Here is a 288,358-nt window from a genome sequence, read left to right on the forward strand (position 1 = left end):
TAATATATTATCAAATGTGATGTTTATTTGCGCAAGCAAAAATTTAGGTCAGATGACCACTCAAATCTGTTCTGTCAATATTCTAGGAAGCTAGATGCACTATCATGTAACTACTGCTTCAATAAAAAAAACCAATATATTGCCAAAGATTCTTCATTTGTTATTGACTATATAAGCACTTGCTAGCTGGAGTAGGACAAAATGGGATTGGAACGTATAGGAAGTTGACTGAAACAAGCATAAAAACCTCATTTTCAGATTCCTGCCATCTGCTTCAGTGAGCTAAATGGATTGGAGCCAGAAGTAAAAACATCCTTCATTGTTTTCTCTCCTCCTCTCCCACTCTGCTTTTCTATAGCATATTTGTTGCATTTTTTTAAATTTTGCTTTTCCTAAAATGATTTATCTTGTTCTAATTTCTCCTAACTTACTTAGATACGTTGTCTTCCCCCTCCCTTTCTGTGTCCTGGTTTTCATGTGAGACCCTTTTCCACTATATTTTCTTAGTTTCACATCTTGACTGCAAGTGTGTGTGTGTATACGTGTGCATACACATTCTTCCCAATGCTTATTTTCTAGAGCAGAGAAGTGTTTTAATCTATAGTAACTATCATCAAGAATAAGTACAATTTCATCAATGTTGGTAAAGAGCATGGCTAAACTGGTGACTATCATGCAATTTTATTTGTTCTTTTTGAAATTAGATTATCTCGCCAAGGTTGCTTGCAACATGTTAATTGTGCAATCAGTTAATGAACTTAAGGGGTGATCAGGGCCTAATTTATGAATGGAATCTGAAATCTAGTCAGGAATAAACCTTAAATCCTATTAAACTAAGTCCTTTCCACACGTCTGACCACTGTTGCATACTTCCCATTTTTTCCTATGAATTCTTTGCTGTTATTCACTACCTTATGCTTCCTTTCTGCTGTTAACATTAACTGATTCCAGTTCTGTGGCAATTTCCTTTTCTTTCTTAATAGCTCCTTGCATTTCTCTCTTAGCAAACCTGACTCTCCACACTGCCCAGACCAGAAGTACCTGGTTTGTTATAATACTTTCTACTACATCATGATACTACTATATGGTACTACTACATGGTAAAATACAAATGTCAAGTCTGCTGATCCACTTGGCCAAGATGAATCCATTGAACTACAAACTTGCTTTGTAGATTGATGGCCCAGTTCTGATTCCATATCCTTATGATTAGGAATCTTATTCTAAAAGTGTATGTATGCATTATTTGATTCTTTTCATTAAAATATCTTCTGAAATTACCAATATGTACATACACATACACACACATGCCTTTTAAGTCAGTGTTGATTGGTTTCTTTTATAATGTTTGATTTATGCATTTTATTTTGCCCTTTTACTTTATATGAATTTAAAAACATGTTTCTAAGAAGTCCATAGGTTTTACCAGGCTCTGAAAGGAATCCATGCCAAAATGAGACTTTCAACTCCTGAACTGAAGATGCCACTAATGCAGACTATCTTTAGAGATTGCAGCACATGCCAGTAACTAATGGAGATCATAGGAATGTCATTCACTCCTGGAGCAACTCCTTTAATTTAAAATGTATTTTAGTGAATTGAATAAAATTATGTGGATGCTAAGAATATCAACTTTTTTCTAAACTTTTAAGCAGCTTGCTTATTCATAGAATAAAAAACGTTCTGTTAAAATTGCTGCATGCTATTTGTTTCAAGCTATTAAAATCTTCCTTTTTCTCTCAAAATCATAGTAAACGTATGATGTATGGATGCTGATGCTGCGAAACAGACCAAATCAGAACTTACAGAACAATTCTTGGGACCCCAAGGACAAACACAGGAAAAAAAAGGCTATGCTAAAGAATATGACGAAGAAAAAAGTCTTATTAGTTACATTTATCCTCTGCTGCAGTCCAATTGATTTCTAGGTTCTTTTAAAAAGATATAGTTAATACAATATCAATAGTTATACAGTAGAATTGTGTGTCTGTGCACGTGTGTGTAAAATTGATTCATCCTGAACCAGAGCATCCCACTCTTCACTGGTTTTATCAATTCTTCCTTGGATTATTGCACTGTAGCCACTCAGATGTGGAACAAATGGGCAATATAGCTATTCTACTAAACAAATATGACACCATCTTACATAAGCTCCTCCACCTGAAATTATGCCTATAAATACACTCGCTACCTATGCTCTAGGATCTCTGCCATCTTCTTGTCACTGTTAACCAGCCTTAAGTGTTAATCCTGGAAGGCTGGGTAGGTACAGCTATAAAAATATGGGGGCTGTTGTCAGATTTAGAATATGGAAAATATGCTATGCTAGCCCTCTGATGCTGCAGACATCCTAACTTCTGAATATTTCAAAATTTTGCACAATCCCAGTCATGTGATTTGAATTAGTTTTTATTTTCTAAACTGTCATCTGGAAATGGCTCTCTTTTGTAAGACCTTAATTTTGTTACGTCCTATTGAAACAGCTTGTTGAATGTGTTTCATTGCCAATTTTAAAGTAGAAAACAGGACAAGCCGCATACTACATAACGGTTGTCCACAAGAGGAATAATGTCCTGGTACAAGAGTAGCAAAACTGTCAAGTAGCCTGTTCATAGCTAGTATATCCTATCAATCAATTTCAAGTCAGAAATCATGTCAGGATCATATTCATACAGTTTGAGCAAAAGGTATGTGTCACAACCAGGTCTGAATTTCAAAGGCAGATTTTCCAGTCCAGAGATTGTCCATGAATTCAGTGAGCAAAGGACAAAGTACATTGGCATGGCTTCAGCAATGGCTCCTGTGAAATGACTTTAAACGGGAAGTCCCGAGTCCCAGATACCTTTTCAGATGTGTGGACCCAGACCCAGAACTCTCAGCAATGCCATTCTGTCCAGAGAATTGTGAGAATTCAAGTTCACAAGAAGCTCAAGTTAGAGAAGGATGTTTAGATTACCTAGTAGTAATCCCTCAGGAATAGAGCATAAATATTTCAACATCTAGTAGTAATCCCTCAGGAATAGAGCATAAATATTTCAACATAGGTATTTAGCAATACAGAGAACATAATGTCCTTGGGCCTAAATTCTTAGATTGCCTGCAATCCATGAGAGTTGGAGTCACTTCAGTATTTGGCAAATGCCCTAAATCCAGCACTATATTTCTAAAGGATCCTAGAATCTAGCATTAGTTAAGATTTTGAAGAGGAAGAGATCTCCATAAAAGATAGCTCAGGTTGACAAGGAATCGTTCAGAGTAAGCACTACAATAGTTATTATTGCCTCAAATCTTCTATGGCCTTGATGGAACATACATAGTATCAACAGTGAGATGCTATGAATGTATTGCTGGGCTAATCAGGAACCCTAAGAATGTTTAGACTCAAAGGAGATATAAAGAAACTAAATGTAGTTAAAATTCTGCTGCTTCTTGTTGGGAATAAATGACTAAATGTGGCATAATCTTAGAGAGATTCCAGATGATGTTCAAGGATTCAGGAAAAGGGACTTTCCAGAATTTGAAGGATCTAAAGAAAAGACTGAAAGGATTGCCTTTTAGCATGTTTTCTAAACATGCAGTTGGACCTCTTCTGGCTGCTGAAGCACATGGCTGGCTTGAATAAAGAAAATCAGAATGTAATCTACAAAGCAGTTACTGAAAAAGAGTAGCAAGAAGAGAAGAAAGCTGGATGCTATCTGACCTGTCCTGTATTCCTGAACAAATGAAATCCATTTAAGAATGAAGAAAGGGCTATCTGAGGACCAATGTTAAAATGAAATAACCCATCTGCAGAAGATCTTTAAGCAAAGGATAAAGTTTTGTCCGCAATTGTTTTTGTTGGGCATAATTACAGATGCTACTGTTGTGGACACTAAGTTGATGTTGAACTTAATTACAGCAGCAAGACTTTTAATAGGTCAATATTGGAAGAAGGAGGAACTGCCGACTATAGAAGAATGGACTCTAAAGGTTTCTGACCTGGCGGAAATGGCAAAGATTTCGGCTTACTTGAAAGATCATTTGCAAGAACGTTATATTATGGAGTGGAAAAAATGGATTGATTATATCCAGAACAAATATGGGACTAAAAAGTTTCATTTAGCATTTGAATAAGTCTTCCTTTCTTTTTTCTTTTCTTTTTCTTTTTATATGTATATTAATATTGCTTGTAGTTATCTTATATGAGCAAGAGAGCGATAGATTTAATAGTTTATTGTTGTTAGCATATGGATGTTTATGATTGTTCTTTGTTTTTATACCTTGTACTTAGCTCTGGGAAGTCTGGGGGGGGAGGGGGAAATGGGGGGGAGGGATAGGGAGGGTTAGGTAGGGGTGGGGGGAGGGGGGATTGTTAAAGATAAAATGTACTGTAAAACTTTTCAATAAAAAAAAATGAAATAACCCATCCATTTTTAGTCCGAGAAAATAGAAAACAGTTTCCTTTTCTGGTTTAAAGTGCCTGGTGTCAACTTTAGAATGAGCATGGTTGCAGCCATCTTTTTCCTACTTGCCAGATAGCATGGAGGTGTTGCGCTAGACAAAATAGACTTTCTCAGACTTTCTCTCATGGGAACCAAGGTCATCGGCTGCTCCCGAGACTGCAGGCTGGGCATTTCATGAAAAGCCCACCAAAAAGTTGAGTGGGGAAACGTAATTGCTTGCACAGTTTTGGGGATGAGATTTCTTAACTTTGTATTGGGGAATTGTTATGCATCTCTTCAGACTTGGTTTCACTTTTGAAGTACCGATATTCTGTATCAATTAACATGTTCTTTAAAGAATTTGCAAGCCTTGGAGTTCTGTTTTATTTGTCAATCAGAATCTTGACATTAAACCAAGTCTCATAAAACTTTGTTTCTCGGGGTGCTGGGCCCTGGCCACCTACCCACTCACTTTTGGGAGAGTGGTAAAGACCTGGTGAAAACTCGAGGTGGAGGAGAAAGTTGAAATCATTGCTAGCGGCAACGGGACTCTGGCTGTCGGAACGCAGCCTGGCACTCTAGCCACCGAGGAGGTGTCACTGGCAGGGGCTTGGCAGAAAACCAGGTTAATCCAGCCTGGGAAACTGGTACAGCCTTAGTGGACCTCTTCCAAGCCAAGGCTGCCCCTTAGCGCAGGAGCAGTCCTGTAACTGCTGGAGGGGAGCTTTGATTGCTACCATCCCAGGGTTCTTCATCTGCGGATGGAAAGAAAGGAAAGGGCTTGATGGGATGGGATGACTCCAGAGAATGGAGATTTCAATCAGCAGTCCACAGCTTGCTTGAACAGCTGAAGGAGAAGGTCGCCAGAATCAACAGCAGGCGCAAATGGCCCTGCCAAGATTTGAGCCACCTCCCATCGAGCCCACTTGATGGGGATCCTGAAACGCTAACCTTCCTAAATCAGGTGTGGGTTCATTTGGATCACTACACTTATGCCTACCTGATGGGGATATGATGGTGAATGCTGTGGCAGCAAATTTGGAGGGGGAAGCTGCTGACTCGGTGACCAACCTCCATGATGAGGGGGCTCCTTAATTGAATGACATGGAGCAACTGAGGAGTCAGTTTGAAGATGAGTCCCAAGTTCTGATGGCCAAGAAAGAAATCCACCGCCTGAGGCAGAGAGGTCGCCCCACAAAGGAGTACGTCCGTGAATTCAGGAAAATTGCTAATTGATTGGGACAGTGGCCTGAGTGATCACTAATCAATTACTTCAAACAAGGGCTAGATTGCAACTTACTTCAAGCCTGCATGATTCGAGGTTTCCCTAATCTGTTACATGAATGTTACCATATGGCAATGGTGCTAGACATTGAATTGGATCGTCCCAAAAAGTCAAACACCAATGAAGTCAGGCCACCACACAGCCAAGGGAAACGCCTCTATGGCTGACATCCCCAAGCCTCTGCCACCACCACCCTCTCCCAAGTACAAGCCAGGCTCCCATCAAGTGCTACTGGTGCGGTCAGATGGGTCATTGAGCTGTGGAGTGCCCCGCTCCTCACCCTCAACCTAGGAGTGTGCCAGTTGCTGCCGCAAAACCAGTGGGCTCCCAGAGGTGGGGGGAGAGAGAACCAACTGGGCATGCCAAGGTCCGGATGTCAAAAACTCCCCTCCCGATGAGCTTGAAGCCAAGCCCCAAGCTGAGGTGCAACAGATGCTGGAACTGTATGACAGTGACGAAGGCAAGGAAGGCAAGGAAGAGTCAACCCATTCCCCCCTTTGCCATTCCCGCCAGAATAGTAGCGCTCAAAACCGGAGCTCGCATAACCTTGAGCATCCTAATAAGACTTGGGGTGTTCTCGATGGCTAATAAATCTTCCCACTGTACTGAAACTGGGCATCTGAGCCAAGCTCTCTTAGATTGTGCATTGATTTTAAATCTCTCAACACTGTCAGTATGAAAAATATGTACCCCTTCCCCCTGATGAAAGACATGTTAGTCCACCTGGCAAAAGGAAAAAAGTTTACCAAGCTGGATTTAAGAGAACCTTATTATTGGATCCGGATTAGGGAGGGGGATGAATGGAAAACCTCCTTTAGTTGCCCTTTGGGGAGTTTCCAATTTAAAGTGATGCCTTTTGGACTGCAAGGGGCCCCTGCTATATTCATGCAGCTGATAAATCAAGTGCTCCATGATCATTTATACAAATGGGTTTTAGTTTATCTTGATGACATCCTTATCTACGCTGAAACCATAGATGAGCACATCAAATTAGTCTGTGATGTATTGAAAAAAACTGTTGAAAGCCAAACTGTATGTAAAACTGTCAAAATGCAAATTTCACCAGGCACAGATTGACTACCTGGGATATTGGATTTCGAATGAGGGAATAGAAATGGATCCTGCCAAAGTCAAAGCAGTTTTGGAATGGCAACCCCCACACACTCATAAGCAGCTTCAAAGCTTTTTAGTGTTTGCCAACTTTTATCATCAATCTATTCCTTCTTTTGCAAGGTTGACCATGCCAATCACTGACGTTCTCAAAAAAGACAAAGAGGGGAGGGAACCCCAACCTTGTCAGCCATTGCTATGATCATTTGAATGCCAGGGGGCACTCAAAAACCTAAAGAGACTCTTTGCAGCCGAACCAATCCTTAAATACCCTGACCCTGGGCAGCAATTCATCATTCAAGGTGATGCAAGCGACATGGCCATGGGTGCTATTCTGTTACAAAAAAATCATGGGAGAATTACAACCTTGTGCTTACACTTCCCAGAAATTATCTGAGACTGAGAGGAGGTGGGCGGTTTGGGAGAAAGAGACTTTTGCAGTTCATTGGCCATTGCTGACATGGTGTCATTTCTTGGAGGGGGGGAAATTACCTTTTGAGGTGTGGACTGATCACAAAAACCTGGAGGCTCTCAAAACCTCTCGTAAATTTTCCCCAGGCAATGGGCTCAATACTTCAACCGTTTTAATTTCACCTTAAAATATATTCCTGGGGGCAAAAACTTTCTGGCAGATGCCTTGTCCAGAATGCCCCAGTTTAAAAGCAACAGAAAGGAAGTGATTAACTCCATTATTCCTTTGCCACATCTGAAATAACAACCAGATCACACACAGAGAGACCCCCTGCGGGTCCTGATGATCAATAGTTAAAGGAACTAAAGGAGAAGTTAGAGACTGATGCCTGGTTCAAAGATAACAGGTCTATATTGACTTTAAGAGGGGGATTAGCTTAACCCTAACCCTAACCCTCTCAGAAAGCCTCAGACTCAGTGTTGGCAACGGAGTCATGACGCTGAGCAAGCAGGTCACTTTGGATTTTTAAAAACATTGCATCTAGTGTGGAGGCAATTCTGGTGGCCAAAAATGAAAAAAGACATTAAGAGTTATGTAAAAAGTTGTGCCGCTTGTGCTTCCATGAAGAAACATCCTGGGAAACCACCAGGTTTATTGCAGCAAGTGGCTGACCCCTCTCAGCCTTGGGAGGAGATAGCCATGGATTGTATAGTAGAATTACCTGAGAGCAAGGAAAACACTGTGATATGGACAGTGATTGATCTATTTTCCAAACAGGCACATTTCATCGCTTGCTCGGGACTTCCTTCTGCCCAGAAACTAACCAAACTGTTTTTGAAGCACATATACCATCTCCATGATACCCCAGAATGGATTATCTCTGATGGGGGTGGGGGGGTGAAGTTTAGTGCAAAATTTTGGAGGGAGTTTGTTAAACTGATTGGGTCCTCCCAGGGGCTTTCATCTGCTTTTCATCCGAATACTAATGGAGCCTCTGAAAAAGCTAATGTAATGGTGAAACAGTATCTCAGATGTTATGTAAATTACCAGCAGTCAAATTGGGCTGGCCTTTTACCTTTTGCAGAGGTAGCCTACAATAATACTGTGCACAGTAGTACTGATCTCACCCCATTCAAAATAGTGATGGGTAGGGATTTTGTGCCCATGCCTGAGTTCTCACAGGAGCTACTTCCTTCCCAAACCTTGGACCAATGAGTGACATCTTTCCAGGGGTTTTCGGTGAACGTGAAGAAAGCATTGGGCAAAGCTACAAAGGTTTACAAGGAGCAAGCAGACAAATGATGTTCCCCTCAAAACCCTTTTTGTGTTGGACAATTAGTTTATCTTTCAACGAACTATCTTCATTTAAAATTGCCCAGCAAAAAATTGGTTCCAAAATTCCTTGGTCCTTTTCCCATGGTCAGGATCATAAACCCTGTAATGGTGGAATTAAAACTTCCGCGATTGTTGTGGAAAGTTCATCCTGTGTTTCATTGCAGTCTTTTAAACCTGTGTCAGAATCCAGCTTAAGACCTATTCCAAAAGAGCTGCCTGGTCCAGTAGTGGTGGAGGGAAAGACACATTATGAGATCAAATATATTCTGGATTCTAGGTTGCACAAGGGAAAACTACAATACCTTGTCCAGTGGAAAGGTTACCCCCTTTCAGAGGCCACATGGGTGAAATGTACGAATGTGAAGGCGGATAGGTTGATAAAAAAAGTTTTATGATAAATACCCTCACAAGCCCCAAGGGGATGGCTAACCTGGTTTCTGTTTCCCATGCAGGAGACTCTTTCTTTCTGAGGTGGAGCCGACTGTTAACTTTAGAATGAGCATGGCTGCTGCTATTTTTTTCTTCTCATTTCTAGTTGCCACCTAACATGGAGGGAGAGGTGGTTGCCAGGTGTTGTGCTAGACAAAGCAGACTTTCTCTCTCAGACTTTCTCTCATGGGAACCAAGGTCATTGGCTGCTCCCAGGATTGCGGGCTGGGCATTTCATGAAAAGCCCAGCAAAAAACTGAGTGGGGAAACGTAGTTGCTTGCATAGTTTTGGGGGTGGGATTTCTTAACTTTGTACTGGGGAATTGTTATGCATATCTTCAGGCTTGGTTTCACTTTTGAAGTACCGATACTCTGTATCAATAAACATGTTCTTTGAGGAATTTGCATTAAATGTAAAATATGTGAACTACTAGAGAAAAAAGTAAGGGATCTAGAGGCACTCTAGCCAAATTCCAACCTACGAAAGAAAGCTATACCCGAACAGAACCAAACAATGGACAAGTAACTCCCAGAGGATTTGACCCTACCAATAAACCCTTGGAGGAAGACAAATGGGAATATGTCACACATAGAAGGAAAGACAACAATCAAAGGAAGAAGCAACATACATCCAACAAACCCCTACTGCCCAATCTAACCCAACCAGAAGCAGCCTCATTAAAACTGAGCAATTGATCTCTCCCCCTAGATGGAAATACACAGACCCACAACCTCCCCCTGAAACAAAACATGCAGACACCTAGAAAAGAGATATCATCAAATCTCCCTTAAAAAGTAACATTATTAAACATGTGTGATAAACAGAAAAGCACCCAGATTGCACACACACACCCCAAAAGGAAGGCAAGTGTTAGTGATAGGAAATTCTATTTTCAGAGGAACAGAACATGCAGACACCTAGCAAAGAAACACCAAATATCCCTAAAGAAGTCAAATCAAAAACACCTGAGATAAACAGAAAAGCACCTCAGACTGCACACACACACACACACACACACACACACACACACACACACACACACAAGAAGGTGAGTGCTGGTGGTAGGAGATTCTATTCTCAAAGGAACAGAATCAGCCATCTGAAGACTGGATATACAATCCAGGGAGGTATGTTGTTTCCCTGGAGCAAAAATCAAAGACATGGCTGAGAACCTAACCAAAATAATTAGGCCCACAGATTACTACCCTCTCCTACTCCTTTACATTGGGATGAATGATACAAGAAAGAACCTGAGCACAATACTGAGAGACTATAAGCAACTAGGCAATAAAGTTAAGGAGCTAGGAGCAAAAGTAGTGCTCTCATCAGTACTCCCAACAAAAGGCCAACACCCATTGAGGGGGAAAAAGAATTCTAGAAATAAACCACTGGCTAAGGGATTGATGTTGCCAAGAAAACTTTGGAGAAGTTGAGATAAGGGAAACTTTGGTCACTTAATATAAAATATTTTGAAATCATAAATAACAGTGTTTTTCTTTTTTCCCCTTTTTTGAATATTGATGGAAAATTAAAGCTTACAGTATGTGTAGGCTAAAAAGTATTGATAAATGTAACAAGAATTTTTTTTACTTAGTTGAAAAAAAGAATTTGTTTACCAAATATGATATAACAGATACTAGAAAAAGAAAGGGAGTATTTGTGCTTCTAAAAATTAGACCTACTGTAAACTAAAAAAATTATGTATATTACTGATTTATTGGTTAACCCAGACAACACATATAATGCTTTTGACTTATTAGAGAGGATACTGTATTATTAATTAGAAGGTTTAATATGGTGGAAAATAGATAACTTTTAAAAAACAGAAAAAGACTACATTCCAATAGATAAGATGTGTATTTAGAATATTAGACTTTGTTATGAAAAGGGAAAAAGGAAGAAGTTGAGATAAGGGAAACTTTGGTTACCTAAATATAAAATGCTTGGAAATCATAAATAACAAATGTTAATTTAAATATTGATGGGAAATTAAAGCTTGGGAAAAAAGCAAACACAATTAAGATATGTATAAGCTAAAAATTATTGATAAATGTAACAAAGATGTTTTTATTTAGTTGATAATAATAATAATGTATTAGCCTAATATGAGATAGTAGATATTAAGGGAAAAAGAGAGGAAATATCTGATATTGTAACTTGAGATTTATACTAAAGACTTATGTATGTTATTGAACAATTGATTAACCCAGTTACCACGTTGCTTTTTAAATACTTAATTGTAAAATGAGAAAATTAATAAAATAATATATAAAAAAAGAAGAAAACTTTGGTCTCCTGGACCATGGACTGCATTTTCTATGCGATGGACTCTTGGTAAGGGATGGGCTACACCTCACGAAAACAAGGGAAAATGTACTCAGAAAAAGACTGGCCCAACTCATTAGAAGGGCTTTAAATTAAAATTGAGGGGGAAGGGTGACCAATCATTAGAATCTCTAGAAGACATATCCCATCATAAATCCTAAGAAAACAAATCAAACAAAGAGGTAGGGAATGATGAGAAAAAAGAAAAAAAATCAAACAACAATCAGGAGATCCAGGAAACATACCCACAGACAGACATAAAAGTCTTAAATGTTTATATACTAATGCTCAAATTTTGAGGAACAAACAGGGTGAACTAGAAGCAATAGTACAAGAGGGTAGGTATGACATAGTTGGCATTACAGAAACCTGGTGGGACAAAACCATGACTGGAATGGACTGATACTACATATCTACAGAAATGCACATGATCCAAGATAAAAGCCCTATAGAATCTATAGGGGGTCAATATAAAAGGGAAAAAAGTGACATTGCCATAGGGGTATACTACAGGCCATAGATGGGACTCTTTACCAACCAGCTAACAAATGTATGTAGAAAGCATACCACAGTAGTAATGGGAGAATTCAACTACCCAGATATCAGCTGAAAGACAAACTCTGCAGTGAGCAGGAGATCAAACAGATTCCTAACCAACCTAACTGACAACTTTATCATCCAAAAGGTAGAAGAAGAAGTAAAGCTATACTGGAACTAATTCTTACTAGTAGAGAAGAAGTGATAGAGTTGAAGTTGCCAGAACCTTGGGGGAAAGTGACCATGTCATACTGGAATTCAATATAATGCAAACACAAGCAATAGAAAATAATTCAACCAATGTCTTAAAGTGCTGATTTTAACAAACTAAGAGAGAACCTAGAAAAGATTCCATGGATGAAAATCCTAAAGGGGAAAAGAACTCAAGAAGCATGGGAAATTCTGAAAAATGCTATCATAAAAGCCCAATCCAGCATAATACCACTGAAAAAGAAAAACAAGAAATTCAAGAAGAAACCAGCATGGCTGCATAAAGATCTCTCAGACAAACTGAAAGACAAAAAGGACAAGCACAAAAAATGGAAAGAGGGACATCCGGAGATACAAGCCAGAATTCCCACCACCACCTTTCTTGTTTGCTCGTAAATCATAGAGGGAGAGGATTTCCTTTCATTGGCAAGAGCCAGAATTCTCCCCACCCCCTTAGTTGTTCGAAGTTCAGAGGGAGAGAGTTCCTTTCATCGGTCTTTTTGTGATGGCCAACAGGCAGGCTGAATAAACAAAAAATTACATCTAAGGGAAAGAGAAGGGGCAATGAACTCCCTTGTCTTCTCTTTCCTCCTTGGGAATGGCAGAGTCCAGTAAGGGGGGTGTCAGAACCCACCCCAATCCACATCTTAGGAAAGAAGTAGTCTTGGAGACAGGGTTGTCCAAGCAGGAACTTTTACTAAAAATATGATTGACAGTGGAAAATCTAGACAGGATCTGGAAACTGTGTTGCAGATCGATACTTTTAAAGTGTCCCTGAGTAAAAACCCCTCCCCTCAGTCCATTTGATCAGTCCCAGATCAATTAAGTTTCAGGTGTCAAAACCTTCCATGGGAAAAGGGATCTTCCATGCCTTTACAACAATTGCTTCCTCCCCTTCAAATTCCAATCGAAGATACAAACCAGACTCTCTCCCCACCCACTTCCTTTCTTCTTCTCAGTTCAAAGGTTCTTTTCCCTGGTCTTTGATGATGGCCTCCAGGCAGGCTGAATAAACAACCTTGCATCTAATGGATAGGGATGGCCAATTAACATCTTCTCTTCTTCTCCTTGGGAATGGCAGAATCCAGTAAAGGGAGGAGATTTAGGGTTGCACAGATAGGGATTTAGGAATGGAATATAAATGAATTCTGACAGGGGTGAGATTTGGGTTTGCACAGAGAGGGAGTAGAAATAAAATATAAATGGATTCTGACATCCTGCCCTCCTTTTTTAAAAAAAGAGAGGTCCGCCTGTAGAGGAAACAAAATATAGATATTAACCCAGTTTCTTAGGATATTCTGTATGAAACCTCTTTAGCAACTTGGGTGCTCTAATATGATGTTTATTGACCCACTCATTTTCTGAGGAGGGAGGTGTTTCCAAGCTACTAAGTATTGAATTGCTCCATGGTGTTTCCTAGAATACAGGATTTCTTTTATCTCTAAGTGTTGTTCTCCTTCAACCATGATAGGAGGTGGGGGGGGGTTATTCGTAGGGGTGACTGTTGTTCCCTTTTTAGAAAACTGCAGTGAAAAATTGGGTGTATCTGCCTAAGATTTTTGGGTAATTCTACTTCTACTGTTACTGGGTTTATGATTCTTTTAATTGGAAAAGGTCCAATATATTCTGGTCCAAGTTTTTTCCAGGGTTGCAGGGATTTAAGGTATTTTGTGGATAAATATACCATCTCTCCCACCCTGAATGGTGTGGGATCAACTCTCTTTTTGTCTGCTTGTGCTTTGTATGCTTGTCTAGCTTCGTCTAACGCTTTCCTAATGATTGGCCAGATGTTTTATAATTGTGCAATCCATTCCTCCAGTGATGGGATTACCAGTTCGTTTGGGGTTAGTTCTGGCATGGGTTTTCTCTTTGGTCTCAGTGAAGATAAGGATGTCATCTAGGTAAACCAGAACCCCCTTGTATAGATGCTCTCTTAGCAGCCAGAGTTTATTAGGGCTTTTACTTTGACGGCTTCAGGCATGGAGGAAACTAATATAGTCACTGTCTTAAGGATGGGTGGAATGGATCCACTTACCAAGGTTTCTCCCTCTGAGCTGTCTTCCGAGGTGTCCACCACCCCTGTGGTGTAGGCCGGAATCCAAACCCAGTCCTTGGCAGGGGTTGGGGATTCTACAGCCTCTGTTCCCCTCATGGAAGGTTCTTTTGGGTTGCCTTGGGACTTCCCTGAATGGTCATGGCTCTGATTTGCACTGAGTGACTTTTGAGCGGCATTCTGTGGCGCGGTGGCCCTCTCTCCCACATTTTGAAACAGCCTGTTGATTTCTTAGCCATAGTCAGTGGTTTCGCTGGCTTGTGTGTTTGCTCGGGCAGCGGACGGGCCCATGGTTTCCTTCGATGGTGCCTCTTCAGTAAGTCTATCTCCACCTCCTCTGTCAGGACATACCAGTCATCAAGGTGGTGTGGGTCTCCTCGAGGCAGGCAAGCATCATACAGGTTATAGTTAGCTTGTCTTTGAAATGGCTAAGGAGGAGGTCTTCCGGCCAGTTCAGCTTATTGGCAATGGCTCGGAATTCTTGGGTATATTCAGCCACTGGCCATCTGCCCTGCCTCACCATTTTGATTCTCTCCCAGGCCTTATGATCAGCCAAAGGGTCCTCAAACCGCCTCCTCAAGGATGACATGAATTGTTGAGTTCTGGGGCATTGGAGTCATGCAGGTTCGCCACCCAGTCTGCAGCCGGTCTGTCCAAGGCAGATTGCACAATGCGGATGCGGGCTTTGTCACTGGGGATGTCCCATCCGTATTCTCCCATATAACTGAGGACTTGAGTTAGGAAAAACCCCAAGTGTGGTGGTTCCCCCCTGAATTTTGCTTCCAGGGGCGGTTGTCTTTGAATGGATCAATGCCTATGCCGCAGGTGGTATTGCCTCCTGTTTGTGGTTCGGCGAGGGGTGGGTTCTGCTGAGGTGGCTGCTCCTGGTTCAGCGGACGGCCCTGGTGCTGCAGGTTCCAGATTTATTTTATTTATTTGATTTGATTTGTATACCGCCCTTCTCCCGAAGGACTCAGGGCGGTGGACATAAATATCAAAATACCCAAAATACAGAAATTAAAAACAAATTAAACCCTAGTGCCCAAATGCAGAAAATAAATTACATTAAAATAATAATTAAAACAAAACCCATCAGACCAGGCCGGCTTGTTCAAACAAATAGGTTTTTAGGTCGCGTCGGAAGGAGCGAAGGTCGGGAGCCATCCGGAGCTCAACCGGTAAACGGTTCCACAGGTCAGGCACACCCACAGAGAACGCCCTCCCCCTGGGGGTCACCAGACGGCATTCTCCGAACGGCGGCACCCTGAGGAGGCCCTCTCTGTGGGAGCACACTGGGTGGAGGGAAGTTGATGCTGGTCGCAGGTGCTCCCTAAGGTACTCCGGACCCATGCCATGTAGGGCTTTATAGGTCATAACCAGTACCTTGAATCTCACCCGGAAGGCAACCGGAAGCCAATGCAGCTCACGGAGCAGAGGTGTAATATGGGAGTATCGGGAGACCCCCAACACAACTCGCGCGGCTGCATTCTGCACCAGTTGGAGCCTCCGAGTGGTCCTCAAGGGCAGCCCCATGTAGAGAGCATTGCAGTAGTCTAACCGAGAGGTCACGAGCGCATGAGTGACTGTACGCAAGGCATCACGGTCTAGATAGGGCCGTAACTGGCACACCAGGCGCAATTGGGCGAAGGCTCCCCTAGTCACAGTTAATATATGATCTTCTAAAGAATGCTGTGAATCTAGGAGAATTCCCAAGTTGCGAGCTCTATCTACGGGAGGTAATAACTCACCTCCCATAGTGAGAGATGGAATGATCTGAGTTTCCTGAGATGCTGGCACGTACAGCCACTCTGTCTTGTCAGGGTTGAGCCGAAGCCTGTTCCTCCCCATCCAGACCCGGACCGCCTCCAGGCAACAGGACATCACGTCGAGGGCATCACTGGGGTGGTTTGGGGTTGAAATGAAAAGCTGGGTATCATCAGCATACTGATGATACCCAACTCCAAAGCCACGAATGATCTCACCCAGAGGTTTCATATAGATGTTGAACAGGAGAGGCGAGAGGACCGACCCCTGAGGAACTCCACAAACGAGAGGCCTCGAGGTCGATCTCTGTCCCCCTGCCAACACCGACTGCGAACGTCCCAGGAGGTAGGAGGAGAACCACTGAAGAACCGTGCCTCCCACTCCCAATCCTCTGAGACGCTGCAGCAAGATACCATGGTCGATGGTATCAAAAGCTGCTGAGAGGTCTAATAGGACTAGGACAGAGGAACAACCTCTGTCCCGAGCCCTCCAGAGATCATTGACCAGGGCGACCAATGCCGTCTCCGTGCTGTGCCCGGGCCTGAAACCCGATTGGTACGGGTCCAGATAGTCAGTTTCCTCCAGGACCGAAGGGAGCTGATGCGCCACCACACTCTCAACAACCTTAGCAAGAAAGCGAAGGTTGGAGACCGGATGAAAGTTGTTTAATACAGCTGGGTCCAAGGTAGGTTTCTTGAGGAGAGGTCTCACCACCGCTTCCTTCAAGACGGAGGGGAAACAACCTTCATTCAAGGAAGCAGATATCACCGCCTGGAGCCAGCTTCGTGTTCCCTCCCGAGCCGAATAAACCAGCCATGAAGGGCATGTAAGTAAGATCCCCCCCCTTTCTCTCCAGCTGCAGCCCCAGGTGCTGCTGTGGTATTCAGGTTTCTCCTCTCTTAGCGAGCTAAGGGTTTTCTTCATCAGGTCAATAGCTATCTCTAGGATCCACTCTGCATGTAGTGCATAACTCCTGTCCTCTTCGCTGACGCGCAGGGAGCTCTCCATCTGTTGCTTCCATTCCAGTTGGTGGCCGCCCTGCCTCAGGGTCACTTTCTTCTATGCCTTTTCCCACTCATTTTTCCTTCCAACGCCCATCGACCACCATGGTTTGCGGTTGTGCGTCTCCACCACCTCTTCCCCAGAAGAATACGACGCTTCAGGTTCCGATAGTTGGTGAGCTTTCCCTTTCCATGGGGCTTCCCTCCTTCCTTCTGGTTGGCCCTTCGTCCTGTCTCCCTCTCCTCTTCTTCCTCCCTGCCTTCTGAGCTCTCTTCCACAGTGTAATAAGAATGCACCCCCCTCCCCCAGTTCCTTCCCTATACCCTTAAATACACAGGAATCAAGTGCAGTTGGGTTTTGGAAAGCATCATCCAATTTTTCCCCTCAGTTGAATGAGCTGTGATAAATACCAACTATTTTTATTTGTTCTTCCACCTCTTTTAATAAAGATATTGTACTTTGTTCGCTAGACTATTGTCAAGTTCATTCATTTGAATTTCTGAGTAGTGCTCATTGGTTATGTTTTTTTATCTTTGGAGGGAGACTGATGGGGTAGTGTTTCCATTGTTGCTCTTCTTGACTTCCTAGTGGCCTTCAATGATATTAATCGTGGTATCCTTCTGGATGGACTGCAAGGTTAGGGATGGGTGGCATTGGCTGTGCTGGTTTTCTTCCTTCCTCTGGGGTCAGTTGCAGTCAGTGTTGTTTGGGGGCAAAAGGTCCTTCCCTGGGCCTCTACTTTGTGGAATCCCATGAAGTTCTGTATTCTGTTTGTTGTCATCTGACAACATGGAGTAAGGTACCATCCATATGCTGAATACATTTTCATCCCTGGCAAATAAACCAATGTCCTGTCTCTGGATTTGGAGGCTGTGGTGGTTTGGGTGGGGAACGTCAGTCCTCAGCACAACCTTGGCAAAATTGAGTGGCTTTGGGTTTGGGGGCTTTCAGGTTCTGGAAACTTACCATGTTTGGTGGTGGATGTCCTATGTATAATCTGAATGTTTCTTTTGATTCACTATTCTTGCTTGATGGACAGCTATCAGTCATGAGTAGGAAGGCCTTTGGTGGTAACATCAATCCTGGATCATAAGGCTCTATGCTCAGTCACTCATGCCCCAGTTTCCCATATGGATTTCTGAATTTGTGCTCTACATGGACTGCCTTGAAAAGTAGCTGGAAAGCTGCAAATCCTCCTGGGGTAAAAAGTTATGTGTGACCCTGGATCAATGCATATTACACCTCTGCATTAGTTGCCAGTTTGCTTCTGGGTTTAATTCAAGATACTGATAATGAGCTATAAAGCCCTATATGGCATGGAGCTGGGTTATTTGAGGGCTACTTCCTCCCAATTACAGCTCCCCATTCCATCCATAAAGAAATGTCATGTGATAGGATCTAGAAGAAGCTTTTTTGTGACAGTGCCTGGCAACTGAAGTTAGATTGGCCCTGACCCTGACCTTTTGGAAGTCTGGTGGAGGAGCACCGGTGGATTCATGCTTTTAACTCTTGGACTGGTGTCCTGGGTGTCTCCTGTACTTTAGGCCCAGGATCACTGCTACCTCCAATGACTAGTGCAATGCAGGTGGCTGTGGTTTTGGATCACACCAAAGCACACACCACAACTTGTATGTGGCCTGTGCCAGGCTTCCCACAACTTCCACCACCCTGAGGCATGCTCCACTTAATGACCCATGCAACTGCTTAACAACTACAATCAGGAGTGGTGGGATTGTACTCATTGAGCAAAGTGCTCATGTGTGTGGGTTGACTTACAACTGCAATGACCTATGACCAAAATTCCAGGGTCCATTGTGGCTGGTAAGTCAAGAACTACTCTGTAGTGTCAAATTCACATGCTTTCAAAATTAGCCTTCAACATCTTGCATTTATTCCTGTTTGTTTCAATAAGGAATGCAATATTATTTATTAATTTATGAGGATTGCCATGATTGCTGGCTGTTAGTAACTTTACAGAAATATTTATTTTCTAAAATTGCAGGCTACTGAAATGAAATTTGCATTTGCATGAAAACATTGGAAAGCTTAACAGATCAAAAGTTTCTCTCCTCAAAACAGAAGCATTGCTTTTTCTTTGGAATGTCTCTGAAATGTTCCATGATCTCTATTGGTCAAACTAAGGATGCACCATTACAACTGTCCTCACTGTATTAATATTAAAGCCCTGACTCCACTACACATAGGACAGAGCATTATTTTATGTGCCCAGTGCCATTCCCTAAAGATGGCATAGTAGGATTTGTATGCTCATTTCTTTCTTTTTGCCAACTGCAGACTTACTTAGCCTAAAGAGTCTCAGCTATTTGCTTGTGCAAAGCATTCAAAATTAAGTTAAAAGTGGCAGAATCCTCATACTTGCTGAAATTTTAAAAATAAAAGAATATGTGAGTTGATTTAAATATCATGCAGGTTTTGCCTTCTTGAGAATATTTATGTTCGCCTATTTATTTTACAAATACAGTTGTCTGCCCAGGGGGAATGGCACATATGGTATCCAATGGGTTGATTTCCAAGATCCTAGTGGCTGGAGCATAGAATCATCACTGAAGAACTGTTCAGGTTCTTTCAGCCCATGAGAACATGATTCAAGCCACCTCTATCAGAATGAAGCTTTTCCCATCCCTGTGCCCCAAGTGTGGGAGCCAGATTTGCTTCTTCCCAAAACATTTTCTTGTAGAATTACACACATATAATCAAACTGCATCTATTTCAGAGTTAAAGCAGCAGTAGTTTATTGACAATGTTGCTGACTAACAGGCATTCATTTGCTAGATACACAGTGTAGTATCCTCAAGGAGGCAATGCAAGAAAGAACCTTGGTATAAATGTACCATATATTTGCTTCATTGTTCAGGAGGCTTGGCAGATTCAATGCAAGGGGCTGTCTTCAGGCATTTTATCTTGCTGGCTTTGACTGTCTGGTGGCTCAGCAATATCTTGACCAGTAGGTGTAACAGAAAGCAATCCAATCTGAGGAACAGCTACACTGATTGCCTGTTGAAACCCTGGGGAAAAGAGCTGTTCTACTGCTGTCTCTGTGTTTCCATGGATAATCTGATGAGCAGCGTGAATATGCTTTCTCTGAGCCTGCCTCACTGTTTTGAGAAAAAGAATGAAAAGAGAGAGAGAGACCAACAATGGGTTGGGAAAGTTCAGTCCCCCATTTTTCCTCCCCTCTCCATTGAAATGCACATATGAAGACAACAGTCTTCCAAAGCACAGGACTGTAACTAAAGCTATTTCAATGTGATATGGGGTTCTAATAGTGTACAAACCCAACCTTTTAGGGTGTGCCAATCATTCTCCTACTACAAGAGATGTGACATAACTGGGAAAGAGACTGAACTCTTTCTCATCAAACAAGTCCCAACAGGCCCTTAACAAAGTAGAAATTATTTCTCTATATTGAGCCACAAGCCAAGGTATCTGAAAGATAGAATATAATAGTGAGATAAGCATGCAAAATGGAGTAAACAAGTATCACTAAAAGCTAATTGCCAATGCATGGAATTACAATTATTTCCTCAAGATGGAGGTCAGCACCTAGGACCAAAGAAAATCAAAGTTAGCTTCATAACGTAATGCTTTCCAAGGTCCTTGCACTTAGGCAGGAAAACCCAAATGCACAAATACAAAATAGGTGGCACTTGGCTCAACAGTAGTGCCTGTGAGAGGGATTTAGCTGTCCTAGTGGACCACCACTTAAGTATGAGTCGGCAGCGTGCTGCAGCTGCCAAAAAAGTAGAGAGGGATACCATCAAGATCATAACAAATGATAACAGCACTCTGTACTGCACTAATAACATCACATTTGAAATATTGCATTCTGGCCACAATACAAAACAGATGCTGAGGTACTAGAAAGAGTACAAAGATGAACAACAAAGATAAGGGGTCTGGAGGCTAAATAGTATGATGGAATAGTTAAGGGAACTAGGCATGTTTAGCCTGAGACCTAACATCAGTCTTCCAACACTTGAGGGGCTGTCATAAAGAAGAGGGGGGATGATCCATTCTACATAGCACCTGAGGGCAGGACAAGAAGCAATGGGTGAAAATTTATCAAAGGGAGATCTAACCTGAAAGTAAGGAGAAATTTACTGGCAGTGAGAACAATTAACCAATGGAACAGCTTGCTATCTGAAGTTGTGGGTGCTCCACTGCAGGAGGTTTTTCAAGAAAAGACTGGATAACCATTTGTCTGGGATGGAATAAGGACTCCTTATTTGGACAGAGGGTTGGGTTGGACTAAAAGACTTCCAAAGTCCCTTCCAGCCCCAGGATTCTATGATTCTATGAATCATACCATCCCTACAAATGTGTATCTTAGAGGGTGGTGTTATTATTATATCATTATTGTTGCAAACAGTAAAATAGGAGGAACCATCTCTACCTGGAAGAAAAAATACATTGCCATTCATTTCTTCAAGATTAGGTCAGATGGGAATACCTTTGTCATTTCTAGTTACTCTCCTACTAAAGGAAATGATTTGAGAAAGTCAAAGAATATCAAAAAGAAGTTAGTAGGTACTTCATTGATCACAGAAAAGCCTTCGATTGTGTTGATCATATCAAACTGTGGAAATTTTTCAGAAAAATGGGAATCTCAGAATATCTCATTGTCCTCATGAGAAACTTATATGTAGGTCAGGAAGCACGAATATAGACAAAACATGGTGAAACAGACTGGTTCCAGGTTGGCAAAGGAGAGTGTCAAGACAGTATTCTCTGCCCTTACTGTAGTTATTCAACCTATATGCAAATACACTGTATATTGGAAGCTGAGTTGGAAGAACATGAGCATGGTTTTAAAGTCAAGGGATATGCCAGCCCTACTACTAAATATCAAAAAGCAAAGTGAAAAAATGGGATTAAAATTAAATATAGATGACCAAAGTAATGACAACAGATAGAACAACCAACCTTAAAATTGACAATGAAGATATTGAAGTGTCTAGCTTTTACGATCAACCATCAACAGTAGAGGAACAAGCAATCAAGAAATATGCTGCACACTAGTACTTGGAAGTACTTTTTCTTTTTTGGACTACCAGTAGACAATTTCATTTCTTGCTTCACGAAGGTGTTGGTTTGCATAGATGCTGCTGTCTTCTTTAACCAGAATTTACTTTTTCCATTATGTACATATGTGAAGCTCAGAGGGATACGTTATCTGTTGTTAACTGTGGTTTTTCAAGTAATTCCCTGTGTTTTTCCTCAACTCTAGCCTATCTGCCCTATATCTGCCTTCTTGTATCATCAGTTTCTTGACTACTGTTTCAAAGTTTTAGTTTTGAAAATTTGAGAGAAACAGCAGGGATTACCATTTTTATTCATGTGCGGTCAGCATAAGGCTGATAAGGCTGAAAAGATCAGATTTTTGTGCCAGAAAAAAAAGAATAAATAAGGGAGATTACAGAACATTCTAGATTGGGCATCAAGAAGTTAAAGAACCAGTGACTTGAAAAGTGGGGAGGAAGAAATCCAAAATTCAAACTCTGAAACCTTGAAGGTAGGAATCCTGCATGTTAAGACACAGAAGCTCATGCACATTGGGTTTTATTCTATAATTCTCTGCAATTAGTTTATTCAGTTTTCATGAGACTGCTTAGAAATGATGAGCAGGAAGAGAATCTAACTGCCATACTTAACAGAGAGGATGTGACAATAGGCCCCTGTGAAAAAACTCAGTTTTAGAATGATCCAAATGATTTGTGCTTTGTATTGGCACAGAGCCTGGTTGTGCAATTGCAGAGATAAAAAAAACCCCTACAATGTTAATTTATAAATCCCTTTACACAATTATTGGCAGACTGAATCCAATAGATTCTATTGTCTTTGCTAAGTTTATTTTGGACAACATATTATACCAAGTTACCCATATTATAAAGTTACCCATTATTTGCTGCAGGTTTACTGATGATGTACTGAATGAATTGTTCAATAGATAAAGCATTGCATATCTGGATACTCGAACAAAGCAGCCAGAATACAAATTAACACAAGAGATAAACATGGCACTCTTTTTTTCACCTTTTTCCTTAATGGTCATTTTTCTCACTTCAGGGATCAGGAAGCTATAAACTAACTCTGCCACAATCTCTTCAGACTGTAGATTACTCTGGCTATAGGGGAAAAAATCAGATAAATGAAAATGATTACATTTTTGGCATTTTGTTCTTTTCTCTTTCATACCAAGAGCATTAGTTATTCATATACCAATCAATGAGACCTCACCATCTGTTCAAATAATGCAGGTAAAAAAAGAAATGCTCTTTGGTCCACATTTATTTCAATCCTAATTCAGGATCAGTGACATCTCATCTCCATGCACAAAATGATAAGAAAAAAATATTGCTGCAGGAAAATGGAAAAAACTGAATTGCACTTTTTTCTATGAAGAGAGAGGGAAGATTACTTTAAAAATGTATATGTGATATCCTCTTAACCTCAAATCACAAATCATGAGTTAATAGAACAGACTTTGAAAGTTCAGAAAAGAGAGACTTCCCAAAGAGTCTGAAATTCAGAGGTATTTTGTTTGGAATACCCATACTGTACATACAGAAACAGAAAAAAATTGCAAAACATTCACTTTGTGTATTATAAAAACTATCTTATTATATGCAATTAGTGGGCTCTAGGCCAGAAGAAGATCAGTCTTTATAGTACTGTAACCACTTTTGTTATGTTCACTTTATGAATGCTGCTATTTCCTCAGGAGCCCATACCGTGTTTCCATTTCATAAGCAATATTATTGATTTCTACAGCCATTCTCTGAATCTCTTCCCTAGATTGTTCTTCAGCTGTACTCTCCATGCTGTTCAAGATAACATCTTCTAGATAAGAATCAACTGTTTTTTGGTGTACTTTAACAACCTGAAAAAAAAAACCAAATCAGACTATTTTTCCCCACTGGTATAAGCATATTTATCTTGGGAATAATTTATTATTTGGCTCATTTTTCACTATTCTTTTTCTTTGGAATTATCTTGCTTCATTCACTTACTTTTTATAGTATGCTTGGATAACATAATTTACCAGATCAGACTCCTGTTCCTTTCAATATTCTTTTAATGAATGCTTCTAGACCTAGTTTGCAAAATTGTTTAAAATGTACAACACTGTTGCATCTCCAACATGTTCAATATGAGTTAAGTTCTTGAAGATTGTCACTTTGGGGATATTTTTTGCCTTCCCAGCCTAGCCAAGAGGTCTTCCCAGATCGCCTCCATTCCACACTAACCCATTGACAACTCCCATGTCTCTAAATGAAGTAAGTCCTCCTTATTGATCTTACTGGTGTAATGTTTCCTATCGTTCATTTGTAAATGAATAATTGTACTTTAATCAGCTTCTCTGAATTACCCCAGCACTATTGTGATTAAATGCAGAGCATGATCCAGATTTAATCCTCCAATGAGGAGGCTAAAGAAGGACTTAGTGGAAAACTGGATGATGTGAGATGAAGATGATAATACAATACTACTTCAGTTGTAAGCTATGTCCACTTTCAGCAGTTTTACTTCCTCCTTCTTCACAGAAATATTACCTCTGCACATATTGGACAAAGGTTTAAGGCAGGGGTCGGCAACCTAAAAAAGAAAAAGAGCCACTGGGAACCGGTTCCATCACAAATTAAAAAAAGAGGGAGCCGCGTGCGTGTGTCCATGCACGCGCATGCGCAAAAAGGTTTTTTGCGCATGCGCGGACGCACGCGGCTGCCATTTTTTAAAAAATGAGATGGAACCGGTTCCCGGTTGCCCGATGGCGACGGCCCGTCTGCAAAGCTGCCGCTTTCGGCAGCTTTGCAGACGGGCCGTGGCAGCTTCCTCAAAGAGCGGCGCCCCTGCCCATTCCGAGAGGTGCGCGCGCACCTCTCCGAACGACCGGAGGTGCGCGCGTACCTCCGCGCGAATGGGCAGCGGTGCCGCTCTTTCAGGAAGCCCGCCGCGGCCCGTCTGTGAAGCTGCCGAAAGCGGCAGCTTAGCAGACGGGCCGCGGCAGCTTCCGCAAAGAGCGGCGCCCCTGCCCATTCCGAGAGGTGCGCGCGCACCTCTCCGAACGACCGGAGGTGCGCGCGCACCTCCCCAAACCTTTGGGGAGGTGCGCGCGTACCTCCGCGCGAAGGGGCAGCGGCGCCGCTCTTTCAGGAAGCTGCCGAAAGCGGCAGCTTTCTGAAAGAGCTTCCTGAAAGAGCGGCACCGCTGCCCGTTCGCGCGGAGGTACGCGCGCACCTCCCCAAAGGTTTGGGGAGGTGCGCGCGCACCTCCGGTCGTTCGGAGAGGTGCGCGCGCACCTCTCGGAATGGGCAGGGGCGCCGCTCTTTGCGGAAGCTGCCGCGGCCCGTCTGCTAAGCTGCCGCTTTCGGCAGCTTCACAGACGGGCCGCGGCGGGCTTCCTGAAAGAGCGGCACCGCTGCCAATTCGCGCGGAGGTACGCGCGCACCTCCGGTCGTTCGGAGAGGTGCGCGCGCACCTCTCGGAATGGGCAGGGGCGCCGCTCTTTGCGGAAGCTGCCGCGGCCCGTCTGCTAAGCTGCCGCTTTCGGCAGCTTCACAGACGGGCCGCGGCGGGCTTCCTGAAAGAGCGGCACCGCTGCCCATTCGCGCGGAGGTACGCGCGCACCTCTCCAAAGGTTTGGGGAGGTGCGCGCGCACCTCCGCCCATTCGGGGAGGTGCGCGTGCACCTCTCCAAACGGGCGGTGCCACTCTCCATTTGGAGAGGTGCGCGCGCACCACTGCCCGTTGGAAGAGGTGCGCGCGCACCGGGCGGCTGGGAGCCGCAAGAGACGGCTCAAAGAGCCGCATGCGGCTCCGGAGCCGCAGGTTGCCGACCTGTGGTTTAAGGCATATTGTTGAGGTAATCTGAACAAATGCAATTGTGCCAAGACCTAGCTTAAACCTCCTTGAGCTTATTTAATAGTATTTCCCACACTTGCCTGTCTAAAGATCTCATCCTCTTCACGTCTGCGTCTCTCCTCTACCTGTCGACGTCCACTTTCCTCTGCTTCCCGCATTCGGCGTTGCCTTTCTGCTAACATAGCAAAAGCATGGATTCTCCGCTCATCCTGTAGTCGAATCAGTTCTTTAGAGAGGAAATCCAACATATTTGCAAGGACTCTTCCTTCTACACGAGCCAAATGCTTTTCCATGATAGACATCTAAGGGAGTACGGGAATATTTCATTCCTTTTTCTATTTAATGTATTTATCATTTCAACAATTATATCTACCTTTCAGGGCTAATGTTTAAAACAACCTCTGCATTATACTAAAGTGTGAGTCATAACTCCATCAAGATCATCTTTAATGAGATTGATTGATGTCCAAGCCTAGAATCTGACACCAAAATCAAACCCTGAGGGGGGACTGAAATTATATTATTTCTGATATTATGAAAATAACCAGGCTTTCCTGAATGATACAAGTCTTTACATATTTTCACATATAACAATTGGCTTCCAAAGTTTTCCTCAGAAGTGCTGAATAATATACCAAGAAAAATCAGATACTGGTACAACATAGAGAATTTGATAGTAATGCTCTATGTTCTCTAATGAGTTCTCAGCAATCATTATTTATCCAACTACAAAGAAAAATAATTGGAGACTCATTCTGATATGTTTAACCATTAGCTTCATTTTTTAAAATTTTAATCTGTTAGTTCAGTTTTAGTTGTGGTTTTTATAAGTATTTCATAGGTGCTTGCTCTTTCATTTGCATAACGATGTTGAAGAACATTAGTATATTTATTAATTTTTAGTATTTCACTTTTGACTGAACAAAACAAGTGATTTCCCAGGAACATAAAATTATAAAAGTACTATAGGAATGAACTTTCCTAACACTCATCACAGCCTTCTAACTATTCTAATTAACACCAAAGGCTGAAATTGGTTGAAAACTCTGCTCTGAATACTGTATTCTTCCCTAGATGGGAAGTTACCATCATCAGCTTCTGTTACACATATTTTGCAAAATATAAATTACTATAAAATCAATTTCCTCCATTTATAACCAAACCTTATGTTCATGCAAATCCCGCTGCCGTTGTAAGGCCAAAGTCACTTGTTTTTCAGCCTTCTTCAACAACTGTCCATCTTCCTGAAGTGCATGTGTAGTGCGTAACTCATAAATCAATTCTAGACGCTTTTCCTTTCCTTCAAACATCTGTTTTAATATTGAGAAATCCAAGGACATGGTTGATTTAAGATAGTCACAGTGAATGGCAACTTCCAAATTTGTTTCTTAATTTTTTAAACAAATATTTATAATGAAATATTTTTATAGCATATCTACATAGGAAATGACAATAAAAACACACATAAATATATAAAATAGAGCAACTTATTCATATGGTTTCTATTTTATGTCAGAATACCCAGGATAGATAGAATCTAACCACAGAAGAGTAGCTTTGGGTATTTTCCCTCAACACCTGTGAAAGTCTTACTGCTACAGTTTTGCAGCTGTGGTACTGGTAGAAACAAAAATAAAATGAATGAAAGAAGCAGAATATGTTGCTTGCAGTGAATTTAAATTGTTCATGCAGCATGTGACTACTCCAGAAATGTATAGAAATACATATGTTCCATCATATATCTTATGAGCTGGAAAGAAAAGAAAGCAACTACAACAAATGACTTTTTTTCTCATTGCTGCCTAATGGGCAGCTCCTTTAATGAGGAATCTATATACATAAAAAAAGCTCTGAAGCAACTCAGAAGTAAATATGCTGCCATGTGTGTGTCAAAATTTTAAAATACACTTTAATTTCTGTTTCACCTTCAATTTATCAATCTGTATTGAGAAAGAAAGCCATATGCTCAACAAATAATCATGCATACTTTTAAAGTTAGCTCTTCATATTGGATGAATTAACAGGCATTAATTAAGACTCTTGTTTATACCACAAAAGTGGAGAAAGCATACTTACCAACTGCCTCATTTAGTGACTGTTCAAAATAATAATGATGTAAAAAAAGTTTTGCATTTATGAACATAGAAACACCCTGTAGTCAAGTAATTGGTATTTGTGCGCTTCACAACCAGCTTGTGATAAACAGAGTTAATAAAGAAGGCAGAAGTAAAATTGTAAGTCATGGTCATGTGGCCTTTCACTTAATGATGATGATACTTTGCTTAATAACTGAAGGGGTAGTGAGGTTTTAAGCTCATCACAATTATGCAATTTTTGTTTAGCAATATGAGCGCTAATCAAAGAAGTTGCCATTCAAAATTGTGGTTGTTAAACAAGGATTATCTGGACATTAAAGTACTTTAGACTGCAAAGGTTAAACAAAAAGAAGTTGCCAGCTTTGCTTGCTTATTTGTTATATTTTTTAAGTTTTATACCCTATCTTTTCTCCACCAGCTCAAGGCTGCTTACTATACTATTCTCTTCAGTTTATTCCAATAGCAATCCTGTAGGAATAAGTTATACTTTTGGGTTGCTATGGGAATAAACTGAACTGAGAGATTATGAATGGACCCAAAGTCTTCTGCCTTCTGAAATGGCTTTAGGACATCTTAAATTATATGCTCCTATGGCTTGCAGACTGTCCTGCATGTGATGGAAATGCCCATTTTGTGAAGTGCCTCAGGGCTGTATTCTTTTAAATCATGTTTTCTTTACACCAGGTTGAATGTATACTTACTCCTTCCTTGAATTTCCTATTTAGTCAAAGAAGCTCATTAGTTAACCATTCCTTAACAAACTTCTAAATTTTTTGAATTAATTCTTCATTCAGTGTAGCTTTATATGGTTGTACCATATTTCCCTTTTTTTCACCTTCTTCTTGTCCTAAGTATAACCTTACCAGAGAGCTCCAATACAATCATACTGGCTTTCTCATTACATATTTGATTACCTTGCTTTTTTGTCTAATAAACATAGTTTTCAGTTGTTGCTTTTATATCTTTGTTTTTGCCTCCAAAACTATTTTATTTCCTTCAACATCTATCCAAGTTTATTGTGGATAAATCAGAGCATATTACTGGCCAACAAACCATGATCAGAAATGAAAATCTGGCTTCCGGTTCTGGATCACGACATGGCCAGACGTACGAGGAATCGTTCCTCGCATCGCCTGGATTTCTTCATTGGGGGGACCCTGTAAAGGGGCCAAAAGTCACCCTGGAGGGGTGACAAGTGGGGGAGATGTCTCTCCAGTTGGCGGTAGAAGGGTGGTGGCCCTCCCATCAGCTTGGAGCAACTCTCCAAACCGATGAAGAAAGGATCGGCCATTCCCATGGCCCATTGTTTAACCCACAGGTCTGCAACCCGCGGTCCAGAGCCGCATGCAGCTCTTTCAGCCGTCTCCTGCGGCTCCCAGTCCTCTGCCATGTGCAGTAAAAAAAAAGTGGGACTAAAAAAGTTCAACCAATCAATTCAAATATGCAGGGTAGGTGCATATCTCGCCTTGGCTCCACTCTTCAGTCAAACCCTGTTCTGCGCATGCGCGCATGTATGCGCATGCACACATATTTTTTGCGGCTCCCAGTTTTTCATTTTGTAAGTTCCAAGTGGCTCTTTCACTGTTTCAGGTTGCTGACCCCTGGTTTAACCGTTTCCTGCCAAAGTAAAATCACAACAAAGCACTTGAAAACTGGGTGAGAATTGCCTTCTTCTTTTCCTAATTGCCTACTTTTTCTGCTAAAAGCTTTTTGAATTTGTTTCCCGTTGTGAGGAGAGAGAGGGAAGGGATTTTTTCCCCCACCCTCCTTAATGGCAGCCTCTATCTACATTGGGAGAGAAAAGAAAAAGCCTTGAACTAAATGATACTGATTAATTGGACTTACCGCCTTTCTACTTTTGGCCCAAAGTTCCTATATTTACAGAAATGGACTATTCTACCTATTAGTCTGAAAAGGGGGACAAAAAAGAAAAAATTAAAAATTAAAAAGCCTCTGTCTGAAAAGGATTTGAAGAACTCTGGGGACATCTAGTGGCCACGTCTGTTACAGCAAGTGAATACTATTGGCAAACAAGCTTGCTCACATTTTGGACTGACCTTGGTATTAAGATAAAAACCTGAAACAGCTGGAGATGAATTTGGCTTAGACTTGTGGAGGTGGACACATACTGATTTTCGTTTGAAAAATACCCTAACCCTAAGAACTATTTATAATTACTACAAAATGGAGAAGGATCAGCCACAAACCTTGCTTGATTATAACCTTATACTTGAAACAATCTATAAAGTCACTGAGATGTCTATCTCCAGATTAAATAATTTACATGACAACTTTAATTCACAAACTGAAACCCAGACTGCAACTAAAGAATTTACACTTCAGAATATAACAAAATTGGAAGATACTACTATTGAGACAGAGGAATATAAGCAACAACAACAAAGTACTGAAAAAACTAATATCCAAAACCTGACTTTACTCAAAGAACCTACAATTTTTAAAATACAAGGTATTACTACTATGAAAGACAATCCTAAAGACCAACAACAAACTAGGGAAAAACTTAATACTCAACTTTTGACCCTTTCTAAAGAGCCTATAACTTCAGAAGTACACTACATGCAAGATAGTGATGCCAAAATAGAGGATGCCGAAGACCAACAAAGAAAACCTGTGGAAAGCCTGGACAGTCAACTACTAACTATAAAACTGGATAAGATTTTCTACTTAAAACAGATCAATCCAGATGGAAGAAGAACCCAGACTGAACTGCAGACAGAGTTGCTAGAGCAAATAAGGAGAGTGGAACTAACATGGCAACAATATAATGACTATAAATGGTCCAACCTTTGTACATTGCTGATGGTTGGATGGCCTCCTCTGGTGCAAATAATATGCATGCGAGCAAAGGAAGACCTACTTGGCAATTTAAAGCCCTTGGTCTGGAAACCCGACTGGCAAAAAAAGAAACCTAGAGTTAGGTTTAAAAATGAATTCCTAGAGAAATAATTATAGGTCATTTTGTTAGTAATTAGTGACTTATTAGAATCTGAAATAGAAAATATACATGAGATAGAATTAAAATGTGTTTAAGTACTTATTAGGCTTATTCCAAATATTACAAATTTATATATTGACATAATGGATATTTGGCTTATAGATTCTATGTTTGATGTTAAAATTTTGTTTATGTATAAGTAGAAGTAGATTGATAAATATAGGCTCTCCGATTGGTAACTTGTGATGTATTAGGATATGAAACAAACAATGTTTATTAGGTAGAAGCTAGCTATTTAACTATTGGGTGTATGTTAGATGATACAATCTTTGGTGTAATAAAATAAGGGAATTTTGGGTTGTGAATACTATTTGGGATATTAAAGGTTAAACTTGGATACTATAATTAACATCAAAATTAGATAAAATTTAATAACAGGATATAGATATACTTCACTGAAATTGGATTGACAAAATCTTCTTTAATTGACCATGCTATTCCTAGAAATTTGTTAGTTTAAATACTTTGTATTGAATGTTGAGGGAAATAGAGAAGGTTATGATAATGGAACCCGATCTATGTACTGAAAACTCTGTTATTCAATTGATGACTGCCTAGGTATCATGATGCTTTCTAAATATATAGGTTGTAAATTGAAAATCTAATAAAACTTGTTTAAAAAAAGAAATGAAAATGTAAAGATTTGTCATGGTAACTGAACTAAAAAAAACATTTATACCTGCTTCTTTGCTCCTTAAGCTACTACAGAGTTTGGAATACAAAAGAAAAAGGAATTAAAACAGACTAACAATGTTAAATCATTATTTACCTCTGTAGTTTTGTAAGTTTGGACCCAATTTAGAATTTGAATAGTATAAAACAGGGGTGTCAAACTGCCAGCCCATGTGCCAGTTGCATCATACGGAGGCCGTGCCCACCCCAACTCCGGCAATGCAAAAAAGTCACGAGGTGAGTTCGACACCCGTGGTATAAAATATGGCTGCAATAGAAGGGAACATAAGTAGCTCAGGGTTGAATAAGGAATCCTTGGTATTCTTTGAGCTTAGTTGTTTGCTTGCAGATATTTTATTACCTGACTAGGTAACCTCATCAGTGCTAGAGTGTGTGGATTTGCTGTCTGCTTACATATAATAGCTTGCCTGCCAGTATTGGTAGGAGCAGGGCTTTTTTTCTCATAGAATGCTCAGAATGGAGTTCCGGCACCTTTTTTGGATGGAACCTTGTAGGTTAGGCAAGTCAGGTTGTATGACATGTGTGAGTTCCGGCACCTTTTTCTTTTACAAAAAAAGCATTGGGTAGGAGTATGGTTTTCTCTTTGATAATTCCTGATTAGGGTTTACTGCTTGATTGTCTAGTGCTCATCCTTGCTTATCTGGATGTTGTTTGTTTGAGAGGATGTGTTCTGGTCTTTTTGTTTCTTTCTTAGCTTTTTTTATTGTCTCTTTTGAATGGTATATAAATGTGGTTTATGTCTATGTGTTCATTGATACCTGATTTGTCTGAATGCCATGTTTTCAGGCATTTCTTTTGGATTTAGTTTGGTATAGGATGTCCAGTTTCCCAGTTGAAACTATAGTTGAAACTGTCCGTGTGTTGTGAGGTTAAACAGTTTCATTGTGTCAGTGGTTGTTATAGTCACTGTCAACTCTTACACTGTATGTTGTAGATGACTTGTTTTTTTCTTCTTGGGCTACTGGGCCATTTGGTTTACTTAAGATATTTTGGAGAGCTTTAATTTTTTTTTAATTTTAATCCCATTTATATCCCGCCCTTCTCCGAAGACTCAGGGCGGCTTGCAAGCTTAGCAGTAGCCTTCATTCTATGTATATGCCTGCTTATTAGGGCTTTTGCCCCCCCCCCCCAAGCGGCATTATTACAAAGTCAGCTTATTGCCCCCAACAATCTGGGTCCTCATTTTACCTACCTCGGAAGGATGGAAGGCTGAGTCAACCTTGAGCCTGGTGGGATGTGAACCTGCACTAATTGCAGGCAGCTGGTGTTACTTAAGGAGGCATTAGCCCACTGCTCCACCAAGGCTCCTAATTAATTGCTTTGTGTGCTATGGTAATGCCAAGTGGTTGTAGGTCTATTGGTTGTTTCTGAGATGTTTTGGATATATGGTAGTGTTATTTTTTCATAGCTAGTTTGGTTGGGCTGTAGGGTTTGAGTGGTTAGGCAAATTTTGATAAAGTGGGTATCCATTTTGTTGGAAGATGTTATATAGGTGATCATTTTCCTTTTTCTGGGATTCTGGCTGGTTGCAATACATTTGTACTGGTTTGAATAATGTTCTTACACAGTTCTTGTTATGTTGTGGGAAGATAGGGGATATATAAGATATAGTTTCATGAGATATGTTAGTTGACATAAACACCCTACTATAGTTTATAGTGCCTTCAAAACAATTGGAAGGACATGATTCATATGGATTAGGATACAGATGTGAATTTTTTTCTTGTTGAAATCATTTAATATAAACAGTTGGGAGACAGACACAAATAGTGACAGAATCATCAAGTTAATGGATGCCACAAAACAAAACTTACCATGTTTTGTATAGCTCTGCCTCGTATTAATTTCTGTAGTATAGTTATAGCCAATTCTCTCTCTTCATCTATCTGTAAAAGAAAACAAAAGCCTTGGGAAATATGGCAATAAGCTAAAACTTCTGTTTTCAAGGGTTATGACCTGTCTGATTCTGGATAAATTACTTGGTATATTTCATTAAATTTGCTTATTGTTTCTGGCTACAGTATGCTGCCCATATTCTTACAGGCATAAGATATGAAAAGAAACAATTAGTGTATCCAAATGAAGGTGGAAATTCAAACAATAATGACATAAAGAAAAGCAATAAAATTAAGAGTAATAAGCTAAAGAAGCAGATCAGGAGGAGATGTGGGCCAATCAACTATCAGATCCTCTAGTAAGTCAAAACAAGCAACTCTTATCAGCTGCTGTTTGCTGATTTGCTGCCTCTCCTTAAACTGCAATCCTAATTGGCTCAATGTACTGTCTCAATGTTCCAGTTAAATCATAAGGCCAAACATGCTGGTTGCAGCAAACAGCACACTCCTAGGATGAAAGCTGGCTTCCTTGTGTGGTAGTAGAAGATGGCTGGCTATCAGGTAGAGTGATTTGTAAAGACCCCCCCCCCCCAGTAGATAAACAAGGTGCCCTCAGCAAAAGAACAAAAAACCCTGGCTGTAATAGGGAATAAAAGGAAATTGAAGGCTGATGTTCTTAAGTAAAAATACAACTCTAAGATATAATCATACCATATCCCCACCTCTTCATTTTTACATCCTTAATTGGTAATACAAGAATGGAACTGTCAGAACCCACCTCAACCCACATCTTAAGAAAATAGGACTCTTGGAGACAAGTTTTTCCAAACAGGAATTTTTATTAAGAAATAGGAGATAGAAGGCATAATAGACAGGATCTGAGGAATTCCCTCATAGATTGATATTTTTAAAGTGTCCCCAAGCAAACCCCACCCCACAGTTCATTCGGTCAGTTCCAGATCAGCCAATCTCCAGGTGGTAAGTCCATCGTGGGAAAGGAGAGATACTCCTCACACTTCATTTGGAGAAACAAACCTTGTATTTCTCCCCCACCCCACCCCCTTTTCTAGTTGCCCGTAAGTTGAGAGGGAATGCCTAGTAAGAAAGCAATTGGTTATATTGTGCTGGATAGCAGACAGGCGGAATAAACAAAGGTTATGTTTAATGGAGGAAGTGAAAGCCATAAAGCCCCATGCCTGTTCCCTCTCCCCCCTTGGGAATGGCAGAATCCAGGGGAAGATGAGATTTGGTTTTAGTTCACAGGAGATAGTTAGAAATTAATAATAATAATAATAATAATAATAATAATAATAATAATAATAATAATAATAATAATAATAATAATAATAATAATAATAATAATAATAATAAGAAGAAGAAGAAGAAGAAGAAGAAGAAGTAGTTGGAAGGGACCTTGGAGGTCATCTAGTCCAACCCCCTGTTCAGGCAGGAAACCCTATACCATTTCAGACAAATGGCTGGCCAGTCTCTTCTTAAAAACTTCCAGTGTTGGAGCATTCACCACTTCTGGAGGCAGGTTGTTCCACTGGTTAGTTGTTCTAACTGTCAGAAAGTTTCTCCTTAGTTCTAGGTTGCTTCTCTCCTTGACTAGTTTCCATCCGTTGCTTCTTGTCCTGCTTTCAGGTGCTTTGGAGAATAGCTTGACTCCCTCTTCTTTGTGGCAGCCCCTGAGATATTGGAACACTGCTATCATGTCACCCCTCACCCTTCTCTTTATTAAACTACACATACCCAATTCCAGCAACCGTTCCCTATATGTTTTAGTCTCCAGACCTCTAATCATCTTTGTTGCTCTTCTCTGTACTATTTCTAGAGTCTCAACATCTTTTTTACATCGTGGTGACCAAAACTGGATGCAGTATTCCAGGTGTGGCCTTACCAAGGCATTGTAAAGTGGTATTAGTACTTCACGTGATCTTGATTCTATTCCTCTGTTAATGCAGCCGAGCACTGTGTTGGCTTTTTTGGCAGCTGCAGCACACTGCTGGCTCATATTTAAGTGATTGTCCACTAGGACTCCGAGATCTCTCTCACAGTTACTACTATTGAGCAAGGTACCACCTATACTATACCTCTGCATTTGATTTTTCCTGCCTAAATGTAGAACCTTAGTTTTTTCACAATTGAATTTCATTTTGTTAGATAGTGCCCAGTGTTCGAGTCTGTCCAGATCCTCCTGTATCTTAAGCCTATCTTCTGGAGTATTGGCTATTCCTGCCAGTTTGGTGTCGTCTGCAAATTTGATGAGTTCCCCGTCTATCCCCTCATCCAAATTGTTGATGAAGATGTTGAAGAGCACTGGGCCCAGAACAGAGCCCTGGGGCACCCCACTACACACTTCCTTCCATGTAGATGCAGTTCCATTGAGGACCACAGTAAATGGATTCTGACAGGAACCTGGATTTCTTTTGGCAAATAAAGCCTTTAAAACCAGTTTTCATTAATCACTATTTTTGCAATTTTACTTTCATAAGATCTTTCAAGATACAGCCTTTCCTTATCCATTCAAAACTCTCTCTGGTGCTTGAACTATATAGATAACAATTCCTATGCATGTTTTTCTTTTTCTCATGGTAAATATGAAGGAATAGACTAATCTTCACATTGAACTAATCTGTAATTTCACCCTTCAAAGCTTATCTTGTTAGATCAGACATGTCAAACACAAGGCCCGGGGGCCGGATGCAGCCCGCGAAGTGGTTTCATGTGGCCCACGAAGCCATCCTAGAAACAGTGAGGGAACGGCCCCCACTGCCTTGGCCCTGGCCCAGAGACCCTCCTTCTGCCAGAGACCCTCAGATCTGTCCCACTCCTGCCCAGGCCCCCATAGGCACCCTTGATGTGAACGATGTAGAGCTGGCCACGCCCACCCAGTAGGCCATATGCACTCTAGCCACGCCCACCCAGCAGGCCACGCCCACCCTGGCCATACCCACCCGGCCCCCTGAGGGCAACCGCAATGCTGATGCAGCCCTCAATGAAATTGAATTTGACACCCCTGTGTTAGATGATGACAAACCTGATTGCTTCACTACAGCCTTTTGACTAAAATAATAATTAGCAGATCTGGCTGCTCAGTGCTCGTTGTGTTAAAGTATTTATTTTTTCCTCTCTCCTCAGTCTGGAAAGGAGAAAACAAAACATATTTCCTATTTCTTTTTTTCTGATTTGAAAAGTATTACTGTTTTCTTGAAACGCTTGGTTTTGCTTTTTTATTTGCAAAATTTCCCCCCAAAAATAAAAAAAAGTCTTTCATGTTCCAAGTCAGAGAATAGAGTGACATCTCCCTGGTCCCAGTTTCTTTCTCCAAAATAAGCCAAGCCAATTTCCAAAAGTGAACAGAGAAGGGCAAGTAATTCATTTTCATATTTTTCCTGATTGATCAGAAATAAATAATCTTTTCTCTGTTATGTCCTTGTTCTTACATTTCTCCTATGAGCCCATTATCTACAATTGCCAGTTCTCTTTTTCTTAAATTTGCTGTATCGACTTGTCTCTATGTTTGCAAACTAGGGCACTGATCAATGCAGTCCCAGATTTTTGTCTTAGCCTTTAGATCCCTCCAAGTTCAAAGTATTGAATATCAACAGATTATTTGATTGTTTACAAATTATTACCCTCAAATATTTAATAATTTCTATCTATTGCTTTTTAATTAGTTTCATTTGTTGATTTTAAAAATATTTAAGTTTGTTGAAAAAAACTACAGGGTACGGTCCCAACAGAATTCACTGTTTGTTACTGTGAAAAAATATCAATAAGGGAGTTGCAGGCTTTTTATCACCAATAAACATGATAGATTACAATAATGAAGAACTGTCAGAGCAGTGGGATGCACTAGAGGGCAGAGAAGAAGATTTTGCCAGATCCGGTTATCAAGAGCTCTTGTTAAAAAATTCCATAAGGAGTGAAGCTTCTGTTTGGGGTTTAATTTGCATTGAGTAGCTAAAATTACCCCAAAAGCTTAGTCATGCCTTAGCCATGAAAGCCAGCTGAGTGACTTTGGGCCAGTCATTCTCTCTCAGCCCAATGTACCTCACAAGGTGGTTGTTGTGGGGGAAATAGAAAGAGAAAGGTGTGTTGGATATGTTTGCCACCTTGAGTTATTTGTAGAAATGATAAAAATGGGCTGCAAATAAATAATTAATAAATAATTAGCCAAATAGTGACTGCTAAGAATAAAAAAGATAAAATTATCTTTAGGAAGTACATATTAGAATTAAAATTAAAGGAGAATCAGAGTAATAAGAAATGTAACAGTAAGTGGTGATCTGAATGGAGGAAATTAAGCATTAAAGGAAATTGGCTGTCAATGCTGCTAACATCGGATGCTCTTGCTTTGACAACAGATGGAAATGCAGCCATTTTCTCTATTGCTTTTAGAATTAGTTGATGCTGGGAGGGGGAATAATAACAGTTGTGGGAACCCAAGGACATTGGGCCCAGAGCTGACAGTGTTTTGGCGGGCTGGAGGGCTGGGAAGAAAGCCTGCGCTTCAAGCTAATTGGGGAATGTGATTTATGACTGTTTATTGGAGGAGGGAATTGCACTTTGTTACTTTGTATCCAAGGGAGGGAAATTTAGTTTCTGGTTTCAACTATGTAGTGCCAATACTTTGTTTCTCGAATAAAAGATTCTTTTAAGGTAAACAATGCCTCTAAGTTCTTTTGAAGAGTTCCATCTGTCGAAACCATGACATTAAACCAGAAACTACAAATTTTACCTATCTATCTTGGGGTCCCGAGCCCCAGTCGCTGTCTCTAGAGTTGAGGGATAGACCGACAAAGCTTTGGGAAAGATCACAATATGGAAAAGGAAGTGAGGCCTGGAACCAGCACCCTGGCAGTGGCTACTACTTCAGGGGAGGGAGTACAGGCCAGCGCGCTGGTGGAGAAGGATCCTTTTCGGGTCTCCCAGATGGGGGCAAGGCCCAAGCCGAAAGGACAGCTGATCTGGTCATTGGAATGGATCTTGCCCAGTGGAGACTCCAGACACCTCGAGACAGCCTTGCCACAATCAAGTGCTTCGAAGGCGAACGAGGTCGAGCTGCAAAGAGGGGCTTCCCGCAAGTCGCGTTCCCTAGACTGGTGGAGAGCCACGAAATTGACTACCGCTGAGGACTCTGATGAGTGGAAGTACCTGTCTGCAGTCCGTAGTCAATCAGTGGAGAAGTTGGTGGAAAGATTTGAGGAGCTAGAGATGAAAAGTGGGGAACAACCTTCCCATTCTCCATACACAAGCAATCATGATGATTGGTGAGGCAGCCATCAGCTCATGCCGAGGGGAAGCACCAACCCCACCTGTGTAGGTCAAGCAGCTTCCCTGTCAATGAAGGAACCTACCATGGCCTGCAGCCCCATGGAGAGAGACAGCTCCAGTCGTCACCCCTCCAAAAGCCCAGACTGCCACCGGCGAGACAAGAGCCCAAGCTGTCACCGGGACAGCCGAAGCCCAGATCAACGTGCCCAGCCCGAGGCCCATACAGCAATGGGGGATGCTGCAGCCTCCACAGCTGGGAGGCCAACAGCCTCTGGAGGTACAGCAAAAGCTGTGGGGCTGGCCGCAGCCCCCAAACGTGCAGCAGCAGATGGGGCCTTGCAGCAACCGGGGATGATGCAGCCGCCACCATGGGAAGGCCAGCAACTGTTAGGGGTGAAGCAGCAGCAGTGGGGCTGGCCTTCTCTGAATGTGCAGCAACCAGTGAAGGGCCTGCAACCACTGGGGATCCTGCAACAACCACCGCCGAGGCCGCAGAGGGGGCTACAACAGCTGGGGATACCACATCCGCCTGTAGGTCAGCAGCAGTGGGGGTGGCAACAGCCCCCAAACATGCAGCAAACACTGGGAGGCCTGCAGCAACTGGGGGGTGCCATTTCAGCAGCCACTGAGACCATTGGGAGTCATACAGCAATTGGGGATGCCACAGCTGCTGGCAGCACAGCAACAGCCATGGGGGTGGCAACAGCCCCTGAACTTGCAACAACCACTGGGTGGCATGCAGCAACTGGGGATGGAGCAGCCATCATAGGGAGGCCAGCAACCATTGGGGGTGCAACATCCACAGTGGGGAGGCCAGCAACCACTGGAAATACAGGGTCCCTGGGGAGCACAGCAACCGCTGATGGCTCCACCCCTCAGAGCAACTTTTGATGGAGACTCAGAGAAACTGATCTTCTTCCTCAACCAGGTGCGTTCCCACATGAAACGCTGTGCCTATTTCTACCCGAACCCAGCCACTATGGTCGACATGGTTGCGTCCAACTTGGAAAGGGAAGCATCCGAGTGGCTGAACAATTTATACAACAAGCAAGCACCTGAATTGGGGGACCTCCATCTCTTCCTCCTAGGACTGAGAGCAAGATTCGAGGATTGCCCTCAAAGCGGAGGAGCAAGTCCATAAGATAAGACAAGCTGGCACAACTGCACTGGAATACATGCATTTCGCAAGACAGCTGGCCGAATAGAGAGGTGGCCCAAGCAATCTCTAGGTCATCACTTCAAGGAGGGATTGGACAACCACCTCTCCAGGCTTGTTTCTATCATGCAGTCCAAAATCAGTTGGAAGAATGGTACCAGGCAGCAGTAAGACTGGATATCCAGCTTGCCTGCTATAAGAAGCCCCCACTGCAAGAAGCTGGGCCAGATCAACCCAAACGGCCATCCCCACAAAAGTCTCCAACCGCCATGACTACTGAAAAGCCATCTGCAGGTCCACCGATTAAATGCTTCAGATGCGGACAACAGGGACATTTGAGCAGCGAGTTGCCCAGTCCCTTACCCTCAACAGCAGAATAGACCGGGACCACCAGCAAGGAAGAAACCAGCCCAGCAGCCAGCGAAAGAGAAATCCACTGGATCACGCAGGAACCCGTTGCCCAAGTCACATCCCCCACGCAGGAGAGTGCCGAGGCCCAAGCTGGACCTGCTGCTGCTCTACCCTCTTACGACGGCAATGACGAAGGAGAAAATGACCCGATGATGAGTCGACCCATTCCGCCTTTTTCTCTACCTGCCAAACTCATAATCCCTAAGACAGGAGCACAGGTAGATCTTAAAGTGTTGGTGGACTCAGGTGCGTTATTAGTTTGCCACTTGCCCTGAAAATGGGCATATGAGCAAGGCTGATCTCCAAACCCGTGAAGTTTGAGCGATGGCTTCCTAATGGGAGGAATTTTAATCATGCAATTAACTGAACCCCTACGCTTAGAAATAGGTGAGCATTGGACGTTCATTCCTTTCATGGTGGCTCCAAAAATGACTGAGGCTGTGATCCTAGGGCTAGCCTGGTTAGACAAATGGAAGCCATTTATCTGGTGGAGAAGGGAATGAGGACTGTGAGGTTATCTATAGCAGGGCTTTTGAACCGGTGCTACACGTACCACCTGTGGTACTTTGCCACATGGCAGGTGGTACGCGACTGCTAGCCAAGTGTAGCAGGGGAGGGGAATGAGCTGAAGCGAGCCAAGCCTGAGGGAGAGGCAGCTGCAGCTGCAGGACTGTCTAGGCTCGGCAGAAGCCCCAGGAGTTGGCAGGGCTCCAGCTGATTGGCTCCAGCTGATTGGTGCTTCCGGAAGCAGCTTGGAGCTGGAGATGAACTGAAGAAAAGGGGCGGGGAGCAGAAGAGAGGCTATAAAAGGAAATGGTTTGGGCAGAAAAGGGAGAAAAAAGACAACAGGGAAAGAGAAGGAGAGGTCAGCCAGCAGGGAGGAAACAGGGACAGAGAAGCAGCAGCTGTTGCTGGAAGAAAAGGTCCTGTTTCATTTTCTCCAGCCAGGAGAATGCAAACAGCGCTGATGAAATGAAAAGCCAGCATGTCAGAAAGGAGGTGGCTTTATTTAGTTCTGGATCAGCTGGCAGCTTGATTGGGTTACCATAAGGATTTTTGTACAGTTTTTACAGCATTTTGTAATTCAGAAGGTCCTTTGTGTGCTTTGGTTATTGGAATATTTTAGTCTGTATTTTAGGCTAGCAATGAATCCAGAGTGTTGACTTCCGTAGGCTTAATCCCTTTAAACAAATGTAATTAGTTTTACACCCGTTATCTTGAGTCTGTCTATGGCTTTTAAAAAGTTTTCTTTGAAGATAAACAGGTTTAATTTTAAAGCTAATTTTTTTTGCAATTGCTGGAGCATTTCAGTCTGGGACTGCAACATTGTGACACCCTGGATGCAGCTTAAAGAAAAAACCTGGAGTTTATGTGTTTATTTTGTGAGCCTTTCTTGCTTTGCACTTGATTCCTGTGTCTTTAAGGATACAGGGAAGGGATTGAGGGGGTGCATTCTTACTACACTGTGGAGGAGAACTAAGAAGGGCCGACCAGCTAGCTCAGGGGTCTACAAACTTAGCAACTTTAAGACCTGTGGACTTCAACTCCCAGAATTCCTCATCCAGCCAAGATGGCTGAGAAATTCTGGGAGTTGAAGTCCACAACTTAAAAATGCAAGTTTGAAGACCCCTGAGCTAGCTGGTAGTGGTGCATATTAATAAACATGGATATATTCATCATAATTTGTCAGTGTAAAGGGAAAGTGATTCAACAAAGGAACAGCCACCAAAGATTTTAAAACTGGTACTTTTTTTTACTTTTTTTCTACAGTTTGTAATATTTTATTAGATTATAGAATAAAATACAAAAATACAAAAGCAAATAGTAGGATACAGTGGGGAGGGAAAAGGGAGGGAAAAAGAACAGACTTCCTCTGTTGCAGTAGAAGGAAGCATTAACATTGAACCTCAACTTTTTACTTTTCCATAATATTATAAACTAGCCATTTCTATAACAACAAATGAATCTAATCGGTAAAACTCAAAATCCCCCCTCCCTTTTTTAGTCATCTAGTTTTTGACAACTTGCTAAGCACTGGTGGTACTGAAATATCGTCATGTCCTAAAAGTGGTACAATCTGTGAAAAGGTTGAAAAGCCCTGCTATAAAGGACTGAACGCTGTGAGCGTGGAAAACAAATACCCCCTCTCCCTCCTGAAGGACTTACTAAGCCGCCTGGCAAAGGGGAGTGTCTTTACTAATTTGGACTTGAGAGAGGCATATTACCAAGTGAGGATAAAGGAGGGAGATGAGTGGAAGACTGCTTTTTAACTGTCCCATGGGGAGCTACCAATTTGAAGTCATGCCATTTGGACTACAGGGGGCTTCAGCTGTCTTCATGCAGCTGATTAATCAGGTACTACATGACCATTTATACAAAGGGGTTTTGGTGTATCTTGATGACATCTTGCTATACAGCACGAACTGGACTGATCTCCTCCCTTTTGCAGAGGTGGCTTACAATGTTCCCAGCAGCACCAGCTTCACACCTTTTAAAGTGGCCACAGGGAAAGAACTCAGCCCAATACCTGAATATCCTCAGGGACCCTCCACTTCCCAAACTCTTGATCAATGGGTGAGGGGGTGGGAAGAAGTCTGGAAAACCACGAAAACTGCTTTGGAAAAGTTTTCCGAGACATATAAAAAACAGGCAGATCAAAAAAGGGCTCCTCAAATGACATTCCAAGGTGGGGAAAAGGTTTATTTATCCACAAAATATTTATGGCTTAAGTTACCTAGTAAGAAGCTACGACCAAAGTACTTAGGAACCTTCCCCATTGCAAAGATTATTAACCCGGTCACGGTAGAACTAAAACTTCCCAGGCTCTTATGGAAAGTTCACCCTGTATTTCATTGTAGCCTGCTGAAACCTTTTTGGGATTCCACCTTAAGACCTCCCCCTAAGAAGGTACCTGGACCTCTTGTAGTAGAAGGACAGAGTCATTATGAAGTGTATTCTTGATTCTAGAATTTTTAAAAGGAAATTGCAGTACTTAGTGCAATGGAAGGGGTATCCATTGTCTGAAGTCACCTGGGTGAAATCTAGCAATGTAAAAGCTAAGCGGGTGCTTATGGGAGTATCTCGATACTCCCATGTTACACCACTCCTGCGCGAGCTGCATTGGCTTCCAGTTGCCCTCTGGGTGCGATTCAAGGTGCTGGTAATTACCTTTAAAGCCCTACATGGCTTAGGCTCAGGGTACTTGCGAGACCACCTGCTGCCAATGTCAACCTCCCATCACCCAGTTCGCTCCCACAGAGTCGGCCTCCTCAGGGTTCCGTCGGCCAGGCAATGCCAGCTGGTGACCCCCAGGGGGACAGCCTTCTCTGTGGGCACGCCGACCCTCTGGAATGAACTGCCTCCGGAGCAGTGGACGGCCCCTGACCTTCGATCCTTCCACCGTGTCCTGAAGACATGGTTGTTCCAACAAGCAGGCCTGGACTGACCATGGTTTTTTAATTTGGTTTTTATTGTGTAAATTGTCCCGTATTTCTTATATTCATTGTTTAATTTTTTTAATTTTTGTATTTTATGTCTCTTAATTTTTATTGTTGTGAGCCGCCCTGAGTCCTTGGGGAGAAGGGCGGCATATAAATTTAATAAATCCTAAATCCTAAAAGCTGACAAGACTCATTAATAGATTCTACAAGAAACACCCTAACAAACCTAGAGGCAACCCTTAACCTATGATTTTGTCTGCATTATAGGATTTGTCCTTTTTGTAAAGGGGGCCGGATGTCAACACTGCTAACATCGGATGTTCTTGCTTTGACAACAGATGGAAATGCAGCCATTTTCTCTATTGCTTTTAGAATTAGTTGATGCTGGGAGGGGGAATAGGGATGAGAGTCCAGCTCGTCATAACAATAATAACTTAGTCATGGGAACCCAAGGACATTGGGCCCAGAGCTGATAGTGTTTTGGCAGGCTGGAGGGCTGGGGAGAAAGCCCGCGCTTCAAGCTAATTGGAGAATGTGATTTATGACTGTGGGGAATGTGATTTATGACTGTTTATTGGAAGAGGGAATTGCACTTTGTTACTTTGTATCCAGGGGAGGGGAATTTAGTTTCTGGTTTCAACTATGTAGTGCCGATACTTTGTTTCTCAAATAAAAGATTCTGCCTCGAAGTTCTTTTGAAGAGTTTCATCTGTCGGAACCATGACATTGGGAAGAAAAAGAGGCAGCAATAAAAGAAGCATAAATATAACAAACTAGATTTCATTTGGAAGCCTACTGATTTTGGGATTCTATTTTTATTTTTTAATTCCATTTATATCCCGCCCTTCTCCGAAGACTCAGGGCGGCTTACAAGCTTAGCAGTAGCCTTCATTCTATGTATATGCCTGCTTGTTAGGGCTTTCACACAAACCCCAAGCGGCATTATTACAAAGTCAGCTTATTGCCCCCAACAATCTGGGTCCTCATTTTACCTACCTCGGAAGGATGGAAGGCTGAGTCAACCTTGAGCCTGGTGGGATGCGAACCTGCACTAATTGCAGGCAGCTGGTGTTACTTAAGGAGGCATCAGCCCACTGCTCCACCAAGGCTCTTCTTCTATTATCTGACTCTTGGTGGGCTGCAACTCCCTTTTGGACTAAGGCAACCAAGGACCAACCCAGCTTTTTTGATTTGAACATCCTCTTTATGGCATGAGAAATGCCTACTCTCTGGCTTCCTTCTCCTAATTACTACTGTCATCTTTTCAGGTTGTGACCTCTCTTTGTACTTGAACACCCCCTCCCCCACCTCACCTGTGCTACTGGTTTTTAATCCTTCCTTGTCAGTCTCAATTTATACCTGATGTGAAACCTGATGATGATCTCATCTATGTTCTTCTAACTTGCATCCTTGTGCATTAATAGCTTCCATTTATAAATGTTTTTAGAACTAAGCTAAACTGTTAAGAACAGTCAAAACTGCACCTACTAATGAAGGTATTTCCAGTTCTGGAGTGGGTGGGTGAGCCAAAATCTTTGATAACCTCTGAAGAAAACGTAGTGGCTTTCGTGGCTCCTTAATATGATATTTCCTGTCTTGCAGTATCTGGAAAAGTTGTATAATATAAAAAATAAGTCCATATCTAATTGACCCCAACATTATTTTCTTATTTACTATGTACTTTGTTCATAGTAAATAAAATTGTTCATACATTTTACTATATTTATAGAAAATTTCTGATCCTTGAAAATTCCTATATTTTTACAATCTAATAAAAAAGGAATTTGGAGGAGAGAACCTGGAGAAAAAATAATATTCTTTCCCCCTTTAAAGGACTGTATGAACTAGAAATGAAAACAGAAGGAGAGAAGGAGACAATATAACTCTGAAAACTAGGAATAAATAACAATTTGGCATATTTTGAATCTGTAATTGTTCTTGACTTCTTACTATAACTTAAATTACATTCCCAAAACCAAAAGGACCACTTATATTGCAGATGCCATGCACCAAAAGTTGAAATGGCCTCAGAAGGAATAAAATACCTGGTAAACCTGTGCTAATTCCATCTCTAGTCTAGCAGACCGTTTAGTGAATCCATCTTTTGTGGTTAAACTTCTGGGTTTTGGAGCTTCAGTTTGGGGCTGTGTAACGGAATTAGGAAGAAATGCTTCTAGTTCAAGTAATCCTAAGAAAAATGGAAGATGAACATAGAGATTAGAAGATATGTTTTAACATTGATGTAAGAGAACTAACCTCTTTTGTCCAAGATGGCTCCTTATAAATGGAGTTTTCTCATCCATAAGAGTATCTCTATTCGTTTTAATGGAGAAACATAGCTTCCAAAAGTACTAGTGCACAGGATGCAGCTTTGTGTAACACAGTGATCCTGGAATGAATGAATGTATTTCAACCTGACTCACCTTCATAGGTGTTGAGAAAGGAATTCTTCACTACATAACGATCTGCGTGATTATCTGGAAAGTAGCCAATTCTTGATAATGGAGCATAAGGCTGTGATTCATATTCAGTGTATTCCTTAATTACATTTCTTCTCTCTAGTTTTCCCTCCACATTTTTTCCCTTGGCTATTAATCTTCTGTTTGCTGTAAATATATTGCAGATAAAATTACACTGATTTTAAATATATCAGTTGACCTCTTCATTTCCTTGAAGATTAGGATTTGGCTATTATTATTTCCATTTCCTAAGAATGGGATGCTGAAACATCTTGTTGCATTTTTGCTAGCAGCCAGTTTCCCAGAGCAGGAATGTGGAGAATATAAACAGGCAATTACAAACATGATCAGCTACAATGAATTTATACTCTAAAGATGCAGCCCTAACCATGTTGTGTTGCATCAATTTTCTGAAGCTGGCCAAATGGATAGCTGTAATCCAGGGGTTCCCAACCAGGGGTGCGAGACGATATTCCAGGGGGTGTGAAAACTTGGGTTTAGAAGTTTCAAAATTATAGTGTATAGGCATAATTCGTTTAGAACTTTTGTAAGGGGTGCGAGAATATATCAGAAGCGTTCTAGGTGTGCGGGGTATAGAAAAGATTGGGAACTGCTGCTCTAACCAATTATTGTCCTTACAGATCTTTAGGTGTTAATATAATCTATGCCAGACATCTATACTGGAAGTTTTTACACTAATTTAGTGCTGAGAATAAATTGGCAGATACCTAGTGTTAAACCATTTAGTTGAAAAATAGTCTCAGAAACAAAAAAAACGACTCTACATTTGTAGACTTCAAGATTCTTTGACTTTTTGCCAATGAAAATTTTTCTTGGCATCCACAATCATATTTCTATAGGTTCAAAATTATGATCAGAAATTAGGAATTATTTTGTGGATATTGGGCACAATCTATATGTCTTGACCGACAGAAATTAAAATATTCAGCTAATTGCTGAAGATGTGTTCAACAATCAGTACTGTGATTAGTCTTAGATCCTTTATGTAGAAGCAATCTCATTTTATTTTGGAAGATTCATTGGTTTTGTAGGTGTTCAGACTCTTTTCAATTACATAGTAATGGTGTGAAAGCTAACAAAAGGACAAGGGAATACACTTGTAAATAGTGTTGTTACTACCAGAGATGAATGCATGCGTAGTCTCTGTCAATTATTCAATGATGTGTGGGGTGTATGTGTTCTCTTTCTGTTTCTCAACAAGCCTTCTATTGCTAGGAATTTCAGCTCTATTGAGAGTATACTTACTATGTAAAAATTGTGTTCCATACCTTTTATGTGTTCATGTTGAATCTTTTTCACTTTTTTTTCTTTCTCTTGCATGAGTTTAAACCAGTGTGTATCTAAGCAACTGACATTTAATTCATTGTGCTTCTCTTCTCGTTTCATCAGCAAGCCCTTTAGAAGGTTTAGTCTCACTTCTTGCAGTCTTCAAAAGAGCAAATATATGTCCATTTGTTATAAATATAAATATTATTATATCCCTTATCTATTAAAAGGAATAATCATGAGTTCTTTATGTAGAAGATATAAAGTAGATTCTCAAGAGAACTTTATATGAAGTTCTACTAAACCTGGTATTGGAAATAGCATATAAGAAATTAACAATAACATAATTTAGATGTCTACAACAAATTGCTAGAGTACTATGTAGCACCAACCATGTATTGCCAAAAACTTTAAAAAAGCTGTTTTCTGAGACTGCAGAACCCAAAGGCAGATCAGTAAACATCTGACAGGATAATGCACCATTAGCAGACTGCATATACTGTAGCTTAACACAAATCTCTCTTATGCTAAGGGTTTAATCTTATAAATTATTATGTTACAATATAACATACAATCTCAACAGTGAATATTGTATATGAAAAGAGGACTTTCCATAATCATTATTGGGTTTGATTTTGATTGACACATATTAGCTGACAAATTCATTTTCAGGCCTACAAATATAGACTATCAAGCTTATTTCTGTTTCCAGTAACCAAGAGAAATAACTAGTGTACTGGTTAAGATATGAGGCTATAAATCAGAAGGTTATGAGTTCTAGTCCCATCTTAGGTACAGAGCCAGGTAGATAACCCTTGGACCAATCACTTGCTCTCACCTGCTAGGGAGGAGACAATGGCAAACCACTTCTGAAAAGCCCTGACATGAAAACTGACAAAAATTCATTTGAAGGCACACACACACAGCCAACAGAAATAGTAACTTTATATACATTTGAAAACTGTGTGGATTTTAGTTGCTGAAATTTAGATTTAAAAATGGGAGGTTAAAAAAATGCAAAGGCTTGTGTACCTCCCAAAATCCTTATAGAATGCTCTTGTTGTAAGTTAGCAACATATTCTACCATGAGGCCTTGGATAACATTTAAACTGGAATTGTATATGGACAGTTCATAACCAGCCAAAAATTCTTGTTTTCCTTTTAAGTGTTAACTTGAAGAATTTTAAGAAATTCAGAAGCTTACACATATTATAAGTATCGCCTGTTTGATATTTTATTCTAATTATATATTAGTGTTTCAGTTTAGCAGAATACAGTCAAAGAGCAATAAGGGGCCATCAGAAATCCAAGAAACCAAATTTGAACCAAGTGACATTTGGGGCCAAGTAGTATTCAGATAACACACAGTCTTCCCTCCAGATATTGCTTTATCCCATTACCAAGTCTGCAGATCCAAAGGATGAGGGTAAGGACACAGGAAGATAAAAGCTACCTACTCTTCTATTTCTTCCTCCCGAAAGGCCCACTCCTTTCTCTCCATTTCCTCCATCATTTTCCTCCGTTTTGCAAAGTGTGCAGCATCATTCAGCGGTGGAAGAGTGGCCTCCCAGGCTCGTTTCTCCCGGGCTCGTTCAATTACTTCCACTTCTGCCTGAGTTGCTGGAAGGCCATGACCTTGAAAGAACAGGAAACAATAAACAGACAGTCGGCTCAGAACACAGGATTGTAAGGCATATGAGCCAAAATATTATTTTAAATTCTAGCAAAATTCTAAAGCTAAAACTACCCCTTGAAAAATAAATGATTAGAAGAGGCCATTTTAAGCCATCATATCCAATCTCTTCCTCAATGCTGGAATCCAAAGAAACACATCCACCCATTTACCACCACATTTGATAATCCCCGTCAAACCTTTTTTACTGTTACTAAGCTTTTCATAATATGAAAATTGGACTCTACCTTCCTATAATCCAAAACTGTTATTTTATTCTTTACACATGTTTGAAAAGTGCTATCATATCCCTTCTCCAGTATCTTAAAATTTAAACAAATCAACTTCCTTAGATTCTCTTGGAATTTTTTATTCTGCTGATTCCTCTGATCTGGTTCTAATACACCTTGGGGCGTATTTGAAGAGTATAATCTCACTTTGCTCTACGAAGAATTTTTAAAGAGGAGTTGTGTACAAAACTAATATTGTTCACAGTAATATTTTAATAATATGATTAAGTGAAATAAGATCCTAATTTCTTTGTTCTACCCTTGTCTTCCTTTGCTCTCTGCTATGCAATTTAGGTATGAAACCCCTTTATTTTATAATTATAGGGATGGAGCTCCTGACACAAATTACAGTAAGTCAGTGAACTTTGTAAAGCACCCTGACTATTGGAATTGCTAAAAGTCCTACGTGCCCTTGTAATAGACACAAGGTTATTTCTTCTTTGACAGCCAAAGGTATGAAAGGTCATGTCATGGGAGCTTAACTGTATTACATAAAAACATTGTACCCTGTGTGCCTCATATATTCATCAGTTCCTAAACTCACCCCAAGTCAGCGTGGCAAGAGTTAACAATTCAGGTATTGAACCTGAAGGTACTATGTATTCAGGGCTATAGGGGTCTGTCTGAGCTTCACCATCCCGATAATCTGTTTGTGTTTCCACGGTTCGTGAATTGAGATAGGCTGGTTTGTCCTTGGATTTGGAGAGATGAGTCTGTAGCTCTGACCTAATATGCAAGGAATCAAGCAACATCTTTCAAAAGTTCCTATATGATTAAAATAAGATTTTAGTTATGTCACATTATAGTATGCTCTTTTATTATTGTTATTCCACAGTGTTACTAAAGGGTTCAAAAATATTACATTTCATCCTTCCTAAACCACCTTAATCTTGTTATTTCCTTTTATAAATTACTTTCATTATTTTGTTGCCCTTGGATTCTGTTATTAATGCAACACACACACACACACACACACACACCACACACACACACACAATTTTCCCAATCTTCCACCTAGGACATAGAGACATATAAATACATGGTGGAGCAGTGGGCTAATGCCTCCTTAAGTAACACCAGCTGCCTGCAATTAGTGCAGGTTCGCATCCCACCAGGCTCAAGGTTGACTCAGCCTTCCATCCTTCCGAGGTAGGTAAAATGAGGACCCAGATTGTTGGGGGCAATTAAGCTGACTTTGTAATAATGCCGCTTGGGGGGTGTATGAAAGCCCTAATAAGCAAGCATATACATAGAATGAAGGCTACTGCTAAGCTTGTAAGCCGCCCTGAGTCTTCAGAGAAGGGCGGGATATAAATGGAATTAAAATAAATAAAAATAAATAAAAATAAAATAAATATGAGCATCCCAGGTATTGAGGGGGATCTCTGTGTGCCTTCCTAAACTGTTTTTATGCTTTTTAATGTAATTATTAGAAAAACTAATCTCTTATCATTTCAGTGATTAAACATTAGCTAATATTGGTTTATTACTTACTTTGACATTGCATAAACAACATTCAGTGGAATTGGCTTATCAAATGGGATGAAAGGTCTAAAAATGAAAACAAAATTAAGAATAAACCAATGAAACAAAAAGGATATTTCTTCACTTATAACCCCAGGACTCTTATTTCAACAGCAACAACATATTACTTAACTGATTACTTTTCAATAACTAACTGATTTGAACCTGTCTATGGATATTTTAATTCTTGTTTTATATATATTGTAAACTGCTGAGAGTTGCTTGATTGTGGTTGGATAAACGTTTGCTTAAGAAATAAATAAATAATAACTAGTCTCCCTTAGCTATTACAGAAATATGTTTTTTTTCATTTCAAACATGCTACTAATCTTTTTATGAGTGCATGTGTGTATGTATGTATGTGTATATACACACGTCAAAATTTTGCAAACTTTTTGACTTATTCTTGACAAGTTTGAGACTAATATATTTTCAACAGTTGAAAAACTATTGAAACTATTGTTTCTTACAACACACATGGAACTACGCACCTGGTGCGCCAGTTGCGGCCCTATCTGGACCGAGACACCCTACGTACAGTCACTCATGCGCTCGTGACCTCCCGTTTAGACTACTGCAACGCTCTCTACATGGGGCTGCCCTTGAGGACCACTCAGAGGCTTCAGCTGGTGCAGAATGCGGCCGTGCAAGTTGTGATGGGGGTTTCCCGATACTCCCATGTAACACCTCTACTCTGCGAGCTGCATTGGCTCCTGGTTGCCCTCCGGGTAAGATTCAAGGTGCTGGTGATGACCTATAAAGCCCTAAATGGCTTGGGTCCGGGATATCTGAGGGAACACCTGCTGCCAGCATCAAGTTCCCTTCGTCCAGTGCGCTCCCACAGGGAGGGTCTCAGGATGCCGCCGGTAAAAGATTGCCAGCGGATAACACCCAGGGGAGGGCCTTCTCAGTGGGTGCGCCTGCCCTCTGGAACCAGCTGCCTGTGGAGCTTAGGACTGCCCCCGACCTCCGTTCATTTCACCGGGACCTGAAGACCTGGCTCTTCGAGCTCTCTGGCCCAGGCTGAGAATTTTAATTTTAATTGGGGTTTTTATTTTTTCAGGGATTGATGTAATTTTTTAATTGTTTTTAACTTTTGTATTCCTTGTTTTAAATACCCTGTAAACTGCCCTGAGTCCTTTGGGAAAGGGCAGTATATAAATCCAATAAAACAAATAAATAAATAAATAACTCTTGTAATCTATACCATGTCATATTTATCTTTAACCAAGGCATCTGATCAAGATGCTCCTGAACCTATAAATACTTGGGTACTTGGGTGTGTGTGCATGCGTGTAATTGAAATTAGGAAAAAATCTTTATTTCTAAAGTATTTTGGGAAGTATTTTGGCAATAGCTATTAATTTGGTCACTGAAATTTAGTTTATATGCTTCCCACCTTTCAAAATATTTCCAGCGATTCCTTCCACTAACTTCAGGATCTTCATATTCAATTCTGGGCACCTGAAGTGAAGGTGGGGTTCTATAAAGAAAAATAATATACACAAATTATTAGTAATCTGATATTTCAGAGAAATGTAACATTCTAATTTTTTATGATGCTTGTTTTTAAAAGTTAGTGGGACGTCTGTAGGTAACTATCAACAACACCTTGAAGTGACAAGGGTGAAGCTTTTTCAAACTATACTAGGAACTTTTGTAGCTGGACCACATTTACATAGCTTTCCTCAATGGGATCTGCTTTTCATGCTTTAACAGAGATTGCATAACTCAAAGCAAGTTTGAACTGCAGACTTCATGGTTGTAACATCTGCTAACAATATCCTGGGTCACTGTACAGGAATATTTACAACAATTGCAAATGAATCATCATTGACTTTGTTTAAAAATATAAAAGATAAGGACACTTACACCACAAGCTGCTGAAAAATCTCAAAGCATTGCTGTGCCCTTCCTCTCCATCTTCGATCAATGAATGGAGGAACAGGATTTTTTTCTTCTAATTGCACAAAGTACGATGGATAGTGAATCAAATTACTAAACATGGCTTTAAATTCTGGTACTTTTCTCTTTTTATATGAAAAAAGACAGAAGTGCAACATTAAATATTATGTTATATCTAAGGCTTAAATACAAAATTAATACAAATATAATTCATCATCATTATTGGTTCCTTTTGCATGAAGCGCCTAAGGCAGCAAATTTCTTCCAATGAATCCTATCTGTGACAGTGTCTTCAGCATCTTCAAAAATGAGAGCCAAGTCTTAATATTTTCTTCATATAAATGACTTAAAACAAGCAAAGTCTTAAAAAATTTGACAATTATCATAAGAATTATATCTGTATTTGTTTATAATTAGTTTTTCATACAAATATAATTACGATATACAAATACAAATATAATTCTACATATGATAATTGTCAAACTTTTTAGGAATCTACTGTTTTAAGTCATGTATATGAAGAAAATATTAAGACTTGGACTCTCTTTTTTGTGGGTTTTTTTTCTTTTGGAACTTGTTTATTCTTAGACTGTTGAAATAACTAAAATATTCAACTGCCAGTATAGGATTTACCATGCCTTCCAGACAGAAATAACAGCTTGTGAAACAGAATTTTATTTTTAGTAAAACATTATAAGTAAGCTAAACCTATACTAATTAGTACCTTTAAAATTGTCAAATTTAATTTTCTGCTTTACTGTATACAGTGTAAAAATTATTGAAGAATTGCATTAGTCATGGATAGTGAATAGTATTTTATTTAACTTGGCTATACATATATATTCCACTATTCAGGTAGCTTGACATGATCACAACTTAGCCCAAAATTTCTGTGGCTAAGCAAGACAATTAAATGAATTTTGGCACATTTTATGACCTTTCATGCCAAAATTGTTAAGTTAATGACTGCAGTTGTTAAGTTAGTAACATGGTTTTTAAGTGAATCTGGCTTCCCCATTGACTTTGCTTGTTAGAAGATTACAAAAGATGATCACATGACCATAGGGCTCTGCAACCACCATAAATATGAGTCAGTTACCAACTGTCTGAATTTTGATTATGTGACCATGGGGATGTGGCAACGGCCGTGTGAAAAATGGTCATACGTCACTGTAAGGTTTTACACTTAGCCTCACAATTGCCCCAGCATTACTCAGGAATTTAAAAGAGCCAAAAGAAACTCCTGAGCCAAGGTTTCAGCAAGCAAACAACTTTTATTTTAATCAAAATAGAGTTGGGTGGCCACATCTCTCTTTGTGGCTGGTAGAGAGATGAAGGCAACAACCAGGAAAGATGTCTTCCATCTTTTATACCCCTTCAGAACAAAGAGATCTGGTCTTGGTACTAGGAACCAAAAGGTACAGAAAAATAATTCCTAGATGATGACTCATACACAACAACCCAGGCTCCAACATAACTCCTTTTTCCCCTCCCCTCACCATGCTCTTTTCATGTAAGCAATCACCTGTACCTAAAGCACGAAACATTTGCTTTTATATAACTAATTTCCCAATATAAAGCTGCTTGCACATAAACAAAGATATATATATAATACAAATATTTAATATTTAATATATTTAATATTATATTTAATACAAAGTATCACTACTAATATCAATATTACTAACATCAATATTATATTTAATACAAAGTATCACTACTAATATCAATATTACTAACATCAACCTTAAGCATAATAAAATCCCTTCATCACTTTTTTCAGTGCCATTGTAACTTCGAATGGTCAGTAAATGAAGTAATGAACTTGTAAGTTGAGGACTACCTATATTTCTGTGTGCTAAAAAGTTTGGAAATTTCTGTTCATAATAAGTATCTCAAACTATTATTAAAAGAAATTATGGAACAATCTATATGATGTGTAGATATAGGTACAAATAATGCATTATTTTTAAAGTTATATTTCCTGTGAAATAGATTTCAAAATACTTGGCAACAGCAAGTTATTTTTCACAGAAATACAAGTACTCTCAAAAATAGTTTTAGACTATAATCACGTACCATTTCATCATGAATAAGATGAGCTTGGACATTTGCCTGTGCATGATCTTTCTCACTTGATACCTCATACAATGGATCTAAAATACATATACAGAAATGGAAATATTTTAATAAATTTTACAAAATATATTAGGCTAAACAATCCTGTTAAGCATCTATTTATTCATAGCTTACATCCTTTCTAATCGGGCTTCGAGTTTAAGAGTGAAACTATCTTGCATGCTCTGGTATAAATTCTGATGTAAGAAGTGGGTATTGGAAATTAACTGTGATGATACTTTGGGAATTTTCAATAGCTTTTATTTATATTTATTTGTTTTTTATAAATGAGGTAGAGTAGAGAAATGCAAAAGCAATCAAGTCATTCAGTGAAACAGTAAACAATGCATACAAAAAGCAAGTTAAAATTACTCTAGGTATTTGCAAATGAATGTTAGGATGAAAAATTTGTGATTCAGTTTTTCATGAAAACATTTTTAAGAAGTACCATCACCATCAAGATAATTATAATTATGATATCCATAACAATCATATAAAGTCAAAATAATGATCAGTACCTATTACATAGATTAATTTTTAGTGTGAATGGTCTATAACAATTACACTACATATAGTCCTAAAATTGCAACCACAATTGAGCCCCAAATTTTCATTGCTAAGCAGGACAGTTAAGTGAGTTTTGCTCCATTTTATGACTTTTTGTGCCACAGTTAAGTGAATAATGCAGTAAGTGAATCTGGCTCCCCCCACTGACTTTGCTTGTTGAAGCCAGCTGGGAAGATTACAAATAGTGGTAACATGACCCTAGGACAATCTGTCATAAATACTGTACATGCCACTTGTCAAGCACCCTAATTTTGATCACACGACCATGTCAATAGTCATAAGTGTGTAAACTGGTCATAAGACACTTTTTTCAGTACTGTTGTAACTGTGAATACATATACCTATGATGGGCTGAAAAGTCCATACTAATTCTGGTCCTATTTCCATTCAAAACCACAACTGTCCTTTCTCCTCTATTGTACAGGTTCCCATTGGGATTATATGCTCTTGAGCTGGATTTTATAACCAGCAATTATCAGTGATGCTGATTTCAGGATGTTTTTACCTATACTTAGGGATGTGGTGGCTCAGTGGGTTAGGACGCTGAGCTTGTCTATCAGATGGTCGGCAGTTTGGCGGGTAGAATCCCGAGTGCCGCGTAGCAGAGTGAGTGCCTGTTACTCGTCCCAGCTTCTGCCAACCTAGCAGTTCGAAAGCACGTAAAAATGCAAGTAGAAAAATAGGGACCACTACGGTGGGAAGGTAACAGCGTTCCGTGCACCTCTGGCGTCTAGTCATGCCGGCCACATGACCACAGAGACGTCCTCGGACAAGCACTGGCTCTTCGGCTTTGAAATTCTCCATTGAGCACCGGCCCCTAGAGTTGGAAACGACTAGCACACATGTGCGGGGGAACCTTTACCTTTTTACCTACACTTAGTTTAAGATGACCAATCCAATTTTCTTAGTCCAGAATACACTGAACTACAGAATTACTTCAGAAACTGGACTAAAATTGGCTGGCTGGTTTGTGGCTCAGTGTGCCCTGCAAATCAAGCCAGTCGATTCCCGAAAGTTCACTTTCCCGGCCGCTATAGAAAAGCAAGCCCCATCAGCCCCATCTCCTTGGTTACCATAAAGGAAATCAAAAGCCCGGTTGGGAGCCATCTTCCTCCGATACCGCATCCCTTTGTGGTCCAGCGGCCGAACAACGGTCACCGATTGACTCATCTTGCGGCCACCTTGGTCTCAGCCGCCGCTTCGGATGGTTGTCGGCGCCGTCCACATAGCAACGGTTTCCACAGCTACAGAGCCGAACTAAAAAGGCGCCATGTCATTTCCTGGAGCGATACCATAGAGCGGGAATTGGAGTGCAAATCGCCCAGCTGCTATGTTGCTTGGTGTCTTTTCTTGACGCTTTGGCCAGAAAAAAGGAGAAATGCGTCATTATCAACAAGGCTTCTTTTTCACATTTGGGCGAGTTAGGAAAAGAGCATTTCCGTTAAGAATATATTTTTGGGAGAATTTGTCTCGAAAACTCAAACTAGTCACCCGGAAAACTGAAGAGAAGCCATCGGGTATTATAAATTCCAATCTAATGAGCCATTTGTATAACATCTATGGGCGTGGATGGACGAATTTGCTTCTAGTCGACTTTTGTAACTTCACGGACGTATCCACTTATTGTCTTTCATGTTTTGTTTTGTTTGTTTACCCCCTATGTCCTGGGATTGCCTTCTCTGTTCTGATCACATCCGACGTTGCTTATAACATTCTGCTGCCATCTAGTAGAGCTTTACGGGCATTACCTCAATAAAAGCATTTATTTTAAGAATTCAAAATAAACAACGAAACTACTATTTAAAACTACAGTATACAGTAGTTCGAAAGTCCACCTGACCTAGTTGACAGCTCCTTAGAGAATGTAGGGGGAAAAACGTAGGGAAAAACGGTAAAAAAATTCATATTGTAGATCAAAAGGAATAATGATCTTAAAATTAAAAAATAATGATCTCAAAACTAAAAGGATTTATTTGCGGCTCGGCTACTTCGGGGGCCATTAGACACAGTCCGCTGTAAAAAAAGTCGGCCGGTAGTCTTAAATGCCTCGTTGTCCTCCATCAGAAGAAGCATCGCCGCATTTTCTTGAGAAACTTCTTCATCCTCTGCTCGATCTTCGATTATTCCAAGACAAGGTTTGCATATAGAACAGGTGTACTCGGTCCTTTTATGACTGATGGACTTCAACTCCCAGAATTCCTCAGCCAGCGTGGCTGTTAAAGTCCATGAGTCATAAAAGGGCCGAGTTTGAAGACCCGATATAGAACATGGCGCATGTGACGTCACAAACAGCTGGGAGTACCGTAACCTAGTGGCGACGGCGGAAATCCGAGAACGAAACTGTCCTTCCCCATGGGCCTGCGTCCTGGCTGCTTGAGCGCATGCGCAAAGCAGAAGGGATGTCGAACCTAGCCTCCTGTGATCCGGCGGGTCTCCAAGCCCCCGCTCAGGCGGAGCAAAAGCCGCCGCCTTCGCTGAAGCCGTGTTGTGCCTGCCCCGAGACGAAGCAGGCGCGCGACGCCTGGTGGGTAACGGGGGTTACGGGAGAAAGGGCACGTGAGCAAATTAGGAACCTCGCTGTGACATGCGTAGGCTTAGGGCGCCATGGACAGTTTTGCGCCTCGGCAAATGGTATAGAACTTAGCCAAACCTCAGAAGTCTATTTCCCAGGGTGTTTTTAAGCGCTTCTTCTAGACTGGACCAAAGTCGGGAAATGGCTAGTAGAACGTTTGTCCCAGTTATTCCGTGATAAGAGAAAGCGCCCCTCGTTGCTGGAGCAGCAGAGGTGTGCTGTTTCTCGATTAAGTCGTAAAAATAGTTCCGCGTCTTGTTCTAAATGAACGTGTGTATTTCTTCCTGGGTAGAAATGGTGATATCAGAAAATAAAGGAGCTTATTTCTAAACTTGAAAGACTATTGTTAAATGTTTTAAACTCCCTTTTCAAACATTTAAAAATGAAGCCTTACCAAGTGCTAGTACAAACGATTTATTGGAAAAGACTGCCTGGAAAGCAATAAAATCACATTATTATTGAAATTTATTGTGGCACTTTAGATACACACAAAATATGTTTTGGCTTCAGTCATAGACTGTCAGAGCACGCACAGTCTTATTGCGCTGTGGTAACCCAGGAGTAAATACAGTAAACAGTGGTTTGTATTAAATGTGGTTTATATTACACACTATCTACAAATATACACTAGGAACAAACTATAATACACATGGTCATTCAGCAAACTTCAATACACAGCAGTTATAACAGGAAACGGACTAGAGAGAAAGACTCCAGCAAGACTTCCCTTTTTTTCTTAATATAATTTTTTTTATTGATTTTCCAATATTACACATATCTTTGAAAAGTAACATTGTGTCTGGGTTACAATAATTCCATTTCATACAGGTACGTGTTATTACAAATCTCCAATTTATTGTAGCCAATATTTCCTCTCTTTTTTCTTTTAATACATATTATCTAAATTAACATACTTCTTATTTTATCTATCAATTATTTAATGATTTCCTTACATTTGTCAATATTTTCTTTTTTTTTTATTGAAAAGTTTTAAAAATACAGTTTTCCTTTAAAAAACCCCCTTCCCCCTCCCTCCTCCCCTCCCTACCTCCCCCCTTCCCCCCCCTCCCCCCCTCCCTCCTCCCCCCCCACCTCCCCCTAACCCCCCTCCCCCCCCCGGACTTCCCAGAGCTAAATACAAGGTATATATATATAAAAAAGCAATCATAAACAACCATATACTAACAACTATAAATTCTAAAATCCCTCACTCTCTAACTTATATAGGATCAAACAAAACTTAGCATTATTAAATATATATAGAAGACAAAATAAAAAAAGAAAAAAGAAAACGAAAGAAGACTTATTCAAATGCTAGATAAAACTTCTTGACCCTATACTTATTCTGGATAAACTCAATCCATTTTCTCCATTCCATAATATAATGTTCTTGCGAGTAATCTTTCAAATAGGCCGAAATCTTCGCCATCTCTGCCAAGTCGGAAACCTTTAAAATCCACTCTTGTATAGTCGGCAGTTCCTCTTTCTTCCAATATTGACCTATCAAAAGTCTTGCTGCCGTAACTAAATTCAACATCAACTTAGAGTCCACAACTGTAGCGTCAACAATTATTCCCAACAAAAAAAATTGCGGACAAAACTTTATCCTCCGTTTAAAAATCTTCTGCATATTCCACCAGACTTTTATCCAAAAAGCCTTGACCTTTTTACATGTCCACCATATGTGAAAATATGTTGCCTCTTCATCACCACACCTCCAACATTTAGGCTGATAATTCGGATACATACTTGCAAGCTTTTTAGGATCTAGATGCCATCTATAAAACATTTTGTAAAAGTTCTCTCTTAAACTTTGAGCTTGAGTGAATTTTACATTCCTCACCCAGATCTTTTCCCACGTGTCCATTGTAATAACTTCCTGAATGTTTTGGGCCCATTTTATCATACAATCCTTAACAAGCTCTGTTTCTGAATCGATCTCTATCAATGCAAGATATATCCGTTTAATATGTGCTGGTCCTTGATTTCTAATTTGCTTTATCAAATTTTCATCAGTCGTTGCAAATCCATTTTTTTGGTCTTCTTTCCACCTGGCCTGTAACTGAATATATTGAAACCAAGTCTGAACAACCTTCTCTTCTCGCAAGAAACTATATGATTTCAAGCACCAAATATTCCTTTCCAAACTTAAAATTTCCTTGTAAGTAGTCTCATCATGTTTGAAACCAGCATGTATATTTTCTATTGCGTGTTTTGGGATTGCCCACAATGGTATCTTGCTGCTTAACTTATGTCTATACTTCTTCCAAACTCTCAGCAATGCCTATCTTAAAATATGCATCCTAAACACAGTATCTACCTTCTTATCATACACCAAATATGCATGCCAGCCAAACAACAGATCATGGCCCTCAAGATTTAATAACCTCGATTGTGTCAAATTAATCCAATCACTTATTCCTACTAGTGCAGCAGCTTCATAATATAATTTAAAATTAGGCATTTTAAGGCCACCTCTCTCACGAGTATCCTGCATAATCTTAAGTTTAACTCGTGGCTTTTTCCCTGCCCACACAAATTTATTGATACCACGCTGCCATTCCTCCAAGTTAGAGTCTTTCTTAAGAATCGGTATCATTTGAAATAAGAATACAAATTTGGGCAGGACATTCATTTTCACTGCTGCAATCCGTCCCAACAAAGACAATTGCAATTTTTCCCAACTCTCCAGTTCTTTTTGAATTTTCCCCCATAACTTTTCATAATTATTTTTATATAGCTTTGTATTAGAGGGCGACAAAATCACCCCCAAATATTTAACCCTTTTAACAATCTCAAATCCAGTTAATCCTTCTAGGAGAGCCTTCTGCGAAACTGTCATATTTCTAGCCAAAATTTTAGTTTTCTGTATATTTACTTTAAATCCAGAAACCTTCCCATATTGTGTTATTATCTCCATCAGGTCCACAACAGAGTTCTCTGGCTGGGTCACTGTAACAACCAGATCATCTGCAAATGCTCTCAATCTGTAATCCTGATCTCCAACTTGTATCCCCTTAATTTTTTCCGAATTCCGAATCTTAACCAATAATATCTCTAATGTTAATATAAATAACAAGGGCGATAGCGGACAGCCTTGCCTTGTGCCCTTCTCAATATTACATACTGTTGTCAAACTATTGTTAACTATAATTCGGGCAGTTTGTTTTTGGTATAATGCCCTAATCGGTTGTAAAAATTTTTCCCCAAAATCCATTTTGTCTAAAACTTTCAACAAAAATTGCCAGTTCAATTGATCAAAAGCCTTTTCAGCATCTAAAAAGATTAGCACAGCAGAGATCTGGTTGTGCCTTTCCAAAAACTCTAACACATCAACTATATGTCTCACATTAGTTTTCATTTGTCTTCCACTAATAAACCCCGTTTGGTCCCCATGAATCACCTGTTGCAGAACCCTCATCAGTCTATTAGCCAAAACCTTAGCAAATATCTTATAATCTGTATTTAAAAGCGATATCGGTCTGTAATTTTTAACTAAAGTAGCATCCTGGTCTTCCTTCGGAATCAAAGAGATAAAAGCTGTTCTCCAAGACGGGGGCACCTTTCCCCCCCTCTGGATTGTCTGGAACAGTTCCTTTAACGGTTTTATCATCTCTAATTGTAAGTTTTTATAATAGGCCGCAGTCAAGCCATCAGTGCCTGGTGCTTTATCCACCTTCAGTTCCTTAATAGCTGTAAAAATTTCTTCTTCTGTAATCAGTTGGTTAATCCCCTCTTTTTGTACTTGCGTAAGAACCGGGATGCTAGCCTTCTCCAAATACGTATCAATATCTTTTGCATTAATGTCCTCTTTAGTATATAATTTCGAATAAAAATCCACAAAGGCATCCTTAATAAGATTCTGTTGATACACAACCCTTCCTTTATGCTCAATCTTATCTATATTAGATGCCCTTTGTTTTTTCCTCAGTCTATAAGCCAACCATCTGCCTGGCTTATTAGCATTGCAAAAAGTATTATGCCTAGCAAACCGCAGATTGGTCGCCACTTGATCAGCCATTAATTTATCAAATTGTCCTCGTAACAGTCTAATAGCCTCCTTGATCTTCACCTCCTCTGGGTTCAAAATCAAAGCCTTTTCTTTTTCCTTTATTTCATTCTCCAGTTCTTTCCTTCTAGTTTCCACTGCACGTCTATGTCTATTATTCATATATATCAACACCCCTCTCATATAGGCCTTGCTAGCATCCCAAACCATATCCATAGAGGTACCCTTATTCATATTCATCTCAAAAAAATCCTTCATCCGCTGTTTGCATTCTTCCACATTTCTCTGATTTCTAAACAAATTCTCATTTACGCGCCATGAGCGTCTATCTCCTCTTTCCTTATCAATCTCCAACCACACTGGACTGTGATCAGAGATAATTCTTACGCAGATTTTCACCTTTTTAGTTCTCAAAAGAAGATCATTAGTCAACAAAATAAAATCAATCCTCGAAAAAGATTGGTGTCTATCAGAATAAAATGTATAATCCTTCTCCCGCAAATGTCTCTCACGCCAAATATCTCGCAATTCCAGGTCATCCTTCATTTCAAAAAAAGATTTAGGCAGTCTAGCGTGACTTGGAATGCGTTTAAAGGCTCCAGCCTTATCCAACTGTACATCCATAACTCCATTCCAGTCCCCCATAAAAATAAAGGATTTATAATCCAACTGGGTAAGCTTTGTATGAAGTAAACTAAAAAAGTCAGCTTCTTGTTGATTTGGAGCATATAATCCAACTAAAAGCGTCTTTTTACCTTCAAACAACAGCTCGATCATAACATATCTTCCATGCTTATCTGCTTCAATTAGGTCCGCTGTTAAGGCACTTTTAACATAAACAACCACTCCATTTTTCTTATTCTCTGCAGAAGCAACAAATTGCGTACCCAGCCTCGAGTTCAATAAATACTTTTGATCCAAAACTCTAATATGCGTTTTTTGCAGGCATATAACATCTATCTTAAATTGTTTTAAATATTGAAAAACTTTCTTCCTCTTCTGCGGTGAGTTTAGTCCATTAACATTCCAGGTTAAAAATTTAGTTGCCATGTATATCCTCGAGAAGCTCTTGGACCACAGCTTTGATAGGACTGGTTACTTTAGGCCGTGCTCCTCCCACAGCTTGGCTATGAATGCGATGTGAAGAATCTGAAGACTTTTGCTGATCTTGTTCTTTTATTTTCTTTGCTCGTTTTAAAGCAGCACGCGTCACTCTTTGCTCTCTAGGATCATCCAAAGAGATTGTAGCTTGATCTCCTCCAGCACCATTTTCCTCTGTTTCCTCCTCTTGTTGTTCTTCTTCTCCAGATCCCTTTCCAGCTTCCAGGAGCGTTAATGGGGTTGCTTTTAAGACATTATTGTAGAAATCACGTGCTTGTTTCACAGTAATCAGCCTATACCTTTTACCTTCATACATCACCATCAGCCCCTCTGGAATCTCCCATCTGAACCTTATATCTCTTTGCTTGAGCTCTTGCACAAGAAATGTATAGTCCTTTCTTCCCCTTAAAATCCTTGGAGGAATTTCTTTTAAAACCAAGACTTCTTGTTCAGCAATCACAACCTTAGCATCATAGGCAGCTTGTATAACTTGATCTCTAATTTCTCTTTTTGCAAAATAAACCACCACATCTCTAGGCAACTTTCTCTGTCTGGCAATCCATGAATTCACCCGAAACACTTTATCCATAGCTGCTCTTATTTCAGATGCTGGCTGGTTCAATACCCCTTCGAGAGCCTCAGAGATCAGCTGCTTTAAATCTTCTTTAACATTCTCTTTTAAGCCTCTAATTCTGACAGCAAACTGCATCTGGTAATATTGGACATGGCTTAACTCCCTTTCCAACTTGCCTCTTTCAATTTCATTCTCCCGTGCTTTTACTTCTAGTATAGCATTCCTTTGAGCCAAATCATCCACTTTTTCATCTAAATCTTCCACACATTCCGCCACTTTATGCACTGAAGTCAAAATGTCTACCTTCATCACGCTGTACTTCTGTTCCATCCTCTCTTCCATTCTTTCCTCAAATTTCTCCAATTTCTCCTCCATCTGTGCAAATTTATCAGCAATTGATTGATTAATTGATTCCAAAAGTACCTGGGCATGTTTATCCAAGGCATCTCGCAAATCCTTCGATGTCAGCACTTCAGGAGGGTACAATGCCTGTAGTGATGATTGTTGCACCGGCGAGGATCCTCCACTCCGAAGAGTTTTAGAGGGAGGTTTAGCCGCCATCTTTTAATCCTCAATTATGACGCACTTTCAATTAAAGTTTAAAAAGTCCAACAAGTTAGAGAGTACAGTAAAATAGTCCTCTTCACCTTTTCCTCTTGTACCGCTCTGCCTGCTCCTTTAAATCATAGTCCTTTCTTCAGGCAGGGATGGTTCGCAGACGCCTGGCTCTGCTCCAGGAAGTTCGGAGCAGAGACGACGGCCAGCTGGGAGCAACCCAGGCTTCGGGGGAGTTCGATCCTTCAGCCGCCCAAGCTCGAAGCTCAGGCGGCCTCGGAGAACTCTACCCCTACCTGGGGCCTCACCCCCTCCTCTTCTCCCGAGGAGGGGGCTTCAATTTCGCCCGAACAGCTGATCGGCGCTGTTTCGGGCGAAAAAACAAACAGCTGAGCTGCGGGCAGCCAGGGGAGGCTGTCTTCAGCGCCGCGCCGCCAGCGGAAGTCCCACATTTGTCAATATTTTCATATATTTTATTTATTTCAACATTTCATCTTTAAGACATCAATCACCTTATAAATTTTCCCAGCTTTAATTTGCATTAATATTAAAGTTAAGCATTTGAAGTTTCTCATTTTCATATTTCTAGGTGACCCCACTTCCCTTTATTACAATTCTCTCCAATTCCTAATAATCTAGATACACACCCTATCTATCTCATTTCCATATCAACAGGCTAATTACAATATAATATTCTTATTTTCATTATAATTTCCACATACTGTAAATTCAATAACCAAAGTTTCTCCCATTTCAACATTTAATACATCTTTTCTCTTCTCCTTTATATCTGCTCTCTCATGCTTAGACTTATAATTTTATTTTTGTCACTACATCCAAGTATATTAGTTACATTATATCACTCCTAACATAAAAGCATTTTAATCAATTTCATTTAAACAGTTCAATATTTCAATTTACATAGAAATTTTTAATTAGCCAATATTTTTATCTGCATATCAAAACAGTTTCTCATAATCCTAGTACAATCCTGTCTATTTAGATATTTTCCGTTTCAGGCCTCTTAAATATATCCATTCTTCTTAAATCTTATTCTGGCTTTTTTCCTTTGCCATATCATTTTCCATTTCTTTGCTTCAGGGTCATCAAAGAGTTCTTGTGTTGTAGTATCATATTGAAGTGACCCTCCAATCTCTATTTTTGAAGGGTTGAGGGGTCTGATAAAGATACCAAATCTTGTCATTATTTTCTCCTCTTGGCATAATTGTCCTGGACTGTCTATTTTTTCTTCCATCTGTTTCTCATTTTGATCTTCAAATTCCTTCTGTTTTATGTAACAAATTTTTCCTCCATCCATTTTGTCAGGTTTTCCTCCAAATTTTCTCTTGTCTGTGCTTGTTGAGTAGTTAAATCTTCTAATTGTTCCAATTTCTTCTGTTATGTTCTATCCTGATAAATTGTTAGTTATAGTCACAACTAGACCCTTTCCAGTTTTTTTCCAAAAGATCTTATTTCATCACCGGCTGCGGAAAGGAACTGATAAGTTTGGCAGGTTATTTTCATCATAGCATAAATTTGTTTTTGTATTTCTTCCATGGTGGACTCTCACATCTGGTGTTCAAGGTTAGTCTTATCTTGTTTTCTAAAGTGTCAGCCAAGTCTGTCTGTCTGTCTGTCTGTCTGTCTCTCTCTCTCTCTCTCTCTCTCAGAGTATCAGCTTGCAAGTACTTGGAAAATTCTTTTCTTTTCTTTTAGGGAAACTGCCTGTTAATCTCTTTTCAATTGTTTCTTCTGTTTTAGAAGAACAGAGCCAAATTTTCAAATAAGGATAGGAAGCAAAGAATAAATACTCAAAAGCTTTTAGTCCATGAGTTTTTTTAAAGGAATAAAGTTCTAGTTGAGGTTCAATTTTTCAACGTTTCTTTTTAAATCATCCCTGGAGGTTCAGTTGCCACTGATTCTGAAGGGACGGTTAAAATCCTGCCTCCCTCTCCACAGGGGGCAAAGTAAGCAACTTCTTTATGTGGAAAGAAGAAGATTGGAGTATAAGAGAGGTTGATCTTACATGGTCTCTTCCACGCTGCTTTAATGTTGCCTGGTGGTAAGTGTGGCTTCAGCTGTCTGCAACCTAGTGACCGGCCATATTGCTATGGCTGGTCTTTCATACTCTGATTTTTGATTCTTCAGGATTTAGCTTCCTCATGATTATTTCAGCATACAGATTGAATAAGAAAGGGGAAAGAATCACCAGTGTTTTTTATTTGCCAGTAAAGCAATTCAAATAAGATCTGACTATATTAAATGACCTGGATAAGGGAAGGAGGAGAACTTGGTAACATAGGAGTATTACAGCTAGTCAACACTGAAGTCGAAGGCCTTAGTTGAGGCCTTAATTTGTGAAATCACTTAAAGGGGAAATGTTGTGTTGCAGCATCATCGAAAAAGGAGAAGAAAACTGTGGCCATCTTATTGAAGCTCACAAGGAGTGCATGAGAGCTTTGGGCTTTAAGATATGAACAAGATGACTCATATATTGGAATCTTTCATAGGTAGGTAACTAAATTGCAATTTATCAAAACATGACTTAATCAAAAATTTACTAGCAATTACCACTGCATTTGTGAATATAGACATTTTTGTGAGATGCGAAGCATGCATAATCTATAATATGCCTATTGCATTTTCCTGTTTCCAATTTGTCATTCAAATGTGTTTTGAAAATTTTATTTAGTTTGAAAAACTAAAACAGCCTTGTTTTGCTGCAGTTAAAGTGAAATAATTTTTCTTAATCATATTTTCTAGCAGTCTTTATTTCCCTTTTTAAACCTAAAACTCTTTAATTTCTCCAGATATAAATATCCCAATTTATGGATGAAATAGCTCCTTTCCTTTTATCTGCTCTATTTCTACTTGGAAATAGGACTTGAGCCAAGTAGTCTTACTAAGACAAAAAGTTATTTTTGGAGGGTAGTATAATTTTATACTTTAATTATACACGTTCTACTTAATAATGCATGTATGAATTGAAGGTTACTATCAAGGATACATTGGCTGCATCCTCACAGATTGAATCACTTTTAATATACACTTTAGGGATACAACCTGGGTTTAAGAATCAATGAACTTTGTCACTTTTTGTCTGCAGGAGATATGTTCCAAAAATGTTATTTCCTTAAAAGCTATGTATTTCCCAATAACAGAGTATTCTCATTTTAATTTCTATCAACAACAAAATGAAAAGACCCTTATAACTGATTGTCCTACACATATCTAGTAACATGTAGTAACCCCACCATAGGATTCACATCCTGCTGCTGATTTGTGAATTTAGAAAAATCTGAAAATATATTAATCTTAAAGGAATAAAATAACGAACGTGTAGGATCTATTTGTGAAGCAGGTCCCCAGTGTTCTGTGGTCTTTGTTCTATTTTAACTCTAACTAATTGATAAAGGTAAAGGTAAAGTTCCCCCGCACATGCGTGCTAGTCGTTTCCGAAATTAACTGTGATTTTTGGCTTGTCAGAGGACTCCTACTTTCCTTTCTCTGTTGAAGGAACTGCAGGACCAATCTCCTGTTATCTTTTTTAATATAAAGACAGGCCTCTATAATAAAATATAATAGAACTGGAAGGGACCTTGGAGGTCTTCTAGTCCAGCTCCCTTAGTTGTTGCCATCTTTTTGCTAAGAAATCTGAAATACATATTTTCTACTATCTAGAAAATAGTTCAGCTTATATATTTTTTGTCTGCTACAAGCATTTGTATACTGCTTCTAAGATCAAGGCTTGCATAATAGAATTAATTGGAATAATTTTCACACACATAGTCCAAATTATTATTTTTTATTGTTAAGTCCTAGATCACTGGTGGCGAACCTATGGCACGCGTGCCACAGGTGGCACACAGAGCCCTCTCTACGGGCACGTGTGCCGTCGCCCCAATCCTAGGTCTCCGCTACCATGTGCAAAAAAAAGTTGGAATTCTTGATTGAACTTTTAGCGGCAGAGGAAGTGGCGCATCGGAGCTGGAAAGAAGGTGCCACGTGGGGGTAGGGGGAGCAGCGACAGCAGGGCGCTCCATGTGAAGAGTGGGGCAGGGCCTGTGCATGGGGTGGAGAAGCGCTAGCATGGTGGTAGACCAGTTGCTTCCCTCTCCCTGCCAGACATCTGCAAAGCCACGCAGGGTAGGTTGCCCCTGCCCAGATGCCCCCACCTCCCCCAAGTGTTTTTTTTACTAACCTGCTTTCAGCTGCATTCTGTTTCTCCATTTGCTTCTCAGCCTTTGCCATGTGTTTGTGGGACAAAAAAACAAAGTTCCATGCAATTTTCTAACTTCTCACAAGACCTCAAGAAGTCAGTCTGATGGAACTTTTTTTTAACCGATAGTCCCACAAGCGGCGAAGGCTGAGAAGCAAACAGAGAAATGGAATGCAGCTGAAAGCCAGGTTAGCATCTGGGCGGGGGCGGGCCTGGCAAACCTACCCTGCATGGTGGTGGGAGGGGGGGGAAATGGCACCCCTGCCCTGCTCCCTGCCTCACCTCGCCTTGCCTCACCTCACAGGACGAGCCTCCTGCCCACCGTCCCACCCACCAGAGACCCCTGGATCTCCCCCAACCATGCCCGGCCCCCACAGGCATCCCCCCCATGAGCTACATCGAGGTGGTGACGCCTCCCACACTGCCATGACTACCATAGCCACGTTCACTAGGCTGCACCCACCTGGTGATGCATAAGTGTGTTTTGGGTTGCCGTTTGGGAACTCGGTCTCTAAAAGGTTTGCCACCACTGTCCTAGTTAACTATAATTATTACTAGAGAATTGGTGACCTTTTGGGTTATCCTTTCAGAAATATTTCATTACAAGGTTCCTCAATGGCTTCAACAATGACAGAACTTCTAATGTATTGCCTTCACTGGAAAAGTTGGTATACATTGACAGATCTTTCTGTCTTGAAAATAGCCCATGTTGAACTGTATAGCACAGTCAAACATCAGCACAGTAAATATTTTATGACATTTTGTAATGTCATAAACTCTTTTATAGTCAATTTTATGTTATAAAATGTTTTATAAAAATTGCCATATTTAATTCCATGGGAGTTATGGGTCCTGGATTGGGGATGCATTCTGTAAGTTAACCCATTTGCTGTATCTCAAATGGTTCAGAAATTGTTGCCTTGTGCTGCACTTCTTCCTCCAATTAAAGCTTACAGGATTGAGAGTTTTAGTAGTATATAGATAAATGGTAAACAGTTTCTTATATTTTTTCCCTTTTTCCTTTAGGTGATTTATCTGTGGATAAATGGAAACTTTACTTCCACAACTGGTTGAATTGCTTTTCGATGTTTTTTATGAGAAGATGAACTTTTGGGAAAAAAATATTTAAAATAAGTTTTAAAATCAACAATATATTGCCTTAATCTATAGTTTGGATTTGGGAAATTGTGATACTAAATTATTCTTAGTATTTAAAGTTCTAATTTAAATAGAGCATTGTTTCTTTCCTGTACATAAAATATTATGAGGGTGAGCAATAAAGCAATTTGGTCTGAATACAGATAATTTTGTTGGAATTTATACATTTCTGTGCATGGATTGAGTTTTGCTCAGTTTCCTGAAGCCTATTAAAGTGGCAAAACAATTGTTCACATCTTAATTTCAAAGCATGAAGGGTTTGGAAGACACCATTTAAGTCATCAAGTCTAGCCTCCTGTTTAGTGCAATAATACAACTGTCATGGTTCCAACTAAGAACCTTTCATCAGGCATTGTTTATTCTAAAAAGTCTATAATAATGAGAACAAAGTGTCGGCACAGCATGTTGAAATGCCAAAGTCTGAATTCCCTTCCCTTCAGCACCTAATATCTGGCACAGTTCTCTCCTCCAATTTGCAGTCATAAATCACATTCTCCAATCAGTTTGAAGGGCAAAGCTTCCCTTCCGTTCTATAACACGCCATTTCTTATCTTATTAAAAACAACCGGGGTAACATTCTCCTTCCCCCAGCTTCATCTAATTCTAAGAGCAAAACAATTTAAAGGAAAAGGCTGCCTCTTATGTTGTCAAAGCAAAAACATCCAATGTTTACAGTGTTGACAACAACATTCTGTTCAGCTTAAAGTAGAACAAGCAAAGAAGATTTGACCACCTTCTCCCATCATTAAGAATTGCCTAACATTTTACTGGAATCTCCTTAAGTTAAGAGAGTTATCCCTAGCCTGCAGTCTGGAGTAATATAAAAAGGAGTAATATGAACTTCAGGAGTGTTATATAGGGAAGAGACTGCCATAAGAAAGACACACTCCCTAGCTTCCATTAGATAGCAATATTTAGGACCCACCCTCTCTGACCTGGTAGGACCAGTAGATATTCTTAGGGGAAAGTATAGGTGTCATATAAACCAGGGGTCCCCAGGCCGCAGCCTACTACTGGGCTGCAGCCTGTTCAAAACTGGGCTGCACAAGCGGCAGGCAAGCATGCATGTGAAGCTCCAATACGCAATGATTGATGGACTGCCTTGAGTGGGAGGCAAACTGTACATTCCGAAAAGCCAGAGACTGACTTTTATGCAGCTTTGCCATGACTCCAAATCAGCAGGACATTTCAGATTTGTGAAAAACTTGCACCTAGTAAAAAGGCAATTTTGGTGGCCATTGATAGAAAAGGACATTGAGCTAGTTGCCCAACATGTGCTGCTGCAAAAAGGAGACGGGAAAACGAATTGTTGCAAACAGTAGCGACCCCATCAGCACCTTGGAAGGAAATTTCTATGGACTTTATCATGGAATTACTGGAAAGTGGGGGAACACAGTCATTTGGGTTGTAACGGATTTGTTTTCCAAGCAAGTACATTTTATTCCTTGCACAAAAATCCCCACAGCAAGGACTTTAGTAAGTTATTTGTTCAGCTGATCTATTGACTTAATGGGGCCCGACAACGGATCATATCAGAGGGGTGCAATTCACTTCATAGTTTTGGAAAGCATTTCTGGAACTTTTGGGGACCATTCAGGGACTGTCACCTAGTTATCATCCCCAAACCAATGGTGGGACTGAATGTTCAAACTCAGTACTGTAACAGTATTTAAGATGCTTCATTAATTATAAATAAGACAATTGGATCGACCTACTCCCATTTGCAAAAGTTGCTTATAATAATGCAGTGCATTCCAGCATTACACCCCATTCCAAGTAGCAACAGGACAAAGTTTCAACCCTATGCCTGAACTACCTTCTAATGAGCTGACCATCCCCTCCCTGAAGGAATGGATTAAACAACTCCAAAACACCTGGCCGGTTGTGAGAAAGGCTTTAGACAAAGCTAGGGAAGCCTATAAATACCAGGCAGACAAAAAATGAATGGAACCCAAACCGTTCCAAGTAGGGGAGGAAGTATATCTGTCAACAAAGTATCTAAAATATCTACAACCCTCAAAGAAGCTAGGGCCAAAATTTGTTGGACCTTTCTCCATTAAAAGAATAATCCAGTTACTATAGAGTTGGAGCTCCCCAAGATGCTCAGACAAATCCACCCAATTTTTTACTGCAGCCTTTTAAAACGTGAGTTGCAATCACCTTTAAGACCGGCTGCAGCTCCTCCCCCTCCTCCAATCATGGTAGAAGGTGAACAACATTTTGAAGTCAAAGAGATTTTAGATTCTAGGAAACATGGTTCCACCCAATACCTGGTACCGTGGAAACACCTGCCTCCCAGAACAAATGGGTTCAGAAACGTCACGTTAGAGCCCCTAGGTCAGGGGTGTCAAACTCAATTTCATTGAGGGCTGCATCAGCATTGCGGTTGCCCTCAGAGGGCCGGGTGGGTATGGCCAGAGTGGGCGTGGCCTACTGGGTGGGCGTGTCTAGAGTGCGTACGGCCTACTGGGTGGGCGTGGCCAGCTCTACATCGTTCTCATCAAGGGTGCCTATGGGGGCCTGGCAGGAGTGGGACAGATCTGAGGGTATCTGGCAGAAAGAGGGTCTCTGGGCAAGGGCCAAGGCAGTGGGGGCCGTTCCCTCACTGTTTCCAGGGTGGCTTCGCGGGCCACATGAAATCACTTTGCGGGCCGGATCCGGCCCCCGGGCCTTGAGTTTGACATGTCTGCCCTAGGTTGCTTAGTAAGTTCCATGCTACATATCCAGATAAACCAGACTGATTGTTTATTCTCTTTTTGTTTTGTTTTTTTATTGGTGGATCTCTCTTTTTAAAGGGGGGGCAGCATGTCACGACCCATTTCTCTATGGCAGGGTTGGTTCTGTTCCTTTCAGGTTCTTTCTGTGGGTTCTGTCATTCTCCTGGGGGTAGGGTTCTCTCTTTTTTAAGGGCAGGGCAGCATGTCATAATCCATTTCTCTATTGGGGGGGTTGGTTCTGTTCCTCTACCTTTCCTATCTGCTTGCTCTTTGAACTGTTTCCCCTGTTTCCATCTGGCTTATCTCTTGCTGCGGAAGAGAAAGGTGCAAAGACTCAACAACATCTTCACAGGCATGGGAACAGACTCCGTTATTACCTCTGTTCCCACAGCGGACCTAACACCTAGGGATTGGCTTGTTTGAACTGACCGGATGAACTATTGGGGTGGGGTTTGCTTGATGCTCTTTTAACCTATTGATCTGAGCGGGAAACCCTCAGATTCTACCTTCTTTGTCTACTGTCAACTCCTAATAAAAGTTCCTTTTGGAATGGAAATGTTCCAAGAGTCCTGCTTTCTTGGGATGAGGTTTTGAAGTGGGCTCTTACACATGAGTGCCTTCCACTCACGCATGAATGGAGCTGTGAATAAATGTGTGCGCCTGCCACTCACGAGGCCTCCATCTCACTGTATTGGAAAAAGAATACACTGGTGCCATCCCAAAACAATTATCACAAAGTTCTGATAATTAAACAACAATGACAAAACTAAAACTTTCCGCCGAGTACAGAGCAGATTTGACAAAAAGTATCTGGTTTAGGATTTGGGAGAATTGTTCCTTTTGTACACTTGAGTGCTTCAACTCCAGTTATTAATATGCTTGTTTGGATCAGTCAATCCCTTTAGAATTAGACAAGAATGCACACTGGGGAGTGAAGAAACAAAGAATGCACTATGCAAGATGCAGCACATTCACAAACTCTCCCTATTTCTGGACCCATGTTGCCAGGAATAGATTCAAAGTATTCCACAAAACAAGGGAGCCAGCAATCCTAGAAAGTACTATAAAGACTATATTTTCTTTCTATAAGTCAGACATGTCAAACACAAGGCCCGGGGGCCGGATCCGGCCCGCGAAGTGGTTTCATGCGGCCCGCGAAGCCATTCTGGAAACAGTGAGGGAATGGCCCACACTGCCTTGGCCCTGGCCCAGAGACCCTCCTCCTGCCAGAGACCCTCAGATCTGTCCCAGTCCTGCCCAGGCCCTCATAGGCACCCTTGATGCGAACGATGTAGAGCTGGCCACGCCCACCCAGTAGGCCATATGCACTCTAGCCACGCCCACCCAGTAGGCCACGCCCACCATGGCCATACCCACCCGGCCCCCTGAGGGCAACCACAGTGCTGATGCGGCCCTCAATGAAATTGAGTTTGACACCCCTGCTATAAGTGATATTTTCCGAAATGCAACTCTGAATATAAGCTACACCAGTTCAAATGGAAAATTGGACACCAAACTTCTTACCTGCTTCATTTAATGTATTCTCAATTAATTGAAGACAGCCTTCTCACTTTAATCATAAATTACTTGGGGTGGGAGAAACCAGCATCAATTTCAGAAAAGGAATCATCGTTGCCTATCCTGATTTTCTGCTGATATTCTCTTAAGTATCCCAGCTGTCTGCATCTTCTGTATTATTATATAAAACTCCCTTTTTATGATTTTATAATCTTTTAATTTGGGGTAGAGTCAGAATGACTGGATGAAGCTGAGCATTTACTGGTTGAATGCCCTTCCTGATGCCACAGAGTTCGCAGCAGATATTTTTTCTTTGCGGTCTAGGAGAGAAATATCTACCACTACTTACGATTGAACTCTCAACCTTCTGAGTGGACACCACATCACTCTTTCTGTATCATTATATATCATATTATGAAGATACTTATTCAAATCCTTTTAGTCTTTTAATTTATTGCTTTAGTTGTAATAATGAACTCCTCCTCCTTTTCCTCCATGTAAAAATACTCTGGTAATAAAGGATATCAGAACAAACTGAACTCTGCAGTATTCACAAACTGCTCTGTATTCTAGTTCTCAGAGTTAAGTGGCAAATGTCTGGCTGGTCTCTCTTCCCGTTCTAGCCTTTGCTTCTTGGATTTCAATTCCAAACATGGTTATCTATGTAGTGCCTTGCTCTTCTTTCATGCCTCAGTGCTATACATTCCAAATTAAACACTAGTGCCCTCTGCTTGTCTTTCCCACCCCTTTAGCCCTCCCTGCTGCTCTTTCACTGTGTCTATTTTAATTTATCTCAAGGCAGGGGAGAGAACAAGCTGCAAATACTCTTAGCTACTCTGTTTTTTCCACTCCAGTTCTCAAAAGGCACTTTTGGGATAGAATTTCTCATGCTTCTACAAGTTCATCAGCCAGGTCTCAAATCCCATCAAGAAGGCTGGGTATTGATTGCAATTGGTGGAAAATAACTGCAGGAGTTGTTGGATACAAATACATAATTTCAGAAATGTTCCTCTAAAATCTCCATAGAGGTGTAGGTGTAGGAATTGGCTTCAGTGTATTCCATTAATTTCAGAGTGAGTTAGGTGTAGAAGTTACAGGAAAATGAGTGAAGAAAACACTCTTTTGGATCGGATAATTTTTAATCCAGTTTTGTGTGAGAACTGGAAATACGTTATGGAAGGAGCAGTCTATCACGTCGCTAATTTCTTCTTCCTCTTTGGCTATATGGGAGGTAGTGGAACCTTTGGTGCCATCTATATTTTTGGATTGTTGTCCATTGGCTTTCTTTGCTCTGCCATATGGGGCTGGCTCAATGCTTGTGGATTAGACATCATTATTTGGAATGTGCTTTTATTTCTGATCTGCTTGTTTCAGCTATCGCATTTAATTTACCAACTCCGTAAAGACACTTTTTCTGAAGAATTTGATCTCCTATACAAACAAATTTGCCAGCCTTTGCAAGTGCCTCTCCAAACTTACAAAGAAATAGTCAAGTGCTGTGAAGAACAGGTCTTGTCTTTGGCCAAAGATCAAACTTACACTGTGGAGGGCAAGACATCCATAGATCGTTTGTCCTTCTTGCTCTCTGGCAGGTAGGTCTCTCTTTCTCCTGAAAAAATACCCTGTGATAGTGATGCTTTTGAACACTACTAAGGAGTTTCAAAGGGTAGAGAGGCAAAGGAGCTGCATGCTTTGCTCTTTCTCACACTATGGAAGAAAAACCCAATTTTTTTAACCCAATCTGCATCCTGAGGAGTTGCATAAGTGTGTGCATGGTCATTATTTCTGAAAATGGCTTTTTTACCTGGATAAAATGAGGACGGGGTGCATATGAGGAAGCATTTGATCATGTGACTCATTATTTTCAGTGTGTATTTGAACAGTCCAGAAACAAAGTTTAAGTGAAGGCCTTTAGCCCTCTTAACTTTAAAATATGAATATAAAATATAAAAGGAGGGTGATCAGTGGCAAAATGAAAACTAATGAGCTGAGACCCCATTGCTTCTCTGTTGCAAACTGACTCCTCCAAATTTAGGAAGGTTAATATATTGTGAACATGGGAGGCAGAACGTGGGTTTTCATTTTTGGGAGATACTGGGGTGATTTACAATATATTTGCAGTTATTTAACAATAATAAAAAGAACTTTTTGGCTGAATGAAATGGCTGAATGAAAAATATTTGGTGAGTCAAAAGGATTTCGTTGTTAGTTAGAAAGACGAGACTTATTTCAAGTTAAGAGTTCAAACCATTGTTGAACTCAGAATTCTTTAATTCTATTTCCTATACTTCTCTCCAGATTTTGGGGTGGTGGTGTCCAAGTTTTTAATAAAAAACAAAGTAGACCCTCCTGCCCTGAAGACCGTTCACTCCTATGTACAATCTTTGAAGCTGAATATACTGTATATTTTGTATGAATATATATGTCACAAATGGCAGATTTTTTTAAAAAAAAAAGCTTTAAAAATGATAGGTTTTATACAATCATATTACTTAATGAGACATTTCTGAAGTAAATAATCCCTATTGCCACGAAGTATTGTATATTAGAAAAGATACAGCTTCTAAAATATTTTATATATCACTTATATCATTATTACATGTAATTATTAATTACTCTTTCCTAGCTTCCAGAGAAGTTCTTATTTTAGATCTTGTTATATTTGTAACATTCTCTAATTGTAGTAGTTAACTATTGTATAAATAAACGTAAGTCAGAAGGCTTTAATCAACTGAAGGTTTATATTAAAGAATCAGGCAGAGAAATGATCAGAAATAATTAATTGCCTTTCCTTTTAAGCAAAATAAAACCTAATAATGGTAGGAATATATTCTGAAATTTGCTTGAGAAAAAGGCATTCAAAACTACCAGCATGTAGTCTTACTGTGACTCAGAGATAGTGTATTTAGACAGGGAAAGAAAGGCAAATGCCTGCAATGGGAATGCAGGGATTTGGGGATCTGTTTTATCCTTGCTAAGGGACGCGGTGGCTCAGTGGGCTAGGACGCTGAGCTTGTCGATCAGAAGGTCGGCAGTTTGGCGGGTCGAATCCTGAATGCCGCGTAACAGAGTGAGCGCCTGTTACTCGTCCCAGCTTCTGCCAACCTAGCAGTTCGAAAGCACGTAAAAATGCAAGTAGAAAAATAGGGACCACTACGGTGGGAAGGTAACAGCGTTCCATGTGCCTTTGGCATCTAGTCATGCCGGCCACATGACCACAGAGACGTCCTCGGACAAGCGCTGGCTCTTCGGCTTTGAAACGGAGATGAGCACCGGCCCTTAGAGTTGGAAACAACTAGCACGCATGTGCGGGGGAACCTTTACTTTTACCTTTTATGCTTGCTAAAAATGTCTTTGCTAAAAAATTTACTGATAGAGTAATCAAGAGTCTCTGGCAAAGAATAAAGAAAAGCAGAGCCAGGAAACTATTTTTTTTAAAACACCTAATTTTTATTCAAGAAGATGAAACATGTGTAGGATTGTATATAGCATCAACAGATAACACGTTCATTTACAGTAGCTATTTAAAATCCCACAAAACAATATTTGCAATATAACTGCTCTGGTTGAGGCAATGCGTTATGTTTCTCAGTTTTTCTTACACACTTCCAGTATTACCATCTTACTTTTGTGATTTTTCATATATTCTACAAATATCTTCCATAAGTGTTTGAAAAAGATTTGCTAGCCCCATATATCTAAAACTATACTTTCAAACTTTGTTGAATATCTAGCAGACACTGTTCCTGCTGTTGATGCAGCTTACAGTTTCACTTTTTTTTGTCCTCCCTCCCTCTCTTGGAGATGCATCACACTTTTGATTGTGGGTGAAGGTTCATTCTCCAAGCTTGTGGGTTGGTTTCTGAACATTTCACCCTCATCCTACACCCGAACTACAGATATTCACCACTATTGCAAACTTTTGATTGTATGCAACTTTTGATTGATCCTCCTCCTCCTCCTCCTCCTCCTCCTCCTCCTCCTAATAATAATAATAATAATAATAATAATAATAATAATAATAATAATAATAACGACGACGACGACGACGACGACGATGATGATGATGATGATGATGATAATGATGATGGGAGGGATGATCACAGGGTGATCTCACAGGTTATTTTCAAATAGCCAGAAGGAGTTTCCCCCTACCCTCAAGACAAGAGGAAAATGCATCAGGCTCAAAACATCATGTCACTTTCTGAACCTCTGGAATGAGGCCAGGAGAGCTGACGCCTTGAGACAAGGCTGGCACTTGTTGCACTTGCTGCTCCAGAGGAGGCAGGGATGGTGCTTTCTGAGGAGTTCTGGCTGGGGGCAAGAATGCTTCTGGCCTCGCATACCAGCAGACTACTGTAGTAGCTGAGGGGCTTGATAAGCAAAACCCAGTATCAGTCACATAGGCATTTAGAAGAGGATCTTTTTCTGGCATTTAAAATCATTATTTCCTGCCTTTATTAATAATGGCTCTAAATCAAAAGTCAAAAGCTGTCAGGAAAGGAGATAGCTTTATTTTAGAAGTATTTGAATTACATCCAGTTCAGCCCACATTTCCATAGAACTGTCAATAATAGTTTAAATGCTAAATATATAAAAATGATGTAAATTCATTTGGTCTAGTGATTTAGTTAACATTTTAATAGTTTCTTTTATTAGCATTCTTTTATTACTCTGGGTATTTGGCCTATTCCTTTCTTCTTTTGATTGTATATAGATGTTATATTAATCCTTTTTAACTAAAGCCTACTTTTAGTTTTATCTGCTTGTTTGAATATGAATAAATTAAAATAAAATTCTGGAGTTCTTTTGCAGTGAACTGTGACCTATTTAAAACTTTCCATCATATAGCACCGCCTAAAGTCTTTTATTGTCTTATTGTTTTTTACTATTAACTGAGTTTTAAGACTTTATCAGTGTATTTTCATACCAATACACACCCACACCCATATACATATAAACATAGATACATATATTCACACTAACATACTGAGAGCCAGTTTGGTGTTGCGGTGAAAATGCTGGTCCAGAAACCAGGAAATGGAGTTCAAGGCTTCCCTTTGGCACATAAGCTTACTGGGTAACTTTGGGCACTGTTTCTCTCTGCCCAACCCACCTCACTGGGCTGTTGTTGTGGGCAAGAGAAATAGGCATGTTTGCTGCCTTGCATTGACAATGAGAAACAAATCTAATATTATCACTATATTTATAATACTTTCATTATGTAACAATTTTATCACTATAAATATTAAATCTCATAGTTCTAGTCCTTTTTTAGCATCAATTCTATGTTATATTTTCAAAGAGCTTTTTTTAAAGTAATAATTTGTTAACTTCCCTTTCTAGTTTATCTAGATAAACTTTTTGATTTTCCTGAGGTTTCTAAGAAGTTTTATCCATGCACCTTGCATCCCAGCTTTAAAAACCTCTGTGAATATCTAGTGATATGTGATCATACTCTATTAAATAATTGTTTAATATTTTATTTAAGAATGTGTGACATCACTGGTTAAAAAAATAATGTAGGATTTAATTTCCATTGGTGTAAATTAGTTTTCTTAATTGAGGTAGATAGGATAATGGAAACTGGTGGGCTTTAGGCTATTCTTGAATTTCAGTTCATATACCCTCCCCCTTTCACAGACCTTGTGGAAAACCTACTATGTTTATAAAAATGTTTTCTGCAGAAAAATGCAATTTGTATTTGCATATACAGATAATCCTCAACTTACAAGCGTTCATTTAGTGACTGTTCAAAATTACAACGGCACTGAAAAAAGTGACTTATGAACTTTTTCACAGTTACAATCTTTGCAGCATCCCCATGATCATGTGATCAAAATTCAGATGCTTGGCAAATGGTTCATACTTAAGACTGTTGCTGTGTCCTGGGGTCTTGTAATCATCTTTTGCAACCTTCTGACAAGCAAAGTCAATGGGGAAGCCAGATTCACTTAACAACCATGTTACTAAGTTATCAGCTGCAGTGATTCACTTAACAATTGTGGGATGAAATGTCTTAAATGGGGCAAAATTCAGTTAACAAATGTCTCACTGAACAATAGAAATTTTGGGCTTAATTGTGGTTATAAGCTGAGGACCTCCTATATTTCCTTTAGTGATTAGTTCTTCTTTTCTACAAAACTTTTTACAGTATAAAAAATATATCTCCTTTTTAGCTTGTTAAATGGTTGAAATGCAATTGTGGAATTGGAAAATCTATACTTGATATATTCTTTATATTTTTTCCAAATCACTTATTGCATATTGTAAAAACTAGCAGCTTTTCATTAACTTTATCTACTTCTCTAAGGAGATAATATCATAAAATAACAGAGTTAGAAGGGCGCTTGGACATCTTCTAATACAACGCCCTGCTCACGTATTGATTCGTTGTACAGTTTAGCCTCCAGACTCTTATCATCTTTGTTGCTCTTCTCTGCACTCTTTCTAGAGTCTCAACATCAGGTTTCATACTCTTTAAATAAAGTTTCGTGTTATCTTTCTCCTTTAATATTGACTCTAAATGACTAAGTAAAGCTAAAATTATTATTCTTTGTTTTATTTATAACTTTATTTTTAATAACTTATTTTATAATTACTTTTTTTCCTTCACTGTTGTAGAACAAAGTCCTTGAGAAGGAGGCAGGATAGTTACAATTATACTAAGAATTAGGAGTAATTGTCGATATAACTGAAATCTGTTGAAGGTAATAACAACAACAGAGAAAGTCATAGAAAATGAAGAAGCTAAATTACTCTGGGACTTTAGAATTCAAACAGACAGGCATCTGTCACATAACATCCCAGACGTAACAATTGTCGATAAGAAAGATGAAAAAGTTTGAATAGTGGATGTGGCAGTGCCTGGAGACAGCAGCATAGAAGAGAAAGAAATGGAGTCGATAACAAAACACAAAGTCTTACAAATAGAAATAGAACAACTGTGGCAAAAACAAGCAAATGTAGTACCAATATTAATAGACGCCTTGGGTCTGGAGCGCCAGTTGAACACCACTGGCATTGACAAATTCGCCATCAGTCAATTGCAAAAGGCCACTTTACTAGGAACAGCTTCCATCCTGCGATGAACACAACTCCCAAGGAACCTATCATGAAATGGGTTTCCTTTCAAACCCAAATATTGGGGAAATGGGATCAATCTACTAAACCTTTAGAGGAAAATTAATGTTGATAAGCAAAACATTAAGGAAACTACAAAAAGCCTGTTGAGTGTTAAATATATGCAAAGAATGAAAGTCAAAATTTATGGACTTGCAGATGGAAAACAGATTAGAGACAAAATGACACAATATGTAACAGATTGAGACTATGAATTTAAATGGGAGAGGCTTTGTAGAGTACCAAAATGAAATTCTTTCTCAAATATTGTTAACAGGTTTAAAGCAATGATACTACAAGTGGAATTTATCTAGGAAGATATTGAAGTAATGCCTGAACAGATGCTGTGATATTCCCTTCCTCCCTCTTCAAGACATTATTGTAGCCCTTGACAGATTTATCAAGCGTGATGGAGGAGGTGATGGCAGCTTGGTAAAAACAAACAGATCTCCCTTACAAAAATAGTAACTAGAATGATTCTTAGAACAAGCACTCCAAAGAGAAGAAAGGTATTCCAAGATTACACGACAGTTCTGCCCCAGGCCAAGATCTGCTATGAAGAAAAGCTTGTTATCTATAATAGAGCCACGTTGGTGCAGTTTTCATATGCTGTAGAAATATTATCTTAAATATGGAACTTAAAATTTCCACATTATTATTATTATTATTTTATTAAATGTATATGCCGCCCTTCTCCCTAAGGACTCAGGGAGGCACACAACAATAAAAATTAAAAACATAAAATAGAAAATTTAAAAAAGAATTAAACAATAAATACAATAATTATATGACAATTTAAAAACCAGTAAAAAGCTAATTAAAACCGTAGTCAGTCCAGGCCCACTTGTTGGAACAACCACGTCTTGAGGTGACGGTCAGGGGTCGTCCGCAGCTCCGGGGGCAATTCATTCCAGAGGGTCAGCGCGCCCACAGAGAAGGCTCTCCCCCTGGGGGTTGCCAGCCAGCATTGCCTGGCCGATGGCACCCTGAGGAGGCTGACTCTGTGGGAGCGAACCGGGAGATGGGAGGTTCACAATGGCAGCAAGTGGTCTCACAAGTACCCCGGGCCTAAGCCATGTAGGGCTTTAAAGGTTATAACCAGCACCTTGAATCACACCTGGAGGGCAACTGGAAGCCAATGCAGCTCACGCAGGAGTGGTGTAACATGGGAGTACCGAGATACTCCCATAAGCACCCGCGCGGCCGCATTCTGCACCAGTTGAAGCCTCCGGGTGCTCTTCAAGGGCAGCCCCATGTAAAGAGCATTGCAGTAATCCAAACGAGAAGTGACGAGGGTGTGGGTAACCATGCATAGGGCATCTCGGTCCAAAAAGGGGCAGGTGCAGACCTGTAAGGTGAAGGTTAAGTTGAAATAACTTCACAAAAGTACAATAACATGCACAAAAACAGCTAACATGCTAACAAAATTTGAAACTGTCATAGATTATAAAAAAAGAAGAGCATATCCAGCATCTGCATGATTAGCTGAACTTAGGTATCACACACACACACACACACACACACACACACAAATACACCAGTTCTAACAATGGACCTTTGCTTCCTTTGAACAGGAAAGCATAGGAAAAAAGAGCAGAAGTATTTGTTGTTCCAAATCAGGAGACTCATCTTAAAGGCCATACTTTTCAGACAGTCTCAGTACAATTCTCACAAAATACATTGTGTATTCCACAGTGAATACAAGTGACAAGATGCTAAAAATAAACCCTAAATAAGAGAAATAAATTAATAAAAAATACTTTAAACATAGAATATTTAAGTTCTACCTCTTTGGCTATGAAGTAAATGTATAAATATGTGTTTTTCTCAGAATAAATATGTATGAGTGAAAATGTATATTGGAAGTGACAAAATTTAATAATGATTGAGCAATTAATTAAACTGGCATGCTGTCCGAATTGGAAAGCCAAATCCTGCATAGACAACTGGCAACTGAAGACAATTTTGTGACTCTCCTGGTGGTGTTTAAGTTCTGATCTGAGAGTAAAGAGCAGATGAAATTGTCTTCAGAGCAAAAGAGACTTATGTTGGCAGGTAGAGATCTGAGGATGAAGTTTGAATTTCTGCCAACAGGGCTGCAGCTCCCTGCAGTATATAGGGACAAGTTTGTTCGACAAAAAGGGTTGTGTCTTCTCCCTAGTATAACAAAGGGCAAGAAACTGAAATGGCTGACAATGTCAGAATCCTAATATATCCTGCTCTAAATGAAAAGCAGTATCAAACTCCCACTGCTGCACTGGGAATCCCCAAGAGCAGAATGTGAGAAAACAGGCTGATATAAGTCATGCTGGATCCTGACTTTCCCAGAAGAGACAGTTATCAAGAAGGATCATGGTAGCCAGGGAATTACTAGAAAAATTAAGTTTATGCCAGAAATACAGCTGGGGTAAATGGCCACTGAAACCCAAGGGAATTAACACAGTTTCTGAGTTAAATGCTACCTTTGAAATGCAGGACAGTCCTCCAAATATCACTTTTAAGAATCTGGACTGTGCTATTTCTATGGATTATAGGTTGTTGTGTGTGTCAGAAGAATAATTTTGGGTTTCAACTCAAGCCGGGTTTGTGCAAGAGTAAATAAAAATGAAATCCAGACAGCTGTGAGGAAAGGAGAAGTATTTATTTATTTCCAAAAGCAAAGAGTTGCCTTGGGGGCAACTGCAGAAAAATGGGATATAGCAAGATTGTTTTATAGGGGAGCTTGTCCTGAGTACGAAAGTGCATACGTGCTGATTCTAGGATGATATTTGAGGGGTGTGGGTATGTGTAGATAGATGTCACCTATGATGTTTATTCTTGTGAACGTGAAGTTCCGCTGGATGACCATTTTAATTTATTTGTGTTTACAGATCTTCTCCTTTGATATGTGAGTTAGGTCTGGGTAATTTATTTGGGGGTTTGAAGAGGTTTGAGTAAAATTCCCCCCCCCCCTTTGCTATTTTTACTTGATTAACTTACTTGATTAATTGACAGCTTGACTGTCAGTTATCTAGTGGAGACAGATTCTCAGTCCAGTGTGGATTCTGTAAATGTTTCAGGGAAGATGGAAACAGTATAAGGAATAAAATATATTTTGATATAAAATTTCCCACATATGCCATATAATATCTGGGTGAGAAATTTTGCTATAAAGACCCTTATTGCATGAACATATTCTTATTTCCTTTAGAGTAAAAGAAACTGAATATAGCCTTAGTAATATGATTATTAGCATTATTGGAAATAGATTGAATTTGTTCACACCCAACTTTAGAGTGTTGAAAAAATTTACATAAGATATCTAAAAGTTAAAACTTGGCCTCTAGTGTTATTCTTTATCTGCCATATCTCAGTCCCTTTTTAGGAATGTGTTCAAATTAGCAGTACAGCCAAGTGAACGGAGGCAGTCTGGAACAATAGCAAAGACAAAGGAAGTCACAAGATTAACCTTTACTCTTGATGATAATGTTTTAATATAGCAATACTGGATGGTATTCTGGAATTGTTGTCATTGTGATGAAATTCAGAAAACTTTTACCAGGTATGTATCTTTAATCATACTGTTCAAAATTTATTCTGTTGAAGGAAACCAAAGAGACTAGTCAGCCTGAATGCAAAATATTTTAAATTTCTCTTTAAAGTTCCTAGACCAGTTGCTAGACAATTGATGTGTTTTTCCCTGGAAGGATTCAATAATGCAATGTTTATTAAAACCCTAGGATAAATTTGTCCTCTGTTTTGAGAAAGAATAGTACCTTGGCAGCGTTATATGGTTCATATACAAGTGTCAGCAACAATGTAGAAAAGCAGCTCTGCAGTAGAAAAAGGTGAAGGTCATGATTCAGTCTGGAAGGTGGGAATGCTGTCTAGGCAACGGACTTGGTGAATCCAAGGACCTGCCTCATCTTCTCTAAGGTCTCTTTTTAGATGGGAAAAGTCTCTTGATTGGTGGGACAAGATTATAGGTTGTCACATATCCTTTGCTTTTTTTCATCATAGACAACATGGGTAGATGCATACAGGGCTGAACTAAATGGTTGTCCAGTATACAAAATGGCCACACCTGATGAGGGAGGCAAACTCTGAAAAAGCTCTGTCTAAAACAGGGTAGTTGACACATGGGGTATCATTGCTCTGACAAAAAGTATTCCCCTTCTTCGGTTGTGAACATGTGCTTTGGAACAAGGATGAAGCGAGAAGGGGAAGGGAGCTGTTGCATCAAACCTTCCGCTTGCAATGAGTCATCGTTTACTAGCCCTGGTTAGAGCTGTGAAGCTTGCTTCCTGTGAAATGCTTGCTTCTTTTGGGAGCATATTAATGAATAGCAGTTTGCACACAGAGCTTGAAGCCTCACTATTGTTTCCTTCTTCCAGGCACCTGTCTGCCTTGTCTTCATGTTACTTATATTGTGTGCAGAACAATCTGCTATTGTTGAACAGTATTTTTTTTAAACTGCCACTTTGTTTCCACAGATATTGATGTCTAAAACAACTCTATCCTATATGAAGGTGTTGTTTGTATCTAAATGACCACCTGCATGGACCTTATCATATGTCTTTTAATTGTTCAGCAATTGTACAACAGCCTTTTTAATTGTAATAATTTCCCTGCCCTCCTTTTTCTCTTTCTGCAGGGTTAAAGTAAGTCAGGATGGACAGTTTTTACATTATGTTTTCCCATATCAGTTCTTGGATTCTCCGGAGTGGGAATCATTACAGCCTTCTGAAGAGGGAACATTTCAGGTAATATTCTTCATAATGTTCTGATTTCTTTATAAGTTCCATCTTTCATTTTCTATTGAGGAGCAAAGAGTGTGAGCGTCCAAGAAAATGTTTGTGTAGTTCAGCCTATTTACTATGTCTTGGGATGTTTGCTTCCACTCTTCCTAGCTAGAATAGAATAGAATAGAATAGAATAGAAGAATAGAATAGAATAGAATAGAATAGAATAGAATAGAATAGAATAGAATAGAAGAATAGAATAGAATAGAATAGAATAGAATAGAATAGAATAGGAATAGAATAGAATAGAATAGAATAGAATAGAATAGAATAGAATAGAATAGAATAGAATAGAATAGAATAGAATAGAACTGGAAGGGACCTTGGAGGTTTTCTAATCTAACCCCCTGCTCAACCTATACTGCCTCAGACAGGTGAATGACTGCTCAGGTCACCTCTCTATGCGACCAGTTATCTTGCAAAACTCTCTTACGTACTCCAGAGCAGGTCTGCCGGCCTGTTTTATTTTATGGATTTGTTCTTCTGCTTTGAGGGCAATGGATGAATCCTCAAATCTTTCTCTCAGTCCTAGGAGGAAGAGGTTGGGGTCCTCCAATTTGGGGGCTTGCTCATTATATAAATTGTTCAGACATTTGGCTGCCTCACCCTCTAAGCTGGACGCATTCACATTGACTATGGTGCCTGGGTCCGGGTAGAGATAGGCCCAGCAGTTCAAATGAGAGCACACTTGGTTGAGGAAAAAAAATCAGCTTCTCTGGGTCCCCATCGAAGTTTGCTCTGAAAGGTGGAGCAATCATTGGCTGCTGGGCCCCCCACTGTGGCTGTTGCACTCCCAGTTGCTGCTCGCCCCACTCTGGCTGCTGCCGTATTCCCAGGGGTTGCACGTTTGGGGGCTGTGGACATCCTCCCACCAGCTGCTGATCTCCTGGCTTCTGCACCACCCCAAGCAGTTGTAAAGGTTTCTGTTAGCTGCTGCAAGCTCAGGGATTGCTGACTTTCCACCTCCAGGGGCTGGCATATTCCCCATTGCTGCAGGGGGCCCAGACTGGGTTATCGATATGCACACTGGTTTGGGGATTGGCTGTCCCGGAGACTGGAGCTGTCTTTCTCTGTGTGGCTGGAGGCCCTGGCCAGGGACTTCAGGGACTGGAAGGCTTCTCTTGGCAGGAGTTGATTCCTGCTTCTCATCTCTAGCTCTTCAAATCTTTCCACTGACTGATGAGCTGTAGACAGGTATTTCCACTCACCCAAATCCTCAGTGGCAGATGATCTGGTAGCTCTCCACCGGTCTGCTTTTGAAGCCTTTGAGGGTGGTAAGGCAGTCTCGAGGTGTCTGGAGTCTCCACTGGGCTGGGCCCAATCTGATGACCAGATCAGCTCTCCTAGCTGCTTGAGTTTTGCCTCCAGATGGGAGTCCTGCAAAAGCTCTTCCTCCCCCAACTTGCTGTCTGTCGCTTCCCCCTCTGGGGTAGCAGCTGCTGCCAGGTTGCTGGCTTCAAGCAGTTTCTCTTTCTCCGTGATGAAATCTTCTCCTGAATCTTTGTCAGCTTCCCTCAAGTCTAGGGACACCAATTGGGGCTCAGGACCCCTAGATAGTTTGGAAAATTTGGAGATTTTGGTTTAATGTCATGGTTCCAACAAATGAAACTCTTCAAAGAACTTCAAGGCATTGTTTACCTTAAAGAATCTTTAATCTTTGGCACATGCATGGTCAAAGCCAAAATCTGAATTCTCCTCCCCTTAGCACATAGTATCAAACACAGTTCCCTCCTCTAATTAGCAGTCATTAGCATTCTCCAATTAGTTTGAATTGCAGGTTTTCCCTCCTGTTCTAGCCCACCATCTCTTATCATCTCTTATTTCAAAAGCCCATGAATTCATACACTTTTACAATATTGTTATGTCTAACTAACTCTCATCACATTCCTCCTCCTCCCCAGTATCATGTAATTCTAAGAATAAAGCATAGGAAAGAAAAAGGCTGCATCTCCATATGTTGTCAAAGTAAAGACATCCAATGTTAGCAGTGTAGACACCCAGGTATTCATGTCAGGCTTATTGGTCTGTAGTTTCCTGGGTCTGGTTTTTCCCCCCATTTTTTGAAGATGGGAACCACATCAGCTCTTTTCCAGTCCTCTGGTAGTTCCCCAGTGCTCCAAGAACTTTGAAAGACCTGGTTCAATGGTTCTAAGATCCTGTCTACCAGTTTCCTCAGAACTCTGAGATGCAATCTATCAGGACCTGTGATTTGAATCTGTCTAGAGTTGACAGGTGTTCTTTTTCCTTAATTTTCTTATTTTAATTTGCATTGCTAGTCTGTCTTTTAAGGTTCTGTTTTTGGTAAGTTGGGTTGTATTTTCTTCTTGTGTGAAGACAGTTGCAAAGAATGAATTAAGCAGTTCTGCTTTCTTTCTACTGCCAGTTACTTCCTTACCATCTTCTCCTATTACTCTGATTGCAGTTAAGAACCTTTATAAGGTCTTATCTTGCTGCGATGAGGATGGCGAGGGCTAATTACTTCCCCGCCCTCATCGTGTCCGGAGATAATCGCCCAGCCGCCCTGTTTAGGGTGACTCGCTCCCTTCTTAAGCAGGAGGTGAGGGAGGATCCCTTGCAGGGACGGGCCGAGGAGTTTAGTCATCATCTGACGGACAAAAACGCTCAGATCCGGGCCAGTTTGGACTCTGACTGGGCGGAGTCTGACGTGGAGGAATCGGACGGTCTTGAGCATGTTATCTGGACTGAGTTCGATCCTGTTTCCCCTGATGATGTGGACAGGATCATGGGGAGGCTGAGCTCCACCACTTGTTTGTTGGATCCGTGCCCCTCCTGGCTGGTTTATGCAGCTGGGGAGGGGGGACACGAGGCTGGTTCCAGGCAGTAATAACTGCTTCTTTGAAGGAGGGTGTCTTCCCCGCCGCCTTGAAGGAGGCGGTGGTGAGACCCCTCCTCAAAAAGCCTGCCCTGGACCCGGCTGTTTTAAATAACTATCGTCCGGTCTCCAACCTTCGCTTTCTGGTGAAGGTTGTTGAGAGCGTGGTGGCGCATCAGCTTCCTCTGTTCCTGGAGGAAACTGATTATCTGGACCCGTACCAATCGGGTTTCAGGCCCGGGCACAGCACGGAAATGGCATTGGTCGTGCTGGTGAATGATCTCTGGCGGGCTCGGGACAGGGGTTGCTCCTCTGTCCTAGTCCTATTAGATCTCTCAGCGGCTTTTGATACCATCGACCATGGTATCCTACTGCGGCGTCTCAGGGGGCTGGGAGTGGGAGGCACTGTTTTATGGTGGTTCTCCTCCTATCTCCTGGGCCGCTCGCTGTCAGTGTTGACGGGAAGGCAGAGATCCACCCCGAGGCCTCTCGTTTGTGGAGTTCCTCAGGGGTCGGTTCTCTCGCCCCTCCTGTTCAACATCTATATGAAGCCGCTGGGCGAGGTCATTCGTGGTTTCGGGGTGGGGTATCATCAGTATGCTGATGATACCCAACTTTTTTTCTCCACCCCGAACTAACCCAGTGATGCCCTCGCCGTGATGTCCCGTTGCCTGGAGGCGGTCCAGGTCTGGATGGGGAGAAACAGGCTTCGTCTCAATCCTGCCAAGACTGAATGGCTGTGCGTATCGGCATCTTGGGCTAACCAAACTATTCCACCTTTAACGATGGGGGGTTAGGGCTCGCAACTTGGTGTCCTCCTGGACTCACGGCTCAATTTTGAAGATCATATAGGAGCTGTGACCAGGGGGGCTTTTGCCCAGGTTCGCCTGGTGCGCCAGTTGCGATCCTACCTGGACCGAGATGCCCTACGCACAGTCACTCATGCGCTCGTGACCTCCCGTTTAGACTACTGCAACGCTCTCTACATGGGGCTGCCCTTGAGGACCACTCGGAGGCTTCAACTGGTGCAGAATGCGGCTGCGCGAGTTGTGATGGGGGGTTTCCCGATACTCCCATGTAACACCTCTACTCCGTGAGCTGCATTGGCTTCCGGTTGCCCTCCGGGTGAGATTCAAGGTGCTGGTGATGACCTATAAAGCCCTGAACGGCTTGGGTCCGGGATATTTGAGGGAACACCTGCTGCCAGCATCAAGTTCCCTTCGTCCAGTGCGCTCACACAGGGAGGGTCTTCTCAGGGTGCCGCCGGTAAAAGATTGCTGGCGGATAACACCCAGGGGGAGGGCCTTCTCTGTGGGTGCACCTGCCCTCTGGAACCAGCTGCCCGTGGAGCTCAGGACTGCCCCTGACCTGCGTTCATTCCACCGGGACCTGAAGACTTGGCTCTTTGAGCTCTCTGGCCCAGGCTGAGAATTTTAACTGGGGTTTTATTTTCAGGGATAATTTAATCTTTTTAATTGTCTTTTAACTTTTGTATTTTGTATTGGTGTGATTTTAAAATGCCCTGTAAACCGCCCTGAGTCCTTCAGGAAAGGGCGGTATATAAATCTAATTAAATTAAATTAAATTAAATTAACTGCCTCTAAAGACCATCTGCTCTGGGCTTCCTCCTGCACTTGGTAGGGCACTGTGAGAATAGACTAGATGAGCCAGGGGAATCTGACCCAGCTGGGCACTGCTTATGTTCTTATTCAGCCTCATTCAAAATAAAGAGATACTCTGTATGCTTCCCTTGTTTTTGTCAATCTCAAACATCAATCCACTTTCCCAATGTCACTGAGCTTTTCATAGGATCGCGAAACCCCCACCAGGCGTATGACTGTTCTCCCACTCCCCATGGTAACTGGTGGTGTGGGATGAAACCATTTTTTCCATCTTAACTAGCCTGGTGTTGGTCTATTTTTCCTTTTATTTAGCAGCACCCCATCTGGCCTGCTATGGATTGCGGAGTGCTGGTTCTGGACTGTTGATATGGCCTCAACCCCTCGTTAGGTCCTCCTGCTCATTTTAATCTTTATGCCTGAATGGGGGAGGACTATGCATGCCCCTGGAACATCTCCACCAACGGCACCCTCATGTGACCCACCTGGGTCGGCTTGGCTGGATGTTTGGGCATGGTTACATGCCCCTGCCCCTGTGACTTCCCATTAACTGTCCGGGAGAACCCGGGAACTGGTGTCTTACTGCAGTGCCTCAGGGGGTTGGGAGTGGGTGGCACTGTTCTACAGTGGTTCTCCTCCTACCTCCTGGGCCGCTCGCAGTCAGTGTTGACGGGAGGGCAGAGGTCTGCCCCGGGGCCCCTCGTTTGTGGAGTCCCTCAGGGGTCAGTCCTCTCTCCCCTCTTGTTCAACATCTATATGAAGCCGCTGGGTGAGCTCATTCGTGGTTTTGGGGTGGGGTATCATCAGTACGCTGATGATACCCAGCTTTTTCTTTCCACCCCAAACTAACCCAGTGATGCCCTTGACGTGATGTCCCGTTGCCTGGAGGCGGTCCGGGTTTAGATGAGGAGAAACAGGCTTCGACTCAATCCTGCCAAGACTGAGTGGCTGTACATACTGGCATCTCGGATTAACCATTCTATTTCATCGTTAACCATGGGGGGTGAGGTGTTACCCCCCCGTAGATAGGTCCCGCAACTTGGGCGTCCTCCTGGACTCACGGCTTAGTGTGGAAGATCATATAGGAGCCGTGGCCAGGGGGGCTTTTGCCCAGGTTCGCTTGGTGCGCCAGTTGCGGCCCTATCTGGACTGAGATGTCCTACGTACAGTCACTCATGCACTTGTGACCTCTCGGATAGACTACTGCAATGCTCTCTACATGGGGCTGCCCTTGAGGACCACTCGGAGGCTTCAGCTGGTGCAGAATGCGGCTGCGCGAGTTGTGATGGGGGTCTCCCGATATTCCCATGTAATGCCTCTTCTCCGTGAGCTGCATTGGCTTCCAGTTGCCCTCCGGGTGAGATTCAAGGTGCTGGTGATGACCTATAAAGCCCTAAATGGCATGGGTCCGGATTATTTTAGGGAGCACCTGCTGCCAGCAGCCACTTCCCATCGTCCTGTGCGCTCCCACAGGGAGGGCCTCATCAGGGTCCTGCTTGTCAGGGAGTGCCGGCAGGCGATCCCCAGGGGGAGAGCGTTCTCGGTGGGCACGCCTGCCCTATGGAATCAGCTGCCTGTGGAACTCCGGATCGCCCCCGACCTTCGCTCGTTTTGCCGGGACCTAAAAACGTGGCTATTTGACTTAGCCGGCCTGGACTGAGGGGTTTTAAGGTTTTAATTTTAAATTTTAAACTGTTTTGGGGCTATTAATTTAATTTTATTTTAATTTGTACATTGCACTGTTTTAATTTGCCCTGTAAACCGCCCTGAGTCCTTTGGGAAAAGGGCGGTATATAAATCGAAACAAATATAAATAAATAAATAAATAAATAAATAAATAAATAAATAAAAGTAAAAATGTAAACACAGATTTGCAACAACTGTATACAATGTTCCAAATTATTCAAGAAATATTTGACCAATGTATTGTAAAAACTCATTTTCAAAGATAATGCGCACAAATAAACATATTCAACATGAATTTCTTTCCAAATGTGGATTTCTTGTATATTTGTATAAGTCTAACAAAATGTGAGATAATACATGACTTTGTTATCCTTAAAAACAAACACTTGAACTTTTTTCTTTTCTTTCTTTGGCAGGTAACTTTGACAGCAGAGATTGACTCCTGTTTTATCAGTTGGCAAAGAAAAAAGCTCTACTTGCTTCTGGCTAAGGAGCGCTACATTGCCCGACTCTTCTCTGTCCTCCTTGGCTATGACATCTCAGAAAAGCTCTATGCCTTGAATGAAAAGCTTTTTGCTAAGTTTGGCCTTCAATTTGACATCCGCTTACCCAGCCTCTATCATGTCTTAGGACCTACTTCAGACACAGAGGTAGAAAAGGCAGAGTACGAAGAGGCAGTTGTGCGTGTAGGTGATTTACCTGCGGTTGGCCAAAGAGCTCCTGGGGTTTCTTGCACTGTGTCTCATTCTACTCATCCTAGGAAATCTCGGCCTGACAGTGACCTGTCTGGTGAGGACTCTACCAGTCTTGTATTGGAAGATTTTGCTGAGTTGACAGGGTCTTTTATGGACTATATGAGTGAAGGGGAGTATTTGAAGTGAGTAAACATGGGCACACTTCACCCTGAATAAGTAAGTATTCTTTGTGCCTTTAGAAAGAAACATATCTAGATATGCAAGGAAAGGGTACCTGATGTATCCAGCATACTGATTACCTCACATTTCCTTAGAACCTGTGGTATATCAATTCTTAGCTCATTTGCTGCAAAAAGAGTGCTTTGGGTCATGGCTTTGTCAAACTTCATCTCATTTTTGTATGAACTACTAGCTTCCTTAATGACTGTAAGAATGCTGTTGACATTATATCTTGATTTTGGTAAGGTATTTAACAACATAGCCGTGACATTCTGCTTAGCTAATTAACTAAATGTAGGCTAAATGGTTTGAGAATTAGTTCAATACATTGTTAGCTCAAAAACTGAACTTGGATAATGCTCATTAATGATTCTTCATCGAACTAGAGAGAAGATACTACTTAGAATGCCATGGGGTTCAATCCCAGGCATGTTACTCTTCAATATTTTTATTAGAGATTTGGATGAGGTGGAAGGAATACTTATTACATTTAGAGATGACATAAAATGATATTAGGCTTCTTTGAAGCAATTTAGATTTACTACAGTGATAATCATTGCAGGAATCATTTGGAACCATGCCCCGTTGCTGTGCAATCTTACAGTATCCCTCACACAGTGCCCATCCTAGGAAGGGGAAGGAACGGATATTGGGGTGAATAATATAACAGATTCACTCTTCTGTCGATGTGCTTGTCCACAAGAAGATTGAATTACACCATTTCATTTTTCATAGGTGACACCAAGACTGGATTTTTACTATGATCCTTTTGTCATATTTATCTCTGTCAGCTTTAATATCTGTTTCAAAAATGGTTAGAATCATGTGCTGCATACTATGTCCTATTTATTGATGTTTTCCTGAGGCTTTGGTTTGAAGCTGAATATTATTAATACCTGTATACTTGTTTGTTTTTAAATTTGTGTTTGAAACCATTCTGCAGAGCAGGTCTAGGCAAATCAGGCTGTATTCCTCATCACCCCATTTTTTTGTGATTTTTCAGTTCCTATACATGCAATTCGATGACAAAAGTGCCATTATTTGGTGATGTTATTTTTAGGAAATTTGGGTAAAATGGAAATCTTCAACTGACATAATTTTAACTGCTCTCCTTTGCCCACCAATTTGGAGTTACTTGACCAAAGATCAAGAATTCAAAATTTATTTATTTATAAATGTTTAGACGTCTATCTCCCCTATAAGGCAACTTTGGGCAGCAAAAAGTTGTTCATTTTATTTTAAAATCTTTTATAGGCTTTTATTTTAAAACCACATTTTGCCATAGCTACACTTCTTAACAATAACAACTTTACAAATTAACAAAACTCTTGTTAAAAATCCCATGAATGCGTAATAATATGATTCAGCTTAGAACATGTGAAAGGTTTTAGTAAGACAGTTTCTTTAAACATAGTACAAACCAAATATAAATTTCTGGAAAAGAGTTTGTGAGCATAGGAAAATAGGAAGAAAATAAGGCTCCAATAATACATTTATTGATCTAAATTAGCTAATTACAAGTTATCTTGAGAAGCAGACAAAATTCACTTTAGCAAAGGATCTGAAAGAGAAGATCTTGGTCTCCTGATAAAATAGATTCAAACCCACCTTAAGAATATTTTTTTACTAATTGTTATTAATCTGAAAACAGCTTTTTGGTGGAGGCTGAGTGCTTTATTGGTTATACTTTCCATTTCTGATATTAAAAGGCTAGCACTAACTGTAAAAGTCATTGAGAAAATCTATTTTTAAATATGTCTGTGGAGATTCTCAATCATCCAGGTCATTGCTGTTTTAAAGGTGCTTTTCAAAAGGCAAATGGACTTCCTTGGTTTTTTTTTCCTGGAAAACATTTTGCTTCTCATGCAAGAAGCTTCTTCAGTTCTGGCTGAAATGAACTGAAGCTCCCAGAACTGAAGAAGTTTTTTGGATGAGAAGCGAAACATCTTCAAGGAAAAACCCAAGGAAGTCCAGTTGCCTTTTGAAAAGCACGTTTGGGACATTTTTAAATATATCTTCTGTCAGTTCTAACAGGAAATCTATTGCACGGAAGAGTGATGAAAAGAAAAGAAAAAGTAAGGTTTGCTCTGATTTCCTGCAATGCAACCTGTGCACCCTCAGATCTGTTGAGTTACATCACAATGTTGGGATTTGATTCAACAAGATTACAATTCTAAAGCTTTTCTCCTTGGGACACCAGGTTTACCTCCCCCCCTGCATATTCAAGGTGGGCTGGACTTAGATCTCTTGTGGGTATAAAGGGACCCAAGGCTGATGATGCACTTGATCCCCCCCTCAGGCTCAGTCTGGTCATCTCCTTGGTGAAACATTAGGATAAGATTAGCTTAGGCAATAGAGTTGCTTCCTTTAAAACTGGGCATAAGCTAGTTCTTATAATAATTATGGATTCTCTTTCATACAGCTTTGGGAAACCACCTGAGGACTAATCATCCTGCCCTTGCAAAAGGACGAGCCCCTCTGGCTCCAACTCAGACCCCAGAACTCTAGAGAACAGCTATTGGGAATCCAAGACCTGCATGAAGCAATCAGGTCACTGATTGCCAATCAGGATGCCCTTCATTGTTTGTCTGTCAAAGCATATATAAATTTTTTGTCCATATGATGCACTTTGAAAGGTATGCATAGAAAAGAGAGGCAGTGATGGGATATTTTCCAGAGTATATCAGTCTGCTCTGCCACCTGGATGTTTGTATTCTTGAACACTTGATATATGTTAAATATATTACATGTCTTGGAATTATGATGGTATAATTAATTGATGGAACATGATAGAGGTTCTATTGATTTTCTTCTTTCATAAATCAAAGAAGGAAGAAAACTATATTCCACTTGTTCCTTCAATTTTGGTAATCATTAGTGTGTTTGCTAATATGAGGAGTCTTTCTTCTCACCAAAGCTATATTCTTCACAAAGGCATCCCACGATAACACAGACCTTAAATAAACTTTCCCCCCATACCTGGAAGATTCAGTTGGTATAATATGCAACAAGTAGGCTGCCATCTGGTGTATAATACTAGATACATATTATAACTGTGAGGCAAGATCTGCACTTTCAGGGTAAAATTTAAAGATTTGTCTTTAAATTTTAAACAGTTCACAACATAACTACCTAGGGACCACAGGATGAATCTATTAAGACAGTAACATCAACTGGAGAAATTCTCTTGAAGATGCATCTGCTTTCCAAACTGTTTAATAGGAGCAAAGTAAAAGGCTTTCCTTTTGCTCCCCATTCGTCTTCAAAAAAGATCAATATATCCCTTTCCAATTTGGGCTAGTTTATAGTGATTTACAATATTTTAAGTGTTGGCTTTTAATTGTTACCTTAGCTGCTTTGAGTAACTTATGGAGAGAAAATCAGGATATAAATTAATATAGCAACTCTGTCTTCTTTCTTCCTGCAGAGGATAATATACCAATTATAGGGATGCAATGAATTGAGAGAATGAAGCATATAGTATATGCCACTATTAGTTTCCATAATTCACCCAACTTGCATGACAGAAATGAAGTTGCTTTTCAATAGGATTGGCCCCAGTGACATCAGATTCTCCGCAGAAAGCACTGGTGTGATGAAAAGACTTACAAAATGACTCTAAGAAGCCCAAGTGAATGGAAAGTTAAATGAAAACTTTATTTTATATGTTATTAATGAGAGACAAAGGTTCTACAGTTAGCACTTTGGAGGGTGTTGCTTTTAAACCCTACAAAAACATCTTTACAAAATAAAATTAAAATAGTGATGCCAAGTCTGGTAACCTGTCCTGATACTGTTACTGTCTTTGTTTTAATACCAAAGGATTTTGCTGAGACAGAAGGAAGATCTTCACTCCTCCCAAAGAAGTCAAGATCAGACAAAACATGTATATGTCCATCTTCTATGCTTTTCCTGTTTTGAATTAGGTTATATGACATAGAAAATCTTTATATTTTCAACATGCCAGTTGTCTTGAGCAAAGATTTTAGATTAAGGGGTAGAATTTTACTTCCATTTACTGCAAAATACTAGTTGGATATGAAGGAAAAAGTTTCTGCTGTATTGAGTAAAGTCTTCATCTAATGCACAGGTGTCAAACACACCGTGTCACATCACATGTTGCGACGTATCACGGTTTTTTTCACATTGCCGGAGCTGGGGTGGGTGCGGCCTCCACATGATGCAACCAGCCCGCGAGCTGGCAGTTTGACACCACTGATCTAGTGGGTCAGAAAATTGAATTGAATGTGCTAATGAACATAAGGAGTAGAAGAGAAATTCATGAAATGCCCTCTTCCTTGATAATGGCCTTCCACTCTTAAAAACATGCCATTTGTTTCCTTCTAAATGGAGAACTACATTTACAGTGAATAGTATGATATAGGGAACACTTCAAACAATTAGCACCACGCACAGTGCCATGAACACATTTTCACTCCAGATTTATTAGTAATAGGTCCTGTTCAATTAGGTGCTGTTCCATTTTATGTACATTGCATTTATTTTCTTCATAGTTGTAAAACTATTTAATTTTTACTAAAACAGGCTTAAATTATTAATAGTTGAAGTGAAACAAGTATTCTGTGACAGAAAACACATATTCAAAAAATTAACGTCACACATTTGATTTTAAAATACCTTCTAAGTCAGGGCTTTTCAACCTTTTCACCCATTGTACCCCTTTTAGGATATGGCAACATCTGTGTACCGCCAGTCGCCTAGCAAGGTGTCAAAAACTTGACCAAAAAAAAAAAAAAAAGGAAAAAGGTGATGAAGTACAGGTAGTCTTTGATTTACAACAGTTCACTTAGTGACTGTTCGAAGTTACAATGGCACTGAAAAATGTGCCCCCCAAGCCACAGCTGAGCAAGACAGCTGCCTGCCCGCCCGGCGGTACTCTTCCTCCTCTCTGAGGTTTTCATTGTTGTGAGCATTTCTGTTGAGGATTGGTAGCGGCAATGGGGTGGGGGGTGTTTGGTTTTTATTCCCCCCATCTGCTGGGTGGTTGCAGCAGGTTTTGGTCACTTCACATGACCCTGGGACACTGTGACCATCATAAATATGAATCAGTTGCCAAGCATCTGAATGTAAATCACAAAACCCTGGAGATGCTGCAATGTTCCAGCTGATCGGCGCTTCTTCTGGGCTCAGCAGAAGCGCCAGGATCAGTGCCAAGCTCCAGCTAGAGCCTGGCAATGATCCTGGTGCTTCCACTGAGCCCTGACAGCCCCAAAGAAGTGCTGATCCTGGTGCTTCTGGTTGAAAAGCCCTGTTCTAAGTTAACTGTCTACCTGTTAAAATCTCTGTGTCCACAAGGGAAAACTGTGCTAATCACACTGAATGTTGAGGTTCTGGAGAAGGGGGTTATGGTTTGTAATAGTCATCACTTGTGGCAAGCACATCATCTTCTCACTGAAGAAAGAACAGAATAAAGTTAAAAGATACTACTAAGCTTGTAATGCATTTTTGGTAAATTGCCATGCAACAATAATAATTTACAATAAGAACTATAATTCCAGTTCTTCATCCCGCCTTTCTGAATTAATAGCAGATACCTTTCTGCTCTGTGACATTATTTTTAATAATTTGTTTTGTCAGAACACTTTTTTGTGATGGTGGTGGTAGTGGTAGGTTTTCAGTCCTGGGCTATCTTTGCTAAGATGTGTTATCTTCTATAACAGAGGTCAGCAACCTTCTGCTTGCAAGCAGCAGCTCTTGGCCACCAAGGGGCATATGATTAGGATAAGTTTGGAGTTTTTGGCAATATGCAAAATAGATGCATTAAGCACCTGGACTAAGCACCTGGGCTAAGTTCTTATGTACTTAGTTCTTCCAATCTATTTCTCTCCCAAATGCCACTCTTTATTTTTCTCTTGTAAAAGGACATGTTGATCTAACATGACATGTTAGGCTATATTGTCTCTTTAAATAGCAACTTCTCAGAATTTCAGCAGGCAATGGAAAAGGCACATCAAGAAAAATAAAAGGTATGGAGATAAGGCTACACTGGGAAAAAGAAACAACCAATGGCTCCTGGAATGTATTAGCTCCTTGATCAACTTTCATTTTCTAAACTGCTTTTGCAATTACTCAAAGAAAGGATGACAGTTGCAACCAGTGCTTTTTTTGTAAAAAAAAAAAAGGTGCTGGAATTCACACACGTCATACAACCAGCCTTGCCTACCCTACAAGGTTTCATCCAAAAAAGAACTCCGTTCTGGGCGTTCTATGACAAAAAAAGCCCTGGTTGCAACCAACATTACCAGTAGTAATATGAAGAAATGGAGATGGGTCAATTTGTGTTATCCTTAATTTTAAGTTTGGTTCCTGTTGTATTGAAACTGATTTCATCTCATTCACTATTCATACTTGAAAAACCTTAAATTACGACAGTTTCACCTGTTCTAGTTTGTTTTAGCAACCTTTGTCAGCTGTCAAAACTTGCCTTTTCCCCCAGCCCCACCACTAACTCATGTTAAGGAGAGCAAGTGGTTGATATTTTAATTCTGGCTGGTGACGTTTCATGGGTGGAAAGGAAACCAAGGAAATCCCTAATCCCTTTTCTTAACTTCCCCTGCATACCACAAATACGAATGCTACCTCTTGGCAATAGTTACGGTGATGGGACAAGATTGAGGTCATATCAAGCAAATATGCCAATTTACAAGCAAAATTATTTTGCCATGGCTTTCAAAAAAGAGGGATTAAGGGATGGAAATGGTGCTTCTTGAGGCTGCCTCTGAGTCTGTTTAAGCTAAAAGCAAACAAAGACTTCCAAACTCATGTATTTTAAAATAAATATACCATATAGACTAAGTTCTTCAAATGCATCTTAATTAACTTTGTGCAGAATCCCCAAATAAATTTAAATTCAGACAAAGAATCTTTCAATACTTTTCTTGCTAAGGGAAAAACAGTATTTCTTGCTTACTTTTTATCCACAGGTAGAGGTGCCGTACAAAAGTGCCCAACAATAGGTGGCTCATCTTTCTTCCTTTTCCAGAACTTGTGATGGTGCTGCAACATCACACTTTCTATCTGGCATAGTGGAGCAGAATGAATCAGCAAGCCTTTGCCCAGCATTTGCTGCTTGGGTCTATGAAGCCCAATAGAATATAAAGTGTGAGAAGAGGAACCAAAATTTTATTGACTTTTTGTAGAAACATAAATGCATTGTAGTTAAGCTGCAGAGTGAGCACTGAATCACTCTTAAAGCAATCCAGGCCATTTTCCATGAAGATCCAAAGGAAATTCTATGCGCTCTGCAGCACCTTTATTTTGTACATAATAGCTGAAGTGCAAGAGGAGAGAAAATCACATTGGGAAGAATCAAGCATTGAAGGAAAAGCAAAAACCAGCATTCCGAAATAACTGCAGTTGTTTGCTTTGCTTTGCTTTGCTTCAACATCTGGCAGCATCTCGCTAACTCTCTCTGGGCTATAAATTCAACATTGTCAGTGTGCACATAATGCATATATATAATTGCACTTAGCATTTTCTTGGTTATTCATTTAGATGCACAGTTAAGAAGCTGATGGTAAAGAAAGTTGATGGGGCTCCACTACTTACACAAGCAATCAAAGTCATGGCTTTCTGAGATTTCAGTAAACCCTTATTTTGAACATTTAGTTAAACATTACAGAAAATTCTACAATTGCACAATTGCTCACGTTTTCATAGACTAACACCGCAAATCTATATGTTTCGAATACAAATGTATCTGGTTTTATTGTTATTATATTATTATGTGGAAATCCAAGGCACAATCCTAATTAAATAAGTGTTAGTGGGTGGTGTTAGGGCAGGGGTCCCCAACCCCCGGTCTGTGGACCAGTCCCAGGCTGCAGCATGCCAGCAACCGGGCCGCTCAAATAAGCAAAGCCCCATCCGCAAGATGCAGGGCAGTACACAAAAGCACACACCCTCCGGTCCATGGAAAAACTCTCTCCACTGAACCAGTCTCTGGTGTCCAAAAAGTTGGGGACCTCTTTGTTAGGTTGTGCTCCAGAAATCATTTCTACTAACTAAGATTATTTTTTTCTGAAAAAAAGATCTGCCAATATATGCTGTGAAAAATAAAATATGTGATGAGAGTGGGCTAAGAGAACAAACATGTTATACCACGTCCAAATTTTAGTCAGTCTGGGTAGATATTCACAATGCTAGTGCCAACTGAAGCCAGGCTGGGATAGTTTTCTATTATCTGAATCCACTGATACACTGAATCCAAGAGAAGCTTAAAACAAGCAAACATGCACCACATATTTGGAGCCAGGAGGTAGGTAGATTTGACACAGAACAGATTCAGCAAGTCTGACAGCTCATTTTGGCTAGTTAGGATTAGGAGAATTGTGCAGATTGAAAGGAACAAAAAAGGACATTGGAACTGTCCATTATTACTCACATGATGAAGCTGGTGCTAGCTGAGGAGTTGCTCGTGAGAAACGTTATCTCAATATTGGTATCTGAAGCTCTCCTTTGCTGCATGTGGAATTTCACAAGTGTATGGTGTACTAAGCAACAGAGAAAACACATTCTTGGCAGGAAGCATTAAACATAATGAGCCTCCATTATTAAAAAGAAAATTGTTGCTAGGTTCTTTGTAAACTCATCCAAGAGTATCCTCTCCCTCATCAGTCAGATCCTTTAAAATCAATTAATAATTGGTCTGTAGTACAATAAACATATATTGTCTGTGAGCTGTTGAGTGATACACCACAAATAGTCAATTAAAATGTTATAAGCTTCTCAGGTATCAATGGCAGAGTTACTGGTCTCTGGTCATCCAGATCCTGTTTTGTTTTGTTTTGTTTTGTTTTTGAAGATAGGAAAAAGATTTGACTCCTTTTGTTCTCCTTATATCTCAAAGACAATGAATCCAGCCAGACCATTAACAATTTTTATCATCCTAAATGAAATACTAGTTTTTCTCCCAGATCTAGTCTTGCCTCTGTTCCTCATTTGAACCTATTAGTGTTATCTCAATATATACTGAGATAAAAGAACCCACTTTTACATTTTATAATCCTTAAAAGAACCAGCAAAAAGAAATAAACTCACGGAAGAGGTGACTGATACTATTGTGGTGTGCAGTATATGTTCCATGTATGTGCTTATGCCCAAAGAACACCCAAATTATACATATATTAAATGTAAACTATATAATGACTAGAAGAAAAAGTAAAGGATCTAGAGGCAACTCTAGCCAAACTCCAACCTACGCAAGAAAGCTTTACCAAAATCAAACCAAATAATGACCCTGTGGATAAACCCTTAGAGGAAGACAAATGAAGGTATGTCACACATAGAAGAAAACACAATAATCAAAGAAAGAAGCAGCATGCATCTATTAAACCCCTACTGCCCAATCTAACCCATCTAGAAGCAGCTCCATTAAAACTGAGCAATTTATTTCTCCCCCAGATGAAAATATGCAGACCCACAACCTCCCCCTCAAAGAAAACATGCAGACACCTAGAAAAGAGACATCATCAAATCTCCCTAAAAAAGTAATATTGTGTAGCGGGTTCTTCATGCAGGAAAGGAGACGAGGCAAGTGAGTTCAACAAAGCTCATGGTTTATTGCTTGCAGGATCTGAACTGGGAATTGGGCTGCAACTAGCAGCCATTTATAGCCTAGCCCCTAGGTGGCAGCCAATAGGTTTAAAGCAACCATTGCCACCTAGGGACAGCCAATAGCAGCACTCGAGACCTGGAGTCTGGTTTGCTGGAGAGCCATTAGCTGCTCCAGCTAACCACATGGTATTACAATTGAGCTCAATACATAACACCCCTCACCTCTTAGATCAGACAACATCAAAGCAATAGTTGGCCTTAATACAATTAACAAGACTTAACATCATAGCAACCTTAAATAAAAAAACAATACAAGTTACAAGGGTTAACATTATAGCATCTGAATGAATAAGCTTTCATTGACAGCACACTAGACAGTTAACATCATAACTCCAGTTTTCAGTACAGCAACGAGTTACAGTACAGACAACGTTATAGTTCTTTATTTTACAACGTAATCAGCAAGATAAGAAGGAGGCTTGCGTGCCCTTGTGGAACGCCACGGAGTTCCAGTCACTTTGTGGTCTACCAGCTTACCCATCAGGCCAGGTAGACCATTGTCCTTTGATGCACCTGAGTCAAAGGAATTAGATGCTCTCTGGCTGGTCTCTCCAGGTTGGCCCACCCCAGAGTCAGACTGATCAGCAGAGTAGGCACAGCGGTTGTTGAAGTCTGGATGGCTTGCTCCTTCAGGGGATCCATGTTGCATTTCTGGACTCCCCTCTACTATGCCCAGTTCCTCATTGGTTATGAAGGAAGAGTCTTGAGGGTCCATGTCCTTGACTGCAAGTTTGGGGACCTTGGGAGGAACTCATGATGCAGTCCTCACTTAGTAGCCATTCTGGAAACCGTTTTCTGAGTTGATCAATGTGGCGTCTGACAACTCGCCCTCCCTCCAGCCCCACTTCATAAGACAGGGACCCAGATGATTTGGTAATTTTACCAGGAACCCACAGATTCCCATGTCCATAGTTTCTGGCCCAAACCCAATTGCCCATTTGCAGCCCCCTTGGGGGTTTTGGTTGAGAGGCTTCTGCTGCCACTCTATCTGGATGCAACCTGTCCAGTTTAGTGATCAGATGCCTCCCCCAATGCAGTTCTGCAGGACTTTTGCCTGTAGCAGTGCAGGGCATAGAATGCTGGCAGAGTAGAAAATCTGCCAATCTGTGAGTCTAAACCTGTATGTCTTGCATGTGATGCATCTCCTTATGGGGTGGGGTCAGTCTTAAGCCACTTAGAGAAAAATGGGAAACAGGTTCCTATAGCATTTTACTCAAGAACTTTGTCCTCTGCTGAGCACAACTATGCCCAGATTGACAGAGGCCCTGGCCATAGTTGCTGGAATTGAAAAATTTCATGATTACTTATATGGCAGGGATTTCACTGTCTACACTGGCCACAAACCTCTGTTGGGACTGTTCACAACAGACAAACAAACCCCCCACATGCTATCTCCAAGAATGTTGAGATGGTCTATTTTTCTGTCTGCATATAATTTTAAACTAATTCACAAACCAAGGAAGGAAATGGGCCATGCAGACTACCACTGCCACTAAGGGATCCAGATCCAGCTCCTGCTGCTAGAATACTGTCCATACAGGACATACCTGAGTTTCCCCTCCATGCAGGGGACATTGCTGCTGAAACTGCCACATATAAAATACTTAGTAGAGTGTTGTCATGGGTATACACGGGCTGGTTGGAAAAAAGTCCAGGCTCTGAGTTTCAAAGTTTTTTTGTCAGGAGACATGAGTTGTCTGCAAATAAAGGGTGCATTTTATGAGGGGACAGAGTCATAATTCCCACTTTTCTAAGAGACAGGGTCTTACATTCTTTACATGAAGGCCATCCAGGCATTGTTAGAATGAAAGCCTTAGCTAGAAGCTACCTTTGGTGGCCTGGCCTTGATAAGGCCATTGAGGGTCAAGTCCATGGTTGTTATACATACCAGCAATCGAGGCCTGAAATACCACAGGCCCCAGTTCACAGGTGGCAGGAAACGCACACTCTCTGGTCTAGGATTCACATAGACTACGCTGGGCCTTTTCAGGGGCAGCTTTTCCTGATAGTAGTGGATAGCCACTCAAAATGGCTGGAAGTAATTCCAGTTCCTAACATGACTACTGCTAGGACCATCCAGGTGCTGAGAAAACTCTTTGCAACACATGGGTTGCCAGATGTCTTAGTTTCTGACAATGGGGCCCAATTCACTGCTGCTGAATTTCAGGCTTTCCTTAGAGCTAATCTCATCAGACATGCAACGTCTGCACCCTTTCATCCATCTTCTAATGGTCAAGCTGAACGCATGGTGAGGACAATGAAGGAGGCACTCAAGCGCATTGTCACAGGTGACTGGCATCACAGATTGGCAGATTTTTTTTACTCTGCCAGCATTCTACAACCTGCACGGTGTTCTGAACCAGCCTGCTACCGGCCTTGCAGAAAGGCAACCCCTGTACAAACGGCAGAGGCTGGAGAGCGTCTGAAGCTGGAAGGCGTCTGCCAAGATTTATTACACAAACAACAGAACAAGAAACAAAACACTGGAACTGTGATCCTCAAACGGAGCGGTTGCTTTCAGCAACCAGCCCTTCCCCAAACACTCCCTTTATTAGAGTTCAGGGCGTGGCCTCCCTGTGCCTCCTTCCGAGGAGTCCCACAGCCTTTCTCTGCTTGTTCCTGCTTGACTGCCTCCTGCGTCGGGCGTCCTTGAACAGGGCCAGCTGTGGGTCATCATCATCCGCACTGTCGGGCTCGCGCAGCTGAGAAGAGGGCCCTGGCTGGGGGCTCTGCGAAGCCTCCAAGCCATCATCAGCAAGTTCGTCTCCAACACCCTCCTCCTCCCCCTCGTCTGAGTCATCCGAGACATCCGAGCCGGCTGCCGGACCCACAGGCTGGCCCTGAATCACAACACTCGGCCACAGGTAAAAGTCCTGCAGAACTACATTGGGGGAGGCGTTTAATTACTAAACTGGACAGGTTGCATCCAGACAGAGTGGCAGCAGAAGCCTCTCAATCAACGCCTCCGAGGGGGCTGCACATGGGCGATTGGGTTTGTGCCAGGAACTATGGTCAAGGGAATTTATGGGTTCCTGGTCAAATAACCAAGGCATCCGGACCCCTATCTTATGAAGTGGGGTTGGAGGGAGGGCGAGTTATCAGAAGACATATTGATCAACTCAGGAAAAGGTTTCCAGGATGGCCACTAAGTGAGGACTACATCATAAGTCCCTCCCAAGGTCCTCAAACTTGCAGCCAAGCCAGCCCTCACTGGAACCACCAGGGTTTTTCCTTCTCAGCGGAGGTGGAATCTGAGAAAGAACCAGGGAGCACGGGAGTGCAACATGGAACCCCTGACCAGGCGAGCCAGCTGAACCTCAGCAACTGCTGTGCCTACTCTGCAGAACAGACTGACTCTCGGGTGGGACAACCTGGTGAGGCCAGCCAGAGCGTTTCAATTCCCCTTGACACTGGAGCACAAAAGGACATGGGTCTACCCAGCCCACTGGGTAAGCTGATAGACTACAAAGTGATGGGAACTCCAAGATGTTCCTCTAGGCCACACAAGCCTCCTGCGTACCTCACAGATTACATTGTAAAAATAAAGTGATGTATAGTGTTGTAAAACCTGTACCACTAACTACAGAAACTTGTGCATTGTGAAACTGCCATTACTGCAATGTAAGCCTTTTCATTAGACGTTGTTTAATCTCATTGTAGCACAGTGAATTTATTATTATTAATTATTTTATTATTTTTATTATTATCACTACAGTTGTATGTGAGTTGATTAATAAGTCTTGACAGCTGTCAAGACTAAATTGCGGTTGTCATAGTCTGAACTAAGGGGGGAGGGGTGTTATGTATTGGGCTTGTGGTGTTACACCACGTGCGTTGCTGGAGCAGCTAACGGCTCTCCAGCAACACAGACTAGCTGTTTCTGGTCCTGCAATTGGTTAGCCCCAGGCAGCAAGAGTGGGTTCAAACCTATTGGCTGCCACCTAGGGGCTAGACTATATATTGTAGCTGATTGCAGCCCAAGTTCCAGTACAGTTCTAGCAAGAATAAAGTATGTGTTATCTTGTACTCAGCCTCGTGTCTTCCTTCCTGCACCCAAGAGCCCACGACTTAACAATGTCAAGCCAATCTTATTTCATTCTTTGATAAAGTGACTGAATTAGTAGACCAGCAAAATGCTGTGGACATAGTATACTTGGATTTCAGTGAGGCATTCAACAAAGTAGACCACAACCTACTTCTTGGTAAGCTAGAAAAATGTAGAATAGATTTCACCACCAGATGAATTGTAGCTGGCTGACAAACTGTATTCAAAAAGTAGTCCTTAATGGTACTACTACATGGAGGGAAGTAAGCAGTGGGGTACCACAATGTTCCATCTTAGCCCAGTATTCTTCAATATCTTCATAAATAACTTAGATGAGGGAATAGAAGGGGAACTCTTTATTGTCCTTTATTGATGTTTATTATTACAGCCATGGGCCAACACAAAAAATTAAAAGTTCAAATAAAACAAAGCTAAACAGAACTGAACACAAGAAGGCATAGCAATATATTACAATTAATGATGTAATCAATGGGTAACGAAAGTCTGCCTAATTTTACGGACAGTATAACAAAACCTAGCTACCTTCAGAGAAACTGAATCATACTGACCTGACAATAAAAAATACATTGAGTATGGTCTAATGATGAATAAAAACACATAATAAAATTAATTGTAAAAGATCTAAAAATATTTATTTATGTTTCTGGTGAATCCCTAGTGCTGCTCTGCAGAATCTGCCCCCCTGCACCTTGATCACTGCCTGCTCGTCCTTAAGCAGCCACTGGAGATAAATACTTTCTGAACAACCAGGATACCTATTGATTATGGAGAGGATATGGTTTTTCCAAATAACTCTATAGAAGGAACATCGAAGGAGTATGTGTCCAATGGTCTCCATCTCTCCTGAGCCACAGGAGCAGAGTCTTTCAGTCAGTGGTGTCTTTTTATACTTGCCGTACAGGACAGCCGATGGAAATGCATGGCACCGTGTGAGAGAAAATGCTTTCCGGTGGTTTACTAACTCCAGCTGGCTAAGATAACCAGCAAGAGTAACAACATATCTAATAGAGTCTGGAGCCAGAAACAGCAGAGCTTTACCTAAGTCCGCTTGCCTCTCGATGTCCTCTACCCTTTGTTGGAAGTTTTGTTTTACTTGGTCATAGTCCTATTTGAGTATTGAGGCTGAAGAGAAGACTAGTTTGGCAAGGTTGGACTTGACTGCCTTGATCCATGCAGAGGAGAATTTGTCTTGAAGTATTAATGGAGCAAGGCCTTGCAGAGAGAAATTAGGTCTTAGCCAGATATTTAAGGAAGCTATACAGATCCTTGCTTCAGCTTTTATCAATCCTGTCTCCAGGTGCAGAAGTGCATTTAAGACACAACGTGGCATCTGGAGAATTGTTCTAATAAATTTGGATTGAACTCTTTCCAATGGTGTGAAACATGAAGCTGAGGGTCTGAGCAAGGTCCTGTGGAGTAAGGCTTTTCAACCTTTTCACCCATTGTACCACTTTTAGGATATGGCAGTATCCAAGTACCACCAGTCGCCTAGCAAGGTGTCAAAAACTTGAAAAAAAGAGGAAAAAAGTGATAAAGTACAGGTAGTCCTCGACTTACAACAGTTTGCTTAGTGACTGTTCGAAGTTACAACAGCACTGAAAAAAGTGACTTATGACCATTTTTCACACTTATGACCATTTCAGCATCCCCAGGGTCATGTAATTTACATTAGGATACTTGGAAACTGACTCATATTTATGACGGTCACAGTACCCCAGGGTCATGTGATCCTCTTTTGCAACTTTCTGACAAGCAAAGTTAATGGTCAAACCAAATTCACTTAACCTTTTATATCAGGGGTGTCAAACTCAATTTCATTGAGGGCTCCATTAGCATTGTGGTTACCATCGGGGGTGTGTGTGCCTGCCTTCCTTCCTTCCTTCCTTCCTTCCTTCCTTCCTTCCTTCCTTCCTTCCTTCCTTCCTTCCTTCCTTCCGTAGGGCTGTCAGGGCTGTCACCCAAATCATCTTTTCACAGCCTATGCAAAATGTGGCTCTTTGGAAACTTTTCTTTTGTTTTGTTTTTAAATGTCAGGCATTGTTAAGGCTCTCTGGCAGCTTCATTATTCGATGCATCTGGCCAATATTTAAGAATACAACCCCAAATCTCTTACACAAACACAATGCATCATGTCAGTTGTAGGACAAATAACATGAGCAAGCATTTTATTTCCTCCCTGGATACAATTCCTGCAACTGCAGAAAAAGCAGCAAAAATAGAAAAAGAGAGAATGTGCATTTCATTAATGGAGAACAAAGGAACAGTGAGTGACTGAGACTTAAGGGGAAAAATAGGCTAAAAATAAAATTAAAAAGACACATGACAACAACATATTTTCTGCCATGGAGCAAGTTTCGAATTGACTCTGGAGTTCAGAGATCTTAAACCAGGGGTGGAGAACCTTGGTTCTTTTATGACTTGTGGACTTCAACTCCCAAAATTCCTGAGCTAGCATGGCTCAGCTTGGAAACCTCTCCCTTTCCCCTCAGCATGGTTGGCTCAGGAATTCTGTGAGTTGAAGTCCACAATCATAAAAGAGCCAAGGTTCCCCATCCCTGTCTTAAATGGTTGCTCCATGGGAATTACATCCCATGAGGGAAGCCGAGTGAGGGATTTACTAAGGCTTTGGAAACAGGCATTTGTAAGTCTAACCAAACAGGCCAAAGCTGATAGCTACTCTTTGCTAAACTTTTCCCAAAGAAAGCAATGTTGCAAAAAGAGAAACCAGCAAAGGAGCCAGACTTTTTCCTTCTACCTTCTCTGGAGGAAAGAGGAACACGGCATCCACCAGGTGTTTTTTGTCCAAATTAGGCACCCAAAGCAAAGGGAAAAAACTGCTGTGGAGTTTTGAAAAATACCAGGGCTGCTACACTCCTTCCCGAAACGAAGCACCCTGTGCAGCCCAGCCTCATCCTGCATAGCTGCTGCAATGCCTGGCCACTTACTTGTCCAAAATAAAGTACAGGTCGAAGCCCCTGTAGCAGGCGGTGCCCCTCTTCTCTCGCTGCCCCCCTCGCCCGTCACAGGGGACCATCAGGGAGGCCAGGAAGAGCCACTGCAAGGCCCAGGGAAGAGGTTTCTGTGCTGCACAAGGCATTCCCAAATCCAGGCAGCCCAAGGCCGCGAAGGTCCTGGGGCTCTGCTCCTCCCAAGCTCCTTCAGCAGATGGCTAGGCGGCAGCAGCAATGGCTTCTCAGGGGATCAAATCCTCACACTCAGAAAGAATGGGAAAAGGCTGTGTGGAGAGTGGGGTTTTTTGGGGGGTGGTTTCAGATTTCCCTTCTGATCTGCTTTCCCTCTAGTCCATTTTCAGGGGCGCCTCTGCCTTGCGCTTCCAGCGCAGTGCAGCCAAGCTCGCCACTGTCAGCCAGGCGATTGGCAACTTCCAGGCAGTTTCCCCCCCTATTGCTTTGCTTTGCCTCAGATTGGAGAAACGTGGAAGTCTCATCCCCCCTCCTGCCCCCTTCCCCACAAAGGAAAGAGCTGGAACCTGGCACTGATCCTGGTGCTTCTGCTGAGCCCTGACAGCCCTGCACCTCCAGCCTCTCGCTCAGGCTTGTGCAATGCTGCCACCGGTTAAGTTCATTCCCCTTCCCCCCACTATCACTTTTCTAGGATGGTCCCGTACCACCTGCTGGTGCCAATGTACCACTGGTGGTATGTGTACCACCGGTTGAAAAGCGCTGCCTTAGAAAAGCTGTGCTAGTGACTTGGCTAAAAGAGCTTAATTGTGACTGGAACAGAATGTCCTCCTTTAGTGCAGAAAAAATTAAGGATGGTGTTCGCTGATCATTGGCCAGAAGCAGCTGCATATTCTCCATGTGTTTTTTGTGAACCAGTGGCATGGATGACTAACCCTAGGTACTTAAAGGTGGTTACCTGCCCTATTTTATAGCTATTTAAATACCATGAGTATAGTTTTGGCCTTTTTACAAAAGCCATAAACTTTGTTTTCTCATAATTTATGTCCAGTTTATTGTAATTGCAATACTGGACGAAGGCTCGCAAGCCTCTTTGAAAGCCAACTGGAGTCCTGGAGAGGATCACAGCATCATCTGCATAAAGCAGCAGAGCAATGCTTCAATCACCTATTTTTTTGGGGTAGTAATTTGGCTTATTTAACCATTTCACCATGTTATTTATATAAAAATTAAAAAGCAAGAGGGCCAAAATGCACCCCTGTTTAACCCCCTTTTGAGTTTCGACTGACCTTGAGAGGAACCCTTGCATATTGCACCTCACCTTGAGGGATGTTTTAGTATATAAGGCATGTAACAAATGGAGAAGCCTGCGATCAATTGAAGCAGCTTCCAGCTTCTCCCATAGGTTAGTCCTTGTAACCGTATCAAAAGTTGCCTTGAGATCTATAAAGGCGGCGTATAATGATACAGGTCTATTTGATACATATTTTTCAATCAAATGATGAAGAACTAAACACTGATCTATGGTGCCTCTCCCTTCTCTAAACCTGGTTTGTTTTTCAGCAATCAAGTTCTCAAGATCCAGCCACTCCTTTAATTTATCTTGGAGGTGTTTGGCGTAGAGTTTGCTGATTATATTTAGCAGACATATTGGTCTGTAATTGGCAGGGTTGTGTCTCTTTCCCTTTTTATAAATTGGGACCACAATTGCCAAGCTCCAATCCTCTGGGACATGGCCAGTGGAGTCAATATAGGTGAATAGCACTGTCATTCCATTTTGTTCTTTAGTAATTCAGCCGAAATGAAGTCAGCTCCTGGAAACTTCTCGATCACGAGTTGGCCAATGAGGGATTTAATTTCAGAGTTTGAAACTGGAGGTCATTCAGGTAAATCCTTCATTGTATACATTGTACTCTCACTGGAGGGGTCTTCATACATTCTCCAAAAGTGAAGTTCCCAAGTTATAGGAGATATATGGCAGTTTATTGGGGTATAGATTCTTTCAGATTGGCAAGCTATTAGACGTGGGAATAAAGAAGAGTTCTTTTGGTTTGCTGCCACAATGAGCTGTTCCCAGGAAGACCTTGTGTCTTGTCTCTTCTTGAGTGCAATCAATTGCTTAAATTGTTTTTTGAGTGTCAGTAACTGTTTAAGAATTGCTTTATTGCCACATCCACTCTTGCTTTTGTACTCCTTGTATGCCAAGGTAAGAGCTTTCTTGGCTTCTACACAATCTTTATCAAACCATCGTTTGGAGGCAATGCAGAGCCTCTTAACTGAGAAATTTTGGTCATGTGCTAGTAATGGTTGTAGCTCATAAACTAAGCTTTTATATACCGTATATACTTGAGTATAAGCCGACTCGAGTATAAGCCGAGACCCCCAATTTCACCCCCAAAAACTGGGAAAAGTTGTTGACTCGAGTATAAGCCGATCCGCCGTTCTGCAAGCCTCCGCCGCCGGCGGAGGCTGGATCCGCGCTCTGCAAGCCTCCGCCGCCGGCGGAGGCTGGATCCGCGCTCTGCAAGCCTCCGCCGCCGGTGGAGGCTGGATCCGCGCTCTGCAAGCCTCCGCCGCCGGCGGAGGCTGGATCCGCGCTCTGCAAGCCTCTGCCGCCAGCAGAGGCTCGATCCGCCATTTTGCAAGCCTGAATACACAGGAATACCCTGTGTGGCCGCGGCTCTCGGGGAAGCCCTGGCTGTCCGCTTCCTCGCTCCACGCTGCCATTCGGGGCCCGCGCGTTCCCCGGGCAAATCGCGGCGCCCAGCAGGCGAGGAAACATGCCCACTCCAGTCGCCCCCCCTTCCCTCAGGAGACGCGAAGCAAGTGACCGCCCGGAGCTTACCGAGGACTTGCGCGCGGCTGAGGCTTCGGTGCTTCCAGGATCGCGCGCACCTCTCCCAAGCCGTCGCCGTCCGGAGACCTGCCGAAGTTTGGGGAGGTTTGGGGAGGTGCGCGCGCACCTCCCCAAACCTCCCCAAACGTCGGCAGGTCTCCGGACCTCCGCGCCCTGCCTGCCTGCTTCTTTCCGCTGCAGAACGAAGCAGCCTGCCTGCTTCTTTCCGCTGCAGAACGAAGCAGCCTGCCTGCTTCTTTCCGCTGCGGAACGAAGCAGCCTGCCTGCTTCTTTCCGCTGCGGAAAGAAGCAGGCAGGCTGCTTCGTTCCGCAGCGGAAAGAAGCAGGCAGGCTGCTTCTTTCAGGCATGCTGCTTCTTTCCGCAGCGGAAAGCAGGAGGCAGGCTGCTTCGTTCCGCAGCGGAAAGAAGCAGGCAGGCTGCTTCGTTCCGCAGCGGAAAGAAGCAGGCAGGCTGCTTCGTTCCGCAGCGGAAAGAAGCAGGCAGGCTGCTTCTTTCCGCTGCAGAAAGAAGCAGGCAGGCAGGGCGCGGAGGTCCGGAGACCTGCCGACGTTTGGGGAGGTTTGCGCGCGCACCTCCCCAAACTTTGTCAGGTCTCCGGACGGCGGTGGCTTGGGAGAGGTGCGCGCGATCCCGGAAGCACCAAAGCCTCGGCCGCGCACAAGTCCTCGGTAAGTTTTTTTTGTTGACTGGAGTATAAGCCGAAGTGGAATTTTTCAGCCCAAAAAGTGGGCTGAAAAATTCGGCTTATACTCAAGTATATACGGTAGTTCTAATAAGTTTTGAGTCGGGTTGGCTGATATAAAGGCTGCACAGATTTTTTTTAAAAATTATCCTCTGTTAGGGCTCTCCTCACCTTCTGATCAAGTTGTTGGGTCCATTTGACCTGACATCTTGTTAGGTCTGGTGTAGTGATTGCAGGGACAAAACAGTCCTTGGAGGGTATCTGCCAGATAAAGGGCTTCATGTGTATACACAGTGGCAGATGATCACTTTCTAGGTAAGGCAGGACTTCAAAATTTTCTATATAATGTAGTAAGTCTATAGAAGTTAAGATATAATCAATGGTGCTAGTTTTGGTCCCTGTCATAAATGTAAACTTGCCAGGATAGTCGCCAGCCCATGAGCCATAAGATATGAAAAGATTACATTTATTCACCAACTTTGCAAGACAGAGGCCAGCATAATTAGCTCTAATGTCTTTAGAGAGTTGTATGAAGGAAGTGCTGGTTTGTATAGGAACCTCCAATGGTGGATACTGATTATATTTCATAAATAATGTATACTCATCTGGTCCCAATCTAGCATTAAAATCTCCCCCTAGTAGGACCCTGGTATTTGGGTGTTCCATAAGTTGTTTATTAACATAGTGTTCCAACTCCAGCCATACAGCAGTGGTTTCAGCTTTTCTTAGTGAAGGAGGGAAATAAACATTAATTATTAAAAGCAGGACCAAGTCCAACCTGAGAAGAAGGGCCATAGCTGTATGTTTTAAAAGGGTAATAAGTGTGGGCTCTGTTCTCAAGTTAGTAAAAATAAATATACCCAGCCCTCCTTCCAGTCTCCCTGTGACTCTGCCTGGCCTTGCTTCTAGCTTATATAAATGATAGCCATTAAGAAGGAGATCATCAACAGTCCAGGTCTCTTGCACCAATATAATATCCTTATCTATCAGAGGATCAGAGTAATTAAGGCCTCTAAATCGATACCACCCGGCTACATTCCATTACATGACGTTTAAAGTGTTTTTCTTGCACTGGCCTTCGTATAGTCAGTTCAAGTTCTCCATAGGGGCACTTGTTGGAAGATAGTTATAATAATTGTTATTTGATGCATTTAACCAAGAATTAGTTTTGCGAGACTAAGGGGACATCATCCATAACAGCAAATTTAGCCCCACCATTTATGTGGGGGAAGGAAGCATGACTCTGTCTCTGCCTCTGGTTGCCATCAGATAGCTGGAGCAGAGAGTCTTCACCTTTCTCAGCAGAATCCCCATCTAGAGCTCATGTAGATTCATGTCCATTTTGGGGGGGGTGTGCAGTTGGAGGTTCATCTTGTTAGGGAATATTAAAGGCACTTTTGACTCAAGTGAAGTTGGAAGATGGATTGTATCCTTAGAGTCTGCACACCTAGAGGGTGCTGAATGCTGGAATAGTTTGGTTTTTTTGCTGTTTATCAGGGTCTGAGTAAGTCAGTACAGTTACCCCACTGTCAGCCTGAGTAACCATACTTTTTTTTACTATTGAGGAAATGGTAGGTGATTGGATAACTATATTGCCACAAGTCTGAGCATTTGGTGAAGCCAAATTAAATAGAGGCTTTGCTGTAGATTGAGTTGTTGTCAATGCTTCTTTTAAATCGTCCAGTCTCTGAGTATTATTAGCTTGCTCAGGTTCTGGCAATACACCAATAAAGTCTATCAACATTTCTTCTGGCACATCCTCAGCAGATTCAGTAGCTGTGGGTAACTCAGTTTGTGGATCACTTCTCTGCTTTCTCAAGGTCGATTCAGCTGCCGCTGCTTCAAGCTTATCAGTATGAGGTCTGTTGCTGCTTGAATGTAAAGCAATAATTCCCTCATGGAGAGACGGATCCAGGAGTGGGCACACTTTCTCTGAGCAGAAGACATGTATTGGAAATATTGAAAAACTGCTCAGGTAGGGCTTCATTCTAAAAAGCATTGAAGGAATATGGATTGCTTGAAAGATAACAAAATTTCCATACATTGTCTTCTTGCTGGCAACCATTCTGCATGTAGTAAATCTATCAGAGTGTACTCGCAGTGGAGCAGCTGGCTCAGAGACAGCCTAACAGCTTTTCTATCACTCCAGTGTGCTCTATGCCTTCCGTTGTTGTAAATTTGCAAGGTAATGTGGTTGGTCTGCAAACTGAAGTTATAATGGTCACCTCTTGAGCTATCTGATTGAGTGCTGTTTTCTTTGTAGATATTCTTTCCTCTCATGTTTTTAGCAGGGAGAGAAGGGCCTGTTCTAGTTTCCATTTCTGTATTAGTCATCCCATGTCTATCGTTAGGTGTCCTCCTGGGTCCTTCTGCAACGTTTGGGTGACTTTGCAAAAGACTCTTTCAAGCAGTCAACCTTATTTGTGACAGTTGATAAAAATTCGTAGATTGAATTTATGGTTTGAACTGTAGGCAAACATCGTCTGGAAAGGAGATCAATTCCATTCTCCCTTTCTAAATTTGTTATTACCCCATCCTGTGCATGGAAAGCAGGTGCTGAGTTCCAAGGGAGGGGGGGAGATATTTTCTGTGAGTGAACAGAAAGTTCTATATGCTGTTTGCTTTCAAGTACAGTTTGTAAATCCCATTCCAATGAGTCACATACAGATGAGTTACTTACTGGAGCAGACTGTCTATTTGCAGCGAAATCTTCCATTTTCTGCTGTTTCAGTGGCTTGGAAGAACTCTGTGCTGCCAAATATACATGCTGTCTCTTTCTCCTTTTTCCCATTCTTGAAAAATCCTGAGCTCGATGGTATGTTGTTATTCTCAGACCAGGAGAAAAGAAGTGTCGAAGGGAAACTCATCAAATCTGCAGATGACACTAAGTTGGCAGAAATAGCCAACACACCAGAAGACAAGCTCAGGATGCCCAAAGATCTTGACAGACTTGAACAATTGGCCCTATCCAACAAAATGAATTTTAATGTGCAGAAAAGCAAAGATTTACATTTAGGCAGGAAAAACCAAAGGTATAAGTACGGGTTAGGTGAGACCTGGCTGAAAAAACAGTAACTGTGAGAGGGACCTTGGAGTCCTAGTATATGATCTCTTGAATATGAGCCAGCAGTGTGCGGTAGCAGCCAAAAAAGCTAATACTATCCTGGGTTGTATTAACAGAGGCATAGAATCAAAATCACATGAAGTATTAGTACCACTTTATAAAACCTTAGTAAGGCTACACCTGGAATACTGCAACTAATTTTGGTCACCACACTACAAAAAAGATGTTGAGACTTTGGAAAAAGTTCAGAGAAGAGCAACTAAGATGATTAAGGACTAAAACATATGAAGAATGGTTGCAGGATTTGGGTTTGGCTAGTCTAGAGAAAAGAAGGACTAGGGGTAACCTGATAGCAGTATTCCAATATTTGAGGGGCTGCCACAAAGAAGAGGGGGTCTCATTATTCTCCAGAGCACCAGAGGGCAGGACAAGAAACAATGGTTGGAAACTGAACAAAGAGAGAAGCAACCTGGAATTAAGGAGAAACTTCCTGACAGTGAGGACAATTAACCAGTGGAATAGCTTGCCTTCAGAAACCATGCATGCTCCATCACTGGATGTTTTAAAGATGAGACTAGACAGCCACTTGTCTGAAATGGTATAGGTTCTCTTGCTTGAACAGGGGGCTGGACTAGAAGACCTTCAAGTTTCCTTCCAGCTCTATTCTGTTCTGTTCTGTTCTGTTCTAGGTACTTAGATCTTTTCTAGTAGAGACAGATGTAAATAATTCAATCTCAGTAAGGAACTTTAAAGCAGAACTTTAACTACGAAATCAACAAGATTATCCATACTATGTATTCATTTTACACTTGAAAGCTATCAGTATCTTTGGTTCTGAATTCTAAATTGTTGTCCTCTGATATTACGAAGAAAGTTTTCAATTTTCTGTTACTCACCACAGTATGGTGCTGATGCAGCTGTGGCCAAGTAAACTTTAACCTCTCTAGGCAATGTTTTCATGCTGAGTCCTCCATTATCCAAAAGTCCTAAATCAACATTATAATACAGAAGAAAACTGAATTCCATGGTGCATAATTAAAGAGTGAACATGCAGTTACTACTGGGTATCGAATTTGAGATTTTGTAGGTCTCACTTTTCATTTAAATAGCACAATTAGGTATGAAGAGGGAAAACTTAAATGTTTGAATCAGGTGAAATTCAAGGTGTGCAAGGTAAAGGCAGCATCTGTATCCTTTCCCTCCTATCCATTAATTATACCAGCTATAACACTGACTCTTAGAAGAATTCACACACAAGGATATTTCTCTTCCAGTAGGGGCAAGCAATATCTTGCGTGGTGTGAGTCAAAATGCAGGTTCTAGGCCAGGGGTGTCAAACTCAATTTCATTGAGGGCCGCATCAGCATTGCGGTTGCCCTCAGGGGGCCGGGTGGGTGTGGCCAGGGTGGGCGTGGCCTACTGGGTGGGCGTGGCCAGCTCTACATCATTTGTGTCAAGGGTGCCTATGGGGGCCTGGGCAGGAGTGGGACAGATCTGAGGGTCTCTGGCAGAAGAAGATGGGACCAGGAAAGTGCCAAGGCATGGTCCACCGGAGGAGCCTCATTGTTCCTCTCAGGCCATGGGGGCGGGGGCTGGACAGTGGCACGGAGGTCAAATGCCTAGCCCAGCCTTCAAGCACCCACGGCATAAGCCCAGCTCCACTTCCCCAAGGGGGTGCCCAGCTGCATTTACCTCCTCAAGGCTGCTGCTGTGCTTGTTCTCCTTAGCCAGGTTGCTCATGATGGGTACGAGGGCAAAATCAAGAGGGAGGCCCATTCCCTCTCCATGTGAGGAGACCTGGTGAATCATATCGGGAAATCCGGGGATTCCAAACAGCTAACAAAACACCGGCCCGGCAGACTTTTGACAGTTGACAGCTGTCAAATGGCCGCCAGAAGCAACAGCGCATGCGCGCCGCCCAGCCGGCCGCCATTACCGATGACAGCTGTCAAACGGGCTGCCGGGACCAAACACGCACGCGCCGGATTTGACAGTTCCCGGAACTGTCAAAATCCGCAGTTGTTCTGAACCAGCCCTCTTCTCGCAACCCCTAATTAAAAGAAGAGTCTGGAAAGCGTCCAAGGCTAAAAGGCTTCTGCCAAGATTTAATTACGCAGTTAACAAAAACACAAGAGCTTGTCTTCTCAAGCGGAAAAGTTGCTTTCAGCAACCAGCCCCTCCCCAAACACTTCTTTTATAGAGAGCTCAGGGCGTGGTCTCCCTGTGCCTCCTCCCGAGGAGTCCCATAGTCTTTCTTTGTTTGTCCCTGCTCGTCTGCCTCCTGCGTCGGGCGTCCTTGAACAGGGCCAGCTGTGGGTCATCATCCTCCGCACTCTCGGGCTCACACAGCTGAGAAGAGGTCCCCGGCTGAGGACTCTGCAAAGCCTCCAAATCATCATCAGCCGGTTCGTTTCCCTCCTCCCCCACATCTGAGTCCTCCGATACATCGGACCCGGCTGTCGGACCCACAGGCTGGCCCTGAGTCACAACAGCAGTCCACAATCTGGTCCTCCGAACTGAGCCAAGCGCTCAGCTGAGAGGAATTCCCCGACAGCCGCCGAGCTGTCAGAATGCCGCTTGCCGATTGGCCGCTGTCCGAGCGGCGGGAAAGTTATTGTTACCTGATTGGTTGAAACGTTTGACAGTTCACTATATAAGCCGGGATTGTTTTGACAGTCAGCTGCCCGGAGCTGAACTGAATAAACCTTTGAACTTGCCTACGGTCTCGCTCTCTGTCTTTGTAAAGACATTTCACCTGGCGACGAGGATGGGATCCCGGTACTATAGAGCTGCCTGCTGAGCTAAGTCACACCGCAAAGGAGTTCCGATCCCTCTCGCTGACAAGTCACTGCTGAAGCCACTTGAGGGCAAAGGAACCCTTCTGCAGCTTGTACAGTACTGCGGACCCAGACCATGGCAAATTTAGGCCACGTTAGAGAATTCGACGTCCGCCATCCCGAGGGATGGGAATCGTACTGGGGGCAAATTGAAGGCTACCTCGTTGTCAACAAGATAACGGAGGACCGCCACAAAGCCGCAGCCCTTCTCTGTCTCAGCGGGCCCGCCGTTTACGACATCGCGGTAGGGCTCTGCAGCCCAGACCCCGTCGCGACCGTCCCCTACGCTGTGTTGACCGACCGCCTCAGCAAGCACTTCATGCCCCGACGGTCTGAGCTGTATTGGTGCCTCCACTTCGCCCGCCGCCGCCAGCAACCCGGCGAAACGTCCACAGCCTTCGTCGCGGGGGTACGTCACGCCGCCAGCAGGTGCCAATTTCCAGACCTGGAGGACCGCATCAGAGACCAGGTTATCGCCGGTCTCTCTAACGAGCGGCTCCAGTGGAAATTGGTAGCCAAGGCCACGATGGACCTCGCTCAACTCATACTAGAGATCATGGCCTACAAAGACAGCCACCGCGAGGGCTCCCCTGCGTTCAGAAGCAGCCCGGCCGGGTAAGTCCACCACACCTGGGAGCCGGACAACGAGCAACCAGAGACCTACACCGGCGTAGACGACATCATGTCCCGCTTCAACAAAATGAGCACCGACCATGGAAGGAACCGCAGGCCATTCAAACCAGCCGCTCCAGGCCAAAGACCCACCTCCACCGGCCCCAAACCGAAGTGTGCCAGCTGTGGCGGGGCTCATGCCAGAGCCACATGCCGTTTCAGAAACGCCAAGTGCCACGGATGTGGGAAGACCGGGCACATTCGCTCCGCGTGCCGCAGTTTGAACCGGGAAACCCTCCACGAGCTTGAGGAAATTCCGGCAGGTAGGACTAAGGTCCCTTTTCCCGCCAAGGAAAATCCCCAGCCCTCAGTGTTGTCCATTCGGGCCAAACAAAAAATCTCGACCATCCACCATTTACAGCCCAAGATTAAGATCTGGGTTAAGATTCAAGGGGTGCCCTGTGAAATGGAGGTCGACTCCGGGTCCTCCGTTTCGATAATGTCATGGGACACTCTCAAAAAAATTGGGTTTAAAAGCAGACGCCGTATTTCCCTACAGCCCTCCAAAATTCTCCTTGCAGACTTCCAGGGGGCTGCTATCCAATTAAAGGGACAAGCACAATTAAAAGTAGAATATAAAAAATTCCTTGGGCACTTAACAGTACAGATCACAGAGGCACCCAGAACTAGCCTCATCGGATTAGACTGGTTCGAGGCTCTGGGCATCCGCCTGGAAGGCACCCACCGCATACAGTCCCAAACCCTAGAACAGGTCTGCCAAGCGTTCGCCGATGTCTTCGACAGAACGCTTGGCAAATATACCGGCACCCCTATCGACCTCAAGCTAAAACCTGAGGTGGGTCCCATCCGCATTAAGGCAAGAAGGGTCCCTTTCGCGCTGAAACAAAAAATCGAGGCAGAATTAGATCGCTTAGTCAGCCTCAGGGTCCTAGAACCAACAGATGGGGGAACCTGGGAGACACCCATCGTGACACCAGTTAAACCAAATGGGGACGTGAGAATATGCGCAGACTATAAGGCAACCCTGAACCGCGCACTGAATCCCCATGCATACCCAGTCCCCGCAGTTAGGGACGTGCTCTCTGAAATAGGTTCTGGGTCAATATTCGCCAAACTCGATCTGGCGCACGCTTTCCTTCAGCTTCCTGTCACCCAAGAAACAGCAGAGGCTCAAACCATTGTTACACACCGCGGCGCCTTTAAGGTAAACCGCCTTCAATTCGGTATTTCAGTGGCTCCTGGTATTTTCCAGGAAGTCATGGAAAAAACGTTAAAAGGAATCCCAGGGGTCTGCCCCTATTTCGATGACGTGCTCATCGCAGGGGAATCTGAAAACAACTTAGCAACCAGACTGCAAGAGGTACTATCCAGATTTCGAAAAGCGGGGTTAAAACTCAAAAGAGAAAAATGTTCCATAGGCGTCCCATCCGCAGATTTTCTGGGCTACAAAATCGACTCGCAAGGAATCCACCCCACTAACTCTAAAATTCTCGCAATCAAGGCCGCCCCCACACCCAAAAATAAAACAGAGCTCCAGGCTTTCCTTGGGCTTTTGAATTTTTATCACGCCTTCCTACCTGGAAAGACAACCATCGCAGAGCCTCTCCACAGGTTGCTCGACAAAGGAGCAGCCTGGCAGTGGACAACAGTCCATGACAACAGTTTCAAAGCTCTCAAACAAATGCTATCCAGTAACGCCACTATCTCCCACTATAAAGAGGACAAACCTCTCTGCATAGCCTGCGACGCATCCCCATATGGGATCGGAGCAGTTTTAAGCCATTTAGACAGCGACGGCATTCAAGCCCCGGTGGCCTATTATTCCAGGACTCTGTCCAAAACGGAAAGAAATTACGCCCAGATAGATAAGGAAGCCCTGGCAATAGTGGCGGGAATAAAAAAATTTCACGACTACCTTTACGGCCGCCCCTTTGTGATTTACACAGATCACAAGCCACTGCTAGGTTTGTTCACCTGGGACCGCCAAACCCCCCAAATTTTGTCCCCCAGGATGCTGCGCTGGACAACATTCCTCGCAGCGTATTCCTACCAACTGGTATACAAGCCGGGACACCAAATGTGTCACGCTGACGGTCTCAGCAGACTGCCCTTACCACACACGAACCAGACCCGGCCCCAGCAAGCAACATCTTAGCAATTCAGGAACTCCTGGAATGCCCACTGACAGTGAACGATATCGCTGCAGCAACATCCCAGGACAAAACGCTTAGCAGAGTGTTAGCATGGGTACATACTGGCTGGCAATCCTCCTGTCCAGGCACAGAATTCCAGCCATATTTTTCCAGACAAAATGAATTAACCTCTCACCTGGGATGCTTACTCTGGGGGTGCAGAGTAATCGTGCCACCCAAACACAGACCCAAGGTACTGCACACGTTACATGAGGGCCACCCCGGCATCGTAAAAACAAAAGCCTTGGCCCGCAGCTACGTTTGGTGGCCAGGAATAGACCAAGACATAGAAAAACACATCGCTGGCTGCTATTTGTGCCAGGAATCCCGCCCGCTCCAACCCAGAGCTCCGATCCACAAATGGGAACTCACAAAAAACCCCTGGTCCCGCATCCACATTGATTATGCCGGACCTTTTCAAGGGCAGGTCTTCCTTATAGTAGTGGACAGTTATTCCAAGTGGCTGGAGGTTCTCCCGGTTCACAGCACAACATCCACCGCAACCATCCAAGCCCTCAGGGGAATCTTCGCAACACACGGTCTCCCCGACGTTATAATATCAGACAATGGCCCACAATTTACTTCTCATGACTTTCAGATCTTCACGAGGAGCAATTGTATTAGGCACTCAACGTCGGCTCCCTTCCACCCATCGTCCAATGGCCTTGCGGAAGTTATGGTGAGGACCACCAAAGATGCCCTCAAAAGAATCATCATGGGGAACTGGTACCGTCGCCTGGCGCAATTTCTCTTAGCCCACCACGCTACGCCCTGCTCCTCCACCGGCAAAAGTCCGGCTGAACTCCGATGGGGTCGCCGCCTGGTGACAAGGCTCGACAGACTCCACCCGGACAGACCCGCAGCCGAAATGACCCCCAACGCCCAGCCAAAAACATTCTCCAGGGGTCAAAATGTCTGGTCTCGGGATTATGGGGGAAGGGATAAGTGGGTTCAAGGGGTTATCCTGGACCAAACAGGACCGTTGTCATACACGGTGGACACAGGGACAGGACTTACACAACGCAGACACGCAGATCAGCTCCAACCCAGGTCACCCCCCAACCCCACCCTGCAACCGACTCTGGAGAAGGCCGCGCCACCCGACACCCCCGGACCCATCGAACTTCCCCTTCCCCAGGACCCACTACCAACTGCCGAAACCCCTCCAGAGACGACTCCACCGGCAGCACAATACGAAGGTAGCACCCCCTGCCTCCGTCGGTCCAGCCGAGCCAGAAGACCCCCCGCATACCTCGCGGACTTTGAATGGGAGGGAAACCCGCCGACTGACAGAAACCCTGTTAACAATACTTGTTGTAAAAGTTCAACCGTTGTTACCAATAACATACCAGTTCAGGGGGGGGAAAGGGGGTGAATCATATCGGGAAATCCGGGGATTCCAAACAGCTAACAAAACACCGGCCCGGCAGACTTTTGACAGTTGACAGCTGTCAAATGGCCGCCAGAAGCAACAGCGCATGCGCGCCGCCCAGCCGGCCGCCATTACCGATGACAGCTGTCAAACGGGCTGCCGGGACCAAACACGCACGCGCCGGATTTGACAGTTCCCGGAACTGTCAAAATCCACAGTCCACAATCTGGTCCTCCGAACTGAGCCAAGCGCTCAGCTGAGAGGAATTCTCCGACAGCCGCCGAACTGTCAGAATGCCGCTTGCCGATTGGCCGCTGTCCGAGCGGCGGGAAAGTTATTGTTACCTGATTGGTTGAAACGTTTGACAGTTCACTATATAAGCTGGGATTGTTTTGACAGTCAGCTGCCCGGAGCTGAACTGAATAAACCTTTGAACTTGCCTACGGTCGCGCTCTCTGTCTTTGTAAAGACATTTCACCTGGCTTTGTATCCAAAGCTTCCTTAGCAATAGGGAGACCCCCCAGGATAGGCCAGGAGGAGGAGGCAAGGGGATGGTGAAAGGGCAGCAGGGCAGGACTAAGGTAGGACTTCCCTCAGACATTCCCTATCCTTCCTTCCTTCCAAAGAACAGAGTGGTGGGAAAATATTTGAGATGGGGGAGGGAGAAAAACAGACAAGAAACACAACTGGGGAAGTGTCATCTTTCGTGAGGAATGAAGAAATGCACCATTGCCTGGAAATGGCCAGCACATGGCCCTCGCCTACTTCACATATCAGCTTGGTGGGCTCTATGGGAGGGGATGCCATGAGCAGCGTGAGAGTCGATGTTACCTGCACATTGCTGCCCAGCCCCTAGCCTGCCCAGTTTTGGCAGATAGCGGGGTGCTCTACTCACAGTGCCGAGAGGATGAGCTGGGTGGCATGAATCTGAAGAGAAGCACAATGTTGCCCAATCCCTAGCCTACCCGAAGTAGGCAGGGCCATGTGCTGGCCACTTCCAGGCAATGGTGCATTTCTTCATTCCTCACAAAGGGTGATAACTCCCTGGTATGCGCCGAGGGGGCAGTGCCGACACGGCACGGGACGGTCCCTCGCTGTTTCCAGATGGCCTTGTGGAGCTAAGACTGAATGTATTTCAGCATAGATGACCACCACGAAATTGTACATTGGCTCCTGGCCAGCCTGGGCCGAGGCCAAGACAGCGGGGGCCGTTCCCTTACTGTTTCCAGGATGGCTTCGCGGGCCACATGAAACCACTTCACGGGCCGCTACTGTTTTGAATCTTAGGATTGGACTGAGTTCTTCAATATGAAAATCGGTTCCTACTCTTCTCCCCCTCCCCGCCCCGTGTAACTATGGATATTCCATTCTTTCTTTTTCTGTTCCTTTTTTGTTAAATAAGGGAATGGGAACAAAATGGCTTTATTGCTGCTACACTCTGATTTACTATGTATATACTTGGAAAGTAAACAGCAAACTCTGCTGCGGAATTGGAATCAAACATTTCAACAACTTGCATTTTAGAATTTGTTCAGATTTTGGGTATGCAAGTTTTAACTTTGACAGAATTTTCAATAAAATATTATGTCCTCAACAGAGACCTTGATTTCATTTATCATTTAATGGGAAGCACATTTCTCACAGAAGATGGAAGGCCTGCCATATCCTGACTCCATTCACATTCCAAATTTTCAAAGTGTAGATTCTGAGATCACTGGAGAAGTAACATACCTAATGTGGGACAGGAGAGCAGGAAAGGATCGAAGCAATCTAAACAGTGACCAGCTAAGAAATTCTTATAACTGGAGCAAGGGAAAGCCATCATTGGACAGGAATCTTTCAAGACGCTGATGTAGAAATGCACAGCTCTCATATGGTCACAGATCAGGTACTGGTAGCCTGGAAAGGGAAAGAGATGGAGCCTATGAAACTGCTTATCAGTCATCATTTTGGTGGATGATGCCATGTCTCATTATTTTTAATTTCTTTGTTGGCCATCAAAATATGAATCTGATTACAGTTTCACTACTTTTTTTAAAAAGTTAATTGGCACAACAATCAAAAAACAATAAAAAGGGGGAAATGGCCTGGCAATGGGGAAGGGGGGTTATTGGTGATTTTGAGTCAGTCTTGACTGCTAGCAACTTCTTGGACTAATCCCTGGAGTTTTCATGGCAAGGTTTTTTTTTCCAAAATGGGTTACCTGCTTTTTAGACAGAATGACTGACCCAAAATCACCCAGTTGGTTTTGTGCCTTATGTTCTCAGAATTTCTGGCCTGATGCTTAAACCAGTACATCAAATAGTTCTCTGTGGAAATGTATAGGAATATTTTCTTTAAAAATGGTCCTTTCCTTGCCCTTGTTTTTTAAAAAAAAAACACATCAAAGCTTAATTCAACTGTTTTCAAATCAGTTTTTTAAAAAATATCTTTAAAAAATTGTTAAAAAAAATAAAATGAAAAACTTAAATATAAACTTAAGAGAAAGAGATTTTTAATTCAGGAAGATGCTAGTGTCATGGTTACGACAGATGAAACTCTTCAAAAGAACTTTGAGGCATTGTTTGCCTTAAAGGATCTTTTATTCAAGTAGCAAAATATCAGCACTACATAATCGAAGCCAAAAACTGAATTCCCCTCCCCTGGGCACATAGTATCAAAGCACAATTCCCTCCTCCAATTAACAGTCATAAATCACATTCCCCAATTAGCTTGAAGCCCGGGCTTCCCCTCCAGCTCTCCAGCCCACCAATTCTTTATCAGCTCTGTGCTCAATAACTTTGATTCTCATGCTAAGTTTAGTGTTGTTATGTCTAGCTGGACTCTCATTCACATCCCCCTCTCCCAGCATCATCTAACTCTAAAAGCAAAAAGGAAAAAAAGATGGCTATATTTCCATCTGTTGTCAATGCAAAAACATCCCATGTTAGCAGCATTGACATCCTCCCCCCCTTACAAAAAGGACAAATCCTGTAATGTAAACAAAAGCACAGGTAGGGATTGTCTCTCAATTTATTAGGGTGTTTCTTATAGAACCTATTAATGAGTTTGTCAGCTTTCACATTGCTAGACTTCAACCAAGTGGCCTTAGACAACGAATATCCCTTCCATTGTACTAAGTACTGCAATTTTCCTTTAAAAATTCTAGCATCAAGAATACGCTTTACTTCATAGTGAGTCTGTCCTGCCACCATAAGGGGTCCTGGTGCTTTCTTAGGTGGAGGTCTTAAAGTAGAAGCCCGATAAGGTTTCAACAGGCTGCAATGGAAAACAGGGTGAACTTTTAGGAAAGTTTTAGTTTAGGGAGTTTTAATTCCACTGTGAGCAGGTTAATGATCTTTACAATGGAGAAAGGTCCCAAGAACTTCAGTCCTAACTTCTTACTAGGTAATTTGAGCTGTAAATATTTAGTCGACAGATAAACCTTTCCCCCAACTTAGAATGTTCTTTGAGGAGCCCTTTTTATCTGCCTGCTTTTTATATGTCTCAGAAGCCTTTTTTTAAAGTAGTTTTCATGGTTTTCAAAATTTCTTCCCATCCCCTCACCCATTGATCAAGTGTCTGGGAAGTGGAGGGCTCCTGGGGGTATTCGGGTATCGGGCTGAACTCTTTTCCTGTGGCCACTTTAAAAGGTTTGAAGCCGGTGCTGCTGTGAACAGAGTTATTGTAAGCCACTTCTGCGAAAGGGAGGATGTCAGTCCAGTTTGTTTGTTGGTAGTTAACACAGCATCTGAGATATTGCTCCACCATTGAGTTTGTGGATTCAGCCGCCCCATTAGTAGACGGGTGAAAAGCAGATGATAGACCTTGAGATAAGCCAATTAGTTTAAGAAAAATTCTCCAAAATGTAGCTGTGAACTGCACCCCCCTGTCCAAAATTATTCATTTAGGTGTGCCATGCAGCCTGTAGATGTGTTTCAAGAACATTTTGGTCAGTCTTTGGGCAGACGGGAGCCCTTTGCAGGCAATGAAGTGAGCCTGCTTTGAGAATAGATCTAACACAGTCCGGATGACTGTATTTCCTCTACTTTCAGGTAGATCAACTATAAAATCCATAGCAATTTCTTCCTATGGTTGGGAAGCATCTGCCACTGGTTGCAATAACCCAGGGGTTTTCCCCAGAATTCTTTTCATGGTGGCACATACAGCACAACTCTGGACATAGCTGTCCATGTCCCATTTCAGTCCTGGCCACCAGAATTGCCAGTGGATGAGGTGTAGTGTTTTTAAATATCCAAAGTGCCCAGCCTGTTTTACGTCATGGCCATGTTGGAGAGTGTTAAGGTGGAGGGTCTCTGGCAAGTATAGCTTTCCCCCCTTGTAAGCCAAACCATCCCTGCATGTTTGATTGTCCTTGAACCATTGGTCAGTGAGGAGCTCTTCTTTTATTTTTTTTGCCCCAGGGTCATCAGGGTTAGGGGCTCTTGAAGGTGGGACTCTGCGTGGCATGAGTTGAGAAGCTGTTTGTGGATTGGAGATAATTGTCTCATTAACCTCTTCACGCTGGCTTTTGTACTGGGGCAGTCTGGATAGAGCATCAGCTAAGAAGTTTTTTCCTTCTGATATGAAGGAGTGAAGTTAAAACAGTTAAAGTACTACGCCCATCGTACATGTTTTGGGGACAATTTGCGGGGAGTTTTCAGTGCTTCTAGATTTTTGTGATCAGTCCATACCTCGCTCCCTTCTAGATAGTGTCTCTTGTTTAAAAGAGCCTAGTGAATTGTGAAAGCCTCCTTTTCCCACACAGCCTATCTCCTCTCTCACTCAGTAATTTTTTTTGAGGTGTAGGCACAGGGTTGTAGGGTCCCACTCTGGCTCTTTTGTAGTAGTACAGTTCCGATGGCCACATCGCTGGCATCGGCTTGAAATACAAAGGGCTTCCCTGGGCAGGGATGCTTTAAGACCAGTTCAACAGCAAATAGTCTTCTTAAATTCTCAAAAGTGGTCTGACAGTTCATAGTCCATGCTAGTGGTTGGCTGGTCATGGCTTTCCTCCCTCTTTGCCTGTTTTTAGTAATTCCGTAAGGGGTAGGGCAATTTCACCAAAGAAGGGGATGAATTGACGGTAGAAGTTAGCAAATCCTAGGAAGCTCTGGAGCTGTTCGCGAGTCTTTGGAGGCTGCCATTCAATTATGCCTTTCACTTTGGTAGGGTCCATTTCAATGCCCTTAATGGAAATTCTGTAGCCAAGATAATCTAGTCAGGTCTGATAAAACTCACACTTTGATAGTTTGACATAAAGTTTGGCATTCAACAGTTTCTTTAACACTTCTCTCACTAATTTTCTGTGGTCAGTCATATTCATGCTGTATATCAGGATGTCATCAAGATACACCAAGATACATTCATTTATACAAGAGCCCCTTTGTATAAATGAACATGTAGAACCTAATTAATCAGCTGCATGAAGACAGCTGGGGGCCTCTGTAGTCCAAACAGCATGACTTTAAATTGATAGCTCCCTATGGGACAGTTAAAAGCAGTCTTCCACTCATCTCCCTCCTTTATCCTCACCCGGCAATATGCCTCTCTGAGGTCTAATTTAGTGAAGACACTCCCCTTTGCCAGGTGGGTTAGTAAGTCTTTCAGGAGGGGGAGGGGGTATTTATTTTCCACACACACCGTGTTCAGACCCTTATAATCCACACAGAGATGAAGCGACCCATCTTTTTTTCTTTAAACAACACCGGGGCTCCCACAGCAGACCTGGCCCATTCAATGAATCCCCTCACTAGGTTTTTCTCCAGATATCACTGCATCTCCTCCATTTCAAGAGGGGATGTAGGATACATCCTCAGTCATGGGAGTTTGGCTCCCAGTAACAGTTTGATGGAGCAATCATTGGGTTGGTGGAGAAGCAGGGCGTTGCATTATTTCTCACTAAATGTCTTCACTAGGTCCCAGTACTCGCTGGGAATGAGTGTTCTGTTCCAGCCTACAATCAGCCCTGCAGAAATGTCAGGGACAACCCCTTTGTTATTTTCAATAGGCTGGAATTAGGCCAACCAAATTTATTCGCAAAAACTAAACAAAACAGTTCAAAACAGAGTAAAACAAATACAGACCGAGACTATATCAGAAGCTCTTCAAACGGTTGCCTTCAGCAACCAGCACCTCCCACACATTCCCCTTTTAAACAACAGTCTCAGGGCGTGGCTTCTCTTTGCCTCCTCCTGAGTGCCTCATTGCTTTTCTTTGTTCACTTCTGCTTGTCTGCCTCCTGCTTCGAGCATCCTTGAACAAAGCCAGCTGTGGATTGTCTTCGTCTAATCTTTCAGGCTCACACAGCTGGGTCTGAGGAGGAACAAGATGGGAGGGGCCTGGCTGAGAGCTCTGCGATGCATCTGCAACCAAAGGCTCTCCAAACCCCTCCTCCTCCTCCTCCTCCTCAGAATTGTCTGATTCAGCTGCCGAAACTACAGACTGACACTGAATCAGAACACTATCCCGCACTGCAGGGCCCTTCCCCCGGGTCTGCCGATCTGGATGTGGTCGGGATGGGAATTGTTCATGAAAGGCAGACACTAAAGCAGGAGCATGAATGGTGGTCGCGTCTTCCCAGGTGAACTCCTCTGGTCCGTAGCCCTTCCATTCAATCAGATACTGGAAATGTCCTTTCAGCCTGATGCTGGCGACCTCGTACTCGGGGGCGCTGTCTTCATCACGATGTTCTGGTGGGGGAGGTTCTGCTCGGCGAAGTGGACATGCCGGTTGCTCAGGGACCAACAGAGACCGATGAAAGACTGGGTGCATGCGCAGGGAACGTGGCAGAGTTAAGCGATAGGTGACCGGATTTATGACAGCCTCGATAGGGAATGGTCCTAAATATCGGTGATCTAACATTCTCACTGGCCGTGTTGATGGTAGGTTCCTGGTGGACAACCAGACCCAATCTCCCACCGATAGTGGAGGCGTATCCCGCCTTGACTGATCAGCAAACCTTTTGTAATCTGCCTTGGCCTTCTCTAACTGACGCCGCACCAATTGATGGATCGCCTGTAACTCTGCCATGTAGTTGTTCGCTGCCGGCTCCGGTGAGTCCACTGGAGAAAGGGGGAAAAATCAGGGGTGATATCCCACATTGGCCAAGAACGGTGTCATCTGTGTAGAGGTGTGCTGTGAATTGTTGAATGCAAACTCAGCTATGGCCAGATAGTCCACCCAGTTGTTTTGCTGCTGATTGACATAGCAGCGCAGATATTGTTCCAGAATACTGATGACCTTCTCGGTTCCCCTGTCAGTTTGAGGATGATGCGCAGATGAGAGGCAAATCTTGATATCCAACGCATGCATCAACTCCTGCCAGAAATGGGCTGTAAACTGGGCCCCTCTATCAGAGACGACTCTATCAGGGAGGCCATGCAGCCAAAACACCTGCTGAATGAACATATGACTAGTGGCACGGGCTGACGGTAAACCATGACATGGGATGAAATGCGCCATCTTGGTCAGCATGTCCACCACCACAAACACTGTTGTAAAACCAGAAGACGGGGGTAAATCTATCAGAAAGTCCATGGACACAGGCGCCCAGGGTCTTTTGGGTGTCGGCAAGGGCTGCAGTAATCCAGGCAGGGCCCCTGTTGCTGACTTGGCCTGCCTACATGGGATACAGGAAGTGAAATAGGTCTGGATGTCATGTCAGACTCAGGGCCACCAGAAGGTATGGGAGACCAAGTTCAGGGTCTTGAACAGACCAAAATGCCCCGCCGCCAGGTTATCGTGACACTGGCTGAGAATGAGTCCCCTGAGTGGCCCTCCCGGAATGTAGAGCCGGTCACGATAATACAAGAGTCCATCCGTGACCATCCAAAGAGAATCTGGCCCCACCTCCTCCTTCTGCTGAGCCACCCACACATCCTGCTGTTGTGCCTCCTGGATCCGAGCCCGTATATCAATCGGCTCCCGCACCACAGCAAAAGACTCGATGGGGATCACTGTCCTGGGCAGAAGCTTGTCTTCTGCTCGGGAATATTCGGGCTTCCTGGACAGAGCATCTGCTGTTTGATTGTGACCGCTGGGTATGTACTTGACTTGGAAATTGAACCTTGCAAAGAAAAGAGACCACCGAATCTGACGTTGGTTCAATTTCCGAACAGTCTGCAGGCTTTCCAAATTCTTATGGTCCGTCCGGACCTTGATTTGATGCTGCGCTCCCTCCAGATGATGCCTCCAGGCCTCGAACGCCACTTTGATGGCCAGCAGCTCCTTCTCCCAGATTGTATAATTGCGCTCCGAAGGGTTCAGTTTTCGTGAATGGTATGCACAAGGGAAGAGGTTACCAGTGGGTGTCATTGCCTGGAGTAACACTGCCTCAATGGCAATGATGGAGGTGTCCGCCTCCACGACAAATGGCCATTGCGGGTCAGGATGCTTCAAGATGGGCTCCTTCATGAAGGCTTCCTTCAAAGCCTGGAAAGCCCGTTGTTCTGGAGCATTCCACTGAAACCGAGTCTTCTTCAGGAGCCGAGTGAGGGGGCTGTCAGGGTAGCAAACCCAGGGATGAAAGCTTGATAATAATTGGTGAACCCAAGAAGTCGCTGAACATCCTTCACACAACGTGGGGTTGCCAACTCTGCAAAGACTCAACCTTACTCGGCTCCATGGCAATGCCCTCAGGAGAAATGCGGTGACCCAGAAAATCGATGGTCACCCGGTAGAACTGGTACTTCTCCAATCTGGCATACAGCCGATGTTCTCGGAGTCATTGCAGGACCTGACAGAGATGTTGATGGTGCCTCTCGTGACGGGGAGTAGATCAGGATGTCATCCAAGTAGATCACAACAAAGTGATCTAACAAATCCCGGAAAATATTGTTCATAAAATGCTGAAACACGGCGGGGGCATTGGTCAGGCCAAACGGCATCACCGTGTATTCAAAGTGTCTGTAATGGGTACCAAACGCCATCTTCCACTCATCACCCGACCGAACTCTGACAAGGTTGTAAGCTCCACGCAGGTCCAGTTTCGTTAAGATCTTAGCCTCCCAGAGTCAATCCAAGAGTTTGGGGATGAGGGGCAGCAGGTAACGATTGCGCACTGTGATGGCATTTAATTTCCTATAATTGCAGCAAAGCCGCAATTCACCGGACTTCTTTTTGACGAAGAGCACGGGTGCAGACACTGGCGAGGATGAGGGCCGGATGAAACCTTGAGCCAAATTCTTCTCCAGAAAGTCCCGCAATGCAGCCAATTCAGGGTCCGACATGGAGTACAAACGCCCCACTGGGAGAGGTGCATCAGGGACTAAATCAATGGGGCAGTCATAGGGCCTGTGCGGGGGTAATTGATCCGCCTCTGTCTCACTGAACATATCAGCAAATTCAGTCAGTTCGGAAGGCAAGGAAGCCCCTGGGGAACCCTCCACCTGACCAGCACAGATATGGCGGGTGTGGTCCACGCACTGCAAGCTTGGGAAGGTGACCAAGTTCTGTTACCAATAGATCTGTGGGTTATGCGCCCAGAGCCACACCAGTCCCAAGACCACAGGAAAATGCAAATCTGAGGTGATATAGAACTGGATGGCCTCCTCATGGGAACTGATGGCCATACATAATGGTTGCGTGGCAGCCTTAATTGGCCCAGACAGGAGCACTCGACCATTGATAGTCTCCACTAACATGGGCGGTTCCACCAGGCACTGGGGAACAGCCCATTTGGCCACAAATGCTGAGTCCATAAAATTTGTGGTGGCCCCAGAGTCAATTAAGGCATGGACTGAAATCCTCTTTGGCTTGCCAGGGAGGATCAGACGTGCCTCCAAGATCAGATGCCGTGGAGGTCCACAGGCAGCATCGGAAAGACGTCGCTCAGTGTTGTGGGACACCCGACCTAATACACCTTTTAGATCGGGCTCAGGGCGTTTCCTGACAGAAGAGTAGGGGACTTTCTTGGGGCAGACTCGGTCACTGATGCCCGTCGTCGCTTCTTTGGGCAGAAAGCAGCCAAATGCCCAGGGTCCCCACAGTAAAAGCACAACCCCCCCGATTGTCACCTGTTCATTTCTGCCACCAGTAGATGAGACAAGGCAGCACCTAGCTCCATTGGCTCCTCCCTTTGAACTGGGGTCTCACACACTACAGGGGCTGCAGGGGTCTTTGGGGTGGCACAGCGACTCCTTCGCTGCTGCAACCGAGCGTCGATCTGCAGACAGAGATGGATTAGCCCATTGAGGTCTGTGGAAATATCAACACAGGCCAGCTCATCCAACATCTCCTCCGACAATCCATCCTGGAAGGCATCCACAAGCGCAGCCTCACTCCAGGCTGAATCCTGGCTAAGCATCTGAAAATCGCTGATATAGCCCTGTAGAGAGCGTTGACCTTGCCTCAGAGCTTTCAGGTGTCAGGTAGCGGTCTGCGTCTTTATAGGGTCCTCATACATCAGACGCATATGATTACAAAACCCCAAAAAGTTGTCCAGCAATGGACAAGGTTGAGCCAGCAGAGGTGTGACCCAATGAGCTGCATCACCAGAGAGAAGGCTTAACACTAACCCCACCTTATCCTGGTCAGTGGGGAAATCAGCTGCTCTCACACTGATAAACAGCTGGCATTGTCCCAGGAAAGCAGAAAACAGCTCTGGATTGCCATTAAATTTATCCAGCATCGCAACTTGACATTTTCTCCTGGGTGGTGGTGATGGTGGTGGTGCAGCATGGACCTGTGCTTGCAATTGAGCCACCTGAGCTGCCAACAAAGCGAGTTGCTGGGTGAGTTGGGCATTCTCAGCACGTAGCTGCTCCATAGTAATAATAAGGGGTGGGAGGCTGAAGGCAAACTGTTCTGTTCCAGCCTACAACCGGCCCTGCAGAAATGTCAGGGACAACCCCTTTGTTATTTTCAATAGGCTGGAATTAAGCCAACCAAATTTATTCGCAAAAAGTAAACAAAACAGTTTAAAACAGTAAAACAAATACAGACCGAGACTATATCAGAAGCTCTTCAAACGGTTGCCTTCAGCAACCAGCACCTCCCACACATTCCCCTTTTAAACAACAGTCTTAGGGCGTGGCTTCTCTTTGCCTCCTCCCGAGGTGCCTCATTGCTTTTCTTTGTTCACTTCTACTTGTCTGCCTCCTGCTTTGAGCGTCCTTGAACAAAGCCAGCTGTGGATCATCTTCGTCTAATCTTTCAGGAGGAGGAACAAGACAGGAGGGGCCTGGCTGAGAGCTCTGTGATGCATCTGCAACCAAAGGCTCTCCAAACCCCTCCTCCTCCTCCTCAGAATTGTCCGATTCAGCTGCCAAAACCACAGGCTGACGCTGAATCACAACAATGAGTGGCTCGCCTGGTTGCGATAAGGCAGCCAAGTGTGTTAGCTCACTGGGTGAGCTAAAGTCTCCTGTAACATCTGTTGAATTAAGGGGGGGATTGGGTCCTATAGGTAACCTCACAGTCCTCATTCCCTTCTCCCACCAGATAAATGGTTTCCATTTGTCCAAACAGGCTAATCCTAGGATCACAGCCTTAGTCATTTTCAGACCCACCAGGAAATGAATGAACTCCCAGTGCTCACTGATTTCTAAGTGTAGGGGTTCAGTCAATTGTATGACTAAAGTTCATCCCATTAGGGAGCCATCAGCTTGCTCAAACCTCACAGGTTTGGAGTGCACCCTTGCTCATATGCCCATTTTCAAGGCAAGTGACAAGCTAATAACACACCAGGAGCATCCAGTCAACTAGCACTTTAAAATCTACCTGTGCCCCCGTCTTAGGATTGTGAGTTTGGCAGGTAGTGGTGAGTTAGGCTCACCATTGGGTTGTTCTCTCCTTCGTCATTGCTGTTGTAGGAGGGTAGAGCGGCAGTGGGTCTGGCTTGGGTCTCGGCATGGGGGACGTGACTTGGGCAACAGGTTCCTGTGTGATCCAGTTGATTTTCTCTTTCATTGGCTGCTGGGCTGCTTTCTTTCTCACTGCTGGTCCCAGTCTACTCTGCTGCTGAGGGTAAGGAACTGGGCAATTCATTGCTCAATGTCCCTGTTGTCCACATCGGAAACACTTGATCGTTGGGCGTGCCGGTGGCCTGGGATTTTCAGTAGCACAGCAGTTGGAGGTTTTCGGGGGTGGCTGCCATTTGGGTTGCTCTGGCCTTGACTCAGCTTCAGGTGGGGGTGGCTTCTTATAGCAGGCGAGCTGAATGTCTAGTCTTACTGCTGCCTGGTACCATTCTTGCAACTGATCAGGTACTGCTCGATAGATACAGGCCTGGGAGAGGTGGTTGTGTAGTCCTTCTCTGAAATGATGGACTAGGGATTGCTCTGGTTCCCATCGAAGGTTGCTCTGAGAGGTGGCACCATCAATGGTTGCTGGCCTCCCCACTGTGACTGTTGCACCCCCAGTGGTTGCTGGGGCCCCCATGGCAGCTGCTGCATCCCCAGTGGCTGCAAGCCTCCCGAAGATTGTTGCACGCTTGGGGGCTGTTGCCACCCCCATGGCTGTTGCTGCATTGCTGGCAGTTGTGGCATCCCCAATTGCTGTATGACTCTCACCAGTCTCAGTGGCAGCTGTAGTGGCACCCCCTGTTCCTGTAGGCCTCCCAATGGTTGCTGCATGGGTGGGGGGTGCTGCCATCCCCACTGCTGCTGGCTTGTGGGAGGTTGTGGCATCCCCAGTTGCTGTAGGCCCCCCTGCAGTCCCTGAGGGGGTTGTTGTTGGATCCCCATTGGTTGCAGGCCCATCAGCTGTTGCTGTATGTTTGGGAGTGGCGACCATCCCCACTGCTGCTGCTGTACTCCCAGTAGTTGCTGACCTCCTGGCAGCTGCATCACCACCGGTTGTTGCAAGGCCCCTATCTGCTGCTGCATATTCAGGGGCTGTGGCCACCCCCAGCTTGACTGCTGCACTGGCAGAAGCTGATGGCCCCCCACCTAAGAGGTCTGCAGCATTCCCCTTTGCTGTATAGGCCCCGGACTGGGTGGTCGGTAAATGTGTCGATCCGGGGATTGGCTGTCCCAGTGATGGCTTGGGCTCTTATCTTGTTGTCAGCAATCTGGGCTTTTGGAGGGGCGATGACTGGAGCTGTCCCTCTCTGAGGGGCTGGAGACCATGATAGGTGGTTTCAAGGATGGGGAGGCTGCCTGGTCTGCACAGGTGAGATTGGGGTTTCCCCTTATCAGGAGTTGGTGGCTGTCTCCCCGATCATCATGATCGCTAGCGTATGGGGAATAGGAAGGTTGCTTTCCACTTCTCATCTCTAGCTCCTCAAATCTTTCCACCAACTCCTCCACTGACTGACTACAAACTGCGGACAGGTACTTCCACTCACCCAGGTCCTCAGCAATAGTTGATTTTGTGGTTCTCCACTGATCTGGGGAATGCAATGTGTAGGAATCCCTTCGTAGCAGCTCAACCTCATATGCCTTTGAAGGACCTGAGGGTGGCAATGCTGTCTCGAGGTGTCTGGAGTCTTTGCTGGGTAGGGTCCATTCCAATGATCAAATCAGCTGTCCTCGTGGCTTGGGCTTTGCCCCCAGCTAGGAGGCCTGAAAAAGTTCCTTCTCCACTGGTGCGCTGGTTGTCACTTCCTCCCTCTGGGGTAGCAGCCGCTGCCAGGGTGCTGGTTTCAGGCGTTCTCTCTTTCTCCTTGCTGAGATCTTCCCCAAATCTTTGTCAGCTTATCCCTCGATTCTAGGAACAGCGACTGGGGCTCAGGACCCCAAGATAGTTAGGAAAAGTTGGAGTTTTTGGCTTAATGTCATGGTTCCGACAGATGAAACTCTTCAAAAGAGCTTTGAGGCATTGTTTACCTTAAAGGATCTTTTATTCGAGTAGCATAATATCAGCACTACATAATTGAAGCCAAAAACTGAATTCCCCTCCCCTGGCATATAGTATCAAAGCACAATTCCCTTCTTCAATTAACAGTCATAAATCACATTCCCCAATTAGCTGGAAGCTCAATAACCTCTATTCTCATGCTAGGTTTAGTGTTGTTATGTCTAGCTGGACATTCATTCACATCTCCCCTCTCCCAGAATCATCTAACTCTAAAAGCGAAAGGGAAAAGATGGCTACATTTCCATCTGTTGTCAATGCAAAAACATCTGATGTTAGCAGCGTTGACAGCTAGGCTTTCAAACTAGTCCTGAATATTTCAATTAATGGATTAAATGTACCTTTAAATGATTTGTTCTTATGATTTAACTATAAATTAGCATTATATCTAACAGAATAGCAAATAAGTCAAAACATGTCCTTTACAGCTTATGTAAAATACATTTTTATTTTTCAGTTTGCTGGGATTTTAAAACACTAAGTAGGAACTGAAACTATTCTTATGCTATTATCCTATGCACAAACTTTTCTTTGATAATTGTCAAATCATTTTGATTATTAAATCAACCTCAGCAACTTAAAGATGTGTGAACTTCAATTCTCAACATGCTGGATGGAGAATTCTGGCAGTTGAAGTCCATACATCTCACAGTTGCCAAAGGTGAGAAACACTGATTAGACTATTGAGTCCACCAGTCTACTCAGTACAGGAATCTAAATTAATGTATACCAGAAAAATAGCTGTATAATGTTGAAGGAAAAGTCTTCATCATGGTTAGTCCAAGCCAGGAATAAACAACATGGCAACTGCTTTAGAAAGAAGGTTGCAGTTTATTGAAGAGGAGAGCCAGACAGAAAAATGGCTCTGGAAGAAAAGAGAGAGAGAGCACATGTAGGGAGTGGGTTTTTATACCTTCTTGAGCCTTTTGTTCGGAGTTGTTCCTGTGGCATGAACTTTGACCTGAGTCTGAGTGTGCCTTTCTGGTATTCTGATGGTGGTGGGTAAATCCTAAAGCAGTCGCCATGTTAATAATAATAATAATAATAATAATAATAATAATAATAATAATAATAATAATAATAATAATAATAATAATGATGATGATGATGATGATGATGATGATGATGACGATGACAACATTGGAAGGGACCTTGGAGATCATCTAGTCCAAACCCCATACCATTTCAAGCAAATGGCTTCCAGTCTCCTCTTAAAAACTTCCAGTGTTGGAGCATTCACCACTTCTGGAGGCAGGTTGTTCCACTGGTTAATTGTTCTAACTATCAGGAAGTTTCTCCTTAGTTCTAGGTTGCTTCTCTCCTTGACTAGTTTCCATCCGTTGCTTCTTGTCCTGCTTTCAGGTGCTTTGGAGAATAGTTTGACTCCCTCTTCTTGTGGCAGCCCCTGAGATATTGGAACACTGTTATCATGTTACCCCTCACCCTTCTCTTAGTTAAACTACACATACCCAATTCCAGCAACCGTTCCCTATATGTTTTAGCCTCCAGTCCCCCAATCATCTTTGTTGCCCTTCTCTGTACCCTTTCTAGAGTCTCAATATCTTTTTTACATCGTGGTGACCAAAACTGAATGCAGTATTCCAGGTGTGGCCTTACCAAGGCATTGTAAAGTGGTATTAGTACTTCACATGATCTTGATTCTATCCCTCTGTTAATGCAGCCTAGCACTGTGTTGGCTTTTTCGGCAGCTGCAGCACACTGCTGGCTCATATTGAAGTGATTGTCTACTAGGACTCCAAGATCTCTCTCACAGTTGCTACTGGCTTGGACTGAACCATGAAGAAGACTTTTCCTTCAACAGGGACAAGAAAGAAAACCTCATAGTGAGTTTCCACCCTCTCCCCATACTCTTCCTAGTTTTCTTCTGAGGCTTCACATGGGGACCAGTGGCTCCAGTATTCCTTCCTTCCTCTGCAGCTTTCACAGGCATCTGGAGGAATAGTAGGACTTGGGAAGATCTGCTCCACTCTGGTTGCATGATGGCTTTTTAGTGGATGGCTGGATTCAAAACCCAGTTCCATGACTCAAATGGATGGAGGCAGCATCTGGCTCAGTGTGCTCTGCTTCTAAAGGTTGGGGGGGTCATCTGTGTAGGGCTGAAAGACATGAGAACAAGATCTCCTCCCCCCTTTCTGGGTGGACTCTCCCAGGAGAGGCAAAGGCATGGAGAACAGAGGATAAGAAAAGGAGAAGTAGAATGGGGGGTGGGGTAGCTTGCAGACAGAATTTGAAAAGGCATTAATACTGCAGTGGTTAAAGAAAAAGATAGGCAGACAAAATGAGGAAATCACAGATAAGGACAAAAGCAAGCTGGATTCTGGTAGGAGGACATAAATGAAAGGTCTCACTTCTGAACTAAACTTTTGCAACCTGTTAGGACTTAAGGACTTGCAACTTGAAAAATGCTGGTCATGTTTCAGGAAAGGGATAGACAGATAAAACCCATTTACAACACATACAATAAATGCGAGAGTGAAACTTTTCCAGCAGTTGAACTTAAAACATTCCCTCCTGCTAACTTTGGGCTGTTCTTAAGAGTACAGAGAGAGAAAGGGAGAAGAAAGAAAAAAACAAACAAAAAAACAAACAAACACATTTTTCTTCACTTGGTTTGTTCGCCAGACAAACAGAGTGAGGGTATTTTCTTTTTGGTGGCTTATTTTAAGTAGAATTTTAAAATTATTTTCTCTTTGGATTAGAGACAATTAACAGTCACATTTGCCTCACATACAAAGACTTTGACACACACACACACACACAAAGACAAGGAAAAGAGAACAGAAAAGGGAAACAGAAGTCTTAGTTTTACACATCCTAGTCATTCCCACCATAAATCTCAGTTAACTCAAATTAGGAAAGACACGTGGTTGGAGAGAGAGAGAGAGAAAGAGAGAGAGAGAGAGAGAGAGAGAGAGAGAGAGAGAGAGAGAGAGAGAGAGAGAGAGAGAGAGAGATAATCACTATTTCTTATTTTCCCTTTAAGTAGCCAATTTGGTTTCCTAGCCAAGCCCTGAGCAAAGTCTTTTTTTATATATAGTTTCTCTACCTAGCTGTTTCCCATACCTGCCTGAATGGGTAGCTGATTCCTGTCCCAGGCCTCAAGTAAGTTTTCCATTGGGGACCCTACCATGATCCTCAAGCTAGAGCTTCCCATGTTTCCCTATTCCTGATATAAGGATTCACTTCGTCTCCACTGGGTCCCAGTGAATTTTGGGGTTCCTAGTGAAGCCCCTCACCCCATCTACAGTTTCAAACCAAAAAGAGTCTGGGGGACTCTGCTTCCCTTTATAGAGTATGTACCCCACTCCAAGGGAACTTTGCCATCAGTTTTCAGACTAAAAAGGGATCAGGAGGACTCCAGCTGCTCCCCGCAGTGAGTATGTGCACCTCCTTCCCTGGCCTTTTCCTTTTCCTGTCTTCAGTTTTTGGACTCACTAAAATGCGGGAGGACCTCCTCTTGCTTTCTAGAGGTATAGAACAACGGCTAATGACCCTCTTTTACCGGTCTACCATAGAGAGCGTCGTCTCGTATGGTATTGTGGTTTGGTATGCTGGTCTGACAGCCGCGGACAGGAAAGTATTACAGAGGGTAGTGAGCACAGCACAAGACATTGTGGGCTGTTCCCTGACACCACTGGATGACATCGCCAGGGCTCGTTGCCTTGGAAGAGTGAGGAAGATTCTCAGGGATGACTCACACCCTGGACGGTATCTCTTTACTCTCCTACCATCCGGTAGGAGATATAGAAATATAGCCAGCCGTACCAACAGGCTGAAAAATAGCTTTTATCCATGGGCTGTTAGGCTTTTAAATGGGACATAATCTTATGCAGAATTGACTTGGGAGGCCGGTGTGTGGTGTAGTTGGTTCACATAGTGTGGTGGGATGGAGGGTTTGTTGTCACTGTGTGTTGGGGGGAGAGAGCACGGGGGGAGGCTCAGCTAATCTCAATGTACACATGTTGTACTTTGACAATAAAGGTTTATTATTATTATTATTATTATTATTATTATTATTATTATTATTATTATTATTATTATTATTATTATTATTATTATTATTATTATTATTATTATTATTATTATTATTATTATCCTCTCCTAGCCCAGGGCTTAATTTCCTAACTTGGGGCTTTGCTTGCAGGGCCTTACCAGCTAGTTGCCCAAATCCAATTCTCTCATTCACTCATTCCATTCCATCTTGACACAACCTCTCCCTTTTTCCTAACAAAAGATCCTGCACTCTGGCCAAACCCCCATGCTTTCCAGAGTCTGCCACTTGAACAGATCCTATTTGCAGTTAGGAAAGGCCAGAGGGAGCAAAATCCAACTGTGATTGGGAAAAGGGTCTTCTCACTCACACACTCAGACACATACACACATTTCCTTTGTTCCCCTGGGCTTTAAATTTAAAATTTAGAGGTACTCACCTTCACCTTCTTTCCAAGGCAACCCTTGAGCTCAAAACCAAAACTCCCTTTACTACCCTGGCTCTATATGTGCAGAGCCTGGGAAACCCATCCACAGACACAAGGGGTCTGCTGTCGGCAAGATGGGGCTTACCAGTCTCAGTCCATTGGAGAGGTTAGCTTGGAGTCCCATCTGGGGTGCCAAATTGTTGAAGGAAAAGTCTTTATCATGGTTCAGTCCAAGCTGGGAATAAACAACATGGCAGCTGCTTTAGAAAGAAGGTTGCAGTTTATTAAAGAGGAGAGACAGACATAAAGATGGCTCTGGAAAATAAAAGAGAGCACATGTAGGGAGTAGGTTTTTATACCCTGTGGAGCCTTTTGATTGGAGTTGTTCCTGTGGCATGAACTTTGACCTGAGTCTGAGTGTGCGTTTCTGGTATTCTGATGGTGGCAGTGTTCTGAGTCAAGCAGATGCTGTTGCTATGATTCAGACAGATAAACTCCACAGAAAGGATTTCATGCAGATTATTTAAATTCATCAAGCATTCTCTAAATATTAACACACAGTTACTGAAGAGATTCTTCTGAGGCACATTTCATAATCTGATCCCATACACGTAGTGTGAAAAGAAATCATCTATCCCACATTTAAGGAAACAGAGGTTGCTGTGGCTGGCTCCATTAAAAACTCTGCTGGATTGCATGTAGCCAAGAAACCCTCCGGTATCCAAATGGAAGTCCCTCCCAATGGCCAATCCAAAACACAGATGTGACCAAGTAACTTAAAACTACATTACCCAGAAGGCTATCCCTTAAGGGGACAGTTCTTAATTCCTAAAATAACTGTTTACTCTAACCAGCACACTCCCCGCCTGGAATTATAAAATTTCCACTATTAACTAACCAAAGGTCGAGTGTTGATGATAGCTACCACTTCTTCCATGAGGGTAGTGAGGATCTCATGCATCAGCATGGGTGTCCTTGTCAACATGGAATCCAGGATTTTGCATGCTATGCCGATCATGTGTTCCCATGCATGGGATGCATGGGGAGGGTAAATGTCCATATACAGTTTTGGGCCTTTAGATATTCGTCAATTACTGAATTGAGGTGAGTGCCTTCTTCAATCTGTAATTCCTTGCAGGCTCCTACAAAGGTAGTTCCATGGTCAGATCTAAATACCTTAACTGGGCCTCTGTAGGCTTGGAACCTTCATTGATGAAGCAAGAAGTATCCATGGATTCGATGACTTCAACGTGAAAAGCTCGAATGCTAAGACATGTGAAAAGGATGGCCCAAAGTTTGCTGTTAGCTTGACACCTCTGGTCCGACGAACAGTCACAGACCAAGGCCCAAAGACATCTAGGCCTACATTGGTAAATGACAGTCCAGGACTAAGGTGCTGGTATGGCAGGTCAGCCATCAACTGGTGTTGTGTCACGCCTTGTTGTTTGCGACAATGCAGGCACTTGTACAAAACGGTAACGATGCACCTTTTGGCTCCCACGATCCAGAGTCCAGCAGCTTTGATGGAACTTTCTGTGAAGTGCTGACCTTGATGGTGGATGGTTTCGTGGTAGTGTTGGACCAGCAGGTGCGTTACATGTTGACGAGCAGGAAGGATGACAGGGTGCTTGATGTTTGGGGCTATTTTAGCCTTATCCAGATGCCCCCCTACTCAAAGTAAGTTATGACTATCAAGGAACGGGTTCAACTAAGCAATGAACTAGACCTCGGGATAAGCTTCTTAGCTTTCAGACATTCAAATACTACCAGGTATGCATCTTGTTGCACACTTCGTAGAATCCCTCTCTCAGCTTGGAAATAGCTGTCTAGAAAGCTTATCTCGCAATGCTGGAAATGAATGATCACTGCTATGCCCAATGTGAGAGATCCCCATCTGGAGAAGCGTTTGAAGTGAGCCGGTTCTAGGGGATGGTTAAGGGGCAGTTTCTCTGTCTCCTTGATCCTTGTTGACAAGCAGATGGCCTGGATGGTCATTCTCTCGTTCTGTCTGAGTGATTTACTGGGTACCTGAGGTCAAATGTCAGTATTGTGATCTGGGTCTAGAACAGACATGTCAAACACAAGGCCCGGGGGCCGGATCCGGCCCGCGAAGTGGTTTCATGTGGCCCGCGAAGCCATCCTGGAAACAGTGAGGGAACGGCCCCCACTGCCTTGGCCCTGGCCCAGAGACCCTCCTTCTGCCAGAGACCCTCAGATCTGTCCCACTCCTGCCCAGGCCCCCATAGGCACCCTTGATGCCAAGGATGTAGAGCTGGCCATGCCCACCCAGTAGGCCATACGCACTCTAGCCACGCCCACCCAGTAGGCCATGCCCACCCTGGCCACACCCACCCGGCCCCCTGAGGGCAACCGCAATGCTCATGCGGCCCTCAATGAAATTGAGTTTGACACCCCTGGTCTAGAAGCTCATGATGTTCTGGTCTCTGTGACATTGTTGTGACTCAGGGCCAGCCGGTGGGTCCGGCAGCCGGCTCAGATGTATCGGATGACTCAGATGAGGGGGAGGAGGAGGGTGTGGAAGACGAACCGGCTGATGATGGCTTGGAGGCTTCGCAGAGCCCTCAGCCGGGGCCCTCTTCTCAGCTGCGTGAGCCCGATAGTGCGGAGGATGATGACCCACAGCTGGCCCTGTTCAAGGACGCCCGACGCAGGAGGCAGTCGAGCAGGAACAAACAAAGAAAGGCTGTGGGACTCCTCGGGAGGAGGCACAGGGAGACCACGCCCTGAACTCTAAATAAAAGGAGTGTTTGGGGAGGGGCTGGTTGCTGAAAGCAACCCTTCCGCTTGAGGATTCAAGTTCCTGTGCTTTTGGTTTCTTGTTCTGTTGTCTTGCTTGTGAATTAAACTTGGCAGACGCTTTGCAGCCTCAGACGCTCTCCAGTCTCTACTGATTGAACAGGGGTTTGCCTTATTACAAGGCCGGTAGTTGGCTGGTTCAGAACAGACATCTGGTTGTCTGGATGAGCCAAGAACTCAGGACCCTTTAGCCAGATGGATTCTGCCAACTGTGATGCAGGAATGGACTGTGTAGCCTGGTCCGCTGGATTCTGATCTGTTGGCACATACCGCCACTGCTCAGGATTTGAAGATCTTCTGATCCTTTCCACTGTATTGCTTACATAGATGTAGAAACATCTGCGCTGGTTGTGAATGTAGCCCAACACCACCTTGCTGTCCGTATAGAAGGTGATGGATTGTAGCTCAAGGTCTATCGTTTTCGTTATCAGGTCTACAAGTTCTACAGCCAAAACGGCACCACAGAGTTCCAACCTTGGTATGGTGTGACCTTGTTGTAGTGCCAGTTTTGCCTTTCCCATGGCGAAACCGACATGAATGTTGCCCTCCCCACCATAAACTCTGATGTATCCTACAGCTGCTATTGTCTTCATTGAAGCATCTGAGAAAACATACAACTCTTTCTTCTTCGTTGCAGTGCAGGTGAAATGGGAACATATGGGCGCTGCACATGGATGCTTTGGAGACAACTTAGGGATCTACGCCACGTCTCCCAGTCTTGCTTCTGTTCTAGAAGAAGTGGCTCGTCCCAGTCTGTGGTGCTTTGGGAGAGTGCACACAGACGGAGCCTCCCTTGGACTGTTATAGGTGCAGCAAACCCTAGAGGGTCGAACAGGCTATTTACTGTTGACAAAACTCCTCTTCTTGTGAAGATGGTGTTCTGTGCCGGAGCTCTAAAGGTGAAGATGTCTTTCTTCAAGTCCCAACACAGACTGAGACTGCACTGGATAAGAGGGGCATCTGTGCCAAAATCAAGGTCCTGTAAACCTTTAGTATGGTCTTCAGGACTGAAGGCTTCCAACACTTCTTCACTGTTGGATACAATTTTGGGCAGCCTAAGGTTGGCTACCACTAGCATCTGGCGTATCCTTTTTAATAGATCTATGGCTTCTACTGGAGTAGGTACAGATTTTAGGCCATCATCAATGTAGAAATTCCATTCTACGAAGCTTCTGACATCTGCACCCTATTTGGCTTCGTCTACATGAGTGGTGTGTTGTAGGCCGTAGTTAGCGATTGTAGGGGAAGAACCATTCCCAAAGACGTGCACTCACATTCTGTATTCTGTTATTTGTTAGCTGTGCTGTTCATCCCTGAACCACAGGAAGCGCAGGTAATTGCGATGATCTTCCCTGATGTAAAATGAATAAAACATCTGTTGTATATCAGCCATGACTGCTACAGCTTCCTTTCTGAAGCAGATGAGCATGCCAAGCAGACTGTTGGTGAGATCAGGCCCTGTAAGAAGGATTTTGTTCAAAGAGATGCCTTGGAACTGCGCACTGGCATTGAAAAGTACTCGTATCTGACCTGGCTTTTGTGAATGGTACGCTCCAAAGAATGGTAGATACCAGCATTCTTCATCTTTCCTCAGAGGTGGGGCAAGCTTGGCATGTCCACTCCAGATCATCTTATCCATGAACTCCACTAGATGAGCTTTCATTTCGGGCTTCCTGTTCAGGATTCTCCTCAGACTGTTGAGACGAGAGAGAGCTTGCTCATGGTTATTCGGCAGGCGCTGCCTCAGTATGCGAAAGGGTAATTGGGCTACGCAGCTCCCGGTGGCATCCTGTAGAAATTACTTATTCATGAGCTGCAGAAATTCTTTGTCCTCTATCGACAAGGCCAAATCATTGTCATCTTTGCTGGTCTGGAATACTGTCACTCCTAAAACGGGTTTGACTGTCGAAAGCATGAAGTGTTCTTGGCATGGTTTCAAATGGGATGCTCTCCCATTACTAAGAATGGAAGTCTCTGAGACATTCACCTGGGTTGGAGCTTGCACCCAATAGACACAGACAGTTCCTGAGAAGACCCATCCAAGTTCCATCTTAAAGGCAATTGAGGAGCCTATTGGGCCTCTGACCATTCCACGGTAAGCAAAAGCATCAGGGCCATCTACTCCCAACATAAGCAGGATTTTGGCTTCAGGATCTAGGGCAGGAAAGTGATCAGCCATGTGCATCACATGAGGTATGGTGCTTGCTACTTCTGGTGTTGAAATCTGACTGAGATTATCTGGTAAGGCATCCCATTCTAGCAATGGCAGCAGTGGGAACCATGAACTCCCATCTAATGAATCTATGCAGAGTCCAGTGACTTTCCTCCCCACCGTGCTCTGGGGTCCAGTGCACATTGATATTGTGAAAGGCATTTCTTCACTTGGGACATCAAAGAGGTCAAAGAATGCTAACCTAGATAGTGGGCGATTGCTTTGTGTATCCAATATTACATACATCTTCATGGCTTCTTCTGGGCGTCCAGCGGGGTAGACTTTAGCTAAGCAGATATGTTGGCATAAACGAGGGAATTGTGAGTCACCACATACTGACATGCAATTGACACTCATGGTTGTCTCTGGCTGTGGTTTGGAGGCATGCTGAGGCTCCTTGGTCGAAGAAGTAGTAGAAGTAGCTCATTGTAGCGGCTCAGAGTCTGGATGCAGGACTCCTGGGTCCTTGTCACTCTCGCATAGGTGGCATTTCATCTTAGCTGCACAAGCTTTGGCCATGTGTTCCATAGACTCACAACACTTGTAGCAGACCTTGTACTCTCTGATCAAAGCTTTTCTTTTGTCCAGAGACTTCTTTCCAAAATCTCTGCACTTGTTCAGAGAATGCGAGGACTTATGGAATGGACAGATCAGGTCTTTCTTTGTTTGCAGAGGTTTAGATTGAACTTTCTTCACCAATTGCTCATCTGAATTCTTCGTGGGCAAGGTAGCGACCTCTGTTTTATGCACGGATACAAGGGTTTTTCCCTTTGCAGTTTGGAATGGACCCTTAGTTGCACCAGAGTTCTCACTGGTCCTTTTGGCAGCTGGAAACCATTTTTCTCTGATGCTGAGGTATCGAGGGTTATTGCACAGTTTCGTTTGGTGGGCAACAAATTCTGCAAGAACAGCAAGGGGGTGTGTGTCCCTGCCTCGGTTCCTTGCCTGGTAAGTGTCAAATAACTTGATATATTTTTCCCTTAACTGCTGTGGTAGTTTTTGAATGATAGGCTTTTGCGTCCTGCACTGGTCAAGACAGATAAGTCCTTGCAAGGTGGGATCTTTTTGTGCTGTCCGCAGCTATGTAAGGAGGGCAGGGAATTTCCACAGCTTGCAAGGTTCACTGATACTGATGTCAGGGAATTCATTGATACAATCCAAGAATGAGGACTCTATCAATGTAGATGTGCCATACTGCTGATCGAGCATATCCCAAGCTTGCTCAAGGGCGGTGTCTAGGTTACCTAGTTGAGATGAGTAGATGTCCTTCACTACTTCTGTAGATTCTGGTCCCAGCCATGCTATCATATGTCTGAGCTCTTCGGCTGGCTGCAACCCTTCATCACAAATGGTATTCTTTTTTTTATTAAAGAGTTTTACAAAAAAAAAATTTAGAATACATATCCCCAAAACCCACCCACCCCAAACCACCCCCCTTCCCCCCCACTTCCCAGAGCTGAATACAGGGTTATAGATATAATAATCCTATTCTAACTAAAATTATCCATTATAAAATTAACCAAATTCATAATGTGCTTTAACTCCCCTTTAACATAGATACATTCAAATTATTAAAAACATAATAATAATAACTTAAACAAAAATATAATCAATACTAATACTAAAATTAATAACAATATCCCTCTAAAATCTACTCATAAGCTAAGTGGAACTTTTTAGTCCCATGTTTATTCTGAACATAATCTATCCATCTTCTCCAAACTGAAATATATCTTTCTTGTGAATGATCCTTCAAATAAGCAGAAATCTTAGAAATTTCTGCAAGATTCGATACTTTAAGTACCCATTCTTCTATAGTAGGCAAACTATCCTTCTTCCAGTATTGTCCCACCAGTAACCGTGCTGCTGTTATCAAATTCAACATCAGATTGGTTTCTTTAGTATCACAATCTACAACAATACCCAATAAAAACAATTGTGGAGAGAACTATATCTTTTTCTTAAAAATCTTTTGAATGTTCCACCAAATTTTAATCCAAAAAGCTTTTATATTTCTACAAGTCCACCACATATGAAAATAGGTGGCATCAAAACTACCACATCTCCAGCATTTAGACTGTAGGTTAGGATACATGTTAGACAATTTTTTGAGATCCAAATGCCATCTATAAAACATTTTATAAAAATTTTCTCTTAAATTTTGAGTCTGAGTAAATTTAACATTTCTAACCCAGATTACCTCCCAAGTATCCAACGGAATTGGTTCCTGGATATTTTGTGCCCACTTTATCATACAATCTTTAACAAATTCTGTTTCTGAATCCAATTCAATTAAAACATTATATATCCTCTTTATATGCGCATGATTTAAATCTCTAATTTGTTTTACTAAGTTTTCATCTGTAGTTGTGATGCCAACCTTCTGATCCAGCTTCCACCTAGCTTTCAGTTGGGTATATTGAAACCAAGAGTAACTTACCGGTATGTTTTCTTGTTTTAACTCATCTAATGATTTAAGTTGCCAATTATTCCCTTCCAATCTAAGCAATTCCTTATAGGAAAACATATCCAAACTCACTCCCATAGATATGCCTTCTATCACGTGTCCGGGAATTCACCAAATCGGTATTTTATAATTTAACTTATAATAATACTTTTTCCAGACACGCAGCAAGGCACTTCTAAGAATATGAGGTTTAAAAGCCCTGTCCACCTTTTAATCATAAAGCAAATATGCATGCCATCCATATACCAAGTCCCAACCCTCAAGGTGAAGTATTCTTTTATTAGTTAAATTAAACCAATCGCTAACCCATGCCAAAACCACCACATCATAATAAAATTTCAAATTAGGCACCTTGAGTCCCCCTCTTTCCCTAGCATCTTGCAAAATCTTAAATTTGATTCTTGGTTTTTCCCCCGCCCAAATAAATTTATTAATACCCTTCTGCCATTCATCAAGGTTGGCATCCTTTTTCAATATAGGTATCATTTGAAACAAAAAGAGAAACTTCGGCAGAACATTCATTTTAACAGCTGCAATTCTTCCCAATAGAGATAATTGTAATTTTTTCCAATTATTTAAATCCTTTTGTATCTTCAACCATAGTGTTTCATAGTTATATAATTTTGCATTTGAAGCTGCAATATACACTCCCAAATACTTAACCTTTTTTACTATTTCAAAACCTGTTAATTTGATTAACATTTCCCTTTCACTCAGTCATATTCTTAGACAATAACTTGGTCTTATTACTATTTACCTTAAACCCAGAAACCTTACTGTACTGAGTTATAATTTCCATCAAATCTATAACCGATTGTATCGGTTGAGATAATGTCACAACTAAGTCATCAGCAAAAGCTCTCAATCTATAATCATTCTGTTTTATTTTAATTCCCTTTATCATAGACCCAGATTGTTGGGGGCAATAAGCTGACTTTGTAATAATGCCGCTTGGGGGGTGTATGAAAGCCCTAATAAGCAGGCATATACATAGAATGAAGGCTACTGCTAAGCTTGTAAGCAGCCCTGAGTCTTCAGAGAAGGGCGGGATATAAATGAAATTAAAATAAAATAAATTAATTAAATAGAGGACTCTCGAATTTTAATTAATAAAATCTCTAACGTTAAAACAAACAACAATGGGGGGGCATCCCTGTCTTGTACCTTTTTCAATTTTAAACGTCTCTGTTAACCCCCCATTAATTATAATTTGTGCAGTTTGTTGCTGATATATAGCTTTAGAATATAAGAATCCTTCTCCAAAATTCATTTCCTCAACAACTCTCAATAAGAATTGCCAATTCAATTGATCGAAAGCTTTTTCTGCATCCAAAAATATCAATGCTACAGGGACTTGGTTGTTCTTATCCAAATATTCAAGCAAATTTACAATTTGTCTTACATTATATTTCATATACCTTCCAGATATAAATCCCGATTGATCACTATGAATCATTTGCTTTAAAACTTGCATTAATCTATTAGCCAATACTTTAGCAAAGATCTTATAATCTGTATTCAAAAGCGATATAGGTCTATAATTTTTAGGTTGAGTAAGGTCTTGATCCTCCTTCGGAATCAATGATACAAAGGCTGTCCTCCAAGATGGAGGAACTGCTCCTCCAGTCTGAATTTCATTAAACAACATCTTTAAAGGTTCAATCATTTCAACCAAAAACATTTTATAATAAATTGCTGTTAATCCATCTGTTCCCGGGGCCTTGCCCACTTGCTTTGGGTAGTTTTCCAGTCCCCCATAATAACAGATTTGTAATCCAATTCAATTAGTGTTTGATGTAAAAATTTAAAAAACTTTTGCTGTTGTTGATTTGGAGCATATAATCCAATAAGAAGAACTTTCTTTCCTTGTAACATCAATTCAATACTAACATATCTCCCTTGTTTGTCCGATTCAATTAATCTAGCTGAGAAATCTTTTCTTAAATAAATGACCACTCCAGCCTTCTTGTCTGGAGCAAAAGCTGCAAAATGTGTTCCCAACCAGGAATTAACCAAATACTTTTGGTCCTTTAATGCAATATGAGTCTCTTGTAAGCAAACAATGTCATTTTTATGTTGTTTCAAATAATAAAATACTTTCTTTCATTTCTGTGGTGAGTTTAAGCCATTAACATTCCATGTCAGGAACTTCACCATCTCTGGTGACCAGGAGCCTTTGGAACATAACCTGAAGATCACCTGTTGCTCTCCGGGCGTGCTCCTCCCACAGGCTCTGAAACAGCTGCATCTTGCATAGTTAAACCAGATACAAGCTTCTGTTTTTGCTCTTTTTCCTTATGCTTGTATGCAGCCCTAGTCATCCTCTGTTCCTTCGGGTCTTCCTTTAACACCAAACTCTGCTCCATAGTCTCAGCCTGCTGCATCTCCTCAAGAGGCAGTGGCATTGCCCCTTCACTCAGTTGTTTATCTTCCTGTCTTACTTCTGTTCTTTTAACTCGAGGAGACGGTGGTGAGCCTGCTTTAAGGACCTTAGTATAAAAATCTTTTGCTTTTAAAATTGTATCCAGCCTATACCTCATCCCTGCATAATTCACCACAATTCCAATAGGTATTTCCCATCTAAACTGAATTGGTCGTTTCTTAAGCTCATCAGACAGAAAGGCGAAGTCTTTCCTTTTTCTAAGAATTTTTTGGGGTATCTCCTTTAAAATTATAATATCTTGGCCTGCAATTTGGAATCTTTCCCGGTAAAAAGCCTGGATAATTGCATTTCTAATTGATCTCCTGGAGAAGTAAATCACTACATCCCTAGGTAAATTTTTCTGTCTGGCAATCCAGGAATTAACCCTAAATGTCTTATCCATCTCTTTAACTAATTCTTCAGGTTCACATTTCAAGACAGGAGCCACTGCTTGCACCACTTCCCATTCCAAATCTTCTTTAGGGTTCTTTCAAACCTCTTATACGCAATGCAAACTCCATGTCTCTATATTGTGAAATGGTGACTTCATCTTCTGTTCTGTCAATTTTAATCTCTGCTCTGTCTACTTTCTGTTCAACACTGATAATTTTATTTTCCAAATTCTCAACATACTCCATCACTGAATCCACACGAACATCCAGGCGTTCAATATGTGCAGCCAAGCCCTGAAGTGCAAGCACTATATCCTCCCTCATCTGCTTGTTTTGATTAACAAATTCTTCCTTTGTTTCCTTTATTTCTTGCTGTAATACTTGTGTTGATTGCATCACAACTTGCTGAATATCTGCCAATGTAAATGCAGGTGGTGGGGGGGGAAGGTGGTTATGCTGTAGGTTTCATTGTAGTTTGCCCTGCAGCTTGTGGTACGGGTGAAGAAATTGCACTTTTAGAAATTGTAGGGCCTCCCCCACACCTTGCAGCCATCTCTTAGGTTTCGATTTCCTCTTTCTTCCAGCAGAATCAAAGTTCAAAAAAGGGAGAAAAAATAAAAGTTTTTCTCCCAAAGTTCCTTATCCTTCAGTAAAAAAAAGGCAAACTCTCAAATACACAAAATCCGGTACTGGTTAGAATCAATTGCAGATTGTATCTCTTGCTATGTTGCAAAATGTAGCAACTTTCCAAAACTATCAGTTCATACAAGAAAGCAACATTCCAGCACCATTTTTACTCCATTTCCATCAGCTTAAAACTTGAAGAAGATAATGAGTCTGAGTTAAAGTTAAAATCCAACTTGAAAATTCAAATCCTCCTGTTTCGCTCTGCCTGCTTCTTAAAGAAAAAAGTACTCACAGTCCCATCTAAGCAGCAGATGTAGTTGTCGCGTCTAGTTCCACTTCCTTATGGAGTGAAAGTGTCCTGGGAATGGAGAAAGCCTGGGCTCCGAGGGATCTCACCCCGTTAACCCCCAAGCTGGTTGAGGGAATCACAGGGGAGCTCTACCTCTACCCAGACAAGCTCATCTCTCCCTCTTCTCCTGAGGGAGAGACTTCGGCACCACGGGACAGCTGATTTTCGCTGTCTCTGAGCACTCTAACACTTCCCAAGATCGGGCGGCTTCTGAAATGCTGCCATTCGGCATGGCCGCGCTACCGGAAGTCGATCACGAATGGTATTCTTGAAGATATGCTTCCATAATAAATACTCCTTCCCCAGCTTGTCAGAGAATTTCTGCACACCCCTGGATGCCAAATCCAACCTTCTTCTCCAGGATGTTGGAGGATACTTAGGTGCTGTATAGGGATTGTAGTCAGGCTGAGGTGGTAAGGTGTTGGAGTCATTAGGAGCATGATTAGTGGCTTCTCGTTGATCCTCATAGGCATTGCTCCCAAGAGCAGGGGCATGTGCTAAAGATGGCTGGTAGTTTTCTTGAGAGTACTTCCTGATGAGGGTATCTTCCCATGACCCAGACGGGGGTTGTTCTCCTTGCTTCTGATCCATTTTCAAATTGTCTTGAAGGTCTGGCCAGAATTCCTCTGCCTTTGCATTGAGATTAGAAATTGTGGCTTCTTGTGTGCCCACCTGCTGAGTAGTCTTCATTGTTGCAGATGGGCTAATCCTATTACCCCTTGTTTCTTGGTTTGTTGGGGTGAGTTTTACAGATCTGAGGGGGAGGTCTCGTGATTCAGATGGTACAATGTCAGATTTCTGACTGGTTTATACATCTGGTGCCTGAGATTCTCCTCTTTGTTCACTTTGTTCACTTGGTTTTGGGAGATTTGTTGTCGACCGCATCACTCCTTCCTGCTCATGTCCTAGCACGTTCTGGTCATCCATGTAGGCCTTGACATGGCTGTATGAGCTTCCACTTTCTGGCCCTTCCAAATTGTGCATAGAGGTAGCACCTTCAACTTCAACTTGAGCAGCAAAGCTCTCTGCCCTTGAGACTCAGGATGAATGGCTATGATGAGAAGATGCTTTAGAAGGATGGAAGGAGCCTGAGACAGAAGATTGCTGTGACATGCTGGAACACGCCTGATACCATTGTGGCTTAAGATGAAGCTTTCTTAGATGAGTGAGAGGAAGCTACATGTGACCTCTGGGATGGTGCATGCGAATGATGGGTCACTTTGGACTCGGCCTTCTCGATTAGTGTGTCTTTCACCTGAAAATCAGCTTGGAAAAGGTCTTTATAGGGGCTTCTCATGCTCTTTGTTTATCAGCTTGAGATATTGTATTTCCTCTTTGAGTGTTGGATCTCCTAGCTGCGACTGGACATCTTTGAGGCAACATTCATAGCTTGTCCATTGTAAGGAAAGACCTTCCATCGCCTCTCCCAATGAGTGAATGCAGTCGAGGAAAGGCTCATATTTGGAGGCGTCATAGAGTTTCTGCAACTTCTCCCAGGATTTTTCATGATGTTGGTAGAACCTATCCCAATTCTCCATCAGGCTTGACCACATGGCTTCAGTAGGCTTTCTTTGTTGCCTCAAAACATAAGGTTTCTGGGGTGTTTCTGCCTTTTCTAAATTTTGGACATCAGGTTCTGCACACATCGAGGTTAGTTGGTTGGACCAGCTCTTCTGGCCCATTAGAGGACTCTGCCATGACTAGGGAATACTCAGAGGATTTCCTGGATATTTTAAAGGACTTCAGTAAATTTCACCCTTTGACCACCAGGGTGTGCTGTTTGTAGTAAAGACTTCAGTAAAATTCACTCTTTGAACACCAGGGTGCGCTGTTTGCGGTAAAGACTTCAATAAAATTCACTCTTTGAACACCAGGGTGCACTGTATGCGGGTAGCATAAATACAAGCCTGTTGTTTGCAGATTAGCCACTAGAGGGTGCTGCACTTAGACCACACTTGGAAACAATGGCTGCTGCCGGTTTCCTTCTGATGAGGCTTGTAAGCTGACTCTGGTTCTGGAATTTCTAAGGGTCTGAACCCCCGAGGTTGAAATCCCAATTTGGATTGTAGGTGTCTTGCAACTGTAAAGGGTTTTGGCTTTGTTATTTCTCTTTAAGCAATAGTCAAGGGAACAGCTAAATAGCTGGCTTCAGTTAAACATAGGCTTGGATTAATTTTTCTCCCCTGTAAACATTTCAACGCAGGAAACTTCTTGTAACAGAAAGAGCTGGCTTTGTCATGTAAATAAGCAAGAGTCCAGGGAACGGCTAGATAGCTATGTCATACAAATTCTGGGTTTCAGAGCAATCTCATAGTTAAATGTAAACAGAGCTCTTTTACTTTGAGCGAAGATACAATCTCTTTTCACTGGGAAGGTAATTACTTCTTTTGGATTATTTCTTTTCACTGTTCTGAGTCAAGCAGATGCTGTTGCTATGATTCAGACAGATAAACTCCATGGAAAGGATTTCATGCAAATTATTTTAATTCATCAGGCATTCTCTAAACATTAACTCACAGTTACTGAAGAGATTCTTCTGAGGCACATTTCATAATCTGATCCCATACACGTAGTGTGAAAAGAAATAATCTATCCCAATTAAGGGAACAAAGGCTACCGTGGCTGGCTCCATTAAAAACTCTGCTGGATTGCACATAGCCAGGAACCCACCCACCCGCCCCCTGTATCCAAACTGAAGTCCCTCCCAGTGGCCAATCCAAAACACAGATGTGACCAAGTAACTTAAAACTACATTACCCAGAAGGCTATCCCTTAAGGGGACAGTTCTTAATTCCTAAAATGACTGTTTACTCTAACCAGCACAGGTGGGTTAATCCTATTATGTCCCAAAGGTCATATCCTGCTTCCCTGGAGTTGTGGCTGATGACTCTTAGATTTTGGTGTGAGGGTGTTGATTCTAGGGATCTTTCATCTTAATCCCAGTTTCCTGACTCCAGTCTTTCTGACAAGATTATCACATTTGCAATTCTGCAGACTTGGTTTCTATTTGGGACAGAAAGTCTTGGGGGCAGGGTTGGTTTCTGCTTTTAAAATCCTTTAGGGAAATATATTCTGCCTTTTAAATATTTCCAGAAATATTTGTTTCTCTGGGGAGGGGGCTGACTTCCCATAATACCCTCCATTTAAACCTATGTCCAGTTCAAATATCTACTGTCCAAATGCTCTTGCATTTTCTACAAATAAATCTCAGATTTTTTTCAGCTAGCTGGCCAAGCTACAAACTTTGCAGGCCATGACTACAATGCTGGCATTATCTTATTAGGCCAAACTCTTTGAAAAGCATTTTCCTTGTCCCTTCTTAGGCTCTCAGTTTCCCAAATTTAAGTACAAATTCTTAATTAAGGGCTTTTTCCCACTGCTGCTCACTACTTATCCTTGAGTCAATAGAGAATTGTAACAGCCTGACCTTTAATATCCTCAATGCTGATAGTTACCCTGATTGCTTCTATTGCCTCTGCAGTTACTATAGCCTTCTGTATTTGTTCCAAAATAATGAGTGACAAATTGTATATAATTTGAGACTGTCCTTGAACAGTATTAGAAGAAAGGAGAAAAAGCTATTTTAACTTTTGGAAACTACTTAATAGCATCTCATAGACCAGGAGTCCCCAACCCCCAATCCGTGGACTGGCACTGGGCCGCAGCATACCAGCAACCAGGCTGCACAAACATGTGAAGCCCCATCCACTGGATGTAGGCAGCATGTAAAACCATGCCCCCTCTGGTCTGTGGAAAATTCTTTCTCCACAGAACTGGTCCCTGGTGCCCAAACATTTGGGGGCCTCTGTCATAGACATGAGAACTCCACAGAAAAAAAGAGACTGCTACGTGCTCAGTTTGTGCTGTGGTTTATTAGAAAGTGGAAAAGACCTTCAAAGGGAAAATTTATCAGAGACTTCCCCTTAAAATTCCTTACTGAGCTCCTCTGAAACCTCCTGTTAATCCCCATTTATTAATACAGATATCCCTGATGAGATTATAGCTATTGTATCTGTGCAAGGTACATTGCTTTGACAGAAAGGAAGCTTCAAATAATCACCCAAGAACCATTATTACCATATAATATGAGACGGGCACATCCAGGCTGATCTTTCCCTCCATTAAGATAGTAATCAATGTGCCCCACGGGTATTCGGATACCAAAATCTAAAAAAAAACAAACTGTGTTAGAATTGCTTTTAAAAACTTGCAAGTATCTATAGCAAAGCTGCAGCTGGAAGCACTGATCACACATATGTAGATACATACAGGCATGAAACAGATCTTTCCACAAGATTTTTCCCTCAGAATATTTCATCTAATTCTGTTCCAATTAGTGGCCAAGCAAATAAAAGAAAGCAAACTGTTGAAACACACAAAATATGCATGCATTTGAGCTGTGTAAAGTATTATAATTACTGATTAATTACAAATAGTAAAATTCATTATGAAGAAGTTTAAACTTTGAAAGACTGAAGTTTTTAAAAAGGCAAAAAATCCTAACAGTACCACAGTAACGGGGGAGGGGGGACCCCAAACCATTTGTGTGCCGGATCACCCCAACAATTGCAAAATACATTGCTTCTGGGATAGATGGAATAGCTAGGTCAAAATTGTTCTCCTGAAATCCAAGAGACAAAGAATAGAGTGGATTTCTGTAGGGAGGATGTTCTAAAATTAGGGGCCGATGCTGAGAATGTTTGTTTCCAAGGTCCTATCAGATGGCATCCCTAGACAGATGGGACTTAGAAGATGTTTGATAGTCTTTGATTTGATTAGATGAGGAGATGCATAGAAGAGAATATCTGAATCCTTAAAGGACCAGAAGCTGATTGGGAACCAGTGCAGTTCTAAAGCATTGTGTTATCCCTGTGTAACAAGATACCCCATCACAGCCCAGACCGCTGCATTTTATGCCAGCTTTATATTTCAAATGCTTTTCCAGACAGCCCATTTGTACAGCAGTGACAATAATCTAAGCAGGAGTTGACTAGGGCATGACTATGAGCAAGAATTCTCAATTCTGGAATGATCACAATTAACACCCAAAATGTAATTGTACAAAAAAGCCCTTTGGGCCACAAAACCGACTTCTGCTTCAGCAGGAACAAGAGGAAACCTAGATTGCAAACCACTTCTGAGAGAGGGACTTCAACCCCATTCAGGTAGTATAGTACTACTCTGGAATTGTTGGTCCATAAACCCAAAGTTAACCCATCAGAAGAACTAAGATGAAATAGTAGAGCTATGACACAGAAACAGCACCTATTATTTACAATTATTACATCTTAAAAAGTAGAAGCTAATAGTAAACAATGATTTTCAAGAAGGATACAAAAACAATTTTGGAAATGAATACACCTGAAATGTTACTGTCTTAAAAAAAACCCTGAAATATCATTGGAAAGCAGGTCATTAGCTTACTATCTGAATCTGTGTGAATGGCTTCTACAAAGAGAGCATCTCCAGGATCCAGACGTTCCTCAGGGCTGGCTCTGGTGAATTTTGGCCCCGCTGGATCCAGAGCTGAAACATGATGAAAAATAAGTGGCAACCAATTACACTTTTCGTTTGGTGAATTTGGAGGACAGCAAGTGATTGTGTAATACAAGGTCACCTGAAATGGACCATTTGTGATTCAGAAGACAGAGCTGGAACTGTTGAAACATAATTGAACTTATGGCATTTTTCATAAGAAACAAAAACAATACTAAATTCTTCAATCATCATAATCCTTTCTGTGTTGCTATTACTATTATTTTGTTTGAAAAACGGTTTGAGAGATGGGATTAGGAAACAACCCAAATCACAATGAAAACATTTCTTTGAATAAAAAATTAAAAAATATATGTCCCTTATTTATAGGACTTTTATTCAATACTACTGCTAAACCTCTACATCTATAAGTATTGGGAACTGCTTAAATCTTTTGCAAAACCAACCAATTGTTTTGTCAGCAAGATAGCCTAACAGAAGGTTAATCAAAGCTATAGAGAAAGATGGCACAATTGACTGAGAAATCTAAAAGGAACAAAATCTATATGACATTAATTATGTAATATACAAATGTCCACAATCTCTTCATTTTGAAAAAAAATTATTGCAGGATCTTTGGAACCTAATACAGGTTTTCTCCTAGAAATATTTCTCTGAGTTATACTTTTCTCCTGAAAGTGTTGTTTAATACAGTGGATACTTCTACAGGGCACAGATTTCACTCTGTTTGCACCTTCCCATCTATGTAACTTTTGCAATGAGTTAGACAGTTTCCCCTCCAATTGACCAAAAGTAGAATCCGCCTACTCTGACTCAAAGTTCCCCCACTTTCAACTGCTACAACATAAAAGAGCCAAGGTTGTCTACCCCTGCTCTAGGCTTTAAGGATCTCCTAAACTCCATTGTATGGTTCAGTCTGTCCCTCTGTTGGCTTCTTTCTCTAAGTCTATTCTCTTAATTGGTTTACATGATAGACCTTGGTCTTTGCATGCCACATATCTACTTTATCATTAAAAATTCCATTTTCTGGACTACTGTAAGTGGGCCTTGCCAACTCTCTTTTGGGCAAAGCCTTGAGCCCCTTGAGCCCCTTAGGATGATCTCCAATATGATGTTGAATTATGTTAAACAATCTTTATATGCTTCTACAAAGTTGGAAAAGTGAAAAATAGAACAATATACTATTCATCAAGCTCTCATGAAGAAGGATACCAATACCATAAAGCTTTTAGATATGTAAGAACAAAATAAACATGTAACAAATTTAAAGATATATTACAATGCAGATCTTGTGGCTTCACATTGGCCTAATGTTTGGACATTCTTGTTTCTTCAAAGTACCATAGCCAAAGGCTCACCCATTTCCTTACTTATCACAGGATTATAATTTTTAATTTTATATATTAAGTTATAAGAAAAATGTGTTACTTTTTGCTATTGTAAGCATATGTTCAATTCAATTGAGGTTTATTACAGGTACTGACCAATCTATATACAAAGCTAAAATAATAAAATACCAAGAAATTAAGAACAATGAAAAAGGACTAAAGAAATAGATGGATAAAATGCATAAAAAACTTTAAGTGCAGTATTTAAAATACTAAAAGAAATCATATGTTAGCAATAAAATATTAATAAAATATAATTAAACATAATGTTTTCCCCTTTCCAGTTGTGTCTGACCCTAAAGGGTGGTGGTCATCACTGTTTCTTACCCAAGGGAGACAGCATAGTCCAAAGATATTTCCATGATCATATGGCCAGCATGACTGTATGCCGAGGCACACAGAATGCTGTTACCTTCCCACTGAAGTAGTACCTATTTATCTACTCGCATTTGCATGCTTCCGAATTGCTAGGTGGGCAGAAGCTGGGACAAGTAACAGGAGCTCACTCTGTCACGCAGTGCTCATATCTCAAACCCAGGCTATCAGCTTACCAGCTGGCAATCTCACTGTCTTTAACCACTGAACCATTGTGCTCCAAAATATAATTAGTTAAGAGCTAAAGAAAGCACTCTTCAAATATCAATTATTAAGAAAAATGGCATAAACCATACTAACATATTTTCACCTTGCTGCTTTCCTTACCAGTAATTCTTCCAAGGTGGCCTTCATAGAATTGGCCCACCAGGCCCCCAACGTGTGCTCCAAGGCTCACCCCAATAAGATGGATGGATGATTCTGGCACCCCTACAGCCTGAAGATTGGGAATAATAATCATTAGGATTTCAAATTTTTGTTCTAAATGCCCTTAAAACACACAGATAAATCCCCCAACAATCTAATCAATTGGTTCATGTTTTTCTCTGGACTATTTTGCTTAGATGGCAAAAAAAAAAGCAAAATGAAGGTAACTCTAAAAGAGTTAGAGTTTCAAATATAGTTTATTGCAATAAGACTTTGGTAGTTGCAGCAATACTTTTTAAAATTTATTATGAACAGCATTAGAGAATAGACAAAATACAGAGGAAGTAAGCATAGTTCATATATGTAGTATGACAAAGAGAATCTGGACAGGATTATTCTGCAAGGCAATAATCAGAAACATGGTTGCAGAAATATATTTTAAAATATGTATCGTTTGAAGGTAAAAAAGTATATGTGATACCTATCTGCATTTCTTTAAACAAAATGAGTCTCTTCACAATCACATAATCACAAGGTAATGCAGGTGCTACTTTTGTGTGTTCCAGAGGATATAGAATCATAGACTCATAAGGCTGGAAGGGATCCTGGAGGTCTTCTAGTCCAACCCTCTCCCTGAGGCAGGAGTTCTTATTCTATCCCAGACAAACGGTTGTCCAATCTTTTCTTGAAAACCTCCAATGATGAAGCACCCACAATTCCCAGAAACAAGTTGTTCCATAGATTAATTGCTCTCAGTAACAAGAAATTCCTCCTTGGCTCCAGTTGAATCTGTCTCTGATAAGTTTCCACCCATTGTGTCTTGACCTACCTTCAAGTCCTTTGGAGAATAAGTCGAACCCCTCATGTCTGTGACTGCCACTTAAGTATTGGAAGACTGCTATCACCTCTCCCCTCTAAGCTTCTCTTTAGGCCAAACATACCTAATTCCCTTAGCTGTTCATCATATGGCTCCATATCCCTTATCATCTTTGTTGGGCTTTGCCATTCTTTCTAGGGCTTCAGCATCTTTTTTGTATCATGGTATCCAGAACTGAATGCAGTATTCCAAATGTGGCCTCACTAATACAATACAGAGTGATATTCTAACTTCTTGAGATCTTGATGCTATCTCTCTGTGATGCAGCCCATTGGCTTTTCTGGCAGTTACAGCATACTGCTGGCTCATACTTAAATGATAGTCCACCAGGACACATAGATCCCTTCCACAGGCACTACTGTTGAGCCAGTACTGCCTATTTTGTACCTATGCATTTGGTTTTTCCTGCCTAAGTAGAGGACCATACTTTTATCACAACTGAACTGCATCTTCTTGGATAGGATCCAATGCTTGAGCATCAAGATCCTTCTGAAACTTAAGTCTATCTCCCAAGTTTTAGCAATTCCGTCCAGTTTGATATCATCCACAAATTTGATGAGTGCTCCTTCAATCCTCTCATCTAGGTCATTTATGAAGATGTTGAAGAACACTGGGCCCAAGACAGAATCTTGGGCCCAGCTTGGACTGTAGGTGCTGGACAGCCATGTGCCGGGCCTGTGGGAATACCAGCCACATCGTGTCCGTCTGCACCGATCAGAAGAAGCGCCGATCAGCTGGAGCCCGGCGCTGATCCTGGTGCTTCTGCTGAGCCCTGACAGCCCTGCAGCTCCAGCCATCTCTCGCTCAGGCTTGTGCGGTGCTGCTGCTGGCTCAGTTCATTCCCCTCCCCATGCTACCACTTCTCTAGGATGGTTGCGTACCACCTGCCAGGTGCCAATGTACCACAGGTGGTATGTGGACCACCAGTTGAAAAGCACTGGACTAGAAGACCTCCAAGGTTCCTTCCAGCTCTATTCTATTCTATTTGAGAAACGTTTGATCCAGTACTTTCTCAGGGAGTTCTACTTACCAATAACTTGCGGATGAAACTAGAAATTTCCAGTCCCAATTTCATAACATTTTCCACTGCAGTAGGATAGGCTGCTGTGGCTCCCTGAACCCAGTCTACAGCAATCACGTTGACTCTGGCTACCTCTAGGAAGGCTTGAATTAGTGCATCTATCCATGATGGTTTGGTGCCTAGTGCCCTAAAGAGAAATACAAGCAAGTGATGTGGGAGGGCATCTCTATTTATAAAAGAAAGGTGAAGCCTGATCCACAAGGTTTAATGTCCAACAAATCATGAGACCCTCAATTTACAGTAATGCTGATGGGCTCAAGCTGTGTTCATAGCAGATATCTCAGTTTCCTGGAAACTTACTTTTTCAAAATTTGGCTTATTCAACAGCATGTTCATGACCAAGATTGTCTCTTTACAAGATAATAATGAAGCCATATACTGTATACAGAGATCTGTCTACTGCAGTACACAGAAGTCAAGGACCACACTTAGATCTGTGGCTAGGATTAAGATTCTAAAGTTTTTCCTTCCTCGTTCACTATTCAGTGAATACCTTGCTGTTCTCTTGGTGGCCTTGAAAGGCACCGATGTGCTTTGTGTTGACATAAAAGTTCTGTCTAGCCTAGCAATCTCTGGCTCCTTCCTGACTATGTTTCATTCATCCCTTGAAGAACATCTTTCTCTATATTCTTCTTCCCTTCCTCTTATGGGTCTGGAAGTGCCAGGTGCCTGTAGTCTGTATCAGTGTTTCTCAATGTTGGCAACTTTAAGCCATGTGGATTTTAACTCCCAGAATTCCCCAGCCAGCATCATTTCCAAGTGCATTTTTAAAAAACTTTCTAAGTGTACGAATTGGCATATGCTTATGCTAAATGTTATTGTCAGGAAGGGAACTCCCCACCACCACCTCTGTCCCTGCCTCCTTCCATTTCTATTTTTTCTATCAGTCAGAATTTCCATTATCCATCACTCATTCTGTCACTTATCAGCAGGAAATGTGGATGTTTTCATCTCTCCTAGTTTTTTTTTTCTCCATTCCAGAACTCTCCCACTATCTTCAGATGCAGCAATTTCTGCCTCTGATAAAGTCATACAAACTTCTCCCTCCCTGTACATAAACATGTCGGAACTGCTGACAGGTGATTGAGAACTGCAGATGGAATGAATGAATATGAAGAAGATGAGCTTCATGAACACCATCTGGTAACTTCCCAAAATGGCCAGTAACTGGGTATCTTTTTCAGCAAATGAAATATTTCAGCCTGCACTTCCTGCACTGAGTCCAAAATATACTTAGATTCTTCTTCCCTTCACAGGATGTGGGAGCTTTGAGGGAAGAGATATGCAAAAGTAAGGGGGGGCTCTTCCAGGACCCAGAGAGAATGATGGAAAACTAGGTATGTGTTCAGTGTGAGGGGAAGCTGCAGGCAAAAGGTCACAAGAATGACATGTGTAGCTACAAAGAATGGACTAACTACAGTAGATGGGCATATAGTTTCTTAGAAAAGCATGTAGAAGGGAGAAATTGGAAAGAAAACAAGATGTGAATTTCAACATGGATGGGGATGGGTGGGGTTCCCTTCCTGAAAATGACATTTAGCATAAATGATGTTGACTGGGGACTTCTGGGAGTTATAATGCATGCAGCTTAAAGTTGCCAAGATTGAGAAACACTGATACAGACTATTCTCAGAGACATTCCCATTGAAGCAATGGGGTGCTGGAATTGGCTTACACCAGCTCAAGAATGCTGATTGTTAAATTTTCTGGAATGTTGTAAGCTGGTCAACAGCTGAGGCAAACCTCAATGCCTAGCCCAGTGTAGCTAGCAGTGCAGTACAAGGATTATTGAGCCAGCAGAGCCAGTTCTTAAGGATTTAGCAGTACACTGACTTTGGAGAGTCAGTCATTAATGATCAATTCAATGGATCTATTCTCTTATGTATGTACAGTATATTCATAGATATACTTCAAATAGATTGTAGAGATTACTTTTCACAGTTAAAGCAATCCCAATTATCAATACACTACTTAGTCCCATAATGTCAGCCCTTCAAGGTGGTCCAGACAAGAAGCACAAACCATGAATATTAACACTACCTTTATTGTAAGTTTACAGTAATAGTGTCTAGCAAGTCTGAAAGCACTTATCCCCTCCTTCGCTGTTACTTTCCAGAAAACGAGGGAGGGGCCCTTCTGGAGATGCTTCTCATACCCCTTTTCCTTCTGTGGTCTGAGATGCCTTTTGCATGACAGTTACCTAGGCTGTGGCTCATCCTCCTGCCTTCCAAGATCATTCCCACATACCATTACAGATAACTGGTGGAGGGCATATGTTCACTTTTGAATATTTGTACCTGAAACCATGAATGATTATCTTAGTCCCCAAGCTGGCATTGAATCCGGCCTCCTGGATGTCCTCCTGTTGTGAAAGCAGCCGTCCACAGCTGGGATTGGAAAAGGGAAACAGAAGAAATCGAACTTGGAGATTTGTACCCCATAGTAAATGTGCAGACTGGAACTCAGCACACTGTTGATTTTTCATAATATTTTTAGACTCTGAAATGTAACAATAACAATAATAAACATTAATAATAATGTTAATATGACCATGGAGACGTCCTCGGACAAGCGCTGGCTCTTCGGCTTTGAAACGGAGATGAGCACCGGCCCCTAGAGTCCGAAACGACTAGCACGCATGTGCGGGGGAACCTTTACCTTTACCTTTTATGGCAACAGTAGGAGAAGCATCTTCCAGGGAGACTCATTAATATCATTATTATTTGTCATTGTTATGATCCCACTTTCAATGATTTTGAAGAAATCAAATCTTGCTTATCAAATAGCAAAAAAATGTTAATAAAATAATAATAGTAATAATAAGTTGGAAGGGACCTTGGAGGTTATCTAGTCCAACCCCCTGCTCAGGCAGGAAACCCTATACCATTTCAGACAAATGGCTGTCCAGTCTCTTCTTAAAAACTTCCAGTGTTGGAGCATTCACCACTTCTGGAGGCAGGTTGTTCCACTGATTAATTGTTCTAACTGTCAGGAAGTTTCTCCTTAGTTCTAGGTTGCTTCTCTCCTTGACTAGTTTCCATCCGTTGCTTTTTGTCCTGCTTTCAGGTGCTTTGGAGAATAGCTTGGCTCCCTCTTCTTTGTGGCAGCCCCTGAGATATTGGAACACTGCTATCATGTCACCCCTCACCCTTCTCTTCATTAAGCTACACATACCCAATTCCAGCAACCGTGTGCTTTATATGTGCTTTATATGGATGATTAGAAGCTTTATAAACAATTAGAACTGAAATCCAGTTATCGACACACATTATAAAATTTTGTTAGCACAACTATAGCAATGAAATTTGGTCTAGAGAAATGTGCTATAGTAGCAATAAATTGGGGTAAATGGAATTGAAATGCTGAATGGCCAAACAACAGAAACCACCAGGATGAAACCTACAGGTATCTGGGTATTTTACAGTTGGATAACATACAAGCATGGATAAGTTAAAAATGTGATTAGTAAAGAATCATCCAAAGACTGAAAGAACAGGAAATGCAATCAAAGTTGAACACTAGAAATGCAATGAAATGCAATCTGTGATATGATACATTGCTGGATTAATAACTGAACACAAGCTGAACTGGATAGTTTGGAGCAAAAAACAAGAAAACTGATGATTTAACATTATGAATTACATTCCTGTACTAATATTGATAGATTATGCTTGCCCGGCAGAAATAAGCCCAGAGGTTTACCTCAAGTCACACAAACTGTGGAAGAAGAAAAGAATGCATTGGCTGATTATGTAAAGGACAGCCAAGAACAAGGATTAAAACCATAGAGTTGAACAGCCCATTTAGAATATCAAATCCAAGCCCCTACTCAGTGCAGGAATTAAAATTAAAGTAACCACAACAACTTAACCTCCACAAGAAAACATTTAGTGAAGAGGCACCCACAACTTCTTTGAGTAAATTGGTTCTTCTGTCTGGGGGAAGTCAGCCCCCCCTCCCCGAGAAAGAAATATTTGAAGAAGGAGACCTTGTCTTGTTGAAAGACAAAGACACACATTGGAATTCATAGCCCATAGGGCTTGTGCACCAAGTTCTACCCAGCTCTGATGGACTAGTTCAACAAATTGAAGTCCAGATCGCGAAGCCACAAGAGTTATGTCGTGACTCACGGACTTTCGTTAAAAGGCTTTACACCAGACCGAACACTGACTTGGTACTGCTGTTGAGGAAGACCGAACTTGAAGATTGAACCTTGAGCTATGCATATTTGTGCCTACCTCAGTCACATTGTTTGATGCTATGTTTTGTTTATTTTAGTTAATAGTTAGTTAATAATGGAAATTTTATAATTCCAGGTGGAGAGTGTGCTGGTTAGAATAAACAGTTACTTTAGGAATTAAGAACTGTCCCCTTAAGGGATAGCCTTCTGTGTAATGTAGTTTTAAGTTACTTGGTCACATCTGTGTTTTGGATTGGCCACTGGGAGGGACTTTCATTTGCATAACGGGGGATTTCCTGGCTACATGCAATCCAGCAGAGTTTTTAATGGAGCTAGCCATGGCAGCCTTTGTTCCCTTAAACGTGGGATAGATGATTTCTTTTCACACTACGTATATGGGATCAGATTATGAAATGTGCCTCAGAAGAATCTCTTCAGTAACTGTGTGTTAATGTTTAGAGAATGCCTGATGAATTAAAATAATCTGCATGAAATCCTTTCTGTGGAGTTTATCAACAGCAACAGCATCTGCTTCACTCAGAACACTACCACCATCAGAATATCAGAAAGGCACACTCAGTTCAAAATTCATGCCACAGGAACAACTCCAAACAAAAGGCTCCACAGGGTATAAAAACCTACTCCCTACACGTGCTCTCTTTTTTTCATCCAGAGCTATCTTTCTGTCTGGGTCTCCTCTTCAATAAACTGCAACCTTCTTTCTAAAGCAGTCGCCATGTTGTTTATTCCCAGCTTTGACTGAACGACGATGAAGACTTTTCCTTCAACATGTCAAAATTAATGAACATTCCCAGTTCTTTCTTTCTCTTCTCACAACACTTAATTTCTATTCCTGATCATCCCTATTATGCTGATTCTATAAAAGTTTATCTCTACTTTGTTTGTTCTACAAAGGCCAAAAAAAAAAAGAAAAGAAAAAGAAAAGAAATATATATTCCACTTAATCAAGCATGATAGACTGAAAAATAACGAGAAGATAAAGTTGGTTTATCAGGATAATTCCTAAAACTGTAACCTTAGAAATTAAATTAACAACTAAAAGTTTCTGGAGATCCTTGATTTTTCTTATACAATTGTTCAAATCCTCACATGAATCCAATTTTTGCTGAGTGAATAATTTCTAAGCTCAGATGGCTCTCTAAATACTGGCATTCAACATTTAGAGTACTGAAAGTAATCTTATAACCAGAACATGTAATGCTTCTTTCCCAAGCGGGAATCTTTCCCAGCATTAATGGCTACCAGCCCTTAGCAGTCTCAGGAGAATTACCTTTGTTCATCAGCATCTCAAGAGATTGTTGAACTGAGCCACAACTGAGGGCATAATATGTATGCAGGCATGTACATAGAATGAATGAATGATTGAATGACCCTCAAAAGTAAATAGACATGTTTAATACCCTAAATGTAATTGCAGAAAGCTACTAATACAAATCCTTGTAAGGCTGGTTTAAATGTTTAAATGATACCCTCTTTCAAAAAGTTCACAAATATTCTTCTTGAATATAAAACCTATCACTTTTACTTATATCTGTTTCTGTTTTATTATTTGAGTGGTAAGTTTTAAAGTTTATCTATTGTTAGTTAGTGGGTAGGGTTAGGGTTAGGGTTAGGGTTAAGTTTGTTGATCAAATGGTCGGCAGTCTGGCAGGTCGAATCCCAAGTGCTGCGTAACAGAGTGAGCGCCTGTTACTCGTCCCAGCTTCTGCCAACCTAGCAGTTCAAAAGCACATAAAAAATGCAAGTAGAAAAATAGGGACCACTACGGTGGGAAGGTAACAGCGTTCCGTGAGCCTTTGGCGTCTAGTCATGCTGGCCACATGACCACGGAGACGTCCTCAGACAAGCGCTGGCTCTTCAGCTTTGAAACAGAGATGAGCACCGGCCCCTAGAGTTGGAAACAACTAGCACACATGTGCGGGGGAAACTTTACCTTTGTTATTGTTACTATAAAATTAAAACTGAGAGAAAATAATGTTCCTTTTCATGATTTGTTTCTGTTCCTTTATTAAAAAGAGAATTTAATCCATATAGCTAATAGCCCCCAAACATTGTTCCCTTTGCATACATTTTCCCCTGGCACAGTGTGTCCTGCAAATTAGAATATTCTGACTTTTGCTCTCCTAAATGTCCCATGGTTCTCTATGAAGAATTTTGCAAAAAGTGTTGCATAGCTTATACTGTTTGTGTGATGGAGTGTTGCTCTGTGTGCATTACCCAATCTTATTTCTGTGTCCTTGATTTTAGAGGCTTTTGCTATTTATTAAACTTCATCCACTTTACAGAATTTGAAATTTCTTGCCTAATCCCTTTTTGTTTTGGACACTCTGAATCATTAGCTGTTGTCAGTAAGAGCAGCCACCTCACTGGCAAAGGCAAGCTTTTAAGAAAAAGCATGAGATTTAGATACATTCATTGTCAGGAGTCCATCTTCTTGTATCCTTCCATTGCAAAAGCTTTCCACTGATTTCTGCTTCTTTCCAGGTATGCTCCATAACAAATTTATTATCTAATAATTATTACATTTGTTTAGGACTTTTGTAGTAAGCAACTTCCCAAAAACTATTTGAAATATGGTACAGTAGTTACTTTTATCAAAGTAATGTTGATTCTTCTTTAACCAGACTTGCTTTTACATCTAAGCTTTTCACTCATTTATCCAAATAGATGTTAAACTTGAAATTGCTCTGAACTTTTTTATAACTTTATTTAAAAAATGATGCTTGCCATCTGAATAAGTTGACCCTCCACCTAACTATCACCCATAATTTCCTTACCTGCAAAAATGAAAAGTGGTTGTACCATGAGTACCAAAGCTGACCATCTTCCGAGATTCATGTTCATCCTTCCTGCAGGATGATGAAATCCAAAGTAGATGAAACAGTGTGTGAATTCCAGCTCTTCTTCTTGTCTATTTTTTTTTAAACCTGGTCAATTATCCAGATGCCCTGAGACTTGGGGATGAGGGAAGAATTGAAACGTTTATCTCTCTCTCTCTTTCTTTGCTTGCAATACCATTTGTGGAAAGAGAATTTATTCAATTGCAGGAATATGCTAGGAGGAGGAGGAGTTACAAGCCCTGTTTTCTGTTTTGGTTTTAAGAGTGGTTCATTTCAATAGCTCTCTGTTTAGTTTGCTGGATAAACACTGATGAATCCAGGCTTCATAACCATCTGGGCAAAGTATCAAAGTACTATTTACCATCTCTTCTTCAAAGACCGGTAAAACGAGGCAACTGATTAGAGATCTGAAATCAAGGTTATGGGTTTAGGCCAGTCAGTGTTGTCTGGCATACACAATTTTATTGTGTTCCCTTTGTAGCTGCTAGAGTAGGAGAGGCCAATGTGGTGGTGATGGGGAATTGTTTTTCTTTTGGGGGGGAATTTGGCTAAGACACAAGATAGGCATCTTAAGCCTTGAAGGTCTTTGAAGGTTTGGATGATGGGTATAATTAGCAATTCATACAGATAATTACTGTACATTCATCACCCATTTCAATAGGATATTATTTGTTCATTCATTGATTGTTATAATTTATATCTCACCTTTATAGCCATAGGATCGCCTAAGAATTGAAATAAAAATAATAAAAACTGCCTTCAAATTCATATCAAGGTAGTTCAGACTGGCTCAATGGTACTAACTGTGAGAGGGATCTAAGTGTTGTAACAGATCACAACTTAAATATGAGCCAGCAGTGCAGTCCTAGGCTGCATCAACAGATTTATTATCTGTAAGCTGCCTAAAGTTGCTGTAAACAAGTAGGTGACTATATAAATTATCTAAAACAAACAAACAAACAAAGGGATAGCATCAAGAAGTGATAATACTGCTTTATATTGCACTAGTGAGGTCAGACTTGGAATATTGCTTTTGGTCACCACAATACAAAAAAGATTCTGAGACCCTAGAAAGTGTGCAGAGAAGAGGAAAAAAGATGATAAGGGGTCTGGAGGCTAAATCGTATGATGAATGGTTGAGCAACTAAATATGCCTCGCCCACCGAAGAGGTTTAGGAGGGACACAATAGCTTTCTTCCAGTACTTGAGGGGCTGTAAGAGAGAAAAGGGGGTTGACGTATTCTCCAAAGCACGGCTTTTCACTGGCTTTTCACCCATTGTACCACTTTTAGGATATGGCAACATCCGAGTACCACCAGTCACCTAGCAAGGTGTCAAAAACTTGATGACCAAAAAAAAGGAAAAAGGTGATGACATATATGTAGTCCTCAACTTACAACAGTTTGCTTAGTGACTGTTTGAAGTTACAATGGCACTGAAAAAAGTGCCCCCCAAACCACAGCCAAGCAAGACACCTGCCTGCCCGCCTGGCAGCGCTCTTCCTCCTGTCCGAGGTTTTCATTGTTGTGAGCATTTCTGTTGAGGATTGGCAGTGGGGGTGGGGTGGTGTTCTGTACCAGCCTGCTACCGGCCCTGCAGAAAAGGCAGGGACAACCCCTTTACAAACGGCAAGAGGCTGGAATTAAGCCTGCCAAATTTATTAACATAAAACAGAGCAAAACAAGACACCAACCATGAAACAGGAGCTATGAAACAGGAACTAATCAAGCGGGTGCCTTCAGCAAACCAGCCCTCCCACGCATTCCCCTTTTATACAGTTCAGAGCTTGGCTTCTCTCTGCCTCCTTCCGAGGTGCCCCATTGCCTTCCTCTGTTTACTCCTGATTGACTACCTCCTGCGTCGGGCGTCCTTGAACAGGGCCAGCTGTGGGTCATCTTCATCCACGCTGTCAGGCTCACACAGCTGGGTCTCCATCGTGACCAGGTGGGAGGGGCCTGGCTGAGGGCTCTCATCAGCAAGATCTTCAACCCCCTCAGCAAGCTCTTCAACACCCCCCTCCTCCTCTGAGTCGTCCGACCCAACTGCCGAACCCACAGGCTGACCCTGAATCACAACAGGTGGGGGTGGGAGTTTGGTTTTTATTCCCCCCCCCGCTGGGTGGTTGCAGCAGGTTTTGGTCACTTCATAAGACCCTGGGACACTGTGACCATCATAAATATGAATCAGTTGCCAAGCATCTGAATGTAAATCACAAGAGCCTGGAGATGCTGCAACATTCCAGATGATCGGTGCTTCTTCTGGGCTCAGCAGACATGCCGGGATCAGCGCCGAGCTCCAGCTGGAGCCTGGTGCTGATCCTGGCACTTCCACTGAGCCCTGACAGCCCTGAACAAGCACCAATCAGCTGGAAAGCAGTGCTGATCCTGGTGCTTCTGCTGAGCCCTGATAGCCATGCAGCTCCAACTATCTCTCATTCAGGCTTGTGCAGTGCTGCCACCGGTTCAGCTCATTCCCCTCCCCCGCTACCACTTTTTTAGGATGGTCACGTACCACTGGCCAGGTTCCAATGTACCACAGGTGGTACCTGTACCACTGGTTGAAAAGCCTTGCTCCAAAGCACCTGAGGGCAGGACAAAAAGTAAAGAGATATTTTCTGAGAGTCAGAGCAATTTATCAGTGGATCAGCTTGGCTCCTGGGTTTGTGGGTGCTCCATTCACTAGAGGTTTTCAAGAATAAACTGGACAACCATTTGACCAAGGTGGTATAAAGTCTCCTGCCTTGAATGTTCTAATTATTTCAAGTGGACTATGGCCTACTGTATTCACAATGAAGAAGGGTGAATGTTGTCCTGCTGCAGTTTGAGAGAAAATATTAAACATCCTTTCTCTGCTGGGCTTCAGAGAGTCCTCTTCTATCAGCCAGGTCTTCTTCATGTACTGCAGGGGCAGGGCATATTTATCTAGAGCTGCTTTGTCTTCTGTGAAAAGGGAAGCTGTTCCTCAAAATATCACATTCAAAATACTACTCACTTGGCTAACCAGTTTGCATTGTCCCTGATCTTGTTGGGATTTTCCCATTTTGTCTTCTTTGTTAGGAGCTAACATGAAAATAGCACGTAAAAATGCAAGTAGAAAAATAGGGACCACTACGGTGGGAAGGTAACAGCGTTCCGTGCGCCTTTGGCGTCTAGTCATGCCGGCCACATGACCACGGAGACGTCCTCGGACAAGTGCTGGCTCTTCGGCTTTGAAACGGAGATGAGCACCGGCCCCTAGAGTCAGAAACGACTAGCACGCATGTGCGGGGGAACCTTTACCTTTACCTTAACATGAAAATAGGAAGGGGTGTCATGTAGAATTGGGGAAATAAAAGTAGGGACAAAAAGCTATCCTTGATTCCTTCTTTCTTTTCAGGTAAAGTCAGTAATGGTGATCACTAAATAAAAGGGGTATAATTATTGGTTGTCACTCTCCATGGCACAGGGCTAACATATTTGAAGGCCCCTCGCTCCAATGGTTTCTGCCCACCCAACAAATTCATATAGAAACAGTATGCCCTGAGTCCTTTCTATTGAACTGTGAGACCCAGGAAGTGTGCCTTCTCTATCATTGTGTCTGCACTGCAGTTGGGATGGTCTTGATCCTGCTGGGCTTTAAAAAGACCCTGAACCTTGGGCTCTTCCCTTGCAGGAGCCTTGGTGTGGGTCAGTATGGGTTCTGTGAATTATTGTGCCTGGAGCTATAGGTATTATAACGATAGGTTTTGTCTACTGGTTCATTGGATTGCTACTACTGAGGTCTTCTTTGCATGCACATAATGTTGTTAAATTAATCATTCAGTATAAATTGGATGACTAAGCAGGGGGAGAGGAAAGGAGCAAGGACCGGTATGTGGCTCATTGTTGTGGTATTCAGAGAATTTATATCTTCAGCTCTAGGTATTCATATCATCCAGCAGATTGAGAAGAGTTGCCAGACAGGACAGATCACTCTTTGAGCAAGTTGGGGTTGTTCTCCACTGGTCTTTGCTCTCTCCTCTGGTACAGAGGACTGGCAATGTTGAAAGAGGTGCAATCACAGAATAAAGTATAAAGGATTAAGATGAAAAATTTCCTAGACACTGGGGCATTGGGAGAGAAGAGGAAGAGATGATCATCTTGTTTCATTTGAGGAATCTAGAATAGAATAACAGAGTTGGAAAGGACCTTGTAAGTCAGGGGTGTCAAACTCAATTTCATTGAGGGCCACATCAGCATTGCGGTTGCCCTCAGGAGGCCGGGTGGGTGTGGCCTACTGGGTGGGCGTGGCTAAAGTGCGTATGGCCTACTGGGTGGGCATGGCCAGCTCTACATCGTTCGCATCAAGGGTGCCTATGGGGGCCTGGGCAGGAATGGGACAGATCTGAGGGTCTCTGGCAGGAGGAGGGTCTCTGGGCCAGGGCCAAAGCAGTGGGGGCCGTTCCCTCACTGTTTCCAGGGTGGCTTCGCGGGCCGCATGAAACCACTTTGTGGGCCGAATCTGGCCCCCGGGCCTTGTGTTTGACATGTCTGTTGTAAGTCATCTAGTCCAACCCCTTGCCCAAGCAGGAATCCCTACACCATTTCTGACATGGCAATCCAGTCTCTTCTTGAAAGCTTCCAGTGATGAAGCACCAACAACATCTGAAGGCAATCTGTTCCATTGGTTGATTGTTCTCGCTGTCAGGAAATTTCTCCTTATTTCCAGGTTGAATTTCTCCTTGATCAGTTTCCATCCATTATTCCTTGTCTGGCCTTCAGGTGCATTGGAAAATAGGTTGACCCCATTCTTCTCAGTGAGACCTTCTCAAATATTGGAACACTGCTATCATGTCTCCACTGGTCCTTCTCTTTACTAGACTAGCCATGCCCAGTTCCTGTAACAGTTCTTCATATGTTTAAACCTCCAGTCCCCTAATCATCCTTGATGCTCTTCTCTGTACTTTCTCCAGAGTCTCAACTTCTTTTTTATATTATAGAGACCAAAATTGATTGCAGTATTCTAGGTGTGTTCTTACTAAGGTTTTATAGAGTGCTATTAGTACCTCACATGAACTTGATTGAATCCCTCTGTTAATGCAATTTAGGATTGCATTGGCTTTTTTGGCTACCACCGCACACTGTTGGCTCATATTTAATTGACTGTCCATTAAGACTCCAAGATCCCTCTCACAGTTCCTGCTATTAAGCCTGATTTCACCCAATCTATATGTGTACTTCCCCTCCCCTCTTGTCTAAGACTTTACTGTTCTCTATGCTGAATTTCATTTTGTTAGTTAGGGCCGTGTTCATGTCTGTCAAGATCCCTCTGGATCTTGAGCCTATCATCTAGGGTGGGAACCACATCAGCTCTTTCCCAATCCTTAGGTACTTCCCGGGTTCTCCAGGATTTTTTTAAATATGGTGCAGTGGTTCTGAGATGACATCTGCCAGCTCCTTCAGAACTCTGGGATGTAATCTGTCGGATCCTGGTGATTTATGTTCATCAAGACCAGACAGGGGTTCTCTTACCATTTTTTGTTTATCTTAAGTAGTCTGTCTTTTTCAGTTACGTTTTTGGTGGGTTCGGCTATAATTTGTTTTTTTCGTGAAGGCCGATGCAAAGTCGCTTCGCTCATTTTCACTTTCGATATTCACTATTCAGTTCCGACTATGACAGTCTGGAAACGTCTCCTCTGGGCGCTCCTGGGGGCAGCGGCCGCGCTCTGTGTTGCGAAAGGTAAGGAAGGAGACGCTCCCTTTGCTCGCCCCCCTGTCCGCATCCTTGTTCTCCGTCTCCGAACTCCGATCTTGCTTGGCTAGCCGGAACGGAGTCCGGTTTCAGCGGGGCCTTCTTACCAACGGGCCTCCTCATCACAGAAGTGGTGGTTTGATAGGGGCCTGTCCTTACAGGTGACCTACGCCGCCTCCTCGCATGCCCGGTTAGAGAGGGCGCGGACTTTTAAGAAAAGAAGAATACAAACGTGTTGTGGGGATTTTATGATGCACCCGAGGCGCCAAGTCGCTGTCTGCCATCCTCGGGCTGCCCTTGGCCACAGGGCAAACGTTTGAGTCCTTCCGTTTCTCGAGGATTAAAGCGCTCCCAAAGACCAAATCCGGAGGAGACGAACTCTGGCACTCACAGCGCTCTCCCCTACAGCAGGTTTTTTTTTTTGGGGGGGGGGGATAACCCAAAAAGTCCCACATGAGCTGAGAATAACAAGGGGCCATGGAAACCACAGCTCCTCTTCCCTGACATGGCACCTTCTATATGAATTCAAGGACTCATTTTACAACATGTTACCTGGTAAAATATCCGGGAAATTCTGATCTTTTTTATATGCAGCTATTACTATCAGATCAATATGACACAGTTTCTTTGAATGTAGCTAAGTTCTGCTTTACTGTCTGTAAAATTAGGCAGACTTAGCCACTGTTATTCCATTATCTCAGCACTAACTACACTATAGTATTAAGTCCTTTTCTGCTTTGTTTCATTTTATTTCAGTGTTTTAATTTTGATCTGTGCCATAATAACACTGAAAGGCCGAGCCTCTCTTTTCTCACTGCCCTCCGAGCAAGGGAGGACACCGGAAAGGCTGGGAACGGCGAGCGTTGCCGGGAACAGGGTTGCGATTTCGCTGCAAGTGGCTTGTCTTTTATTTGTTGAAATTTCTGCTAGAAACGCTTATGGGTGGTGTTAATAGCGCTCTCCGTAAATGTAGTTACCGTTTATTTACTTTTCATGACATTAAATTGTACCCTATTGTATCCACATTGGCTCTATTCACCACATCCTTCAGTTTAAAAAGTTAGTTTGTGAGGCAGATAGAAACTCACTTTGTCGTTAGCTACTTTGGTGCTGCTTTCTCTTCCCAATGTTACCTTAATAATAGCCGGAGCCATGGCAGAAATAAGTTGTTGATTGAAGGCTAGCGAACTTCAGGACTGAAGGATTTAGAGCAAGCATAATGCATTTTCTCTGGGCAATTTAGAAAAGAGGAACCATGCTGGATCACACCATGTCCAACCAAAAGCATTTAAGAAGCTCCAGAAAGCAATAACTCTCTTTCCATCATTGGGTAAAGGGTTTCAGGGTTTAGTGACCCTAGTCTGAACAACAGAGTTGCCAGCGAAATATCAGGAAATCTGTCTAGGCTCTAGAGTTCAGTCACTAAACCTTGAAACTCAGTCCTGCCCAATACATACAACAACAACAACAACAACAACAACAACAACAACAACAACAACAATAATAATTGGAAGGGACTTTGGAGGTCATCTAGTCTAACCCCCTGCTCAAGCAGGAATCATTATACCATTTCAGACAAATGGCTGTCCAGTCTCTTCTTAAAAACTTCCAATGTTGGAGCATTCACAGCTTCTGGAGGCAGGTTGTTCCACTGGTTAATTGTTCTAACAATTGAAAGCCTAAACCAGTATACAGTATTCCTCTTTCTCCTATTGTTCCACTCCAACAACTGAGGTTTAAGGCATACTTTGGGTGATTTGGCATTATTTTTATTTTTATATTTATATTCTCCCTTTCACTCAGTTATATTCATAGTACTCTCTACTGCTATCTTTCCCTACAACAACTCTATTAAGTAAGTTGGGGAGGAGGTAAGAGACAGTGGCAAAGACAAAATCCATCACACTAGCTCTGCCATTTTATGTTTAAAAATCAACTGAAATAAAATAGTCTGGGCTAGTTTACACTAATACCATGTATTTTTACTGAAGGGAAAATGAGAAAATCCTTCCCAAAATTGCTGTCATTAAGAATAACTTCACATTTTAGGTGCAATAAAAATGATTTTATGATAGAAGCTTTGTTCAGTTGCTGGTACACAAAGTTTGGATTTATTTAAATCAAAGTAACTTAATTGATATGTAACATAAATTAACAAAAAGTTCTGTTTTCTGATGCATGTCAAGTGACTTTTATAATTTTTTAATTCATTGCTTATTTATTTATATCCTGCCTTTATTATTTTTATAAATAATAATTCAAATATAAGGCTGCAGTTGATTATAACTATTATACTTAAAGGATATAATAAAAAAGTTTCCATATGTTTTATCTATTATTAAAGGTAAATTGTAAATTAAGAATATCTGATCATTTCTGCTTTATGACACAAAATTAGATTACTTGCTTGAAAATTAATTGCCTAGGAGAGGGATATCAACACTCCCTTTCTGAAGTTTCAGATTGTTTATAAGCCCTCAAACAATTATTATATGAAAATAATTTAATTAATATTACTTTAACTAATAATATTAATAATAATAAGAAAACAATAATAGAACAGAACAGAATAGAATAACAGAGTTGGAAGGGACCTTGGAGGTCATCTAGTCTAACCCCCTGCTCAGGCAGGAAACCCTATACCATTTCAGACAAATGGTTGTCCAATCTCTTCTTAAAAACTTATAGTGTTGGAGCATATACAACTTCTGGAGATAAGTTGTTCCACTTGTTAATTGTTCTAACTGTCGGGAAATTTCTTCTTAGTTCTAGGCTGCTTCTCTCCTTGACTAGTTTCCATCCACTGCTTCTTGTCCTACCCTCAAGTGCTTTGGAGAATAGCTTCACTCCCTCTTCTTTGTGATAACTCCTGAGATATTGGAACACTGCTGTCATGTCACCCCTAGTCCTTCTTTTCATTGAATTAAACATACCCAATTCCAGCAGCTGTTCCTTATATGTTTTAGCCTCCAGTCCCCTAATCATCTTTGTTAGTCTTCTTTGCACTCTTTCCAGACTTTCAACATCTTTTTTACATTGTGGTGACCAAAACTGATGCAATATTCCAAGTGTGGCATTATAGAGTGGTATTAATACTTCACGTGATCTTGATTCTATTCCTCTGTTAATGCAGCCTAGAACTGTGATGGCTTTTTTGGCAGCTGCAGCATACTCTTGGCTCGTATTTAAGTGATTGTCCACTAGGACTCAAAGATCCCTCTCGCAGTTATTACTACTACTGAGCGAGGTGCCACCTATACTGCTCCTGTGCATTTGGTTTTTCTTGCCTAAATGTAGAACCTTACTTTTTTCACCATTAAAATTCATTTTGTTAAATAGCACCCAATGTTCAAGTATGTCAAGATCCTTCTGTATCTTATGCTTATCTTCTGGAGCACTGGTTATTCCTGCCATTTTGGTGTCATCTGCAAATTTGATGAGTTCCCCATCTATCCCCTCATCCAAATCATTGATGAAGATGTTGAAGTGTACTGGGCCTAAAACAGAGCCTTGGGATACCCCACTGCATACTTCCCTCCATGTAGATGCAGATCCATTGAGGACTACATGTTGAGTGCGGTTGGTCAGCCAGTTACGAATTCATCTGGTGGTGATGCTGTCTAACCTACATTTTTTCTATCTTATCAAGTAGTATGTTGTGGTCTACTTTATCAAATACCTCACTAAAGTCCAAGTAAATTATATCCACAGCATTCCTCTGGTCCACTAATTTTGTCACCTTGTCAAAGAATGCTGTAAGATTTGTCTGGCATGATCTGTTTTTGACAAACCCAAGTTGGCTTTTGGTTATGAAACCAAATAGAAAATAGATAAATTTCACCTTCGGGATTAGGGACTGCTTTGGAATTCAACAGAAATCTCAAAAGAATAATTGAGCCCAGTTGACTTTCCATCATTCATTAACACCCTTTTGAACCCCAACCATCTGTCACCCAGAATTCAGCATTTACCAAAAACTCTACAGCATTTGAGAGGTAGGACTTCACCAAACTGCTCCAACTTATTGTTTTGGTTTCAAGCTACTGCTAGAATAATGTTTATGTGTTGTAACTATAGATTTGTTTTTCTGGTTTATCTAACCTGTTATTAAAGTTCTTTAAAACTGGAAAGTTTGGACTTTATTTCAGGTGCTTTTAATTGATTTAGTAGCATAGGTATTACTGTAATATGAAGAAAAATGTTTCTCTAAGAGAGAAAAAGTAAATGTTTACAGCATAACTTTTGAGTTCAATACATGGATTATATGAGCTATACTAGTAGTATACTAGACTACTAGGAATGAATCAGAATAATATCCCTAGGTCAGCTGAAACAGAAAAGATGGCAGAAAGTTGTTACAAGAATTAGTCCAAGCTCTAAAGTTTGGAGAATGGGGAAGTAAAAGTGTAGGTTTGGGTAGACCACATTCTTCAGATGCTAGTCCTGCCCCTAGTGAAATTTCTTACCATATAAGGAGTCCTAAGTCAGCAAAGGAGGAAAATAGAACACCTTCTTCAAAAGCAGAAGTAGTTCACTGGGAGTTTCCAAGTTTGGTAGAAGTCCCAGAAGCGGAAGTGAAACTCCAAGGGAGAAGCAGAGGGTCAAACTGAAAAACCCTTAAGGGAGTGAGAAATTCATCAGAGAGAAAAGGGGAGTAAAAAACCACAGTAGACAAACTTGTTTGTGGGGTCTTTGGTGCTGTCTGAGCTTGGTTGTTTTCTTGCAGACATTTCATTTCCCAATAGGTAGCATCATCATTGCATCATCTAACAATGATGAAGTTACCTATTTACATAATTGTAAAGACCTGCCTCCGTTAAACCTCCCAAGAAAGCAGAACTCTTGAAACTTGCATTGTCTCAACAGGAACTTTTATTGGAAGGCATTGATAGCAGGATAGTAAGGCAGGATCTGAGGATTTCCTGTGTGAAATGTTACATTAAAAGAGCCCTTTCAAACCCCACCCCAAATGTCCAATCGGCTGGTTTGAATTGAGCCAATCCATAGGTGTTACATTGTTGTGGGAAACAACCAATAAGTTACCATTCTCAAGGCTGTCAGGTCTCTCCACAGATTCTTCCCATCCAACTTGAGATAAGGCTGGAGGCACATTCTTTTCACACCCTGAAGTAAAGTAATTCAAAGAGGATAGAATAAAGTGAAGGAAGTACATTGCAGAAAACCCACAGGTCATCCCCCCCCATTCCCAGCACAAGCGTTCCCCTCCCAATAGAATGGCAGAACCCAAAAATGAGAGCATAAGAAAGATATACATTGAGGATCTGACATGCCACCCCCCCCCTTAAAGAAAAGAGAGATCCACCTGGAGAAGAGAAAATAATAACGGAGAGAAAATATGACATAGCGGTTAGTCAGGTTTATCAGGGTAATGAGTATGAAAATGTTTGAGCAATCTAGGGACCCTCACATGTTTCTTGTGTACCCACTCATTTTGTGATGCTGGAAGATCTTTCCTTGCCACTTATTGAGTGGCTCATGGTTTTGGCAGCTTAGCCCTGGGGACAATCTCAATGGCACACTCTGTGGGATGGTGTGAGGGGCAACTCATCAGAGCCCTTCTTGCTAAAGACCTCAGCCAGGTCCTGGTACTCCCTGAGTATGCCTCCTAATTCCCGATCGTTGATTATTGCCACTACTTCATGCTTATGCTTCATTATGGGGCTGCAGTGATTATTGGGTGAATGGGACTTCCCTTTTGGGAATCTCAGGTCCCCCGTTCTCCAGTTTACCTGTAGGTTCCATTTTTTAGCCAGGCCAGTCCTAGGATTAGGGGCCATTCTATGCCAGGGGTCACTATAAAAGTCAAAGTCTCAGTATGGTTCCCCCATGGTTAATTTTACAGGGATTGTGGCAAGGGTGGCTGGGGCACCCCTGCAATAGACCAATTTAACTGACCAAAGAAAATTGGCTTCTTCAGTCTCCTCACCGAAATCCCCAGATTTTCCACCAGAGTCGGGCTTATTAAAAATCTGGTGCAGCCCGAGTCCAATAAAGCCTTCAGGGCCACCTTCTTCTCCATCCCTGGGATTAGCAGTTTTATGGGCCTGGTAATGGGTGTGATGGGTTCACTTACCAAGGGCTCATCATCGGAGTTGCTGTCGGGCATCTCTGAACCTTGTCCGGTAGGGTCGGATTTACCCCTCCTGATTTTTCAGAGTATTGGAACTCCATGATCTCTGCTTTTTATAACTGTCTCCCTGGGATGCTGGGGGTGGTGGTTAGTGCCCCCCCCAGAATAGTCTCCTTTTCTCACCAAAGTCTTTGGCACTCTGCAGATCAATGGCCCTCTTTGCCACATTTAAAGCAAATGAGCACAGGGTGGCTTCAGGGGCTTTTGTCGCCTCTCGCTTCTTCTCCAGTGGGGAACATTTCCACACTTGACTGAAATGATGTTGATTTTGGGCGTGGTCGATCTCTCCCTCCTTGGCTAGGATGCACCAGTCATGGAGGCAGGCAGGGGCTCCTCGGGCAATACAAGCATGGAAGAGGTCATCATTCAGCCCATCCTTGAAACAAGTCACCTAGATGTTCTCTGGCCAGTTAAAGATGGCAAGCCAGATCTCAGAATTCTTCACTGTATTCAGCCACTGGGCATTGGCCCTGCCTGACAGTCTTAATGCGATCCCTGGCCTTCCAGTTGGCCAAAGGGTCTTCGAATCTCCATTTCAGCGCTGCCATGAATTGGTTGAAGTTCAGGTGCATCAGGATTGTGCAGGGTGATCATCCATTGAGCCACTGCATCTTCTAGGGCCAGGGTGATGTTTCTGACCCAGGCACCCTCACTAGGGATCTCCTGGCCATACTCCTCTATGTAGCTCAGGATGTGGGCCAGGAAGAAACCCAGTTGCTGGGGATCCCCATCATGCTTCATGCCAAGGGGGAGAGTTTTGCGCTTGGGGTGGCAAGCCCCCTTCCTTCTGGCTCTGCACCCATTGCCTCTGGCTGGTGTGGCCTGAGCTGGGGTCTTTGCTGTGGTTGTGGCTCCTGTGGTATCTGTGGCACTGGCAGAGGTGCTGGGTTGGTGGGTTTGCTCTTCCCCTTCCCTATTCTTCCTCCAGCCTTTCCTCAATTTTGCCTCAGCAGGGGTCTGTTTCTTCCTCTCTAAGGTTTTTTAAAAGCCTCGGCTTCCGGGTGGCAAGGCTCCGTTGATGGCAGTCATTTCGGCTGTCAGCCCCGCTGTCTCCGTAGAGCCGCCAAAAACAGCGACGATCAGCTGTTTGGAGGCTCGGAAGCCCGCTCCTCGGGAGAAGAGGATGAGGTGAGCGCCCAGGCAGGGGTAGAGCTCCCCCAGACCGCCAGAGTTGAAATTCTGGTGGTTGAAGGGTTGAGTCCCCCCACAGCCTGAGTTTGCTCCGGACTCCGGGACACCTCTGCTCCAAGGCTTTGGAGCAGAGCAGGACGCTGCAACCATCCCTGCCAGCGAGAGTGAACTTTGGATTACTTGGATGCAGGCAGAGCTGTGCAGGAGAATAATAATAATAATAATAATTTTATTTATATACCGCCCTTCTCCCGAAGGACTCAGGGCGGTGAACAGGGCAAGCATAAAAAATACAGAATTACAAAAGTTAAAAAGGATTAAATATATGCCCAACTAAAAACAGTAAATACAAATATTAAAATAACAGTAAAAAACCCCACCCATCCCCCATCAGGCCAGGCCGGCTTGTTCAAATAAGAATGTCTTTAGATCGCGACGGAAGGAGCGAAGGTCAGGCACCATCCGGAGCTCAACCGGTAACCGGTTCCATAGCTCCGGGGCGCCCACAGAGAAGGACCTTCACCTGGGGGCCACCAATCGACATTCTCTGATCGGTGGCACCCTGAGGAGGCCTTCTCTGTGGGAACACACAGGGCGGAGGGAAGTTGATGCCGGCAGCAGGTGTTCCCTAAGGTACTCTGGACCCATGCCATGTAGGGCCTTAAACACCATTACCAGTACCTTGAATCTCACCCAGAAGACAACTGGCAACCAATGCAGCTCACGGAGCAGAGGTGTAACATGGGAGTATCGGGAGACTCCCAACACAACTCTCACGGCTGCATTCTGTACCAGTTGGAGCCTCCGAGTGGTCCTCAAGGGCAGCCCCATGTAGAGAGCGTTGCAGTAGTCTAGACGAGAGGTCACGAGCGCGTGAGTACATAAGTCATCCCGGTCTAGATAGGGCTGCAACTGGCGCAGCAGGCGAACCTGGGCGAAGGCCCCCCTAGTCACAGCCACTATGTGGTCTTCCAGAGTGAGCTGTGAATCTAGGAGGACTCCCAAGTTGCGAGCCCTATCTATGGGGGGTAATAGTTCACCCCCCATAGAAAGAGGTGGAATATCCTGAATAACCCGGGATGACGGTATGCAAAGCCACTCAGTCTTGTCGGGGTTGAGTTGAAGTCTGTTCCTCCCCATCCAGACCCGAATCGCCTCCAGGCAACGGGACATCACGTCGAGGGCATCAGTGGGGTGGTTTGGGGTTGAAATGAAAAGCTGGGTATCATCAGCGTACTGATGATACCCAACTCCAAAGCCACGAATGATCTCACCCAGCGGTTTCATATAGATGTTGAACAGGAGAGGCGAGAGGACCGACCCCTGAGGAACTCCACAAACGAGAGACCTCGAGGTCGACCTCTGCCCCCCTGTCAACACCGACTGCGAACATCCCAGGAGATAGGAGGAGAACCACTGAAGAACTGTGCCTCCCACTCCCAATCCCCTGAGACGCCGCAGCAAGATACCATGATTGATGGTATTGAAAGCCGCTGAGAGGTCTAATAGGACTAGGACAGAGGAATATCCCCTGTCCCGAGCCCTCCAGAGATCATTCACCAGCGCGACCAATGCCGTCTCCGTGCTGTACCCGGGCCTGAAACCCGATTGGTACGGGTCTAGATAATCCGCTTCATCCAGGACCAGAGGGAGCTGATGCGCCACCACACTCTCAACAACCTTCGCAAGAAAGCGAAGGTTGGAGACCGGACGAAAGTTGTTCAACACAGCTGGGTCCAAGGCAGGCTTCTTGAGGAGAGGCCTCACCACTGCCTCTTTCAAGACGGCGGGGAAACTACCCTCAGTCAAAGAAGCAGATATAACCGCCTGGAACCAGCTTCGTATCCTCTCCCGGGCTGCATAAACCAGCCAGGAAGGGCACGGGTCCAATAAACATGTGGTGGAGCTCAGCCTCCCCATAATCCTGTCCACTTCCTCCGGAGTCACAGAATCAAACTCCTCCCAGGTAATACTGACAAGACCGCCCGTGTCCTGATCGTCAGACTCTGCCCAGTCAGAGTCCAAACCGGTCCGAATCCGAGCGATTTTGTCCGACAGATGTTGGTTAAACTCCTCGGCACGACCCTGCAAGGGTTCCTCCCTCACCTCTTGATTAAGGAGGGAGTGAGTCACCCTAAACAGGGCAGCCGGGCGATTATCTGCGGACGCGATAAGGGTAGCAAAGTGATTAGACCTCGCCACCCTTATCGCAGCGAGATAAGACCTAATGTAGGTTCTTAGTCGCAATCGGTCGGATTCGGATCGGCTGGATCTCCAACCGCTCTCTAGGCCCCGTCTCCGACGCTTCATCTCCCGAAGCTCCGCGGAAAACCATGGAGCTCGACGGGATCTGCATCGGGTCAGGGGCCGCAAGGGTACAACTCGGTCAAGAGCCTCCGTGGCAGCCTTTTCCCAGGCCTCCACTAAGGCATCCGCTGAGTTGTGAGCGAAGGAGGCAGGTGGGGACCCCAGCGCTGCCTGGAACCTCTCAGGGTCCATTAAGCGTCTGGGGCGGTACCATCTAGTTGGTTCCAGACGCCCACGGTGGGGAGTGGCAAAACGGAAGACCAGCCGCAGGAGATGATGATCGGTCCATGACAGGGGTGTAACAATTGGGGTGCCCCCACCAAGATCATCTAACCACCGTCCAGATAAGAAAATCAGGTCAAGGGTGTGGCCTCCCACATGAGTCGGTCCCGAAATTACTTGCGTCAGGTCCATGGCCATCATGGAAGCCATGAACTCCCAAGCTAGCTCAGATGATCCTCCCAGGGATGGTAGATTAAAGTCCCCCAAAACTATAAGTTTGGGAAACTCAATCACCAACCCAGAGAGGATATCGAGAAGCTCAGGCAGGGCTGCTGCTCCGTGACTAGGCGAAAGGTACACCAGCAGCAAGCCCAACTGCGCACCCGGGCCACATCTCAGGAAGAGAGACTCACACCTGACTATCTGGGGGAACGGTGGCCTCCCGCGGACACAAGGTCTCCCTCATAACAACCGCAACTCCCCCACCCCTACCCTGAGCCCGAGGCTGGTGTAGCACCCGGAAACCTGGTGGGCAAAGATCGACCAGAGGAATACCGCCCTCTGGGCCCAACCAAGTCTCCGTGATGCAAGCCAGGTCCGCCTGCTCACCCTCGACCAGATCCCGGACAAGAGGAACTTTATTAACAACAGACCTGGCATTCAAGTACACCAACCGGAGCTCAGGAGGCTGCACATCCTCGCTCCCGGGACCTCGGGGCGGAGACAGAGGGTCGGAGTGCCTCACCGCTTGCAAGCAGCGGAGAGGCCTTCCCTGAGATCGATACGGCCCTCTGTTCCTACACCTGCTGCCATTCCCTAACGTGGGAATAGGTAGTCCCACGACCTGCCCTGGAGCCCCGGGGGCAACCGATCCCCGCTCCTCCTCCCCACGATCAATCCCAGACCTGGCCTGAACAACGGTAGTTGGACTACCCCCCATATCCAAATGACCAAAAGAAATTCCCACCCCCCTCCCTAACCCCCCAAAAATTTAGATAAAAAACTGACCAGGGGCCTCTTATTAGATTTATATCGGAGGCCCCTACCCGTGCCCAGCCATCTCTCAGGGTCCCAACAATCGGGCCCTTCATCAAGATTATAAGTGGCCAGAAAGGCGGGTCGCACCCAGGAAGGGGGGGCCCCCCTGAGGGCGAACAAGTCCGTGGAAGTATAACGAAAACAAGGCATAAGGAGCAAATCCAGGTGAAAGGCAGTCCATAATTAATAAGGAGGGTCCAAAACAGAGGATAAATGGGTGTCCAGACCCTCCACCCAGCTTCACTGCCACTCAAGCTGGGCAAACCCCCAGGACAGGCCGACCACCATCCTCTCACGACGGTCGTGGAGCCTGCTCCCGGGGGTGGTCTGGAACACACACTCTAGGTACAGCATGCCCCATAGAGCTCTCACCTCTAGGGGCAGCAGATGTAAGTTCAAGCCACCCTCTCACGGTGGCTTATACCCAGGGTCCTCTGAATCCTTTGGGGAAGATGTGTAGGCAGTAGGCAATAATTCGTACAGGCTAAGATACAATAAGCCATAATAGTCCACTCTGCTAATAACCAGGTCCTCCGCCGCTCCACCACTCCAGGCGATTGTTCCTGGCCACCGCTCCATGGGCCCCCAGGTATACAATAATTGGGGCCTTCCAGAGCGTGGCCTGCAGAGTATGACTCCTCCAGGCCTGCTAGTTTCCTCTGGGCCCCGTCGGGATCCATCGGCACCAACCAGTTGACAATAGGTGCCGCACAGAGCACGGATCTTTCAGGCTCCTCCGGAACAAACAGAGTCCGCTGGGCTCCACTAGGCTTCACCGGGGTTAACCGGCTAACCCGGGACCCTTCGGGGCCACCAAGAACACTGAGGATGCCTGGCCATCTGGGGTAAGCAGAGCCATCAAGGGACTGAAACAAGTGACGAGCCATGCCGCCGCCAAGCCACCGAAACTGCTGCTGCTGCTGCCGCTGCCGAAAACGCCGCTGCAAGCACCGCCGCCGCCGCCGTTGTTGCCGAAAACGCCACCGGAGCTGGAGGAAAACAGGCCGAAAAGGCCCGGACATCGCCACCGGCGCAAGCGGCCCGAAAACGGCCCGAAACGCAGGCAACGCTGTTAAGTATGTCTTGGAACAGCCCGGGAACGCCGCCACCTCCGCCACCGTCAAAATGGTCCAAAAGTGCCGTAGCCGCCGTAGCCAAGAGCGAACCGAAATGACCATCAAGACGACCCGAAACGGCCCGAAAACGCCTCCGCCAACATCGCAAACAGTCAGAAACCACCTGAGGACGCCGACGCCGCCGAGAACGGCCCGAAAAATGGCCTGAAGCGGCAGGAAGACGCTGTAAACGACGAGCCGGCAGACCAGCAGACCAGCAGACCAGCAGACAGCCAAACGGTAAAATTAGCAGGCAGCAGACAGCAGTTGTCTAGCTGCCTAATTCATTGCCTATCACTACCCCCCCCCAACACAGAGGGCATAAAGCACCCCTGAGGGGCTCCTAGGACGCCTAGTCTCTGAAACTTGCAGAGCTCAGCCCAACACGTCCGCCTGCACGTCCGCCATCTTGAAAAAGCTGTCAGAGCAAGTATTTGAACTTCCATGAGATGAAGGATGACTTGGAATTGAGAGATGTTTGAAAAGAAAGGAACTTGCAAGAAAAAGACACTCCTCCTCCCAATTGAATTGTCTTAAACAATTCTCTTAAGTGTTCCACCATTTCTAACTGTAAATTTTTATAATAAATGGCAGTCAAACCGTCAGTTCCCAGTGCTTTACCCACTTTTAATTGTTTAATTGCTAGAAAAATTTCTTCGTCAGTTATCAATTGGTTCATCCCTTCCTTTTGTTCTTGCGTAAGAACAGGAATATTAGCATTCATCAAGTATCCATCTATATCTACATCTCTAATCTTATCTCTAGCATACAACTTAGAATAAAAATCAACAAAAGTCTTTTTAATAAGATTCTGCTGATACACTACTTTACCCTTATGTTCTATTCTATCTATATTGCAAGCTCTTTCCTTCTTCCTTAACAAGTAAGCTAACCTTCTACCCGGTTTATTAGCATTACAAAAAGTGTTATGTCTAGCATACTGTAGGTTAGTTGCTACTTGATCTGCCATTAACATATCAAACTGACCCCTTAGTAAGGTAATTACCTCTTTGATCTTCCCATCAGATGGATTCCTTTTGTTCTTACGCAAGAACAAAAGGAAGGGATGAACCAATTGATGCGGAAAAAGCTTTTGATCAATTGGACTGGCAATTTTTGATGAAAGTATTAGAGAAAATGGAATTTGGGGAAAATTTTTTACAACCTATTAGGGCAATATATCAGAAGCAAACAGCTCGTATAATAGTAAATAACAGTTTGACAGAATCATGCAATATTGAAAAGGGTACAAGACAGGGGTGTCCGCTGTCACCTTTATTGTTTGTTTTAACATTGGAAATATTACTGATTAAAATACGAGATTCAAATAAAATTAGGGGAATTCAAATAAGAGATCAGTATTACAGATTGAGGGCGTTTGCGGACGACCTGGTTATTACAGTAACTCAGCCGGATTACTCAGTTGTAGAATTGATGGAGATAATAATGTTATATGGGAAAGTTTCTGGATTTAAGATAAACACACAAAAAACTAAAATATTGTCTAAGAATATGACTGTAGCACAAAAGGCTGCTCTACAAGAGCTAACGGGATTTGAAATAGTTAAAAAGATTAAATATTTGGGGATATATCTGTCAGCCTCAAATGTGAAGTTATATAAAAATAATTATGAAATGTTATGGGGAAAAATACAAAAAGAATTAGATAGTTGGAAAAAAATTACAATTGTCTTTATTGGGAAGAATTTGCAGCAGTGAAGATGAATGTTTTGCCAAAATTTTTGTTTTTGTTTCAAATGATACCTATACTTAAAAAGGATTTAAATCTGGAGGAATGGCAAAAAGGAATTAATAAATTTGTCTGGGCAGGGAAAAAGCCACGAGTTAAATTTAAGATAATGCAAGATACGCGTGAAAGAGGTGGTCTTAAAATGCTTAATTTTAAATTATATTATGAGGCTGCTGCTTTGTCATTGATAAGTGACTGGTTTAATTTAACACAAGGGAGATTATTAAATCTTGAGGGTCATGATTTGTTATTTGGTTGGCATGCATATTTATTGTATGATAAGAAGGTGGATAATGTGTTTAAGATACATATTTTAAGGTAAGCTCTGTTGCGAGTTTGGAAAAAGTATAGACATAAGTTAAATTATAAGATACCAATTTGGGCAATACCTAAACATGCAATAGAAAATATAAATGTGGGATTCAAACAGGATGAGACTACATATAAGGAAATTTTAAGTCTAGAAAGAAATGTGTGGCAATTAAAGCCATATAATATTTTAAAAGAAGAAAAGATTGTACAAACTTGGTTTCAGTATGGGCAATTACAGGCAAGATGGAAAGAGGACCAGAAAGCTGGCTTTTCGATGACTGATGAAAATTTGGTAAAACAAATTAGAGATCAAGGTCAAGCACATATTAAAAGGATATATAATGCATTGATAGAAATCGACTCAGAAACGGAACTTGTTAAAGATTGTATGATAAAGTGGGCCCAGAATTATAACAATGGACACTTGGGAAAAGATCTGGGTTACACAGGCCCAAAACTTAAGAGAGAATTTTTATAAAATGTTTTATAGGTGGCACTTAGACCCTAAAAAAATAGCAAGTATGTATCCGAACTGCCAGCCCAAATGTTGGAGGTGTGGTTGTGAGGATGCAACATATTTTCATATATGGTGGACTTGTAAAAAGGTTAAATCCTTTTGGATTAAAATTTGGTGGAATATGCAAAAGATATTTAAGAAAAGGATAAAGTTTTCTCTGCAATTGTTTTTATTGGGTATTATTACAGATACTACTGTTACAGACACTAAGTTGATGTTGCATCTAATTACGGCGGCAAGACTTTTAGTTGCACAATACTGGAAGAAGGAGGAATTGCCGACTATAGAAGAGTGGACTTTGAAAGTTTCCAACTTGGCGGAAATGGCAAAGATTTCGGCATATTTGAAAGATCAATCGCAACAGAGATATATTGTGGAATGGAGAAGATGGATTGAATATATTCAGAATAAATATGGGACTAAAAAGTTTCATTTAGCATTTGAATAAGTAGTGGATTTTTATGATGTATGATTTGTTATTATTATTTGTATTATTTGTTACTTTATTAATATTATGACTATGGAGAGTCAAAGTCCGATAGAACTTAATGTTTTATTTTTGTTGTTAGCATATTTTAGTTTATGTTTGTATTATTATACCCTGTATTCAGCTCTGGGAAGTCGGGGAGGGGGGAGGGGAGGGGAGGGTTGGGGAGAGGGGAGGGGGAGGAGGGAGTTCATTGTATTTAAAAATTGTAAAACTTTTCAATTAAAAAAAACAGCCTCCACCATCAGATTTATGGCTTGCTTAAGGAAGCAATCAGATCAGGTTGGCCTTTCATCCTCTTCTTTGCTGAGGTTGAGTGACCGATCCATCTCAAGTTTCCAACCCAGCTTGCGGCTGCCCTGGTCAATGGTCACTTTCCAGGACCTTCCTTCCCAGTCCTCCTTCTTTCTGACACTGATCGACCATCTCAGTTTCGAGAGTTTCTCCCTAGTTGCAGCCTCATCTCCTGAGCCAGAGGAGTTGGAGTAGCTGTCGCTTGGGTAAACCTTGAGGAGGGGCAGTGCTCACTCTCACTGCCGTGGTTAGACATCACTTACATCAGGGGTGTCAAACTCAATTTCACTGAGGGCCGCATCAGCATTGCGGTTGCCCTCAAGGGCTGGGTGGGTGTGGCTAGAGTGCGTATGGCCTACTGCAGGGGTGTCAAACTCAATTTCACTGAGGGCCGCATCAGCATTGCAGTTGCCCTCAAGGGGTCGGGTGGGTGTGGCTAGAGTGTGTATGGCCTACTGGGTGGGCGTGGCCAGCTCTACATGGTTCGCATCAAAGGTGCCTATGGTTGCCTGGGCAGGAGTGGGACAGATCTGAGGGTCTCTGGCAGAAGGAGGGTCTCTGGGCCAAGGCAGCGGGGCCCGTTCCCTCACTGTTTCCAGGATGGCTTTGCGGGCCACATGAAACCACTTCGCGGGCCAGATCTGGCCCCCGGGCCTTGTGTTTGACATGTCTGGCCTACTGGGTGGGCATGGCCAGCTCTAGATCGTTCACATCAAGGGTGCCTATGGGGGCCTGGGCAGGAGTGGGACAGATCTGAGGTTCTCTGGCAGAAGGAGGGTCTCTGGGCCAGGGCCAAGGCAGTGATGACCGTTCCCTCACTGTTTCCAGGATAGCTTCGCGGGCCACATGAAACCACTTCGCGGGCCGCATCTGGCCCCCGGGCCTTGTGTTTGACATGTCTGACTTACATAGTCTCCATGGTAGGGGTTTTCTTCCCTCTGGGTTGACCACTTTACAGATTCTGCCTAATGTAAGGACCTGCCTCAGTTAAGTCTCCCAAGAAAGCCAAACTCTTGAAACTTGCATTGTCTCAACAGGAACTTTTATTGGAAGGCATTGATAGCAAGATAGTAAGGCAGGATCTGAGGATTTCCTGAACAAAACATTACATTAAAAGAGCCCTTTCAAATCCCACCCCATCCGGCTGGTTTGAATTGAGCCAATCCATAGGTGTTAAGTTGTTGTGGGAAAGAACCGATAAGATGCCATTCTCAAGGCTGTCAAGTTCTCTGCAGCTTCTTCCCATCCAACGTGAGATAAGGCAGATGGCCAGAGGCATATTCCTTTCACATCCCGAAGTAAGATACTTCAAAGAGGATAAATCAGAGCAAAGGAAGTACATTGCAGAAATCCCACAGGTCATTTCTCCCCATTCCCAGCACAAGCGTTCCCCCCACATCGAATGGCAGAACCGAAAAATGAAAGTATAAGAAAGATATACATTGAGGTTCTGACAATAATAAATCATCTGCAAAAAAACAACCAAGCTCAGAAAGCACCAAGCAGCCACATTTCAACTCTGAAATACAAATATTCTCTTATATTGGTACAAACCTTTGGTATATTTATGGAACAGTGTGACCTTATATAGATCTAAGATGTCTCATGTAACAAAACTTCAAAATAGTTTGAAATATTTTTTATTGCAGTCCATGACTAGTAGTAATACAATACAGCAGTTTCCTGATGCCTAGAGTAGATGATCTACTGTAGGTATGTGGAGTTAAATACCTACTCAAGGGCATAACCAAATGCAAATATGAGATACTGAATATCTCTGGAAAGGAATTCTGAGGAAAAGACAGCCTTTGCAACAACTCAAATAGTTGTCTAGAAAAATAACTTTTGTCATGGTGCACCAACAGCCTTTTAGAAACTATGGACAAAGTTCTTCTAGGCAGAATTGCAGCAATGTGCAGCAGCCGCCAAAAAAGCCATTACCAGAGGGACAGAATCAAGATCACATGAAGCATTATTACCACTTTACAAAGCCCTAGTAAGACTACACTTGGAATACTGCATCCAGTTTTGGTCACCACATTATAAAAAGTGTTGAAGCTTTGGAAAGAGTGCAGAGAAGCGCAACAAAGATTATTAGGGGACTGGAGGCTAAAACATATAAAGAACTGTTATAGGAATTGGGTATGTCTAGTTTAATGAAAAGAAGGACTAGGGGTGATATGATAGCAGTGTTCCAATATCTAAGAGGCTGCCACAAAGAAGAGGGGGTCAACCTATTCTCCAAAGCCCCTGAAGGCAAGACAAGAAGCAGTGGATGGAAGCTAATCAAGGAGAGAACCAACCTAGAAATAAGGAAATATTTCCTGACAGTGAGGACAATTAATCAGTGGAACAAGTTGCCTTCAGAAGTTGTGGGTGCTCCATCACTGGAGGCTTTTAAGAAGGGACTGGACAGTCAGTTGTCTGAAATGGTATAAAGTCGCCTGCCTGAGCATGGGGTTGGACTAGAAGACCTCCAAGATCTCTTCCAATCCTGTTGTTCTCTTATTCTGAATGTACTATGGAGCTTGTCTGAATAATGCTGCAATTTACAGTATTATCCATAAGGAACATTTGTAGCAATTAAATAATGTCATCTCATTTCCAGTTTCAAAGAAGCTGACTTTATCATCAGTTCAGCCAAATGTCATCTAGATTATTCTGAACTGCAATATTTCAGCTATGTAATTGGTCAAGTAATTTAACTAGAAGAGAAAAAGGTGCAAGCTAATCAATAGATTGAACTCTAATGACTAAGAAAAATGTAAAATTATTCTTAAGTTATTGTGGATGGTTTATATCTGATTTTTCCACTAAAGAAAAAGTTTTCAAATTCTTAATTAAGAAGAGTAAACCTCTGAAGCTTCATTGGATTCCTGAATGCCAAAAAGCCTTCTAAGAGTTTAAAAGTTGTTTTGTGTAGTCAGCTTATGTTGAGAGCTCTGGACTTTAATCTTTCATTTTTTTAAATGTATCTGATGGGGAATTAGGAGCAAACCTGTTGCCACACTTAGAGATGGAGGGTATTCAAATTTTTTTTAAAGCTCTTGCTTAAATAAAAAAAGTATTCAGAAAAGAAGGCCTATGTTCTGGAGCAGGAGGTGGAAAATTTTGAAGTGAATTTTGATTCATGTGTATCTATTAAAAAACCAATGAGATTGTAAATTACTATAGTCATAGAATACCAACTATAACTTTATATTGAAAAAATTAAAGTCACTAATTGAAGACTCACCCAGTGATATCTCACACTATAGCCATACAAGTTTGTAATTCAAACTTTTCAAATCAGTCAGGAAACAACAAAAATGGATGGTTATCTGTTTAGATATGAAAATGATTCAGAGCTGGCTATCTGCAAAACAGGAATCAATGGAAGGTTTGGAGAGCATACCCCACCCTTCCCAAAAGAAGGGCTACGTGAGAAAATGGAAAACTGCTACCTGCTACCCTGTTACGTAACCACCAAGACTTACAAACTGTACTTTCTTTGCTGATAATTTGAGTTTGAGAAATAGATGACAGAAAGTTTTACAGAGAGCCTCTCATATGAAGAGAATAGTTACAAAATAAACTTTGAAATGGGCTAGGGGCTAGAGACTAAACAAGAAGAGATGCATGATTCAGAATCAATGTAAGGGAGTTGACCTAGTAACTGGTACACAAAGAGAAGAATGATAGGGCCTAGGATTGTCTCCCAGGCAGAGAGAAGGAGAGTAGGGAGATTGTCTAAAGACATCAGAAAGAAGATTAAGGCTGTGCTAGCTGGTAGAGACAGCCAGCTAAGTCTTATCTGAAGGCCTTGATTTGGAGAATTTAGCAACAGTTACTGCGAAGGCTCTTTTGAGAAATGGAATATATGGGCCACTAGCAGAGATACTATTGTCATCTTCCCTGTTTCTAGAGAGGTTTTTTATTATAATAAAAATCTTAATCTCTAAATTTAAAGAGCTTTAAACTAAATAAGCAGGCATATACATAGAATGAAGGCTATTGCTAAGCACATTTAATTTGTGCTTAGATTGTAAGCCGCCCTGAGTCTTCGGAGAAGGGCAGGATATAAATGGGATTAAAATAAAAAAATAAAAATAAATACTAAACCTGTGCTATATTGTACTACACTTAACATTAATGTCTATGTCTATTCCTCTGTGTTGATCTAGTTCCTAAACAATCCTATGCACATTTCTGTTGTCCTTTGTTGCCTGAATTTATAACAACCTTCTTTGACTTCTGATGCTGCCAGCTACCCTGAACTGCTGCCAGAAACATTGGCAAAAACAGTTTCAACCAGTTTCTCAGTTTGCACTGGGAGGAGCCAGGGGACAGGAAAGGAAGGTGTCTTATCACCTGTTGGCTGGCTTAGACTTTCAATTATCTCTGCAGGAATATTGAGACCGCTGGGTTCTGCTTTCCCTTTCAAATTTCATGCTATTGACTTGTCAAGGCAACTCCTCCTTCAGTCTTAGCCATCTGCTAAGCTGTCTCTCTGCCCCCCCCCAGACTGCAAATTCTTCCTCTTTGCTCTCCCCTAGGACAGGGGTCCCCAACCCTTGGGCCATGGCCCACTACCAGGCTGCGGCATGCTCTAAACCACAGGAGAGATGGGCAAGAGCACGCGAAGTGCCACTTGTGTGAGCAGAGGGCACTCATGCTCGCGCATGAAGCTCCACTTGTGTGAATGGAGGGTGCTTGCATGGAGTACAGCTTTGCATGTGATTACAACCACCCTCTGCTTGCATGAGTGGACCTTCACAATGCAAGCGCTCTCTACATCCACAAGTGCAGGTTTGCACGTGAGCACAAGCACCCTCTGCTCAAGCGCCCTCCACTCACACCTCCTCAAATGGAGCTGTACGTGCATGCGTGTGCTTGCCACTCTCTCTCTCATGCACACACCAAGCCTGGCCAGGCTGCCAAGCTGGAAAGGTTGGGGACTGCTGCCCTAGGAGGCAGCTCTTTCTCCAATATACCAATGCTTTTACGCTATCTGCACTTTCCTTTTACAATTGGAAATATGATGTGGTCCAATTGTCCTCAGATTGCCTTGAATTCCAAGGATGGAAAACAAATAAGGACCAGGTTATTCTAGCCACTGCCGGGTTTCCTTTCACACTTACACAATTAGCTTTAGTTTCTAGTATAGGCCCCTGACAACATTGTAGGCAGAGAAATTTCTAATATCTCAAAATAGATGATTAGGCCATCAAAGTATTTGCTATGTTCCATTTTGGTGTGGTAGTTAAGGCATCAGGCTAGAAACGAAGAGACCATGAGTTTTAGTCCCTTCTTGGGCACAAGGCCAGCTGGGTAATCTTGGCCAGTGACTCTCTCTCAGCTCTAGGAAGCAGGCAAGAACAAATTGCTTCTGAAATGTGCAGGCACTTTCCAGGCTGCAGCTAGGAATCAACACTGACTCGAGAAGGAGGAAAAAGAAGTTGTTCCATCATCATGCATCACCAAAAAAGCCATGGTGGTGCAGTGGATAGAATGCAGTATTGCAAGCTAATTCTGCTGACTGCCAGGAGTTCGATCCTGACTGGCTCAAGGTTGATTCAGTCTTCCATCCTTTCGAGGTTGGTAAAATGAGGACACAGATCGTTGAGGGTAGTATGCTGATTCTGTAAACTACATAGAGAGGGCTGTAAAGCACTCTGAAGCAGTATATAGGTCTAAGTGCTATTGTTATTGCTATCATTGTCATGGAATTTGCAGCTGAAGGAGGGAGGAAGAGGAAGGAATGCCACTAGTAGCCTCATGGCTTCACAGGGAGAAGCAATGCTTTAAAGCAGACATGTCAAACTCACGATATCAAGTGACATTGTGCAATGTATCAGGATGGTTTTGCCATTGCCGGCAATGGGGTGGGCATGGCTTCCACATGATGCACCCGGCCCACAGGCCAGCAGTTTAACACCCCTGCTTTAAAGAGAAGGGGCCAAGACAGGAGAATGCACAGTCCTGAACTGGATGTGGGAGGAAGGAAAAGGTTCAGGGCATCTACTAGGTTAGATAGTTATATCCTTAGTCTGGCAAGATTCTGTCTATTAGGTGTAAGCAAATAAAGAATTGGATTGGATCTCACTATGTCTCTTTGGGCTTAGGCCTGACAATGATCCTTTGAATGCTGATAACAGAATTGGGGTAGCTGAAGCTCTGTTCGTATCCATTAGATGATCATAGTTGGCATTGCTATCTACCTAAAAGAATCAAATTCATAGACAAATATTTTTCTACATAAAGAACAAAGAAAACAAGTAGATCCAATTCACAAGAAGGGCTTTGGGTGCTGTGTTTTACTTGATCCATTCTGAGAAATCAGGACACTGCAAGTCTCTGTTTCCACAGTTAAAGTTCCGTTTCCCTTCTATAAGGAGCAAAACAGGAGCTACGAAGCTCTGCCTTCTAATCATCACTTTTCTGCACCCTGAATACTGTTCTTTCTGATATAGGTCTATATCTTCTAAGAGACTGTGTGCTCCTTCTCCTACTTCTTATTTTTGTCCCTTTTTATGTTCAGTGTTCCAGAGTTCTCTGTGTATCCATGATGGCCTTTGTATATTCCTTCCATTTTAACCTCTTATCAAAATTAGGCAGCTATTGTGTTTTCAGCTTAAAAATAATGATACCACTCTAATGGCAGAAAGTGAAGAAGAACTAAAGAGCCTCTTGTTGCGGGTGAAGAAGGAGAGTGCAAAAGTTGGGTTGAAACTTAACATTAAGAAAACCAAGATCATGGCATCCGGCCCTCTCAATTCCTGGCAAATAGATGGGGAAGAAATGCAGGTAGTGACAGATTTTATTTTCTTGGGCTCCAAGATCACTGCAGATGGGGACTGTAGCCAAGAAATTAAAAGACGCTTGCTCCTCGGGAGGAAAGCCATGGCAAATCTAGACAGCACACTAAAAAGCAGAGATATCACCCTGTCAACAAAAGTGTGTATAGTCAAGGCTATGGTCTTCCCAGTTGCAATGTATGGCAGTGAAAGTTGGACCATAAAAAAGGCTGAGCACCAAAGAATTGAACTGTGGTGCTGGAGAAGACTCCTGCTAGTCCCTTGGACTGCAAGGCGATCAAACCGGTCAGTCCTAGAGGAGATCAACCCTGACTGCTCTTTAGAAGGCCAGAACCTGAAGTTGAAACTCAAATACTTTGGCCACCTAATGAGAAGGCAGGACTCACTGGAGAAGAGCCTAATGCTGGGAAAGATTGAGAGCAAGAGGAGAAGGGGACGACAGAGAATGAGGTGGCTGGATGGAGTCACTGAAGCAGTAGGTGTGAGCTTAAATGGACTCCAGAAGATGGTAGTAGACAGGAAGGCCTTGAGGAACGTTGTCCATAGGGTTGCGATGGGTTGGACATGACTTTGCAGCTAACAACAACAACAACATTGTGTTTTCAGTACCTTCCCATCTTTAGGATTTAAAGCCATTGGAACTGACCTACCGTGATGAAGTTCTGTATGCAGACCTGACTCTTCTTAGTACCTCATCTGCTTCATATTACAATTTCTGGACTGCTAGTCTATTACAGATCACACATGTCAATACACAACTTCTTGCTCCCTTTCTGTATTTTTACAATATGCTTAACCTAAAAGCATAGTGTGATGGTTATGATGTAGCTGATTATCACAGGCAGCTTATTTTCTATTTTTCTATTTCTTTGATTGTAGGTTGCAGTAATCATAAATTCATAGTTGGTGTTGAAGGGGAAGACATTGTTTTGTCACCATCAGTTAAAGACAACCTAACAAGAATTTATTGGAAGAAAGGAGAAAATATAGTGGCTAAATCCAGATTCAGTATTCCTCCTAGAATGGAAAATCAAAGACTGAGTCTTGATTCTTCCTCTGGCAATTTGTTTCTCAAAAACCTTTCAAAAGAGGATACTGGAAATTACACAGCAGAAGCTTTCATTAACGAGGAAATGAAAGTAACATGTTTTGATCTGAAAATACTAGGTAAGTAGCAGTACACTAGATCATATACTAAAGGGGCAGAAAGGTTCTATTTTCATTTTAAATTAACATTACATTAATGCTTACATTATCACAATGTGCTGTAATATAATGGTATTAATAGACTTTATAACTATAAAAATGAATATTTGGCATAACTGTAAAACCCAATATAATTAAAACACAAATTTTGGTCAAGTCTTTATGTACTGCTCACGCACATGCACATGCACACATGATGGTGGTTTAGTGGTTTTATTCCCCAGCAATTCCCTTCATCAAAAACCCAGAACAGCCAAATACAAACCAATGCTAGTCCACAGAGCAATGGCCAATGAGTCCACAAGGTACTCAAAAGTTCCCAAACAAGATAAGTACACCAGGGAAATTAAATTAAATCTGCAATACAAGAGGGTTCAGAAGGCAAGAAGAGTCCATAAGGCACAGTCCAAAGTCAAGGCACAGTGTCAGTCCAAAGCAAGGCAGGAATCCCAATGATCAGGAGACACACAGCTAGGAAATGAATATATTGTTCCCAACATTATCTCCATCTGTCTGCTGTGCTAAATATCCAGTTTCTGGTGCATCCCATCAAGAGGGATGAGGCTGCCTCCTTGCCAGTAATTGGGATGACCTTCGCCACTCCTGCCTTTTTTCTGTCCTACGTGTTCTTGGACCAGGTGCAGAAGACTCATTGCTCACCTGCTGCACCTACATGCTTTCCCCACCTGAAGCCTTAGAGCTGTCCTGCTGCAGCTGTGCTTCAGCCAACTCCCTTGAGTCTAGCCCAGGGGTAGGCAACTTCGGCTCTTTTATGACTTATGGACTTCAGCTCCCAGAATTCCTGAGCCAGCCATGTTGGCTGAGGAATTCTGGGAATTGAAGTCCATGAGTTATAAAAGAGCCACGGTTGTGCTTATTCATCAACTGCTCCACCTTGCTTGGACGTGCAACACTCACCTCAGAGCCATCAGCTGATTCCCCTCCTGATGTGCCTGGGATTGGTTCATCCTCCTCCCAATTAACATCCAGAGAGGTATCTGGGGAATCATCTGAGGGAGTCATCATGCTTTATGGGGGAAGGTATGTTCAGTTGCTGTCAGTCCAGTCATAGCAACATCTAGAACAGGACTGTCAAACTGCCAGCGCCTGGGCTGGATGCATCACACCAAAACTGCACCCACCCCATTGCTGGCAATGGGGAAAAAGTCATGATACATCACACAATATCATGTGACATTGCAAGTTTCACATGCCTGATCTAGAATGTCTCTATTGATTTCTATATGTACCTTTCAACAGTTCAGCTGATTATCCATAGAAGCAGCAAACATCCCTCAGTGTTATATCACCAAAATTCAGGATCAAAAAGGCCAGATTTAACCAGTGCATTTTTTTGTTTTTCTTCAAAATTGAGAAAGAGAATGGCAGCAGGAAGTGCCCCATTTATACAACCATAAAACCACATAAAAGAGACATAATTAAAATGAAATGCATTTTGCCTTTGAAAGTTTCTACCAGTTACTGACTTTATTGGTTTCTGAAACACACATTTCAAGGTAATTACACTATGGTATGATCAATAGCAAACATCAATATTACATTTTTAATTTGGTGATATAAAATTAATGTTATTAAAAAATAATCAAGCCTAAAACAATTTGATGTACACTTGAATAAAATGTATTTTCTTTTGGTGGTTACACCAAATGCCAGAAGCCTATTCAATACATTTTTACATATAAGTTTTAATTGTTTAATCCCTCACTAATGGTTGTTTTTTTTAATGCCCAGCAGATTGTGCAGCTAAATTAAGCTACCTGTTGAACATTTAGGTCTACGTGCCATCCCAATAGTTCATTAAAAACAAAATAATGTGCAATGAACAATATTATTTACCTGATAATGAGTCTTTGTCCTCACAATCCGATAATTCAAAGTTTGAAAACACTTTGATCAGGAGAGAGGCGAAAAATATTTTTATTTTGAATAGGAAAATGAGTACCTGTTCTAAGAAGTGGTGGGGGGGGAGGCGTTTGGCTAAAAACCCAATTTAAACGAAGCTATAAAAATATTGTCATGTAACCCTTATATATGTAACTGAAACTTCTATTTTATTTATCACTTTGTCCTTCTCTTGCACCTTCAGTACGGCCTGATATAAACTGCACTGTTAACAATGATACCATTCAATTAAGCTGTACGTCAGCAAGTCAGGATCTACCTTTGAACTATTCTTGGGACTACATCAGAAATGAAGAAATTACCTATGTAAATGATTCGGTTGTTCAGCTTCACAGGAACTCAAAGCATCTTCAGAAAATTACATGTTATGTTATAGCTTCCAATTCAAGCGCCAGCAACTCCATCAATCTGAGTGACTGTATTATAGAAGGTAGGTTTGGGGATTATTTATGGATAGTCTTTGCCTTAAAACCACAATAGACACTGGAAAATTCTTTGTGAAACAGTATGGTCATTACATCATGTGACTGCACCCAGTTTTATGACCTGTTTTGCTGCAGTCATTAAGCAAATCACAGTTGTTAAATGGGACAATTGTGACTTTCTCTGTTAGCTTTCCCATTGCCTTTCCTGGTTGGAAGCCAGCTGAGAAGGCCACAAATGGTGATCCCTTGACTGCAGGATGCTGAAACTGCTGTAAAGCACCCAAAGCGCTCAAGAGGAATAACTGAAATGGGCCCAGAAGACGGGTTAGTAATTCACTGCAGATGACTTAATAAAATTGCAGTATAGGTAGTCTTCAAGTTACAACAGTTCATTTAATGACTGCTTGAAATTACAACAACACTGGACAAAAATGACTTACGACCATTTTTCACACTTACAACCATTTCAGCATCCCCGTGGTCACATGATCAAAATTTGGAAGCTCGGCAACTGGCATGTATTTATGACAATTGCAATGTCCTAGGTGCACGTGATCCCTTTTGTGACCTTTTGAGAAGCAAAGTCAACGGGGAAGCCAGATTCATTCAACAACCATGTTACTAACTTAATTACAGTGATTCACTTTACAACTGTGGCAAGATAGGTCATAAAATGAGGCAAAATTCACTTAACAACAGTCTCATTTAATAGCAGAAATTTGGGGGTCAATTTTGATCGTAAGTTGAGGACTACTTGTACAACAATTTAGATTCCTGGAAGACAGGAGGAGGACTCAGTGCCTAAATAGCCCCTTCTAATTCTGTGTTTGTAAGAGACAGGTTCCTTATCTTTGTCTGAATTATCCCATTTCAGTTTTTATGTTTGTCTCTTCTGTTATTATTTAATTTCAAGATATTTTCCCTCCTTTTATATTTATTCATGATTGTGTTCATACCTAAATAATTATTGGTTTTATTTTTTGGTACAAGTTGTATTCTGTTGCAATGTAATTAATACTGATGTATGTTGTCTGGAAAACCTGAACGAGTCAGCAAACAAAATGCTAAATTTAACATTCTGGGCACATGAACATAAGGATGTTTTCTGATTTTAGATTATTTTTTAAGATAATATTTTCAAATTTGCCTTTTAAGAACCTGATCATCAGTCAAGATGTAGGATTCATTTAATTGCAGTACTAATAATTCCAGTTGCAATGTTTTCCTGCTGGCTAAGTAAGTGAATTTTTTTGCGGTTAATTTTTCTTCTACTACTCTTTTTCTGGAAATAAGTAAGAAATTCTGAGTTTTGTTCTGAGCTCACAGACACAGACACACATAGCTAGCAAGCAGAAGAAAAGCTGCTTAATACTGTATAAACATAAGACAAAGTATACTTACAAGACAGTGAATATATATTTTGTAGACACATTTATCTAGAGTAACCAAGTGTAAATTAATTCTTAGAACTTAATTCCTAATTTTTAGAACTTAACTAAATGACTTAAATTTCTGCCACTTTACTTATACTATAAAAATCTTCCACTGTTTTCTTCCTTCCTTCCTTCCTTCCTTCCTTCCTTCCTTCCTTCCTTCCTTCCTTCCTTCCTTCCTTCCTTCCTTCCTTCCCTTCCCTTCCCTTCCCTTCCCTTCCCTCCCTCCTTCCTTCTCCCCCTTCCTTCCTTCCTTCCTTCCTTCCTTCCTTCCTTCCTTCCTTCCTTCCTTCCTTCCTTCCTTCCTTCCTTCCTTCCTTCCTTCCTTCCTAGAATTCAGAATTGAATTTTCTCTCTGCTGGTTCTTTTCTGCAGATTCTTCTTTGGCTTCAGCTGCCTCAGGCTTCCTCCTGTTTCTTCCCTTTGACTACGGTTTGTCTGGCTCCGGCTTCCTTTGATACATGTCCCATCTGGTCATCTCTCCTTACAGCAACATCTTCGGTCAAACCTAAAAGAAATTACCTGCTATAATTGTTGCTTTTAGTTCTTTCTTTGTAAACCTACTGTGTGAACAGCTTGAAATTAATTCTAAGACGTTTAAATTCTCCCTCCCCTTCTGTGCAAGTACCCATGTGTTTAAAATGGGCAGGTGTCAGTCAGAGTATTGCAGTGAAAAAATCTTGAAAGTCTCACATAGCATTTTTTTGATTCAGGAAAACTCATCTTTCCATGTACACCATGTTCCAATGAAAAGGAACCTGAAATGTTTAAGAGTGTATGCTAATCATGAGAATTGGAAACAAACCTCTGAGTTCCCATATTTTTTGGCTTCAGTTCAACCTTAACAAGACATTACATGTGTTTGGGGACTATCAAGTTTTGAGAACTTGCCTTCTTTAGTCTATCTGCCACAAACAGACCCGGTACACCACTGGGGAGGTCCTTCTGTTCAATGAGCAGGTGGTAGCTGTAGCTAAGAGGCCTTTTACACAATTTCAGGTCGTGTGTCAGAATAACAGAATAACAGAGTTGAAACGGACCTTGGAGATCTTCGAGCCCAACCCTCTGCACAAGCAGGAAAGCCTATACAATTCCAGACAAATGGCTGTCCACTCTCTTCTTAAAAACCTCCAGAGATGGAGCACCCACAACTTCTGGAGGCAAGCCACTGGTTGATTGTTCTCACAGACAGGAAATTTCTCCGTGGTTCTAGATTGCTTCTGTAAAGTCGCGTGCTTCACATAGAGACGGACACAGAGCTGGGGTAGAGATGAGTTTATTCTGAACAGAACGAACTGGGGAAACAGGGAAGCCTGGCGTCTATTTGTACCTGCCCAGGTGGATGGCATCCAATCAGTTCAAACCTGGGCTTCCTGCCAATGCAGGTGACAATGGGTGTAGATCCTGGCTTCCCACCAGGCTGACCATGCCTGGGGCTGTCAACAGCTTAACTCATTAGGCTTATCCTGAGTGAGCAGTTAATGCCCGGAGCTGTCCAACCCCTCTGCTGATCTGCACCATCAGCCTCCTGCTGTGCTGTCCCTTTGTGTATGCTGGGAGGCATACACTGCAGCTTCTTTCCTTGATTAGTTTCCAACCATTGCTTCTTGTCTTACCTTCTGGTGCTTTGGAAAATAGGTTGACACCCTCTTCTTTGTAGCAGCCCCTCAAATATTGAAACCCTACTATCATGTCACGCCTACTCCTTCTTTTTACTAGACTAGACATACCCAATTCCTATAATCATTCTTCATATGTTTTAGCCTCTAACCCCATAATCATCTTTGTTGCTCTTCTCTACACTCTTTCCAGACTTTCAACATCTTTTTTATTTTGTGGTGACCAAAGCTGTATGTAGTATTCTAAGTGTAGTCTTACCAAGACATTATAAAACAGTACTAACATTTCAAATGATTTTGATTCTATCCCTCTTGTTAATGCAGCTTAGGATTGTGTTGGCTTTTTTGGCAGCTGCAGCATATTGCTGGCTCATATTTAAGTGATTTTCTATGGTTCAGCGGTTAATGACACTGAGCTTATCGGTTGGTAAGGTGGTAGCCTGGGTTCAAGAGATGGAATGAGATGAGCTCCTGTTCCTGCCCAGCTAACAGTTCAAAACCATGCAAATGCAAATAGATTACTAGGTACCACTTCGGTGGGAAGGTAACTGTTCCATGTGCCTTTGACATGTAGCCATGCTGGCCTCATGAACATGAAAATGTTTCTGGACAATTCTGTCTCTCTTGGCCAAGAAATGGATATGAGCACCATGCCCTAGAATCAGACATGATTGGATAGGTGAAACCTTTTACCACTAGCACTTCAAGATCTCTCTCGCAGTTGCCAGGTTCCACCAATTATACATGTAGGTTTTTCTTGCCTACATGTAAAAAATTACTTTTCTCTCCATTGAATTTCATTTTATTACACTGGGCTCAGTGTTCAAGATCCTTTTGGAACTTGAGCCTATTTTCTGGGTTATTGGATATTCCTTCTAGCTTGCTGTTGTCTGCAAATTTCATGAGTTCCCCTTCTATTCCCTCTAAATCAATTATGAAGATATTGAAGAGTATTGGGTCTAAGACAGAGCCTTGGGGTACTCCACTACTACTTCCCTCTATGAAAATGTAGTTACCTCAAGGAATACATGTTGAGTGCGGTTTGTCAGCCAGTTACAAATCCATCTGGTAGTGATACTGTTTGTCCCATATTTTTCTATCTTACCAAGAAGTCTACTTTGCCAAATGCCTTACTGAAATCCACAGCATTTTGCTGGTCCACTAATTTACTTAGTTAAAGAATGAAATAAGATTTGATTGGCATGATCTCTTGGCTTTTACAGTTCTGTTTTTGGTAGGTTGGGTTACTTTTTCTTTTTGTGTGAAGACAAATACAAAGATGAACTAAGCAGCTCAACTTTCTCTTTGCTGCCCATCACTTCCTTGCCATCTTCTTTTATTAGTAGACTGATTATTTCCTTGACTTTACGAGTGTCATAAATGGGTGTCAGTTGCACCCATTCCTAGATGAAGAGGTTCTAAGTCACTCATGCCCTGTTCACCTCCAGAATAGATTATTGAAAGGCATGCCATATGGAACTGATCTTTAAGAGCATCCAGAAGCTACAACTGGTGCAAAATGTAGTGGCGGTGACAGTTGTGTGCAATCCTTGATCAGTACACATTACATCCCTGCTTTGTGAGCTGCACTGACTGCCAGTTTGTTTTTGAGTTCAATTAAGGTGTTGGCAATACCCTATAAAGCCCTACAAGGGCTGGGGGTGACTGTCTCTCCCCAGTTACACCTCCCCAGATACATCTCTGTGTTAATTTTTGAAACACGTGAACATCAACATTAAAAGTGAATTTACTGTATTTTATCATCAGGAGTCTCTTTAATAAATGCTATTTAATGGTTTATTCTAAATTGGCTCCTTTTGTTTTCTAGTAGAGAACTATCTGAAAAAAAGGAAAGAAAGAAAGAATCTTAATGAATCACAATCTGAAGTAAAGAATGTAAGAGGAAATTATAAGGAAGGTAATAATGTTGTTGCATTTGTATAATAACCTCCCCCTGCATAAACATGCTTTTGAGTTTCTTTTGAAATGTTTGCTTTTTTACTTTCATTTGTTAGTGTATTGGTGGGTTCTAAGCATCTTCTAAAATGATTGAATCTTAATTAATCAAACTGCACACCACTATTTGAACAACCTCCCCTAAAAATGAAAGATTGGAGAGAGACCAGGGTCCAAAATAATTGGCTCAAGTACAGATAGTTTTTGATTTACAACTGTAATTGAGCTGAAAATTATGGTGATTAGTTGTTGTGGTCATTAAGCAGGTCACCAATGTAACCATGCCTGATTTTTTTTTATTCAAGTTTTATTGGTTTTTCAATATTTACATATACATATATTTGTGAAACAATATGGTGGTTGGGTAGTGAAAAGTAACAAATAACAAGTTGTTTGTAAATAGTTCAGGTTGCATCAATAAAGATTCCCTCTCTGATTCCCTTAGTTTTCACATAGTCAAAGTGATCAAGTTAGTACATTTCTAGATATGACATAATCAATCAAGAAAGTTTTCAATGTAATTAGACTAATACATATCAAAATCCTGTTTTTAAGTTTTACCTAATTGCAAAAAAATACTCTAAAGTGGCCTATAATATACAGAAGAAAGCTTACTTTTTGGGTAACCTACAATTCCCTATTTCAGTAAAGAATAATTCTTTTGTCTACAAAACTTGCATTGTTCATTACAAATCGTTCTTATGATTTAACAGTAAATTCTAGTTTTCATCTTAACAAATCATCAATTGTTAGAAACTATTTTTTGTCTTAACCATTCAACACTTATTAAAATACTATCTTATATTATAAGATTCTAAATTCTATAGTATAATTCAAAGTTTTATTCTAAAAGCTTAATTTTGTTTTCCTTTAAAAATCTAAAACCTAAATATGAAATCAGTTTATATTTTTTTAAAGATTCCCCTTAGTCCATCAGAAAAGATTTTTTAAATTATGTCCTTACAAATCCCCAAAAAAGGACAAGTCTAAATCTTTAAATCTAACTCTCGCCTTCCTTTTGTGGCAATCAGGCAATCTTAGTGTCTTTAAATTCTCAGATGTGTCTCCCTTTCTTCCTCCACCTCTTATTTGAATCCACGGAGACCATCCAAATGATAGTTTTGCCAAGCTAATGTCCCCTTTATAATCATTGAAATATTGCTTTAATAGCTCAGTTTTTGATGTTTGATGTAATTCTTGTTCCATTTCCATCTGGGTTAGGTAGAACGTAGTAGCTAATGTTGTTATTGTTTGATTAGCTAAATCCTCAACATACTGTATTTGAAGGCCTTTGATATCTTCGCTCTTAATGTTGCTTTCTTCAGGTGTTGTTGTTTTTTGAACTGTAAGTTTTGTAGTTAAAGTTGGAGTTTAGACTTCAAAGTTCTCTGTTTCTTACTGTTTGAAGTCTCCTATTTCAGTGTTAATTTCCAGTTCTTCTATTTGTTTTTGGGTTGTCAGTTCATCATTTAAGATCAAAGTTTGATCTGGTGGCTTTGAGTTGTCAGGTTTATCATGCAATTTGGCTTTAATTTGCTCAGTTATAGCCAAGATTATGTCCAAAATCAATTTGTAGTTAAGTGGTGGGATATAGTCATCCATTTCGTTAGTGTTTACAGCTAAGTCTTCTATGGAGGCTATTTTAATAGAAGTCAGTAATTTTCCACCTCCTATGCTCCTAAAAGTTGTTTTCAGTGCCAGGTGTTCCCACACTTGTCTTTGAAGATAATATCAAGGACAACTCTGTTATTCAGTCAGCTGTCAGAATAAGAAAAAGGTTTACTTGCAATTCCAGGTTTAGCCACAGGATGTCATCAGTAGCATATAAATAAGTTGTAAAATTCTTTTTTTTTCAAATTAATATAAAGCTTTTATGTAATTAGTCCATTCTTTTCCCCTTAGTTCACATCTTAAACAGAAAATAGGGTAGTAGATCCCCACAAAACTTTGAGCTTTTTAATAGGTAGGAGTGAGATTGCTTAGTTTCTTTGCTTAATCAGATGGTGTGGGTTTTTTTCCCTTCGCTTTAAGGCTTAAAATGTTATTCCCCCAAGTATACAAAAGCTGTTTTTTCAAAAAAAGGGGGGGGAGGAAATTTTCAGAAAAGTCCCACAGGCAGGCAGTTAGGGGGATAAGAAAGGAGAGGTCCTCCAGATTGCTTCGTTGTGCTAGATGGTGCTTTTGGCTTTTGGCAGGGAATGGCTTAATGATCGGCCATGTTGATGGCCAGTCTCTTCTTCTTCGGGCCAAAAGGAGCTGCTCCGGATTCAAGCGGAGGGCTGACACCCTTCCATGATCACAGGAGGGCTTCCTTGTGGTGGTCGCCCCTCCAGGGCGACTTTCAACACTTTTCAGGGTCCTCCAATGAAGAAATATCGGCCGGCAGGGAGGGAGCTCCCTCTGCGCATCCGAAAACACTGTGCACGCAAACCAGAAGCCCCCATGTCTGATTTTAAGAACTTTTTGGTGGTGATCATTAAGCAAATCCATTTTATCCTATAAGTGGGGGTTTTTTGCTGCAAATTGAAAGTATACACTGGAAAACAGTGAAAAAAATGGCAAAAATCACAGGCACGCAATTGCAAGATACTACAAATGGCCATAAAGTTGTCAAGTGCTCAAAATGTGATCATATGATCACAGGGAAGGTGTGACCCTCAGTAAATTGAAATTGGGTCATTTTTTGGGGGGAGGAATCTGTTTTAACTTTGACTGGTCACTAAGTGTTGTGTCAGTAGTTAAAGGGGAGTGGTTTTCCTTAGGCGGGAAAACCTGGTACTGGGATTGGTTGTTGTATTCTCGGCGGGAGATTCCAGGCTGGGGATTGGTTATTGTTCAAGTTGGTTTGGCATATAAATATAAGGTTTAACGGTCACAGCGCCAGTTGACCATTGTGCATTCAATAAACGTTCTTGTTGGCTTCCGGTGGCGACGCGACGCCGAAGACAGCCGTTTTCGGGCTGCCCGCTCCGCAGCTGTGTTTTTCCATCGTAAACAGCGCCGATCAGCTGTTTAGATGGATTTGAAGCCCCCTCCTCGGGAGAAGAGGAGGGGGTGAGGCCCCAGGTAGGGGTTGAGCTCTCCGGGGCCGCCTGAGCTGAGAGTTTGGGCGGCTGAAGGATTGAGCCCCCACGAAGCCTGGGTTGCTCCGAGCTGTGCAGCGCCCCTGCTCCGGGATTTATGGAGCAGAGCCAGGCGTTAGCAACCACCCCTGCCAAAAGGAAATACTTTTGATTATCAAGATGCAGGCAGAGCGGTACAGGTGGTCAAGGTGATGTGGACTCTTATCTTTACTCTCTAGCTCAATGGATTTTATAGCTTTAAAGTGAAAGTGCGCAATAAGTGAAAGTGGGGGAAGATGGCGGCTAAAACTTCTAAGGCTCTTCGGAGTGCGGGGTCTTCCCTGGTGCAACAGACCTCATTGCAAGCTTTGCTTCCTCCTGCACCTCCTCCGGCATTGACGCTTAAGGATTTACAAGACGCTCTTGGAAAGCATTCACAATTGATGTCTGACATGATGGATGAAAAGCTGAAAAAGTTGGAGGAGAAACTGGAGAAGAAGATGGAAGAGAAGTTTAGAGCAATGAGGGTGGACATGTTGTCTATGATTGAATCTGTAGCTGAATGTGTGCAACAGCTGGATGTAAAAGTGAAGGATCTCAGTCAAAAGAACTCTATATTAGAAGCAAAGGTATTAGAAAATGAAAATATAAGGGATAAAATGGACGGAGAATTGAGCCTTGCTCAGTATCATCAGATGCAGTATGCTATTAGAATCAGGGGTTTAAAGGAGAACTGTAAAGAAGATTTAAAGCAGCTGATTTCTGAGGCTCTGGAAGGGGTATTGGGCCAGCCAGCATCTGAAATTGAGGGAAATATGGACAAAATTTTTCGTGTAAATTCATGGATTGCAAGACAGAGGAAGTTACCCAGAGATGTGGTGGTCTATTTTACAAAGAGAGTAATTAGAGATGAAGTCATTCAAGCTGCTTATGATACTAAACTGGTAGTGGCTGAGCAAGAAGTCTTGGTTTTAAAAGAGATTCCTCCGAATATTTTAAGGAGAAGGAAAGATTTTGCATTTCTAGTACAGGAACTTAAGAAATGTGATATTAAGTTTAGATGGGAGATTCCAGTTGGACTGGTGGTGACGCATGAAGGTAAAAGACATCGTCTGGTTACTGTGGCCCAGGCACGTGATTTTTATAGCAATGTGTTAAAAGCAACCCCCCTATCATTTTTGGAAGCTGTAAAGGGATACGGCGAGGGAAAGCTTCAAGATGTTGCAGATAGACAGATAGAGGACAATGGTGTTGGAGGGGATCAAGATACAGTTTCATCGGATGTTGCAGGAGGCCAGAGGAAGACGCGTGCCGCCCTAAGAAGAGCGAGACGAGAGCAAGAGCAAGACCAGCAGATAGTTATGGAATCTCCAAAGTGTATTTACAGTGAAGATGTGGGAGGGGCGCGGTCCAAAGAAGTTTTGGGGGTCATGACAGACGTGCTCCAAAAGTTTTGGGGCGTTAAGATTGCTGATTAAATTTTTAAATTAGTATCTTAATGGATTAAATTTATCATAGAGGAGAAAGAAAGTTTTTTTTTTAATATTTAACACAATTTAAGATGGATGTTATTTGCTTGTTAGAAAAGTATATTAGGGTTATGGACTAAAAGTATGTGTTGAACTAAGAATGGGTATGCAAGCTCCTAATTAACAACAAGTTGTCTTACAGACTGCTTAAACCTTTTTTTTTTTTACTCTTTTTATTTGAACTCAAGGATGATTTGGAACTGCGAGACATTTGGTGTGATACATGCAAGAATTATTTTTGATTATGGTTTAGTTTGGTTGGAGATTATTAAGGTTAATAGATAGGCGCTTTTGGTGCGTAACTGAGAATTTGTTTATTTCTTTTTTTTTTTTTGAAATTAATATGAATAAGGACTGGGATTAAGAAAATCTATTCTGAGTAAAGCTCTTTTCTGTTTTTCTCTTTTTCTTTTTTACTTTATTTGTAATATTAATATTGTTTGTATTCATTTTACATGAGCTAGAGGGAGATAGAACTAATAGTTTATTGCTGATAACATAGGGGTGCTTATGTTTGTTTTTTTATTTTATACCCTGTATTTAGCTCTGGGAAGTCGGGGGGGGAGGAGGGAATGGGGGGAAGGGATAGGGAGGGTTGGGTGGGGGTGGGGGAGGGGGGGATTAAAGTCAAAATGTATTGTAAAACTTTTTTAAAAAAATAAAAAAAATAAACGTTCTTGTTAAACCTCGCTGTCAACGCTCGTCATTTCGAACATAACAAGTGGCGACGAAGGTGGGATCTGACGATGGAACAGCGAAGGAGCGGCGGGAAGCCAGCAGTGCGTGAAGCGGGAAAATTGAATCGCAGTCAACCGAAAGCAGATCGTCGCGACGACAATGAACAAAATGGCACAAGTCGGTTCCCTGAAGGAATTCGACCCGAATTACCCCGAAGATTGGGAAGAGTATGTGGGCCAAGTAGAAGGATTTATGCTGGTAAACGGCATAACTGACGACAGGAAGAAAGCGGCTGCTCTTCTCACCATCAGTGGCACACCGGTTTACCGGGTCGCCGTTGGTCTGTGCCAACCATTGCCGGTCTCCACTGTGTCTTACGCTGACCTGCTGGCCAAACTAAAAGTCCATTTTACCCCAAAGAGGTCGGAGCTATATTGGAGAAGGATATTCGAAAAACGGAATCAAAGACCAGGCGAGTCGATAACAAAGTTCGTGGCTGCAGTCAGAGAAGTGGCCCTGCGCTGCAAATATGACAATCTCAAAATTCGAATCCGCGACAGAGTGGTTTTGGGGCTGCGAGACGAACATTTACAAAACAGGATAATCGCAAAGCCCACTGGAAACCTACAAGAAGTCTTAGACGAACTACTAACGTACGAGTCAACAGGAAGACGAGACCCCCCCCCACAACAGCATGGGCAACTCAGCTGAAATTAATTTGGAGAGCCATGTGGACGGTGGGGAGGTGGATTACCAGTGGGAAGCAGACGTTGACAAAATCGCCCGTAGGTTCGGGAAGACGGCGGCGAGACCCCCACGAACAGATGGCTCCGACCACAGAAGAAGACAGCAACCTCCTTTACAACAAAGATCCCTGAGGGACAGCCAGACCAGACCACGCGACCCAGAAGCAAGATGCGGGAGCTGTGGTGGCAACCACCCCCGAGCAACCTGCCAATTCCGCACCGCTAAATGCAGAATGTGCGGAAAAACGGGCCACATCCAGGCCATTTGCCGTAGCCGACTGCGCGACAACCGTCTCCACGAAATCGATGCATGGCCCGAAGGTAAGGTAACCCCCAATTGTAGTGGCAGAGAGACCCCCAAACCTAAGGCATGCACTTCCCACCACGGGGAGGGGGTGGGAGTCAACCATGTAGGGAACCCCAGGATCAACCACATACTGAGGCCTAAATTAAAAATAGAAGTCCAACTGCAGGGCATCCCCTGCAAGATGGAAGTAGATTCGGGGGCTTCAGTATCAATAATATCGAGCGATACCCTAAAATTCTTAGAAAACAAAAGCGGCCGTAGAATTCCCCTAAAACCGACCCGAATTCAGTTAGCAGATTTCCAAAAAACCCCTATAAAAATAAAGGGCAAGGCCACAGTCAAAGTTAAATACAAAGGGTTCAGAGGCCCTTTAGATCTTTTGGTCACCGAAGGCCAGAGAACCAGCTTAGTAGGCCTCAATTGGTTCTCAGCCCTCGGAATCTGGGTAGGGGGAATTAATACTTTACACAGTAAGACCCTCAAATCTGTCTGCGATGATTTCGCAGACGTATTTGATGGGTCGTTAGGTAGATACAAAGGACCCCCCATTAATTTTAATTTAGATCCAGCAGTTAAGCCCATCAGGCTTAAGGCCCAGAGGGTGCCTTTTGCCCTTAAACAAAAAATCGAGGCCGAACTAGATAAGCTAGTAGGCCAGGGCGTGCTGGAACCTGTAGAAGGAGGCCTCTGGGAGACACCAATCGTCACACCCCTTAAACCAAACGGGGATGTGAGGATTTGTGCCGACTATAAGGCTACTCTAAACTTAGCAATGAAAAAGCATGCTTACCCGGTTCCGACGGTAAAGCAGGTCCTCGCGACGATCCAGGACGGCGCCATCTTTGCCAAGCTTGACTTGGCGCAGGCATATTTGCAACTTACTGTGTCTAAGGAAGCCGCCGATAGTTACCCACAAGGGGGCATTCCGAGTTCACAGACTTCAATTCGGCATTGCTGCAGCTCCAGGCATCTTCCAAGAGGTGATGGAGAGGACCTTAAAGGGCATACCAGGTGTATGCCCTTACTTCGATGATGTCCTGATTGCTGGAAAAACTGAGGAAATCTTAGCTGACAGGCTGGAACAGGTACTGGGGAAATTTAGAGCTGCAGGGCTTAAGTTAAAAAGGGAAAAATGTTTTATAGGTGTAAAATCCACTGAATTTTTAGGATTCAGAGTGGATGCTCAGGACATACACCCCACAGAAGGAAAAATTAAAGCAATTAAATTAGCACCTGAACCCAAGAATAAGGCGGAATTACAAGCTTTCCTTGGATTAATAAATTTCTATCACGCTTTCTTGCCTCATAAAGCAGCTATTGCTGAACCCTTACACAGGCTGTTAGACAGGAAGACCCCTTGGCAGTGGCAAGAAAAACACAAAATCAGTTTCCAAACTTTGAAGGACATATTGTCTAGCCAGTCCACGGTTACTCACTTTATTGAAAACAAGCCAATCTATCTAGCATGTGACGCCTCACCTTATGGAGTGGGAGCAGTCATAAGCCACACAGATGACCAGGGACAACAGAGGCCAATCGCATACTATTCCAGAACCCTAACCAAAGCTGAACGGAATTATGCACAAATTGACAGAGAAGCATTAGCCATAGTGGCTGGTGTTAAAAAATTCCATGATTACCTTTATGGTAGGGAATTCACGATATACACAGACCATAAACCCCTGCTAGGCTTGTTCACCACAGACAAACAGACACCCCAAATCATGTCCCCTAGGATGCTAAGATGGTCTATTTTCTTATCAGCATACACATTCTCCATTAAACACAGGCCTGGGAAGGAGATGGGGCATGCTGATGCCCTCAGTAGATTACCTCTAGCAGATACGGGGCCTGACCCAGCACCAGTGGGGCAAATCCTGTCCTTACATGAAATCACTGAATGCCCATTGACAGCTAAAGACATTGCAGCAGCCACTAATAAAGACCACATCCTTAGCAGAATTGCAGCGTGGGTACAAGGTGGTTGGCCTAATAAAAATCCTGACCCCAAATTCACGCATTATTTCAGGAGGAAGGACGAATTGTCATCACACCTGGGATGCATACTGTGGGGAAATAGGGTTGTTATTCCAGAAAGTCTTAGGAACACAGTTATTGAGGAACTGCACGAAGGGCACCCTGGGATTGTCCGTATGAAAGCTCTGGCCAGGAGTCATTTGTGGTGGCCTGGGTTAGACACGGCAATTGAGGAAAGAATAGCTGGGTGTTATCAGTGTCAGCGGTCTAGGCCTGAACAATCACACAAACCGGTACACAAGTGGGAGGTGGCTAGAAATCCATGGTCCCGCATTCATATTGATTTTGCAGGTCCCTTCCAGGGTCTTACATTCCTGGTTGTTGTGGATAGTTACTCCCGGTGGTTGGAGGTCGTGCCTGTCAAGTCCATGACTTCCACAAAAACAATACAGGTTTTGAGGGGACTCTTTGCCACCCATGGGTTACCTGACGTAATTGTCTCTGACAATGGGCCCCAATTCACGTCTAATGAATTTCAGGATTTCCTCAAGGCCAATTGGATTAGGCATGCGACGTCGGCACCCTTCCACCCCTCCTCCAACGGTTTGGCTGAACGAAATGTCAGAACAACAAAAGACGCGTTGAAAAGAATCATCCACGGCAATTGGCACCAGAGACTGGCTCAGTTCCTGTTGGCCCAACATACAACACCCTGCACGGCCACAGGGGAAAGTCCAGCTGAAATGAGGTGGGGCAGACGTTTAACCACCAAACTAGACAGACTACACCCTGACAGACTTCCTGTGGAACCTGAACTGGACAGTCCGACCAGGTCTCTCAATATTGGAGACTTAGTATGGGCCAGGAACTATGGACAGGGGGATAAATGGTCACAAGGGGTAGTTATTGACAAAACTGGGCCGTTATCTTACATTATAGAGGGGGAAGGGGATCGGCTGATTAGGAGACACATCGATCAGTTAAGGAAAAGGTCTCCTGAAATTGTGCAGGCCAATAGTGATAGGATTGTTACAACACACAACAATATGAACAGACTAGACCAGGCAAGCGCAGCACTAGGTGGGGAGGGGGTAGGAATACAAACCAGGGTGGAATTATTCCCTCAGAGTAGCTCTACACCAATGTCGGGGCCATTAATAGTAACCCAACAACCCACAAGTGCTGCATCAATAGATACACCGGTACAAACAGCTGGGCCCGGAGGGGAAACAAATAACGAAGCTGATAGCACATCTGCTGAAACCACATCTGGCAGATACCCAGCCAGGGTTCATAAGCCTCCTAGTTACTTGAAGGACTATGTCAAATAATAACATTTATCTGGGGGGGAAGGGGTGTTGTGTCAGTAGTTAAAGGGGAGTGGTTTTCCTTAGGCGGGAAAACCTGGTACTGGGATTGGTTGTTGTATTCTCGGCGGGAGATTCCAGGCTGGGGATTGGTTATTGTTCAAGTTGGTTTGGCATATAAATATAGGGTTTAACGGTCACAGCGCCAGTTGACCATTGTGCATTCAATAAACGTTCTTGTTAAACCTCGCTGTCAACGCTCGTCATTTCGAACATAACACTAAGGAACTAGTCATTAAGTGAGGACTACCTGTAATATATATTTTTTTGAGAAGGGGGAGAAATCCGTGTCTTCTTCAAGGATGATGTATCACTCTGTTTCCCAAGAATCTATGAACCACTTTCCCCAGACAACCTTGCCATTTCCACAGGTATCAAAGTGAACCTTTTTGGCTTCATAGTCATTGTGTTCAGACTGATCCCTCATAACACCACAAACTTTGCTTCTGCATCATTATTGGACTTGCCCAGTCAATGTCCTGCTCCAAGTGAATGTAAAGGATTTTATCCTTTAGATGTTTTGCAACTTTATCAGAATAACCAATATTTTGTTCCATCTTTTCCTAAAAGAGTCCAGGTCATCTTTGAGAAGGCTACTGGGTAGTAATCTGGCATAAACAAGCTCTGATTCTTGCTGTGTAAGGTTGAACCTTAGTTGTACCCATATTTGGTCATATTCACCCATTATTGTCCATCAGCATTGCTACAGAATCTTCATCTTCAAGAACTCTTGAGTATACCAAGGCAGTTTCCCATCAAGCAGTTGCTGTACACGTGGTCCTTGTTTAGTGACTGTATCAGGTGATGAAAAAGTAACTTTGTGACCAATTCTCACATTTACAACTTTTGCAGACCAGTAAAGTAAGATCATAAACATAGTTGTGGTTTCACTTAGTGACTGCTTTACTTAACCAAATTGCTAGTTGCTAAGCAAGGACTACCTGTACAGGGAAAGACTACGCAGTTAGGAGATCAACACAACTGCCCATCAAGTCCTTGGGAAACTCTCAAGCATCCTCTAGAAATTGAGCAAATCCATAAGATATGAGAGGCAGATTAACTCAGTGGATCCTGTATAGGTTGCAGATAATTATCTAACAAAGACTAACATCAGTGATGCTCACTTTTGGATCTCATCTGTTTAAAGACTGTAACCAGGTATAACAGGTGGCTTCATATCATGCCTGTACCCCAGCATAAGTTCAAGTCTCCTAGCACATGAAATTGATCAGTCTAGTAGAGAGTCATGAGATCCAGCAACTCAAGCAGAGACATAGTATCAGCTCCACTAGGTAAACCAGTTTGGAAAATCAACTCTACAAGAAAACTAGGACTACTTTTATTGATATTGGCTATAGTAACAGAATTTTACAGATCTGTTTGTGCTGTATCTCCCAACCTTTTTACATGCCAATGATCAGTGAGGTATGTGCCTGAATCATTTCTGAATATTATCTTGCTCCTGGGAACTTAAATACTATTTCAGCCCTCTTTGATTAGGTAGCAATTCTTGTATTTTTCTGTCAAAGTTGTCTTTCTTATTCTCTACATATAGTTTACCACCAGAAGTATCATAAATTCAACATGACACTTAAGCCCAACCTCACAAGTAAGAGCTTACATCTGGTTTTCTGCAGGTATAATATGTGTCTCTGTTAACCCGAGCAGCCTTTTACACATCAATATTTTTCAGTAAATAATGCAAAGGATTGTTGGTTCATTGGCTCTGTTTGATAAATTGCTACAAAAAGATAAATGTGTTTTAATTTATTAAATTTATTTGCCATCCATTCATTTTGAAGCAACTGCAGGGGCTTACATTAAAATCATAAAAGATAAATAGTTCTAAAACAATAAAAATGGAAATTATGCTAAAAATAAAATTATAGTTAAAAGATGGGGAGGGAGGGTTCAGGAGTAGCAGGGAGGAGATGGGATTGCCTCTTAATTCACCAACCACTTTCAGTGTGATGCTTCCCCTGTTGGATCCCCAAGACCTCTGGCAGAGCCAGGTCTTGAGAACTTTTATGGAAGGTCAGAAGGATAGGAACCAATCTAACCTCAGGGAATAAGACAATCCAAAAGGCAGGTGATTAATAAGTATGATTAGAGTTTCAAATGGTTGCATTTTTCTTTTTGCTTTTCCTGTTTGATAGAGAGTTCTGAGTTGCCAGAAGAAGAAAGAAAGTCACTTACTAAATCTGAATTGGAGAGTGTGGAAAAAAAGGAAGAAAGTGAAGGTGAGGAATGTTGCATCACTGCCCATTAAAGCACAACAGAAAAGAGAATGAATACAGAATATAGAATGATAGAGTTGGAAGGGATGTTGGAGGTCATCTAATCCAAGCAGGAGATCCTATACCATTCCAGACAAATTACTGTCCAATTTCTTCTTAAAAACTTCCAGTGATGGAGCATCCACAACTACTGGAGGCAAGCCAATGTACCGATTAATTGTTCTCCCTGACTGGATATTTCCCAGATTAGCTTCCATCTTGTCTTGCCCTCAGGTATTTTGAAGAAAAGGTTATTCCCCTCTTCTTTGTGACAGCTTCTCAAATATTGGAAGACTGCTATCAAATAGAATAGAATAGAGCTGGAAGTGACCTTGGAGGTCTTTTGGTCCAGCCCCCCGCTCAAGCAGGAGGACCTATACCATCTCAGACAAGTGATTGTCTAGCCCAGGGGTAGGCAACCTTGGCTCTTTTATGACTCATGGACTTCAACTCCCAGAATTGAAGCTAAAAGCTTTGGCTTTGCCACCAACTGCTGCCATCCGTCACTCCGTCGCTCCATCACTCCATCTCCAGCTGTTGCTCTGTCTCTGACATGCAGCCTGGTTCTCTCAAACTGCCAGTCGGGTCCTCCACTGCTCTGTTGCCTCTGTTGTGCTGCCTCGCCACTGCCTGTAGGCCTCCCAGTCCACTGCTGCCACTGCCCACCGCCTCTACGCTGTTCCCAGATGCCTCATTGGTCAGTGGCTCTGTGTTGCCACTTCTGCACTGCCCCTATCCACTGCCTATCATGTTGCCCCAATCCTTCTTTTTGTTAGACTAGAGATTCTCAGTTACTGCAACTGTTCATGATATGTTTTGGCTTTCAGACCCCTAATTCTTTGTTGCTCTTCTCTGCACTCTTTCTAGAGTCTCAGTGTCTTTTTTTTTGTATTGTGGCAATCAGAACTGGATGCATTATTCCAAGTGTGGCCTCACCAAGGCAGTATATTCTGGTACTAACACTTCAAGTGATTATGATACTATTCCTCTGTTAATGCAGCCTAGGATTGCACTGGCTTTACTGGCAGTTGCAGCAGAATGTTAATTCATACTTAAGTGGTTGTCCACGATCCCTTTCATAGTTGCTGCTGTTGAGCCACATGCTAGCTATTCTATACCTGTGCATTTGATCTTTCTTGCCTAAGTGTAAAATTTTACTTTTCTTGCCACTGAATTGCATTTTGTTGGATAGGCCCCAGTGTTCAAATCTGTCAAGATCTTTCTGGATCTTGAGCCTATCTTATAGGGTATTTCCTGTTTCTGCCAGCTTCATGTTGTCTGCAAATTTGATGAGTTCTCCTTCTATCCCCTCATTCAAATCATGTTGAAGAATGCTGGCCCTAAGACAGAACCTTGGAGAACTTCACTGCATGCTTCCCTTCATGTAGTTGTTGTTTCATTGAGGACTATACACTGAATACGGTTGATCCACCATCTACAAATCCATCTGGTAGTGATGTTGTCTATACCACATTTTTCTATCTTATCAAGAAGTAGATTGTGATCTACTTTGTCAAATGCCTTGCTGAAGTCTAAAAATACTATGTCCACAGCATTTTGCTGTCCACTAATTTAGTCACTTTATCAAATAATGTAGTTAGGTTTGTCTGGCATGATCTGTTTTTAACAAATCCAGTTGGCTTTTAGTAATAGTTTTACTTGTTTCTAGGTGCAAATCCATTGCTTGATTATCTTTTCAAGGATTTTCCCAGGTATTGTGGTCAGGCTGATTGATCTGTAGCTTCCTGAATCCATTTCCCCCACCGCCTTTGAAGTTGGAACCACATCATCTCTTTTCCAGTTCTCTGGTAGTTCCTTGGTGCTTTGGGAACTTCAAAAGATTTACATGGATTTTTTTCCTTGGGGAAATCTTGTCTACTTTTATTCCTGTCACTGTACAGTTCATGATGCTTTTCTTCAGATGTCTGCACACTTTCTTACAAGAAGAGGATATAAAATTGATTGCTTAGCTCCAGCGGGGCTGGCCTGACCTGGGTTGGGACATTATTATTATTTTATTTTTTCCTGTGAGTGTCATATTGCCATTGGTCTATCTCCAGAGTTCTTTTTTTCTTTTTGAAAATTAGTTGTTCCTTACTGTGTTCAGTTTACAATCTTTTTCCTTTAGTTTCTCATTTTGTTGTTTTGAGTCTCAGTGTGGCTAGACTTGTCTATAGACCCTTAACTTTTTCTTCAGGTCATTCATTTAGTTTACATTTAGTACAGATATAATTTGGGTCTTCTCTAGGCATGAACACACACATGGCACATATTTGGCAAATCACAACAGTGTTTTTTCCCCCATGACTATGTTTTTCTTCTTATAAATAGTCTTGCCAATGCTCGGAGTAGTTCCAATGCATGATTCCTTCCTTCTTTTAAAATTTAGTTTAATGCAGGATTTTATTTTTTTAAACAATTTTTTCAATACTGCATCCTTTGGTTTTAAAACATTTACTTTGCTCCCAAATTTGGTTACTCTTGAAAAAATACTTCAATATTCTCTAATGTTGAAGTAAAATTTAAATGTAACAGCTCAAAGGCAAATCAAATTGCCTTCAAGATATACAGTAGTTTGCAATCCACAGAGGGAAGAAGCAAAAGGAATAAAGGGAGAAAAAACCCTTCTCAGCTCTTAGTAATTGTGAAAGGGTATAGAAAAGTTATAAATTCTCAGTTGCTCACTTTGGGTCCCTTCTTTCTTTTAAAATTTTAAAAACTTTAAAGATTTAGATTTTTTTTAAAAAATTAAATGTTAAATTACAAAAGTTCATTTTTTTAAAAAAAATGTGTTTTTTTGTTAATAAATTGGTCTAATTTTAGTCTTTGGATCCCTTTTTCTTTTAAATATTATTAACATTTAGAGAATTAAACAATTAAAAAAATAAATTTAATTGAGTTTAATTGAGTTCAGTTTAGAAATGTTATTTTGTGGGAACCAATTTCTTTCAACCCATTCCCTGAAGCTCTGAGGTAAGTATATTAGTGTAGCCAAGTACAGCCATGTATTTTGCCTTCATGATTTAAGTTTAGTTACATGAGAACCGGATTAAAGGATTTCTACTTGCTGTTCTTTGTTTCAGAAGCTTCTAAGCTTGAATCTTGAAAGGAGTCAGGCGTGACTTTTCCAAGGATGGAAGGTGACAACATGAAAGTACCTCTGCAGACTCTCTTCAGTCCAGTTCATGCACTAACTCCTTTTATCAATTTTGATGAATTGTAATTTGTTTTATTTTGCCTTTCAACTATTTTTATTTTTTATTCATATCAAGTTCTAATCTACGGTGGAATTTTAAATGGTTGTGGACTGCTTTATTTATTGCACAAGCTCTTCTGTGTACCACTATGAAAGCAATCAAGAAACAGCAAGAAAATGGAGCGATACAGAATAAACTCAGAATTGGTGGCTCCTTCAAAACCATCAAAGCAGCCTAAAAATGCTGAATATTTAGCAACAAAGAGCAAAAAAACTTTGAGTACAGTCACTAATAAAATAAAACCAAGAAGTTCTAATGATGTTTTTATTGGCTGTGATGTTCTGGAATGGGACTTAAAAACTGAGACTGAGTATCAGCAACTGCTAGATCTTTCTTTCTCCCTGGGAAGAATCATACCAACTTAACAGCAGAGCTTCACCCTGAGGCTGATACACTCCTTGCCACCCCCTCCATCTTTTTCTAAATCGGGTCAACTTCAATATTTAAGAAATAAATAAGTTTCATAGTAAGCCAGTGCCTTCTGATTGCACAGACAGTCATTTCTATTTTTGAGCAATTGTCAACAACAAATAAATAGTAAGGTAGATACTTTGGGGAAAAATCTTTGACAGAGCTACTCAAAATCATTCAAACAAATCAAAATTGTACATGGGAAGGAGGTAGGAGATGGAAGAATTCTGGTGTTAAGAATTTCACATGACAACACCGTGCCTGTTTTTTGGTTTTCATAAGGATTACTTTATAAAACCCATACTCCTTTCCTTTTTGCCTATTTTTAATAGTCCTGAAAGTTTTCCTTACTCTTTTGCACCAATTTATAAATGAGGCTTTGAAGACTGAATTCTTTTAAATACACTTTTTCATATTTAATGCCTCCTTCAAACATGTTTGCACTAATATTCATAAAGGTGTGACTTTTTCAAAAATTATGAAGAAATGAAACATCAAGGTGTTAGTGATGACTTACAAAGCCCTTCATGGCATGGGTCCGGATTACCTACGGCAACACCTGCGGCCGGCGTCAACTTCCCTCCGTCCAGTGCGCTCCCACAGAGGGCCTCCTCAGGGTGCCTCCAATCAAAGAATGCCAATTGGTGGCCCCCAGGGGGAGAGTGTTCTCTGTGGGCGCGCCAGACCTATGGAACCACTTACCGGTCGAGCTCCGGATGGCCCCCGACCTTCGCTCCTTCCGGCGCGATCTCAAAACCTTCTTTTTTGAACAAGCTGGCCTGGTCTGAGGGGATGGGGTTGGGTTTTTTATAATTAGTTTTAATTTTTAATATGTATTAATTACTACGGGCATAGTTGTTTAATCACTTTTTAATTTTTGTATCCGGTTTTGTATTATGTATTGCCCTGTTCACCGCCCTGAGTCCTTCGGGAGAAGGGCGGTATACAAATTAAATTATTATTAAATTATTTTTTTACTGACACTCATAGGGTTTTTTAGATAAATTATATATATATATAATTTATCTGAACTGCACTGGTTACACTGGTAGCTTTGGTATTTAAAATGTTTGTAAAACTGGTTCCTAGTTCTCATAATTATGGGAAAAATCTCAAATCTAAATTTCTGCTGCTCAAGTGCCACAATAAACTAGACAGCAGTTACCCTTATCTTCCACTGTGTTTCTACAGTGTTCCCTGCAGGATGCACATTTCTCTCTCTAATGATGCATTGGCTTAATGGATGCCAATTGCCAATTTGACATGGCAGTGTGTTGATTTACTTACTATCTTGATGGCTCAATTTTTGACTACTGCATTGTTCAACAGAAAACATTTTGTCTTTCTTCACTTAACTTATTGTGTAACTATTGCAATACTTAATTATGGGTCTGAAGTCAAAATGACAGTGTTTCTTGCAAACAAATTATATCCAAATTCAGTTTCCATAGTTTCCTAAAAATCTTGTTTCTTTTAATTGGAGAGTTCAGTCCATTTATGTTTACTGAAAAAATTCCACTTTCTTTATCCATTTCCGTTTACTTATATTTCGGTCTAACCGATCTAGTAGTTCTTTGTTCTCTAGCAGGTCCTTCATCCTCCCCCTTTTGGAGACCTTCCTCTTTCTGTTCTTTTGTTTGAGCAGTTGCTCCTTGAGTCTTCTCTTCTGTTTGTTTCTGCTCTTTACTCTCCCCTTGACCTCTTTTTACTCCTTCATCCAAAATTGACCTATTCTTCTCTTCAAAGCCTTCTGCTTTCCAAATTGAATCAAGTCTATATCTTGCATTGTTCCAGTTTGTTAAGATGCCTTCTGGCATCAGCCATCTAAAGTTTATGCCATCAATTTCGTAGTCAAAAAATGGTAGTCTTCATGAATCTCTGACTCTCTTAGGTATCTGTTTTAAGACCACAATTTCTTTATTTTTATATTGTATTGGTTCATCTCTTACTTTTCGCAGTATTTCATCTCTTGTTGTCTTCCTTGCAAACCGTACATGTACTTCTCTTGGTAACTTATTTCTTCTTGCATAGCTTGAGTTGAAGCGGAATATCCCATCTAGTTCAAGTTGAATTTCTCCTCGGTCTGCTTTCAGAGCCTCCTCCAGGATGTCAATAATCACCTCTTCTATGTTTTCCGCTCTATCTTCAGGAATACTTTGGAACCTTAAATAGTGTTCCGCATTTGCCATCTCTAAAGTCTTAATTTCGTTATCTAATTTTTCATTTTCTCACAATAACATTTCTATCTTTTTGTCATTATCATCTGTTTTTTCTTCAATCTTATGTATCTTCTGTTGATTTTTTATTATCATTTGATTTTGAGTTTCCAATTTTCCCTTTATATCCAAAATTTCTTCATTTAACTTCTCCAGTGTTGCTTGTGTGCTTTTATGATTCTCTTGTATCTTTAAATGGTTCCTTTCCAAAGTCTCTTGATTCTTTAACATAAGATCCTGAAGAAATTTTAATGAAGTCTGTGTTTCACTTTGAGCTGTGGTCTTTTCCCTTTGCAACATGGCTTCAATAGATCCCTGTGTTGTAGGACTAGATTGTCCTACTGAGGGTGCAGAAAAAGTTTTTTTCATAAGTCTAGTAATATTGGATGAAGTCATTTTGAAGTTTACAGTCTATAGCCAAAACAATGTCTGTTTAAATTTAGTCAAATTCAATAGAAATAACTTTGAGTTTCAGTCTCATAACAAAGCAGCCTTATCAGCTGCAGCTGTTCTCTTCAAGGTTAAATTTCAATCAACAGAGAATGTTGCAAAAATTTCATTCTTTTTTCACCACTAGATGTCCTCCTTGGCTTATTTATCAATGTCCAGTATTTTTAACAAAGAGCCTCTTCCACCACCACCCCCCTGTGTAATTACTCGCCACTTGTAAATCTTCTGGGGATCTTTACTTTCCAGCTTTTTCCACTCAGGGGTTCAACATTTATAGTCCTCTAAGAGAAGAAAAGGAAACAGCTTGCTCACCCAGCTTCAGCACGCAGCTGAAATTCCTCTGGTTTATAATCCTTTGCTTCCCGCTGGAGACACCTATGGCCAAAGATTTAAAACAGCCTTTCTCTTCATTTTCCAGAGGGTCCTACAGTTTGCTCTGATCGGGTGCCCCCTGATCTGAGCTCCTGAAGTATTCCTCCTCCTTCATTGCCCCTGCAGGGCAACTTTCTGACCCTTTAAGGGTCGCTAGATGAAGAAAAACCAAGCTGGAAAGCCAAGCACTGATTTTCCCAACTTGTCCTGACGGCTGCCAAACAGGAAGTCTGCCCTTTTCAAAGAACTTACATGAGCAGGATTGTAAAATGTTAATTCTGACTTATTGTATTTTAAATTGGGGTTTGTTTCTATTATATTAAAATAAATGTGAAAGCAACTATAAAAAGACAACAGGTTTCCATTTCACTGTCAATGTACCTGAGATTGATGTCTTGTTCTTGGGGGCAAATGATGAAGTTATCATGTAAATACCACAATTTATATACTTGTATCAGATGTTGGACATTTGGTGGCATTACCACAGCTGATGCCTCTCCATGTTGCAAAGTACTTCTCTCCTAGTAACCTGACAAAGGGCTTACTCCAGTCACACATTTCTGACTATATGCTGAAAGTTGCATCTTCAGAATGTAAACACCAGAGTATTCTTTGTTGTAACCTGCTAGAAAGAAAGGTCTAGCCATGGCTGGCTGATTTTGTAGAAGAAAAAAACAGGAAGAAAATTGTGTTATTTTTTGCTAATGGCAAAGTGATACAACTGAGCAGACGTCTTCAAATATTGTAGGGATCTGAGGAAATGTCTGCACTGTCTCACTCTAACATGGTGCCAGCAATTTTTGTGTCCAGTAGTACTGTATATTGGTCCCTATTTTTTCAAGTCTTAGAATGTGGAACGCCTTAACTGTATCTTGTCTGATGTATGAATTCTTGATTTCTTTGCTCAGTTTCAGGGAGTTAGTTGAGATTGGGCTGGAGGACTGGTTGTTGGGAAGGGCACTTGAAAGCTGCTCACCAACTTTGCTCATAGGGAAATATCAGTCCTTTGAGATACATTCAAGTTTTATGAAAACTGTAAACTTCCTATTTTAGTTTCAATATTTATTCAGTCAATGACCAGAAAAGTTTAAAAGAACAAAAATAGAGCAAATCAATTTAATAATATATGAACAACTAGAAAATAAATCACATTATAACTCTTTGAAGTTCTATTACTATATTAATGCAGTTCCACGGGTGGATACAGTATAAATCTAAAATATTGATAGGTATAAAATAGAAACCATATATGTTGTAACAATTTATGTAGTAAACCAAGAATAATATTTAAAGGAAGGGTACTCATTTAATAAAATCAATTACAAAAGATTATTAAAAATATCTACAATGATTATTTAAGTTTCTGGCGAATCCCCAATGCTGCTGCACAGAATCTGGCCACCTGTGCCATGATCTTTGCCTGCTCATCCTTAAGCCGCCACTGGAGATAAATATTTTCTGAATGACCGGGATGCCTATCAATAATGGGGAGGACATAGTTTTTCCGAATGGCTCTGTAGAAGGAGCATCGAAGGAGTATGTGACCAATGGTCTCCACCTATCCAGAGCCACAGGGGCAGAGTCTTTCAGACAGTGGTGTCTTGTTGAACTTGCCGTACAGGATGGCCAAAGGAAATGCATGGCACTGTGCAAGCGAGAATGCTTTCAGGTGGTTTACTGACTCCAACTGACTAAGATACCTGGCAGGTGTAACCACGTATCTAACAGAGTCTGGAGCCAGAAACAGCAGAGCTAAACCAAAGTCCGCTTGCCTCTTGATGTCCTCTACCCTTTGACGCAAGGTTTGTTTTGCTTGGTCATAGTCCAATTTGAGAATTGAGGTAGATGAAAAGCCAAGTTTGGCAAGGTTGGACTCGACTGCCTTGATCCATGAAGAGGAAAATTTATCTTGTAGAATCAGTGGAGCAAGACCTTGCGGAAAGCAATTAAGCCTTAGCCAGATGTTTAAGGAAGCTATAAAGATTCTTGCTTCAACTTTTATCAATCCAGTCTCCAGGTGCAGAAGTGCATTTGGGACACAGCATGGCATCTGGAGAATTGTTCTAATAAATTTGGATTGAACTCTTTCCAGTGATGTAAAACACGAAACTGAGGGTCTGAGCAAGGTCCTGTAGAGAAGCTGTGCTAGTGACTTGGCCAGAAAGAGCTTAATTGCAGCTGGAACATAGTGTCCTCCCTTTGCGTGAAAAAAATTAAGAATGTCATTTGCTGATCGTTGGCCGGAGGCAGCCACGTATTCTCCATGGGCTTTTTGTGAGCCGGTGGCATGGATGACCACCTCTAGGTACTTAAAGGTAGTTACCTGCTCTATTTTGTGGCTATTTAAATACCATGTGTACTGTTTAGGCCTTTTTGCAAAAGCTATAACCTTTGTTTTCTCATACTTTATGTCCAGTTTATTATATTTGCAATACTGGACAAGGGCTCGCAAGGCTCTTTTAAGGCCAACTGGAGTCCTGGAGAGAATCACAGTATCATCTGCATAGAGCAGCAGAGCAATGCTTCAGTCACCTATTTTTTTTGGGGTGGTAATGTGGACGCAGTGGCTCAGTGGGTTAGGATGCTGAGCTTGTCAATCAGAAGGTCGGCAGTTTGGCGGGTCAAATCCCAAGTGCCGCGTAACAGAGTGAGCGCCTGTTACTTGTCCCAGCTTCTGCCAACCTAGCAGTTCGAAAGCACGTAAAAAAAATGCAAGTAGAAAAATAGGGACCACTATGGTGGGAAGGTAACAGTGTTCCATGCACCTTTGGCGTCTAGTCATGCCAGCCACATGACCACGGAGATGTGCTCAGACAAGCGCTGGCTCTTCAGCTTTGAAACAGAGATGAGCACCGGCCCCTAGAGTCAGAAACGACTAGCACACATGTGCAGGGGAACCTTTACCTTTACCTTTAATGTGGATTATTTAACCATTTTACCATATTGTTTACATAAAAATTGAAGAGCAAGGGGGCCAGTATGCACCTGTAAGGACCCAGTTCAATCTAGATCTTAAGAAAACAAAACTCTTGGAAACGGTTTCTTCCAATAGAAATTTTTATTAAGAGAAATTGACTAAAGGCATGCTAGACAGGATCTGAGGGATCCCCCCACCATTCAATGTTTTAAAGTGTTCCTAAGCAGCCCCCCACCCCGCAGTTCTTCCGGGTGATTCAAATTGGCAGATTTCTAGGTGTTAACTTCAGGAAAAATAACATCAGTCCGGTTCCGTCGCTATGATCAATCAATCCTCTTATTACCCAGATTCCAGGTGTTGCATCTTTCCCCCTCCCCTTTTCCCTCACTGTCAGTAAAGAGAAGAGCTTCAGAGGGGCATAGGATGAAAGCCAGATACACATTGTTATGGTTAGCAGACCTGAAGTGAATCAACACTTTATTTCAAACTATGATTGGAGGTTTGTGTATGTGGGGATTTTTGGCCATAATGGTGACTGTTGTTCCCTTTTCAGCAAACTGCAGTGAAAAATTGGGTGTATTTGTCTAAGTTTTTTGGGTAATTCTAATTCTACTGTTACTGGGTTTATGAGTCTTTTAATTGGAAAAGGTCCTATATATTTTGGTCCAAGTTTTTTACAGGGTTGTAAGGCTTTTAGGTATCTTGTAGACAAATGTACCATTTCACCTATAATGAATGGTGTGGGTTCAATTCTGTTTTTTATCAGCTTGTGCTTTATATGCTTGCCTAGCTTCATCTAGGGCTTTTCTAACTATTGGCCAAGTGTTTTGTAATTGTTCTATCCATTCTTTCAGTGATGGGATTACCGGTTCATTTGGGGTTAGTTCTGGCATGGGGTTGAAAGTTTGACCGATAGCTATATGAAAACGAGTGTAACCTGTGCTGGAGTGGACTGCATTATTATAGGCAACTTCTGTGAAAGGGAGTAGGTCCATCCAATTCGTTTGCTGGAAATTAATAAAGCATCTTAAATATTGCTCAAGTACTGAGTTAGATTTTTCAGCTTGACCATTTCCCTGAGGATGATGACTAGATGTCAGTCCTTGAGCGGTCCTTAAAAGGGATAAAAATTCCTTCCAAAATGCCGATGTAAATTGCACTCCCCTATCAGATATGATGTGTTGTGGTGCCCCATGCAATCTGTAAATATGCTGCACGAAAAGTTTCGTTAAGGCTTTTGCGGTGGGAATCTTTTGGCAAGGGATGAAGTGCACTGTTTGGAAAACAAGTCTGTGACCATCCAGATTACAGTGTTCCCATTGCTTTCTGGTAATTCCACTATAAAATCCATGGCTATTTCCCTCCAGGGGTCTGAGGGATTCCCCACTGTTTGTAACAGTCTGGGTGATTTCCCTTGCAACCTCTTTGCAGTAGCGCAAGTCGGGCAGCTGGCCACATAACTTTCTATGTCCTTTTTCATGGATGGCCACCAAAATTGCCTTTTAATTAAGTGTAATGTTTTTACAAATTCAAAATTCCCTGCTGATATGGGGTCATGGCAAAGCTGCATGAATGTGACCCTCTGGGTGGTTGGTATATATAACTTTTCCCCCACCCAAGGTAGTCCGTCCTTCATTGTGCACATGTATCTATTTTTCTGGAACCATTCATCCATTTCCAAATTTTTCCAGAATTCAATTCTGGTTTGGCTATCCAGCTGCAGTTTTAATTTAGCTTGGGCTCTGGTAGTTACTGGTGCTGCCAGTTGTGATTCTGCCATAAGTGGTTTAGAATTGGTGGCTCGTGCTGTTATATTGGGGCATCTGCCAGGAAGTTCTTTTTCCCTGGCAAATGCTTGAGTGTAAAGTGGAATTGATGAAAATGTTGGGACCAGAGGGCTTACTTGGGGCTGAGCTTCCTGGATGTTTTCAATGCTTCCAGATTTTTGTGGTCTGTCCACACCTGAAAAGGGACTTTATTCCCTTCAAGGAACTGATGCCACTAAGTAATGACCAATGTATCCCGTATGCCTCTTTGTCCCATACGGGCCAGCGCTGTTCCATTTTGGTGAGTTTCTTGGATGTATATGTGCAGGGTTGCAATACCCTTTCATTGCTTTCTTGTAATAGTACAGTCCCACTGCCACATCGCTTGCATCTGCCTGTATTACAAATGCCTTATCCATGTCTGGGTGTTTCAGAATAGGTTCTGCAGAAAAGAGTCTCTTTAATCTCTCAAATGCCGCTTGGCATTCCATTGTCCATTTTAGTGGCTGGCTAGGTTTTACTGAGGATACTCCCTTCATTTTTAATAAGTTCATGAAAGGCAGGGCTATCTGGGCAAATGAGGGGATGAATTGGTGGTAAAAGTTTGCGAAGCCCAGGAAACTTTGCAGTTGCTTTCTTGTGCAAGGTGGTGCCCATTCTAATACTGCTCTAACCTTCTCTGGGTCCATTTCAGTGCCCTATGGGGATATGTGATAACCCAGGTAGTCTATTCTTTCCTGGTGGAATTCACATTTTGATAATTTGGCATATAGGTGAGCAGCTCGCAGTTTCTTTAAAACCGCTCTGACTAGGTTGACATGTTCCTCTTTTGTTTTGGTGAAGATAAGGATGTCGTCTAGATAAACCAGGACCCCCTTAAATATGTGCTCCCTTAGTACCTTGTTGATTAATTGCATAAATATTGTGGGGGGCCCTTGTAATTCAAATGATAAACGTTTGAATTTGTAGCACCCCATTGGGCAATTAAATGCGGTTTTCCATTCATCTCCTTCCTTAATTCTAATGTGGTAATACGCTTCCCTTAGATCTAGTTTAGTAAAAAAAAATTCCTTTTGAGAGGTGTGATAACATGTCCTTCATGAGGGGTGAGGGATATAGGTTGCTTTCACTGATTGTGTTCAACAGGTGATAATCCAGTGTAAAGTGTAAAGAGCCATCCTTCTCTCTAAAGAGGACCGGAGCGGCCACTTTAGGCTTGGCTGGCTCAATGAACCCCCTTTCTAGGTGGCTGCTGCCTCAGCAGACGTCCCCGGGACTTCAGCTTCTGATTTCCCCTCAGTGTTTCTCTGGCTGCGGTCCAAGGTAGTGGAGTGGCTGCGGAGTTCATGTTTCTCATCCCCAAGAGTGCCGGGTTTCTCATCCCCAAGAGCTGTGGGTTTTCCTCATTAAGTCAATAGCTTTCTCTAGGATCCAATTCAAGTGCTGCACATGATCTCCTTCCTCTTCGCTAAGGTGAAAGGATCCCTCAATTTCTTGCTTCCATCCAGGTTGGTGGCTGCCACATCTCAGGGTCACCTTCCTTGATCTCTTCTCCCACTCGTATTTCTTCCCAACTCCTGTTGACCACTGAGGTTTGTGGCTGCACATCTCTCCCACCTCTTCTTCCGAGGAATAGGATGTCTTGGATCCCGACAGCTGGCAGGGTCCCAGCCAGAGGGAGGACTCCCCCTTCACAGTGGGTTCCTTTTTCCCTGCCTCAGTGTCTGACATTGTAGTTTTTACAAAGTCCCCGGGTAAGGGTCTTCCTTCCAGGTACTGCAGATCCTGTCTAATGTCAGGTCCCACTTCAAACCCACATCTTAAGAAAGCAGAACACTTGGAAACAATTCCTTCCAAACAGGAACTTTTATTAAGAGTAGGTGATAGCAGGCATAATAGACAGGATCTGAGATTTCCCATGCAGCGCAGTAGATTATAGTATCCCCAAGAAAGACCCCACCCCATAGATCAACCGCCCGATGTGGGGTGGCCAATCCCCAAGTGTTAAATCCATTGTCGGAACCGGGGAGATAACATCGGCCAGTCTCCAGCTCACGCAGCGAGGTTGGTGGCTTCTTCACACCTTCCTCTGACAGCATAGACATAAACCAGGCACTGAGGTTACATTCCTTATTTCCTCCTTTGTTCTTAACTGACAGTTTAAAAGATAGAGTTCAGAGAGAGAGATAACGCAGGAAACAATTTGTTACATTTCAGTGGGCGGTTGAGGATACAGACCCAATAAACAAAGTAAAGGATTACATTGTAGTGAATAGAGGAAGTGAAAGTAATAGCCTTGCAGGCACATCCCCCCTCCCCCTTGGGAGTATGGCAGAACCCAGGGAAAGGTGGGATTCATTTTTGGATCAGAGAGGATAGATAGAAATGAAATAAAATAGGAATGGGTTCTGACAGTCATATGTTTTAGCCTCCAGCCCCCTAATCATTCCTGTTGCTCTTCTTTGCACTCTTTCTAGAGCCTCAACATCTTTTTTATATTGTGATGACCAGAACTGGATGCAGTATTCCAAGTGTGGTGTTACTAGAGCTTTGTAAAATGGTACTCAAACTTCATGTGATCTTGATTCTATCTTTCCATTAATACATCCTAGGACTGCCTTGGCTTTTTTGGCTGCTGCAACACACAACCAACACCCTGACCATTGCAGCTGCCTCAGCAGAGGGAGTGCAAGCCCTTGTGTCATTGGAAAAAGTGAGTTCAGAACTTCTGGCAGGAGGAGCAAGACCCAAAACACGGGAGCTATTGTGGTCCTCGGATTGGACCCTGCCCAGTGGAGACCCTAAGCATCCTGAGACAGCCCAATCAAGGAAGAGTTCTTCGAGAGTGTTCTGTTCCAGCCTACTACCGGCCCTGCAGAAAAGTCAGGGACAACCCCTTTACAAAAGGCAAAAGGCTGGAAGTGAGCCCGCCAAATTTATTTACACAAAACAGATCCAAAACAGAGCAAACTGAGCAAAACAAAATACGAACCACAAAAACAGAAGCTGCTCAAACGGTTGCCTTCAGCAACCAGCCCTCCCACACATTCCCCTTTTAAACAGTTCAAGGTGTGGCTTCTCTCTGCCTCCTTCCAAGGTGCCCCATTGCCTTCCTCTGTTTACTCCTGATTGACTGCCTCCTGCGTCGGGCATCCTTGAACAGGGCCAGCTGTGGGTCATCTTCATCCACGTTGTCAGGCTCACACAGCTGGGTCTGAGTAGTAACCAGATGGGAGGGGCCTGGCTGAGAGCTCTGCGAAGCCTCAGAACTTTCCTCTGCAGGCTCTCCAAACCCCTCCTCCTTCTCCTCCTCTGAATCATCCGACCCAACTGCTGAACCCACAGGCTGACCCTGAATCACAACAGAGAGCAGCTGAGTCAGAGTTGCAAGTGGGTGCCTCACAGGAATCATTCTCCCCCAATTGGAGAAGAACAAAAAGGTTGGCGGTGGCAGAAGATTCGGATGAGTGGAAGTATCTGTCTGCAGTCCGTAGCCAATCAGTGGAGAGGTTGGTAGAGAAGTTTGAGTAGCTAGATGTGGGAAGCAAGGGACAGGTCACCCGCTCCTTGCCTACTAGTGAGTGTGATGACCAGCGAGATCAGCACCAATCTATGCCCAGAAGAAGCCTTAACCCCAGTGACAGAGCTCAGGCAGCTATTCCATGTTCAAAGTCACCGGCATTGACCTCAAGCTCAGTGGGAAGGAAGAGTCCTGACCATCAATCACAGGACAACAGTCCAGGCCATCACTGAGTGTCAAGAAGACCAGAATGTCAGTTGTGACATGACAGCATTGGCTATCAGAGAAGCCCTAATCAGGTTCATTCATCACGGTCTCCTGACAGGCATCACGGTCGTGAAGGCTCCAGAAGACGAGATCATTATGACAGCCCCGAGAGATGCCCATGCTACTGAAGTCCAGACCATCAATGATACCATCAGAGCCCTGATCACTACCAGTACCATGAGAGCCCTGACCGTTACTACCATCGATCACACAGCCTCGATTATCACCACCATTATCACTCAAGCCCAGGACCTGCGCTTAGAGCTAATCTGAATGTGGGGGTTCAATACAATTTGGTTCAACAGCTGGGGTGACTGCACAATCTGTTGGACACACAGCAACCGCTAGGCACACAGCAGCCACTGGGGGGCCAGCAGCAGTTGGGCATGCAACCGCAGCTGGGAGGACAACAGCAATTAGGCAGGCAGCAACCCATAATGGCACCACCTTCTAAGGCCACTTTTGATGGTGACCCGGAGAAGTTGATTTTCTTCCTCAATCAGGAATGTTCCCATATGAACCAAATGCCAATTTTTACCCCAACCCCGCTGCCCTGGTTGATGTTGTTGCAGCCAATTTAGAGGGGGAAGCATCTGAGTGGCTAAATAACTTGTACAACAAACAAGCACCTGAACTAGGGAACCTCCATCTCTTCATCCAAGGGTTGAGAACCAGATTCAACGCCCATAGCTCTCAAAGCCAAAAAATACATTCACAAGGTGAAGCAAGCCAGCAGGCCTGCATTGGTATATGTATGAGAATTTTGGAGGGTGGCAGGTCAGATTGAGAGGTGACCAGAGCACTCCCTGGTGCATCACTTCAAAGAGGGGCTAGATGACCATCTATCCCAGCCTGTATAACTCAGGGAGTTCCTAATCAACTACAATAGTAGTATTGAATGGCAGTGAAGCTAGACATCGAGCTTGCTTGCTATAAGAAGCTGACTCCTCCAGAAACCAGGCCAAAGCCAGAACAAACCAGTTGGCTATCACTGTGGAGAACCCCAGCAATCACAGGTTTGGAATCTCCTAAGCTACCTACGGGGCTGCCAATCAAGTGCTTCAGATGTGGCCAACAGAGGCAATAAGCGGCAAATTGTCCAGTCCCATATCCCCAGCAGAAAGTTAGATCGGGATCGCTGGAGAGGAAGAAACCTGCCCAGCAGCCGACAAAAGAAAAGTCAAGCTGGGTCGCACAAGAACCTGTTGCCCAGATCACATCACCTACGCAGGAGAGAGCTGAGACTCCAGCTGGAACCACCACCACAGTGACCTCCTATGACAGCGACAACAAGGGAGAAAACGACCCTATGGTGAGTCGTCCAATCCCACCTTTTTCCCTCGCTGCCAAGCTCGTAGTCCCCAAGACAGGGGTACAAATGGAGTTGAAGGTGCTAGTGGACTCAGGGTACTCCTGATGCATTATCATTTTGCCGATTGCCCTTAAGATGGGCATATGACCAAGATTGCTCTCCAAACCCATGCGATTTGAGCAAGTGGATGGACCTTTAATGGGAGGAACTTTCGTCACCCACCTAACTGAATCAATACATTTAGAAATAGGTGAACATATATGTATGTGTGTGTGTGTGTGTGTGTGGTGTGTAATTTTTTTGGATTGCTAACAAAGAATTAAAGGGAGACTGATATAGCTATTTCAAACTTATTTGTTCTCATCAGTCAGCCACATGTGTGTGTGTGTGTGTGTGTGTGTGTGTGTGTGTGTTTGTTTGTGTGTATTTCTTGGGTGGTTAGCTGAGGTGGGTCATTACATTCACACAGAATATAATGGGGATGTTCATCAGCTGGGTTCCTCATCATTTTCTTTTTCATTAAGAACTAGAATTCAGCGGTGATTATTTGGAAGAGATTGCAATCATTATAACAGGTGGCTATAGGTATAGGTTCTATGTTCTGGAACTACATCTCTATTATGGCACTTGGACCACAGGAAGCCAGACCAGAATCTCAATATAAAATATAAATTAGCTCAATAGAATTATAATATTAGTGACTTCACATGTGTATTAACAACAAGTTTCTGTTCAGCTAAGTAAACTGTTTATAAGATTGAAAACATTCTTCTGAAAAGAGATATGTTGATAACAATGACCTCAATTTCTCTTTCCACCAGTGTGTTGATCTAGTTTGCAACAGCATCTTAGCAATTCTGAATCAAGAAAAAAAGGCATAGTCAACAAGTCCATCATGTAAGATTTAAAACACATTTGGGAGTTTACTACAGATATATATAAACATTTTAATAACAACTTGAGATGTTAATGTTTCTTCAATGTTACAAACTACAGTACAGCAATTATGTTTCTTATATGAGGAAAATAGTTTACATATGCAGTCTGTACTGGAAAAAAGGTTACTTGAATAGCCTCCTACACAAAAATGACCCACCTAATTATTCTAAACTGTTAATGTAAATACTGTAAATGTTCGACAGCACATTTGTTCACCTCACAATCATTCACAAGTGGCACATGTAGAAAATTTAATACTTATTCACATACATGCCTGCATGTATAACATGTATTATTTTATAATGCATTGCATAAAATATTGCAAAATCATTCACATGCATGAGAACCAGTTTACTGTAGTAGTTAAGGCACCAGACTAGAGACCAGGAGCCTGGGAATTCTACTCCTGCCTTTGACATAGAGCCAGCTGGGTGACCTTGGAGCAGTCCCTCTCCCTCAGTTGCAAGGGCAAACCACTTCTGAAACCTTGCCAAGAAAATATTGTAGGGATTTTTCCAAGCTGTCACCATTGTCACCACTGATTTGAAGGCATGCATACATACATACATGATATGCACACCTGTCTAGAGCAGGGCTTTTCAACCTTTTCACAGATTGTACCACTTTTAGGACATGACAATATTTGAGTACCACCAGTGCTTATCAAGGTGTCAAAAACTTGATGACTAAAAAAAAAAGGGGGGGGGGATTTTGGGTTTTACTGATTAGATTCATTTGTTGTTATAGAAATGGCTAGTTTATAATATTATGGAAAAGTAAAAAGTTGAGGTTCAATGTTAATGCTTCCTTCTACTGCAACAGAGGAACTTGTTCTTTTTCCCTTCTCCCCCTCACTTGACTTCTGTAAGTCAAGACAGAAAGGCTCTGGCAATTGAGAAAAGCTTTAGCTTTAAATTAAGCCAGTTTACCTTCAAAGAAAATTTTCTAAAAACCACAGACTCAAATAAAGGGGGTAAAACTAATTATATTTGCTAAAGGGACTAAACCTTTCCTATTGTCTTTTTTCTCCTTCCCCCACCCAAACCACATTCTTTTATAGCCTCTCCTCTCCCCCCCCCCCACTTTTTCTTCAGTTCACCTCCAGCTACAGCTACTTCTGAAAGCACCAATTAGCTGGAGTCAATCAGCTGGAGCCCTGCGGGTGCAGCCAGAGTCTATTAAGGCTTTCACTTTGACAGCTGTGTGCATGGAGGGAGCTAATATAGTTACTGTCTTGAGGATGGGTGGAATGGATCCAGTTACCAGGGTTTCACCCTCTGAGCTGTCCTCCGAGGTGTCTACCACTCCTGAGGTGTAGACCAGAGTTCTCTCCCATTCCTTCAGGGGTTTGGGATTCTGCAGCCTCTATCCCCCACATGGTGGGTTCTTTTTGTTTGGCTGGGGACTTCCCTGATTTCCTGGCTGGTGATGGGTCTGATTTGCACTGAGGGGCTTTTGAGTGGCATTCTGCAGCATGGTGGCCCTCTCTCCCACATTTGAAACAGCCCATTGATTTCTTAGCCATAGACGCTGGTTTCACTGGCTCACGTGTTTGCTCGGGAGGCAGGTGGGCCCATGGTTTCCCTTGGTGGTGCCTCTTCAGTAGGTCTATCTCCGCCTCCTCTGCCAGGACATACCAGTCATTGAGGTGGTGTGGGTCTCCTCAAGGCAGGCAAATATCATACAGGTCGTAGTTTAGCCTGTCTTTGAAATGGCTAAGGAGGATGTCTTCTGGCTAGTTCAGTTTATTGGCAATGGTCCAGAATTCTTGTGTATATTCAGCCACTGGCCGTCTGCCCTGCCTCACCATTTTGATTCTCTCCCGGGCCTTACAATCAGCCAAAGGGTCCTTAAATTGCCTCCTCAAGGATGACATGAACCGGTTGCAGTCATTGAGTTCTGGGGCGTTGGAGTCATGCAGGTTCACCACCCAGTTTGCAGCCGGTCTGTCCAGGGTGGATTGCGCAATGCGGATGCGGGCTTTGCTGCTGGGGATGTCCTGTCCATATTCTTCCATATAACTGAGGACTTGAGTTAGGAAAAACCCCAAGCGTGGTGGCTCCCCCTTGAATTTCGCTTTCAGAGGCAGGAATCTTTGAATGGATTGGTGCCTATGCCACTGGCGGTATTGCCCCCCATTCTGATCCCCGTCTGCGAGTCGGTGGAGAGTGGGTGCTGCTGAGGTGGTAGCTCTGGGTTCAGCAGAAACCCCTGGTGCTACAGGTTCCAGATCCCCCCACTGTCTCTCCAGCTGCAGCTCCAGATGCTGGTGCGGCTGCGAGACTCAGCTTTCTCCTCCCTTAGTGAGCCAAGGGCTTTTTTCACCAAGTCAATAGCTTTCTCTAGGATCCAGTCTGCCTGTGGTGCATAACTCCTGTCCATTTTGCTGACGTGCAGGGAGGTCTCCATCTCTTGCTTCCATTTGGGTTGGTGGCCACCCTATCTGAGGGTCACTTTCTCTGGTGCTTTTTCCCACTTGCTTTTCCTTCCAATGCCCATCGACCACCATGGTTTGTGGTCGTGCATCTCCACCACCACTTCCCCGGAGGAAATTGCCACTTCAGCTTCTGATAGTTGGTGGGATGTCAGTCGGGGGGATAGTTCCCTTTCCATGGGGCTTTCCCCCTTCCCTGCCTTATCACTGGACATTGTATTTTTTGCAAAGTCCCCCAGTAATGTTCTTCCTTCCAGGCTGACTCTTAATGCTGATCCTGTCTAATGTCAGGATCAGCATTAAGAGAGAGAGATTTGGGTTTCCACAGAAAAGAGAGTTAGAAATGAAATATAAATGGATTCTGACACACTGCTTACTTCCATCTGTGTAGTTATAGTACCATTAAAGTACCATACTCATTGAGTATGGTTTGTCAGCTAGTTACAATTCCATCTGGTGATGATACTATCTTATATTTTTCTAGTTTACCAAGAAGTAGGTTGTGGCCTACTTTGTTGAATGCCTTGTTGAAGTCTAAGTATATTATGTCCACAGCATTTTGCTGGTCTACTAATTTAGTCACTTTGCCAAAGAATGAAATAAGATTGGTCTGACATGATCTTTTTTTAACAAACTCATGCTGGCTACTAGTTATAACTTTATTTGTTAACAGATCAGTTTTTTAATTATTTAATTAAAAAAAATAATTATTTTTTCCAGTATCTTCCCAAGTATTGATGTTAGGCTGATTGGCCTGTAGTATCCTAGGTCTTTTCCTTTTTGGGAAGAAGGGAATCACATCAGCTCTTTTCCAATCCTCTGGTAGTTCAATGGTTCTCAGATAACATCTGCCAGCTCCTTCAGAATGTTGGGATGTAATCCATCAGGTCCTGGTGATTTATATTAATCAAGGACAGACAGGTGTTCTCTTACCATTTTCTTGCTTATTTTAATTTCTGTTTCTAGTCTCTCTTTTACAGTTACCGTATGTTTTTGGTAGGTTGGGCTATGGTTTCTTTTTGTGTGAAGACCTATGCAAAGAATGAGTTAAGCAGCTCTGCTTTCTCTCTGCTGCCTGTTACTTCCTTGCCATCTTCTCTCTTTAGTGGACTGACTTTTTTATCTTTGACTTTTGTTGCAAGTGTCTTTGTTCGTTCTGAGCCTTAGCTTTCCTGACTTCATCTTTGCAGGTTCTGGCTATATGCTGATATTCTGCCTTAGTTATGTGTCCCTACTTTCCATTTTTTGTACTTGTCCTTTTTGTCTTTCAGTTTGTCAGAGAGATCTTTGTGCAACCATTCTGGGTTCTTCTTGGATTTCTTGTTTTTCTTTTTTCAGTGGTATTGTGTTGGACTGGGCTTTTAGGATCATATTTTTCAGATTTTCCCAAGCTTCTTGAGTTGTTTTCCTCTTTAGGATTTTTATCCATGGAATTTTTCTCTGGCTCTGAGTTTGTTAAAATCAGCTCTTTTAAAGTTTAGATGAAAGAATAGAAGGAAACTTATCAAATTTGCAGATGACATTAAAGTGGTAGGAATATCTAAGATCCCAGAAGACATGCCCAGGATCCATAAAGATCTTGACAAACTTGAACAATGGGCCCTATCCAACAACATGAAATTTAATGTGCATAAAAACAAGGTTTTACACCTAGGCAGGAAAAATCAAAGGTATAAGTACAGATTAGGTGAGACCTGGCTCAAAAACAGTAACTGTGAGAGGGACCTTGGAGTCCTAGTGGATGATCACTTGATTATGAGCCAGCAGTATGCAGCAGCAGCCAAAAAATCTTATACAATCCTGGGTTGTATAAACAGAGGCATAGAATCAAGATCACACAAAGTATTAGTACCCTTTTTAAAACCCTAGTGAGACAACACCTGGAATACTGCAACCAATTTTGGTCACCATACTACAAAAAGGACGTTGAGGCTTTGGAAAAAGTTCAGAGAAGAGCAGCTAAGATGATCAAAGGCCTGGAGATGAAATCATATGAAGAATGGCTGCAGGACTTGGGCTTGGCTACTCTAAAGAAAATAAGAAATAGGGGTGACATGATAGCAGTATTCCATATTTGTAATATAACAAGAGGGGGTCAAATTATTCTCCAAAGCACCAGAGGGCAGGACAAGAAACAATGGTTGGTGTAATGTAGTGGGTCCGACGCAAGGAAGAGACGCCAGCCGGAGTACGTGTTCAGCTCTTTATTGGGGGGGGTAGCGTACTGGAGAATGAGGGTTACCTGGCCTCCTTAAATACCTAGCCAGGTAGGCGGACAGCCAATGGGGTTGGCCCTAGATTTCCCGCCGAAACTAGGTTTCCTGCCAAAACCGTTCAGGCCAACGCCCCCTGGTGGCTGTTGCTATGCAGGTGCCTACATACATAACACCCCTCCTCCCCTTAGAGAAGAACCACATAACAACTATAGAACAATATTATAACTATATACACTGTGTGTTAATACAATGCAACTGTGGGGTGGTCACTTGCACACATAGTCCGCTAAATAGGCAGGTGTCCTGTGGGGCCTGGTGGACTGTCTGGGTGTGGCTTGGCCCTGGATTTGGACAGCCGGCTCGTGAAGCCTCTGTGCTGGGTTGAGCAGAGCTGGTTTCAGGAGGCCCTCCTCCTCTGGTTCCGGTTCTGAGTTGTTTCCGGTTGGGCTGACTTCCCCTGGGGTGTGGCTATCCTGTTGGGCGTGTGTGGTGCACTCAGGGACCCTTCCTCTGAGCTGGTCGATGTGTCGCCTTATGTGTCTGTCCCCTTCCACCCCCACGATGTAAGAGAGGGGTCCAGTTTTCTCAACCACTGTCCCCGGAATCCATGGATGCCCTGCCCCATAGTTCCTTGCCCAGACCAGGTCCCCCATGTTGAGAACCCTGTGTGCTGCTGCTGCTGCTGATGGTGGTGGCCTATCCGTCTCTGCTGCTACTCGGTCCGGGTGTAAACGGTCCAGCTTGGTGATGAGACGCCGTCCCCATCGAAGTTCTGCTGGGCTCTTTCTGGTAGCAACACATGGTGTAGTGTGTTGGGCAAGTAGAAATTTCGCCATTCTGTGATGCCAGTACCTGCTGATGATGCGCCGGAGTGCATCCTTGGTCGTCCTTACCATCCGTTCAGCTTTCCCGTTAGTCGATGGATGAAAGGGCACAGAGGTGGTGTGCCTAATCCAATTCGCCTTCAAGAACGCCTGGAAATCAGTAGCAGTAAACTGAGGCCCGTTATCTGATACAATGATGTCGGGGAGGCTGTGTGTGGCAAAGAGAGCTCTGAGCACCTGGATTGTCCTAGCCGAGGTCATGTTGGGGACAGGGACTACCTCCAACCACTTTGAGTGGCTGTCCACTACCACTAAGAACAGTTGGCCCTGGAACGGCCCCGCATAGTCGATGTGAATGCGGGACCAGGGTGTGTGTGTGGCTTCCCACCTGTGCACTGGGGCGTGAGGCATCTCTGGCCTGGATCTCTGGCATGTGTAACAGGCCTTGACCCGTTCCTCAATGTCCTTGTCCAGCCCTGGCCACCAGAGGTAGCTTCTGGCCAGTGCCTTCATCCTAACCACCCCCGGATGTCTCTCATGTAAGGATTCCAATACCCTGCCCCTGACTGCAGTGGGGATGATGACCCTGCTTCCCCAAAGGAGGCAACCCCAGTGCGTGGAGAGATCGTGTCACCTGGTGAAATAGGCCTGGAACTCAGGCCCCGGAGACTTGTCCTGCCACCCTGTGCAAACCCATGAGTGTACCCTGCTCATGATGTTGTCAGCAGCTGTGCTGGTTGCAATGTCCTTGACATGTACTGGGCATTCCTGCAGGGCTAGGATTTGTGTTGCTGGTGCTGGGTCTGGCTCAGTAGTGTCTATGGGTAGCCTACTTAGGCCGTCTGCGTGGCCCATCTCCTTTCCTGGCTTGTGCACCAGCTTGCAATTGTAAGCTGCAAGGAAGATGGACCACCGGAGCATTCTGGGGGACAGTATTTGGGGGGTCTGCTTGTCCGTGGTGAATAGGCCTAGCAGGGGCTTGTGGTCTGTGTAGACAGTGAACTCCCTGCCATACAGATAATCGTGGAACTTCTTGATTCCGACCACGATTGCCAGGGCTTCCCTGTCAATTTGGGTGTAGTTCCTCTCTGCTCCAGACAGCGTCCTGGAATAGTAGGCTATGAGGATTTGAGCCCCATTAGGCTCAACGTGACTGAGTACTGCGCCCACACCATAAGGGGATGCATCACATGCAATGCATATGGGCTTTGTCTCGATGAAGTGGGTTACTGTGGACTTATCCGACAGTAGTGCTTTTAAAGCCCTGAAGCTTTGGTCGTGGACGGAAGTCCAGACCCATGCTGCCTGCTTGTCCAGTAACCTGTGAAGTGGCTCTGCAATGGCTGCCTTGTGTGGAAGGAATGCGTGATAGAAGTTAAGCAGGCCCAGGAATGCCTGTAGCTCCGCCTTGTTCTTGGGTGTGGGTGCCAGTTTGATTGCCCTTACCTTGGACTCTGTGGGGTGGATTCCCTTGGCATCTACCCTGAATCCCAGAAACTCCATGGATTGGACCCCTATGCTGCACTTCTCCCTCTTCAATTTGAGCCCAGCAGTGCGCAGCCTGGTTAAAACCTCCCTCAGCCTACCAGATAGTTCTTCCGTTGATGCTCCTGCGATCAGGACGTCATCAAAATAGGGACAAACCCCCGGAATGCCCCTGAGCGTCTTCTCCATGATCTCCTGGAAAATGCCAGGAGCTACGCTGATCCCAAACTGCAGCCTATTTACCCTGAACGCTCCCCTGTGAGTCACTATTGTCTGGGCATCCGCCGTTGCCCGGGTGACCATGAGTTGCTGGTACGCCTGCGCAAGATTGAGCCTTGCAAAGATGGCGCCGCCTTGGAGGGAAGCGAGAACGTGGCTGACCGTGGGGACCGGATAAGCGTGCGGGTTTAGGGCGTGGTTCACCGAGCACTTGTAGTCGGCGCAGATCCTTACCTCCCCGTTGGGATTGAGTGGGGTGACTATCGGGGTCTCCCATTCCCCCCATCTACGAGCTCTAAGATTCCCTGGGCCACCAGCTTATCCAGTTCGCACTCGATCTTGTGCTTGAGCGCGAAGGGGACTCGCCGCGGCCTGACCCTAACGGGGGGAACGTTCGGGTTTAGTTTGAATGAGATAGGGGGCCCTGTGTACCTGCCCAGCGTCCCATCGAAGACGTCTGCGAACTCTTTGCAAACGGCCTCGATGGATTCTCCCTGGATTCGGTGGATCCCGGAGACGGCGATTCCCAGGGCCTCAAACCAGTCCAGGCCAACTAGGCTGGCTCTCCGGCCCTCTACCACTACTACCTCCAGGTGCTCTTCACGACTCTTAAACCCCACAGAAACGGTGGCCTCCCCCTTTACCTTGACCGGTGAGTTCTGGAAGTCGGTCAGGGCTAAATTTGAAGGCCGTAATTTAATCCGCTGCTTGCTCCGGCCATTAATGTAGTTAAGGGTGTCGTCCGAAATGATGGAGACTGCGGATCCGGAGTCAAGCTCCATGCTGCAAGGAATGCCTTGCAAGCGGATTGTTAATCTAATTTTGGGTTTGAGCAGCCAGCGGCTACCCGTGTGGTGGATGGCCAGCCGGCTCTCAACATAGCCAATTCGCGTTTTGGTCGGGGCCCCAGTACCTTCGAACAGCGACTCCTCCGGTTGCAGCTCGTGGATCTCCTCTCGGGGGCGGCAGCTATGACAAACCACGGCTATGTGGCCTGTTTTCTTGCAGGCCCGACACGTGGCCGACCAGAACTTGCAGAGGCTGTGCACGTAGTTTCCACCACACCCTGTGCACTTCTGCGGGTTGGTAGCATTGCTAGAGGGCCTGGGCTTGTCTGGGCGTCCACCTCAATGGTCGAGGGTCGACTTCCACTGGAGGAGGTTGATGCTCTGTCTGTCCTCATCTGAGGCGACCTGCTGGTGGACACTGGCTGCCAGGCTGCTGGGGTTGGCTTCCTGGATGGCCTGGACGGCCCCGCGGGCTGCCTCGTGGGCCAGGATGGCGTCCTGGGCTTCCTGGAGCGAAACCTCCTCCCTCTCGAACAGGCGCTCCTGCAGCCTTGTGTCCCGTAGGCCGCAAACCAGCCTGTCTCATAGCCGCTCCTCCAAATTTGAGAACTTGCAGGCGACGGCGGCTTCACGTAAGGCAGCGATGAAATCGGCCCCGGACTCATTGGGCCGCTGGTTCCTCCTCTCGAACAGCCAGCTTGGATCTGCGGGGCCAGAAATTGGCATTCAGCTCAGCTACGAGGTCCCGGTATGAGACGGTATTGATGGCCTCTGGAGCGAACAGGTTTGTGGCGACCTCGAGGAGTGCTGGTCCACCTAGGCAGAGCAGGGCTGCCGCTTTCGAGCCGTCTTCCGAGATTTGGTTAAATCTCATGTACAGCTCGACATGCGACAGGTACTGGGCCCATTTCTCTGGGTGGCGGGTGTCGAACTCGCGGGGTTGCCCAGCTTGTGCCATTGTCCCATCGGTAGTAGCGGCATGTGGTTCCGTTGCTAGCGTGGCGGCCTGAGCCGGTGTCTTGCGGTGGCCAGTGGCGGTGGCTGGCGGTCGCGTTGGGAGGAAGGGAAGATTCCTCCTTCCTTCAGCGTGCGGTGCGCTCCCCAAGTGACTTCAGCTCCTTGTCGGCAGCAGATCCCACCCTCGTTGCCACTGTAATGTAGTGGGTCCGACGCAAGGAAGAGACGCCAACTGGAGTACGTGTTCAGCTCTTTATTGGGGGGGTAGCATACTGGAGAATGAGGGTTACCTGGCCTCCTTAAATACTTAGCCAGGTAGGCGGACAGCCAATGGGGTTGGCCCTAGATTTCCCACCGAAACTAGGTTTCCTGCCAAAACCGTTCAGGCCAACGCCCTCTGGTGGCTGTTGCTATGCAGGTGCCTGCATATATAACAGTTGGAAACTGAACAAAGAGAGAAGCAACCTAGAATTAAGGAGAAACTTCCTGACAGTGAGGACAATTAACCAGTGGAACAGCTGGCCTTCAGAAATCGTGGGTGCTATATCACTGGAGAATTTAAAGTAGAGTCTAGACCACAGGTCTGCAACCCGCGGCTCCGGAGCCGCATGCGGCTCTTTCAGCCGTCTTCTGCGGACTAAAAAAGTTCAAACGATCAATTCAAATATGCAGGGTAGGTGCATATCTCATCTTGGCTGCACTCTTCAGTCAAACCTTGTTCTGCGCATGTGTGCATGCGCACGTATTTTTTGCGGCTCCCAGTTTTTCCTTTTGTGAGGGAACCGGTTCTGAGTGGCTCTTTCACTGTTTCAGGTTGCTGACCCCTGGTCTAGACAGTCTCTTCTCTGAAATGGTATAGGTTCTCCTGTTTCAGTATGGGGCTGGACTAGGAGACCTCCAAAGTCCCTTCCAGCTCTATTCTATTCTATGAATGATGTTCACAATTTAGCAGATCACTAGAGGTCCCTATTACATAAAAGATTGCACAAAGAGTGGTGATGCCAGGTGGCCATATTTATTTAGATCTTCATTTGGAACAAGGATTGCCTTGGTCAATTGGTGGTGCTGTTTTCCCATTGTTTGCCAAACTAATACAATTTTTCCATTATAGACACAATAGGATTGGGTTATGAAAACTGATGAAAGCAGACCAGCAGGGTATTCTGCAACAAAAATGAGAGTCTAGTGGCATTCAATATGTCCTACAACTCTTAATATTTCCTGCCAGGGGGCATTAGCATGCCATATCAGTATCAAACAAGATAGATTTGCTTGTTTCTTGCTACAGTTATCTAGAATTTAAACTTTCTTAGGACATCCTGTTAGAGATTATTAGAGGACCAATGGAGTTTCAAACTGATATTGCAGCAGTGATTTGTTGAACTGTATTAATTGTTTCTCAGTGAAGAGAACTTCTGTGAGATTGTCATGAAGCCAGATCAAAATGAAATCGATACTCCGTCCCCCACTCTAATATTATGCAATTTAAAGGAAGAACAATTACCAAAAACCAGTTCTTTGGGCTAGTGCATCATTCAGTCTTGGACCTCCCCCCTTTCAGGTCCTGGAAGGAAGATGTTCCTTCCAAAATGAACTCAGATAATGAATGACACACATGACGTATTGTATCATGGTAGAGAATTGGAAGAAGTATTTTAGATGAGATCAACTTTGAAGTTGTCTGGAGAATTTCTGTACTGTAAACTGATCTGCCTCCAAAACTAGATTCAGAATTAGAACCAGAACATTCAACAATATATAGAAATGAATACTATTCCTTCCATAGCACCTGCCAGATTCTCCATCTAACTGATTTTTAAAAATACAATTCTTTAATTAAAGGAAAATAAATTGAAAGTTGCATGTTGTAAAATTAAGTGACTGTTATATTTATATCCAAAAATGCCACAAGTCAGAGCCAAAGTTAAGTTAAGTTCAGCTGTGGAGCTTCTGGTGTGTTAGGGAGGGTATGTCCTGTGGAAGCCTGGAGGTTACGTGAGAACTCAGTGGGGTTCCATGAGAGGCAGCATCCCTAATCATTTTTCTATGGTACAATGGAAAGGGTGGATTTTCCAGGTGATCTTCAGAAGCCTTTTCCTCTTCCCCAGGCAGTTTCTTGTGCTCATCATGATTCTTTGCTCTCTGTGTGTCTTAAGAGGCAGAGAATAGGGGCTCATGGATTTTTTACTTTTTTATTTTACTAACAAGTTCTATGGCCTCAAAAAGTTTGAAAACCCCTGCACTTGAGGAAAATAACTTCATTGGTTTTCCGGATAGGAAATAATTGTTCTGTGACAGGCCAAAGCCTCTCCAAGAGCCTTTGGTGAGGGCATTCAATAGCATACCCTTAGTTTTCAAATTGCCACTAATCCCAGTTGATGAATTCTAATTGTTAATATGACAAAAGAGTGAAATGAATAACTTTCTGTGATATATTCTTATTAAATGTATTTCTTTCCAATTTAGGTTAATTTAAATCCAATTTTTTGAAGGGTAACTCCAAACATCCCACTCAAGCACACTTGCCTATAGTTTAATATATGCTAAGATTCTTCAGCCTCTGGCTTCTCTCATTCACATAGGCATGTGGGGGGATACACATTGCCAGGAAACACTCTCCTCTTTCCTTCTTTTCAGAGTTCCAGGCAATGTGAGTCTGGATTTCCCCATAGAGAGGAAAGCCGTTAGATGACTAGATACCATTTTCTGGAAACTGTGCTGAGCTGACAACTCATATGTCTGAGGATAAATTGTCTATAGGGCAGATTTGTCCTTTGGGGAGGGAAATGGGGAAGGAGAGGCTAACTTGTCCTTGAGAGAAGAGGCGGGGGGACTGTGAGACCATAACACAAATTTGCTGCAGTGCTTTTTTTTTCTTTCAGAAATCTGCTTTTCTCCTCCAGGTAGACATTAATCTAATATTAAGTCATTTAACCTTTCTAATTATTCGCCTTCAGGTCAGCTGGTTTCCTATTAAACTTTCAGTCTCTGCTGTAAGGCAGTTATTGCTGCTTCCAACTAGTCTTACCTCCAAAGTCAGATTGCCTCTGGCAAGGAATTGGGCTGCTATTTATTGTTTCCTCCCTTCCCTCCCCATTTCGTTCCTTTTTCGTAATTTAATTTAATTTTAATTTAATAATATTTATATACCGCCCTTCTCCCTGAGGACTCAGGGCGGTTCACAGGGCAAAAGTCAAATACAAAGTACAAACATTAAAAAGAGATTAAATAATTGCCCAAGTTAAAACAATTAATACAATTATAAAACCCCAAAAATAAAATTAAGAATACAAAAAAAAAAATAAAAACCCCACCAATCCCCATCAGGCTAGGCCGGCTTGTACAAACAAAAACGTCTTGAGATCGCGACGAAAGGAGCGAAGATCGGGCGCCATCCGGAGCTCTACCGGCAACTGATTCCACAGCTCCGGAGCGCCCACAGAGAAGGATCTCCCCCTGGGCGCCACCAATCGACATTCTCTGACCGGTGGCACCCTGAGGAGGCCCTCTCTGTGGGAACGCACAGGGCGCAGGGAGCTTGATGCCGGCACAATAACCATTGTAATTAAGAAATTAATCTTTGCATAATTTGTAGCATATCAAGACTATTTGAGTAGCTTTTCTAAATAATCTTCTGTTAAAAATATGAATGGATTAAATTTCTTGAGTCAGTTCATTAAATCTCAATTATCATGATTAATATGATTAATTTTGTTGCAGTAGAAATATTTTGTTTTCTGACAATTTTATTTTGTTTGTCTAATTGTAAGCCAAATCACTTCAATGAAGTTTGGGGCACATTTAGGAAGGTTTGAACAGATAACATGGACAGACATGTTTCCATTTTTGGTGCTGATAAACTTTGAATGCCAGCTTTTGCTGTTTTTCCAGGGCATGCAGAAATTCCATAGGTACAAAGATCAAGTGAGGGGCACAATAACTTGCAGGCAGTGCTTTTTTTGTAAAAGAAAAAGGTGCCGGAACTCACACGTCATACAAACCGCCTTGCCTACCCTACAATGTTCTACCCAAAAAAGGTGCCGGAACTCCGTTCTGAGCGTTCTATGAGAAAAAAAGCCCTGCTTGCAGGTATAGTCAGTTCCTATGCACAAGAGAGAACTTTTACTTTCCTTTGGTACTGCAAAGTCGCGTGGTCACACAGAGAGACAGACACTTGAGCTGGGTAGTAACTTCTTTATTGGATCGGAATGAAGCTGGGCAAAGGGGTTAAAGGTAAAGGTAAAGGTTCCCCCGCACATGCGTGCTAGTCGTTTCCGACTCTAGGGGCCGGTGCTCATCTCCGTTTCATAGCCGAAGAGCCAGCGCTTGTCCGAGGACGTCTCCGTGGTCATGTGGCCAGCATGACTAGACACCAAAGGCGCACGGAACGCTGTTACCTTCCCACCGTAGTGGTCCCTATTTTTCTACTTGCATTTTTACGTGCTTTCGAACTGCTAGGTGGGCAGAAGCTGGGACGAGTAACAGGCGCTCACTCTGCTACGCGGCACTCGGGATTCGACCCGCCAAACTGCCGACCTTCCGATCGACAAGTTCAGCGTCCTAACCCACTGAGCCACCGCATCCCTTGGGCAAAGGGGTTACCTGGCGTCTATTTATACCTGCCCAGGTGAATCGCAACCAATAGATTCAAACCTGGGCTTCCCGCCAGTGCAGGTGGCCAATGGATTTAAACCCTGGCTTCCCGCCAGAGCTGACCATGCCCTGGGGCTGTCAATGGCTTGCTCTATTCAGGCTTTCCCGCCAAAAGCGGTTGTAGCCTGGAGCTGTCCAGCCCCCTGCTGTGCTGACATTCCGTGTATGCTTAAGAGCATACACTACAGGTGCCCTCTGACATTGTCTTAAGGCAGAAAAGTTGCCCTCAGGTAAACCCATGCTTTTGGAGGTATAATAGAGGTTCTGGTTTATTATACAGTGGAGGGCAGAGAGCCAACTACCAGTGAATGGACAGGAATTGGATGAAGAAGCAAGCAATGGGAAGTGGGCAATTTCCTTAGCTTAACTATGAATGTTGGGGATAAATAAAAATATACCTGTCAGCTATTGTCAGGCAATATCAAAATGTTGATTGAAGCATCTGCTAAACAAATGTTTAGAACTCTTCTACTTCACTACAGCAGCAGCCATTAGCACCTGTCCTACTATGTAATTTCTGGACCATTTTGAATGTTTCTTGGAGTTGGTTTTGGCCATTTTAGCCCTCTTCAAAAATTTGTCAAACCTCAGCCCCTACCTTAGCATGCAGCAAGCAATATGATTATGGCATAATGCAACGGGGCGGGGGGGAGAGAGTGGCAGCAAATTTTAGATTGGTTTACCTTTCTGTTGCCCAAAGGGTAAGTGGAAAGGTAAGGCAAAGCTGACTAAATGTGACTTTCACAAGGCCAGCCTAAGAGTACTTGGGGTATTGCATTTCAAAGGATGTGGTGGAGATGGACCTGGGTAAGGTGAAGGCAATTCTGGAGTGGGAGGCCCCATGGGAGGGAGGCAGTGGGAGGCAGCTGCAGAACTTCCTGGGGTTCACGAACTTTTATTGGCAATTCATCCACACTTTTGCCCAGATAGCCCTGCCCATCACCAATGGACTCTTCTGACATGGAGGCAATTTCTAAAGGGTAGTAAGATCCCCTTCAAGATGTTAACAGACCACAAGAACCTAGAGGCATTAAAGACCCTGAGGAAGCTATCCCCAAAGCAAGTCTGGTAGATTCAATATTTTAACTGCTTTAATTTCACCCTTCACTACTTGCTGGGAGGAAAGAATTTCCTAACAGATGCCCTCTCTCATATGCCGCAATACAGAAGTCCCTGAAAGGAAGTTGTTAACTTCTGTCCAGGCAGCACACAGTGCCAGGACCTATGAGGCAGCAGAGAACGGCCTATCTGCAGCTGGCTAGAGACTTCTGATGTAGCCACTAAAAGATGCCTTGTGGGGTTTTTTTCCCCCAAAGGCATAAGGATGACTTGATGTTAAAGGAGGGCTTGGCATGGAAGGGGAGCAAATTGTACATATCAGCCAGCCAGAGAGCTTTGGTCCTGCAGAGGAACCACAACGCAAAAACCACAGGGCATTTTAGGTTTGTGAAAACCCTTCATTTGGCAACAAGACTGTCATGGTTTCAACAAATGCAGTACTTCAAAGAACTTCAAGGCATTGTTTACCTTAAAGAATCTTTTAATAGAGTAGCATAGCTTTGGCACATACATGTTGGAAGCCAGGATCTGAATTTTCCTCCCATAAACACATTGTATCAAAGCACAATTCCCTCCCTTAATTAACCCACCAATTCTTATCTTCTCTTATTACAAACAGTCTTGAGATACATTCTCCCTACTCTCCCCCACCCCAGCGTCCACTAATTCTAACTCTAAGAGTAACATGCAGGTTAAAGAAAAAGGCTACATCTCCCTATGTTGTCAAGCAAGAACATCCGATGTTAGCAGCATTGACATCCGCCCCCCTTACAAAAAGGACAGACCCTGTAGTGCAATTAAAAGCACATGTTAGGGACTATCTCTTGGTTCTTCGAAAACTTTTTGATGAGTCTCTCAGCTTCCACATCACTAGATTTCACCCAAGTGGCTTCTGATAGCGAGTATCCTTTCCATTGTACTAGGTACTTCAATTTCCCTTTAAAAATTCTAGAATCAAGAATATGCTTTACTTCATAGTGGGTTTGGCCTGCCACTACGAGGGGCCCAGGTGCCTTCTTAGGGGGAGGTCTTAAAGTGGATTCTCGAAAAGGTTTCAACAAGCTGCAGTGAAAGACAGGGTGAATTCTCCCTAAAAGCCTAGGGAGTTTCAATTCTACTGTGACTGGGTTGATGATCCTTACAATGGGGAAAGGCCCCAAGACTTTTGGTCCTAATTTCTTACTGGGTAATTTAAGGTGTAAGTATTTGGTTGACAGATAAATTTCCCCCCCAACTTGGAATGTTCCTTGAGGGGCTCTCTTTTTATCTGCTTGCTTTTTATAAGTCTCAGAAGTCTTTTTTAAAGCAGTTTTCACATTTCTCCAACCTTCTTCCTACCCTCTCACCCATTGATCAAGTGTCTGGGAAGCAGAGGGCACCTGAGGGTATTCAGGTATTGGGCTGAAGTCTTTTCCTGTGGCTACTGTGAAAGGCACGTAGCCAGTGCTGCTGTGAACAGAATTATTGTAAGCCACCTCTGCGAAAGGAAGGAGGTCAGTCCAGTTTGCTTGTTGGTAGGAAACATAGCATCTGAGATATTGCTCCACCATTTTGTTAGTGGATACTGTGGCCCCATTGTTAATCGAATGAAAAGCAGATGATACGCCTTGAGATAATCCAATTAATTTAAGAAAACTCCAAAACGTGGCTGTGAACTGCACCCCCTGTCCGAAATTATTTGCTTAGGGGTGCCATGCAGCCAGTAGATATGTTTCAGGAACAATTTAGTCAGTTGTTGGGCTGACGGAAGTCCTTTGCAGGCAATGGAATGAGCCTGTTACAAAAACAGGTCTATCACAGTCCAGTTGACAGTATTTCCTGTACTCTCAGGTATGTCTACTATAAAGTGCATAGCTATTTCTTCCCATGGTTGAGAAGGGTCTGCCACCAGCTGCAGTAACCCAGGGGTTTTCCCTGGAATTCTTTTCATGCTGGCACATAGAGCACAACTCCTGATATAGTTTTCCACATCCCATTTTAGCCCTGGCCACCAAAATTGCCGGTGGGTGAGATGTAGAGTTTTTAGATATCCAAAGTGTCCAGCCTGTTTTATGTCATGGCTGTGTTTTAGAGCCTTAAGGCAGAGGGCTTCAGGCAAATACAGTCCCCACCCCTTATAAGCCAAACAATCCCTGCATGTTAGGGACGTTTGATTGTCTTTGAACCATTGATCAGTGAGGAGCTCTTGTTTTATTTTCTTTGCCCCAGGGTTATCAGGATTAGGGGTCCTGCGAAGCATGAGTTGAACAGCAGTTTGTGGACTACAGATAATTGCCTTATTAACCTCTTCACGTTCGCTTTTGTACTGGGGCAATCTCAATAGTGCATCAGCTAGGAAGTTTTTTCCTCCCAGTATGTACTTTAGAGTGAAGTTGAAACGGTTAAAGTACTGTGCCCATCGCACTTGCTTTGGGGACAATTTGTGGGGAGTTTTCAGTGCCTCTAGATCTGTCCATACTTCAAAAGGCACCTTGCTACTTTCTAGATAGTGTTGCCAGTTTAATAGTCCCCACCTAATTGCAAAGGCCTCCTTCTCCCAGACTGCCCACCTCCTCTTGCTTTCAGTTTCTTAGAGGTGTAGGCACAGGGTTGCAGGACCCCACTTTTAGTCTTTTGAAGTAATACAGCTCTGACTGCCACATCACTGGCATCAGCTTGAATTACAAAGGGCTCCCCTGGGCGGGGGTGCTTTAAAACTGGTTCAGCAGCAAATAGTCTTTTTAAATTGCTCTCCATGCTACCCTATCAAGCACAGCTTCTTTCAGTTGTTGGATGTTCATCTTTGTATCAGCTTTGATGTTGTCAAGCCAGCATGTTCTTCTTCTCATTCCACTAACACTATATAACATATATAATAGGCTATTCCAGGATATTCTATTGCAATTAGGTAAAACTTAAAAAAGGGATGTGGTGGCTCAGTGGGTTAGGACATTGAGCTTGTCGATCAGAAGGTCGGCAGTTTGGCAGGTCGAATCCTGAGTGCCGTGTAACAGAGTGAGCGCCTGTTACTCGTCCCAGCTTCTGCCAATCTAGCAGTTCGAAAGCACGTAAAAATGCAAGTAGAAAAATAGGGACCACTACGGTGGGAAGGTAACAGCATTCCGTGCGCCTTTGGCGTCTAGTCATGCCGACCACATGACCACGGAGACGTCCTCGGACAAGCACTGGCTCTTTGGCTTTGAAACGGAGATGAGCACCGCCCCCTAGAGTTAGAAACGACTAGCACACATGTGCGGGGGAACCTTTACCTTTACCTAGTCCATGCTAGTGGTTGGCCCAGTCATGATTTCCCTTCTCCTTTGCCCATTTTAAGTAGTTCTGTAAGGGGCAGGGCAATCTCGGCAAAGGAGGGGATGAATTGACAGTAGAAGCTGGCAAAACCTAGGAAGCTCTGGAGCTGTTTGCGAGTCTTTGGGGGTTGCCATTCAATTATAGCTTTCACTTTGGCTGGGTCCATTTCAATGCTCTCATTGGAGATTCTATAGCCAAGATAATCTAACCCGGTTTGGTGAAATTCATATTCTGACAATTTGAAATAAAGCTTGGCATTCAATAGTTTCTTTAACACTTCTCTCATCAACTTTATATGGTCAGTCATGTTCGTACTGTATATCAGGATGTCATCAAGATACACCAGAACCCCTTTGTATAAATGATCATGTAGGACCTCATTAATCAACTGCATGAATATGGATGGAGCCCCCTGCAGCCCAAATGGCATGACTTTGAACTGGTAGCTTCCCAAGGGGCAGTTTAAGGCAGTTTTCCACTCATCTTTCTCCTTTATTCTCACCCGGTAATATGCTTCTCTCAGGTCTGGTTTAGTGAAGACACTCCCCTTTGCCAGGTGGGTCAATAAGTCCTTCAGGAGGGGGAGGGGGTATTCTCCACACTCACCACATTCAGACCTTTATAATCAACACAGAGGTGGATAGACCCATCTTTCTTTTCTCTAAACAACACAGGAGCTCCCACAGCAGACTTGGTCTGTTCAATGAATCCCCTCACTAGGTTTGTATCCACGTATCACTGCATCTCCTCCATTTCAAGGGGAGACATAGCGTACATTCTTGGTCGTGGAAGTTTGGCCCCTGGCAACAGTTCAATGGAACAATCATTGGGCTGGTGAGGAGGCAAGGTATTGCATTCTTTCTCACTGAATGCCTCCACTAGGTCCCGGTACTCGCTGGGGATGAGCGGCTCACCTGGTGGCCGTGAGGCAGCCATGTGTGCTCGCTCATTGGGTGGGCTAAAATTCCCTGTAACATCTGTTGAATGAATGGGGGGATTGGGCCCTATGGGTAGTCTCATAGTTCTCATTCCTTTCTCCCACCAGTTAAATGGCTTCCATTTGTCCAACCAGGCTAATCCTAGGATCACAGCCTCGGCCATTTTTTGGAGCCACGAGGAAATGAATGAACTCCCAGTGCTCATTTATTTCTAGGTGTCGTGGCTCCATTAATTGCATGACTAAAGTCCCTCCCATCAGGGAGCCATCGGCTTGCTCAAGCCTCACAGCTTTGGAAAGCAGTTTTGCTTGTATGTCCAATTTCATGGCAAATGGCAAGCTAATGATGCATCAGGAGCATCCAGAATCAACTAACACTTTTAAATCTACCTGCATACCCGACTTAGGGATTATGAGCTTCACAGGTAGTGAGAAAGGTGGGATGTGTCGGCTCACCATCGGGTCGTTCTCTCCGTCGTCGCTGGCAAAAGAGGGTAGAGCAGGGGTGGATCCAGCCTGAATCCCGGCGTCCTCCTGTGTGGGGGATGTGACTTGGGCAACAGGTTCCTGTGTGATTCAGTTGGATTTCTCTCTTGTTGGCTGCTGGGAAGGTTTCTTTCTTACTGCTGGTCCTGGTCTATTCTGAGATTGGGGGTAGGGGACAGGGCAATTCGCTGCTTGATGTCCCTGCTGTCCACATCAGAAGCACTTGATTGGCAGGCCTGCAGGTGGCCTGGGTCCTTCAGCAGCTGCAGCAGTTGGAGATCTTAGGGTGATGGTTGCTGTTTGGGTTGCTCTGGCCTCGGTTTGGCTTCAGGTGGGGGAGGTTTCTTAAAGCAGGCAAGCTGAATGTCCAGTTTTACCACCGCCTGCTTGCAGCTGATCAGGTACCGCTGGACTGTCGTTGAACTGTTCTCGAAGCAAGAGCACTTTGTGGTGTGTCCAAAGATTCCTTCAGCCAGGACCTTGCCAAGATGTTTGTGCAGCACATCTACAGACCACATGAGATCTCAGACAAAGAGGTGCAGTTCACAGCCACGTTTTGGTGGGAATTCTTGAAAATGATAGGCTCCTCACAGGAACTTAACTCCACCTATCATCCTAGTACCATTGGAGCTGCTAAGTGTACTAATTCTTTGGTAGAGCACTGTTATGTGAATTATCAGTAGACTGAGTGGGCTGAATTCTGGAGGTGGCATATAATAACTTGGTGCACAGTAGCACAGGTTTTATCCCTTTCAAGGTAGCCAAGGGAACTGAGTTTGTGTCCATGCCAGAGCTCCCAAAGGGTATCCCATCCTCACTGTTGTTGGCTGAGTGGATAGATACTTTGAAATCCACATGGGGCACCATGTGTGAGGCACTGAACAAGACTAGGGAAATTCAAAAGAGGCAAGCAGATCGGAGAAGCTTCCCAGAGAGAATTTAGAGTGGGGGATTCAACTGGCTAGACCGAAAATGGCCACACCGGTGATATTTTGAGAAAAAAAAGATGGGCCTCTTCATCTCTGCATGGATTATAGATGTTTGAATGCCATGTGCATGGACAATATATATCCCTTGCCCGTCATGAAAGACATGCTAGCCCACATCTCAAAGGGAAAGGTATTCTCCAAATTAGACCTGCAGAAAGCATATTACCAGGTTAGAATCAAGGAGGGGGATTAGTGGGAAACCGCTTTCAACTGCCCCCTGGGGTTCTTCCAATTCAAAGTACTTCCATTTGGGCTATAGGAAGCACCTGCAATATTTATGCAACTAATTAATGAGGTCCCCTATGAGCATTTGTACAAGGAGATTTTTGTGTACCTGGTGACATATTAATCTATACTGAAATGAAAGCCGAGCATGTAAAATTAGTCTGTATGCCAAACTTTTGAAATGTGAATTCCACAAAAAAAATGACTATTTGGGCTATCAAATTTCCCACAGAGGGATGGAAATGGACTCAGAAAAGGTGCGAGCTGTTTTGGAGTGGGCCCCACCATGCAGGCGGAAACAGTTGCAAAGTTTTCTGGGCTTTGCAAACTTCTACCAGCAACTCATCCCCTCCTTTGCTCAGATCTCACTCCCCTTTACTAACCTACTGAAAACCAAGGGGGAAAACAAGCCAAAACCTAGCCAGCCACTAAAATAGACTATGGACTGCCAAGTGGTATTTGAGAAATTAAAAGGACTTTTTTCTTCAGAGCCAGTGCTAAAACACCCAGCTCTGGAAAAACCATTCATCATTCAAGCAGATGCCAGCAATGTAGTGGTGGGTGTGGTACTCCAGGAAAACCAGGAAAGTCAGTTGCAACCTTGCGCCTACACTTCAAAGAAGCTCACAGAAACTGAGCAGTGATGGGCCACCTGGGAGAAGGAAGCTTACGCTGTGCGCTGGGCCCTCCTCACCTGAAGGCACTTTCTGGAAAGGAACAAGATCCCTTTCCAAGTATGAACTGATCATAAAAACCTCAAAGCATTAAAGACCCCCAGGAAGCTGTCCCCTAAACAGGCTCGATAGGCCCAGCACTTCCACCAATTCAATTTTACTCTCCGGTACTTACCTGGGGGAAAAAACCTTTTGGCAGATGCCCTGTCACAGTACAACAATACAACAGCATGAGGGCTGAAATAGTCAAACCCCTGTTACCCACAAAGCAATTAGCAGCCCCAGTCACCATGAGGGTGCAAACTAAAAGCATTCCACCACTGGGCAGCACATCAGTCACTGAATTCAAGCAAGCCGTGAAGAAGGACAAGTAATTCCTTAGCCACAAAAACCTCTGTTCGATGCAAGAAGGATTATCTTGAGTAGGGGGGAAATTATACATCTACAACCCTGAGATTAAAGTTCCTGCAGCTCTGCCACAATTTGAACCTAGTGGGACATTTTGGGTTCATGAAAACCCTCCAGCTAATAAAGAGACAGTTTTGGTGGCCATCTTTAAAAAAGGACATTGAGAGCTATGTGGGCAGTTGACCCATTTGTGCAGCAGCTAAATGGAGACAGGGAAAAATGCCTGGCCTCCTGCAGGCAGTTGCAAAACCTTTAGCACCCTGGAGAGAGATCTCTATGGACTTTTTTGTAGAGATACCAGAAAGTGCAGGAAACACTGTCATCTGGGTGGTAACGGATTTATTCTCCAAACAAGTCCATTTCATCCCTTGTCAGAAAATTCCAACTGCTAAAGCAGTGATGGCAAACCTTTTAGAGACCAAGTGCCCAAACTGCAACCCAAAACCACTTATGTATCGCCAGGTGCTGGATGGGTAAGGACCTCTGGGTGGGTGTGGCTATGGTGGTCACGGCAGACTGGGTGGGCATGGCCAGAGTGGGTGTGGCCACCTTGATGTTGCTCCTGGGGAGGGATGCCTGTGGGGGCCAGGCAGGGTTGGGGGAGATCCAGGGGGTCTCTGGCAGGTGGGGCGGTGGGCAGGAGGCTTGTCCTGCTGGGTAAGGTGAGGTGATGGAGGGGGCAGGGCAGGGATTAGGGTTAGGCCACCACTGCTTTCCCCCCAAGACAGAGCGCCCTGCCACTACTCACACCCAGTGGCGAAGGTGGAGTTTGGCAGGGCATATCAGCAGCAGCAAAGCTTGTCCTCCCCACTCAAGTGGCCACCAGCAACTCCTTGGCTCCATCCAAGTTGAAGAAAGCAGAGGCACAGGAGTGGGATTGCTCTCAATAAGGGCGGGCACACACAAGCGAGCAATGTACCCAGCTCTTATTGAGAGCAATCCTGCTGCTGCACCTCTGCTTTCAACTTGGATGGAGCTGAGGTACCCAAGCCACTGCACTGCCTGCCTCCCCTCCCCCTCCCACCTGTGCCTCGGGCCGGTGCTGCCAGCAGCTTGCTCAGGTCCATTAGGCTGCTGCTGCTGAGGAGACAAGTAATGAGGGTTTGTGCCAGCTGGCCAGCCAGGTAAGGAGTAGGTCAAGGGATGGTGGCTGACTGGCTGGGGAGGGGGAATCATGGCTGCTTGGAGGGGATCTGCCAAGCCTCAAGGCAGCGGCATTGGCAGCTCCCCCCACCTGGCTCATTTCCCCGGCTCTGTTACTGGTAGCAGCTCCCTCAGCAAGTGCCCCACGGCCCTCACCATCAAGTTTCCATTGCACAAGCTTCCTGGAGTTGAGAAGAAGTGCAGTTACTGTGCTGCCAGGTGGGTCTGGTGGGTGGTGCTGTGGCATTGGCTGCTGGTGTTGCCCTCCTGAGAGGAAGGTGTGGTGATTGGTTGGCAGCCACAGCACAAATGGGGATTGATCATCCCCCAAATCCCACCACTGTCAAAGGAGGAGGAGGAATGGGGAAAAGAAAGAGGGAAATTGGCTAGGCACCGAAGCCCCGCTGAAAAAAGTGAAGTCTATTTGCAAGCCTGCCTAGCCTGCATCAGACTTGCTCTCCACAGCACGCTGCAGCTGATCTGAGGCATGGAAAGCACGGCTGATGGGTGAGTGCATTGCAGATGTGCACACAGACTCCACTGTTTTTGGCGCGCTTCTGATCAGCTGCAGCAACCCTAACCCCATCGCTGTCAAAGGAAAAAAGTGGAGTCTATGTGTGCTCCTGCCTTGCCTGTATCTGCCAGGGTCTCCATGGCATGCTGCAGCTGATCAGAAGCACTGCCCAAAACAGCAGAGTCTGTGCACATCTGCTATGCACTCACCCGTCAGCTGTGCTCTCAATGCCTCGGATCAGCTGCAGTGCGCTGTGGAGAGCAAGACTGATGCGGACTAGGCAGGCTCGCAAAGAGTAACAGAGCTGGGGAAACAAGCTGAGTGGGGAGAAATGCCAATGCCACTGCCCTGAGGCTTGGCAAATCTCCCCCCACAGCAGCCATGATCATGATTCCCCCTCCCCAGCCAGCCAGCCACCATACCCTGACCTACTCCTTGCCTGGCTTGCTGGGCACAAAAACTCACCACTCTTGTCCTCAGTGGCAGCAGCCTAATGGACCTGAGCAAGCTGCTGGCGGCGCCAGCTCGGGGCACAGGGGGGAGGGGGAGGATTTTCACTGCCAGGCTCTTTAACTCTTTAACTTCTTAAAAATTTACTTGATGCAGAATGCATATCCTTCCCTTTCTGCATCAAGTTAAACAGTCTGGTAGTGAAAATCCAATAGCGGGGGGGAAATCCCAGTCTTGTGCACAGGGAATCTGCACTGCCTACCTCCCCCCTTCAAAGGAGCCTTGCTCTTCATGGAAGATCTGATCCTGCAAGATGCTGAGGTAGCTGCACTCCCAGACCTCGCCTCTCTCTTGGTCACATCTCCAGACAGCCAGCACGTTTTTGGATTTGACGGTGCTGGGTGGTCAGCCTGTCCAGAGAAATGGTCAGTGGAAAGATGACTTTGTCGATGGACTTGATGGGGTCCTTGGGTTGGACGGCCACTGGAGTCATTCCCAGGGTGCCATGGCTGTGGGTCAGGAGCACCCGGCACTCCTGGAAGATGCTTCCAGTGGTAGCTGCCTCTCCAGCTCCAGCTGTGCCCTCCTTCACTGCTTCACCAAGGAGGGCCTCGTCTCTAATGCCAATGCCGATGCCAGCCAGGCTGACACTTGTCAGGACCGAGAGCAAGACTACCAGTTCCCACCAGGGCAGATGTGGACCGCTGCCGGCTCCCAAGTGGCACTGCAGGACCAGCAGGAAGCAGACCATCTCACCCAGATAGAGATGGTTCCTCCAGAGCAAGGCCTGGTACCAGCCTGGCTCCCCCAGGAGCACCTCACAGGCCAGGAAGGGCACAGTCAGGAAATACATGAAGTAGTCGCACTGGGACTCCATGCTAGCAGGCGGGCCAGGCAGCAGGTGAGCTCCCAGCCGGGTCGCGAGAAGCGGCTGCTCCTGCTGCTACTGTGCTGGCAGCGGCTGCTGGTGGAGGGCTCAGCAGTGGGGCCAGGGCAGCATGGCATGGGTGGCTGAGGTCCCCCTGGTCAGGCTCCGGGCAAGTGGGTATAGAAGGAGAGGAACGCGAGGTGACATGCACGGGAGGCAGATTTGGACTGGGGTCCACAGGTTCATTAGGCTGCCACCGCCACCTGGAGGCCTGGTCCGCCCAGCACAAAGGAGGCAAAAGGGCCAGCTAGCAAGCGTTGCATAGAGGTAGTAGAGCACGCCCATGCCCAGCAAGCCAAAGGCCACCCCAAGCCAGAGCCCCATTGGTGCCATGGCCCCCCAGTCCCAGCTAGGATTGCGTGCCTTCCCCCTCCCAGTCTCTGCTGGGCCTGGGCAGCCATGACGCCGATGGGGATCTGGGTTTCCCCACTCAGGGTGGCCTTTTGTCTGCTGGGCATGGGCATGCACCTCTACATGGGGCTGGCTATCTGCCTGCTTCACCTCCTTTGTGCTGGGCAGGGCTGCTGCTCTGGGTGGCAGCAGCCTAATGGACCTGTGCGAGCTGCTGGTGTCAGCAGCTGTGCATGTGCCCACAGAAATGGCTCTGCATGCCGCCTGTGGCATGCGTGCATAGGTTCACCACCACAGTGCTAAAGCCTTGGTTAAGATATTTGTAGAACACATCTATCAACTACGTGGGGTCCCACAATGCATAATCTCAGATAGGGGGGTTCAATTCACCTCCAAGTTCTGGAGAGCCTTTTTGGACCTACTGGGCACTGACCAGAGCCTGTCATCCAGTCATCATCCTCAAAGAATGGGTGGACAGAAGGAATGAACTCAATACTAGAACAATACCTGAGGTGCTTCATAAATTATCAACAAGACAATTGGACTGACCTGCTCCTGTTCACTGAAGTAGCCTATAACAATGCAGTGCATTCTAGTACTGGTTACACAACTTTCCAAGTGGCTACAAGACAGAGCTTCAACCCAATGCCTGAATTACCTGTCAATGAACCTGTCCCTTCCCTTAAAGAATGGATCACACAATTGCAAAATATGTGGCCAGTTGTCAGAAAAACCTTAGATGAAGCTAGAGAAGCCTATAAAGCTCAGGCAGATTTTAAAAAGGGTGGAGCCCAAGCCTTTTAGGGTGAGGGACAGGGTATACCTCTCCACTAGTTTTCTTCAGTCATTGCAGCCCTCCAAGACGTTAGGCCCAAAATTCATGGGACCCTTCCCTATTAAAGGCATCATCAACCCAGTCATAGTACAACTTGAACTCCCCAAAACATTAAGACAGATCCATCTGGTATTCCACTGTAGCTTGCTAAAGCCCAAGATGAGTTTGCCCCTAAGGCCAGCAGTAGCCCCTCCACCACAACTTATTATGGTGGAAGGTGAACAACATTTTGAAACCAGGGAAATCTTAGATTCCAGAAAGCACCATGGGGCCACCCAATACTTAGTGGCAGGGAAGGATCTCCCAACATCCCAGAATGAGTGGGCACACAAGAAGCATGTGAGGGCCCCTAGACTGCTCAAACATTTTCATACTTGTTACCCTGATAAACCTGACTAACTGCAATGTTTCATTTTCTCTCCTGTTATTATTTTCTACAGGTGGATGTCTCTTTTTTAAGGGGGGGGGCAGCATGTCAGACACTCAATGTATTTCTTTCTTATGCTTTCATTTTTGGCTTCTGCCATTCTGTTGGGGGGAAAGTTTGTGCTTGGAAAGGAGGGGAACGACATATGGGTCGTCTGCAATGTATTTGCTTTGCTTTGTTCTACCCTCTTTGAAGTATCTTACTTGGGGTAAGATAGGAATGTGCCTCTGGCCTTCTGCCTTATCTCCAGTCAGATAGGAAGAAACCGTGGAGAAACCTGGAAGCTTGAGAAAGGTGCCTTATCAGATCTTTCCCACAACAACCTAACACCTATGAATTGGTTCAATTCAAATCAGCCAGTTGGACATTTGGGGTGGGGTTTGAAAGGCTTCTTTTAATGTAGCATTTCACACAGGAAACCCTCAGATTCTGCCTTACTCTCCTGCTATCAGTAACTTCCAATAAAAGTTCCTCTTGAAACAGTGCAAGTTTAAAGAATTCTGCTTTCTTGGGAGAATTAATTGAGGCAGGTCCTTACGGGAACATTGTGCTGAAGAAGACTCCTGACAATTCCAAGAACAGCCAAGAAAGCAAACAAGCAGATATTTGAACAAATCAACCTAGAGTTCTTACTCAATGCATCAATAATCAGGCTTAGCTTATATTTTGGCTATATTAGGTGAAGACCTAGCTCTCTCATATAAACCTATAATACTGGGAAAGGTGGAAGGAAACAGAAGATAAAGACTAGCAGTGGGGCGGATAGAATGAATAATTATAGAATTATTAACATGGTGATGTGTGGACTGTTGGGGGAGCTGAAGAGCCAGGTTGGGGACAAATCATCCTGGAGAAAGATCACTAAGAGTCAACACTGACTTAATCAATGTAATCAATAAATGTATTTATTTTCCTCCTTCAGCAACAGGGAGGGAGCAGCAGCAGCCCAGGGCCCGTGTGATATCTGTGATTTTAATGTACTCTGAAAAGAAATTAATGTGACAGGTTTTGTCTTGGAAAGTAATGTTCTTCCAACTGTTAAATATTTACCCATCTGATGAGATGACAAGAAACAAAATGCACAGTAAAGTATTCAGCTTTCTCATGTGAAATGAACTTGTCACCAAAAAATGAAAATAGTTCAAAGGACAATTATTCACAACCCTCCCCCTGAATGGATTGGCTCATAACTGCTTTTACACTGAAACAGAAGTCAGGTCTTATAAGTGAAAAGGTCAAAGCATATAATGAAGGAACAGGAAGTGCAGCATTCCATAGTATCAGTGATTTCAGGAAAAGCAATGCGTATTTACACTTGTGCAAAGCTGTCACTCTGGTGTACTTTTGTTCAGATGTTTTAAAAGGTGGTTTATTGCGTTATTTCTTGGCAGCCTTTAATACGTAGCAGAAAGCTAAAATGGAACTATCTTGGGTCTAGTGGCTTAATCTTGTATATTCAGATGACTGCAAGTTTTCCTTAGCAAGTAAAGAAGTATAACTCAGAAAGAATTGAACAGTCCGGATTAGCTATCTTACCATCTGTAACATAAGTTATTTGACAACCTATCCAAATCGTCCTTAAAAATTAAAGCTCTTTCTAGATTACACTATGTCAATAATAGTAAACAAATACATGTTAGAGCAATGACATTCTTACATGTTTGGGGATGGATAGAATAGAGTTTGACAGAATAGTTGAGTGACTACTTTGGAAAACAAGACTGACTTCAATATTGCTTAACAGATGCTGAACTCATATATCAAAATGTTTCAGGCAATCCTAGATAATATAAAAAAACAACTTTTAAAAAACTGAGTACAATCTTAATTGATAAAGTATTGTAATCTGTCCCACATTAATTCTGCATAACCAATTTGTCTTCCCCTCCTTCTCCTTGCCCCCTACCTCATTCAAAAATAATCCTGGCACAGAACTATTCTGAATGTCTTTCTCATTTTTTTCTCTTTTACAGAACAGAAGCTCCTCCTTTATTGGCTCAGTTATTTCTTCTCTAATCTCAAAGTCAAATCTTTATTCCTTCACAGTTTGTGCCCAATTTGATCAGCAGAAAGGGATACTTTATGAATTGGAAGAGATCCTGACATTTTTCTAATCCAACCCCCTACACAGGGCAGGAATCCTCAGACTATGCCAGACAAAGGCCTGCCCAATTTTTGTTTGAAAATCTCTGGTTATTGAGCACTTGCAACTGCAGGAGGAAAGCTGCTTAATAGCTCTTGTTGTCAACAAATTTCTTTATTTGAGTTTTAATTTCTCTCTGTAAATCTGTCATTCACTGACCCTCGGACACAATATAAATTCACACTCTCTTCCTGGGATAGCTTTCAACTATTGAAAGACTGCTATCATATCTTACCTTAGCCTCCTTTTTTTAGGCTAAACATACTAAAGTCCTAACTATCTTTGTTGTTCTTTTCTGCATTCTTTCCAGTTCTTCAATATTATACTTGTAGTGTGGTGACCAAAACTAGACACCAGATGCAGCAGAGTGGAATTATTATTTCCTGTGATCTCAACGTTATACTTTGATGCAGCTTAAACTTGTATTGGCTATTTGGCAGTTTCAGCACATTGGCTCATGCTTAAATTGTGCTTTATCAAGATTCTTCTCACAAATTTTACTTCTGAATCACTTATGTTATATCTGTACATCTGGTTTAGCCTAATTAAAAGAAATATTCTATACTTCTCACTGGTGAACTGCATTTTGTTGGAAAAGTCCCATGATAAAGATCCTTTTGAACCATGAGCCTGTCTACTGGTATATTACTGATCCACCCTGATCATGTATAATTTGCAAAGTTACTATCCTCTTTACTATTTATAAAAATGGTGAAATGTGTTGCGACCAGGAAAGAAACTTGAGATACCCCATTGCATAACTCTTTCTATGAAGACTTAAATTAAAAACCAGACTGTCATGACCAACTTCAATCCCACATCTTAAGAAAGCAGAACTCTTGGAAACAATTTCTTCCAACAGGAACTTTTATTAAGAGCAGTTGATAGCTAGTATAATAGACAGGATCTGAGATTTCCCATGCAGAACAATAGATTGAGGTATCCCCAAGTAAGACTCCACCCCATAGTCCGCCCAGCTGGTATGGGACGGCCAATCCCCAGATGTTAGGTCCATCGTGGGAAAAGGGGAGATAACATCGGCCCTTCACACCTTCCTCTGAGCGTGTAGAAATAAACTAGGCACTGAGGATACATTCCTTATTCCCTCCCTTGTTCTAGCTGACAGTTTAGGGAGATAAATGTATTTGGAAACTTCAAAGAGTTCTTCTTGGCAGACATGGTTCTTTGCGCCAGGATTCTCCATCTTTCACCTACTTTGCCTAATTTATTTATACCTTCTGGGGGGCTTCCTGTTGTCCCTGGGCCAGCAGCTCCTCTGTGTCATACAAAATTCCTCATCAGGATGGATAAATTTGCCTCTAACACTTCACCTGCGGCATGTATATTTCTTGCCAAAATTTCAGGGAAGAAAAAACATGGCACCTTACCTTCAGATCTCTTTGCCTCCATGATCATGGAAGATGCCCCTGTCATAAGAATAATTTGGGGTTCCAACTTGAGCTGGGGCTGCACAAGAATAAATAAAAATGAGATCCAGACATCTGTGAGGAAAGAAGAAATATTTATTCCTAAAAGGAAAACAGTTTGCCTTTAGGGGCAGCTGCACAGAAATGGTGTACAGAAGCAGATTTTTTATAAAGAGAACTTGCCTAGGTAAAAAGGTAAAGGTTCCCCCGCACATGCGTGCTAGTCGTTTCCAACTCTAGGGGCCGGTGCTCATCTCCGTTTCAAAGCCGAAGAGCCAGCGCTTGTCCGAGGACGTCTCCGTGGTCATGTGGCCGGCATGACTAGACGCCAAAGGCGCACGGAACGCTGTTACCTTCCCACTGCAGTGGTCCCTATTTTTCTACTTGCATTTTTACATGCTTTCGAACTGCTAGGTTGGCAGAAGCTGGGACGAGTAACAGGCGCTCACTCTGCTACGCGGCACTCGGGTTTCGACCCGCCAAACTGCCGACCTTCCGATTGACAAGCTCAGCGTCCTAACCCACTGAGCCACCGCGTCCCTTGAACTTGCCTAGAGGAGGGTTTTTCAACCTTTTCACAGATTGTACTACTTTTAGGACATGACAATATTTGAGTATCACCAGTGCTTAGCAAGGTGTCAAAAACGTGATGACTAAAAAAAGGGGGGGATTTTGGGTTTTACTGATTAGATTCATTTGTTTTTATAGAAATGGCTAGTTTATAATATTATGGAAAAGTAAAAAGTTGAGGTTTAATGTTAATGCTTCCTTCTACTGCAATAGAGGAACTCTGTTCTTTTTCCCTTTTCCCCCTCAGTTTTCCCCCCTTTTTCCTCCCCACTGTGTTCTACTATTTGTTTTTGTATTTTTGTATTTTATTCTATAATCTAATAAACTATTACAAACTGTAGAAAAAAAAGAAAAAAGAACCAGTTTTAATTTCTTTAGTGGCTGTTGCTTTGTTGAATCACTTTCCCTTTGCACTGACTAATGTATGATGAATTTATCCATGTTTATTAATATGCACCACTACCAGCTAGCTCAGGGACGCGGTGGCTCAGTGGGTTAGGACGCTGAGCCTGTTGATCAGAAGGTCGGCAGTTTGGCGGATCGAATCCCGAGTGCCGTGTAACAGAGTGAGCACCTGTTACTCGTCCCAGCTTCTGCCAACCTAGCTTTTCGAAAGCACATAAAAATGCAAGTAGAAAAATAGGGACCACTATGGTGGGAAGGTAACAGCATTCCGTGTGCCTTTGGTGTCTAGTCATGCCGGCCACATGACCACGGAGACGTCCTCAGACAAGCGCTGGCACTTCGGCTTTGAAATGGAGATGAGCACCGGCCCCTAGAGTCGGAAACGACTAGCACACATGTGCGGGGGAACCTTTACCTTTACCAGCTAGCTCAGGGGTCTTCAAACTTGGCACTTTTAAGACTTGTGGACTTCAACTCCCAGAATTCCTCAGCCATCATGGCTGGTTGAGGAATTCTGGGAGTTGAAGTCCACAGGTCTTAAAGTTTCTAAGTTTGTAGACTCCTGAGCTAGCTGGTTGGCCCTTCTTAGTTCTTCCACAGTGTAGTAAGAATGCATCCCCCCCAATCCCTTCCTTGTACCCTTAAAGACATAGTAATCAAGTGCAAAGCAAGAAAATAAAGAAACACAAACTCCATTTTTTCTCTCTTTAAGCTGCCTCAGGCGTGTCACATGTCACAATGTTTTAAGCCAAGACAGAAAGGCTCCAGCAATTGAGAAAAGCTTTAGCTTTAAATTAAGCCAGTTTACCTTTAAAGAAAACTTTCTAAAAGCCACAGACAGACTCAATTAAAGGGGGTAAAACTAATTACATTTGTTTAAAGGGATTAAACCTTTCCTGTTGTCTTTTTTCCCCTTCCCCCACCCAAACCACATTCTTTTACAGCCTCTTCTCTCTTTCCCCCCCTTTTTTCTTCAGTTCACCTCCAGCTCTGAGCTGCTTCTGGAAACACCAATCAGCTGGAGCCAATCAGCTGAAGCCCTGCCAGCTCCTGGGGCTTCTGCTGAGCCCAGACAGTCCTGCAGCTGCAGCTGCCTCTCCCTCTCCCTAAGGCTTGGCTCACTCAGGCTCATTCCCCTCCCCTGCTACACTTGGCTAGCAATTGCGTACCACCTGCCATGTGGCAAAGTACCACAAGTGGTACGTGTACCACCAGTTGAAAAGCCCTGGTCTACAACACAGTCCTTTCAACAGTTCCAAGAAGACTCCACACCCATTTATACTGTTCAGGTGACCCTGAAGACAGAGATAAGCCTCCAGATAGCACTTACAACTCACTAAAAGAATGCAAATGAGCAGTTGTCTGCAAGGAATATAAATCTTTCCATTGCCCACCATCCAGTCAGAGCTGAAGAAGCTTCTTGGATGAGAAGTGAAACATCATCAAAGAAAAACAAGAAAGTCCAGTTGGCTCCTGAAAAAGTACCATGGGACATTCTGAAATTGTCTAGCTAATAGCTAAATTGTGAGCCCAAGCCATAAAATAAATACGTAACTGATTTAATTAATGAAATTTTACTGTATTTTTAAATTGTATTTGGTTGTTTTAACTTGATCTGTTCTTGTTTCAACTGAGACCTGCTTTTGGATTGTAGTAAAATGTTCATTAATTCATTCTGTGCATGATCAGAAAAAAAGAAAGAAAGAAAGCATCCCTCTTAATCTCCTCCTCCAAAGTCTTGTTCATCTGCTCAGGGAAAGTATTTATTGCCTTCTGCTGACCCCAGGTGAGGGTAGTGACTTTTCTGGAGGCAAAAGAAGAATCCATATTTGGTCTACTCAGTGTTACTTTGCTAAGGACAGCTTGTACTTTGCCACTCCTTTGGCATGATTAATCAGATTAGACTCCCATAAAAGCAATGAATGGGAAAATAAAATGAATATGATTCTGGGTAGATAGCAATTTTCTTATCATAAGGTACATTATTGAATGTTTATGAGGAACAAGGGCCATGGTTCTTTCCAAAGCTAACTTACAATATACTCCTCCTCTCTCCTTGCCTCCTAATTTCTTATATCTTATACCTTTTGTAGCAGTACAAATTTGAAAGAATACAAGGTTGAAAGTTGAGAAAATATCTGTACAGAAAGGAATTTAGGAAGGATAAAACTTTTAATTCCACTGAATGTACTGAAAGTTTAAAATCAACTAGAGAAACACTAGAACTTCAGTTTATTTCATTTCTATATCAAACTTTTAAAATAATGTGGTTGACCTTAAAGTTTAAACAATTTTACTTCATTAAAACTAAATTGAATAGATTAATATTAATGGTTAAAGTCATTTTTTTGTTTTAAAAGTCAGGAAAAATAAAGATAGGTCTTGTAGGCCAATTTCAAGGAGTATATTCCACAATTCTCTAACCATCCAAAAGAAAATTAAGGATCTTTATTTCAATTAAAATTACCTTTCTAACCATCATCTAATGAGCAATTAGGCATATTAGTCTCTAACAGGAACTGTTTTGACTTGTAGTGATAGTCCAATTTCTGCTATCATACTTGACAGTCAATATCTTATTCCTGTGCATCTACTATGTAGACAGTTATGCCTCACCTGTAGACCTCTCTGTCCTCTGTGGCATATGAAGGAACTGAGAGGGATGAAATGAATGAAGAGATGCCTAGAGCGCTGCTGGCAGAAGACAAGGGACAAACTTGATCAAACATGGGTAGGAGCTGCCATTAAGGACTACTTCATGGCAATTCATGCGGTGAAGTGTAAATATGTCTCCACTCCAATTGCGTCTGCAGATAATTGACCAGCAACTCTCTTTAAGGTGAGCCATCTTCTCCTGGGAAAAAAGGAAACTGAAGTTCACCTGAAGGGGTGCACTGAGGAATTTGCAAATTTTCTGGAAGACATAATCACTTGACTTTGTTCCCAGTTAGATGTCGGTGTAGTTGCTGGTCTGGTGGAGGACCCTGGGGCAGGTTCTTACCCTGTTATCTGGGAACAGTTTGACCCTGTTGATCCTGAGGAAGTGGACAGGATCCTAGGGAATATGCAAGCAAGCACCTGTGTTTAGACCCATGTCCCTCCTGGCTTGTGAAAGTTTCTTGGGAGGTGACATGCAGGTGGATTCTGGCAGAGATTAATGCTTCCATATAGGAGGGGTAGTGCCCCAGCATTTTAAGGAGGCTGTGGTCCACCTTCTATTCATGAAGCCATCACTGGTTTCCACCCTGTTGAATAATTTCCAACTTGTCTCCAATCTTCCCTTTCTGGGGGAAGGTGGCTGAGAAGGTGGTTTGTACGGCAGCTTCAGTGGTTTCTAATGAAATGGATTACCTGGACCCCTACCAGTCAGGATTCATGCCTGGATATGAGACAGAAAAGGCATTGGTTGCACTTTTTGATACTCTCTAGCAGGAGTGGGATGAGGGTAGTGCATCCATCCTTGCTCTACTTGACCTCTTGGTGGCTTTCAATACCATTGACCATAGTATCCTTCTGGAGCAGCTTCAGGGGTTGGGAGCGGGGGCTTTGTGCAATTCTGGTTCACTTCCTTCCTCTGTGACTGCTCTCAGTCAGTGTAAATAAGAGGTGAGAGATCCAGTCCTCACCCACTGCTTTGCAGGGTGCTGCAGGACTCAGTACTTTTGCTATTCCTATTCAACATCTACATGAAGCTATTGAGTGAGATCATTCATCACCATGGACTGAGATATCATCAATATGCTGTTGATACTCAGCTGTATATCTCAGCCCATGGTGAGTTAAGTGATGCCTGGACCTCCCTCTCGCAGTACCTGGAGGCTATTAGGGGCTGGATGGGGAGCAAGGGGTTGAAATTGAACCCTGGCAAGACCCAGTGGGTCTGGGTTTGGGGTTCTTTGGCCCATGAAGAATTCCCCCCTTTGGTCTTGGATGGGGTGGCACTGCCCCTAACAGACCCTGTGTGTAATCTTGGGATTCTCTTGGATTCACAACTCTTGCTCAAAGAACAGGTGGCAGTCATGGCCAGGGAGGCCTTTGCGCAACTGCAAGTTGTATGCCAGTTATGTCCTTTCCTGGACCAACAATCCCTACTCATGGTAACTGATGCCCTAATCACCTCCCACCTTGACTATTGCAAGGCGCTCTACATGGGGCTGCCCTTGAAGAGCATCTGGAAGCTCCAGTTGGTGCAAAATGCAGATGCCCACATGGTTTTATGCAGACCTCGGTGTGCACATGTGTCACCTCTCCTACGGGAGCTGCATTGGTTGCTGATTTCCTTCCGGGTACAATTCAAGGTGCTGGTTGTTACCTTTAAAGCCCTTTGTGGTTTGGGACCAGGTTATCTGAGGGGCCATCTCTTGCCTATCACATCCACCTGACCCACTAGACTGAGGAGGCAAGGAATGTTGGGAGTCCCATCCCTTCAGGAGATGCATCTGGCAGGATTCAGAAGAAGGGCCTTCTCCATGGTGGCTCCCTCCCTCTGGAACAGCATCCCTCTGGATATTAGACTGGTCCCCACCCTGACACTCTTTTGGAAGGCCCTGAAGACCTGGTTCTGCCAGTGGGCCTGGGGAACCCAGAGTGGGATGGAGCCCATGAATTGGCTTGTATGAGTGTGTGCTGTCACTGGGGTGAGGGGATGGGGGTTTGCTATTTTATTATTTTTATTTTTTATTATTTTTATTTCTTTTCTACTGTGTTTTTATCTCCTGTAAGCTACCCAAATAGGCAGCAATATAACTTTTCCAAAATAAATAAATAAACGCAGGGATAACTTGTACTGAAATTTAGTGGCTTTTCTGCAGACCCTCTTTCATGTGGCTCAGATGAGAATGATGTCATCAGTGGATCCCAGATAGAGGGATAAATCATCAGTGTATTTGATGACAAACAGCAAAAATATTCTTTAATTTTACAGTTTGATAGCTTTTGCAATCTCATTGCCCTAACAGTACAAGTCACTTTCAAATCTGAAATATTTATGGAAATAGAAAACATAGAACCATAATATTATGTTCGGAATGACGAGCGTTGACAGTGAGGTTACACCAGAGAACGTTTATTGAATGCCAATGGTCAACTGAACTAGCAACCGTTAACCACGTATTATATACTAATGTAACTTTAAACAATAACCAATCCCCGGCCCGGAATCTCCCGCCGAGAATGCAACGCCCAATGTCTGCACCGGGTTTTCCCGCCTCAGGAAAACCACTCCCATTTAACTTCTGACACAACACCCCTTCCCCCCCAGATAAATGTTATTATTTGACGTAGTCCTTCAAATAACTAGGGGGCTTATGGATCCTGGCTGGGTATCTGCCAGATGTGCTAACAGCAGGTGTGCTATCAGCTTCACTAATTGTTTCTTCCTCTGGTCCTGTTGTGTGTGTAGGTGAATCAAGTGCTGCAGCACTTGTGGTTTGTTGGGTTTCTATGAGTGGCCCCAGTGATACTGTTGAGGTACGCTGAGGAAATAGTTCCATCTCTGTTGAGCTACTCTGGGAAAATGATTCCATCACTCTGGTTTGTGTTCCACCCCCTTCTCCACCTGTTGCTGCACTTAACTGGTCGTGTCTAAACAAATTGTCATGTGTGGTGACGTTCCTGTCATTATTGGCCTGCCCAATTTCCGGGGACCTTTTCCTTAACTGGTCGATGTGTCTCCTGATCACCCTATTCCCTTCCCCCTCTATAATGTACGATAACGGCCCAGTTTTGTCAATGACTACCCCTTGTGACCATTTGTCCCCGTGTTCATAGTTCCTGGCCCAAACTAAGTCTCCAATGTTGAGGGACCGGGTCGGAATGTCCAGTTCAGGTTCCACAGGTAGTCTATTGGGGTGTAGTCTGTCCAATTTAGTGGTTAAGCGTCTGCCCCACCTCATTTCAGCTGGGCTTTTCCCCATGGCCGTGCAAGGTGTTGTATGTTGGGCCAACAGGAACTGAGCCAATCTCTGATGCCAATTGCCGTGGATGATTCTTTTCAAAGCGTCTTTTGTTGTTCTGACGTTTCGTTCAGCCAATCCGTTGGAGGAGGGGTGGAAGGGTGCCGACGTCGCATGCCTAATCCAATTGGCCTTGAGGAAGTCCTGAAATTCATTAGAGGTGAATTGGGGCCCATTGTCAGAGACAATCACGTCAGGTAACCCATGGGTGGCAAAGAGTCCCCTCAAGACCTGTATAGTTTTTGTGGACGTCATGGACTTTACAGGCACTACCTCCAACCACCGGGAGTAGCTATCCACAACAACCAGGAATGTGAGGCCCTGGAATGGGCCTGCAAAATCAATATGAATGCGGGACCATGGGTTCCTAGCCACCTCCCACTTGTGTACAGGTGTGCGTGATTGTTACGGCCTAGACCACTGACACTGATAGCACCCAGCTACTCTACCCTCGATTGCTGTGTCTAATCCCGGCCACCACAAATGACTCTTTGCCAGAGCTTTCATACGGACAATCCCTGGGTGTCCCTCATGTAGCTCTGCAATCACTGCGTTCCTATGAGCCTCTGGAATGACAACCCTGTTGCCCCACAATATGCATCCCAGGTGTGATGACAATTCATCCTTCCTTCTGAAGTAGGGTGTGAATTTGGGGTCAGGATTTTTATTAGGCCAACCCCCTTGTACCCACGCTGCAATTCTGTTAAGGATTTGGTCTTTCTTGGTGGCTGCTGCGATGTCCTTAGCTGTCAATGGGCATTCTGAGAGTTCCTGTATAGACATGATTTGCCCCACAGGTGCTGGGTCAGCTCCAGTATCAGTTAGGGGTAATCTGCTAAGGGCATCTGCATGGCCCATCTCCTTCCCTGGTCTATGTTTAAGAGAGAATGAGTAAGCTGAAAGGAAAATGGACCATCTAAGCATTCTAGGGGACATGATTTGGGGTGTCTGTTTGTCTGTGGTGAATAATCCAAGCAGGGGTTTATGGTCTGTGTATATTGTGAAGTTCCTACCGTAAAGGTAATCATGGAACTTTTTAACACCTGCCACTATGGCTAATGCTTCTCTGTCTATTTGTGCATAATTCCGTTCAGCTTTAGTCAGAGTCCTGGAATAATATGCAATAGGCCTCTGTTGTCCCTGGTCATCCATGTGGCTTATGACTGCCCCTACTCCATAAGGTGATGTGTCACACGCTAGATAAATTGGCTTATTTTCAATGAAGTGTGTGACCGTGGACTGGCTAGACAAAATGTCCTTCAATGTTTGAAAGCTGGTTTTGTGCCTTTCCTGCCACAGCCAAGGGGTCTTCCTGTCTAAAAGCCTATGTAAAGGTTCAGCAATAGCTGCTTTATGTGGCAAGAAGGTATGATAAAAGTTTATTAATCCTAAGAAAGCTTGTAGTTCCGCCTTGTTTTTTGGTTCTGGTGCTAATTTAATTGCTTTAATTTTCCCTTCAGTAGGGTGTATGCCCTGTGCATCAATTCTAAATCCTAAAAATTCAGTTGATTTTACGCCTATAAAACACTTTTCCTTTTTTAATTTAAGCCCTGCATCTCTAAACTTCCCCAGTACCTGTTCCAGCCTGTCAGCTAAGATTTCTTCAGTTTTTCCAGCGATTAGGACATCATCGAAGTAAGGGCATACACCTGGTATGCCCTTTAAGGTCCTCTCCATCACCTCCTGAAAGATGCCTGGAGCTGCAGCAATGCCAAATTGAAGTCTGTGAACGCGGAACGCCCCCTTCTGGGTAACTATCGTTTGAGCCTCGGCGGCTTCCTTAGACACAGTAAGTTGCAAGTACACCTGCGCCAAGTCGAGCTTGGCAAAGATGGCGCCGTCCTGGATCGTCGCGAGGACCTGCTTCACCGTCGGGACCGGGTAAGCGTGTTTTTTCATTGCTAAATTTAGAGTGGCCTTATAATCGGCACAAATCCTCACATCCCCGTTCGGTTTAAGGGGTGTGATGATTGGTGTCTCCCAAAGGCCTCCCTCAACCGGTTCCAGCACGCCCTGGCCTACTAGCTTATCTAGTTCGGCCTTGATTTTTTGCTTAAGCGCAAAGGGCACCCTCTGGGTCTTAAGCCGGATGGGCTTAACTGCTGGGTCTAAATTAAAATTAATGGGGGGCCCTTTGTATTTACCTAACGACCCATCGAATACGTCTGCGAACTCATCGCAGACAGACTTGAGGGTCTTACTCTGAATTGTATTAATTCCCCCTACCCAAATTCCGAGGGCCAATAACCAATTGAGGCCTACCAAGCTGGTTCTCTGGCCTTCGGTGACTAAAAGGTCTAAAAATCCGCTGAACCCTTTGTACCTAACATTGACTGTGGCCTTGCCTTTTATTTCTATGGGGGTTTTCTGGAAGTCCGCTAACTGGATCTTAGTTGGTTTTAGGGGAATTCTACGGCCGCTTTTGTTTTCGATGTACCTTAGGGTATCGCTAGAAATTATGGATACTGAGGCCCCTGAATCTACTTCCATCTTGCAGGGAATACCCTGCAGTTGGACTCCTATTTTTAATTTAGGCCTCAGTATATGGTTAATTCTTGGGGTTCCCACGTGGTTGACCCCTGCCCCCTCCCTGCGGTTGGAAGTGCGTGCCTTAGATCTGGGGGTCTCTCTGCCACTACAATTTGGGGTTACCTTACCTTCGGCCCATGCGTCGATTTCATGGAGACGGTTGTTGCGCAGTCGGCTTCTGCAAATGGCCTGGATGTGGCCCGTTTTTCCGCACAATCTGCATTTTGCAGTGCGGAATCTGCAAGTTGCTCGGGGGTGGTTGCCACCGCAGCTTCCGCATCTTGCTTCTGGGTCGCGAGGTCTGGTCTGACTGTCCCTCTGGGATCTTTGTTGCACATGAGGCTGCTGCCTTCTTCCTTGGTCGGGTCCGTCTGTGCGTGAGGGTCTCGCTGCCATCTTTCCGAACCTTTGGGCAATTTCGGCAACGTCAGCTTCCCACTGGTAATCCACCTCCCCACCGTCCACATGGCTCTCAAGGTTGATTTCTGCCGAAGCGGCCATGCTGTTGTGGGGGGGGTCTCGTCTGCCTGTAGACTCGTACGTGAGTAGTTTGTCTAAGACTTCTTGTAGGGTTCCAGTGGGTTTTGCGATTATTCGGTTTTGTAAATGTTCATCGCGCAGCCCCAAAACTACTCTGTCTCGAATTCGAATCTCGAGATTGTCATATTTGCAGCGCAGGGCCGCTTCTCTGACCGCTGCCATGAACTGTGTAATTGACTCGCCAGGTCTTTGGTTCCGCTTCTCGAATATTCACCTCCAAAATAATTCGGACCTCTTCGGGGTGAAGTGGACCTTTAACTTGGCCAACAGGTCAGCGTACGACACACTGGAGACTGGCAACGGTTGGCATAGGCCGACGGCGACCCGGTAAACCGGTGTGCCGCTGATGGTGAGAAGGGCCGCCACTTTCTTCCGGTCGTCCGTTATGCCGTTGACCAGCATGAACCCCTCAACCTGGCCGACATACTCTTCCCAGTCTTTGGGGTAGTTCGGGTCGAACTCCTTCAGGGAACCGACCTGCGCCATTCTGTAGTAGCGGTCACGGCAAACAATTCGGTTGACTGTGATTCAATTTTCCCGCTTCACGCGCAGCTGGCTTCCCGCCGCTCCTTCACTGTTCCGTCGTCAATCCCACCTTCGTCGCCACTTATTATGTTCGGAATGACGAGCATTGACAGTGAGGTTACACCAGAGAACGTTTATTGAATGCCAATGGTCAACTGAACTAGCAACCGTTAACCACGTATTATATACTAATGTAACTTTAAACAATAACCAATCCCCGGCCCGGAATCTCCCGCCGAGAATGCAACGCCCAATGTCTGCACCGGGTTTTCCCGCCTCAGGAAAACCACTCCCATTTAACTTCTGACACAACACATAAGACTAGAAGTGACCTTGGAGGTCCTCCAGTCTAAGCCCCCCCACCGAAGGCAGGAGACCTTATTCCATTCTGGACAAATGGTTGTCCAAACTTTTCTTGAAGACCTTCAGTGATAGAGCACTCACAACTTCAGGAGGCAAACTGTTCCATTGATTAATTGTTCTCAATATTAAGACATTTCTTCTTAGTTCCAGTTTGGATCTTTCTTTAACTAGCTTCCACCATTGCTTCTTATCCTACACTCAATGCTTTACAAATAAGTCAGCCCCACTTCTATGTGACAGACTCTCAAGTACTGGAAGACAGTTTTCATGTCACCCCTAATCCTTTTCTTTAGACATATTTATACAGTTATACAGTTTAGCATCCAGAACCCTTATCATCTTTGATGTTCTTCCCTGTACTCTTTCCACAATGTCAGCATCTATTTTTTCATTGTGGTGACCAGAACTGGATGCAGTACTCCAAGTGACTTCACTACTGCAGCATAGAGCCATACTACCAATCAATCAGAATACAGCTGGAAGGAAACTTGAAGGTGTTCTAGTGAAATCCTCTGCTCAAGCAGGAGACCCTACACCACTGCACACAAATGGTAGTCTCTTCTTAAAATCCTCCAGTGATGGAGCACCCACAACCTCCGAAGGCAAGCTGTTCCACTGGTTAATTTTTCTCACTATTAGGAAGTTTCTCCTTAGTTCCAGGTTGCTTCTCTCCTTGATTAGTTTCCATCCATTGTTTCTTGTCTTGCCTTGTGATGCTTTGGAAAACAAGTTGACCCTTCTTCTCTGTGGCATACTGGAAGACTGCTATCATGTCACCCCTAGTCCTTCTTTTCTCTAGACTGGCCATACCCAATTCCTGCAACCTTTCATAAATGGTCTGTTAACATTCCCTTAATTTGAAATGAGCAATCCAGGACTCTGAAAACATATCCCCTTTTGCAAACAGCTCTCATTTTTATATATTGCCTTATTTGTTAACTTATAAGTGTCTTTCTCTGTGGCCCATGCAGTGTGGAAGGCTCAGCATTAGCAGAAATGTAATCCCAAGCTAAAGGGGGAAAGAATACCCTACATTTAAAACTGGTGATAATCTCGTGACCTTGATGCTATCCCTTTATTGATGCAACCTAGGACTGTGTTGGCTCTTTTGGCAGCTGCAGCACACTGCTCTTCATACTTAAGATGTGGTCCACCAAGACACCCAGATCTCTCTCACATGTACTACTGTTGAGTCAGGGGCCACCTATTCTGTACCAATGCATTTGGTTTTTCCTGCTTAAGTGCAAGATCTTATTTTTCTCTTACCATTGAACTGCATCATATTGGATAGGGCCCAATGCTCAAGTTTGCCAAGCTTCTTTCTCAATCTTGAACCTACCTTCCAAAGTGTTAGTAATTCCCTCCAGTTCAGTGTTATCTGCAAATTTGATGCCCCTTTTATACCCTTATCCCAGTGGTGGGATTCAGCTGGTTCGCACCACTTTGGCAGAACTGGTAGCTAATTTTTTGTTGCCCAGGCCCAGAATGGACTTCCGGAAGTGGCATCCACACAGAGAACTGGTTGTTCACACCACTGCTTATCCAGGTCATTTATGAAGCTATTGAAGAGTACTGGGACCAAGATAGAGTTTGAGGTACCTTCTAAAGACTGGTGGCATATTTTAATATGGAAAACATTTAACTTTTTAGCAGTTGATTTATTTTATCCAGTTATAAAGTTTCTTCCAAGTGGTTTGATGCTTACTTTCTAATATAATTTCTCAATGTTTGACTTTCTAAATCCAAATTTCAGGAATGGAGCAAATGTCCCAAAAAGAATTTCAGGATCCTGCTTTTAAGAAGGCCAGGAGGACCTCTTTTTAACACACAAACACAAAATGTACACAGTGGAAATTAGTACTGCAGGCTAACTCTGTCCAAAGCCAGATCATCTCAAGGTTGACTCAGTCTTCCATCCTTCTGAGGTTAGTAAAATAAAGACCCAGATTGTTGGGGGCAATATACTGACTCTGCAAATGGCAGAGAGATTGCTGTGGAGTGGTGTATAAGTCTAAGTGCTATTGCTATTGCAAGTTATTTCCAAGGGAATAAATAGGTATCTTTTTAAAAGGATGCTATCCACTTCTAGGTAGGAATATTTGCCAAATTGGAAAGACAGTAAAGAGCTCTGGGCTCATAATAATAAATTTCTAGGGTAAAGTAATATCCCAATTCTTTTAAAGTATGGGGGATTTTTTAAATTTTAGTTTCTTAGGACTGAGATTCTTGAACAAGGGCAAGCACAATTACTACCAAAAGGCATATTTTTCAGTTTTGTACTCCACTTTTTAAATAAAAGACTTTCAATACAAGTTCTTTATTAGGAGCACTATAAAACATAGAATATTTGCAACCATATGTTTTGCATAAACAGGAAATTTCATCACAAATCTCTAACTTTAAAAAAAAAACATCTAGGAATTTGCCTCATGAAAAAAATTAAAATTGAGATAAAGCAACTACTACTACAACAACACTTACTACCATTTGAGGAACTTATAAAGAGATAGACTGTATATGAGTGGAAAATTCATAAAGAAAAGAGCTCACAAGGGAGAAAGAGGTTACCACTTTCTGAGGTTTGCCAGAGGTGTTTGCCAGGAAGGGAGAGGGGCTAAAAAGTCAAGATGGCAGATATGTCATTGAAACCCTAATCCTTTCATTTGCATCTAAACAGGCATGGCATGAATCAAATTGTCCCAGTCACCATTTTGACTTTTTTGACGACCCCCCTCCTTTGGTTGCTATATAGATATCACATTATTTGATCTTTAGTGCCATGCATAGGGAAGGCAGGGGTGCTAACTGTTCCTTCCAACGCACATTCCCTTGCCTTGTTAATTGTTACAGTGAACTAATTTCTTTTAGAAAACATTCATAATTTTTCCATTTTTTTATTAAAAGAACTGTGTGCAGTTGTTAAGCTGTAAGATAGTGGATGACAAAGGTCAGCCATTAAGCTTCATGGCTGAGTCAATCTGAACCTGGGTCTCTTTGGGCTGTGTCCAAGATTCTTAATTACTAAACCAAACAAGCTTTTTAAAGTTGATCTTTAACAAAACTTTCACATAAGTGTGAGATTGCGGTTAAGTAGCTCAAACCTACTTTGCCATCCTTGTATGCCATTCTCTGCCTGTGTAATGGCAGCTGATGTAACAAATGACTATCTAGCTATGCAATTGTATGGCTATTAAGTAATGCTGACATCATGACCTCACTGAACATTGCCAGCTCCTGCATTTTTGCAGCCATCTGATAATATTTTACAGAACTACCCTCTGAATTGCTGTAGTGATCAGTAACAGAAATGTGGTTCACATAATCTTTGCAGGAGGCTATGCCCATATCTGAGGAGATCCAACTGTCAGCCATTACCTATCTCTAACCTTTTCTTTGGGGTGGGGGTGGGGATTTATTGAGACCCTGGTCAGAGACAGCATGGCTTGCTCTTGACTGCAGCTGGGCCTGATCCTGGTTCTCCTCGTTATCCCACTTGCTGGCCTGTGATACCACTGGTATCTGTCTATCAAGGTCCTCTGATAGTTTGGGTATTGTCAGGGGGACAGCACTACTTCAAGAGAGCAGGCCAGAAATGTAGCTGGATAGCCAGGTGGAGGCCACAGGCAGGGACGATCATTGAATGCTTGACTTATAATCTGCCAAGATTGACTGGGCAGATGCAAATTAAATAAATGATGAATGGATGAAGACCAAATATTTTTTTACCACACATGAAAGATAAGGAGAGTGAGTGTGGGGCTTGTGCTGCATCTTGGAGAGCTGCCTGCCTTGTTTTCTGTTGAAGTTTCTTGCTATCAGAGCAGAACTTTGCTCTTATAAGGCAGAAGGACACAGATCAGAGTTGAAAGAAAGTCGTCAAACCTGTCACTTTGATGTCAGCAACAGCAGCTTGAAGCAGCCTGGAGGAAAGTATCAGAAAATGTGTACTGTGATTCTTTATAATCCTACATTTCATGACAGAAACACTTTTTAATAATAATTTTATCGAAGTTTTAAAATACAAAGATAAAAAATTAATACAAAGCAAGAAAAATACAAAAAAGAAAAAACTGCAGAGAAAAAAAGGGGAAAGAAGAAAAAACATGTAAAAAAGATATGTATAGAAAGATACGACTTCCTTCTTCAGCAAGCAAGATAAAATTTTGATAATGTATTACCTTCTCTAACATTTCAACCTAAAATCTCTTCATCCCATATCTTATCTTTTCTCTATTAGCAAATAATAAGGCTCATCATTCAATCTTTATCAGCAAAAAATCCACTAAAAGTGTCAGGCACAAAGGATCAGGACCATATGTTAAGTTGCAGTTCAAAAAGGATATATTGCTCAAGCCTAAACACAAGATTCTAGTCAATGAAAGTTAAATATTGAATTGGCGCAAGATGAGGGTCAACAGAAATTAAGAGGGGTGGATTTAGACCATTTGTGGCAACGTGATGACTCTAAGCCAGGGGTGTCAAACTCAATTTCATTGAGGGCCTCATCAGCATTGCAGTTGCCCTCAAGGGGCCGGGTGGGTATGGCCAGGGTGGGCGTGGCCTACTGGGTGGGCGTGGCTAGACTGTGTATCGCCTACTGGGTGGGCGTGGCCAGCTCTACATCATTCGCATCAAGGCTGCCTATGTGGGCCTGGGCAGGAGTGGGACAGATCTGAGGGTCTCTGGCAGAAGGAGGGTCTCTGGGCCAGGGCCAAGGCAGTGGGGGCCGTTCCCTCACTGTTTCCAGGATGGCTTCGCGGGCCACATGAAACCACTTCGCGGGCCGCATCCGGCCCCCGGGCCTTGTGTTTGACATGTCTGCTGATGATGTGCTTAACTCCATCCCCCAGCTCTGCCTACTCTTCTCCTATATCAAGCCATCAAAAATAACAACATATATATTTTAACCTGAAAGAGGTAAATCAAGTTTATGTTCTTTTCATTTACTTTAAACAGTAACCAATTTTCTCTAAAAATACAAAATACCCTCTTCCTGTATCATATCTCGATAAATTTTTAAAGCTTCATCATTTAGTTAATCAGAAAAGTTTCCATTCAAAAACAACATATTGAAATTTAATTCCATCAAATAATAATTTCTTATCTTCATCTCCTCTCAGAAACTACTTCACAAGTCTAACACTTTGCTTCAGTTTTAATACCATAGTTGCCAATTTCTCTAAAAATATAGAAATAAACTTATTATTCCCATATGTTATGTATAAACAAATTATTAAAGCCTCACACTCAATCATGAACAAGAAAAACCCATCCAAATCTGCTAGAAAAAATAAATCATATACATTTTAACCTTGGTCAAAGAAGCCAACTATAAATCTTTTTACTTTTAGAAGTCATGATGTTTATTCCTTTTAAATAATGTCCAATAAGCTGATTTCTTTTCATTCTCTCTTTCTTTTCACAGGAACTTTAGTTGACTAGAATCTTTTGTAAGTCCAAAATAGAACATTTGTCCAGGTTGCTCTTCCAAGATGAAATCCAACATGCAAGTTATTCTTTTAATGTATTATTTTTGTGAACTTTTTAGTTATTAAACCATCAACCAGTTTCATTTGTAAACATATGTAGCATCTTTCTTTATATCATTCTTACATCCAATCAATTTTATATCTGTACCCCAAATATCCTGATTTTTAGTTAAACACATTTTTATAGTAATGGACAATCTGAAAAGAAAGTTTTGGGTACATTGTTGCCAAATATCCTTGAATTATTCTAGAGATACATACTTTTTTCCATCCTGTACTGGTGGCTCTTCTGATCTAATTAGATTTCTGGTTGCCTTTAGTAACCAAGCTTAAAGTCTCTTCTTTTCATGTTTTTTCTAGTTCACATTTTCCCAGGGAAAGGTTTCTTACACTTAAGTTCAAAATCCTCATGTATTTTAATATAATTTTAAATAAACCAGATGAAATATTATTAAACTGATTTCATATTCTTATTTTTAGTCAATCTGCTTCTTACTCTGTTTAAACTTTTTCTAAAATCACTATTTTTATCACCCTTTTGCTACTTATTTCCATATAACAAAGTTTTTCTTTGAATTCTTAAACATACATGAAACTTCTTTCAATGAGCATTGAAGGATAATCACCCAGTGCAATAAAACTTGTCATTTCCAATATTCTTAATATTCAAAAAGCAATTTACAAGCTATTTACAGGGAAAGTGATTAACAAAGTGGCCAGACCCAGGGTCTCTTTGAAGGCTCCAAACTGTGGCTTGAGCAAAATTGATTCTCCCTGTCTCCCAGAGCTCTAAAACACACCAGAGACCAATGGTCCTTGATAAGCAATTTTATGAGTATTATGTGTCAGGTCCATCAGTTAGACTGAGGGCTAACTGACCTTTACTCCAATGATGACCCACTGGACTGATGTTTCTGTTCAGGGGGGCACCATGTCAGGTCCACCAGCATGTCCTGTCATTCTGTGGAAAGCGAGGGGGGGGACAATGTTGATGTCAATGCTGTAACAATGGATGTTCCTGCTCTGACAACTGATGGAAATTGCAGCCATTTCCTCACAGTTTTACAGGCACGTGATTTTTATGCCAATATTTTGAAGGCAGGCCCCATACCATTTCTGGAATCTAAAAGGAAGAATGGTGAAGGAGAGCATCAACCACAAAGTGAGAGTATACAAGGTGCTGAAGGAGTTACGCAGTTGAAAGATGGAGAATTCCAGAAAGCTTCAGGAGTGGATCAGATTTTAGTATCAACGGAGGAGGTCAGAGACCAAAGAATGACACCCACTGCAGCTAGTGCTAGACGAATGAGACAAGAGCAAGAACAGCAGAGAGCTATGATTGCATCTCAAAAACTTACTTACAGTGAAGCAGTGGGAGGAGCGAAGCCAAAGAGAGTGCAGGTGATGTTGGAAGAGGCGCTCCAAAAGCTTCAGGTCGCAAAAGATGGTGACAAAGCTTCTAACCTGGAATGTTAATGGTCTAAATTCACCACATAAGAGAAAGAAAGTATTTCAATATCTAAAGCAATTTAAAAAACGATGTTATTTGCTTACAGGAAACACATATTTGAGCGGTTGATCAAAAGTACTTGGTAAACTTTAGGTTGGGCACACAGTTTATTGCTTCTGCGCCTGATAAGAAAAATGGAGTTGTTATTTATGTCAAGAATACTTTTAACAGCGAGTTTAATTGAAGCAGATAAACAAGGAAGATATGTTATAATTGAATTATTAATAGAAGGCAAGAAAACGCTTTTGGTTGGATTATATGCTCCTAATCAGCAGCAAGGAGATTTTTACAATTTATTACACAGCAAGATTATTCAGTGGGATTATAAATCTTGTATTTTTATGGGAGATTGGAATGGCGTCTTGGATGTACAGATGGACAAGGGAGGTCTTTTTAAAAGTATGCCAAGTCATGCTAAATTGCCTAAATCTTTTTTTGAGATGAAGGATGACTTGGAATTGAGAGATGTTTGAAGAGAAAGGAACTTGCAAGAAAAAGACTTTACTTTTTTCTCCGACAGGCATCAATCTTTCTCCAGGATTGACTTTGTATTAATTACTAATGATTTTTTTTCTAGGATTAAGAAGATCAAGATTTGTCCAAGAACTATATCTGATCATAGTCCAGTATGGTTGGAGATAGAAAAAGATAATGGAGACAGACGGTCTTGGCGTTTAAATGAAAATTTGTTTAGATACCAGGAAAATGTGGAAGAGTGTAAAAAACAGATGAAAGAATTTTTTAAAATTAATATGCATAAAGGTACTTCTATTGAGATGGTTTGGGATGCAAGTAAAGCTTATATGAGAGGTGTATTAATATATTTGAACAATAAACATAGACGTAAATTGGAATTTAAGAGGAAAGAATTAGAGGATGAAATTAAGGAAAAAGAAAAGGCTTTAATTCTGAATCCATCTGATGGGAAGATCAAAGAGGTAATTACTTTACTAAGGGGTCAGTTTGATATGTTAATGGCAGATCAAGTGGCAACTAACTTACGGTATGCTAGACATAACACTTTTTGTAATGCTAATAAACCGGGTAGATGGTTAGCTTACTTGTTAAGGAAGAAGCAAAGAGCTTGCAATATAGATAGAATAGAACATAAGGGTAAAGTAGTGTATCAGCAGAATCTTATTAAAAAGACTTTTGTTGATTTTTATTCTAAGTTGTATGCTAGAGATAAGATTAGAGATGTAGATATAGATGGATATTTGTTGAAAGCTAATATTCCTGTTCTTACGCAAGAACAAAAGGAAGGGATGAACCAATTGATAACTGATGAAGAAATTTTTCTAGCAATTAAACAATTAAAAGTGGGTAAAGCACCGGGAACTGACGGTTTGACTGCCGTTTATTATAAAAATTTACAGTTAGAAATGGTGGAACCCTTAAGAGAATTGTTTAAGACAATTCAATTGGGAGGAGGAGTGCCTCCATCGTGGAAAACTGCCTTTATTTCGTTGATCCCGAAGGAAGATCAGGATGCTACCCAAGCCAAAAACTACAGACCAATATCGCTTTTAAATACTGACTATAAGATATTTGCAAAAATTTTAGCCAACAGATTAATGAAGGTAATGCAGCAAGTGATTCATAGTGATCAAACTGGATTTATAATTGGTAGACAAATGAAGAATAATGTGAGACATATTGTAGATCTATTGGAATTCTTGGAAAGAAATAATCAGATCCCCGCAGCATTGATCTTTTTGGATGCTGAAAAAGCTTTTGATCAATTGGACTGGCAATTTTTAATGAAAGTATTAGAGAAAATGGAATTTGGGGAAAACATTTTACAACCTATTAGGGCAATATATCAGAAGCAAACAGCTCGTATAATAGTAAATAACAGTTTGACAGAATCATGCAATATTGAAAAGGGTACAAGACAGGGGTGTCCGCTGTCACCTTTATTGTTTGTTTTAACATTGGAAATATTACTGATTAAAATACGAGATTCAAATAAAATTAGGGGAATTCAAATAAGAGATCAGGATTACAGATTGAGGGTGTTTGCGGACGACCTGTTTATTACAGTAACTCAGCTGGATTATTCAGTTGTAGAATTGATGGAGATAATAATGTTCTATGGGAAAGTTTCTGGATTTAAGATAAATATACAAAAAACTAAAATACTGTCTAAGAACATGACCGTAGCACAAAAGGCTGTTCAAGAAGAGCTAACGGGATTTGAAATAGTTAAAAAGATTAAATATTTGGGGATATATCTGTCAGCCTCAAATGTGAAGTTATATAAAAATAATTATGAAGTGTTATGGTGAAAAAAAATTACAATTGTCTTTATTGGGAAGAATTGCAGCAGTGAAGATGAATGTTTTGCCAAAATTTTTGTTTTTGTTTCAAATGATACCTATACTTAAAAAGGATTTAAATTTGGAGGAATGGCAAAAAGGAATTAATAAATTTGTCTGGGCAGGGAAAAAGCCACGAGTTAAATTTAAGATAATGCAAGATACGTGTGAAAGAGGTGGTCTTAAAATGCCTAATTTTAAATTATATTATGAGGCTGCTGCTTTGTCATCGATAAGTGACTGGTTTAATTTAACACAAGGGAGATTATTAAATCTTGAGGGTCATGATTTGTTATTTGGTTGGCATGCATATTTATTGTATGATAAGAAGGTGGATAATGTGTTTAAGATACATATTTTAAGGTACGCTCTGTTGCGAGTCTGGAAAAAGTATAGACATAAGTTAAATTATAAGATACCAATTTGGGTAATACCTAAACATGCAATAGAAAATATAGATGTGGGATTCAAACAGGATGAGACTACATATAAGGAAATTTTAAGTCTAGAAAGGAATGTATGGCAATTAAAGCCATTTAATATTTTAAAAGAAGAAAAGATTGTACAAACTTGGTTCCAGTATGGGCAATTACAGGCAAGATGGAAAGAGGACCAGAAAGCTGGCTTTTCGATGACTGATGAAAATTTGGTAAAACAAATTAGAGATCAAGGTCAAGCACATATAAAAAGGATATATAATGCATTGATAGAAATTGATTCAGAAACGGAACTTGTTAAAGATTGTATGATAAAGTGGGCCCAGAATTTTCAAGAAGTTATAACAATGGACACTTGGGAAAAGATCTGGGTTACACAGGCCCAAAACTTAAGAGAGAATTTTTATAAAATGTTTTATAGGTGGCACTTAGACCGTAAAAAATTAGCAAGTATGTATCCGAACTGCCAGCCCAAATGTTGGAGGTGTGGTTGTGAGGATGCAACATATTTTCATATATGGTGGACTTGTAAAAAGGTTAAAGCCTTTTGGATTAAAATTTGGTGGAATACGCAAAAGATATTTAAGAAAAGGATAAAGTTTTCTCCGCAATTGTTTTTATTGGGTATTATTACAGATACTACTGTTATAGACACTAAGTTGATGTTGCATCTAATTACGGCGGCAAGACTTTTAGTTGCGCAATATTGGAAGAAGGAGGAATTGCCGACTATAGAAGAGTGGACTTTGAAAGTTTCCAACTTGGCGGAAATGGCAAAGATTTCAGCATATTTGAAAGACCAATCGCAACAGAGATATATTGTAGAATGGAGAAGATGGATTGAATATATTCAGAATAAATATGGGACTAAAAAGTTTCATTTAGCATTTTAGTTTATGTTTGTATTATTATACCCTGTATTCAGCTCTGGGAAGTTGGGGAGGGGGGAGGGGAGGGTTGGGGAGAGGGGAGGGGGAGGAGGGAGTTTATTGTATTTAAAAATTGTAAAACTTTTCAGTAAAAAAAAAGAAATTGCAGCCATTTTTACTTTGCTTTTAAAATGCTTTTTCTTCTGTTTAGAAATCACGTGTTGAAGGGGGAATGGGGAGAATGCTTGAGCTCATCTAGCCATAATGATAAGGCAGCTCCATGGGAACTCAAGGACACAAACTGATAACGTTTGGCGGGCTGAGGAGCTGAGGAGAGAGCCTGTGCTCTGGGCTAATTGGAGAATGTGATTTATGACTGCTTCATAGGGGTGGAACTTGCAACTTATTACTTTGTATCTGGGGGAAGGGAATCTAGTTTTGGGTTCAACTATGTAGTGCCGATACTTTGTTTCCTGAATAAAATGCTCTCTAAGGAAGAATTCTTGCTTTAAAGTTCTTTAATGGGTTTCATCTATCGGAACCATGACATTAACCCAAAACTCCTTTCTACCTTGACCACCTTGGGGTCCTGAGGTCCAGTGACCTTTCCTAAGTTGAGGAATAGGCTGACAAAGACTCGGGGAAGATCTCAGCATGGAAAAGGAAGAAGCACCTGTAACTAGCACCCCGGCCGAGGCTGCTGCCTCATTGGAGGAAGCGCAAGCCATCACACTGACAGAGAAAGAAAGTTTGGAGGTCTTGCAAATGGGGGCAAGACCAAAGACGCAAGAGCTGATCTGGTCCTCAGAATGGACCTTGCCCAGTGGAGTTTCCAAGCATCTCAAGGCAACCCTGCCAAAGATGAGCCCTTTGAAAGTGCCTGAAGCCGATTTGCAGGCAGGAGCCTCTCAAGAATCACACTCCCTGGACCAACAGGGAGCCAAGAGATTGGTAGCCATTGAGAACTCTGGAGAATGGAAGTACCTTTCTGCAGTCCACAGCCAATTGATGGAGAAGGTAGTGAGAGATTCGAGGGGCTAGAGGTGAGAAACTGGGAACAACTCTCCCACTCCTCACCTGCAGGTAATCAAACCGGAGGGGCTGATGCCAATCTGTAACTAAGAGAAACCCCAGCCCCACCAACAGAGAGTGAGCGGCTTCCCCGCATTCAAAGCCATCAGCGCTAGCCTCCAGCCCAGTAAGGAAGGAGAGTCTTGGCCACCACTCGGGACACAGCAGTCTGGGTTGTAGCCACTCCTCTAGAACTCCAGAGCGCCGCTCATGACACAAGAGCCACAGCCACCCGAGAAGCCCTGGTCGGCATCTATCATCATAATCTCCCAACAGGTGCCACTGCCACAATAGTTCCAGATGGCGGGACTATGATGACAGCCTCGACAGATGCCCTCACTACCAAACCCTGAGCCACCACCAGTACAGTCCATGCCCAGATTGTCAGAGGTATCGTGGGAGCCCTGACCATCATTACTATTGGTCACACAAGCCTGAGGCTTGCGCAAGGAGAAAATCCCAATGTGGGCATGCAACGAGATTTGATTCAACAACTGCGCGACCTGTTGGAAAGACAGCAACAGGTTGGGGTGCCCCAGCCGCTGGGGGACCTGCAGCAATTGGGGATGCTGCTGCCACCAGCAGGTCAACAACCATAAGGAGTGCAGAAGCTATGGGGGGGCAGCAGCCCATGAATGTACAGCAGCTGATGGGGGGCCTGCAGCAATTGGGAATGCCACAGCCACCTTTGGGGGCTCAACAGCCATTGAAGTGCTGATGCAGGGAGGACAACAGCCAATGCAGGGAGAACAACAACCCTTAGGGGTGCAGCAGTAATGGGAGGGGCAGCAGCCCATGATGGCACCACCCCTTAAAGCAACTTTTAATGGCAATCCGGAGAAGCTGTTTTTTTTCTTAATCAAGTATGTTG

At 42.8% G+C, this 288,358-nt stretch overlaps 5 protein-coding genes across 9 annotated transcripts; 3 read left to right on the forward strand and 2 right to left on the reverse strand.

Annotated features, from left to right (window-relative positions):
- Positions 1-19,626: 19,626 nt before the first annotated feature.
- Positions 19,627-57,405, reverse strand: CFAP91 (cilia and flagella associated protein 91). 2 transcript variants are annotated; one of them, XM_081317163.1, is made up of 17 exons: positions 56,593-57,401; positions 54,914-54,990; positions 52,802-52,959; positions 52,329-52,412; positions 50,900-50,956; positions 49,950-50,131; positions 48,901-49,078; positions 47,446-47,603; positions 46,121-46,303; positions 45,743-45,885; positions 45,186-45,302; positions 33,390-33,461; positions 26,931-27,077; positions 25,848-26,069; positions 23,637-23,785; positions 22,939-23,030; positions 19,627-20,000 (listed from the first exon to the last, which is right to left on the reverse strand). In XM_081317163.1, exons 1-17 carry the CDS (start codon positions 56,687-56,689, stop codon positions 19,774-19,776), a joined length of 2,343 nt encoding a protein of 780 aa, XP_081173289.1. In that variant the 5' UTR covers positions 56,690-57,401; the 3' UTR covers positions 19,627-19,773. The 2 variants fall into 2 exon arrangements, with proteins under 2 accessions (XP_081173289.1, XP_081173290.1); XM_081317164.1 differs by having other exon boundaries at positions 19,773-20,331; positions 56,593-57,405.
- A 470-nt stretch (positions 57,406-57,875) lies between these two features.
- On the forward strand, positions 57,876-69,854 carry COX17 (cytochrome c oxidase copper chaperone COX17). Its single transcript, XM_081316525.1, has 3 exons — positions 57,876-58,043; positions 66,723-66,840; positions 69,576-69,854. The coding sequence occupies exons 1-2, from the start codon at positions 57,901-57,903 to the stop codon at positions 66,805-66,807; spliced, it is 228 nt and encodes a 75-aa protein (XP_081172651.1). The 5' UTR covers positions 57,876-57,900; the 3' UTR covers positions 66,808-66,840; positions 69,576-69,854.
- A 5,189-nt stretch (positions 69,855-75,043) lies between these two features.
- POPDC2 (popeye domain cAMP effector 2) lies at positions 75,044-95,968 on the forward strand (the record flags this gene model as incomplete). Of its 2 annotated transcripts, none has more annotated exons than XM_081322121.1 (4): positions 75,044-75,534; positions 85,698-85,806; positions 92,400-92,894; positions 95,320-95,968. In XM_081322121.1, 3 exons carry the CDS (start codon positions 75,044-75,046, stop codon positions 92,862-92,864), a joined length of 1,065 nt encoding a protein of 354 aa, XP_081178247.1. In that variant the 3' UTR covers positions 92,865-92,894; positions 95,320-95,968. The 2 variants fall into 2 exon arrangements, with proteins under 2 accessions (XP_081178247.1, XP_081178248.1); XM_081322122.1 differs by lacking the exon at positions 75,044-75,534 and adding an exon at positions 84,498-84,605 and having other exon boundaries at positions 92,400-92,772.
- Positions 95,969-98,112: 2,144 nt separating this feature from the next.
- On the reverse strand, positions 98,113-169,287 carry PLA1A (phospholipase A1 member A; the record flags this gene model as incomplete). Its single annotated transcript, XM_081319816.1, has 11 exons — positions 98,113-98,309; positions 99,829-99,993; positions 101,302-101,410; positions 117,021-117,110; positions 124,890-125,057; positions 156,737-156,826; positions 158,084-158,185; positions 160,246-160,354; positions 162,192-162,369; positions 164,540-164,741; positions 169,221-169,287. The coding sequence occupies 11 exons, from the start codon at positions 169,285-169,287 to the stop codon at positions 98,225-98,227; spliced, it is 1,365 nt and encodes a 454-aa protein (XP_081175942.1). The 3' UTR covers positions 98,113-98,224.
- A 5,521-nt stretch (positions 169,288-174,808) lies between these two features.
- On the forward strand, positions 174,809-221,130 carry CD58 (CD58 molecule). 3 transcript variants are annotated; one of them, XM_081316276.1, is made up of 8 exons: positions 174,809-174,980; positions 197,993-198,280; positions 200,427-200,672; positions 201,823-201,903; positions 205,548-205,637; positions 216,897-216,950; positions 217,498-217,581; positions 220,701-221,130. In XM_081316276.1, the coding sequence occupies exons 1-8, from the start codon at positions 174,914-174,916 to the stop codon at positions 220,721-220,723; spliced, it is 933 nt and encodes a 310-aa protein (XP_081172402.1). In that variant the 5' UTR covers positions 174,809-174,913; the 3' UTR covers positions 220,724-221,130. The 3 variants fall into 3 exon arrangements, 2 of the variants coding, with proteins under 2 accessions (XP_081172402.1, XP_081172403.1); XM_081316277.1 differs by lacking the exons at positions 216,897-216,950; positions 217,498-217,581; XR_014024942.1 differs by lacking the exons at positions 174,809-174,980; positions 197,993-198,280; positions 200,427-200,672; positions 201,823-201,903; positions 216,897-216,950 and adding an exon at positions 202,826-203,260.
- The last annotated feature ends 67,228 nt before the right edge of the window (positions 221,131-288,358 follow it).

Source organism: Vipera berus (genome assembly GCF_964194415.1).
Source record: "Vipera berus genome assembly, chromosome: 2".
In the NCBI taxonomy this organism is placed as follows: Eukaryota; Metazoa; Chordata; class Lepidosauria; order Squamata; family Viperidae; genus Vipera; species Vipera berus.

Coding starts and splice junctions, on each gene's coding strand:
- CFAP91 (XM_081317163.1), bottom strand. CDS start 56,689: ATGAGTCAATCGGTGACCGTTGTTCGGCCGCTGGACCACAAAGGGATG. Junction 33,462..45,185: donor AACTGGAAATACCTTCATTA/GTAGGTGCAGTT, acceptor TTTCTTTTACAG/ATAGATGAAGAGAGAGAATT. Junction 23,031..23,636: donor GCTTATGAAATGGAAACACG/GTATGGGCTCCT, acceptor TTTCCCCTATAG/CCAGAGTAATCTACAGTCTG.
- COX17 (XM_081316525.1), top strand. CDS start 57,901: ATGCGCAAAGCAGAAGGGATGTCGAACCTAGCCTCCTGTGATCCGGCG. Junction 58,044..66,722: donor AAGCAGGCGCGCGACGCCTG/GTGGGTAACGGG, acceptor GTTGTGTTGCAG/CATCATCGAAAAAGGAGAAG.
- CD58 (XM_081316276.1), top strand. CDS start 174,914: ATGACAGTCTGGAAACGTCTCCTCTGGGCGCTCCTGGGGGCAGCGGCC. Junction 174,981..197,992: donor CGCGCTCTGTGTTGCGAAAG/GTAAGGAAGGAG, acceptor CTTTGATTGTAG/GTTGCAGTAATCATAAATTC. Junction 200,673..201,822: donor GAGTGACTGTATTATAGAAG/GTAGGTTTGGGG, acceptor TTGCCTTTTAAG/AACCTGATCATCAGTCAAGA.